Source organism: Triturus cristatus, chromosome 4_2, assembly GCF_964204655.1.
Source record: "Triturus cristatus chromosome 4_2, aTriCri1.1, whole genome shotgun sequence".
In the NCBI taxonomy this organism is placed as follows: Eukaryota; Metazoa; Chordata; class Amphibia; order Caudata; family Salamandridae; genus Triturus; species Triturus cristatus.
In genome coordinates, this window is record NC_140586.1 from 88757793 (window position 1) to 89031492 (window position 273700).

Below are 273700 nucleotides of genomic sequence, written 5' to 3' on the forward strand. Positions count from 1 at the left end.
CTTCGGGTGCATATCGATAGTAATATGAAAAAAAGTACACTCTACTGCATTCTTAGATTTTTACAGGAAAACATGACTGCTGTAGTGGACATAATCAAACAACTAGAGTCTGAAAACATCCTTGCCTACCAAGTGTTCAGCATAATTGGTGTACATGTGAAACTTCTCCTTGAGAGTAGGCTAGGCGACACTTTTAGTGACTTTGGCACTCCAACATGTTTCCTGTTAGAATGCGTGCCACTTGGTAAGCAAAGAAGTGTTGAGGATCAATTCAGGAAATGTTATTTTACAATGCATGAGAAATGGCTAGCAATGATGCACCAACCATGGCGTTTGAAGTCAATGAAGCCTCACTGTGTTACTCTGCACAAGTGTTAGATCCTTTGCGTAAAGGGGAATTTTCTCCAGACTTTGCAAAGTACAGCTTCATTTTTGACCGCATTAATATCTGAGGGCATATGCACCCAGTTTGACCCTATGTTGCAGAACCTGTCCCAGAGAATGTCAACCTTCAGGTGCACCAGTATTGGCATGGAAAGCTACGTCAGTGGCCAGAGTTGGCAAATTGTGTACTGGCTGTTTTGGCGTTGCCAGTCTCAAGTGCCAATGTCGAGAGGGCCTTTTCACAAAGAAAGGTTTACATGGGAAGCAAAGAGCGCGAATGACCAAAGACTCACTGAAGAAATATTGTATGGTGTACTACAACAAGTTCGACTTGTAAAAATGTATTTGGACCTCATAACACTGTACGTACACAGTCTATATACCATGCATCAATTAAGAAAGCAAGCAATAATAAAAACAAAGCGTTCCATAAACACCGGTAAAACACTGTTTCAGTTTTCTTATGGCGTAAAAATGAGTAACCACTGAAAAGCACTGTTTTTTTGAGGTATTGAAATCACTGGAAAACACTGAAAAAACACCAGTATTTACCAAAAATAGAAACTGAAAACAGGAAAGCCTAATCATGCACAAAGGCAACAGCTTCTTCCCTCTCGAGCTTGATCACCTCATCCTTACCAACAACTTCACAGTGAAGTGACATGCGAGATAAACAGTCAGCTTGTAAATTCTTGCAACCATGGATGAACTCAATGTCTTATAAGTACTCTTGGAGCCTAGCAGCGAACCGGGCTAGGCGGGCTGACCCTTTCTAAGTACCACCAGCAAACAAAATTTTCATTAAGGGCTTGTGGTCAGTCCTTAGAACAAACCTGGACCCCCACAAGTATACTCTAAAATACTCTACCCCCCAGGCTGCGGCAAGAGCTTCACGCTCTATTACTGAATATTTCATTTCAGTCTGGGTGAGAGTTCTTGAAGCAAATGCAATCATTCTTTCAGTACCTCGCTGATTCTGAGACAACACTATGCCAATACCAGTAAGACTAATGCAAAAACAGTTGATGGACAGAACGCAGAACAATGTCGTACATTCACCCCAGTACAGAGATCTGGGCCTAAATCCATCGTTTTTTTGCTCACTATGCCATCCAGTTTGAACCCAGCCATATGCAAATCAGTCTTGACCCTGTGCTCGGTCCAGCCCGAACTGCCAAGCCAGGTCCTCCCTGGACTGGAAACAAGTATCCTAGGACCGGTTTCGGGGTTTCACCCCTCTTCAGCCAGGATAGCTTGATTCCAGCGGCATGGAGAGCACGGGACCCACGTCTGGGCATACCCGTCCCACTCGGGTGACAAATGCAAAAACAACAGTTGATAGACAGAATGCAGAACAATGTCATACATTCACCCCAGTACAGAGATCTGGGCCTAAATCCATGTTTTTTTTGCTCACCATGTCATTCCAGTTTGAACCCAGCCATATGCAAATCAGTCTTGACCCTGTGCCTCATGAGAGCAATCCAGCCCGAACTGCCAAGCCAGGACCTCCCTGGACTGGAAACAAGCATCCTAGGACCAGTTTCGGGTTTCACCCCTCTTCAGCCAGGATAGCTTGATTCCAGCGGCATGGAGAGCACGGGACCCACGTCTGGGCATACCCGTCCCACTCGGGGTGACAAATGCAAAAACAACAGTTGATGGAGAGAATGCAGAACAATGTCATACATTCACCCCAGTACAGCGATCTGGGCCTAAAACTGGCATCGACGGTAAGGTAGGACTTGCACGAGGCCCTGAAAGGAGAAAGAATGCCAGCATTGCTAATCTGAAACTTGATATTTGAAAAGGAATCTAGTTGTTCCTTTCCCCACTCAAATTTGCAACCTTTGCGGAGGAGTCTCCTCAAAGGCTCAGACATGTCAGCAAAATCACGCACAAACTTTGAATAGTATTCAACGAGGCCAAGAAAGGACCTAAGCTGGTCCTTGTCCTTGGAAGCAGGAGCATTTTTAATGGCCTTCAAAAGATTCTTCTTGGGAGCAATCCCTCCACTAGAAATTGAGTACCCGAAATAGTCAACTTGATCCATGAGAAATTGGCATTTTTCTTTGTTGACGGTAAGCCCTGCCTGCTCAAGTAACCACAAAACTTGTCTGAGGGTGGCATTGTGTTGCTCAATAGTCTTCCCTGACACCAGTATGTCATCCTGGAAATACACCATGCCAATCAAACCCTTAAACATATTGGACATCATCCTTTAGAAGACACTCGCAGCCGAAGCTAACCCGAATGGCATGCGAGTGAACTGCAAGGTGCCTTCCGTAGTTATAAAGGCTGTAAGAGACTTGGAGTTGGGGTGTAACTTGATCTGGTGGTACGCACTCCTCAAGTCAATCTTGGAGAAGTACTTACCACCACCCACTGTTTGCAAAAGTTAATTTATGTTAAGAAGTGGGAATGTGTCTGTAACAATGTCCTGATTCAATGACCTGAGGTCAATACAGAAACAAAGTCGACCATCAGATTTGATCGTCAAAACTACCGGAGAAATCCAAGAGGAAGCCTCCACTGGTTCAATGACACCAGAATTTAAAAGATCATGCAGTAGATCTTTGAGGCCTTGCCTCACTGACGAAGGGACTTTCCTGAGCTTGTGTTGTACAGGACATGCATCAGACTTCAGGATGATCTTATGCTGATAACCTTTAACACACCCAAGCCTTTCTTCAAACACTCTGTGGGCGTCCTGTAAAATGTGCTGGACCTGAATATTATCTTGCACCACCATAATATGGTTGGGGGACCTCGGATTAATGACAATATAGAGATCATATTGATGCATCCATCTTTAGCGACATAGATTTTCACGTGAGTGCTTTGTGTGCCAAAGGTAATGAGACCAAACATGTAACCAAGGATATCAATGGACTGACACTGGTAACCCACTGGGTTGATGTCTTTGTCAGCTAAGGAAACCCCCTCCCAGGTGGTTCTAAAGAGAGACTCTGTAATAATTGGAAACATGGAGCCAGAGTCCACCATTAACGTAACATCTATGCCACAAACATTAAATATAGCTGTGTGTCTTACCAATCTAGGAGAGTCCTGATCAACTCCTGCAACTACACCAATGCAAGTGCCATCCACAACCAGTATCTTATCCATACCTTGTCTAAGGTCATTAGACTGTTGTACCACATTAACCTCGGATTGGAACTTGTCTGAAGATTCAGATTGTCTGCACATCCCTGTATAATGCCCCTTCCGACCCCACCGGCATACCTGATCAAGAGCAAAGCATCGCTTGGAGTCAGCCAAATGATATTGACTGCCACAACGTAAACATTCTCTACGCTTAAGTTTGAATACAGCACCAAGAGCATTTGCACTTTTGACAGGTTTTCTAGAAATGGCATTAACCTCAACATCATCATCTCGTTTTTCTACCTCACCCACTTCTAGTGCACTTGTATCCCTCCTATTTAGTTCTTTAACCCCTTCGATGCGGCGCTGATTCCCGCTCAGCGCTGACCGTTTCTTGCGCGGGCGTGGTCATGACGAAACGGTTCCGTCATGAGCACAGCTCAACCGACGCTCATGACGGAACCGTTCCGTCATGAGCGCCGAAGGGGTTAATGCACTTCTGAGATTCTTCAATGACTTTAGCCATGTAGACTGCATCTTTCAGTGAGGGGTCTTTAGCAGCCCACAGCCTCTCCTGAATTTTTCTGTCCCGACACTGTACAATGAGTTGATCACAGACTAGTTCTTCAGTCATTGCCCCACTGCGCCACTGAAGACAATAGAGTGACTCTGGGCCAATAATGGGTGTTACAGACCTTCTGCTTCAACATTCCGAAGTTTGTCTTTCTCATCCTCCATTTTTAATTTTGAACCCTCGATGGGTATAGCATAGTGTAGCCCTCGGTAGAGATCTATAAAGCTATACCAGTTGTTAAAGGCCCTGACAGAGTTTCAACAAAATGTTCAACAAAAAGACATGATTAAGTTGTTTATAATAAAGTAAAAATTCTTTAACAACACAAAGTCACACTGAAAGACGTCTATAAATAAAACAGAGAAAGAATGAACCAGCCCTACCTTTATTTATATCAAGTTAAAAAAGTCAATTTGATCTGTGTCGTGATAAAGTCAAGAAAAGTGTATGAGGAGGAGGAGCCTAGCGCGCATCCAAGATGGTCGCGTGAGCACAGGGCTCCCCGGACCCTCGCTGCTCCTCGGAATTTATCCTGACAATATCCTGCTTTGGTTTATGGAATCTGGGAGATGACGACCGGCTGAGCACGTATCTCTTTTCAGAAATTTAATCGGACCCGGGAATCCTGAGTTATCGTTGTTTGAACTTTTGGGACCCACCCGACGGAGGTGCCCGGGGCGAAGGTGAGCCGTGGGGCCGTGTCGCAGTTGAACAACAACGGCTGCGGCGCGGTGCCAGGGGCCGCTCGGCCACTTTCGGTTTCACTTTCAGACCTCAGGGGGCTGGCCGGTGGAGCGATTGAGGTGGCGGGGTGTTTCCCTGACCTCTGCACAAAGCTTTGTCACCACCTGCCACTAGAGTGCCTATCGCCTTGGGTCCCCCCGCACCGCCATATTGTGGCCTCGGGTGAGGCGCTGGTTTCCAGGGCCGGTATCCCAACTACTTTTGTTCGGCGGTCCCCCTCGGAGTCCGTGGCCGCATGGGGGGCAAGGGGGGCCCCGAGGGGCGCAAGACTAAATCCTCCCTCCGTGGAGGATCGGTCCAGACCAACAACATGGACCGCTATACTCAGGGCAGAGGCTCTCCTGGAACGGCCGGTCCCCCCTCAGACGTCGCCGGTGGTGGCACGTCCGTCTCTTCGGAACTTTCCCTACAGGACATCATGGGCGCCATTGATGGCATCAGGGAGACCATCGCCACGCAATACGAGGCCCTGGCCCGCAAGATCGATACGGTGGCGATTGATGTCACCTTAATACGGGCGGACCTCTCCAAAACAAACGAGAGGGTTCAAACTCTCGATGCGCGGACCTCCACCCTGGGTGCGGATGTGTCGGACCTGCAGGCCGCGCTTGGCGACATCAAGGTGGTCAATGAGCAGATGGCCCGGCGGCTGGAGGACTTCGAGGGACGGGCCCGACGCAACAACATCCGTGTCGTCGGCGTACCGGAGTCCTCCGACGACCGCCCGGTTGACCTCCTGGTCGAGGAACTCATCCTCCAACAGCTGACCCCTGCAGGCTTGAGTAAATTTTTTGCCGTTGAACGGGCTCATCGAGTTCCGGGCGGGCGGCCACGGCCGGGGGCCCCCCCGAGGCCTATCGTGGCCAAACTGTTTTACTACAGAGACCGGGATGCGATTCTGCAGGCCTCGCGGGTCCATGGCCCGGTTCGACATGAGAACTCATCCATTAACTTTTATCCGGACTTTACTCAACTTGTCCAGAAACAGCGGATGGGATTCCAGGGGGTGAAACGTCGTCTTCGTGAGCTGGGCCTAAAGTACTCTATGCTCTACCCTGCCAAACTCCGAGTGGAACATGAGGATCGGACTGCCTTCTTTGACTCTCCTGTGGCCGTGAGTGACTGGTTGGACTCGCTGCCGGACAGAGGTGGCCGTCCCGGGCCCTCTGCAGGTGCCAACGGTGACGGGTCCCCTTTGGAGTGACTCTTGGTCCTTGATTTTGCCAATTTGCACTGCTCAGCTGGGTTGTACTTCTTTGGTTCAGTGTGTTTTGCTAGTACCTGTATGGGGGGCGGGCGGGGACGGGTCCCTTTCCTCCTCCGGGGTCTTTTTGTAGACTGGGGTTAGTTGGGCGACAGGCACACTGCAATTTGGGGGGGTTTTTTGGCCCGCAGGGGTGCAGGGTGGGGGGAGTTGGGTGTTGGGGGGGGTGGGGGGGAAGGAGGGGTTGTTTTGTAGTGTGGTTTTTGTTTGCAGGGCGAGGTATTGATTTTCTGCCACCTTTGGGACTTGTGCTACTTGCGGGGGGACCTCTGATCTATTGGAGGGGATGGGGGGGACGGGTTGAAGCTGATGTCATGGAACGTCAATGGGTTGGGGGACCGTATCAAACGGGGTGTAGTTCTGCAGTATTTGCGTCGTCTGACTCCTGATGTGGTGTTTATCCAGGAGACGCATTTGGTTGGCAATGTCTGCCATGCAATGAACAGGGGGGGATACCGCCTCGTGGCTCACTCTGGTTTCACAACTGGCTCCAGGGGGGTGGGCATTCTCCTGCGATCCTCACTTCCGTTGGAGATCACGAGGGTGGTCTCAGATGACAGAGGGCGTTATGTTTGTCTGACTGGGAGGTGGGAGGGGCATCCCCTTGCCCTGGTCTCAATTTACGTCCCACCGGGCCTCCAGAACTCCACCTTCGCGGACTTGGGTCGAATGCTGCTTGAACTTCCGGATGGCCTTTTGCTTATGGGCGGGGATTTTAACTCGGTGGTTTCGGGTGACCTGGATCGTCACCCACCCAGGGCCCTCCCCGCTGCCCAGGCTTGGCTAGGTGGTCTGTTGGAGACCTTCGGCCTGGTGGATAGTTGGCGATTAATGCATCCGACCCAATGTCAATACACCTTTCACTCTGGGGCACATGGGAGTCTTTCTAGGTTAGACTATTTCCTTATGCCCGCGGCGCAGATGGGTCGAATTCGAGAGGTCAGGCACCTGGCGAGGGGTATCTCCGATCATTCCCCGCTGTGGCTTCTCTTTGACACCGAGTCGCGGTCTGCAGGGCGGATCGCTCCCATTAACCCGTGGTACCTGCGAGACCCTACGACCCGCGAGAGTCTGGTTAAGGCTATGGACCAATACTTTCTTGAAAACGAGGGGTCTGTGTTGTCTGCAATGTCCCTGTGGGAAGCCTTTAAAACCGTAATCCGCGGACACGCCCTCTCCCAGATAGTGGTGGCTAAGAAGCTCAGGAGTGAGGCGGTGGTGAAGCTGGAGACTGACATCTCGGGGCTGGAGTCGGCCTTGGAGGCGGGTGTCACTCCGGACGGGCTCCATGCCCTCAGCCTGAAACAGTTTGAATACAGATCTCTTGTCACCGACGCTGCCAAAACTATGTATAGGGAGCAGCAGGGTCGGTTGTATGATGCAGGGGACAAGGCGGGAAAGCTGATTGCGTGGCTGGACAAGAAGGAGAGAGTGAATCGTGTGGTCCCGGAGTTGCGTGTCTCGGATGGAGTGTGTGTGACTGAGCCTGGTGAGATTGTGGAATGTTTTGCCGACCACCTCCGGACTGTGTACTCCCCGGTGACTGATAGGGATGAGGAAGATTCTCGCCTTCTCCTGAGGGACATTGCTTTGCCTGGCCTTTCTGCCGAGGACCGTGAGCAGCTGGACGCTCCCTTGTCGGTAGATGAAATCGCGACTGCGATTCGGTCCCTTCGCTCGGGCAAGGCCATGGGTCCCAACGGTCTACCTATCGAATTATATAAGTTGCGCCCGGATAAACTAGCGCCCTTCCTCCGTCGTATGTTTCAGGAGTCCCTTGAGGCCGGTTCCCTTCCGGTCGACCAGCGACTGGCCACGATAGTCGTGATCCCCAAGGAAGGTAAGCCACGGGACCGCTGTGCCTCTTACAGGCCTATCTCACTGCTAAATGCAGAGCCTAAAATCCTGGCTAAAGTCCTTGCCAATCGTTTGTTGAGCGTCATCTGCGATCTGATTCATCCTGATCAATGCGGCTTCATCCCACATCGCAACACCGCCCTCAACTTGCGGCGTCTCCATGGCGCCCTCGCCAGGGCAGAGTACCTCTCCGAACCGGCCGTGCTGGTTTCTTTAGATGCCACGATGGCCTTTGACACCATCGAGTGGCCATTCCTCTGGGCTGTCTTGACCAAATTCGGCTTTGGGGAGGGATTTCTTGGCTGGGTGAAGCTTCTCTACACGGGACCCATGGCTCAGGTGGTGGTTAATGGGCGGGTATCTCGGCCCTTCGCTCTCGGTAGGGGTAAGAGGCAGGGGTGCCCGTTGTCCCCTCTGCTCTTTGCTCTCGCCCTGGAGCCACTCGCCGCTTGGCTCCGCTGGGAGCCCTCGATCAGGGGGATCCGGTGGGCCCCGGGCTTTGAGGATCGGGTCTCGTTATATGCTGACGATATCCTCCTGTATCTTACCTCGCCGCGGCAGTCGCTTAACGTTCTCTTCGATGTTCTGACTTCCTACGGGAGAAATTCGGGTCTCACGATTAACTGGTCTAAATCCTGTGTCTATCCTATCTCCGGTGGCCCCCCTCTCCTGCCGCCTCGGCTTCCGATCCAAATATCTCTGTCCGGCTTTAAATACCTGGGGATACACATCTCGTTGGACCCGGTAGCTCGCTATGAGCACAATCTCCTGCTTCCACTTCGGCGTTTGAGGGAAGACACGGCTCGGTGGTGTAGGCTGCCCCTGTCCCCACTGGGTCGGGCCGCATTGTTTAAAATGATGTCCCTTCCCAGGTTCCTCTATGCACTTCAGAACTCCTTCGACATCATTCCAGTGGCCTACTTTCGGGAAGTAGAGAGCCTGCAGAGGAGACTGGTGTGGGACGGACGGGCGCGTATCGCCCTGGCCAAACTCACTCTCCCCTGGTACGACGGGGGCATCGCGCTTCCCGACATTCGCAGGTATTATTGGGCCTCACAGCTATCAGCCATTAACCATGCCACGTATGCGCCTGGCTTGAACCCGGCGTATGAGATGGATAAATTCCTGCTTCCCGGCGGTAACTATAACAGGGCGCTTTACTCCCGCTCGGCTGGACGGACCCTGACGGGCCCCACTAAGATCGCGGTACGGATTTGGAAGGCGGCCAATGTAGCCATGGGCTGGAGTGAGCGACTAACATGCGCTCCTCCTTTATTTGCCTCCGACCGACTGGGAAGCCTCTGGACAACGAAGGGGTTTGACCGTTGGGACACGATTGGCATCAGTAGAGTGGGAGACTTATGGATGAAGGGCGCGGTTAAGACCTTCGCGGCGCTCCAGAGCGAATACGAACTCACGGAAAAGGAGTTCTTCCGATACGCCCAGGTTCGGCATGCCCTGCTCTCGGTCTTTGGGGAGGGGACCAAGATCCCGGCCTCTTCGCCCCTCGAGGACCGCATACTTGATGGTCATGTTCCCGACAGTACTATCTCCTTAATCTATAAAAAACTCATTAATAATCGGGCTGACCTATTGGTGCGCCTTCGGGAGACGTGGACGGGGGACGGGGTGGAATTAGACGACGAGGACTGGCAGTCCGCACTATCGTCCCCCAAGGAAGTCGCCATTCCAGCCCGTCTCCGCCTGGTCCAGTTAAAGATTCTCCACCGGGTGTATGTGACGGGCCCCCGTCTGGTCTCGATGGGATTCTCGGAAGATGGGCTCTGCAAGCGGGGGTGTGGGCTCAGTGCCACCTTTCTCCATATCCTTTGGGAGTGCCGGGAGGTGGCGGAATACTGGCGTCGGGTTCATGGGGTCATGGGACAAGTCACCGGGGTGGCGCTGCTGCCGGAGGTGCGTCGCTGTGTCTTGAATGTGTGGGAGCCCAATGATTATAACGCGGCGCAGACTCGGTGGGCGGCCCTGGGCTACATGATTGCTAAGAGGGATATAGCGCAGCTTTGGGGCTCCCAGCGGCCACCCACCGTGTCAGTATGGAAGGAAAACATGGACTGGTGTATGTTCAGGGAGAAGACGGTATATGTGGCCCGCGGTAAACCCGGGGCATGGGGTAGAATTTGGGGGCAATGGAACGTGTATCGTGGGGGTATCTGTACGCCCCCCCTAGTGGACACCGATATTGCCTTGTCCCCCTGACCCTTGATGGTTCCTTGCAACTGATTGTAATAATCGAATATAGATGTTCCTTTCCCGTTACCCCCCCCCGATCTTTCAGTACTCCCTCCTGTTGATAGCTAATTGTAGGTTTGGAGTAAAAGTCCCCCGGATGTAGCCTGACCCACGCTTTTTGCCCGTATGCCTCGCCTTTTGTTTTTTGTTGTTATTTATGTTAAATGTATGTCTCCTGCTTCTCTCGAGCTATCCTGAGCCATTTACGGGGCTGGGCCCCAGGTGTCGCCTACTGCTTTAACTAATGTACGATCCTTTCTGAGTCTAGCGGCCGGCCCTGGTGGTTGTAGGCCCATGCTTGTAACTGATTTATTGTTTTAATAAAAAATTTTGGAAAAAAAAAAAAAAAAAAAAAAGAAAAGTGTATGAAGTGAAACATGTCAACTTCTTCAAAAGCAATACATTCTGAAGAATTCATGGCCATAAATGTTAATACAAATCACATTTATAAACCTCTCTTCCACTCATACTTTCGCAGGGTGCCATATTTTAGGCGAATGGTATACAACTTTTTTCCTATTACACTGTCACAGAGGCTTCCTTATTCCAAAATTGATTAATGATGCCTGTAACAGGCGAACTCACAGACATTTAGTTTCTGTGTCCAAGAGGTGCTAGTTCACATTGCTGTCTTACAACAAAATGAATCCTCATAATGTATTCAGTCATTCGTTTGTGGTCGCGTAACATTAGAGTTGAATGAAACGAAAGATTCCCGCTAGCTCACGCCTTCTTCAATCACAGTGTGAAGATGTTTGTCCTTCTTGCTAACAAATCTATTCCTAGCAAACGTCCTAGTATTTGGTGCAGCATTCCTTCAGCTATTAACAAATTCAAGAATAGCATGCCTTTGAGGAGAACTTTCTTTCCTCCACTAGAAATAAATCAGGATAGTTAATGTGAAATGTAGTTTTGCACTATACCTTTCCCGAAAGACAACTTGGAAAAATGGGACGAGCAGTAAACACATCCTTTAATAAAAACCTATAGGAAGGTGTTAAAATAATAAATCTTGACCTTTAAATACATAGCAAACATATCTCTCTGCAATACGGGTTATCCTTCTACGTGTGTGTGCGAATGGATCTTAATGTGAAACATTTTATTACAAAAGCTTTTATAAATATATACAAGTTTATACTTAAAATCAAATGCCTATACTCTGTCCCGCTTCTTCCAAATGACCCATTCCCAAAAATGTCCAATAAAATGCTCTGTTACACAATCTGATGTGTCATGTATGAATTTATTTTTGAGTAGTTGGCTAGTGATGCCACTTGATGCATAAAATGCAGCCATGCCATTGGCTGTCCGAAGTAAAAAAAAAAACGCCATTTAATTTAGAACTTTTATGAATGCATGTATGAAAGTAAAACTGGTCAAAATGACTCCAGCAACATTTACCTGTTAAAATAGCATTATACAAAACTTTACCAAAAAGGAAAAGATAAAAATGCAACAGAGTTAAGAGTCCTGAGTGATCCCATGAGCCTGATGGGCCAGGAATGAAGGAGACATGGGCAAAGCGTCGATGAAGACTCGGAATTAGAGGAGTGAAGTTTTCACACCCAGTCTCAACACAGATGATACAATCAAAATTACAGTCAGCTCTCACAAGAAGGCTAGAGAGCTCAGGGTGACTTCTCAAATAAACAGCAAGTGGTCTGGGGAGGGGAGGTTAATGGGAGACAATGGCAAAAAAGATAAACCTGCATAAGAGGTTTTTACACCAAAAATGCCCAGATGCGGTGTAAGCGTCGCCAGGTGAGCCATACACATTCATAGATTCACAACGAAGGGTCTTGACACACCAACACTTCAGACTTTCCCGTTACTTCTTGGTATATATATGTGTGCATGGTTTTTAGTTGTACTGTGCATACTGGTGGGATATGGGACAATCCAGCACGAAACGAAAAGATGTTAAAATACATGTGGGTTAGGAGATTGATTTTCCGTGTTCTAGCACTACCCATCTCAAAGGGCTATAACCAACAATGAAGACGAAGAGGTAAAAATCCTCATCCGTAAGCCCCTCATTCTCCACTACATATTCCTGTGCCTTGGTCACCAAACAGCTCTCTTCAAACCCAGGAAGTGCTCACACACCCAATGTGGCACTGCAGTATGGACACACAATACAGTGAATGGGCACTCATGCAATTTCAAGTCTATTCCTCCTCCGATCCGAATATCCTCCATCAAAGGCAAGAGGTACAATAAATTCAAGCATCTGGAGCACTGTTTACTGGAAGCAGATCTCCTTACATTGTTTTCTACTGTTTACCCCTCCACCAGCTGTTGTTCAGTGAAAACCATGCAGCTCTTGATTCTGGTGTGCCCTGCCCGGCGCTCTAGCACAAGGTTTTGATCAGGAAGATCCATAGATTGAAAATGAACAATTTCTTCTGGTTCATGGGCCTCAGTCCTTGGCTTGAGTGGTCCCGTACAACTTACATATCAGCGAATAGTCCCAGAAGTCAACTTTCGGAGGTAGCATTAATCACTCTCCAAGGGCTTGGACTCACAAGTCCTAAAGGGTTAATCCAGAATGATGTTGACGGAGGTCAGCGCATCGATGGCCCATTTGGGGTACTTCTTGTCACGGTACATGGTTCTCATGAAGTCCTGCACAAACTCCGGGAAGCGCTGCTGTAGGATGCTCTCTCGCACAGAGAGCATCAGATTCAGCTATGGGAAGAAAAGAATTAAGAAATTGTGAGACAAAAAGTAATGCTCTCATTTCACTCCCTTCTCCAACTGATTCTTGAATTTCCACCTAAGCTTAGCTTCAATAAAGTGAAGATTCTAGATCTGTTCCACTAGCATTGGGCAAGTCGTTCTCTATGCTACCACTGTGTTTACAAATCGGCAAACAACCTAACACACCTTAATCATTCCCAATGAGTACTCCTGGTAACACAACAGCGGCATCTGCAGTCACGTCTTTTCAATTTTGCTGAGATTGATGGTGGTTTACTCCAGGCTACTAACAAACTATTAATTTATAAAAAACAGAAAGGTCTAAGAACCAAGGGACTACATACCATAATACTTGGATCTGTTATTTTAACTTAATCTACCTGAAAACAGTTAACTAGATCAGCTTTTCCAAACTGTGGGTCACGACACACTGGTAGCACACCAGCCGATTTCTGGTAGGTCGCGGAAAGAGGATACATAAAGTGTCCTTTTTCCTTTTGTTTTTGCTGTGGTTCAAAGACAGAGGTCAAAGGTGAGGCTGTCTTCTGACAAATTGCTGCTTATTCTTTTTAGCAGGGTAACTGGTGTTTACTTTTCTTTCTCTGACTGCAGAGTGAGAGGAGTTTTTAAAGTGAACTGGCAATCTTGCTTGGGTACAAAAAGAGTCAATGGGAAAGGCTGTAGGATGTCATTTTTTGTACCACAAAATTTTAAAACCTGTAAATTTACAGTACACATATTTCAGAATATGTCAACAATCAGGACAGCAAAAATGAAGTACTTTTTTTTGCAATTCTGATGTGTGATGGAAACAAAAGATTTTATTAGGATCACAACGAATCAAGTCACTTATTTATTTATATTTATTTACAAAGTTTTATATAGCGCGAAGAAGATCCCGAAGGATATCAGAGCGCTTTACAAATGGATGGAAGGAAGGACATAAATGCAATATCGGCATCAAGTAAGAATACAAAACAGGAATAAGCGCATAATTAGAAGATAAATGAGTCAAGGAGAGTAATACAATAAACAGGTATATGGTGGGTTACAAGGGGGCACACTATGTAGTAAAGAAGAGCAGCATCAAAATGGTGGTACAATGGTTGTGGGATAAATGACTTTGAGCAAGTGAGCCTAGTCCAATTAAGGTAAGAATTTATTCATAAGGAATCTTTTAGCTTCCAGTTTGAAAGCAGTCGTTGAGGAGATTCTGCTTACTTCCGGTGGAAGAGAGTTCCATATAAGTTTGGGGCAGCGCCGGAGAAGGCTCGGTGACAAGTTCTCTTTTTGCTAAGGATGAGTGGTTTCAAGAGGAAAGTGTTAGCGCTTCTTGAGGCTCTACCACCACAGGATAATTCAAGCTTTTACGCTAGGTACCTGGGAGTTTTGAAATGCAGGGCTTTGTGAGTCAGAATGGCAATATTTAACTAAACTCAAGCTTCGTAGTGCAACCATTTAAGAGATTTTAGTACTGGGGAAATGTGCTCATTTCGTTTGGTACCTGTAACCAGTCTAACTGTCGCGTTCAGTGATGCCCTTAGTGGAGCCAGGGTATATTTGGGAAGGCCACAGAGCATAGCGCTGCCGTAGTCTAGCCTCGGTAAGACAAGCGCTTGGACCACCTGCTTGAAGACAGATTGTGGAAGGAATGGTTTGATATTTCTAAGTGTCCTCATCAAGTGATTAGCTCTCTTACACACATTGATGATGTGATTTTTCATATTCAGCTGCTTGTCCAGGGTGATTCCGAGAGATTTGGCTGAGACTAGGATGAGAGGGGTGCAGTTGAAAGCAGTGAGGTGATTCAGCCAAAGGTCTGGCTTGGGAATGTGGTTCGGAGGCGAGATGAGAAGGAATTCAGTTTTGGAGGTATTGAGCAGGAGATGATTCTCAGTTAACCAATTTTGAGTAAACGTTAGGGTAGTGTTGAGTGAGGTAATGTTATCCGGAGATGAGATTTTCAAATAAAAGTTGCCTATCATCTGCATACATCTGGAAGAGAATGTTAGTGGAATTTAGTGAATTAGCTAATGGTTCCAGAAAAAGGTTGAAGAGCATAGGAGATAGGGTTGATCCTTGGGGGACACCCATGAGTACTGGAGAGGGCTGGGAGAGGGAGTGATTTGCCTTGACACTTTGTGATCTGTGGTGGAGGAAGTACAAGAACCATTGTAGCACCCGACCAGAGAAACCCACCCTGTTCTTCAGAATGGATAATAGGTTTTCATGATTAACCGTGTCGAATGTGGAGGAAAGGTCAAGGACGATTAGGAGGGAGGAATCCTTTTGGTCAAGCATTTTTTAAAATGTCATCCATAACGTGAGTGAGTGCCGATTCAGTACTGTTCCCCTTCCGAAAGCTTGATTGATGCTGGTCTAGAGGTTGGAAGTTCTCAATGTGAGCGCAAAGTTGGGATTGTACGCATTTATCTAGGAGTTTGGCTAGGGTAGGGAGGTTGGCGATAGGGCGGACGTTATTGAGGTAAGCTTTATCTGTGTTAGTTTTTTTTAGAATAGGTGATACCTGAGCTGCTTTTAGGCAGTCAGGGATCGTGCCTTGTGATAGAGAAGCGTCTACAATCCTTCTCCAGTTGGGGATGAGCACATTCTTGATTTCTTTGAAGATGGCCGGGGGTAACGGGTCACTGAAGTGGTTAGATGGGTTGATATTCTGAAGAATCTTGTTGATGTCTTTTTCACTGAATGGAGTAAAGGAGTCCCATGACACATTGTTCTTAGTGTTCAGGCTGATAGCTTTGCACTTTTCTAAGGGGTCAAGGGGTGGTGCGGACCCAGAGGATGGCAGGAGAGCCTTCTTAGAGGCTAGCTCAATGGTGATGAGTCTTGATTTCTCAGAGAAGAAAGCAGCAAGTTAATCGCATGAGGGTGGGCTGCCTCCAGAGTCTTTTGGACCTACCACTGATTGCTGTTTGACCAATTCGAAAAGTTTCTTGGGGCGGTTAGCAGCTCGATCAAGTTGGTGTCTGAAGTAGTCAGCTTTGGTGCTCTTGATTTGTGTGTTGTAGAAGCTCCTACCCTCTCTAAGGAGTTTTAGTTGGTCCAAGGAGGGTTTGGATTTCCAGGTAAGTTCAACTGCCCTGAGGTTGCGGCGTTCCGTGTTTAAATTGTCGTTGTACCATGGTTTGGATATTTTTGTTGAGGCATTTTTCTGTTGGAGTGGTGCAATGAATTAGCTACTACTTTTGCACAGAGATACAGTTCACTCGTGTGCAAATGATAAATATTCACTGAGCTGCGATTTCCACACATTATCATTTGTGTGCGGTAAACTTTTATCAGTAAAACTGTATCTCTGTGCAAAAGTAGTGGCTAATTCAATGGAAAATGTTCTGTCTGAAAATGACAGTGCGCTACACACAATGCTTTAGTCATATATTTGTGACAATAGGCTCTGGAATGCACCACCTGCTACATACTACACCCTTACCACTCTCCTGATTAATACATTTGCTACACTTTGTGTGAATCTAGGATTTTTCACAATCCCTATGACTTTAGTGATGTAACATTGATATCAGCACCCCCCCCCCCCCCCCCCCCCACTCTCAAATAGTTTCAGCACCACTGGTGCAAAAGTTCTGAATTATGTCCCCAAGTCCAGTTTTAAAACAAAACCTTGCAAGTATTCCCAAGCAAGACACTGGGTGAACCTTCAGTATTTTCTCTGCTGTTCATTTACTTCACAAAACCATTTAAACAGAGAATGTGCTCGCTACGCGTGATCATATTCAATCATCCCACTTGTGTATGACTTTTACACATAAATTGAGAAATATGAATGTGGCCTTACGGCCAGAGCTGCTGACTTTGGATGTGGGGAACCAGGTTCGAGTTCCGGCTTTCGCTCTCGGCAAATTACTTAATCTCCTGTGCTTTAAATAAAATGAATCTGACTTTAAATAATGTAATTTGGTGCTCATGTAAATTGCTTCAAAACCCTTGGGCTGTGTTCATGCTTTATAAAACTGCAAAGGAGTCTAAAAAGCACCACTGGGCCCCGCTTTAACACAAAAATGGATAAGAGGCCCTACCCCATACTCTACTTCAGAATGGGTTTTCAAACAGATGCCACAGGCTAGCACCACATTCTGAAAAGAGTTTCAGGTCTAGTGCAGTTCACCATCTGCAGACCAATATCTTGTCCACAGTCAGCTAAAGACAAATCGAAGGGCATGGCCAAGGTCATGGCCAAGTTACTTAACTTTGGTAAAGATATATCTGTAAGAGACATATAATAGTTATGGATCCCTTACCTTCGAATTACCCCCAGGCCTCAGACTGGATCCGGAGAATGTTCCTTCAGCAGTACCCCTGAGCGTCGGTAGGTGGCATTGGTCGCCTACGCGTTAATCGTTGGCTTCATGAATGCCGGAATGACGTTGCGGTATCTACTTAGGCGCCACCCCTCCGCGCTGACGTCAGTTCTTTCTACGACATTCCACGTCAGAAGCGCAGAGCCATGCCAGACACTGACAACTGATGCATAAAACTAGGGCCCTGAAAGGAGTCCCTTACCCTAGAAGTCAGTTTGCAGAACGGGGAGGATGGATGGGGTGGGAAGGAATCCATAACTAATATATGTCTCCTACAGTTATATCGTTACCGAAGGTAAGTAACTTGCTCATCTGAAAGAGACTATTAGTTATGGGTTCCTTACCTTAGAAAAGATACCCCAGCAATACCAACCACAGAGGTGGGTCCGCGAACCAAGCTCACACCAGGAAGCCCTGAAGAACGGAGTGGCCAAAGAAGCCGTCTCTCCGGACTTGGCTGTCCAGGCAGTAATGTTTAGTTGACATGTGCAAAGAAGCCCACATGGCTGCCTAGCAGATGTCATGAAGGGGGACTCCACGTCCCAAAGCAGTAATGGCTGCCGTCACCCCAGTGGAATGGGCGCGCAACCCTACCAGAGCTTCCTTTTTCGCCAATGGACTAACACATTTTAATGCAAACAACAACCCATCGAGAGATGGTTCGTTTTTGCACGACCCGACCTTTCTTTGTGCCCACAAAGCCAACAAACAGTTGATTATCCACCCGGAATTGTTTTGTGCGATCCAGATAAAATGAAAGTGCACGTTTTGGATCCAGACGGTGGAGCTTTTCCTCTTTAGAATGATGCGGAGGCGGGAAGGTGGTGGGCAAAGTGATGGTCTGTCCTATGTGGAAAGAGGTAACCACTTTGGGAAGAAAAGAAGGTCGAGTTCGAAGGACAACCCTGTCGGCATGAACATCAAGGAAAGGAGGCTTGGGAAGAAAAGAAGGTCAAGTTTGAAGGACAACCTTGTCCAGGTGAACAGCAAGGAAAGGAGATTTGGAAGAAAGAGCCTGAAGCTCACTCACCCTGCGAGCAGAGGTTATGGCAACCAGAAAAGCAGTGTTCAAGGTCAAGAGTCTGAGAGGACAATTATGTAGCGGCTCAAAGGGAGCGCACATAAGATAAGTCAGAACACGGTTTGAGTCCCACTGGAGCATTACGAAAGGAATAGGAGGAAAAGGGTGAGTAATGCCCTTAAGGAAATGATTTACGATAGGGACTTGAAAAGTGAAGGCTCATCAGGAAGGCCGAAATGTATCCTTTAAGAGTGCCCAGAGCAGAGCCCTGCGGGGCCAAATAAAGAATGAAGAGGAGAACCTCTGTAAGAGGGGCAGAAAGGGGATCCACAGCCTTTGCTGTGCACCATGCCACAAATGTTTTGTTCCATCTACAGGCGTATACTGTTTTGGTGGAGGGACGCCTGGCTGCCAAGATAACATTACAGTCTTCGGGAGGAAGGTCGAAAGCTGTCAACTGTCGCCGCTCAATCTTCACACAAGGAGGTGGAGGCTGGACAGGTTCGGGTGGAGGACCGTCCCCTGCTGCTGCGACAGACGATCCTCCTGAAGGGGCAGTCTGATCAGAGGATCGATGGCCATGTTCAAGAACTCGGGATACTAGACTCTTTTTGCCCAATCCGGAGCCACAAGAATGACTTGGGCCCGGTCGCGCTTGATCTTCTTCAGCACTCTGGGCAGAAGTGGTATAGGCGGTAAGGCGTATAGAAGACCGCAACTCCACTCGCGACAAAAAGCGCTGCCTATCGAGTGCTGCCTTGGAAATTCCAACCCTCAGAACTGCTGACATTGCACGTTCTCTTAGGTGGCGAATTGATCTAATCAAGACTCTCCCCACTGCTGAAAGAAACCTTGCACCACCTCTGAGTGAAGACGCCATTCGTGATCCATCAAGTATCGGCGGCTGAGTTTGTCCGCCCTGGCGTTCAGGGAACCTGCCAGGTGTTGAACCACCAGGGACATGCCCTGATGTTCCAGCCAATTCCAGAGACTAAGGGCCTCCTGAAGGAGGGTCCACAACCCCACCCCACCCGGTTTGTTGCAATACCACATAGCAGAAGTGTTGTTTGTGAACACCTGCACTACTCTCCCTTTGACAGAAGGAAAGAATGTCTTCAGTGCTAGATGAATCGCCCGAAGCGCCAGAAGGTTGATGTAGAGTCCGGACTCCACCAGAGACCGGAGGCCTCTGATCTCGCCTCTCCCATGTGACAGCCCCATCCCATGAGTAACTCATCTGTCACCACTGTGAAATCTGGTTGGGGAAGGGAGAGGGATGTGCCCTTGATCCAAGCCTGGTTCATGAGCCACCACTGCAACTGGGTCGGAGCAGCTCCTTCAGACTATCTGCAACTGGTAGACCTGAAAGGTCGGACTAGGAAGGTTTGGAGGCTGCTTCAGAGGGGGCACTGGTGGACTGGCCCACCCGCTGGCCCCCAGACCCACGGTGGTGGTTTCCACGTCCCCGGCCCTGATGAGGCTGGACAGCTTGCGCTGGCCTGTGGCTCTGGGCAGAACGTGGTGGGGCACCCCTTCCGTAGCCATAAAAGGGGCGATAGACTGCACGGGGCGAGAGGAGGTAGCGAGGCCCAAGGATCTGGACGTAGGCCTAGAACCCTTGAAGCACTCGAGCGCATGTTCCACCTTGTCGCCAAACAAGTGACGGCTATCAAAGGGCATGTCCAAAAGAGTCGATTGGACATCACCCGAGAAACCAGTGACGGGATCTTTAAAAATGTCAGGTGCATGTTTGATGATACCTTTTAACATAGGTAGAATGCTTGTTGATTTTTGTGACTGTATGACAGTCTCCAACAAAAAATCTTCCTCCTTTGGGTCTGAGTGCAATTCTACCCCATGATATTGTGCAGCTCTGTTGATGAGCTGTGCAAAACCTATGTTGTCGTCTGGGGGGGAGATAGCCTAGATGGGTAGCAGTCTGGATCTGGGAGATCTGGGACATCTGGTGGATTATCATAATCCTCCCAAGGATCAGGTGGTGGGAGAGTAGTGGCATCATCATTATCCTCTTGTGGGTTTTCATCCCCACGCCCAGACCCACCCCCACCCCCACCCCCAAGGTGATCATCATCATCATCATCTTGTGGTGTAGGTGAATATGGAAGCATTGGAGAGTAAGCTGGAGAAAGTGGTGTTGTGGGGAGATTTAGAGGAGAGAAGGGTCTGACTGGAGAAGTTCCCATGTCTCTCTTCTTTAAGGTTACTTTGGGTTCTTCTGGGGAGTCCTACAGTCTCTTTTTCGATATAGAATTGTCTTTATATGACCAGTTTTAGGGTTAATGTGAAGAGCTTTTTGTTAGGATCCACTGGATCTGGTTGAAATAGGTCTTTTAATCCAGTATCCTTGTTCAGCACCAAGGATTTTGGTTGTTTTGGTTTGGATTCCGAAGCTTTATGAGGGGTCTCCGGATCTGTGCTGGCTGGTGCGGAAAAAGAAAGAACTGACGTCAGCGTGCAGGGGCGTCGTCTAAGTAGATACCGCAACGTCATTCCGGCGATCACGACGCCAACGATGAACGTGGAGTCGCCCGACGCCACCTACCGACGCGCAGGGGTACTGCTGAAGAAAAATTCTCCGGATCCAGTCTGACGCCTGGGGGAAATTCTAAGGTAAGGAGTCCATAACTAAGAGTCTCTTTCAGATATTTACAAACAGATGCTGTTAGTGGGGAACGCAAAAAATTGTAAAAGAATGTTATTTAGGGAATTCACACAATTTTGAAAGCATATCTATTATTACATTAAAAAATCGCCCCCGCCTCATGTCTGTCAAGCTAGATGGATCCCAAAAGTTTGTTGTTCTAAAAAGTGGGTTGTGGTTCTAAAATGTTTGGGAACCTCTGAACTAGGGCATCGAATGTCATTCTGTATCAATGTAGCCCTCCCATTAGAACAAAAAATATCAATCAAGTTTATAGAAATCAAAATTTCTTTAGTTAATTTCATTCAACATATATTATAATAAAAATGTGTCCGAAATGTACATTGACGGAAAAACTATTTCAGGAAGCTATGTCCGGGGGATGTCACAACAGAGTTTTCTAGTTGGGGATAAAAGGATTGTCATACCCTTTTCAGACCACAGGACAGGCAGGGGCTCCTGGGCAAGAACTGTGGACAATGATGGTGTTTGCCATTAGTGTCCCGGGTCTGTCCTATTATGGCTCTGCAAACTTGGCCAAGGACACCCTTTCTGCATTTGCCTCTCAGGGTAGGGAGGGCAAGCAGTCAAAGCCTTCTCAGGAGCTCACAATATGGCTCGGGTGTGCAGCTATTTAGCTAGGAAGCCCATAGCGGAGTCTGTTAATAATCTGTGCAAAAAAAGGCAATAATTATTCTTCCGACCATCCAGGATTGTCTTTCAGAGTTCCAGACACAGTATTTTACTTCAGGCTATGTGTTACCCGTTTGCAGAGATGCGGTTTAGCAAGGTGAGTCCGTACCTCAGCCAGAAGGCAAAGGATCGTGGATGGCAGACCTGCGTCTTAGATCTCGTTTCTTTAAACAAACAGCACAGCAGGCTTCTGCAGCGGATGGAATATGCTACTTACCAGTATGCATCTGTTCTTGGCATGTAGAGCTGCAGAGTTGTACACTTAGCATAGATCGCCATCTGGTGTTGGGCCCGGATGTTTGCAGTTTGTTTTTGTTCTTTGGACAGTCTTTGGAAGTCACGAGTTCGGTGACTCCTCCTTCGGTCCGTACTGCGCATGGGCTTCGGCTCCATCCTCAGATTGTTTTTCGCCAACAGGGAAATGATGGAGCGTAGTAATAACAGTGAGAAACCCATGTGTGTTGTATCTAAATAAGATGGACTGGAACGGATACAGGTAGCCGGGGAGGCGGGTGGGCGTGTACAACTCTGCAGCTCTACATGCCAAGAACAGATGCATACTGGTAAGTAGCATATTCCGTTCTAAGCATATGAGCTGCAGATTGTACACTTAGCATAGATTATATAGCAGTACCCAACCTTAGCGGCGACCACCGGTATCCGTTGCAGCGGTTTGAAATAGTGTCTTTAGTACAGCCTGGCCCAGACTAGCTTGTTGCTTGGAATGCACGTCTACACAGTAATGTTTTGTGAAGGTGTGCGGTGTTGACCATGTGGCTGCTTTGCAGATGTCATCTAAGGGTATGTTCCCTAGAAAAGCCATAGAAGCCCCTAACTTTCTAGTAGAGTGGGCTTTAGGTGGAACAGATAATGTTCTTTTTGCCTTTTGATAGCAAATTTGTATGCACTTTACAATCCACCTAGCTATCCCTGATTTAGAGATGGGGTTGCCCTTATGCGGTGGAGAGAAGGAAACAAACAATTGTTTAGTTTTCCTGAAAGGTTGTGTTCTCTGTATGTAGTACAGTAAAGCCCTCTTAACATCAAGTGTATGTAGAGCCCTTTCCGCAACAGATTGAGGTTGCAAGAAAAAAACAGGTAATTCCACCAATTGATTGAGATGGAAGGGGGAAATGACCTTGGGCAGAAACTTTGGATTTGTACGAAGTATCACTTTGCTGTGATGTATTTGTAAGAAGGGTTCCTGTATAGTGAACGCTTGTATTTCACTAACCCTTCTAAGGGAAGTGATAGCCACTAGAAAAGCTGTTTTCCAGGTGAGGAACTGTAGCTCGCATTTATGCAGTGGTTCGAAGGGTGGACCCATTAGCCTTGTAAGAACTACATTTAGATTCGATACAGGAGAAGGCGGTGCCCTGGGTGGAATTATGCGTTTAACCCCTTCAGTGCCCGCCCCTTTACCCGCCCTGTGCCGGCCGTTGCATTAGCGGGCGGGGTCTATGACGAGCTGGACTCGTCATGGGCACAGCGCCACCGCGGCCCATGACGAGTCCAGCTCGTCATGGGCACTGAAGGGGTTAAGGCCTTCCATAAAGGCTTTAATAGCAGGCACCCTGAACAGCGACAAATGCTGTCTGTTTTGCAGGTAAGCAGCAATCGCTGCTAGGTGTAAGCGTATGGAAGAGTATGCCAGGTTACACCTTTGAAGATGGAGCAGATAGCATATAATGTGTTGTATGGATGCATCTAAAGGGTTGATTGTATTGTTACGGCAGTAAACAACAAATCTCTTCCACTTTGCGGCATAGCATGCTCGAGTGGTAGGACGTCTGGCTTCCTTGATAATATTCATGCAGTCAGGGGGAAGGTTAAGGTACCCAAATTCTAAGATTTCAGGAGCCAGATCGCAAGGTTGAGCTGCGCTGGGTCCGGGTGTCTGATTTCTCCATGGTTCTGAGTTAGGAGGCATGGGGACAGGTGCAGTTTTTGATGTGGTACCACTGATAGTTGTAATAGTGTGGTGTACCACGGCTGCCTGGCCCATGTTGGGGCTACCAGAATGAGCGTGAGGGAGTGCTGTTGCAGTTTCCTGACCACCAATGGAATTAGTGGGAGAGGTGGAAAGGCGTATGCAAATCTGCCTGACCAGTTCATCCATATCGCATTGCCTTTGGACAACGGGTGTGGGTATCTGGCGGCGAAGCTTGGGCATTTTTTGTTTTCGTGGGTGGCGAACAGGTCTATCTGAGGATGCCCCCACTTGTGGAAGAATGGGCGAAGAACTTGTGGATGCAGTTCCCATTCGTGTAGTTGTTGCGTTTGTCTGCTGAGCAGATCTGCCATGGTGTTTTGTACGCCTGGGACGTGCTGTGCCAGGAGAAAGATGTTTTGAGGAATTGCCCATCTCCATATGCTCTGGGCTAAGCGGGAGAGCTGGGGAGAGTGTCCCCCCCCCCCCTGTTTTTGAATATAATACATTGCAGTCATATTGTCTGTGCGAATGAGGACTGCTTTGGCTGAAATTTGTTTTTGAAAAGATTTTAGGGCTAGAAAGATCGCCAAGAGCTCCAGATGGTTGATGTGGAGCGACTTTTGCTGTGGCGTCCATAGACCTTGCATTGTGAGGTGTAGGAGGTGCGCTCCCCAGCCGGAGAGCGATGCGTCCGCTGTTAGAATCACCTGAGGAACCGGGTCCAGGAACAGCCGCCCTTTGGAAAGGTTTGTGGTGTTCCACCACTGCAGAGAGTGATGGGTGCGGCCGTCCACCAACACCAGATCCGTCAGCTGTCCTTGGGCCTGGTTCCACTGTTGTGCTAGGCACTCTTGGAGTGGACGCATGTGGAGCCTTGCATGGGGCACTATGAAGATGCAAGATGCCATCATCCCTATGAGCTTCATAAACACTCTCGCTGGGAGAGAGTGCTGAGCAAGGAACGTTTGGCGCAAGGCTTGTATGCTTGCGATTCTGGCTGAGTTTGGATAGGCAATACCTTTGGAGGTGTCTATAGTGGCCCTGAGATATTGCTTTGTGTGAGATGGTACGAGGTGGGACTTTTGGTAGTTCACCGTGAAGCCTAGCTGGTGGAGCAGTTGGATGGTGCTGTTTGTATGTTGCACACATTGGTTGTAGGACGCGGCTTTTATCAGCCAGTCGTCTAAGTAAGGGAAGACGTGAATATGTTGACGTCTGCGGTGTGCTGCTACTACCGCTAGGCATTTGGTAAACACCCGTGGTGCGGTGGTGACCCCGAAGGGGAGAACTGTGAACTGGTAATGTTGACCGTCCACCACAAACCTGAGATACTTCCTGTGAGAAGGGTGTATTGGAATGTGAAAGTATGCGTCTTTCAGATCCAAGGTAGTGAGAAAGTCTCCCCAACAGAGGAGCGGGAGGACTTGTTGTAGGGTGACCATGTGGAAATGGTCTGAATGTATGTATGCATTTAGAGGCCGGAGGTCCAGAATGGGCCTCAGGGTCCCGTCTTTCTTTGGTATTAGGAAATACAGAGAGTAGACCCCTAAATTGTGCTGATTGACGGGGACCTGCTCTATAGCGTGTTTTTGGAGGAGGGAGAGCACCTCCTGTTTGAGCAGTGTGGAATGTTCTTGAGACATTGGACGGTGCCTTGGTGGGATATTGGGTGGGGTAGATGTTAGCTCGAGACAGTACCCTGACCGAATAATTTGGGTCACCCATTTGTCCGATATTATGGATTCCCAGGCGTGGATAAAGTGTTGTAGTCTGCCCCCGACCGGAGTGGAATGGTCTGGGGGGAGCGGAGGGAAGTCATTGTGCGGGCGGGGTGGCAAAACGGGTGGTGTTAGTTTTGCCCCTGCCCTTATTGTTGTTGCCCCTGTATCCACCCCTTTGGTAGCCCTTCGAGAAGGTATTTTGAGGAGGGGACTTGTAGGAGGTAGAGGCGCTATTGGTGGAGTAGCCTCTGCCTGTGCTACGAAAGGATGAACGCCGAAAGGAGCGTTTAGGGGTCTGTGATTGTAATGCCTCTATAGACTTTGCTGTGTCCGTGTCCTTTTTCATTTTTTCTAATGCTTCGTCTACCTTTGGCCCAAAGAGATTTTGTTGGTCAAAGGGTTGATTTAGTATAGATGCCTGGACTTCTGGCTTGAACCCTGAGATCCTGAGCCAGGCATGACGACGAAGCAGGACACTAGTATTTATGGCTCTAGAAGCAGTGTCCGCTGCATCGAGGGCACATTTAATGGAGGTGTTAGTAATAAGCTTTCCCTCCGGTATCAGGTCATGAGCTTTACGTTTGTGTTTTTCCGGGAGGTGCTGCATAAGAGCCTCAAGCTCATCGTAGTGTGCCCTGTCATAACGCGCAAGCAGCGCTTGTGTATTCGCAATGCGCCAGATGTTCGCGGCGTGCGAGGCAGTGCGTTTACCAGACGCATCTAGGAGTTTTGATTCCTTATCTGGCGGTGGGGCCTCACCTGAGGACTGGGAGTAAGACCGCTTTCTAGCTGTGGACACAACTAGGGAATCTAAGGGAGCAGGGCCCTTAATGTATGTAGGGTCTGTGGGTGCCGCCTTGTACTTTTTTTCTATTCTAGGGTTTAAGACCCTGGCCCTGACAGGGTCTTTGAACACCTCTGCAGCATGCTTGGTGACACCCTTAAGCATGGGCAAGATGGCTGTGGACTTATCCTGAATATCAAATGTATCCAGTAAGAAGTCGTCTTCCACTGGTTCACTATGCAGTTCCACCCCATGGTAGTGTGCTGCTCTCTGCACTAAGTGGTGAAACCCTAGTGAGTCCTCTGGGGGAGATGGCCTGGATGGGTAGAGGTCATCTTGAGGCACATCCGGTATGTCTGGGTTTTGGTAATCTTCCCATGGGTCTGGGGTCCCCGGTGGTGTGGGGTCCATTGGGGCGTCCGCCGGGTCATAATCTGGATCCCCGTAATCCGGATCTGGGGACGGGGTCGGGGAATGATGAGGCAAGGGTGGCGGAGACCTGGGAGGGAGAGGAGGTGAAAGAGGTGGAGGAGGAGGAGGAGGGGGTGTAGGAGGTGGTGGGGAGGGTACTCTGAGAGGAGATGTGGCAGAGTCCTTCCGCTTGGGTGGTGGAGGAGGAGCTGGTGTGTCAAGACGTCGTTTCTTGATAGTCAAAGTTAATAGCCCAGTCTTTGGATCCTTTGATAAGGTCTTTTGATAAGGATCTGGTGTAAAAAGGTCCGGTGGTGCCGAACCGTCCGCTGGCGCCGATGTTTTCGGAGCTGAGGACTTGGGTGGTTTCTCTGCGCCATGTCTTTTTGGAACCTCCGTTTTTTTCGGCGTCGAGGTAGGCTTCGGCGCCGGAGCGTCGGTGCCGAGGGATTTGTGCTTGTGTTTCGTCGGCACCGAAAGTCCAGGCTTCGGCACCGGTGGCTTCGGAATCAAGCTGGGCGTCACTTTCTTCGGTGCCGAACGGTGTTTATCGGCACCAGGCGTCGGCTGGCTCGAGCCCGAGCTGCCGTGAGACTTGTGAGGCATCGACACCGGGCCCGAAGGTGGGGTGATAGAAGCTGCGTGTTTGGTTTTACCCAGGCCTGCAGGCGAGGGTGTAACCTGAGTCTCTTTGGTTTTGGGCGCGGGGGTGGGAGCGGGTAGAGTACTCACGACCCTCTGCGCCGGTGTGATGTCCTCCAGGTCGGAGTCGTTGGCCTCGGAAGCGCTGACGACGTCTTCCTCCTGCTCGGTGTGTTGTTGCCCCGAAGCTCCGGTGTCGTCTCCGAAGATGTCCGGTGGAGCCGCGGTCGATGAGTGCGCCATGGTGCATTGAGCTCTTCGATCCCGGATGGTCTTTTTTGATCGAAAAGACTTACAGGCGGGGCAGTCTCTAGCCTCGTGTTCTGGAGAGAGGCAAAGGTTACACACCTGATGGAGGTCGGTGTGGGGAAATTTAGACCCACATTTTGGGCACTTTTTGAACGGAGTCCTTTCCATCGGCCGGGACCGGAGTCGAGAAGGGCCCGAAGGCCGGTGCCGATGTGTGGAATGGAGAAAAGTGCCGCTTCGAGAGATGAAGATAGATGAAGAAACTCGAAGAACGAGGATTTTCCGTCGAGGCTGGAACCGTAGAAGTTCGAAGCCGGAGCACGAAGTATCACATCCGAGCCCGATGGCGGAAAAAAACAATCTGAGGATGGAGCCGAAGCCCATGCGCAGTACGGACCGAAGGAGGAGTCACCGAACTCGTGACTTCCAAAGACTGTCCAAAGAACAAAAACAAACTGCAAACATCCGGGCCCAACACCAGATGGCGATCTATGCTAAGTGTACAATCTGCAGCTCATTTGCCTCGAACATAGGTCTTCGGCAGTTTCCACTACCAGGCCTATGAGGGTCCTTTGCTATGGTATTGTTGTTGGGAGTCATAAGACCCAACGCACGCTGGGTACAGTGGCAGAAAAGGTCCCTCTGGTCGTTCCATGATGATGCCAGAGGACATGCTGACCCTCAGGTTTGTCTATACTTCAGGCAGTTTGTACATGAACTACATAAGGAGGCAGGGAGATCTCTCACAGCTCAGACCAGACCTAATTTCACAACCAGTAACAAGTTCAGACCTTTGAGAGCTCCACACTGCTTGAACAGCACTGTGTTTCACTTCCAAGGCAGTCTCCCCTCCTGCAGGGCCAGGTACACTTGTTCCCTCTCTGAGCAAGCTGGCAGGCTTCTAGGTACTTGGCAGACCTCAACTTCCACAAGCGCTGTAGACTTCAGGTGAAGTAAACCTCACCTATGGGTGACTGGTTCAGACAGACAGACATCAGGCCAGGATCATATTAGCTCTTCCAGTACTCCGAAGAGCACTACTTTCTTAGCCAAGAAGAACTTGGAACTTGAGCAAAGTAGGGTGTTTTGGAAACCATCTTCTTACTGATTTTGATCCAATGTCAAAAGTCCAGGAACATGTATGGGTGGTTCCTTTTCAAGTTTAACTTTATGACTGTAGTGTAGGAACAGCCTTTGTTCAAGATGACAGCTTCTCACGCCATGTAAGAGCCACCTTCAACCAGAGGTTTCCAAAACAGAAGCAATAAAGAAAGACAAAAGGCAAAGCCCTGACTATGAACTTCCCTACCTCTACCAATAGAAGCTGCTCACATATGATAAAGGGAACTTTTCACGGGTGAGGCTGGTAGGATAGGCATCGCACTCCAACTACACCAGAAAAAAGGTCTGCTCAGTATTATAATCTACAAACACCACTATACTGCCACTTTACGTCATCAACTAGGACATGGGCAATAATCCAATATGAGGCTAGAGGGCACACCTTGTGCACCCTTTTAGACCCCAGGATGAGCCCTAGTACTTCAGAATCAGCTGGACTGGCCCTGCACGCCGAGTGCATTCTACTTAGTGTCCACTTCGCCAGAGCAAAATCCAGGATACCAGTTCCACATGCCGTCAGGTCACTCAGGGTAGAGAAACATGTTGCTTACCATGAGAGCACATTCCTGTGCCAAGAGGGATCAAACAACAGTGCCCTGTTTGGCCTCAATCTACAGTACAGGGACCTTCATCATGACATTGTCTTACAGTATGATAAATACTGTTTTAAGACAGAGATGCATCTTTGTGAAAAAGTAGATAACCGCTCCTTATTGCTGCTCTCTCGAACTTCAGCCCTGTGATCTATGTGCCCTACTCTAGGAACAACACACTCGGAGAAGTATTCTGTACCAGCCTCACAGTTAAAACAGTATTTTATAAAAGTGGGAATTCTCTTCACTTAATTTTAAGTGCTGTTCAGCTCTCTGAGCTGGTGATGTGGTACCATTTCCCACCACCAGTCTGAGAAACCAGCCTCAAATCCAAAAGCCAGGAGCAACCATGAGAGGTGCAAGTCCCTGCAGCAAAGGACTCAAACTAAGGGAATTGTTTAAAAAAAGACAGTACAGACTTTTTGTGGAAGACTGATTGGGAAGGGGAAAGATTAGGGATTACCTGGGGAGTCACATTACCAACAAGCACTATCAGAGTCAACAGGACCAGCATTGGCATGCTGGTACAATGCTTACTTTTTTGTTTTACATTTTTATTGCTAGCAATAAAATGTTAATTTAACAAATTCACAGATATGAATATTTTACAGGTATTTTTTAAAAACCGCTCTTTGAATTTTTACCATTTTTAGGAAGCTGACAAGTAGAAATTGTCACCCAACCAAGCACTTAAATTGCAAGCAGCCATAATGTCCGAGTGCCAGGAGACAAAAAATAAATCAACATCTAACAGTGCACCTGATATGCAAGCAAAATAAATAGCTAGCTTTTTAAAAAATATATATATAAATACAATTTAAGAAACAAACTTTGAAAGAGCTTTGTCACGGAAGAGAAGGGAATTATTTTTAAACAGATATGAACAATGTGCACTAGCTTTGTTCATTCGTTCAACATGGAGGGAGCTACTGGGTAAAGCGTGCTGACCCACTGACCCCTTGCTGCATGCGGTGGTCTGTGAAGCAAAATGTGAATGACAATTCAGGTGAATGGATGAAGCCTGCTGACCAAAAACCCTTCTATGTATGTATATTAGGTCTCATTCTTTGGAAATCAATAGTGTGGCTAGATGTCTTGAGGACTAAATTGAACAAGCACTGGCAGTGCAAATAGTCTGGCTAATGAAGGAAAGTGAGTTTTCAATAACTAATGGGTTTACGCACTCGATAAGTAATCAAGTATGCACCCTATCACCAGTTCATGCACTCATGTATTCTTTCATCCATCCACTGACTAACTCTTGCACTCACCCTCTGACACAACCAGAATAAGGGACACAAACTCAACTACATATGTAAGGTAATTTAAAAGAATACAAGTAGGAAATAAAGTATGCTGCTGTCTAAACACTACAAACATAGGCTTGCAACAACTAATTGAAACATAGCCTCATGTAGTACGCTGTCATGGATGGAAGGTTAGAGCAAATAACACCCAGACAGTCCAGCGACAGAAGAAGGCTGACCCAAAGGCCCTCTACGTATGTATAAGGATATACATATGGAAAATGTTACTTGCACTCTAAGCATCTATTTGTATCATGTAGTGCTGAAAATTCACATGCTCTGCATACTCCTGCCGTCTAGTGTTGGGCTTGGACATTTGCAACTTATTTTTCTACAAACAAGTCTTTCGAATTCTGAGGAAAATGGTAACTCCTCCTTCAATTCACAGTCGTGTTTGGCAAACATGTGTGGAGTTGACCAAGTAGCTGCCTCACAAATAACAGCTAATAGAATGTTTCACAGGAAAGCCAGGAAACTGGACTTCATATGAGTGGAGCACGCTCAGGAAGGGACAGAAAGAAATTGCTTGGCTTTAAGGTAGCAGGTCTGGATGCACTTGACTACAAACAACTGGTCTGAATTACGAAGGGGTTTGGTCCTGTCAATCTAGTACATGAGAATGAGAGCCCTCTTGATGTCTACAGTGTGAAGGGCTTTCTCTGCCACTGACTGTGATTGTTAAAAGAAAACCGGGAGTTCTATGGTCTGGTTGAGATGAAAGGGGGAAAATCACCACAGGCAGAAACTTTGGATTGGTGTGCAGTACTACCCTGTCTTTGTGGACCTGGAAGTAGGGTAATTTAAGTGCTTGCAGTTCACTAATACGTCAAAGAAATTTTATAGCCACTATAACTGGTATACAAAACAATGAGAAACGTTCTCTATTCTGCATTAAGTGGCTATGGCTGCTAAGCGGAGTCTAATGGAAGTGTATTCTAACCTGGAATGTTGTAGATGAAGGAGGTAGCATATAATTTCCGAGACTGCAGGGTTTAATAGATCTACAAACTTTGGGATACAATAGTGGACAACCCTCTTCCATTTTGCCATGTAGCTGGCCTGCGTGCTTTCTTGAGGATGTTCATGGATATATGTGTAGGTAGCTGAAGTCTAAGTTCTCAGGTGCCAAATCGCTAGATTGACCTGTTTTGGTTCTAGATGTCTGATCTGATCCTAGTTCTTGGTGAGAAGACCCAGCCTATTGGGTAGCTTTGGGGGGGGGGGGGGGGGTTGAAAGACATTTCAGGTAGAGTGGAGTAGCATTGTTGCCTGGCCCAGGTGAGAGCTACGAGGATGATGTATGGGATGTTTGCTGTATCTTGCGCACTACTAGTGGAAGGATCAGGAGAGGTGGAAAAGCCTACGCAAATATCCCTAAACAGTTCATTCATAGTATATTGTCCATGGGCTGAGAGTGCGGAAATCTGGAGGTGAAGTTTGGGCATTTTGCGTTCTCTGGGGTAGAGAACAGAGCTATACGCGGAGTTCCCCAGCATTTGAAGTAGCTGTGCAGGACTAGAAGATTATGTTCCCATTTGTGAACTTCTTGGTGTGACCTACTGAGTAGCTCTGCTAGGTCATTTTCAGCCACCCTGAATGTACTCAGATATCAGATGGATGCAGTGAAAAAGGGCCCAAATCCAACTTGTTTGATCTACAAGGGAAAGGCAGAGAAAATACGTGCCGCCTTGCTTCTGCAATTAGTACACTGCTGTCATGTTGTCTGTTCGAACTAATACTAATTTACCCTGTATCTGTAGGAGGAAGGTTTTGAGGGCTAGCTGGCTTGCTATGAGAATGAGGCTGTTGGTGTGGTAACCCTGCTGTCATGATATCCGAAGTGCTTGCACTGCTGTGAGATGGAGTTGTGCCCTAACCTTCATGTGATGCGTCCATGGGGATGGTGGCCTGCAGTAAAGGGTCTTTGAAAGGCTCTCCCTGTAACAAATTGTTGCTGTTCCACCACTGCAGAAAGTGATGAATTCTGGCCTTCACCAACACTAAATCATCTGTGTGAATCTTACACTCCGGACCATTGTGCAGCAAGGTAGTGGTGAAGAGGACATATGTTCAGTCTGGCATGCTTTGATCTACAGGCTAGCATATCACTTCTTGAATGGTTCTGTTTACATAGTTCCCCTTATTCCAGATGTATCTGTTTGGATACTACATATTCTTCACACAATATTTTGCTGTGACATAGCAATTTGAATATTCACACATGAGAATTGGACACTACTTTGTAGCTTCATGTCAATATTAGCCTTGAAAAAGTCCTTTGTGATGAAAAATGAGTCGCCTGTAGTAGGTGTCACCTGATTGACTTGAACAACTATTAGAACATACCTACCTCACATCATTGTCCTCCATTTAACTAAAAACCCAGTATACAAGCGCTCTTTTTTTTTTACCTTACCAGTACAAAAAAACGGATTTTCTATCAATATTAGCTGTGATTACCTAACTGTGTTTAAATTCTTAATCTATCGGACATCCTTTGGTCAACGCTGAAAAACAAATAATGTACCAATTTTCACTGCTTTTGTGCACCTGACAAACCTTGTTCCTGTTACGAGTGATGGTTTTCCCCATCATTCAAGATGCACTTTTTGGTAGCAGAGTGTATTCTAGTGTTGTACTCTATCCAATATTGCTATCATTTACGGTTACTGTGTTGCATTGAATTTGGCCGCTTTAATATGTGAAGTGTGTAGTGGATAGTCTCCGCGGCTACCACTGCAAAGTTGATAAATCGATTCTTAGAAGCTTACAGGCGCACACTACACAGCACTACCAGAGGTCTGCAGCTGGGATAATGTTTGTGAGAGCAATAAAAGATATACCTCATGCTAACCCCTGGCCCCAGAACCTCTCTATATAAACGTCAATCAGCAAAAGCGAGGAGCCAATAATGATAGAGCTAGCTAAACTTGACACGCCAGGCAACCCAACATCCAGGAAGGAGATCTTGTAGTGATGCGAAACAGGCAAAGTGGTGGAAAGTTCTGCTTACCATCTGAGAGAAACGCCTGGACGGTGGCGAAATGGGGAGAAACTATGATACCAGCACAGAAACAGTCACCCGCAATACATCTAATTTCAGAAAGTGGAAGAAGGAGGAAGGACTCGTCAAACTAAGAAGTAAGTCCCAAACACTGCATCTGTGGGAACAATGACCGCTGCGAACTCAAAGGGACTTGGGATGATGTTGATGGCCCTCTGACAAGAGATAACATCCCCAACAAGATGTTGATACGGGTTGGTCATCTTCCAGGAGGACTATGGGCAAGATGAACCTGAGCCAGAAGGAATCGTTACACTCTTGCGATCCACCAAACAACCCGAGTCACAGAGATCCTGAAAGTTGAAAGACTATTTGTTGACATAGTGGACTCAAAGTAAATGAACAATCCAATATGTTAATTTTGACACAGGGTTTGTAGCACGTTTTGAAAAAGTTGAGAAGGAATGTAGTGTGTGATGTGACACACATAGGATACGTATCACTAGTCCACACATCCCAATGCAGCATCAGAGGATAAAATAAATAGGGCCCTGACTGCATGGTGTGGTCTAGTCCCTCTGAGCTCACCAGATGTCTACAGTCCTCGCCCCTTCCTTGAGATTTCTCAGAGCAGAGCCCGAGATTCTAGTGGGGCATAGCTTGTAACCCTGGCTTCCTCCTTAACAGATACATCTTTTACACAGGGTCCATCTCTGGAACTGCGTAAGGGGCTAGTGCTGAAATAGAGCCAGCGCTGAGATGAACAAGAGCCAGTTCAGAGGACAGTGTTATCAATGGGAAACACAGGTTTGATCAGAAATGTGACCTTCAAATCTAGACTGGCCCAAAGATAAGTCATGAGAGAACCAACTGTACCAGCTGTACAACCCTGTAAGTATACAGATCAGCTATCCTGCAGTCCTTTCCATCTGTTTTAAGGAGAGGGCAATGCAATAAACGGGTTAGGTTGGTGATTTTATTCTGAGGAGACACTACGGTTTCAACTTTAGCTCCCTCACTTAATTCATTGTTTGAGCCCGAGTATGTTTCTTTGTCTGCCTGTGCCCCAATTCCTTAATCTGACAAAACTATGAGCCATCAATGACCGGCTCAATGGTGGCATCTATCTTTCAGCAAATAAAAATAAGTCCAACACAACAGAAGTGAGGGCAGCATTGCTTCCTGTGAAAATACTAAGATATATTGCTTTTTAGGTCTTGCCTGAGACCGCGCATATGCTGTCACTTGTGAACTTTTGTAAGAGGAAAAAAAAACGTAAATTTTTCCTTTACTTTTAGCACTCCATAAGAGTGCATGTGTTTGCAAGCCGTTTCCTAATTTGCATGCGTCGCTGCTTTTCCTGTTCCCCTCCGGCTCTCCGTGGTGTTGCCCCCCCCCCCCCCCGGCCCTTCTCCTGCTGTCTATCATATTACTGCCTCCTCCTGCTGTCTGTCATATTGCTGCCGTCTCTTGTGTTGCTTGCCTCTGCTGACCACTTCCTGCTGTCCCTCATATTGCTTGTCCTCCACACCCAAATCGCCACAGTATACTTATACGATTCAGCCAGAGTCCCTGAAATAGTGAAATGAACTTGTGAGGCCTAGGACGCGAAATCTAGTGTACACTCTGAGCCACCAGATTGCTATTAGAAGCGGCCAAATATTTCAGAGTGAAATTAAACAAGCATTGGCATAGCCAATAGGTCTCGCCTTTGGGACCTTATAAGTGTTTAGTTATCCAGCACAATATCCTTGGTGCAACAACATCAAGTGTTGCATGGCTAAACACTTATAAGGTCCCAAAGGCGAGGCCTTTTGGCTATGCCAATGCTTGTTTTGAGTGAGTGGCTCGTGCAGGTATGCCACTGTGAGGTAGAGATGCTGTGAGTGCTTTTACAGGAGCCCCAGTGACACTGAGCCTCTTCAAAATATATCTTGGGTCTGGTGTAATTCTTCTAGCCCCTATTTCCGTCTTCTCGCACCCAATGCATCCTTAAATGTCCCATGTACAGCTGGGGTTGACACTCCTATTACCCCTGGCCTCCAGTGATACTTTACCTGTCACGAGTGGTGGTGGAGGTGGTGGTGGTTGTGGACGTGGTGGTGGTTGTGGACGTGGTGGTGGTGGACGTGGTGGTGGAGGTGGGTGTGGTGGTGGAGGTGGACGTGGACGTGGAGGTGGACATGGTGGAGGTGGAGGTGGTTGTGGAGGTCGATGTGGTGGTGGTTGTGGACATGGTGGTGGTGGACGTGTTGGTGGTGGTGGACGTGTTGGTGGTGGTGGACGTGTTGGTGGTGGTGGTGGACGTGTTGGTGGTGGTGGACGTGTTGGTGGTGGTGGACGTGTTGGTAGTGGACAACGTGGTGGTAGTGGACGTGGTGGTAGTGGACATGGTGGTGATGGACTTGGTGGTGGACGTGGTGGTGATGACGTGGTGGTGATGGACGTGGTGGTGATGGAAGTGGTGGTGGTGGTGGACGACTATGGGTAGGAGGGTGCTGGCAGATGGCGGAAGGAGAGTAGGATCTCGAAGGGGGCACATGGGAGAGCAGAAAGAGGCCGAATATTATCCGGGTTCTCAGTTCTAACATATTTATTCAAAGTATTGGTTTCTAAAGGCATTTGATTCTTGCTGAGAAAAGAAACTTAATCGGCCCTTCAAACACTGAAATTAATTTCTGTTTGCAGGCTCATATACTCATTCGTCTTAGATAAGCGTGTCCGTGCACTATAAAATATAATGCTTTGTATTTTGTATCGGTTTACTGCTTCTAGGGAGCTATCAGAGGAGGAAAGGGTAACCTCCGCCATTTAGCGATATCTCTTTAAGCCAGCTGAAAATATAAGTTAATATAGTGCGGAAGAGCACAAAACAAAATAAAACATTAAAAATATACAGAGCCAATCGCAGCACGGGAGGGGCAAAGATCAAATCGGCAGAAGGGGGTGGAGGTGCGGCATGCGGCGTGCCATCGAATTGAAAGGGAACTGACACGGCCTGCATCCCATACACAAACAGCGTTTCCCTTGCGGGGGCGAGCAGGGGCATAATCTGTTTTCAACATAATTACAAACAGATGGTGCCAAAGCTCGCTCCTGCAAGGGAAACGCCAAACATGCACGCGTTGCAATAGCAGGCAATGCAAAACGTGCACGTTTTTGGCCAAAATGCTGATCGATACAAGGCTCAGATCATCCAAGGCTCTGCACAAAGAAAGAATAATCATCAGTCGGCAGAGTAACTGCATTTCCCCACGTTATCTGACCCATTACCCACATGTACATAATTTCCACCACCATGAATGTATTCCACACCACTGAGCACCAATGTCACTTTGTCACTACTTACTTGTAAATATTTCGCTTGTGTTGACAGCCATGATTATTTATGTGTAAAGTATAGGAATGATATTATTTTGATAAAACTTACACAGCAGACAGCAATTTGAGCCATGTGCCTTATTGTTTGTAAGAATGATTCCCGCGTCTAGGTGTTTGAGATAACAAAATTGATATATGCGATACTTGATGCGCCAGCAGAAATAATCAGTAACCCAACAGAACCATTTTTGTTTGTTACATCTTGAAGCCGGCAGGGCTGGTGGTCTGACATAAGGTGATGAATCCCAGCCTCTTGTTAGCAAGACAAACGGCGTGTACTTAAAAACGCACTTTCAGTAGGATGGTTGAACTGTAGGCAGTACAGGAGCATTCCTCTGCAGCCTAAAATAAGAGTTCACACAAAAGCAAGGGTTCTGAAGTGTGTAGATTTGTTTTTATAACGTTTCTTTTTTTCTACTACACTTCACAAAGGATTGTTTTCACATTTTATACATGCGAGTATTAGCCATGTTGTTTTGGATCACCATATAAAATGACACAACTGCCTTACAAAAAAACGGCAGAGAAGAGTATTGTAAGGAATAAATGTGGGGTGAGGAGATTATTTTCCTGATCAAAAAATAGTGCCATTTGTTTTAAAAGTAAATACGGCCTTCCTGTGCTGACCTGAGCCCTTTTTTAGGTCGAGCCTGGGCAGCGCATGCGCTGCAAACCATGCTTTATTGGAGTATGTACTAGAAGCCCCGCTCACTCTCTGTCCATATTTGTCATTGGCTTGTTTTATTGTCCTACTTAAATGCTGGCTTCTGATTTTTTATTAGGCTTGTTAGCCCCTCCTTAGCACCGCCTTGTCTTCATTTGTAAACTCCCATGTGACTGGCCCTTTTACTTTGGTTGTTACATGGTACACCTTCTTTAGTCTTTAAGCACTATTTTCTTTAATGTGTTTCTCTTACTGCAGGAGGGACTCATGTGCAGTCGTGACCACCGGCTTGTTTATTTAACTCGTAGCAAACAGAGAGCTCTTCAGGAGGTATGGGAGACAGAAGGGGGCAATCAGCGATGCCTTCAAGCATTTGGAATGCAATAGGTCTCGCATTTGTGAGAGTTTAAGCTATTGGCAGTGTAAATGACAATGCCTTTTATGTTTTAAAAATAAAAACAAAAATAAAGGCATTGTCATGTACAATGCCAATAACTCAAACTTGCATAAATGCGAGACCTATTGCATTGCAGATGCTTGTCAACTCAAACGACAGGAAAAGGTTTGATGCAAACCACAGGCTGTCCAGAGGGCAGGTTGTAATTTATACAGGGCACTTAAACCCGCACAAGAATTTGTTCAGATTCCCGTTGCGGCCTCTAACCTGCCTCTGAGAGGGACACAGAGTAACGCATAGTAAACATTTGGAAAGCCAATAGAGCTCACCTGCGCTAAAGCTATTGGCTTTGGTAATGTTTTTAGCCATGGTGTACAGCAGCGTGGCTGTGCAGCATGGCTAAAATTAAACTTAGAAAAAAAGTGCTATGACGCGGCCAGCGCTGTGTCAGCACATTTGTTTCTGATAGCAGGTAAGTTGGGGCAACACAGACAATGGAAGGGAAGAAGCAACATAGACAACAGGTGAGGGTGAGAGCAGAAGAAGCAACGTAAGGGTGGGAGGAGAAGAAGCACCAAAGACGGGCAGAATAAAGAAAATAGTACCTGAATCACAGCAAACTGTGGATGGACAGTGGCAGGACACTAATCAAACCATCAATCAGTACTTGGTCCATGCTCAAAACGAAAGAACAGGAAGTGACATCAGCAAGCGCTGATCAATTAGGAGACAGCAAATATGAGTGGAGATAAAGCCAACAAATTGTAAACAATGAGTGGGATCCAAGCCCCTTATAGTGAACAATACGTCTCGCAGCGACAGCACATAAGCTGTCGGCAGGCGAGACCTAAAAAGCACCACAGTTTGTTAAGAAGCAGCATGCTTTCCCAAAATGTAACTTAATAGTTCTGTGTTTGAAGTGTCTTTTGCTCATGGAACCCAAATAAAAGGAAATAAAAGAACCGTAAAACATCCTGAATGTAAAGTAAGAAGATACACATCACTTTTTCACTTTTTTAAATGGTCTCCTAGTGAAACTATTGCTTCAAAGAGGATGGAAACCAGCAGTGCTGAACTCTGTCTGTAAATCGCCCCTCTAATTATCTCCCCAATCTGCTCTCTTTTTCGCCAGCTCCCGCCTCTTCTGCAACCCCTTGCCCAGGTGTCATATAGAAGGGTTTCCTTGCATTCGGAGGATGTCCTGCCGTTTCTCCTTCCATGTTGCGCAAACAGCAGAATGGCGCTGGGACATTTGAAACTTCAAGCGATAAAATGTTCTGCCTTTGGTGTGTGAGAACCTCATCCCATTGCACCCCTTCGTGACCTCCCCACATTGAGTGAGACTTCAAAAATACTACACCAGTGTAAGTACATGCTGCCTTTGACTTTTGGCCCACTTTTGTGAGTTACTGAAAAGGGGCGAGAAGGGGTGGGACGAGGGCAGCGAGAACACGCCGTCGTCGTCAGCAGAACACACATACTTCAGTTCTCTCCAGTACCAATCAAGCCTCCCACACAGACCAGCTCAAAGTGCCTTCTTCAAGGCGCCGCTTTGTCATTACCGTATTCCACTCTGCGCGTGCACACCTCACAATGAAACCAAGTCATCACAAAACGCATCTGGCCAGGAAAAAAGCGTACTCCATTTTATTTGCTATGCAAGTGTCTTTTCTACACCTTGCTCTTTACACTTTCTCAGGAATTATAACCCTCCAGATCAGGGGTCAAACATGGGCCTTATGCCACTCGCTCCTGCCTTGCCAGTGGCATGCATTCGATTCAATATTGGGTGAAAGTTGGGAGCACCAAAGGTGTTTAAATCGGGACAAATGTCGCTTCTGACTCTCAAAGCTGAACTGTATGAATCATATCAGCAGCTCTGTTTTCGGCATGTATTTCAAGAATTCAAGTTATCTTAGTTTCACAAAAGAAAACATTCCTAGATGACTTGCTGTGTGCCCACATGCATACACACAGCCAACTTGAAATGATTGACCCTACAGTATCCAGACAAGAAGCATGGCTAAAAAAACGCATTAGATCTTGACCTATTGGCTTTGCCTGTGCTTGTTCAGACAAGTTTGAAAATGATGAAAATAAAAGTAAATTAGCCAGCTCAAGCGACCTCCTTTTGTTTTCCTGGAGAAGACGACCGCAGACACCCAAGACAGGATTTTAACGGTGCTGCAGAAGAGTCCATCCACTAAGCTATTGTACTCGGGCAGGGCGCAGCATTGCCTCGAGCTCTGATCTTTTTTTAGGTTTCTGAGAAGGAAAGTAATTTGTACCGAACGGGAAGGCGGCAATTAGCGGCTCGGGCGGGCAAGCGGCGTTAAAAGCAGCAGCGCTCGAGCGCCGGCCGGGGCCGCGTGGAGGCTGCCAGCGGGAGCGCAGGTAATTGGAATGTCTCCGTGCGGCACGCACTGACGGCACCAAGGCAGGGCGCAGCCGCGAGGGGGAGCCCCACGCACCATAGATATATATACACACACAACACACACACGCTTTCTCTCTCTCTCTCTCGCTCTCTCTCTCACAGAGTGCTATTCAAGGAAGCCAGTTTTCCATATTCACCTGTCTCATCATTTGAGTGCAGGAGGCTGGCATCTACCCTGTGATGCCACATGAGTGGATTGTACCCCCGGGCACCCACTCCCGCCATTCCAAGTCATTCATAAACCGAGTTGGCGGTGACTAGCTGTGCCTCGGGCAAATTCAGTACCATGGCCAGCTCAAGCTAAAGGCCAGTGCTGGGACCCGCGCTACTCTTCCTCGGCCTGACCCAAGATCACAACGTGAGCACTGCTGACCCCAGCACTGCCTCCCCTGCAAGCATCGGCGATCCGAAGCCTCTGCTGCAGGCACTGCAGAACCCAGCAGCGCCTCCCACCGAGGCACTGCGGACAGGTCCGGGCAGTGCTTTCGTTGCAAGCACTGCTGGTGCCCCTGCACTGCGATCACTGCAGATGCCATTACTACCTACCTTAACTGTAAGCACTGCCGCTCCAAACAGTGCCTTTACTGAAAGAAATTCGGGTCTCGGCGATGCATCTACTGCTAGCGCTGCAGACAGATCCCAGCACTGCAACCAGCGTTAACGATACAGAAAACAAGAAAGTAGTTCTATGACAGCAGACATCCTTTGTGAAGGGCCACCGGAAACATTAATACCGAGTTCTGTAGGCCTCATCTGAATTCTTGAGTCCAGCTGATTTCCGGCAGCAACGCCAGGGTCACCATTTCACTGTTTCTATTCTCGAAATGTCGCGCCCCGTTTTTTGGGTCTCCTATAGAGTACTGCGCCCATTTCTGAAAACACCTAATTTTGAGGTGCGTGTGCAGGTCTGGAGGACACGTCTTCAGAAGCAACGGGTCTCAAACCAGACCTGCCAATCTACTGCAAGCTCTGCCCCGGAAGTGTTACACAGAGACCCTTGCCAGGTCTCATCATTCAGAGGGGAGAGGCAGGCTTGAGCAACAAGAGTGCTGAGGGAGAGGGCAGTACGTACATCTACAGCAGCTCCATTTCAGAAGGGGGTGTTATAACAGACTTAAAGACCACAACTGCCGCTGTACAGCAGGAGAGAGAGAACAAAGGTCTGAGAGGGAGAGTGGAGGCGAGAGAGGGATTTAAACCTCCCAGTAGAGAAGATTAACACATCCCCAGTCAGATCACTGCAAATAAACCCCAAAAATTCACAAGATTATGCTCTTTTGGGTACAAAGTGCCAAAAAAGACAGGCAAGTATCAACAGAGAAATTGGTAAATGACTCCTACGGATTAAGGCTGGGAGTGTAGGGGCAGAAAGAAAAGGAATTAGTTTAAAAATGCAGGGCAGACTCGGAGCAGTAATGGCAGTGTGAGAAGAGTTTGAAATGAGGCAAAGTATACTACAGAGGGGCTTGGTACGTAGAGATTCTTCAAGTACGTTTTTTGTTTGTTTTGGGTCTTGCTGGACAGCGCGATTAATATACCTATACATCAAATGGGTTTATGAGGCGAAATTATCTCTTACCTCGTTCTATAGGCTGCTGGGTGCATGATTCCATCTCCTTAGGAGTGCTTCCATTGCAATGCACAAGAGACTCTTTTACATGTCAAATCTGCAAAAATCATTATTATATAGTTTTTAGAACAAGCAAACCAAACCAAAAGGCAGCTGAGTGCCTTGCAGAGCCCAAGACAAGGATAAACTCAATAGGTGATTGGAGGGACAGCTATTTTCCCAGGGTGATCTTGATGTAGTGTTCTCTAAAGAGGTGTGTCTTCAGCATCTTCCTAAACTGGAGCTGGGTTGGGGCAGGCCTGCTGGGATGGAATTCCAGACCTTGGATGCATGTAGTCAGAAGGCCTGTCCCTTCTCTTGTTTCTTCTAGGCACTTCTTCGGTTAGTGCCCGATGACGGCCTTGCTATGGGTGTGCTGAAAGCCACCAGACAGAAATGTCAGCCAGACTGACTGGAGTGTTGGTCATAGTAGCTCTGTCGATGAAGCAGCTGGTTTTGAAGATTGTGGAGTTCTGTTAGGAGGTGGGTGACCTGGCCGTTTTCTTCAGGCTCTTCATGAGGTGTGCAGCTGCATGTAGGATGCCATGTAGAATTGTGGGAAAATACAGGCCCTTGAGCAGGGCATCACCCCATCCAGATTCATGAGTATGAGAGCATCAACAGCAGTTCTTAAGTTGCTTTCTAGGAGGAACGGTTTCACTTTCTTTAATAGACAGGGCCTGGAACAGGCAGGCTTGTGGTTTTTGTGGAGTTCACTGAGGGTCCAGAGTGAACCCTAGAGACTCATTATCAATTTGCCCATAGGTTGAGCCAGAGCTTCTGTTTCTGTGCAGCATATCTGGATGTTTAGTGTGATACCCAACCCCACACAATTCCACACCACACAATTTACAGCCATGCAATTCGGAACCACGCAACATAATTACACTCCACATAACACCACTCAACTAACATGATTCAACTCCACACAATTACACTCTATCTCACAACATAAATACAGCTCACATAAAACTACTCAATGCCACATAGCAACAATCCACACAAATATACTCCACATCATTCCAGATAATTTCAATCAGCATAATTTCACTCAACTCCACACAGTTCCACGGCACACAATTGAACGCTACACATTTCCATCCCACACCACATAATTTGACAACAAACCACATAATTCAATTCAACACAATTACACAACACACCACATACATCCAAACCACACCACAGAATTTCACATCATGCCACACAATTCAACAGCACACCACATAAACTCCACTACATCCCACTCCACAACAAAAATACCATTCCACATCATTCCATTCCATGACACACAACCCCACTCCACATAATTCCAGCACACTCAATGCCACATAACTACTATCCACATAATCCCACTGCACATCATGCCACGTAATTCCACTACACAAATCCATTCCACACCACACAATTCTACAACTGACAATTCTAATCCAACCCACATAATTTCAGTCCACACCACATAAATCCAGTACACTCAACCCATGTGTAAACGACATTGTCATTTACAAGGCCAATAGCTCAAACTCTCGCAAAAGCGAGACCTATGGGCTTTACCAATGCTGGTTACACCTGGTAACAGTGCCTGGAAAAAGAGATCACCTTAGTAGGACCAATTTAACACCCAAATACGGCAAAATAGCTACTGAAACATGACTAGTTAACCTTTGCGCAAAACCTACCGGTGTGCAGGAACCAGAGTCGCCATATTTTTTGTAACTTTTGATCCGCTTAAGCTAGAAACTTTTTTTTTGTTACAATCTGTGGATTATGCAGCAGATGATGGATTATGTGGCAAATCTATAATTATGAGAAAATCGCAGCAGAATCGTATAATTACAGTGGCTCTGAATATTGTGCATACGCAATATTGGGCGGTTCTGTGTTGGGCACATGAGCCCTATGATTTTAATGGTAATTGTTTGAGCAAGGTGCCGTTAGCCATACAATAAAAGGCACTACCAGTGACTTGTGTCCTTGTCTTCACCACTACGCTCCCGACATCATAACGCTCTACATCAATGTGAGTTTCTCAAAGGGAATCAAATCTGCTCTAATGAATCAGGAAAGCGTTTAGAGACTGCGCCCATTTATTCCTTGGCTCTCACCGGAGACTGCCAATATTGCGCCAATGGACAGCAGTAAACATGTCTGCAGGGAGGGGCACTGAGCTCAAGTAGAGTAAGTGGCTGGCATTGGTAAGGGAGAGACGCACAGCAGTTTTTCGCCGACAATTTAAAAAACTTCAGATACAATCTTGTGGCACATAGGGAATGCTGAAGGGACTAAAATGATGTAGGACCGTTGGGCAGAGTGAGCGAGAAAAAAATTGGAGGGGGAAAAACCCTCAATACACATTTTTCTATTTAGGACTCCAAGTAAGTGTGCCAGTCAGAAGCAACGGTTACAGCAGTCACACCAGTGCTGCCAAGTTTCCCAGGTCCATGTGTGATGTGCTACCCCAGTCCAGGTTTTTTTTCCCCTTTTAATTCTGGGACTTTTAGTCCTGTTTTATACTAGAAGAAACAAAGCTACATGTGTCTCCCAGCCCCGGAGCTCCCTGTGTCCTCTTCACTGAGGTACACAAGTGCACTGCACCTGTGCAGGCCTTACACGGTTCTTAGTTTTCAAGAGGGCTGCTCGGGTCCAAACAAATCTTTGGCTAAAGTACTACCTGTTACTCGAAGAAAGCAAAGGTCGACCTGTAAACAACAGGCCCAAGGGAGGCTTTTCCGCAAGTGACGCAAAAGCGCCCAACCTGTACCTCCCGCGCAGCTACCACCGGGTCTCCGCTGCAAACACCACAAACACAGTCAGGTCATCCCCAGACGGCAGTCATCTCTCCCAGATACTTTCTTGGAAAGAATGGATTTATTTCTAAGAACTTCTCTCTCACACTGGACACGCACACAGCAAGGCCTTTATCGATTGCTTATACATTCCTTACACCCCCGTGATCAGAATCGGCCGCTCCAGCCAGCCGCGGGGCTAACGAGGCTGCAGGGAGCACCTGGGGAGGCGGGTCGAAGCCTCGGCGTGGACAGGAAGGACGCGGCGCGTGGACTGGGAGCCAGCACCGGGGAGGGGGGTCGGCTTCGGAGTCAGCTATGCAAGCACAGATTTAAGGCCTGGGGAGCTCCCAGCAGGAGAGAGACTGCTTCTTTAGCCGAAAGCCTACTTGTACGGTATAATATACGCAAATATTGTCAGTACAGATAGTTGTGTGCCAGAGTGCAGGGAAATCCATCAAGAACAGACCCCATTAGGCACATATAATGTATGCCGGATGATATGGCTTGTTTTACCTGTTCTTGGCCTTTAAAAATGTGGCATATTCCACTCTCATTATGCGCCTGTGGGATTGTGGCATACAAGGCAGGGCTCTCTCCTGTCTGAAGTCTTTTCTTTCCGACCACAATCGAGTCATCCGTCCTTCTGCGTATCAGACATGCTTTTGACTGCTTGGTTGCAGAGTACCTCAGGGCTCTTCCTTAGTGCCACCCTATGCGGATGACACTCCAATTGTGCTTCGTATGCACCAGGCTTCCAGCCAGACTCATGCTAATTTTTATTCCTGACCATTCCAAGTGTCCCTTAGGCTGGAACCAGCGGTGTAGCCTGGTTTGCCAGCCCCCAGGGCAACATTTCAAAAGAAGGTATTGCACCTCCTAACCCCTGGACCATTAGCTCATGAAGTGCTAACAGTCCACGGGTTAGGGGTGCAATACTTTATTTTAAAATTTTGCAACCCTAAGAAATTTGTGCCAGTGGCAACCGCCCCCCTGTAAACCCCCCCTCACGCTAAGCCACTGAATGGAGCATAATCATCTCAAACTAAATTCTGATAAATTCGAGCTCATTTTCACCTTTGGTGCTGCTGAAATATGACCAGTCGCCGATGAGCTGACACATTCTGTCCTGGTCCCGTTCCCTCCCATGACACTATGACTCTTGGGGCCGCACCACAAATAGGGCACATTCTCCCTGTTTACGCCTCAAGCACCTTCACATTGGGGTGCTAGGTGCAAACAGGGACAGTGTGCCTTTTTAGGTCTCGCCTGGTGTAGGCTGCGCACATGCGCAGTCTCGCTGGCGAGATTTAATGATTTGGGGGTATTTTGTATAAAGGGCATTAGGCCCCGCCCCTCTTTTCCATGGGCTGGCGTCACCGTTTATGCTAAACGGTGGCCAGCCATTGGAAAAGAGTTGGTAGTGACGTTTTCGTTCGGCTTTTCGAGCCGTCCCATTTGGACGGGCTCGTCTGCCTTCTTTGCGTCGTAAAAGCTTTCTTATCTTTATGGGGCCATGTGTTTCAAACACATGGCCCCATAAAGACAAGAGAGTTCAGCAAGCTTTTGCACGTACTGTCATGCGCGTCTTCTCTTTCCCTTCCCTCCCCTCCCTCCTCCACCCCACTCTCTTTCTGCTGTTTCTCCCCCTCCCTTATCCCTTTCAACAGAAACCAGTTGCGTAGCACGCGACTACCACTAGAACGTGGCCCTGATATATTGGGTGAATGCCCCTGCTGCGGCACTGTCACACTACACTGTATGAAGGTCATACTGCGACCCACACCCGTACAGGGATCTTACCATCCCAGACAGCTCGTACAAGACTGCACAGCTCTAAGCCTACTGCTACACATCTCTCCTCCAGGCCCTCCGGTGTGCAGCGACTGCCCCCGCCCTGCTCGCTCTGCAGTTATACAGGCCTCTCAGCTCCCTGCCGCCTTATCTCTACTCAAAGACCTTACACTGTCTCGCTGTCCCTGCCTCTGTGGGTGTTTGTAACTATAGGTGCGTTTATATAGCGCTTCATGCCCCTGACGAGCACTATAGCCCCCTGGAGCAGTGGCAGTGTGGAGAAGGAGGCAGGGAGACTCCCGCCAGAGCAGACACACGTGGAAAGCTCAACTCGCCGAACTTGTATTTACCTACCAGCCTGAAACTCTAATGGCTGCATCCACCTTAGGTTAGAGTCTGCTCCAGTACCGGGACCTTCCAAGGGGGCGGGGCCTGCTCCGGTGCCGCACCACCTCGTCACCAGACCCGTTTCCGGGGTGGGCCTGGTCGGTTCAGCAGGTCTCGGAGAGCAGTGGCCGGTCCGTGAAAAGTCCTGGTTGTGTAATTGTAATGATAATTATTTATTCAATCGTACACGTCCAATGCGTGGCTGCCCTGATTTGACCAGGGTGGTGCTGTACGAAACTATATATATAAATATATATATATATATATCTATATATATACATATACATATATACACATATACACATATACACACATACATGCACATTACCGTCCTGGAGCTGCTTACGCCACCTTACAAGTGGTATATTGTATTGTATTTATATAGTGCTTACTCCAGAAGACGAGGCGTCGGAATATATATGACTAAAGGACAGGTGGCGTAGGGCAGTGTATGCCTGCCTTTTTGCCACAGTACTCCGCTGGCCTGTTACAGTCCTGCGCTTATAATAATAAAAAAAAAAAAGATACTCGCTAGGCCACACTGCCTCCTTTGTTTTGTATATTTGTGTTTGTTTTCAATTTCAGCTTTAGTGCGAGTCCTCTTAACCTCGCTGAACTCAGAGTCCAGTTCATCCCTTGCTGTCGTCCAGACAGTGGAGGTTTCAAGGCCTGAAATAGCTGTGACGTGTGAGTAAATATTTCAGCAGGGCACCGGCGTCAGCGACCAGGTGCGTGGAATATTTGCTCGGACGCATTATACTTCCGCCTTGTCGGGGCGGGGCGGGGTGGGGCAACGACAGGCTAGCGGGACCTTTCTTTCCAGCAGCAGCGCGTGCGCCCGAGAGAGGTGACTGCTAATAGCATGAATCCTGATGCATAGCAGGTCACATTCTCCTGTTATAAAACAGCTTTTTATCCACTATGCACAGCATTCCTGCTGCCAGGGTAAGTTTAAAATCGAATAGGAAAGATGAAGAGGTGCACCATTCAGTGAGAATGTGCCTTAAAATTAGACAAGGTTGAAAATTATGAACAATGTAGGTAAAAAGAAAGGAGCATATGTTGAGAGTCGGGACACGATAAAGTCAGAGGGTGAGATAGTCACTGATGAGGGGAGAGCACAGTGGAGAGATGGAGGGAGAAAGATAATACATCTCTCTCTCTCTTTTAATACCCCCCGGTCATCATCATAACGTTTTCCTATACCCTATGCCACAGTTACTCTCGCCTTCATGCAATTCGCCCCCCCGTCTCTCTTCCTCTCCCTGCATCTGTCTCCTCCCCGCACCCCCCTTTTATCCCCCTTCTCGTGTCCTCTCGCCACCCTCTGGTTTCCCCTCTAGATAGAATTACCACACTGAGGAATTGTTTAATCTGAGTTTATACATTCTGTTTACACAAGCCACGGCCTCTTTGATGCGGTGCACGAAAACATGGAACACACGTCAGCTTAGGCATGTGTCCTGTGTGTCGCTGGTAAAAGGAGAGGTTCGTGCAAAAACAGACTTGGAACATCACAGCGGGTAATAAGTACAAGAATGCACTCAGCGCATATGATATTCCTGGGGGCGAGGGAGCCGTGCAAGGGCTCAGGGCAGGCCCAGGTGCCGCATAGCTTTTCATATACATGCTCCCAGGTGGGAAAGTGACGTGGGGCCATGTTTTATATTCACATTGCGATCGCAAACTAACTAATATTGCATGAAAATGCTCATTAAAAAAAAACATAACTGGACACTGATTTATCAGTTTCGTAAATTCCACATTTATGGAATAAATGTATCCCACAATTTACAGCGTAAGCTACACTTTTTCTCTGACGGCTATTGCCACACTTCGAGGCGCTGTGAAGATAGTGAAAATAATTAAGTAATATTTGCACACCGGAGAGAGGGAAGTAGGTGGAAAATTAGCAAAACCTGTTCAAAAGATAACCTTTTTAAAAACCGGTTGCGGAAACTTGCACTGAACATAAACCTCCACTTTGAATGCACGTTATGTAGGTGATATTTATATGTATTGTATTAATTGGGATAATGGGCATGGCATCAGATGTCTTCTGGCATCACAGCAAGTGACAGTACATTGCCTTCAGTGCATCTGAAATCGCAAGGAAAGGCATAGTCGAAAAAAAAAAATATTGAAAGTCATAAAATATAACTTACGCCAGGGATCAGCTATCATTTGCCTGGGACAGCCTTATGTAGCGTGATTCTGCCATTATTTGCCATTGTGACGTGTACATATGTCCATGCATAGACTCAAATGACTAGCTTCAGTCTTATATTGCCCAACTTAGCCTCTTATACCAAGGCACACCTTCACAAACCCAAATGCAGTGCCATATACTCAGGTACAGATGTCCTAGGCCAGATTTCATAGTACTGGGCCAGGTTTAAGACTAGATTCCTAGTCCAGCCTCAAATACCCAGATCCAGACCCATATGTTAGTACTGTTACTCACGTACCCAAGTCTTGGCTCATAGACTTATATCCAAGTTCATATGCCCAGAGTCAGCCTCATTGGCCGCTGTGCAAGTTCATGTGTCCAGGCCCTAGCCTAATGATGAGGACATAGCTGAGTAAACAAAGCTGTTTGAGGCAAGCTAGGATATGGAGTAAGTAAATTGGCTAGTTGTAAATCTCTTATACAACATGTAAGAGTTTTGAGTCATTCAAAGAACTAGGGTTGCACGAGATACACTGAAAAAGTGTTAGTGAAGTCAGAACTCTCCAACGGGCTCCTTGTGTTTAAGCTCTCCCCTGCCTTCCTGTAGTGACTGCCTACACCTATTGTGTTCTGAAGATTGCACCAATCACATACTCTTTGCAAAGCAGCCTAGTGTTTCCGTGCAAAGCGTGGCACCTTCAGCCAGTCTTGGCTTTTTAACTAAAGGTACCTTCCATGCTCAGATTTGTTCTTGTTACAAATGTGAACGAATCATTGTCTGAAATGGATTGGAAGACAAGCCAGTGGCTTAATTCAATGCAAAAGAGATTACGAGCAATGCAAACCAGTGATTCAATGAAACAGGTAGGTCTAAAAAGCTCTATCAGGCACCCTTGTTTATCCTGTGCAGCCCAACACAGCTCAGTGGGTTAACTGAGTAAGAGATACTGGAAGATTCAGTATGTACTTAAATAGAATGCAACATTTACGCGATAAGGAACACAAGTACATACAAATACAAATTTGTAAACAAGGATATTCAATAAATACAGCTAAACAATATGGACATTTTTATTTGAAGGCTGAACTTTTTCAAAAAGCAGGTATAAGGGAATGCCTCTTTTTGTTTGCTCACCCCCAAGTTTTTGGATTTATGCTGCTGGTTTTTCAACTCAGAGTGCACAGAGGCCGGCTAACCAGACCTCAATGCCAGAGCCCTGACCCCACACAAAACATGTATGTTACATTTGCCCAATTGGCATAGCCTAGCTTACTTTTATGTTCCTAGTATATGATACCCAGGTCCAGCAGCGGCTCCACCGCAAGGCGGAGGAACGTCGTCCCACTGCTTGGCTCAGAGCCAGCTTATGAAAAATAAAATTACGTTCTAGCATCATTTTATTTTTCCTTTGCCGGCTCTGGGCCAGCTTGTGCAGGGAGAGGTGGGGCAAGGGGAGGAGGAGTGAAATGTGCACTCTCAAAGTGCTCATATGTATTTGGCTGGCTGTCTTAGGCCGACCAAAACACACATACGCACTTAGGTTTCTCCAGCCCGGCTGCATTGAACAGCCGGACTGGAGAAACCCCCACAGACTCCCTGACCTAAGGGGAGAGTCTTTCCAGCCCGCCCAGGCCAAACCCCTTGCTGCTCTCATATGAGAGCTGCATGGGGATTGCAACGGTAGTCCATGACGCTTCCCCAGTGCCTGCTAAGACCAGGAAGGATGAGGCACAATGCGACAGGCGGGTGGCAGCTCCAGGTAAGTGTCTATTTTTCAGGTCATGTAAGTTAGAGTCACCCTAGGGATTGCAGCACTGGTTGTGCCACCATGGGTGTGACACAGGTACAATGGGTCTCCATTTCACCATTAGACTGGAAGAGCAATTGTAAACAGCTACCACAGATTTGCCAATAAAAAAAAAATGGCAAGCTAAACCTCCTTCTGTAATATGTGTAGGTCACCCCTATAACAGGCATACCGGGCCCTAAGACAGGATGCAGTATATTTCATGGGCAGAGCATGCATCTTATTGGCAGTAAAAAAGCAAAACGTTTGAAGGACTTGGTGGCCAGATTGGCAAATGTAGGGATACACGCTGACCCCCCTCAGCTGTGCTAACTCCTGAAGGGTGCGAATGAAGAAGATACTCCAGGTTATTAAACAACTTGTTACATTAAGCCTGACTTGATTCTCAGATTTAATGTCACATGTTGTGGTGTGCAACTTTTAGAAAGTTGCTACTTTGTTGCCTTCAATCTCCTGTGCCCACACAGTTGTACGAGGAGCTTGTCCCTGAAACAGCTTTCTATCCTACTGGGGAGACGTGCTAATGACGCTGGAAAGGAGACGATAGAAGCCTGCCCTGGAGCGAGGTGTTACCTCCCTCCTGCAGAAAGTTACTCAAGGGTTGACCCAAAAGGCGAGCTTCAAAGGAGAAGCCGCCTTTGAAGGTCAAATGGGTAACACTTGGGAGAGGGGCTGCTTCATTGTCTAGGGAGTTCAAGAGAAACAGGGGAACCCTACTCACTAAGGAACCAGGGTAATAGTTATATAAGAAAAACAGTGGTTCCTGTGGAATAATATACTATGAGGTTTTGATACATAAGCACAATCGCAATATAGAGGGTTAGATAATGGCAGAGCGCGAAGGAACCACTAACACACCGATTCCAGTGTAGTATACTTTATGGATTAAAAAAAAAAAATTAGGAGTAAACATTATATATCAAAACAAAATTTGTGCATAGTGTCCCAAGTGACAAAGGGAACTTAAACCTAAGTGACAGTGTGAATATGATATACAAGGTTTCCACAGTTTGTCCAAGTCGACCATTATCAAAATAATTCCTTGTGAACAGCAACTATATACAATGATATGTGCTGGGAAAATGGTTCACTTCTTCTGTTTGTCGACGGCGCTTCGACCCTCAAAATAATGTGGGGTCGCTTCAGGACTATTGATGAAGGGACATCTGAATTTAAGATTGCGCAGCCTTGTGAAAATGATGTGCCACACGAGAAGAAAAATGTTACTAGACCTGCAGGCTGAGCAACTTTAATAATCTACTCGATCTAACTGTAATATCCTTGACCCATAAACTGGTCTCAAATTGTGTGATCCTAGGCAAATATTTTATTTTACAGAGCCACCTTATTTATCATTATCACACGTGAGTGCACCTTCAAACATGTGAGTTCAGTATCTCTGCTGTACAAAGAAAGCCTCTTGTTTGATTAAATAGACTAAACGTTTGCTCCATGAATAATAAAAATGTAGCCCACATATAGGAGGGCACATTGATCCCTGACTTGCCCCTGGCCTGAATTCAGTCCCGGGGCAGGATTGTTGCTCAGTTCACGTTTAAAAACTCACTTTTAATAAATATATTATTAAAGAACGTCAATTACAGACAGGGAATTTCCCATTAAAAAGACCAAAATATTTCCCACTAACATGCAGCTTTACTGATTGAACTATACTGTATAAACAATCTGTGAAAAATATGTTTTCTGAAACCCAATTATCATTGCACATCACCAAGTTAAAAGTTCTGATTTGTTTTCATCCTATTAAAACATTTTTCATCACACAGAAGTACAGAAAATGGGCTTTCATAACTAATGAAACATATTTTGAAATGTTTGTACAGCTGACTTATTAGCTATTCAATTTTGTGTTATGAAAAAACTTTAACCCTACATTCACTCATTTCACACTCTTGTGTGCAGCAAGTCAGACAGTTCACTTAACAAAATCCTTGAACTCTGCAGTCAGAGAAAAAAAGTAGTTGTAAGAAGACGTAAACTGACTTCCGACCTCTATTTCTTAACACAGACCAAATGTGACAAGATAAAAACAAGATTTAAAGGCGTCTTTACTTCTCCTTCACTTTCTAAGTGAACAGAACACCTGTTCTTTGTCACCTCACAAGAACGGGAGAGTAGGTCCTAAATATACCTCGTCCTGATAAAATCTGTCTCGCCACAGTGAGCGAGCGAGTAGATTTCTCGAGGCCTGTGCACCATGGGATAGCAACATGCCACGGTTTACAGGAAGTGAGGAGGGAGGGAACCTGGTAGCCCATTTGCACCAACCACATCCTACCGTAAGGGCATTTTCTAAACATAAAAAGGGCACCCCTGGCACCCAGAACTCAAATCTCGAATGGGTAAAGGTCTAAAGAAGGACTGCTATGCTGCACTGTGTAACAAGCAAAAGGCTTGGACAAAACCTGCTGAACCTAGTGGCTAGCAAAGGAGAAGGGACTATATCAGCAGTGTCCTGTTCGGGAAGTCGTCGTCTTCAGAGCCCAGCCAAAGCAAGAGACTCCAAAGGTCAGATGGCGGACCTCCTGTTGGCAACACTCAGTCACACAGCTGAAGAAGCCTGCTGGGGCAAGCTGGTAACTCAGAATCTTCAGACTGCTGCCAATCGCTGGAAGAAGCACCACGGACCAGCACCCAACACTCAAAGTTACACCTGAGTTCGCTGATGCCAAGAAAGTCGTCGGAGTGCTGCTTGGTCACCCAGAAGACATGTTATCACCCAGGGAAGGATTTAGCTGGACCCGCGATACCGGTTGACTGGTAGCCTACTGGACATCTGCTGGCACCGAGAGGACTTTGAGGGAGGTCGATCCTGTGACCAGGGCCACCATACCCTATTCATGGACTGAGGAGTAGCAGCATGAAGACACCCATCGACCGCATTGCATCCATAGCAACCTTGAGCAACTTCAGCATCCAGTATAATTGCATCAGGACCTCTTCCATAGAAAACCACTGCAACTGGAAATGACAGAGGACTGCCTCGCCTGCTGAAGTAACTGTTTCTAAGGACCTTGTAGGTGCCCCGGACAGGCTCCCTACTGGAGTTGGTCGCCTAAAGTGACTACTATAACTTGCAAATTCTATATCTCCAGAACCCACTGATAGATCTTTTTCATTGTGGTGTCTAAAATACATAAAAATACAGTATTTTTATAAATTGATGTTGGATTTCTTGAGTTTCTTGTCAATGTCTTCTTCAATTGTGTTGGTGCTGTTTAAATGCTTTATACTTGTTCCGTTGTGTAACCCTAGCTGCTCAGAGCAACAGCTACCCAGGATTGAGCTGAAGATTTGACAAACTAAATCTACTAGTTCTAAAGGAGTTAGTAAGTGTATTACATGGCGAGGGCGCACAAACACACCATATAATACACACCACATTTCCTCACAGTAGGGTTTCCTTTTTAAAAGATAAAGTGAAATAGTAGACTCCATCTTATCACTTTGTTTTTTTAGCTCCTAATGCACGCTTTCTTCTTGTCAGCACATACCACTGCTGCTTCAATTGAGTACACCAATCGTCCATACTAGATTGTTTGCTCTATTTTGTTACTTCCACAAATAAAGATAAGGATGACAACTTAATTTTTAGCTTCCAATTTCAAATTCCTATACATTTAGAGCATGTTAAAACACTTTCAATGTTCCTTTTTAAATTTCCTTTACTAATGTGCTAATATTTAATTTTCAAAACATTTGCAGGCCTGTGTAGGCATTGCGGACCCCCAGGGGTCCTCAGACCAAAAGTTAAGAACCACTGTTCTAGATAATAAACGTGTATATATTTAAAGCATAAAACATGCACTTATAAACATTTAATAATTTGGACAGTATTAAATAATGGACATATGCACATACCTGATGTGCAAAAACATATAAGTTATCAAATGTAGAATTTCACAAAAAAGGCTATGCACTTAAATTTGTTATTTATGGGCGTGGCCAATGAGGCAACATGGTCAGACATGACCCTCTGAGCTTAGGGACCATCCGGCTGGCTATAGGATAATAGAGGCGTCTGCTGATTGTAGTGTCCTGTTTGTCTGAGCTGGCATCTGAAATGCTGAGAGTGAATAATGCAAAATAATGTTGGTGTGTGGTCTGCTGTGGAAGCTAGGGGATAGGAAATAAAGAATGAGCTCCTACATGAATGGCTACAGATTCTTATATGAAGACTGGCTACATTTTGGCAAAGAGTTATTTAGGGCCTGCGGAAAATGCAGCAACACTAACTGGTGGCAGTCAAGAGCAATTTTTGGCAGGAGGGGAGGCCGGCCAAACAGACATGTGCACTTAGGTTTCTCCAACCCAGCTGGGTTACACAGCCGGGTTGGAGAAACATCACAGTCGCATAGGCACTGTCGGAGCGGCGAACAACACCGCTCAGATCAATCCTTTTACTGCTCTCATAGCATGGGAGCAGCACCAGGATAGGTTGCTGAGCCTGTGCCCCAGTGCAAACTGGGACCAGAGGAGAGGCAGAGAAGAGGACTGAGGTGGCTGCGTAGTAATCAGTATTTAATTTTTTTAAAAATTATTATTCCCCCGTCCTGACCCCGCTTCAGTACTGTGGCAGCCACCACTGCTTTTTTACAGCTAGAGGTGAGCCTACTAAAAGCGTCTGGTTGCTGCCCCTGTTCCGGGCCCTACGGTGGAAGGAAGAAGCCGAACCGCACTCCTTTTCCACGATTGGAGGTGAGCAAACTATGAGCGTCTGTTTGCTGCCCTTGCCCCTGGCCCTAGAAACTGCACTGGGATTGGAGGGGGTCAGGCGGCATGACTACAGGGTGACAGGGGAGAAGGCAATGAAACCCAACCCCTCCCCCTGGTGGGGGCCTCCCAGGAACAATCTGGTGGCCGGGATTCTCTCAACACTGTGCAGACCGGTTGCATAAAGTGAACTTGTAGACCCCTCTTTGAACCTCCAGCTCCCTGCCTGTGCCCGTTAACGACCATGGTGCCCTAGTTCCACTATAGTAGGGTGGCTCTGTGGCCCCTGGAGGGTTGGTTCGCTGACAGATTGCATGCACATGCTCTGTACCAACTAGAAAGACAGCCATGGGTAAAACGTATCGTACTCAGGCTTGGCTCACGTTTGAGACACGGCACAATGCAAGGGCCCCGGATGGTGGCCTCACAGACCGAGAACCTGAACTCGCGACACTGGGGAAAACAGCCCTTGTTGGGATGCTCCAAACCATGCAGCAAAGCTTAGAATTCATCGATGGAAAGATTAACACCTTAAATTTGTGCATGGTTCACATGGCAGCAAAATTTGATAAGCAAACTGGTCACATCAGGGCGACAGAACAATGCATCTCCAATACAGAGGACGACCTAAAACAGGTGACAGATAAATGCTTGAACATAGAAAAAGTGCGGGTGGTAATTTAAGCGAAAAATGAAGATTTGGAGGCAAGGTCCTGCCGCAACAATCCGAGGAGTACCCGAATCTACAAACACTGGCAGAATAGAGCAACATGTTGAAATAATGCTGACCTCCTTATATGGCTCAGATAATCTTTTTAACCTGCTGGTGGTAGAGCATCCTCACTGATCCCTCATGGTGCTTCACCCTTAATGCAATTATATACAAAAAGATTGCAACTGAGCATACATTTCCATTTGTTTTTATTACAAGTGAGATTTTTGTTACCTTTCATTTAAAAAATGCACCATTGTTGTTTATTTAGCTTTGTTTCCGAAATAAAGCTAAATAAAAAAACAAATGTGCATTGTTAAAACGCAAGCTAACAAAAATCTCACTTCCAATAAAAACAAATTGAAACATATGCTCAGCTACAATTTTTCTTTTTATAAATGCATTGAGTGCAGTACCTTATGTGGCTAATAGAGGTTAATTTACAACTCCACTAGTAACAGCCTATGGTACGGCCCCCTTTCCTTGCTTTCTGGATTTTCTTTTATTACTTATACTACAGAAGGGATATTTTTTGCCAAAAAAGTCTGACAAACATTAACATTTGCAACGCTAATAGCTCAAACTTTCACTAATGTGAGACCTATTGCATTGCAAATGCTGGTTGCAACTGCAGTTGGTTGGACAGCTTATCTATTGTATCCTTCTCAGATGTTATTTGAAGTTCTCTTTGGCATGACTGGGATGCTAATGTGGGGGGCGATTGTGTTGCCACGGTACTGCTGTGACTCTGTCTAACGCACCTATATTATATGTTATTTGCTATGCCACTGTAAAGCTGCAGTTTTGGTCTCACGTTCACATGCCATACATCACAACTGATATGGTCATTCCCGCGACCCTTGACTGAGACAAGATGACAAACCTAAGCAGAGGTCATATTTCACTCCTAACATGGAATGTGCGGGACTTAACCTGCGGAAAACACAGCAGTTGTTCGCATATCTGGATCACCACAGCATTCATGTTGCGTTTCTGCAAGAAATGCATTTGACACGGCATGCTGAACATATTGTGGCACCCGCTGGGCTGCACACAGGCTAGTGTCCTCAAATGCCTCCTATCCGAGGGGCGTAATGATATTATTTTTTTTAAAAAGGGGTCGTCCAGGTGCAAATCAATGAGACAATATCCGATGAGCTGGGTATCCAGAGGCACCCGACAGGTTTGCCCCTTTTCCCGGTTACTATTTGCACTCGCACTGGAGCTGCTCACATGTATCCTCTGTCAACGAAGCAGCCTCAGCATTAAAATTTACACTGCAGCCCCTGGGCATCTCATTATACACAGATGATATGGTGATATATTTGAGAGACTCCACCATAGAGCTGGTGCCCATAATACGTTAAAACATAAGGATCGGACACTATTCGGGCCTGGGTATTAACTGGTCCAAGTCTATTGTCTTCTCGCTGACTCCAAGCACTAAGCCCCACATGTTGGAATTACTATTACAGTGGAGTACGGATCCTGTGAAATACCTGGTGATCTGGATTCATAAAAACACGAATCAGATGCTCCAATACAACTATGGCATGGCGGTGTCGCAACCTGAGGATTAGGTCAATAGGTGGTCCAGATTGCACTGTCCATGGCAGACAGGGTACCATTATGAAAATGAAATGGTGATATTCCCTACATTTCTCGATCTGTTTATAAATTTACCAATCCTACTGACACAGCACTTCTTTAAAACCCTCAAGACCAACTTAACAACACCAGCATGGATGGGAAAGTGACCTAGGATTCGGTGGAAAATGCTTACTTTAACATATTTGCAGGGTGGATTCGGAGCACCGGACATGAACATTACTTATGTGCATAAGCTCATTTTGCACATTACTGGTACTGGATTTACGACTATATACCACATTTATCGATTAAACACAATGATACCCACCCGCTGGCTGCTATCCTGCCACACACACGTACTCAAATTTATCGATCTGAATTCAACACCATTTATTGCACCACAAGGGCATAGCGAATACTTGGGGCACACGCTAACATGGTTTCCCTATATGCATCAGCACTTCCTTTGGTGTTTCACCCAGCCATCTGAGTTACGCAGGAGCCGCATGTGCTTGAGATTTTTGGTAAGGGGGTTTGCAGACAATGGGAGACATCTACGCTGGGGAAACAGTCATTGCCCTAGATTACATCTCTTGCAGCGCCGTGACCCTTTACTGACTTTCATATATTTTAGTCTTTGAGCTACAACATGTATGTTATTACAGAGATACCCAAGAGAACCTCCCACCCTACAAGTTCTACATACACTGTTATCCAGTACCACACAAAAGGGACTCATCACTAAGTTATATGTCTCAGCCCAGAGAGAATGGGGCATTGGATCAGCCACTGAAGCTGGCTGACTGGGCATTCTGTTGTTCACAAACCAGTATGCTTACAACTAACTTTAATTTATGTATAATATATTTCAAATGGCTAAATGAAATGTATCATACCCCTTCTACGCTATACAAGTTTGGCCGAACAGATGCTAAATAGGGAGCGCGAATCCGACTTCTTACATCTGGCATGGTTATGCCCCCAGTACAACAATTCTGCGTGCAGGCCACTTTCGCTCTTACTGAGAAGGCGCTGGAACCTGTAGTGTGCCGACCCCAAGTGTTTTTTTGGTCTGGTTAGAGAATTGCAATCGGCGATGCGTAGACTGGTGGCAGTGGCATTACTGCTGGCCAAAGACGGGTTGCAATGAACTGGGGAAAGCGTGCTACACCCACTAAACGTCAATGGTTATGTGATATGTCTTACTGTAAGGAACAATAGGAACTCTATGCTGAGGAACAACGGGCACACTCATGACCCAAGGACATTTAGGGTCCCCTCATTGCATATTTGTTGACACTCCCAGATAGCTCCTAAGGGATGGAGCACACACGGTACCATTTACACTAGTCATAGTGAATTTAATGACTGTCAAGTGGATATCTGAAACTGTGGCTGCTTGACTGTATCTCTTATATGTGGCACTGTTTGGTTTTGTTTTAGTTTGTGTGCATATTGCATAAATACCAATAAAAACATATGTTTTCTTTTTTAAATTGCAGTGATCACATTTTTACAAAAAAGACATCGCAAGGAAGACGATGCAGGAAGATTCTGTTCAAATATGTACACTAGGCAATTCCATTCAAAGCACTCACCAAAAGAAATAGAATAATGATCCCGATTTCATAATCCTTTAGGCTGGTTGTGTTGGGAATGCCAATAGATAATGCAAGCAGATATGTTAAGGTGAAAGTTATGGTGTGAGGAGAGAAACTCACTATTTAAGCCTTATATATGCCCCAACCAGGAACAAGACAGGTTATTAGAAAAGGTTTAGAGAAATGTGGAAGGACTTGTAGAAGGGATCCACATTCTTTTGGAGGACTTCAATGAAGTAGTGATGGTAGGCTTGATAGATCAATGGCTACAAGTAACCCATAGAAGAAGTGTTAGGAGATGTCAAGTAACAACTAAAGGATTTGGGCCTAAAAGATGCTTGGAGAGCAACACACCAAGGGGAAAGAGATTACATATTAGATTCCTTGATACACTGTAAATACTTCAGAATTAACATGATGTTCCCATTCATGAGATTAACACATTGGGCAAAGCAAGAAGTACAACATAAGTTTCCAATAATGCACCTATATGGATTACACTCTGTAATAAGATAAAACTCTGCAGTGAAAGGAACTGGAGACTGTGTAAACTCATACACAAAGACAGCCAACGCAGATGAACGGTCTAAAGCTGTGGATGGCTATGTAGCAATGAATCATACGCATGATACCTTTGCCACAATGTACTAGGATGCATTAAAACTACAATAAGAGACCAACTTATCGCTATAGCCACAGCTGCTAAGAGAGAAAGGGGCCCTGTGCAAGCTCGACTTGAGAGAGAGCTTAAAGTGGCTGAAGAGAGAGCTAAAAATAATTTCAGGTCCAAGGAAGATCTTAAAATTTTAATATTGTTGCTCTTTATGTAGCATTTTTATGTAGTGACACACTGTGAACAAAATTGCATACCCGCAAACACTGAGGTTGCTAGGTGCTGCGTGTCATTTACGGCCTCCTGAACCCTGATTTGTGCCTGCACGCCTGCTAACCAATCACGGTGTGCGGAGGGCGGGGCAGAGACAGGTTACACAGGAAGACGAGCGGTTAGCGCTCTAGCCCTTCCTTAGTTCAGGGCTATTTAGGCGGCGAGGAGGCAGCCACTTTTGCGGTAAGGAGACGGTGGCAGCTTCTCCTGACTCCGCTTGGCGACCATTACAATAGTGATTAAGCGGCTACGCTGTGCGCTTGTGATAGAAAGAAGGCAGCCTGAGATACTATTTTAATATGTAAAAACGAACTGCTTGTTTAATTGAAATTTTAATATTGTTGCTCTTTATGTAGCATGACTCGATCTCCGCTTCCCAGCAGAGTGGTCGCTCCCCCTGTGACTGTGGTATCGTACTTGCAGCGCTTTGCCTCTACCGACTGCCAGCTGTGTGCTCTGACCGCCGCTTTGCCCAATTACATATTTAATTGCCAGCGCTAGTTGCATTGTCTTATATTTGCCAACTTTATTCCATTACTTGCAGCGCTTTGCCTTTACCGACTGCCAGCTGTGTGCTCTGACCGCCGCTCTGCCCAATTATATGTTTAATTGCCAGCGTTAGTTGCATTGTCTTATATTTGCCAACTTTATTCCTGTTTTTGCATTCTCCCCCAAGCGCTCTCGGCGTTCAGACCCCTCCGCCTCCATTTTGTTGATTGTTGTCCTCCGTAGCCCGCCCCGCCTCCCAGCTGAGACGCCCTCGCCCCTCCCCCTCCACTATCCATATATGACAGGAGTTCCCGCGCGCAGCGTTCACGCGCAGCGATCGCGCCCAACCCGCGCCGAAGGTGCGCCAAAGGTAAGCCCGTCTACGCCCGTCCGCGCCTGGACCGCGCCCAGCGCCAGACCCCCTGCCCCTCGCGCTGCCCAACCCTCCCGCATCACCTACGATGCCGCCACCCTCCTAGCCCTCAACCCCGGTCGCGCCCCCAACTGCGTCCAAGCCGCCCCTGGACAAACCCATGGACCTTTCTCCTGCTACTCCTGCAAATTCAGCGGCACCAACAACATCTCCGTCACGACCACACCACTGACTCCCGAACCCAACCACCTACAATGCATCCTTCTCAACACCCGATCAGTCCACAGGCACGCCATTGACCTATGGAATCTACTAGACACCATTTCTCCAGACGTCGCCTTCCTTACAGAAACATGGATGAATGCTTCCTCCGCACCAGACATCACCATTGCCATCCCGGAAGACTATAAGATCACTCGCAAAGACCGTACCAGCCACACAGGAGGAGGAATCGCTATCGTCCATAAGAAATCAATCCGCATCTCAACCAGCTCTGACGCCAACCTCGCCAATTCCGAACACCTTCACTTCCAAATCCACATCGACCCCAAAACCACACTCAGAGGCACCCTCCTCTACAGACCACCAGGACCCCGCGCGAAATTCAGTGAAGACATCACGGACTTCATCACTCCACACGCGCTCCCTTCCAAAGAATACATCCTTCTGGGAGACCTCAACTTTCACCTTGAAAAGAGCAACGACCGCAACACCACCACCCTCCTGGACAACCTCGCCAACCTCGGACTTAAACAACTGGTCACTTCCCCCACCCACATCGCAGGTCACACACTCGACCCCATCTTCACCTCCAGCAATCATGTCTCCTTCAGCCACACTGCGGATCTCCTCTGGACTGACCACAGCTGCGTTCACTTCACCTACAACAAGCCCAAAACCACCAACCACCTCCAACCAACTCTGCAAAGAAACTGGAACAAAATCACCACCGACCAGATCTCCTCTTCGCTCCTTCTAAACACCCCGACCCACTCCTGGGACCCAAACCTAGCCGTCGCCAACTTCACCCAATGGTTAGCCAACACCGCCGACACCTTAGCACCACTGAAAAAACGTCACAGCAAACCTGGCAACAAGAAGGCCTCATGGTTCAACGATGACCTTAAGAAGTCCAAGAAACTCTGCCGCACCCTTGAAAAAGCGTTGAAAAAAAGACCCAACCACCAGCACCAAGGACGCCTTCAAAAACGCCACCCGCACTCACCACCAACTAATCCGAAAGGCCAAGAAAACAGCATTCAAGGATCGACTTGACAACAACGCCCACAACAGCAAGGAACTTTTCAACATCGTCAAGGAGTTTTCCAATCCCTCGGCCAACTCCAACGACATCACCCCCTCTCAAGCCCTCTGCGACTCCCTAGCCTCATTCTTCCACAACAAGATTGCAGACATCCACAACAGCTTCGACAACCAACCCGGAGCCCAACCCACCCAACCACATGCTGAACACTCCACCCCCGTGAACACCCTTAACGACTGGAACCCAATCTCCACTGAGGACACCATCCGCTTGATGAACTCCATCCACTCAGGATCCCCCACAGACCCATGTCCTCACCACATCTTCAACAAAGCAGACTCCGTCATAGCACCGCACCTCCGAGACGTCATCAACTGCTCCTTCAACTCCGCCACCTTTCCGGAAAACTGGAAACACGCTGAACTCACCGCCCTTCTGAAAAAACCAACAGCGGACCCCACCGAACTCAAAAATTACCGCCCCATCTCGCTCCTTCCATTCCCGGCCAAAGTCATCGAGAAAGCTGTCAACATCCAGCTCGCCGCTTTCCTCGAAGCCAACAAATCCCTCGACTCCTCACAATCAGGCTTCCGAGCAAAACACAGCACTGAGACCGCCCTCATCGCAGCAACAGACGACATTCGAACTCTACTGGACAATGGAGACACAGTCGCCCTCATCCTCCTCAACCTCTCTGCAGCATTCGACACAGTCTGCCACAGCACCCTTTTACAACGCCTCAGCAACATCGGAATACATGGAAAAGCACTTGGATGGATCACCTCGTTCCTCACCGGAAGAACCCAGAGAGTCCGCCTCCCACCATTCAAGTCCGAGGCCACCGAAGTCATCTGTGGCGTACCACAAGGTTCCTCTCTCAGCCCCACCCTCTTCAACGTATACATGAGCCCCCTCGCGACCATCGCCCGCCAACACAACCTCAACATCATCTCTTACGCGGATGACACTCAACTGATCCTTTCCCTCACCAAGGACCCCAGCACCGCCAAATCTAACCTACACGAAGGAATGAAAGAAGTTGCTGAATGGATGAAACTCAGCCGTCTGAAACTGAACTCAGATAAAACAGAAGTCCTCATCCTAGGTACATCCCCCTCTGCATGGGACGACTCTTGGTGGCCGGAAGCCCTTGGAAAAGCACCCATCCCGACAGACCACGCACGGAATCTAGGCGTTATCCTGGATTCTTCACTTTCAATGAACAGACAAGTCAGCGCCGTATCCTCATCCTGCTTCAACATTCTTCGCATGCTCAAAAAAACTTTTCGCTGGATCCCCACCGAAACCAGGAAAACAGTCACCCATGCTCTGGTCACGAGCCGACTGGACTACGGAAACACCCTCTACGCAGGCACTACCGCTAAACTCCAAAAGAAACTCCAACGAATCCAAAACGCCTCAGCCAGAATCATATTAGACATCCCACGCAACGAACACATCTCTGGTCACCTGAAAGACCTCCACTGGCTACCCGTCAATAAGAGAATCACCTTCCGACTGCTAACCCACGCACACAAATCACTCTACGACATCGGACCAGAATGCCTCAACTCAAGACTGTCCTTCTACACCCCCTCCCGCCAGCTACGCTCCTCCAGCCAAGCCCTCGCCACTGTACCTCGCATCAACAAGACCACAATGGGAGGTAGATCCTTCTCTTACCTGGCTGCTAAAACATGGAACTCACTCCCCACCCACCTTCGCCTTACCCAGAACCACCTAGCTTTCAGAAAGCAACTTAAAACGTGGATATTTGACAAGTAATCCTCCTCCCCCCCCCTTAGCGCCTGAGACCCTCTGGGTATGTAGTGCGCTATATAAATTCTCTGACTTGACTTGACTTGACTTGTGAACAAAATTGCATACCCGCAAACACTGAGGTTGCTAGGTGCTGCGTGTCATTTACGGCCTCCTGAACCCTGATTTGTGCCTGCACGCCTGCTAACCAATCACGGTGTGCGGAGGGCGGGGCAGAGACAGGTTACACAGGAAGTCGAGCGGTTAGCGCTCTAGCCCTTCCTTAGTTCAGGGCTATTTAGCCCCTCGTCGGCTCCAGCGCGCAGCGTTGGCGCGCAGTAAGGCGCCTACTCCTGCGCCTAAGACGAGCCAAAGACCAGCCCGTCTGCGCCCGTCCGCGACAGACCGGGTCCAGGGGCAGGGGGATATGGAAGTAGGATCGCATATCATGGAGATCCCGCCCAGTAACCGGATAATATACACCTCACAGGTACTGTTAAAGTTAGGACATCATCTCCCGAGCAGATGCAATGAAACTATGGGGGTAACTCTCGAAGGACCGTTCACTTGTCAGAAATGTCACACACAATTCCACCTTTCTGGGGTGGCAAAGGATCATTCGCTTGGCCCACCTGCCATACAACCTAGAGTACAAGATCTGGCCCCGAGGAAAAACACAACGGACAGTTACCCTTTAGGGAGCAAGAATCTGCTGTGCAATATACGCTCATTAGTGAAGCATGCTACTCAAGTGTGGGATCTCATCTCGACGGAAGAACCTGAACTCTGTTTTCTAACAGAAACATGGCTGAAGTCTCATTTAGTTCCAGCCATTACAATGGGCATCCCGTTGGGATATAAAATAATTAGGCTTGACCGCCCTATTAAAACAGGTGGGGGGGTGGCAATTGTTCATAGGGAGGACCTGAATATCACTATCCTCGAAGAAATATGCACACCCCAGATGGAACTATTAATCTTTAAAATTAATTCAACACCTAGGGAACAAAGGAAGGGAGCACTGGTGTATCGTCCACCGGGCCCAAGTGGGAATTTTTCTGTCGCACTTATAGAGGCCTTAGCACCGTATGTCGCAGAAAACCAGGATTTCCTTCTGGTGGGGGATTTCAATGTCCATAGTGAGTCAGAGAAATGTACGGAGGCAAAAATGCTCCTAATGGATCTTGACTCTTTGGGGCTAAAAAAGATCAATACTGGGCCCACACATGAAGCAGGTCACACCCTGGATTTAGTTCTGTCCAGCTCACCCTTTATTAAATGTTTGGCACCTATTCAGGTAGAATGGACTGATCATTTTATTTTAAAATTTTATACTGCCCCTATGTGTAAGCCACGAATTCAGAATGTTTTGGCTAGTAAAAAAAGACCCTGGCACAAACTTACCACGGAAACCTTTAAAAAGGTATATGATACCTCCCGGTTCGAGAACCCTACAGATGACATGGTAACTGCTCTCAACAGGTTTGAGGAGACGGTCAAAGTGGTAATTAACACTATTATTCCGCTGAAAACATACAAGGTTCGACCGACAAATAAACAAGAAGTTTGGTTTTCGGAGGACTTAAGATCTCTGAAACAAAAAACCAGGAAACTGGAAAAGCTATGGAGACAGTCTAAGGCTTTAGGTGATAAAGAACCGTATAGAACTTCCTTAAAGACATACCATAGGGCCATTAGGGCGGCACGGAAAAATTACATTGCAGCACAACTTATTGCAGCAGGGAAAGACCCAAAAGTATTGTATAATATACTACAAACTTTCACCAAACCAGTAGCTTGCGATACTATGGAGGCTGCTTCTCAGGACCTCTGTGATGAGATCTCTCTCTTCTTTATGAAAAAGATAGATGGAATTTATGATAGGATTATAGCCTCAAATGCAATTGCTGCTGGAGAAAACTACACCTCCCAGAATGCGATTCAGCAAGCGCAAGGTACTCACTGTCTTAAGAGCTTTCCTCCTATCTCCTTAGAGGAGGTAATCTCTCTGATATCTCAAATCAAGAGTGGTAGTCCTTTAGACTCCATCCCTGCACACATTATGCCTATGTTGGCAGATGTTCTGGGACCAGATATGCTAAATTTAGTCAATCTTTCCCTTAGCACAGGGGATGTTCCTCCAGAATGGAAAAGGGCCTTGGTAAGACCGCTGAGAAAAAACTCTACGATCCCCTGGACGGAACTGTCTAACTTAAGACCCATCTCGCTCCTCCCTTTTCTGGGTAAAATGATTGAGAAATTCGTAAATCGACACTTGTCAAACTACATCGAAATGACAGGCGGGTTAGACTCTTCCCAGTCGGGCTTTAGGCCAAGACATAGTACTGAGTCCACCTTGCTGTCAGTCGCGGACGATCTACACATGTTCCAGGACAAAGGTTATTCTGTTGTCCTGGTTCTGTTAGATCTGTCTGCGGCGTTTGACACGGTGTCACATAGCACCATGGTCACCAGGCTAGCTAACATCGGCCTGGAAGACAAGGCTCTTGCCTGGCTGAGGAGCTTCTTAACAGGGCGTACCCAAAGGGTCATTCTGGGTGAATATCGGTCAGAGGAGGTAGGGATCTCTAAAGGGGTGCCACAGGGCTCTTGTTTGAGCCCTACTCTCTTTAACATCTATGTGGCCCCCCTAGCTGACATCATGAGGTCCCACGGTTTTATCCCAGTGTCATATGCGGATGACACCCAACTCCTCTTTCCTTTTAAAAGCCTCTCTGTGGAAGTTCGAAACTCCTTCTCCCGGGGGATGAAAGCGGTAGCTAACTGGATGGCATCTAACTTCCTGCAATGCAATGTTGCTAAGACAGAAGTGATGCTATTCGGGGAGGCTAAACTCCTGTGGTCACCGGATTGGTGGCCCCAAGATCTGGGTCCAGTCCCTGAACCCAAACACGTAGTGAAAAATCTTGGGGTAAGACTGGATCAGGAGTTATCCCTAAAACACCATGGCAACCAAGTGGTGGGCTCTTGTTTCCACATTATTGGTATGTTACGGAAAGTCTTCCCTTTGCTGCCAGATTCTGCTAGAAAGACTTTGGTGCAGGCTTTAGTAATGAGTCGATTGGACTATTGTAATGGGCTACTATTGGCAGCAAATGAGGGAGTAATTTCTAGACTCCAGGTGGTCCAGAATACTGCTGCCCGCCTTGTCCTAAATCAACCCCCTCGCACTCCCTCCAAACCTCTGTTGACGAAGCTTCACTGGCTATCGATCAGACAAAGGGTGAAGTTTAAAGTCTGTTGTATTATACACAAATGCCTGCATGGGATGGGCCCTGCATATTTGTCTCAGAAATTCTCCCCTTATGTAACATTGCGTCCTCTGAGATCCAGTGCACAGGCTTTGCTGTGTGTACCCAGAGTAAAAAGAACAAGACAGGGAGCTAGAGCCCTTTCAGTTGCCGGGCCCACTCTTTGGAATAACCTCCCATTATCCTTAAGACTTTGTGATTATTATCTCCCTTTTAGGAAGCAATTAAAAACATACCTATTTGAGAACTAATTATTATGACACACCGCTTAGCCCTCTTTTACTGTAGGATGGTCGACCAACGGCGCGGAGATACTCCTTCGGGAGTCGAGTCTAGCGCGTTACAAGCCTATAAATAAATAAAAAATAAAATTAGGGCGCTCACTAACATTAAAGGGTAGCTAAAAAGTCTTGTTAATAAAGCGGCGAGCGCTCTTCTAACACTGAAAAGAAATGTCTATGAGACATGCAATAAAACGCATCCCCTATCAGCTAATAAGCTCAAGGATAGAACACAGAGACACCACACTCAGACGGACACTGCTAATGGGGGATGTAGAGTACGAAAACACAATGAAGGGCAATGTGTGCAATTCCCTCTATGCTACAATATACTTTGAAGAACAGAGCAGATCAGAGGTACAGGACCAAGAGATGGATGCTCCTATTGAGTAGGACAAGAGCTATAATAGATCTGAAGCCTGGCAAGGCCGTCTGGCCAGACGCCTTTAGCAGGCAATTTTATTAGAACTGCTCAACTGACACCACTTCTAAAGAGTGTGTTCCAGTCTTTCCAGGGTTCAGGTGTAGTAACACCAACCAAGGACAATGCTACTATCATATTGATTCCAAAACTTAAGAAAGATCATTCCGACTGTGCTGCCTAAAAACTGATCACTTGGTTAAATTTAGAATGTTTTCCTTTAATACAAAAAGGACCAGTGAGGATTTGCTTTGGGGCAACAGACTTTTGATAATACCCATAGGCTAGCTTACTTGGCCGAAAACCCGAAATACACAAAATAAAAGGAAATCTTTCAGGTTTTAGATGACAAAAAATCTTTGTCAAGGTGGACTGATCCTTCTTGATGGCTGTCCTCAAAAGTGGTGGACAGGGGGCCACATATATAGACAGATAACAGCGAGTTATCAATCCAAAAGGCCAAAGTGGTGGTAGAAGGAGTGACTGCAGGGACTTTTAATTTATCACTAGGCAGGGGTTTTCCCTGCAACCATTATTATATGCACTGGCTTTAAAGCCTCAGCCCATGAATATACAACCTATTAATAATATAAAATACATCTCCTTTGGAGGAACGGGGCATATAATATTATATGCAGACTATGTTCTCATGTCGCTAGACATTCAAGAGATGTCTTTGCCACCATTACTTCTGGTGCTGGAGGAATACGTTTGAGAATTTGGATACAAGATAAATGAACACAAATCAATCTAGGGAGTGCAACTGGCATCCCCACGTACGGGATGGTGGTTCACGAATACACCAACCCCCTGGCAAGAAATGAAAACAGATCTTCATAAATAAGGATGTTTATGTATCTTGGTTCACAGCACAGCAGCAATAGAGATTATTTTAATATCAAGATTGTTAAGTGCTTCCAGGCGTTGCAGATACACATCAAGAGGAAAAACGACAGTTGACCTTCAGAGAGCCCTAACTAAATTTGTGTGGTGGGGGAACCTCAAGAGTGTCAAGGAAAATTCTGATGGCCAAATTGTATTAGGCTTCCCATGTGTACTCAATTGCTATAGGCCACATAATGAGTGAATATTCAACAAGCACCCTGACAAACACTGAGCCCAAAGGGCCAAGTGGAAGACGTAGGTCACTATGGGACCATTCATGGGTTGCTAATAGACACAGGCCTCAGAATATTTACTACAGATATATCTCCAAGACTTTACTGCACATCTGTGAAAAGACAGCCTTGGCATACCATGTATGGCAGTGGTTCCCAGCTTGTGGTCCGGGGACCCCATAGGGATCCGCAAAGCCTTCTCAGAGGGTCACGACTACTTAGAAAATTAAATAATATTAATAGATTAATAACGTGTATATAAATAAACAAGCTTAATGTACACTTGAAAATTTAAAAAAAACTGTAAATGTGAAGGAATTTGAAATTGGAGGCTAAAAATTAAATTAGTGTCCTCAGATTGATTCGTAGGAGCAGTACAGGTGCAGCAAACAGAATATAGTATTGACAATGAGTGCCCTCGATTGAATTTAGAAAAGCTCCAACCTTTCTATTAAAACTTTGTTTTTTATTTATATGTATTTGAGATTTAAATAAAATGTGTCATTGTTTGTGTATTTGTTTGATGAATGCCTTTTCTGTATTTTTTGAGTATTGCTTTACAGTTCAAATCGTCGTCAATGCTTAGGCTGGGGTTCCGGCTTGCAGTAATGATTAAGTGGGGGTCCCCAGAAGTCAGAAGCTTGAAACTACTGATGTACCGCATACCATGTCTACCGACACACCAATACTGGATAATCCAGATTTTACATAAGCTTGAGAGTAGTCCGCTTTCCAAGGCTGGAGAAAGGGGGATTGTCAGATGCTAGCTGACATTTTTATAATTGGTCAAGTTAGGTCCTTCATGGACTCTGGATGAACTTACAGATTGCAGTATTCCAAATGATTCGGATACCAAAAAGTCCACCTTTGGGTTCTCCAGAAAGAGGCCAAGGAGACAGCTGGGGGGGGGGGGCACTCTTAACTACATACTACGGAACCAACGATTGGGTTTCCCCTCCTCAAAACGCTCTTAAAGTCTCCTCGAGAAGAGGAACCCTGGAAGTATAAGTCTAATTGGGAGAGGATATGAACAAAAGACACCAAAGGAGAGATTGGAAATCCTATAAAGAGATATCTATGAGAATAGTTTACAGATTCAACACAGACATTCATCCCTGAAAATCATGACAGGGTGGTATCGAGGTTGTCACAACTCCACAAGATGTTTCCTGAAATATATGATAGATATTGGAGGGAGTGTTGAAGAGGGCTCACTTATTCATGCATGGTTTGCACACTCTCAAATTAAGATATATTGGAAGGCGGTGCTGTTATCAAAGATTTAGTGGGATTTTCTCTGTTTGCACACTACGCCACCACAATATTGGGCGTATGCCTGACAGACAGAGGAGAGCCTCCATGGGAACTGGAAGCTGATATACAAATCACTACAAATTGGCAGGCGGCCAGTCCCACATGGCACGCATGATTCAGGAGAATTTGGCAAACAAGGGCGGTGGAGAAGCTATCTGCACATCTACCCAAAAGGCGGAACAATTTCCTGGTGGTTAAGTATCATATTGAAGGAGATTAGAGAGGTATAACGTTCTGCTCTGAACTCAGAGCTATCAGAAAGGGGAAATGCTCAGTACGGACGTACTAAGTCAGAGCAGCAAGGCAGTCAAGCTGTCAGGGCAAGCGGACTGGGTGGCCAAATGACCAGCAGCAGGGGGAACAGGAATGAAGTCCTGCTCTTTCACCAGATTTTAAGAACAAAAAGCCTCACTTTCCCTCCCCATCGTGCGGTGGAGGGTTCAATGGTGTGCATGTCTCTGGCTCTTTCTAGTGAAGACATCATAAGATATCCTCCTCCTGTCCTGGGCCACTAACAAACAAGCATTGGCAAATCCAATATGTTTCGCTATGAGAGATCTGTTGGCTTTGTCAAAGTTTTCGAACATACTACAGCACAGTAGTACGAGCTGCTGTGCAACATAGCTCAAAGTAAATAAATAAATAAGCGCTCTGACGAGGCCAGCATTGACCGCGCCAAGCAACTTGAGGGAGGAGGGTGGAGAACAAAGAACTGACAGCGGAGGCAAACTGAAAGGACAGCTGCAGGAGGGTGGGCATGGGGTAAAAAGAACTGTATGGTCAATTTAAGCGTTAGTATTGTAATTTTAATCTGACCTAGTGTAATGTAATATGGAGCCAATGTAAGCACTCCAATGCACATGGGCCATGTCCGTGCAATATAAAAACTGCAGAAAAAAATATGTCCTATGGGAGGCTGTTTTGTAATCCTGTGCTCAAATTGCAAAAACTTCTTGTATGCATATTGTAGTTGGTATCTCCCAACACCCCTTCCCCAACCAGGAAGTGGTATGTTCCGAGGGAGCTCACCTTAGAATGTTCAGGTGAGCTCCAGTCAGTTTGAGAGCGGATGGTCACTAATAAAGACTACAAATCTTCCACTGGTGTGAGGTACTTCATTTCAACACTGGCGACGAGCGACGGACTGCGAAGGGGGCAGGTGGCCATCTCCCCTCTGTTTCATACTCTCAAGGAAGAAGAATTACGTAAAGTGTTTGAGTAGGAAGCATTCGGAGTGGTAGTGGTCAAGCTCAGCTTGGAAAGCGTGCCATCTTCCTACTCGCTGGTTCCCACATGTCGGTTGGAATTACAGTGACAGCTATCCTGTGGTGATTGGACTAGGGAGCCGACTGTTCCGCACATTACGTGTAGTGGATCTTACTTCACCAGTGTCATTGGATGTCCGAAGTGCAGGGAATAATCGCAGTGGCACTTACCTGATCTCGTGGATCTCTTCCAGGGTGTCGGTGTGGAGTCAGACTTTTCTTCGTGACCGCTTCGTTGTGAAGGTTGTTGCAGGACCAGCGGTTTCAGCTGTCTGGTACCGGGAAGCGTGCTGTGTTTCCATATCTCGGACAACTGGAGGTGTGGTGAGTTTTGTGACTCCCCGATCGGACGGTCCTGGTGTGTGGTGGGCCCAGCGGGCGCTGTGTGTCAGCCTCGGGTTGTGGATTGCCCTGCATGCTTGCGTTCATCGGCTGGAGGTGACGACGTGTGGAGCGCAAGTCTGGGAGCTGGGTATCAGCGAGCGGACGTCCTGTTAAGCAAGATCCGCCCTCAGGAGCCGGCGCGCCAGCCGCATAGGACCGATACCTGTCAGTTTCAGCCAGCGCTGCTTGTGAGCAAGTTCCGCCCTCAGGAGCCGGCGCGCCAGCTGCACAGGACCGGTCCCGGTCAGTTTCAGTCAACGCTGCCGGAATCCAGCCGCGTCAGTATCTAGTTCTCCACTGTGTGAGGCAGGAAGCTGGCGGTAAGCGGCGCAAATTGTCCATTCTTTTCCTCTTCGAGACTGTTGGTGAGTGTACAAATTTTGTGGCATAGGGGCATATCCTATCTCTGTTTAACTATCAGGTACCCTGTACAGGGAGCCAGTGGCTCTTAAGTGTTAAGGGGTATCTCAGGCTTCCCGCATTTTACCCGGGTCTTAGTGTTCATATTTGGGGGTCCAGTCAGCGTTCACAATGGGAACACCTGGCATGAGTCAACCCCCGTCCTTTTTGAACGACTGTGGGGACCCGGATATACACTGGAAAGATTGGGCCAAACTGTTCGAGTCATACCTCATTGCCATGGGAGGTGAAAGGTTTTCAGCTCTGAGGAAACAGCATATTTTACTGCACAATCTGGGTGTACATGGTCGGAAAGTTTACGAGACTCTTCCGGAACCTGAGCTGGAGGATGATGAGGACATTGATGTTTTTGATGTGACACTGATGAAGCTGGAGTCACATTTTGGGGATAAAGTCAATGTTGTGTTGGAAAGACACAAGTTTTTCACCAGAGTTCAAGGGAAATGTGAGTCAATCAGTAACTACATTGCAGCATTAAGGGGTCTAACACAGTTGTGTGATTTTGGGGATCTCAATGATTCTCTCATACGCGACCAACTGGTCAGGTGCACAAACAATAGCAGGATTCAGGAGAAACTGTTAGCTAAAAATCCCACTTTGAAGGATGCGGTGGCCATTGCGCAATCTGTGGAACATACGGCTAAATGTGTAAAAGAAATGAAAGTCAAAGAAGAGGTCGTGGCACAAGTACAAGTGAATGAGCAAAGTGAAGGTGTTTGTAAAGTGTCTGACAAATGGAACATGAAGGAAACTCAAGCCACTAAAGCTAGTAGAGAAGGGCATAGTGCAAAATGCTATAGATGTGGTAGCAGTAACCATCTTGCAAATAACCCTATGTGCACGGCCAGAAGTGTCATGTGTAAAAAATGTAACAGGAGAGGACACCTAGCTAGAGTGTGCAGAGAAGGGTTCAATAACATGGTAAATGTGGTTAGTGGTAGTGAGGAAACTCATGCTAAATACGTATTCCAAGTGAGGAGCATGGCAGTGGGGGGAAAACAAAATTACCCTAAATGCATTGTGATGTTCAACAACAAACCCCTGGAAGTGTATGCAGATTCCTGTTCCCCTTTCACGTTAGTGAATGTGCATGATTTTGAAGAGTCATTGGGGGGGTCAAGAGAGAGTTTAGTGACTCCTGACATCAAACCTGAAGGGTACACGAGGGACCCCATACCCCTGGTGGGCATGCTGTTTAGCAATATTGATTTCAAAGGGAGGTCCACGAAGGGGACTGTGTACATAGTAGAACATGGGGCTAATCTTCTGGGGTGGCAGCACCAAAGAGAACTGGGGATCAGGTTAGATCCCAATGGTGAGAATCAGGTGATTATGGTTGACAGAGGTAGTAATGAAGGGAGTCTACAGACGAAGTTCCCCAAACTTTTCACTGAGAAGTTGGGTAAACTACGTGAGTTCCAGCATAGAATAAAACTCAGACTTGGAGCCAAACCTGTGGTACACAAGACTAGGTCAGTTCCTTTCCATTTGAGAGAAACACTTAAGGAGGAGTTAGATAAACTCTGTGAAATAGGGGTCATACAACCCGTTGAGGCCACCGAATGGCTTGCTCCCCTAGTTCTAGCATCCAAGGGTATTGGGAAAGGTATTCGCCTATGTGTGGACTTACGCTCGTTGAATGAAAACATTTGGGTGGAGAGATTCCCTCTTCCCAACATAAATGAGATGTTGAGCACCATGGGCAAGGCATGTTATTTTTCAGTTATCGATCTGTCCAGGGCTTATCACCAAGTAGAGCTGCATCCCGAGTCAAGACCATTGACGGCATTCACGTCACCGTTCGGGGCGTTTATGTTTGTGAGAATGCCTTTTGGTCTTGCCTCTGCAGCCTCAGTATTTCAGAAAATAATGCAACAGGTACTGAGAGGGGTAAAGAACACCCTTTGTTTCCAAGACGACATTCTGATGTATGGGGACACTGAGGAAGCTCATGACGCCACCCTTCATGCAGTGTGTCACAGACTAAGTGAGGCAGGGTTAACTGTACAATTGAACAAGTGCAAGATAAAAGTATCATCTGTAGACTACCTGGGGCATACTATCAACAAAGAGGGGTTTAGGCCCAAGCATAGTTTAATCCAAGCTGTCAGTGAGGCCCCACACCCGACCAATAAGGAGGAGCTCAAATCCTTTTTGGGATTAGTGGAGTACATGTCCAAATTTGTCAGGAACTTTGCAGATTTGTGTGTGGGCCTTCGCGAGCTCTTGAAGAAAAATACGGCTTTTGTGTGGGAAGAAGAACACAGTAGGATGTTTGAAATGATAAAAAAGTGTATTTTGGAATCTCCAGCATTGGGGTCTTTCGATCCAAACAAAAGAACCATTTTGACCACTGATGCCTCCAACAAAGGTTTGGGTGCTATGTTATCCCAAAGAAGTGATGGGGAGGAAAGAGTGATAGCGTTTGCCTCCCGCACCTTGTGTGATGCAGAACGCAATTACTCGGTCATCGAGAGGGAGGCATTAGCATGTTTCTGGGCAGTACATCACTTCAAATTCTTTTTGTGGGGCAACAAGTTTACCATTCACACAGACCACAAGCCACTCACATTCATGTTTTCCCCCAAACAAGCACAAAGTATGTCACCTAGGATAAGCAAGTGGGTGCTGGGGCTGGAAAACTTTAGTTTCAAAATGGAGTACTTACCGGGGCAGAAGAATGTGATTGCAGATTGCTTATCTAGGTTACCTGTAAAAGGTAATTATAGTGAGGAAGTATTAGATGTCCCCATCTGCGCGGTGCATCTCCCCTCGCTGACTGATGCAGAATGGAATAAGGGCATGGAGGAAGATAAGGCCATGTGTACGTTGAGAGAACTTATCGTCAAGGGTTGGCCTGACAAGTTATCGGAGGTCCCTGACATAGTTAAAGATTTCTGGGAAGTCAGATTTGAACTGTCCATCATAGCTGGCCGCCTGCAAAGGGGGGAGAAGATTGTCCCGCCAGAAGGGCTTAGAAAAAGGGTCATAGATCTGGCCATGAAGGGCATCTGGGCAGGAGCCTTACTAAGAACAAAGTGAGGAGTTGCTTTTGGTTTCCTAGGATGGATTCGGAGGTGGAGAGAGCAGTAAAGGAGTGTGTTAGTTGTGCCAGAAGTGACAAAAGCAAAGTCATCCACTGTGCTCCTCTGGCTCCCATAAATGTACCCACATCTCCATGGACTAAACTAGCTATGGACATTGTGGGTCCTATGGACATACTGGGGACACAGAAAAGATTCATGTTTGTGTTGGTGGACTACACTTCCCATTGGGTGAATTGTAAATTTACAGCGTCCACCACAACTTCCAATCTCATTGCGTTTCTAAAAAACATCTTCGTGTATGAAGGTATCCCCGCGACCCTGGTAACGGACAATGGTGTGCAGTTCGTCTCTGATAACATGAGAGAGTTTTTGGAAGAACTCAACATAAAGCATGAGAGGACTGCTCTCTATTGTCCGAAAGCCAATGGGTTAGTGGAGAGGGTGAATCGGATGATTAAAGAGCAAATACAACTGGCCATCACCAATGGGTTGAATGTGGAAGAAGAGTTGAGAGAAGCTTTATGGGCATATCACACCACACCCAATGGGGTAACAGGAATATCCCCGTTTGTATTTCTCAGAGGAAGGGAACCCAGCACCAAGATGAACCCAAGGTGGTTGGGGGGAGGAAGAAGAGTTGTACCGGACTTAGGTTGTGTTGAGAAGCGTATAGAGTCTCATCAAAACAAGTACAAAGATTGGTACGATGAGAAACATGGAGCTAAAGAGGTAGAGATAAAACCCAACTCCCAAGTATGGGTCAGGAAACCGGGCAGGGTGCAACCGGGAACGAGCAAATTCGGAGCACCTCAAACTGTGGTAAGCACAAGTAAGAGTGTAGTTCGCCTGGACAACGGACAAACATGGAGCAAAGACAGAGTTGTAAACACTGAATGATTTCTTGTTCAAAAGTTTTGTATCCCTGCAAGGGGAGATGTGTTATAATCTTGTATGCATATTGTAGTTGGTATCTCCCAACACCCCTCCCCCAACCAGGAAGTGGTATGTTCCGAGGGAGCTCACCTTAGAATGTTCAGGTGAGCTCCAGTCAGTTTGAGAGCGGATGGTCACTAATAAAGACTACAAATCTTCCACTGGTGTGAGGTACTTCATTTCAACACTATCCAATGCTGCAGTTCGACCGCCAGCCAGTTTCCCGAATTCTGATCACATGATGGAGGCCAGAAAGAGGCTTTATTGGCTGCGGTCTGAACCTGGTGAGTAAATGTCTTTTAGCGACACGTGACACCTCCATTGCTGCTCATACCTCAGTACGGATGACCATTGCCTAGAGACCATTTATTCTGAAGTTGCGCTTTACTCTCAGACTCAATGAATGGAAATATTACTTCCCAAAAATAATACATGCCTATAGAAACATTCGGTGGTTACAGATTAGGATTGAATAAACAAATGTACCTACCTGTCAGGGACAGAGCTTTAATAGTTCAGCAGGTGCAGTGACAAAGGACCAGTGCATGTTAGGGGCCATCTAAACTTGAGTCATGGCTCTATTTTAATAGATGCAAAAAGAGATGAGCAGCGCACTCCTTATTTTCTAATTCAACCAAAGGTGTATTCTGGATGATATAGGTGCTGCAGCGTAATGCCCGCTGTCAATCGGGCATGGAAAAACTAGACCAGAAAGGACAATCAACTAATGATTGACGCTGCGCACTGTGCTAAATGTAACTATGTTACAAACAATTAATCTCATTAACAAAGTTTCGAAAAACACCAAACAATAATATTCGTTTGAACATATATTTTCAGCATATATGTAACAACAACTTCAAATTGTAACATCATAAATGTATCAACACATATACAAAAAACGGTAGACATCTACCATAAGCAATGCAATATTTAGGTATACCACATAATATTTCAAGAAATCACAACTAGATGATTTTGATGAGCCCAATGCATTTCGGGACTTAGCTGTCCCTTCGTCAGGGGCGTTCTGTGGAGGAAATACATATATTACATGATCAGTAGAACAAATGGTTATTATGTATATACAAGAAGGTCACATGGTGGCAAATCGTGTAGTTGACATGGTACATGGTAGTAAACCGTAAATCACACGTACGGTGAATAACCCTCCGTTTGCTGAAGGCAGCCAAATGTATAAAAGAGAAATGCAGTCACCCAATAGCGTGAAGATAGAAATGATGAATGTGACTCTGAAGCGAAGAATAAAAAAATAGGAAAACCTACCAAGTAAAAAAAGTAAAAATCATGCATGGGATGAGCCTGATGAAAATGTGGCAAAGAAATCTCACCTCAAATATTATGTGTATGCATCCATGAATGGAGCAAACGATGAAAACAGGCTAACTGTTACTGTAAACCAAGAGAAACAACTCAATGAGTGCAGGTGCTCATATTACGATAACACGTGTAGTCAAAGTCGAAGAGGCACAACTTACCGACAAGCAAAGGGGTTAAACAGCGTAAAAATGACTGGAAAAGATATAAGAATACAATGTAATCAGAAAAGGTAAAAGATGTGCCGTGCCACTAATTAACACGCAACGGAACTGAAGCCATACTCACTTATGAAAGTGCTGAGACACCTGAGTGCTTTTAACAACGCGTAGTCCAGGCAATGAATCGGAATGTATGCTCAATCAATCACTCGAAGGAAACATGTGGCACCAAGTGAAATTATTTCGTCTCCGAAAACGAGCACTACAAAGTAATAACAGTGTGTGATTACGAACTCATCCTAACAAAAGAGCTTGACAGCTCGAGCGACTATGGCAAGAACACGGCTAAATGCAATAAAAACTACTTACACGAGAAGCACAACGGAAAACAAACTGGTCCGGTCCTCACAGATAGCGTCCTGTTGTCGCAACGAGATGTTTACTAAAGAAAACCGCGCTCTATTTCAACCAACCGAAATGACGATGTGAAAAAGCGACTAATGGCAATTGAAAGAGGACTTACGTATAGCGCCATGATTGAAAGGGTAAAGTGACCGATCTAAAACAGCAACAGGGCTAAGTATGGAGATCAAGAAAAACTGACCAGAAAAACATCTGAAACAACATACGCAACGAAGACCAAAGAATATGCTCAATGACAAAAAGAACTAAAGGAGCCAGCACGTACTCAATTAATATAAACGCGAGGTTAATGCAGTGTGTCGGCTGAATGATAAAGCAGCTCACCAAGACCATATTCACGAAACTAATACTTGGTATATGACGCATGTAAAGAGCCGATGGATGAGTGATTACTAGCCTCTAGGGTGAAATATATATGAGGGGTAAAAGCATAGAGTTATATCTGGAAGGGAAATAATTGCAGGGTAAAACAATGAAAAGTGAGGTGAAACAGACAAACGAATAAATGTGGAACTGGAAGAAAACGTGTTAGTATAAAACAATTATTCAAAAATAAAATAAACAGATAAGATAACTTAGCATAGATATAGCGGATGGTGAAGGGTGTTGAGATAACCCATAGGTCACAAGGAAATTGAAAAAGAACTGAAATACAAATGTACAAAGAAACTTATTGTGGAAATGTATCAACAAAAAATAGAGATAGTAATCACTGTGGTACATAGGGACCTACGCATGGCCATGCCAATACTGTGTTTATAAAAAACATGAAAAATCTAAACGATCATTAAGCCCACATGGGGCCAAGGTCTGTAGTTTCTGGATCCAGAAGAGCTCTCTGCGTAAAAGTAAATTGGTGGTGTCTACACCTGGTTTGACATCAATAGACTCAATAATCTGGAAACGAAGTTGAGAGATTGAGTGTTTTGCTTCTAGCCAATGCATAGCTAAGCTAGAGGTACTGTTCTTGTTCCTCATTCTGGATTTATGCTCAGTAATCCGTGTTTTTATTTTTCGCTCAGTTTTGCCTACATAGGCCTTGCCGCAAGAGCATTTTATACAGTAGATGACGTGGGTAGTATTGCAATCGCTGTTGTGTTGCAAACATATGTTGGAACCAGACGTGGGATGAGTTAGGGTGTTCCCAGTGATGACGTTACTACAATGGATGCATGAATGACATTTGCGAGTACCATGATAGACAACAGGTTTGTCGGTGGTTTTAGAATCTATTGAAATTTTCTAAAACCACCGACAAACCTGTTGTCTATCATGGTACTCGCAAATGTCATTCATGCATCCATTGTAGTAACGTCATCACTGGGAACACCCTAACTCATCCCACGTCTGGTTCCAACATATGTTTGCAACACAACAGCGATTGCAATACTACCCACGTCATCTACTGTATAAAATGCCCTTGCGGCAAGGCCTATGTAGGCAAAACTGAGCGAAAAATAAAAACACGGATTACTGAGCATAAATCCAGAATCAGGAACAAGAACAGTACCTCTAGCTTAGCTATGCATTGGCTAGAAGCAAAACACTCAATCTCTCAACTTCGTTTCCAGATTATTGAGTCTATTGATGTCAAACCAGGTGTAGACACCACCAATTTACTTTTACGCAGAGAGCTCTTCTGGATCCAGAAACTACAGACCTTGGCCCCATGTGGGCTTAATGATCGTTTAGATTTTTCATGTTTTTTATAAACACAGTATTGGCATGGCCATGCGTAGGTCCCTATGTACCACAGTGATTACTATCTCTATTTTTTGTTGATATATTTCCACAATAAGTTTCTTTGTACATTTGTATTTCAGTTCTTTTTCAATTTCCTTGTGACCTATGGGTTATCTCAACACCCTTCACCATCCGCTATATCTATGCTAAGTTATCTTATCTGTTTATTTTATTTTTGAATAATTGTTTTATACTAACACGTTTTCTTCCAGTTCCACATTTATTCGTTTGTCTGTTTCACCTCACTTTTCATTGTTTTACCCTGCAATTATTTCCCTTCCAGATATAACTCTATGCTTTTACCCCTCATATATATTTCACCCTAGAGGCTAGTAATCACTCATCCATCGGCTCTTTACATGCGTCATATACCAAGTATTAGTTTCGTGAATATGGTCTTGGTGAGCTGCTTTATCATTCAGCCGACACACTGCATTAACCTCGCGTTTATATTAATTGAGTACGTGCTGGCTCCTTTAGTTCTTTTTGTCATTGAGCATATTCTTTGGTCTTCGTTGCGTATGTTGTTTCAGATGTTTTTCTGGTCAGTTTTTCTTGATCTCCATACTTAGCCCTGTTGCTGTTTTAGATCGGTCACTTTACCCTTTCAATCATGGCGCTATACGTAAGTCCTCTTTCAATTGCCATTAGTCGCTTTTTCACATCGTCATTTCGGTTGGTTGAAATAGAGCGCGGTTTTCTTTAGTAAACATCTCGTTGCGACAACAGGACGCTATCTGTGAGGACCGGACCAGTTTGTTTTCCGTTGTGCTTCTCGTGTAAGTAGTTTTTATTGCATTTAGCCGTGTTCTTGCCATAGTCGCTCGAGCTGTCAAGCTCTTTTGTTAGGATGAGTTCGTAATCACACACTGTTATTACTTTGTAGTGCTCGTTTTCGGAGACGCAATAATTTCACTTGGTGCCACATGTTTCCTTCGAGTGATTGATTGAGCATACATTCCAATTCATTGCCTGGACTACGCGTTGTTAAAAGCACTCAGGTGTCTCAGCACTTTCATAAGTGAGTATGGCTTCAGTTCCGTTGCGTGTTAATTAGTGGCACGGCACATCTTTTACCTTTTCTGATTACATTGTATTCTTATATCTTTTCCAGTCATTTTTACGCTGTTTAACCCCTTTGCTTGTCGGTAAGTTGTGCCTCTTCGACTTTGACTACACGTGTTATCGTAATATGAGCACCTGCACTCATTGAGTTGTTTCTCTTGGTTTACAGTAACAGTTAGCCTGTTTTCATCGTTTGCTCCATTCATGGATGCATACACATAATATTTGAGGTGAGATTTCTTTGCCACATTTTCATCAGGCTCATCCCATGCATGATTTTTACTTTTTTTACTTGGTAGGTTTTCCTATTTTTTTATTCTTCGCTTCAGAGTCACATTCATCATTTCTATCTTCACGCTATTGGGTGACTGCATTTCTCTTTTATACATTTGGCTGCCATCAGCAAACGGAGGGTTATTCACCGCACGTGTGATTTACAGTTTACTACCATGTACCATGTCAACTACACGATTTGCCACCATGTGACCTTCTTGTATATACATAATAACCATTTGTTCTACTGATCATGTAATATATGTATTTCCTCCACAGAACGCCCCTGACGAAGGGACAGCTAAGTCCCGAAATGCATTGGGCTCATCAAAATCATCTAGTTGTGATTTCTTGAAATATGTGGTATACCTAAATATTGCATTGCTTATGGTAGATGTCTACCGTTTTTTGTATATGTGTTGATACATTTATGATGTTACAATTTGAAGTTGTTGTTACATATATGCTGAAAATATATGTTCAAACGAATATTATTGTTTGGTGTTTTTCGAAACTTTGTTAATGAGATTAATTGTTTGTAACATAGTTACATTTAGCACAGTGCGCAGCGTCAATCATTAGTTGATTGTCCTTTCTGGTCTATTTTAATAGGCCACCAGTAGAGAGGGGGTCCTATGCTTGCAACTGGGTCACCAACGGGCCCCCTGATACCTGCCTGCAAAAATGCACAGTTTATGCAATGCTGAGGCTGGCTCAGGGAGCTGTTTAATTACCTGCTGTTATTATTTATATTTGGAACTGCATGACAAGGTACATGAGGTTTGTCATGCATTTTTTATTAGTGCTCTGAAGTGGAGTCCTGAATTCGTGGGTGCTATACAAATACAACCAATACAAAGAATATTATATATCACACAGAGCGGGGGAAACAATATTTATATGCGTTATAATTGTTCTGAAATTACTCAAAGTGACATTTTACAGCAAAAGGGTAGCAAGTTTAGTTCGTCTGTTTAAAGTGTTTTTTTTTTTTAAAGATATACTGCTGCAATGTACATGGGATCTACGGGAGCGGTTGAAGTAGTAACACCTTTTTTAACAGAACTGCTGCTGCCGAGTTTGGAGCTGGGAAACCAGGTTAGAGTCTCGGCGTCGGCTCAACAGCCTGTGTCTGGGCAAATCGCTTAATTCATTCTCAATTAATGTATTGAGACTTCGTGAAAAGTAAGAAATCATAATGCTACGCCAAAACGCAAATGCATTTTAAGAAGAATTTGGACTGTATTTTAAGTGGTCACTGAAATAATTCTTAATTTGGACACTGGCCAATTAAACACAAAAACAGTGGTGGGTGGGCACAGTGGTTGTGGAAACATAGGCAGTGTGAAGGAGAGTTAATTTTGGATATGGACTCAATAAGAGTGCATGTCCAAAAGTAACAAGAGTATCTGCAGAAGCCTGTGGCCAGTGAAAGGATGCTGGCTACAGGAAACAGTACTTGGTCATGGACCCACGGTACTAACTGTGACAGGAAGCCCAGGAAGAAGCTGGAAGCGAGGAGTTTCAGTTAACCAATAGGAAGCAAGCAAACTAGAGAGATGTAGGAGCCAACCAATAGTAACTAAAGGTACGTAATGAGCAGGCTCTAAGCCCCTTTTAAGTTTTTAGGTCTCGGCTGCGAAGTCTGCGCTTGCGCAGTCTAGCTCCGAGATTTAATGACTTGGAGAAGAGGGGCTTGAACCCGCCCCTCTTCTCCCCTATTCTCCATTGGCTGGCCTCTTGAATGCTGGCCAGCCATTGGAGAAGAGGTCAGTCATTCCGATTAGGCCCCGTCCTTTTCGGATCGGGGGGCGTGTTTTTTGCAAGAAGTCTCATTCTCTCCTCCAGCCAATGGCTGGAGGAGAGAAAAGACAAACACGCCCCCGAATCCAAAAATGCCGCTGCCTTTCTCCGAGGCATTTCTGCTCTGCCTCGGAGAAAGGCGGTGGTGTTCAGGGCGATTCCCGGCAGTTTGTACGTAGCCGTGACTTTGCTTTTCATTGTTAAATGCTCGCGACGGAATTGCTGTTGTAAAGCAGTCTTCCTTTGCTATGTGCCTGCATATAGATTTTAATTTAGCCGCCCCCACCGACCGCGTCTCTTTAGACAGATATGAAATACGAGGCCTCTGCCCCAGGGTTTGAACTGGGAGCAATTAACAGCAGGCGCCCGCCTCTCTGTACTGAGGGCTGGCCAGTAGTTCACTCGGTCACTCATCAGTATGCGCGACCGGGTACTGCATTCCACATTGTCCAGATATTCTCCCTCGCCCGGTAAATATATCCAACAGCATCCACACGTTTTGAAATCTTTCCACCCTTAATCTGTATTGATCACCTTTCTCTTGGAAAAAGGGTGCACGCACCCTCACCTTTTGTGTCTAAAGGGTTTATGTTTTTCGCTGCAAGTACTCGAACACCTGAGATGCTATTTGCATATTAAGATGTACAAACCTATTTGTATTTTCTTCAGCGTACTCCTTTGTACAAGTCTTTCCTTCCCTTTTCACCATTCTGTGTGGCTCACCGAAGCTGCTGCGCTGAGGATGTTCCAAAATGGAAACGGGAGGTGGATAAAGAGGGGTGGGTGGAGTAGGTTTAAATGTGTGTGTGTTTTTGTTGAACATGTTTCAGTCTCCCTTCCACCCAGGGATGCTGCATCCTGTTGCAACATTACCCCGAGTGTTCTCTGCAGTTGCGAGAGTGCAATGCTTCAACTCTGCGTCATGTGCTCCAACATGCACAGATTAGAAACATGGATCCATTGACAACCAGTCCCGCAGAACCAGGAGCTCCACCAACAGTTTCAGAAGAAATAAAACAACCTAGAATTTATCATGAATTTAGAAAAAGGGAATTGGAGCACATCTTTTTCCATCCGAACCGCCAAATGATGGAAGGACGCCCCTTTTAGATGCGACAGGAGGTGCCACAGAACCGGCGTTCACGTGCAACACATGCTATTTTGCTCCACTGCCCGTTCTCGCTTGCAAGATTTCCATTCGTGTTCCGCGTGCTCCCTTGACCCGTGCCAGTTCTCCGTGCTTCCATTCCCCCCCGCCAGTCTTATGTGCTTCCTTGTTCCCCCTGCCAGCTATGCATGCTCCCTTGTTCTTCTGCCAGTCCTGTGTGCTCCATTGTTCACCTGCACGTCCCGTGTGCTTCTGTGCTCCCCAGACAGTCCTGTGTGTTTTCTATTCACTTCAGTTCTGTGCGCTGTCTTTCTCCCCTGTCAAACCTATGTGCTCCCTTGCTCACCTGTCAGCCCCGTGTGCTCTCTTGCTCCCCTGACAGACCTGTGCGCTTTCTTGCTCCACTGCCAGCCTTGTGTGCTCTCGTGCTCCTCTGTCCGACCCGTGTGCTCTCTTGCTCCCCTGTCCGACCCGTGTGCTCTCTTGCTCATGTCAGTCCGGTGTGCTCTCTTGCTCCCCTGACAGACCTGTGCGCTCTCCAATGCTCCCCTGTCCAACCCTGCGATCTCTTGCTCCACTGCCAGTCCAAGGCGCTCTTGCTCCCCTGTCCGACCTGTGCACTCTCTTGCTCCCCTCTCAGACCCGTGCACTCTCTTGCTCCCCTCTCAGACCTGTGCGCTCTCTTCCACCCCTCTCAGACCTGTGCGCTCTCTTGCTTCCCTGTCAGTCCTCTGTGCTCTCTTCCTTCCCTCTCAGACCTATGTGCAGTCTTGCACCCCTCTCAGACATGTGCAATCTCTTGCTTCCCTGTCAGTACTGTACGTTCTCTTGCACCCCTCTCGGACCTGTGCGCTCTCTTGCTTACCTGTCAGTCCTGTGTGCTCTCTTGCTACCCTCTCAGCCCCATGTGCTCTCTTGCTCCCCTCTCAGACCCGTGTGCTCTCTTGCTCCCCTCTCAGCCCGGTGTTCAACGGTCTCGGCATTGTTAAAGTTAGAGCTATTGGCATTGCTCATGACAATGCCGTTTCTTTAAATGTTTTAAAAACAAAAACATAAACAAAAATAATGTCATGAGCAATGCCAATAGCTCTAACTTTACCAATGCCGAGACCATTGCATTGTAAATGCTTGTTTTTATTACAAGAGATTTTGCAAGTACTATGCAGGCGAAACCTAAAAAACAAAGCTGCTGTTTGGACAGAGCCCACGTTACAAGGGACTGCAATTCCACATAATCGGGACTACTAGAATTATGCAGCAATTGAAAACCAAATTATGCAGCAGGGCTGACTTAACTATGCAGCAAGAAAAGGAATTATGTGGCATTTAACTCACATTAAGACTGTATGAACAATGGTTATACCTCGTTAATATCAATTTAATGTCTGAATACATCAATCAGCAGGTAATCAGGTAACCAAACACCCTTTACAAAGAGTCTGCCAATCTGTGAAATCTGTGTAATATATATATATATATGCACCTTGGCTGGTGGGAGGAACAGGTGCTCAGAAGCAGTCCATTGGAGCACTGGTCAGAAAACATATTACTGTGGGTTAGATTCATTGATGATGTCTTCGTGTTGTGGCAGGGCACGGAGACAGACATAGAATTATTCATCAGTGATCTGAATCAGAATACAATTAACCTAGAATTCGTAGGACACCACAGCAAAACAACTATAGACTTTCTTGACATCCGGGTTAAACCGATGGGAGGGAAGTTGGAGACTTCAGTGTTCCGCAAGGCTACTGCCGGGAATACAGTTCTTCACGCGGGGAGTGCTCATCCTTTTGCGTTAATTAGGAGCATTCCCTTCGGGGAATTCTATAGAGCAAGGAGAGCATGCAGCAATCAAGCTGAATATGATAAAATTGAGAGTGAGATGACCCGTAGATTCATTCAAAGGGGGTACTCTCCAGTTGTAATAAAAGGAGCTGCATCTAAGGCAAGAGACCTTGATAGACAAAAAATCCTGTTTGAACCATCAAGAACAAAACAGAGAAAACTACAGAGAGAGGGAGACAAGAACCAATTTAATTCTAGATTCATAACAACATTCAATGAAAAACATAAAGAAATAAGATCTATCTTAAACAAACATTGGCATCTGGTAAGAAACGATCCCGTAATAGGTTCTAAAATGAAAAAACACCCGGACATCACCTATAAAAAATCAAAATCGCTAAAGGATCTAGTTGTGCGGAGCGAATATCAGGAAGAGAAAGGGCGAGCTCCAACCTGGTTACATCAAAAACCAGGTTTTAGAAAATGCCCAAAATGCAAAGCATGCCAGCATGGCATGAATTGCACTGATTTTAAAACTTTTTTTAATAAAACTATTGTTATTAAGAGTTTTTTGACCTGTAAATCTAGCTATGTTGTTTACCTGCTGCGATGCCCGTGCCCCAAAATATATATAGGGAGTACAACCCTTCCTGTGTATAAACGAATTTTACAGCACAGGAGAGCTATTGTTAATCAAGACAGAACATATCCTATAGCACGTCATTTTGAATCCCATCACCAGAGTAACCCGATATTTTTGAAATATTCCTGTATAGCGGAAGTCCCGAGGAGAAAGAGGGGAGGGGACAGGGAAAAGGAACTAAGGAGGTTGGAAACATTTTTTATCCTAGAATTTAATTGCAAAGAACCGCAAGGGTTGAATGTGGATGAGGATTTGTATACGTGTTTGTCTTGAAATGCTCGAAGAGATAAGAAATGAGAAATTCTTGCTATCATTACTTTTGTTAGTGAAAAAACAATCAATATAGAGGGTAACTCGACAAAGATAACCGCTCTGTATAGAAATATCAAATATGATTTTAATATTTATGGGTATGTATATACGTGTGATATTAATCCCTATCCTATATGGAACTAATTGTGCTAAAGCTGAGAAAGTGAAAATGGATACTGTGATTGAGAAATGTCTAAGTTTACATAAGCACTTGCACTTTAGGATTGTCATGAGAATTTTGATTAAAAGAATTGTTCTTGATAAATTCATACAGGTATATAGATCATGAACTTGTATACATTAGGAAAGGGTTTCTCTGCGTTATTTGCACAATAGGCATTAGCACCTTTGATTATTAACTTTTGTGAAATTCTTTAAAACAAAACTAGCACTGGCACTTTAGAATGCGTAATTTGCACAGTAAGCACTAGCACTTTGAATTACTGAATTTTATAAGAAAATGTTAAAAAGGCACTTGCCGAATTCATTTCCTGAAGATTAATACCATTTGCACTAGCATGTTGAAGAAATTTAAATCTTTTAAAATTGTAGGACAGACTCTGATTTTTAATTAGCTATTGTCAAATATACGCAAGGAGGTATCCTGCGCGGAAACATAAGAAATAGCTGTAGTCATTGAGCCATGTAATACAGCAATATGTGCAAATTGAGTATAAATCGTACTAAAAAAACATGTAAAATAAATAGGAATAAACATGTTACAAGATGGCGGCCAAAGTGCATTATACAGAGCTGGGGAATATGAAAGTCGAGTCCCTCGTTGTTGTCAATCACTTAATGAAATGTATTTTAATGAAAAAAAGTATGGCACAAAACATCGTGAACAAGGCAGCGCGAGTCTGCTGAAACGCGTTGATGTGATACCTCGTTGTTTGAAAATAAAGACCGAGTGCCCATTCTTTCACCGGAGTGCTGGATGTTTATTTCCTGAAAGGAGTATACCTATAGTTTGATATATATATATATATATATATATATATATATATATATATATATATATATATATATATATATATATATATATATATATATATATATATATTCACTGAAAAAACCATAGGTTTCACACATGTTATAGTTAGCGGAAATTTTACTGATAAAAAACCAATGAAATTCCCCCGTTATAGTTAGTGCAGGCAACTATAACTCACGCGACCGCAATCCTCTGCTGATGCTAATACTGTATTTAGACACTTATTTGCCCATGTCTTCTTCCATACATTTTTAGCTATACATATATTACAAATATTTTTTTTTCATAAAGACACATATGTCATCAGCAGAAGATTGCGGTCGCGTGAGTTATAGTTGCCTGCACTAACTATAACGGGGGAATTTCATTGGTTTTTTATCAGTAAAATTTCCGCTAACTATAACATGTGTGAAACCTATGGTTTTTTCAGTGAATTTGCAAGGTTTTTTAAATGCTAATTCCTAACTATAACGTGTGTGAAACCTATGGTTTTTTCAGTGAATTTGTACGGTTTTTTAAATGCTAAGTTACTTTACGCCATTCGTGGCGTGCGCGCCCACTTAACGCAGTTCGTTCCGTGCGCGCACGGTGCGCTTCGCGCACCGTGCGCGCACAGTGAGCACGCGGTGCGCTTCGCGCACCGCGCGCCCACTTTACGCAGTTAGTGCCGTGCACGCACGGTGGGCACGCGGTGCGATGACAAAGCAAGAAAGCACGTCAACAAATCTGTTTCTGCTTTCCTCCGTGACTATGGTATGGGTGCCATTTACCACAACAACTTGCGTTATGACATGCAAGACATTTATAGAGGAGATGGTGTGCACTTCAATGATGAAGGGAACAGAGTCTTCCTCTTGAACCTTAGACTCTGCATCGGTACTTACTTGTAGGTACCACTAAAAAATCATTTCATAAACACAACGGCTCTTTTTAGAGCCCCCTAATATCTAAACACTTAAATCTGATTTTCATTTTTTTTTTTTTTTTCCTACCGTACGCTTACCGTAAGCTTACCGTACGCGTACCCCGTGATTTTTTTTAAAATCAATAAATGTTTTCTTTGTACTTTTCTGTCCTTCTTTGACCCCCTTACAAATGTTAGGGGGTCTGTAACTCTCCTCATTGCCCCCTTTCCTTGTTTTCACTCTTTTTTTTCAGAGTGAAATACACAAAATGGCGGCCGCCGCTTCCTGGTTTCGGCCGATTCGAATGTTTACTAAGATCTAAGAGCCAATCAGAATCGCGCTCGCGCACGCCACCGTACGCTTACCGTAAGCGTACGGTAAGCGTACCGTAAGCGGGCTCAGATATATATATTGATTTAAAGGCTATTTTCTCAGAATCTACTGAACAGATTTACACCAAACCTACAAAAGGCACTTCCTTGACCTAGGGACTACCTCTCTGCCAAATTTTGAGTAATTCTGTTCAGCCGTTCGGGCTGTAGCTCGTTCTAAAGGTCCTATGGAAAAATGCATGGGAAAAACGCGTTTTGGGACCCCCCTTTTATCTCAGCCCCCGCTTGACGGATCCCCCCCGAGACTTTCAGGGTAGGAGCGGAGCGTAGCGCCCCACCTATTTTGAGAAATTCGAGAGGATTCGTCGACCGGCGCCAAAGTTATTCAAAATAGAATGTTGAGGTTTTCCTATGGAAACGTGGTCCTAACTATAACTACCTACTGGCGACCGCCAGTAGGTAATATATATATATATATATATATATATATATATATATATATATATATATATTTTTGTAATTTTTGATCCACAAATGCTAGAAGCAAAATGTACTGCTGTTGAAATCTACAAATTATAAAGGAAATACAGATCTCCAAGCTTGCACAGATTACCACTGTGTGCGAGTGCAGGTGAGAGGGTGCGGCGTACAAAAGGTGAGGCTGAAAGCCTCTCAATTGCTGAGTAAACAAAGGCAGACATTGGAGAGTGGTGGGAAAAGAAGGGAGCATACGCTGGGGAGAGTTCAAAAGCCAGTGATAACGCATAACTCTGCAGCACCTCCACAAACGAGGTGGAAACCTCTGCATATGGTTTTTCAGCTGAATCTGTTCACCGCCCAAGGTCTGCCTTTCACTGGGGCACTGTGCAAAGAGAGCTGATATTGTGTGAAACACAAAGGCATCGTGTGACTTGGCATGTCTGTAAATAGTGGGATTATGTTGCAAAAGTGGGAAATCTATAATTATGTGGAACGCACAGCAGTTGCAGAATCACACAATTCCTACGACCAGGCAGATTAAGTTTGCAAATGCCAGCAAGTAGGGCCCACTGTGACAGATTTAACACCTTCAAGTCTCCGTCACCCCAGGCTACGGAAAACGGGCTTTCCTCTCTGATAATATTGTAGGTGTGGCGAAGTCAGACAGCCGTGTTCACTCCTGACCTGTGCCCTGATGTGGGTGGAGGAGATGGAGGAAAGCGCAGAGAACAAAAAGAAGAGAGAAGAGGAAGAGGAGGTGGAACAGAGATGTAGAACGAATGGGAAAGTAAGCAAGTGATCAAAGGTTGGAAGTGGGTAGAAGGATCAGAGGGTACAAGTGAGAACAAAGGAATGAAGATGGAGGAGTGACGAGATTGTGAATAGGGAGTGGTGGTAAGAAGGAGAGTCTATGATGGAAAAGTGTGAGAGGAAGGCGAAGGTAAGATGGGTGAAATATGGGGTGAATGGATTAGAGGGTGGAGAGAACTCAAGGAGGATAGAATGAATCCTCAGGGTTAGAGATGTGAAAGTCCATCAGTGGGCCTCAATTTTTCATTGGCTGGGGGGGGAGGGAGACAGAGAGGGTTTGGTGCGCTTGTTAGTGCCCCAGTATTATAAGGTTAGAATAAGAGCAAACCATTGCACATAGCTGTCAATGTCCCAGTCTGTTCTGGATGCCACTGATGGCAGAGAATAGCAAGGCGTGTACCTAGTAGTGGGGGGGGGGGGGGGCGGGGGGGGAAGTCACTGAAAGCTCAAACCTGAAGCAAAGCTCTGGCTGCATTCGAGGTCCTCTTGGACACTCGAGACCAAAGCGAGCAGAGCTTTGATGTGACTTCTCGTGCCACCTACGCTCTACCCTCATGCGCCCAGAATTATAGGCAAAGCACTAACCTTTGAAATAAAACATGCAAGAGAAAGATGCTCATTTAGTGGCTGAACTGTAAAATGTGGAACTGGAATACTTGTGATCAATCCCAGCTTCATAAAATTGTATGATCCTTGACATATTTTATTTCACTGAGCCTTTTTTTTTTAAATAATCACATATGAGAATACTTTGAAATATACGAGTTCCGGATGTGTGCTGTATCAAAACTTCTTGTGTTTGATTTAATATATTATAAAGTTTCTCCATCTAAGAATCCAGACCACATTGCCCAGGGGGTAGGGGGGTGGGTGAGGGGATGCGGTATGAAGAGGTGGGGTCCCAAAGGGAGGGGGGGGTTGAGATCCCTAACCGCAAAGTTATTTCAACATCACACTACATGAGGATATCGAAGTGGGAACGATGGACACAAAGAAAGAGGTTTCTAGAATGGCAAGTGTGATTTCCCCGTGATTAAACTACTTACCTGGAATGTGCGGGGATTAGCAATGTTTAGTAAATGGAGACAGGTGTTTACCTACTTAAAACAATATAAGATTTCCGTAGCATGTTTGCAAGAAAAACATGTTTGGACAGATACGATACCATGTATAAGACTCAGATGGAGGGGGCAGATTTATGCTACCTCTTACTCTGGGTTTGCCCGGGTGCTCTTATTTGGATTGCTCCGGGGGGGTCCCGTTCCAACATCTTCATCATGTCGTAGACCCAGAGAGACTATATGTAATTTTGCGTGGCACGTTGGATGGTAGGGAGATCAGTCTTAATGTCTATGCCCCAAATTCTGACTGTCCGGATTTCTTCCCTGCGGTGGTTGCTGCAGTGATAGGGAGAAGGAGGGATTATGGTGGGGGACGTTAACTGTGTACTTGATGAGGGACTAGATAGGGAACCCCCCAGACAGAATACTAAACCACGATTAACAGGAGCACTGAAAGACACATTACTGGGAATGGGATTGAGGGATATTTGGAGAATAAGTAATCCAAATGTAATGGCATTTTCTTGTTATATTCCCGCAACCAATACCTTTAGCCGATTAGATCAGTGTTTAAGTGATGAGATGATCCCGGAAGTTCAAGACATATCCTATTTACCCAAATATATTTCGGACCACTACCCGGGGCTACTCACGATGGGTTTCAGACGACCTAGATCGGCAATACCAACATGGAGATTGCAGGGTGAGGCATTGTCAGACCCACCATTTGCCAAGACAATTGAGGAGGAACTTACCAACTACTTTAGGGAGAACTGGGGGACAGCAGCTAGAAGGGCATTAGAATGGGAGGCAATGAAGGTAGTGGTGAGAGGAATCTGCATACAAACTTCATATGGAGTGAGACAGCAATTGGAAAGAGATGTGACAATACAGGAAAAGAAATAACAGAGGCTAGAATCACTTCTCAATACACACCCCCAACATATAGCGGAATGAAGCGATGCCCGCAGGGATTTGATGGAGTCCCTTCAATGCCTAGGTAAATATAATCGGGTGGCATACAGGCAACGGCTCCACATGGAGGGGGATAGATCGGGGGCGCTGCTTACTAAACTGATACGTAATGAGAAACCAACACCCTCTATAGTACAAATGATAGATTCACACGGAAAAACAGTATACAATCAGGCATCAATCCTAGAGGTTCTAACGGCACACATGGAAAAGGTATATGCCTCTGAGGTTTCTCCTCCACAGGAGAGGATACAAGAGTTTCTGTCAACAGTGGGCTTGCCATGTCTCAAAAGAGAGGCTGGGGATGGATTTGATGACCCAATCACCAGAGAGGAAATCCTAAGTGCTATTCAAAGGTTGAAACCTGCAAAATGTCTGGGTTCTGGCGGCCTGCTTGCAGAATTTTATAGAACATTTGCACCCCTTTTGGCCGACCGCCTTTTAGATGGCACAACGTCTTACCTAATATGCCTTTCCTGATCCATCCCGATCAATCGGGGTTTATCCTCAAACGCAGTGCAGCAAATAACCTCAGACGATTAGTCTTGATCTGGCATTCCCCTAGTATTGAACAGGAAGAGCATGCGGTATGCGTGGGCAACACAGAGTGATGGGGGTGGGAAAAGAGTTTTTAAATATACTCAAACTAATATATACAGCTCCACTGGCTAGGGTACTCGTGGAATATTAATACCTAGGGCCTTTAAGCTTAAAAGGGTACCAGACAGGGGTGTCCCTTATTGCCATTACTCTTTGCGCAGCCATGGAGCTGTTAGCGGGCACCTTGCTTCGACAACTGGAGGCATGGGGAATATGATTAGGCAACACTAATCACGTGGTGTCAATGTACACTGATGACACCTTAGTATATCTGCGCCAACCAGCCCAGGCGGTCCCTAAAATGTTGGATATATTATTAAAATTTGGGGAGATATCGGGTCTGCAAACAAATCACAATAAATCTAGGCTGGTTCCAATTGGTCGCATGGCACAGAGGACGCGGGAGGCACTCCCGGTAGTGGGGCTTCCATGGGGGGACTCCGACCCTAAATATTTAGGAATTAGACTGGCAAATAATCCAACGAGATATTTGGAACTTAATGTAGGAAAGGTGATTGAAGGTATAAGAGGCTCGACACGCTTTTGGCAACAGTTACCTCTCTGTCTCATGGACAGAATTGCAATTATAAAAATGATTCTACTCCCTCTGTGTTTATATGCACTACAACACAGTATGAGGTACTAGCACATTTTAAAAAAACTTTGAATACACTAACAATAGAATTTTCATGGGGATCCAATAGGAAAAGGGTGCGTCTTGAGACATTGCAAAGAACGTGGCTGAAGGGTGGGTTGGAGGTCCCACAATTAGAGCAGTATTATATGGCGTCCCAACTCCAACATGCTATACACCGGTTGAATGAGAATGAAAACTGGGAGAAAAGACTGCTCGCAGGCACATATGGAAGAAACTTATTGGCAACACTTCTGATGATGGGCGTGGGAGTCCCCCGGTCCACCCCGTATATAATCCGACATGTGGCGCGGATTTGAGAACGAGCAGTCGAAAAAGTTGTGGGGCACGCCCAGACATGCCCCAGACATGCCTGTATGGGTGGTACAACACTTTGCAAAAATAGAAACCTCAATGTCAGTCTGAAGATGGTAAGAGGGTGGGTGCCTGACGATGGGAGATCTCTTCCACAATAAACTCTTCATCACTAAACAAGATGCAGAGTCGATGTTTGAGCTGGGGGCAGGGCAATTCCTCCAATATGGAATGATATACCAAGTTACTAGAGAGATCTGGACTTCTCCGGAGGAACCAGCGGTGACTAGAGTACTGCAGGTTATGCTATATATGGCACAGGGGAGGCGATTCATTACACATTTATATAGGGAGTTGCGGGATGATTTAACAGTTACACCCCTACCTGTTCAGGCTAGATGGGAAGAGGCCCTAGGGGAATCTTTATCTGAAAAAGATTGGATTAAATTACACGAAGGAGTCAAAGCAATAAACTCGAACATAAGGTTTAAATTAATCCAGTACAATTTTATACACCAGGTATATTTATCTCCCAGAAAACTCAGCAGGATCTTCCCGACACGATCAGATAGATATCCCCGATGTAGAACTATTGACTCGAACTTTCTACATGTGGTATAGACATGTCCAATGCTGTCTCACTTTTGGACCACGATATTGGAGACAATAAAGGAAGCTACAGGATGGACCGTGCCCGAAGAGATACAGAAGGTGGTGTTGGGTCTCCTTCCTGCTCCTAAACATAAAAAAACTAAGCACGAAATTTGTAATGTTAGGGCTTGTATTAGCCAAGAGACACATAGCTATATCTTGGATGGGACCAATCCCCCCCGCGGAATGAGATGTGGTTGAAGGATATGGGTGAATGAGAGGCGGCAGAAGCGATACGAATGAAGAGGGTAAGGCGAGATGACAAACTAGAAGACAACTTACGGGCATGGGCGACCATGCTGACGAATATAACAGACCTACAAAAACAGGCAATAACACCATCTGTGAACAGGTACACATACTAGAGATTGACAAGAAATGGTTAGATGTAGGAAACAGAAAGGGAAGTGACGCTGTAAAGGCAACATTATGATGTGGGAAGGGAGGGGGAGCGAACAGTTGAGGGATTATATTGGTATCCTTTGTTACATGATGTAGGTTGGCATAGCAGATATATTATAAACATGATGTTCAACTTATTAAGCGTGAAATGTGGAAGCATAAGTTTACGGTATAAATATTTACAAAAGTATAAATGTATGTACAACAAACAGCGGATGTTTATAAAATGCCAATAAAGAAGTATTAAAAAAAAAGAAGAAGAAAAAGAATCCAGACCACATATTATAGCTTACACATGAGTGGTTAGTCCTTTAGTTTATCCTACAGCATTGTTTTTGGGGCAGGGGAGGGTGCAGGAATGTTTAAAAACTTTCAATTTTAATATCTAAAGATACGATGCTCACAAAGTTTTGAAAAAAAACCCACAAAGTTTAAAGCAAAAAACCTTTGCACCGTCACTTACACCCACTCAGTAACCTCAGAACATGTAAACTGCACAAGCTCTCCTTCCAGGTCTAGTTCCAAACTGCTGGGTAACATTGTCTAATGCATCTGGTCGACAAAAGAGCCTCATGAAAACCTACAAATGGCAGAGAGGGCCTTCTGTAGCCACATCAAAACTACATTGTTAGTAACTCTATTCTAGTCCAAGAAAATGTGCATTGTTCTTTAGACTAGAACTTCTAAGTGTAGGATGGAACATTATTTGCATCAGGCCAGTGTGGTTTTCCATTTTTTCTTTTTGTTTAATCTGTTTATTGATTTTCACAGGCAGAAAAAAGGAAAATATTTAGCTACAATGCATATGTGGATGTGGAACTGACATAGGGGACTTACAGTGCCCCATCACAAGGGTTAACCATAACAGAGTCATACAAGTGATTTAGATTGTTAATACAGTGGTATAGTAACTTAATACATAGATCTATTGACATATGCAGTTTATGTTCCTAGTGCAACTCTGCTTTAGTAGCCTCATATTTTCAATGAGAGAGAGAGGAAGAAAGTATATTGTGATTAGGCGCGTGTTGTCCTATTAATCATAAAAGTAAACGCCGATTCCATATTGCATATTAGTCTAATCAGTCATGTAATGACAACAAATAAGGGCGAATTGCTGTTTACAAGAAAGTGTGAGAGATTTTTAAACTCTCAAACAATAAAACCAACCAACCCCAGGCATACTGATACCCAGAACGAATCACCCCAGACGCTCAGTACTTACATATTGTGGTCTGTAAGACCAGCATGTCTCTTCACGGCACACCTACTTACTCATATTGCTCTACATGGAACTGAAGACACAGGTAGCCCCTGCGGGACAAATATTGGTCCTCCGTCAACTAGATGCCGGATCCACTATGAGAGGTACGTCTGTTTCCGACTTTGGGTGTACAGCTATTTGGAGAGCTATGAGAATCGAGTTCCAATTGTCCGCTATAAGGAACTTACGCAGCCCCAGGGTATCATCCCTGGAGAGGGAGACACCTTTGCCCAATTAAGAATAGAGTGGGACCATGCTATTAAAGACGGTGAATCACTGGACTTCCAGCGTCTCGTGCCGGAGGCCTTCTCCATGTATGCGCATAGGCAGTAGAACAGCAACTCCCAATCCATCAGGACTCTTTCATATAGCAAAGAACTGAAGACACACGTCCTTGAAGAACACAACATCCCAAGGCTTTAAAAAGCAAAACTATCTCCACAGACCTAGCATCCCTCAGAAACTCAATCTCTGACTGCATCTAAACCTTCAGCCCCATTCAGATGCTCTGCTGGCTCTTGGCGAGCTTTGCACTATATAAATACCACTTACATAGATACTATGGATTCAAGCCCAGGTGGATTTGTAATACGTTCAGACTATTATTTCCAGCTATCGAGATGAGATTGGCTATACACCTGTCCAGGGAAATTTGACCAGGCCTTCCATCCCAGCAGAAGATGTATGTTGTATTCTTTTATTCAGAGGATCTGCTATGCAGTCTGGAAAGCACTTCCATCTAACACTCAAACACCAAAGCCTCTCTGAGAAATTTATGATCTGGGAGAATGTACTTTGCAGATGTTTCGAATGGGTATCACCAGGCAGTCCTAGACTGTTATTTCACGCTGGTGGGCATATTAATGAACTTAGTGTACTGGCCTGTTTGAATGGTGACGTGGTCCTGCCCTAACGTCTCTCCTTTGCCACTCCCAGACAAACCTGCTGCACACCCCATGTGCATGTTTAGATGGCTTGTTTTGGCTGGTTCATTCTCGTTCTGACAACTGCACTTAAGCTGTCGGTCAGCACACTTACCTGGTATGCAATGTTGTGGATAGTGATGTGGTGGAGTGCGGCTGTGTCACTTCTGAATAAGGCGTGGAGGTAGGCCCGGGTGTGCCTGCAACAAGAGGCAAACAAGTGTATTAAAACTAGAAATGGGAAGAGAATAAGAATGATGATCAGAAATATTTCATGCTTGACTACTCCCCTGGCCCAGCCAGCCATGGTTTCAAACTAACATTATAAGGCAAGTAAGACAAACAAATGAGCTATTTGTCATAATGCATGGAAGCTTCACCATTTTGTGAATTGTTTATACATCACAACAAATTGGAACCCTACAAAAGAAGTTCCACGGATTTACTTTCTACTTGTCAGTTAATTTAGATAACGTCTTTGACTAATCATAAGATTCAATACACAATAAACGTATTCCTAGAACCAACCTTCTGGCGGACATAAGTGAGCCAGTGCATCGACGAATATACTCTGACATTAATTTTACAGATTTCAATCAACATTCTCCTTGGTGAAAAAAACACATAGTTTCCTATCAAACTACACCATGCACTATTTAATAACCTATATGTTACGGTAACATGAGTTCTGGTCCAGTGATGCAAGTGCAGGATTCTGCTGATATTTACAAAGAACTCTATCTGTGGCATTGTTGTTTTCAACCGTGGTTAGATTTTGTGAATGACTATACTTCTCGTTCCCCAGCTGTCTCAGGCACTCTATGACAAGTTTCTAAGACTCTTCAGTGGGACTGGCAACAGGAGTTAACAGCCCCAAAGATGATCAGAGATTTGTGTGAACACAACAGACCCCCTAAATAAAGGATTCCTGCTGCAGATCGCAAACAAGATTTCTGGGGGAAGCCACGAGGAAGAACTGGACTTGGATTTACTGATTCCCCTGGTACTTCCTCAGCTCTCAGGATTATAGGGCTCAAGTCAGAAACTCCTGCAGAGGGGAATTAACACCCCTATAACCGGGCACTCATAATGAAGCCCTTAATGTTGTTTTGAGGGGGCACATGCTCAGGTCCTACAAGAAAAGGGTCCGTGAGCTCTCTGGAGTGTCAGAAGGATGTGCTATTCTAGGGAGGGATGACATTCTATACCAAGCTACCCATTATAATGGAAAAACACTTAAGTGTCGTCACCACATCTCAACACCAGCAGCAGCCATCAAGTTCATTAATTTTATAAAACCTATTACATAAAAAACAAAAAACAAAATAGCTGCCTGTAGAAAAGTCCTTTTTAGGTCTCGCCTGACCCAACGCATGCGCTGGGCTGGCGAGACTTTTAGTGTGTGGGTTTTCAGCCACCATCTGTCTTTGATCGCGATCACTTTCACAGCCGCGCGGCCATGTCACTTTCACGGCTGCGTGGCCAATGCTTGTTCATTCTGTATTTTGTGAGCTTCCTATGTGTTTAATCCGCGATCTCTTTTTCTTCCCCGAAATGAGTAACGAACTTAGTTAAGCAGTAAATAGAAAAATGCCATTCCACTGTATCTGAATTAGTGTGCTGGTTAATAATAGAAACAAGCATTTGGAAAGCCAATAAGCCTGGATCTAAATGTGCAAAAGCATGCATGGTGAGCATGCATGAATACTAGCCATGGTGAGCATACATGAATTCGGGCCTCTTGCGTCCTTTTTTTGTCCTGCTGCACACTTAATTTTTTCCTTTTTTTATTAACCATTCTAAAATGGCTGTCTGCCATATTCTAGCACTAAATTAAAAAGTCCTACACAGACACTGGTGTGCCACAACGCATGATTCATGAAACATACCAACCGATTGACGGCATTCTTGGAATATTTCTTTTGCACTAGGAAACACATTCTAAAATGGCCGGCCCTGCGTATTACCAATACATTACCAATGTGGTGGCCATTTTGGCACCTGCTTTTTAAATTTTTTTTTTAGGTTCTGCTGAGAGTAAATCGTGGTTAAACGTTATTTTTTTTAAATTATAAATAAGTATAGATTAATACCTCTGATTAATACCTCTGTCGGTAGCAATTGCCTTTCGGAGAATGGTGCTGAACACTGTGAACATGTGCAGTCGGCTGATCTAACACAATTCCAAAACCACCCTGTGAGGCACAGTTGTGCTTTTAGGGGTGCCATATCTTGATCTTATGCTCATTTTCATCGTTCTGAATTGGTTTGGATCACAATCCGGTCTGCCCGACAAAACAAACTGCCTTTAAGAGGATGTTATGGCCCATATCCAATAACCATTTTTGACTGACAGCTCCCTGATTAACTGCCTTGATGTACAACTCTGCAGCAGATCGGAGCTGAGAACTCCAACCCATGCATATGAACAGATTACATGTGGGAAGACTAGGAATACATATAGAGCAGTGTTTAATGGCTGAAACCTCGCATCAGGGGAAAAAAAGGCTGCCACTTTGGATCATGCTTTCCATTATCTTTTTCATTTCTGTCTCCTCTCGTCTTTGTTTTATTCCCTCGTTCTCACCCCTACCATCGATTACATTCTGTGCTGCCTGTGTCAATGGGCAAGAACCATAATGACGTTTAGTGGTCCTTGCATTAAATGCATTTATTGGAAACTCTCAGTGCTTCATTTATGCTTCATATAAGAATTAACCACTATTTGCAGGGAATTTTAATACTGTTACCTAGTTAAACCTTGTTTTTGACCTGTTGTCAATTGATGGGACTGGGAATTCTAACTATTAATTGTGGTTTGCGTTCATACATCATGTAGTGTTGTTTTCATTGTGTTCTGTCTTGCATCACTATATCGTGGTGCCATAGAATCAAGCGTTGGAAATTTGGAGAGATTTGTATAGGGTGGCAGATGAAACTAGATCTTGAAGAGTGAAGTCTGCTATACAGAGTTTAGGGACAGGGGCCATTTGTGATCAATTGAAGAGCCTTTAATTCTGTGAACAGACCGTACACATCATACCTGGGCATAAAAATGTATATAAAAATCCAAGTTATTTTTCTAAATTGGTCTCGGATTTATTTGAGTGTGTGTCTAATTTATTGCCTCTGTGCGCACAACACATGCTTAGCATTACCCTCCGATAAGCCTAAACTGCTCTCCCAGACTACCACAAAAGAGAGCATTTAGTGTTATCATTTCTGTAAACCAATAAGGGTTGTTTGGACTCTTTACACAGGTACCTCGTTTTAGTACACTATGTAAAGAATTAGATTCCTTCACTACCTATGCTAGGATGTCATTCAAATACTGTCCTTGGCCACATGCATACCAAGTACACATACACACTATTGGAAACAACCCAGCCCCTATTTGATGACTGAGGGAAAGGAAATGTTCTCTGCACAATATGAGCTACTCGTAAAAGAAGACCACAAACTCACTAATTCAAGGTTAAGTAAGAATTACCACCCACTCAAAAAAGTAAAAAATTTCCTGATGTGGCAAGATGTGCTCACAGGACTTTCTATGCTGTCAGCTTCTCACGAGCCGCCAATCTCAGGTCGTCTTGTGAGAAACGAAAGCCTAAACTTTAGATGCGTAAGAAAATGCATTTCAACCCTGTCGAGCACCCAGTCAGAAATAGAACCCACTTGGGTGGCAAGGGAAACAAGCATTGGCATAGCCAATAGGTCTCGCCTTTGGGACCTTATAAGTGTTTAGCCATGCAACAGTTGCATAACACAATATTTATAATGTCCCAAAAGCGAGACCTATTGGCTATGCCAAGCGGCCGTGAAAGTGAAAGTAATCGCGGTAAAGCGCGGCGCGTGCGCCCGCGCACATGCACTGTAGCTCTAGGCTGGCCTGGTAGCACTTTTTGGAGCCCTCTCAAGAAGTCTCGCCAGACCAGCGCATGCGCTGGGTCAGGCGAGACCTAAAAACGCAGTAAACATGTTCCCGCTTAGAGATTCAGCAAATACTTTAAGAGACAACAAAGTCCTTAAGAGAGGCCTCTCCCCAGTAAAGCAGTCCCCTGAACAAATCCTCTTATACTACAACCGGGAAGAAGTTCTAAAAGCCCACAGAGCAATCTAATCCGATACCACATTCACGGCTGACAGGCACACTCAGAATCCAGACACTGACTTACCACCAGTACCCATCAAACTACCTTTCATGGGAGCATGGAGGATAAGGCACTTTTACAACTCATCCACAAACCACCTCATACAAATGAAATAAATTAATTTCCAATCTTGAGTCACATGAAGAAGTCACCATGTGTTTGTTGCTCAAATGCTCCCATGTTCTCAAGGGGAAATAATCTCCTGCATCAAATAGCACAAATGATTAAAAAAAATATCAATATAGTTTTCATTCACTCAGTCCCGATTAACATGATCATTTTACAGGAGCGTTTAAATGGCATTATATATGGGACAAAGTATTCTCAACTGTACATTATAAGCATACTGAGAGTCACCGAGAAGCTCTGTGACTAAAAAGAAGAACAAAGCTGAAAGGGGAGTTCTTTTAAAACGTATAGTATATTCCTTAATATACAGGATCACACTTCCCCAAACTTATTTCAAATGCATGCTCTTGTGTGCTTTATTCTGAAAGAGATACTACAGGTGCAAATCCATAAAATAAATGTGTACTGTGAAAAGCTTCAAATAATTGGTTGCAAAAACATATTTAAAGCAGTTAAAGCGACTGTAATTCAGTATGTGTGGTAACGTGTAGAATAAGTTCAGATTTCTTGTAATGAAATCCAGCAGTGCAATAAATAAACATTCTATGGCAAATGATACCTTATCTGTAAAAATAGGCAAGAGATATAAAAAAAAAAAAAGATTAAACAAAAGATGTAATTCTGCTCAGTGACCTGGCATTTGCATTGTCTATTGGTTTTGGCCAGAGGCATCGTGATGTCACAATTTAACTGTAATGAAGCATTACAATACAGTACACTGTCATTTTCTTATTAGGAGTGACTGCTAATGTCACAACTAGACTGTAATAAAGTTGGAGACTGAAATTGCAGACTTCCAAGCATTAATGAGCCACAGTGCGCGATTACCCATTATGTATCAACAGATATTAGGTTTGGCAACTTATAGTGCACAAACATCACTTGTTTAAAAGGACAGGTTTCACAGGGACGATACGATGTCATGCAGAGAATCATTTTCCACAGTTTACGGAAACAACATAATTCTGGTGAACGATGCATTTAATTCCAATGGTAGAGTAGGTTCAGGGCGATTTTCTTCTTACCAGCCACTGGTCTTGGCGGTGACAAACATTTACAGATAGAAGCAATAAAGAATGGTGCCTAGTTTCCTCACTGTCCTCAACAGTCTTGTGTGTTGTGGAAATTCTGTACCTTTTGCACGTTGGGCAGCTACAGTTCTTGTCGATGGGCTGGAAGTCTTTGGCATACTGCTTGTGCTTTAGCTGCAGAGCGCCCCATGGGACCAAGGCTGAGCCGAACCGCTATACCGATACAAAACACAAAAGACACAAACACAGATCAGAAATTGAACAGGGCTCAGCAAAGCAACATGCAATCTCATCCATGCACTGCTCTGTGATGTACATCCAACTACAAAGTAATGGTAAATAAACCTGCTGTTCAGAAACTGGAAAAAGAAACACATGGTAAGCATTAAGCCACTAAGTTTATTTTGGTTAAACGGTCGCTGTGACTGAGGATTCGATGCAGTGGCGGCTGGCTTGTACCGAGGTTGCTGAGGCAGGGGGAGGGCACAACCAACTTTCGACCGGGAAACTGCACTACCCAATCCTGGCACTGCTCTCACAGCATGAGAGCAGAGGCAGGATTGGATTGAGCAGGCTCTCTTAGAGCTTCTAAGAGCACTGGAGGCCTGCACTTTCTCTAACCCAGATGACTGAGACAGCTAGGTTAGAAAATGTTAAAATGTGCATGTCTAGCTGGCCGTTTCAAGACGAGCAGCCAAAGAGACAAGCACATTTTAAAGCGCACAGCTCTCTGCTGCTGCCACTCAGTAGCTATAGCCCAGCCCTGACACTTAGTTCGAGACGGGTCACAGGTTGCTGAAAAATAAAATGGTAATAAATAAAAGTTATTACCATTTTATTTTTCAGCTCTGGGGCTTGTGGGGCGATGCTTCTCTGCTCAAATCGTGGAGCTCCCCTTGATTAGATCATGCAAAAGAGGGGACAGGGAGAGCCACTGAAATTCGATGTGCTATCAGGTTCATCCACCCTTTCTGCTCTCCTCCTTTTACCATATTCTGTGGGATCCCTCTCTCCTATGCTTTTTAGGTCGAACCTAAGCCAGCGCGCATGCACTGCTCTGGCAATCTGCTGTGGTGGAGTAAGGACCAGAAGCCCCGCCCACTTCCTGCTCATATTTGCGATCGACTAGTGTCAATGTCTGTCCTAAATGCAACCTTCTGATTTGTAAATAGGATTGTTAGTCCCTCCTTAGTACCGCCTCCTCTTAATTTGTCACATCCCATGGCGAGTGCCCCCTTTACTTCGGTTGTTAAACAGTACGTGTTATTTAGACTGTGAGCACTATTTTCTTTATGCAGTTTCTCTTACTGCAGGCACGACTTGATTTGGTACCATCTTTACAACCCCACCCTCCCTCCTGTTGTCTCTGCCTTCTTTACCCCCCCCGCCATCCCTCCAGCTGTCGTGCCTTCTTTACCCTCCACCGTCCCTCCCATTGTCCATGCCTTGTCCGCCCCCTCCCTAACCTTGTCTGTGATGCTATAGGTCTCGCATTTACGTGAGTTTAACCCGTTCCCTGCTCATGACGGAACCACTCCGTCATGAGCCACGGGCGCCGTGTGCTCATGACGGAGTGGTTCCGTCATGCTGCGGCCGTTGGCGGCCGCTCCGCCCACGCGGCACTGATTCCCCGCCTGTGCGGGCGATCAATGCAAGTGGGCGGAGTCATGACGGAACCACGCCGTCATGAGCACAGCTCGCCCGTGACTCATGACGGCGTGGTTCCGTCATGAGCATGGCTGCGCCGCCCTTCCCCGCACCCTCCCAGCGCCGCGGCGGAATTTGTGCCGCGGCGAAGGGGTTAAGCAATTGTAAATGACAATGCCTTTTATTTGTGCTTTGGTTTTTAAAACATAAATAAAATGCATTGTCATTTACAACGCCAATAGCTTAAACTTGCGTAAATGCGGACCCATTGCATTGCAAATGCTTATATTGACTCTAGTCAGCCTTTAGCCATCTGGCTCATTGGTTCCCACCAATGAAAGAGAATGTGGCTATCACATACACACAGTGTGATCTGTTGCTTGAGGTTTTCATTCGAAGGGTGTTGTTGGTGACTGATAGCAGTACTGGGTGGGACCAGTTATCCAGAATAGGAGGCAGACCACGGGTGTTTTCTTCCTAGCATGCAGTATGGCTCTCAGGGTTACACCTTCCACTGCCCCATCAGTTTTGAACTGGTACAGACCGCAAGAGAGACACTGTAGGTTATTTATTACCCATTAAGCGCCTGTTATGAGATTATTTTGTGTGTTGTAGAGTGCAGCAGTACTTTTTCATTTATTAAAAAAATAACTTCTTTTATACAGCGCTTTTTATCGCGTTTCTGCCTTCTCTAAGTGCTGTATGTGAACTACACAACAAGTACAAAGAGCTAGTTCTTTTTACAAACTGAAATATAATGATCTTGCTATCCAACACACACTATCACGTTGCCTACTACAACCACTATCTGACCAATCACAATCCTCTTTTGATTCACAGAACGCTCTGACACGGCTGAGGTCTGCTGTTGCAGCCTATCCTGGCTAAGGGCGGGCGTGGTTTTGGGTTGTCATTCGTTGGGGATGCTCTGGTCTCTGTTCAGTACATTAGCCTCCAGGAAGCCATTCATCCCCACACATGTCTGGTCCATACTAGGCTCCCAGGTTCGCACAGGCCTCTTCTCTTTCCACTTCTCAGCACTGACATCCGCAGGATGTACGTGTTGCTCGGGCAGTGGTGCGTGTGTGCCTCACAGGGAGGGGAAGAGGGTGGAGGTCTGAGGTGACATATATAGCTGAAGCGCGAGATGCAGAAAGAAGGTGGCAAATATGAAACAGACTCATAGAGAGATACTGGAGGGACAAGGAAGAAACTGAGGGGATGGGTGAGAGGGAGAGAGAGTGTATGAACTACCTTATTGAGCACGTTGTTTTACAACAATTGTATACCGAGTCATTCAAATAAAGTAGACCTGCATCGAGGGATGCAGATGCCGGGAAGAGCACGGTGACAGAGCAGAGTGAAAGGATCTCTGTGTTAAGGCAGTAACCGACCTACCCATTTACATAAACTAACACGAATTTGGAATGCAATAGGTCTCGCATTACTGAATCTTTGAGCTATTGGCGTTGCTAATAATAATGCAACGCTAATAGCTCAAACTTTCAGTAACGCGAGACCTATTGCATTGTAAATGCTTGTTAACATTATGTCAATCCTTTGATCTTCCTACTCCATTCCTTTCCTTGCACAGCTATTTTCTATGGCAATCACACAAATTATCACGAGTCTCAACTCTTCCGCTCCCTCTTCAATTGCTGGACTTGGATGTCAGGTAACTATTCGAAGTTTAATGCTAGCCCAGCCTCGAATCTCTCGCCCCCTCTTCTGCTGGACTCTAAACCTTTGAAACCGGATGTCATGCAACTATTTGAAGCCTAATGCTAGTAAATCAGAGATATTACTTTGTGGGACCTGCACAGACTGTTGGATGCCCACCCTGTGGCACACTCCTCTCCATGTGCAGCACCCACAGAGAAATCTTTGGGAGTTTTGTTCGAGAAGGCCCTTTCACTGTGTGGCCAGTAAGCTCAGCAAATGGCTTCCAGTCAAACAAGGTATTCTTTTCAAAACCCTCTGCATTAGGTACAGGGTCTTTTTTTTTTTTTTTTTTTAATCAGCCACTGAATTTTCTATTGTTTGTGTCCCTCCCATTCGTCTCCAGCCAAATCTATAGGCTCCATTAGTCAAATGCTCTCTTTGCCGAGGGTGAGGCTTTCCTTTGTGATAGACCGCTCCTTGCCTGGGCGCACCTCTTGAATAACTTGCGTCTCCACTTAAAAGGCATTTCTTCTAAACTATCTTTTAGGAGAGATTTGAAAGCATTCCTTTCCTCTCTGTCTGTGCACAGTGTTCTCAAACTTCATCACTAGTTGTTTGGCACCAAGAGACCTGTATTGATGAATGACTGCTTCATAAATTCTCAAACTAATTTAATTTTATCTTCATTTTCAGTGATGTTACCTTAGTTCCAGCTCGAAGTCCTGTAATACTAGGCTATGATGAGCCGGTCAGTGGCAGCAAGAGAGGCTCACTGGATGTATGTAATTCAGACCAGTATGGCTGCAATCAGAAGCCTCCACCGCTCTAGCTATAGACATTTCAGAATTGCCCTCAGTGCACTAGGAACCATTGCAACATGGCCACAATGAGAGGTCAACTCAGAGGTGTGGTTGGGATATAGATCAGTGTGGTCTTTAAATAATCAATGCTGGTCTGATAAAGGTGGATTTATTGCTTCAGTATGAACTGGAAACTGTTTGGTCACACTTGGCCATACATTAAAGCCTGATAAGTTTTAAAAACAAATGTATGGATGGTCATAGTAACTCACCCAAAGGGTTTTTGGGAAAAGATACAAACAGCACATGGTACTTTTTATTTAAATGAAATTTTAGAGAGTGCTGTTAAAGTTCTCGCCCATAGATCTTTGGTAAATTAGTAGTGAAAGAAGCATTTTAAAGCGCATTGCATTAGAATTTAAGACAATTTTATAGGGGTCACCGTCCCCAAGAAATCATTAGAAACTGTTTTTGGAAATGGTGCACTTTAAAGCGTATTGGTTGGCATTACTCGAGCGTTCAAGATTTATGCAAAATGGTGGTACACTAGATACTCAAAATGACTCAAATTGCCCTAGACATCTCAACATTAGTACTGATGCTGGGTTATGAAGCTTAAATTCTACTATCATGTTGAAGGCTCACCGATTTGGTTTCACATTCGGTGTTTAGCCCAAACCAATGTCATGGATGTGTGGCCCTCTTCCAAGGACACAAGACTGGCAATAAGACACTTTCCTATGAAATGACAATGCTGAGACATATCTGACTTTACAGCCCGTATCAGCACATCCACATAATATTTAGATTCCCCCAACAAGCCTATTTTTTGCGCCATAATCCATTATTCACATAACTATTTATAATGCGTGTTACAATGTGTACATGCCTTTTAATATGTGCAGGGAAATAGGGCCTATATTCCAAAGAAAATGTCTTCTTCGTGTTTTACTGGATCATTCTGGACATTCTTTTTTATTACAAGCACCTGCTATTTCTTCACAGATGCGGTTTCTTTGCTCCTTTTTAAAGATAGATATGGTTGTTGTGCAGGTTTGAGGGCATCATCTATTTGGATTTTGTTACGCATGCCTAGACAAATCTCTTTCTTTAGTCTTGAAGAACCTATAAAAAAAAGATAGCTTCACAGCAACATTGCATTGGCAGGTTACAAGTCGGCTCCGAATCCCACGAAGACCCTTACCAATGAATTAGTAGCAAACCTGACATCTTTTCATTTTTTGATCTCATATGCCCAAATAGTCAAATAAGTCAAAACTGAAAATCGTTAAAATGCACTTTGACAGGGGTCTATTAGGGAAGGATTTTACATTAAATATTGCAGCAAGTGGTACATTTTAAAGCACAATGAGCATTAAACACAACCCAAAACAGAACAGAACATAAAAGCAACTTCACAGAGACGTTTTAGAGTTAGTGCCCAAGGGGTTTTGAGTTTATTATTGATAAAATGGCATTTGAAAGCACATTGGATTAGCAATATTTTCTCAAGAAAGAATAGGTGTTAAAATCTATTTTAACAAAGGTTTGGGACCCTTCTAAATACATTTTTCTGTAAAATTTTAGCAAAGCGCACATATTAAAGCGTGTTGGACCAGGAACACTGGTATGTAGGGTTAACAAATCTTCAAAAGAGGTGGGTAGTTCTCACCCCAAAGATGTTTTGCAAAGCATCAGTTCGAAATTGGATATTTTACCTCACACTGAAAAATTAACATTGTTTGAAACTGGACAGGCATTTTAAAGGTGTTGTGAGCTGCCAAGCATCAGAATGTCATGTTTCTCAAATCAAGTAATTGTATGCCCTCTAATGATTTTAAAGGTTAGAGATGCTCCAAATATTTGGCGGTCTTTTCGAGACATCTCTTTTTGAAGTATAAAAAAGCAGTGTTCCAGCTTCGGCAGGGATCCTGCTTGTTTACAGAATATAAGAAACATTACTATATGAAGTAAAGATGTTCACTCTCTACCATAACTAAGGATTTTGTACAGTGAGAATTGGTGACCGCATGGAACAGATTCATGACATCTAGCACTTACAGCTGAAATTAATGTTTTTAAAACTAGGATGCATAATTTAACTGACTGCATGGAACTGGCCAGAGCTAAGTTGGTGCTAACATGAATTTCCATGTCATACATTAGGTATCAAGTTGCTATATATTTAGGGAACAGAAGACGTTCCACTTGTAGAAGACTGAGTTAGCTTTAATAAGGTCCATTTTTCTATCCTCCCCTAGCCATCACTAGGAATTTAACCACAGATTTCAAGAAAGACTGACCCCCAACAACAGCAGCAGCCCAACTAGGAGTGAAAAGTTGGCACCATCATCTAGAGCTCATGTTGGCCTGTGTGAAATGTCATTAACTAATACAGCGCTGTTTTGGTTCTTCTCTATAATTTAATGGCCTGTCTGATTAGAAACATGTGACTACATTTCCCAGGATACAACGAAAGAGGTAGGGCTGGCTAGCACAATCCTAAACACATTCATGTATTAGTTAAAGTCTATCACCACCCTCAACAATTTCATACCTCAAATGGTTCACAATCTCAGCTTCTCCAAACAACCATGTTACATAAGTCATCTTCAGTCAATCTTGGCCTTCTATTCAACGTCATATTGATTTCTTGCAAGTATAGGCACAACAATCAACACGTGCAAAGAGCTATTGGCTACGGCGTCATACAAGATATTGGGTACCATGGCAACTACGCAAATAGCTCTATGCACCCTTAATACAGCGGAGTGCACAAGGTTTATGGCAGGCAAGCAAAGTTATCAAGCATTCAAGGGCAAGTGTCTCTCTTACACTCAGCTAAGTCAAACAAAACGATGTCAATCAAAGTCATTGGTGATAAGGTGACCAGTTGAGTCAACAAGCACACCAGCCTCTGTGGTGGCCAGGGTGTGTTTGTTTAGCGAGACTGACACAGCCCTCTAGTGTGCTTTCCCTTCTACATTTGCTTGCAACACACAAGAGTGCAGTTCTGTGCCGCCGAGTGTCATTTTGCGCTGGGCAGTGATTTGTACCTTTGGTGCTGTAGTGTGCAGAAGTATACATGCTCCTCCAACCTAGTACTGGGTTTGGACATTGCCAGCTGTTTTCTTCGAAGGAGTTTTAGTTTTGAACCATGACGGGGGGGGGGGGGGTCTACTCGCCATAAAATAACTCGAGAGTTCTGTCCACCCACTTCCACAAGCAGCAGGATATGGATTAATTGTAGGCAAAGCTTGAACTAGCATGGGGTGTGTGGCCCGCATAGCTGTACTGTGCTCCACTGCCAAGGTGGAGTGCTGCAGGCCAAATCTCTCAAGTGCACCACATCAGGTGTTAGCACGTTATCCGGTCCTGAATTTCACTTTGCATTCTGGTATCTGTAGCCCTGCATTTTATAGTGGAAAAATAAATGTACAAACCCCAAAATGTAAAACTAAATGAGCTACTCACATTTGACACTAGGCACAATTAGGCTGCGGGTGTGTAAGCTCTGCCAACCCTTGGACTGGTGATAACTGTGTCTCAAAGACCCTTAACTTTGCATTGCGTGGTGCACGACTGGGCTGTGAAACATCTGGTCCCTGACAAATTCAGCCTCCCACACACCCACAGCTATGCTAATGGATTGTCCCTGTGTAATCCTTTTGAGAATCCGTGAAACCCAACAATTCCCCTAAACTAGTTGTTGTCAAGTTAAATATGTCCAATACGCTCAGTAAAAAAGTGCATGGAGTGGGTAAAGGTTAGTATGAAGATGGCAGCGGATACTAAGGTAGTATGCTCTGCTCCTGACATTCGATAAAAAGCAAACAAGAAGTGTCCCACAGGTTGCACAGCTGCACTAAAGAGTATTGTGACAATGTAAGGGAAATGGTGGCAGTCTCCAAGTGCGCTAACCCAATATGGGTAGGGTTCTGTTGCAGCCTGATTTTGTGGGTTTTTGGGATGGCATGCACTGAGTGAATATGTGACGTTACAACGCGATCAGTTACATCACAGTACGTTACATCGCAGTTATTACAACGCAAGTCGTTACAACGTGTACAAAAGCTACAGGAAGGACTCTGAGGCACCATGTACAAGAGGAAGCAGCTAAACACGCATGGGAGGCCCAGTCAATCTCCTACCAAGCAACAGTGTCAGCGACAGAAGAAAATAGTACATACTCAGTTGTGTATATGCTCACGCACTCACTAGATCACACTGGTCTGAGTCCGTATGCTGGCACATGCACTTATGACACACGGCAAACCTAGGGTGGGCAAGAAGTGAGCTTTCAAGGGTGATTCAGGCCTCACTCTGCGACACACAATGCGTTGTGGGATTGCCACACAGGACCAACTAGCAACTGGAGAAAGCATATCAGAAAGGCATCTTTCTACCATGGCATGCAGGAAGGAGAGTTCTATGAACACTCTAGAAAGCTGTGCTGCAGCAGGGAAACAGAGTAAACAGGAAGTGAACACGGCATTCTCATAACTTGAAGGCTCTGGTAGGAAGGTGAGCACCCAAGCCTGATTGAGGAAAACAGGCTATTTATAGAAATGCTTTTCCTGGAACTGAAAGGGGAAAATAGTCTCAGTTAAAATAGGCACGCAGAAGGGAGTGAAAGATGTATACACAGTTGTATATTTGCTGGGAGAAAGGGTGCAGGAAGTGGGAGTTCATAGCTGACCAGTGGACACTTGACCAGGATCAGTTCAGTGTACCAACAATCTTCCTATAAGACCAGCATATTCTCTTGTAAGAGAAGCCTTCACAAAACCAGGTCTTTTTGTGACCGATAATTTTGAAATCTCCATTGTACGTTTTGGGCGATTTCCTGTTGTAGGCACTAGGCCTTCCGACACATGGCTGGTACCACTTTTATCAGGGAACTAGAGGGAATGCTGGCAAGGTGGAAGTTGGTGGCTCCCTGCAGATTTCAGAACTTTCCATCACAGAAATGTGAGGCAAAATGTTTATTTTTTACAAAGTTTGAGGTTTGCAATGTATTCTGGGTAACATAACCTTGTGAGAGCCACACAAGTGACCCCATCCTGGATTCCGGTGTGTGTCTAATTTCCAAAAATGTATAGGTTTGCTGGGTTTCCCTAGGTGCCGGCTGATCTAGGGCCCAAAATCCACAGCTAGGCATATTGCAAAACAAGCATTGGCATAGCCAATAGATCTCGCCTTTGGGACCTTATAAGTGTTTAGCCATGCAACAGTTGATGTTATTGCACCAAGTATATTGTGCTGCATAACTAAATACTTATAAGGTCCCAAAAGCGAGACCTATTGGCTATGCCAATGCTTGTTTGTTTAGGAGTTTTCTTAAGTGTTCGCTGATTCCTAGTGCTGGCTATCACGTACTATTTTATCAGATAGAAGTGTTACTGCCAGCGCTGAAAAGCACTTAGCTCCCCTCCAAGGCGCTATGGCCTGTCTTGGGTAGGATGAGATGAGATGGATGCTGAAGAAGGGTCTTGTGACCGTATCTTTTTCATTTCAGTGAATGTGGACCGAGTGAACTTAGGTAGAAAGATATTCAATAAATAAAGTCTGGCCAAGCGAAATCTTTCTTAACTTTATGTGGTAAGGTCGAGAGGTGTACACTTCTAGTCTTCGCTTTTGGTGTTTGTTCCAGCTTCATTGCGCGGCAAGGTAAAAAAAAAAAAATCATTAGCATGTTTCTGTTCGGTAATGCGCGCACCTCAAAGGTTTCCACCCGCAGGCGTTTTCTGCAGGCTGCTCACGAGGCAGGCGAGTAAGAATGCTCCGAGGGCCAATCTGTGGCGAGAAAGTAGGAGGTCTTTCATGCAAATACAAACAAAAGTCTTAAATCTTTTGATCTTCCTAGGGATTTAGAGAATTCGCTAGAACAAATTGAGGGATTATATGAAACAACAAATATGTAAAAGTGCAACAAATTAACAGATGCTGTAACCGATCCCTGAGAAAAATGTAAAGCTGTGATCTTCTGAGGTTCGTCACTAAAAACACTTGTTTTCAAAATGTGACATGACAGGGAGGTACGTACGCTGGTTTTAGGAAACAGTTTCTCAAATGCCGGTGTCTGTTCATATGTAAATAAATACAGCTGAAGGGCAGCGTTTGGTTGAATCTTTTTCGTATCTGATATGATCACGTCTCCGGCCCTGAGGCTGGTTGGGTATATTAAGGAGACGGAGAGGGCAGAGCGAGTGAGACTAGCAGCTGTTTTCAAACACACTTGTGCTTGTCGCAAACATCCGCCTTGCGGGAGCGAGCAACAGCCAATTAGCATGCGCGCCGCTGCTCGCTCCCGCAAGGTGGATGCCGCCACAAGCACGAGTGTGTGCTTCAAAAAGAGCAGAGCGACGGCTAAAGGCCCTCCTATGCAGCGCATGTGCGCTGCGTAGAACAGAACTAAAAAGGGTCCGTTTTCACTGGATAAATATGATGTATCCATGTTGCGTTTTGGGCCGTTCCCTGTCACGGGCACTAGGCCTACCACAGAAGTGAGGTACCATTTTTATCGGGAGGCTGGAGGGAATGCTGAGCGAGTGGAAGTTTATGACTCCTCACAGATCCCAGAACTTTCCATCATAAAAATGTGAGGAAAATGTGTTTTTTTATTTTATTTTTTTTACGAAGTTTGCGGTTTGCAAGGGATTCTGGGTAACAGAATCTGGTGAGGGCCACACAAGTCATCCCATCCTGGAATCCCCTGGGTGTCTAGTTTACAAAAATGTACAGGTTTGCTAGGTTTCTCTAGGTGCCGGCTGAGCTAGGGTCCAAAATCCACAGGTAGGCACATTGCATAAAAAAAAGTGTCAGTTTTCACTGGAAAATTTTATTTGTATCGAGAGATTTAGGGTAACAAAGAATAGTAGAACAAGTGTTATTACCAACTGACTTTCTATGCATTTCTACCTTCCAAATGTAAGACAGTGTGTAAAAAAGACGTAATTTTGAAAAAGGCCCCCTAATTCACATGCTAGTATGGGTAACCACAAATTCTGAGATGCACAAATAACCACTGCTTCTAAACTCCATATGTTGTTCCCAATTCGGAAATACATAGGTTTTTTGATACCTATCTTTCACTCTTTATATTTTACAAAATTAATTGCTGTATACCCGGTACACAATGAAAAATCATTGAAAGCACAGCTCAGTTATTGGCTCTAGGTACCTTGGGTTCTTGGTGAACCTACAAGTCCTATATATACCCGCAACCAGAAGGGTCCAGCAGACATAACGGTGTATTACTTTAAAAAATCTGCCATACAAATAAGAAGTTACAGGTGAAAACGTAGGCACAGATCGCAGTTTTTTCAACTCAATTTCAATATTTTTTATTTCAACTGTTACTTTCTAGAATTCAGAATTGTGTCTACTTTTCAGAGGTGTATAGCTCTCCAGGATCCATTATTGGTTCCACACCCATTTCTACCACTAACTATAAGGTGGTTCAAAGCACACAAAAATAGGAACAATAGGCTATGTCCCACAAAAATTCCAAAACTGTGTAGACAAATTTGGTTTCTGACAAAATTCTGCCTGTACCTGAAAGCTGGGAAGATGGTGATTTTAGCACTGCAAATCTGTTGTTGATACCATTTGCAGAAAAAAAAAAAAAGACGCTTTCCTCTGCAGCACTTTTTTCCCAAAACCCCAAAATGTAGCTGTATTTTGGCAAATTTGTTGGTCCCCTCCTGGGAAATCCACAATCTGGGTACCCTTACAATCCCCAGGATGTTCAAAGAAAAGGACGCAAGTTTGGCGTGGATGCCTTATGTGAACAAAATGTTACGAGGGCCTAAATACGAACTACGCCAAAAAGCCAAAAAAGGATTCAAAGGGGGAGGGAGGGGGGAAGGAAGGGGTTAAAAGTGTTCTTTATTTAAAGGTATTGTTATTGCTGCTGGTATTGCTGATACTAATGTTTATTCCACAAACACTAAATAGTTTTATTAATTATACTGTATGCACCTGGTTGCAATACTTTATTACTTATAATGATTGCAGATGGACTATGGATAAAGAAGTCAGTGACAGAAAGAGGCATTATGACATGTGCTTTTGGTCTTTAAGTGTCGTAGCATTTACCTAATGTAAAGTGACACCCCCCTCTGTCATTATGTGCTGTGTCGTAAGGGGGGGGGGGGGGGGGGGGGGGGGGGGAGGGGAGGGGCGGAACTGTTTTTTTTGGGTCATGACCCGAATATAATGTTGCCAAAGATATTTCCACCAGCTTTTTTTTTTTTTTTAATTTGTTATTTGTTGACAGGCTGACAAGTAAAACATACATTAATACATGTATTGACGGACATATATATATATATAATCAAGAAAACAGAGATGAAAAAATAGAAAGACAAAGTATAGATTCTCTGATAAATTATAACATTCTTTCAACACAAGGCCAAAATAGATAGCTCTGGAAACGAGTTTATAAAGAAAAAAAGAAAGAAACTCGTTATTAGGCGCATTAAAGCTCGATATTTGACTGTACTAAACAGATGGAGAGAGCCCCATCATTCCACAAAAGTTCCCCAACTGTTTTCATATTTGCTCAAGGAGCTTATTCCCCTAAGGTTCGCTAATGCTAGCTCCATCGAGTGAATCTCAATTACCAGTGCCCACCAATCCCAGACCGTAGGTGGTTCGGAGCAGGTCCAGGCTCTGGCCAGAATTAATTTGGCACAAGACATAAGTATAGTGGCCAGGGCAGCCTGTGGGAAAGAGATAAGATAGATATCTAACAAAACCGAAGCAGCAGTAAATGTGGGTAGCTGAATCAGCTTGATTTTCAGAACCTTCTGAATGTCCCCCCAAAAGGCCTTAAGAATAGGGCAAGAGAACAGCATATGTGCCAGGTCGGCTGCCTCGGCGGAGCATTTGGGGCATTTCGTGCGATCGCTGTAGGAATTGTTAGAGGACCATTTAGAGATTCTTTCGGGCGTGTAGTATAGCATGCAGCTCGTTCTAAATTGTTGGAGCCTTAAACTGGATGATCGTACACGCTTGTTGATATTTGACAGGGAACACTCTATGTCTCTTGATGTTATATTTAGGCCTAGTAGCCTACCCCACTTATCAGCTAGTTTAAGGCAATCGTTTGATTTAAGACCGATTAAGAGACTGTAAGTATCACTTATTACCGATTTGTTTTTTCAAATCAAATCAAATCTTTATTTTTGATCATTTAGATCATCAAAGATATAAATACATAGCAATTTTTAAAATTTTGAAGTTTTCGATATTTTAAACAATTACATGTAAACAGTGGCTTTCGAAAATTTCATAATACAAGCATTAAAAAACATGAAAGAAGATAGTCCAAAATCTTATGACATTATACAACCCCCCCCTCTTTTAAAAGACGAGATCGAACATACCACATGGCCATTAGATACTTTGCCACAGCAAAAACAATCGGAGGTGACAGATCAGTTTTTAGGATTCTGAACGCAGGCAGATATTTCCTAAATCCCATATTTTTAAGAATGGGTAGAAGCCAGTACTTCCTCGCTCTTTGGTAGGCTTTACAAAAAAGGACTGCATGTAAGTCGCTTTCCTGCGGATATGCACAGGCTGGGCATTGCTCTATTGTTGGAGGCTGGGACCAAGAGCTGGTAAAGGCCCTCAGAGGTAGAGAACCATATCTCCACTGTAGGTAGAGCTTTCTTGCCATCACAGGAGCCATGCCATCCAAAACACTTTCCATTAGGTAAGAGTCTTTCAATTGTATAAATGTATTAGTCAATGAGCCCACCCGTGTACTGTCTAGAGCGGTATTCAGCTTTGACTGATAATAAAGTTGTGAGAGTGCCTTTCGAGGGGTCCTCCTGCTTAAGTTAACAGGGTCGGTCCATAATTCTGGTAGGCCTAAACTTTCACATAATCTCTTTATGTATCTTAACCAGGGAATGTTACTGATGTTCGGTAAAGCCAGGAACTCCTGCAGCTCGCTTCTATAGTCACTAAGTTCCTGGCTGCTCCATAGTCGATGCCAAAAGGTTAGGGGTTTTAAACCAAGTTCCTCAGCAATTGGCCTAAGACCTAGGTCCAATCTCAGGGGAAACAATGGGGTACTCGAAGGGAGGGCCACCAGCTGCCTGAGAAATTTATTCTCTGTGATTGTTAGGTTTTTAACAGGAGTATGGCCCCAAAGTTCCGCCCCATATATAACTGAGCCCCGAGCTTGGGATTTATAGATGTGTATCATGGGGCCCAGAGGGCGATATATAGATTTACCCGCCATTCTAGTAATACCCCCCACTTTCTGTGATAATTTCATGTTTGCCTTAATCGTATGTGTCCCCCATGTCATTTTCTCATTCAGGGTTACCCCCAAATATTCGAATATGGAAACCCTCTCCAATCGCACTGTACCCAACAAAGGATTAGGACGTGTTGAGGGGGTAGGGTTCAGAATCATAAATTTTGTCTTGGAGGCGTTAATTTCGAGGCCCCTCTCAGTACAAAATTTCAAGAACCCATCCACTGTCCGTTGGATTCCCATGGGGGATTTAGACAGCAGCAGGGTGTCATCTGCAAACATTATGGCAGGCACCCTGCTGCCATTCAGTTTAGGAGCGTCGATGTCTTCTATCCTGGACAGATTACCCCGTTGACAAAGAGGCAAAACAGGGTGGGTGCAAGCACACATCCCTGCCTCACCCCCCTGTCAACGGGGAATCTTTCTGTTAAGCCCCCCATCCTACCACACCTGACCCGCGCAAAGTTGTCCTGATGTAATTTAATCAAAATGGCCAGGATATCTGGCGGGACTCCTAGGTCATCAAGGACACTCCAGAGTTTGGATCTCGGCACCAAGTCGAAGGCTTGTTTTTAAAGAGTATAGACAGGTCCATATGTCGCTATCTGAAACCTCCAGAACCTGCTTTTTGTTGACCAGATAGTCATGCATCTGTAGGTGTTTGTACCTCATAGTTTCGGGTAGATCATATAACAATTTAAGAGTGTTAAAATCTAAAAACCCTTGTGTACCATATAGATCCCCTAAGACACTGATGCCTAACCTAGACCAACTATGAGCGTTGTTATCATTGAAAATTCCCGGAAGGCCCGGATTGCCCCACAGCTGTAGCTTTGAATGGAAAAAAGTAGTTTTGCAGAAAGTTAATATGTTGCCCCAGATGTTTATTAGGTCTCTTGCAGTCTTAAATTTGACTCTTTTGAAGTAGTTAGGGTCATTTGCTCGTAACAAGAACATATTTGAATCATGTTTTAGCATGAAAGAATGAAAGAAAAGTGCCCCTCCTCTGTTAAGTAAAGAGCGGAAGCGCATAACAAAAGCAGACCAAAAGTACAGCTTAAAATCAGGAAAATTAAGCCCTCCCACATTCGTGTTGTTTTTCAAAAGATTCAGCGACCTTCTCGCTTTTTTGTAGCCCCAGATAAATCTGCTGAGTGCTCCATCTAGTTGCTTAAAAACATATTGTTTAGAGCCAGTGGGATAGATCGAAATAGGTACACAAATTTAGGCAGTACCTTCATCTTAATTAGATTAATTCTGCCGATTAGGTTCAAGGGTAGTTTATGCCACTTTTTTAATAGTAGAATAGTAGATTTAGTTAATTCGTTCTAATTTATATTATTAATTTTCTGTAGTTTGGCCGTTAATTTGACCCCTAGATATGTAGCAACTTTACAGATCTCAGGAACCGCCACGGCTGGGGTATAATTAGCTATGATTTGCGTCTTTTGTAGATTAAGTTTATACCCAGACACATTCCCGAATTTGCCTGCCTCTAAGACGATACCTTGTAGTGCCTCCACAATATCTTGTGATTAGACCGCGATGTCGTCAGCATATGCTGTTATTTTTAGCACCTGTGAACCGGACCTGAAAGGTGCAATCTGGGTTTGGGACTGAAGAGCAAACAAAAAAGGTTCCAATGAAAGGGCAAATAAGAGGGGTGATAGGGGGCATCCCTGACGGGTGCCGCGTGAGATTAAAAAATCTGGAGAGGTCAGGCCCCCATAACTGGTACAGGCCGTTGGATTATCGTACAAAGCCTGTATACCACACAAAAATTGCCCCCCGAACCCCATTTTAGACAAGACACGCCAGAGATAGTCCCACCCCACTCGGTCAAAAGCCTTCTCGACATCTAATAAGATCATGCCGAGTGGGGTGGACTCTATCTCTGCTACATCAAATGCCGTAATGGCCATGTTTACATGCGTTGTAGTGTCTCTCCCAGTTATAAACCCGTGTTGCTGTGGGTTAATAATTTGAGGCAGGATAGGGGACAATCTTAATGCTAAAATTTTTGCGAATATTTTTGCGTCAGTATTTATCAAAGATATGGGTCGATATGACCCTCTCTCCTCCTTCGGCTTGTCTTCCTTCAGAAAAAAGATTATTTTCGCCCTGTTCCATGATTTAGGAGCTTTTCCGTTTAGCCCAACAGATTGCATTACCTTCAATAGCAGAGATTCCAATTCCGCTAAACACGCTTTATATATCTCCAGAGGTATTGTGTCCTCCCCCACCGCTTTCCCTGCGGGTAGTAAGGCTATGGCCTGATGTAATTCTGCCATGGTTATATTGTCAGACAGTGAGTCCATTCCTGAGATATTCTGTAAGTTTATTAAATGCTCGTCAACATAATCCCGAATTGTATCTAGATTAGGTACGCTTTCTGGGGTATATAATGTTCTATAAAAATCAGCAAATTGTTCTAGTATGTCTGGTGGCTGATTATAAATTTTATTGCCGTCCCCCCTGATACTTGTAATCAAAGTGCGTGCTCTGTCCTCAGCAACTTTATAGGCCAAGATTTTACCAATTTTATCCCCCCCTCATATTGTGCTATTTTAAATTTATGAATGCTAGTGCTACTCTTCTGAGTAAACTTAGTCTTTGCTTCATTTTTTAATAGGCCAAGTTTAAGGCCAATTTCTGTAGTCGTTAATGAATTTAATCGGAGTGCTGAGGCCAGTATTTCTTCTTGAGTAGTTATTTTTGAAATCAGCAGGGCGTTGCGCTTTCTACATTCCAGATTTTGTCTAATCACATAGGCCTGAGTAAAACCCCTAATACTTGCTTTGCAAGCGTCCCATACCGTGCAGCATGCAGCTGAATCCGTGTTGATATCTATAAATTCTATGAGGTGCGATTTAAGCTGCATCATATAGTGTGAGTCTGAAACTAAATGTCTGGGGAAGGAGAACGGCCTAGGAGAGGTCCTAGTGTGTGCTATAGTAAATATCAGCATTATTGCGTTATGATCCGAGGAAATTCGGGGGCATAAAACCATGGAGCTGACCTTTAGTAGGTTATCGCTTATTAATGCCATATCCAGTCTTGAACAGAGTTTATGAGGCGCTGAATAATATGTGTATGTCGGTATTTTTGGATATAAATGCCGCCATGCATCTTTGATATTGTGGATACGGCATAGGTCAAAGATAGACAACCTGGTTTTGCGCATCCTTTGGAAGCTGCCGGACCTAGTTGTATCTATTTTATAGTCCATAATACAATTAAAATCCCCTATAATGATAAGTTCTCCCTCCCAATCCAAGAGTTTAATATTCAGCTGATCAAAGAGCAACGGTTCATCTGTATTAGAACCGTACACCACGCATAATACATATTTATGGTTCTCAAGGCTAATCTGAGCAACCGCCCATCTGCCATCCTTATCGCAAGAGGTCTGTAATATTTCAGTCCTAAATCGTTTATCCTTGAGAATGGCCACCCCTCTAATGGAGTACCCGAGGGTAGAACAAACCACAATATCATATCCCAGTTGATTAAGTAGCTTCTTATCCTTCCCAGCGATATGTGTCTCAGAGAGAAGAGCGATATGAGGGTTGTGTAGTTTTAGTTCTTCTGTGATCAGAGATCTCTTGTTTTTGCTATTTAGCCCCGCTACGTTCCAGGCTAGGCACTTTATTTCATACATTTGTAAAAATAATAAAAACCTTAAACCCATCTCCAGATGTCCTGATATGTTTCCTATTTCTTATGCAGCCTGAAAACAATTTTTACTAAATTTTTCTCCCCCCTCCAACGCCCCCTCCCTTCTCCCCCCTGGCTCTCACCCCAGCCGGGGAAGAGCCACCTTTCATTAACGGCTGCCGCTGGAAAGGCAGCGGGCGTAGCAAGTCACCTTAAGAGGCACCATTCCTCCCTCCTCTTTAAGAAAAAAAATAAGACAAAAAAGAAAAAAAATAAGACAAAAACTGAATAGGCACTTTTCGTAACCATAATAAACGAGAAGGCTCCCATAATCAACCAATGTTTCTAGGTGGAAGGCCCGGCAAACACATTTCATATTCTCAATGATACCCCCTCTACAACCAGTGTTTTCTAAGTGCTGTGCCTGCCAATTATGAATTATATTTACACATTTTAATTAGAGCTAAATCTTCAGGTTAATATTGAGTCTGGCTCTTGTCCGCATTGATACTAGAGATATACGCTTCAACTTCTTTTGCATCATTAAAAAAATGGGTACGTCCGTTTTTGATGACCTTAAGACGGGCGGGTTCCTGAAGAAACGCCTGACCTCCGCTGGATTTAATAGGATCAATCAGTTTGCGGAGCATCCAGCGTCTATCCATTGTTTCCTTGCTTAAATCAGAGCGAGCAAAAATTGAAAACTCGCCTATAACTATAGGGGCGTTAGGGCGTGCTCTCTGCCAAACTGCTTGGCGCAGTAAAAAGTTACCAAAAAAAATTAGAAAGGGACGTGGAAACTGATTTTCCCTATTTCTCAGAACCAAGGGTAGGCGATGAGCACGCTGGATTTGTGAATCCCAGTCCCAGTCTGCAAGGTCTGGGAAAGCTTTCTGAAGCAGCCCCACTAAGTAAGCCCTCGAATCAGAGCCCTCGGACCCTTCTGGTATCCCAAAGAGTCTCAAGTTGGATCGTCTCTGTCGGTTTTCCAAATCTTCAACCTTTAGTTGGAGCACTGACAGCTGGGAATCATGTTTGTCGACTGCAGCCATCGTCTTTGTGCTTGTTTCCTCGATCTCGACCACCCGTTGTTGAAGTCAGACGATCTTCAACCCGTTGGTCACTCAAAAGCTGGAGTATTGTGTCTAATGAAGAGAGGTCACTCACTTCTTGCCCTGGTCCATTTTTAACAGTACGTAGATGTTCACCCATAGCTGGATTGGCCGGAGGAAATATCGTTGCAAAAGAAGGGCTCCCAGTGGAGGGGAGGGAGGCATTGCTCGTCGATGAAAAAGCTGCGATTACATTAGGTTGTAGATTTTCACCTACCCGTACTAGGGGATCGCCCACATATTCTTGAGTCAGGAGCTGTTCTTGATCAATTGGCCCGTCCGGTGACAGGTTAAATGGGGCAGTTAGGGCACTATTTTCCAGTATGGTAGGACTGCCGGCAGGGTGAAGCATTTCTATAGTAGGCAGAAGTTCTGTAGCTTCTATAGATTCTATAGGGCTTGCCCCTGATAATCTCAGCGTCATGTTTTTAACCAAACCTTTTGCTTCAATCCATTTTCTTAAAGGACTTTTGTCCAGATAAATCTTCTTTGAGTTTTGGTTATTGTTTATGATAGGCCGATTTGGAATAGCAACAGCCTTGCCTCCTCTTTTGGCCCTGGACTTACTTTTGAGTTTACGTCCTCTTCCTGCGCGAGATTTTGCCTTGCTATCTGTGTGATAGTACTTCTCTCCCCTCTCCCCCACCTCATCCTCTGTCCCGGTCTCTGCATCATAGTCCTCAAAGGAATCTTGCTCGATAGGTTCAGCAAGCTCAGCACGCTCCGCACGCTCGGTAGACTCAGTGAGCGCCACATATCCCACTGCTAGCTCTCCTTTCCTGGAGATATGCGCCGCTGCTTCACATGTCCCAATATCCTGCAACGTACATTGAGAGCCTCTAACAGGTTCAGCAACAGATGTTGAATCCAAAGTGGCGGTGCTCACCCCTCCAGCCGAAATCTGTACAACCGTGTTTGAGCCGAAACACGGAGTTTCAGCAGCTTCAGCCGTTGTAGTGATGATTGGCTCTTCAACCCGTGTCTGTTCCGTTGAGGGGCCAGTAAGTATCCCTTCAGGCTCCGCAGGAGTATTACAGGTAGGTGAGTTAGATTGTTTGAGCCCCTGTAAGTCGCATATATTTGCATTACCCAAGAGTACCTCCTTAGAAGCGGGGATAGTTTTTGGAGGAATAGCTTGTGAGGCATAAGAAACACAGTCTGCTTCACCCCCAGCCGCCCCCCCCCCTTCTTGCCGGAGGTTTAACCGCCGTCTTGGTTACATTTCTACCAGAGTTTTTTATATCCGAGCCCGCTAGTAAAATAGGTGGTCTCAATACCTGTTTGCAGGTATTTCCTCTCTCCTGCTGCAATGACCCAGCTGACGGTAATGGTAATGACAGTATTTCGATATCCGCCCGCTCCTCTTCCATAGCAAGGCGTCCCGTCATTCATTAAAGCGGGAGTTCCAGCAGCTCCGGTGACCAGAACGATTGGGGGAAGCACAGCCGCCACTGCTGCTCGAACAGTTACAGCTGGAGGGGCCGCTGCTCCTGTTTGCTTGCTATTCCGCATTGTTCGTGGCGGATTTTTTGGAGACATTCTCCTTAGCCACCAAGTATGAGAGACAGCACGGAGATTAAGGCTAAGCCAGCCGAGCCCCGAGCTCCCAAGAAGACCTCGAATCGTCCGCCGGAAAAGCCAAACAGTGTCCGGGAGCCTTAGCATCAGTAAGAGCTGCCACCGCCGCTGCCACTCCAAGGTTCAGAAAAGCTCCAAAACCCGTTTGATTTGATTTCTTTTTGCTCCTCGGAAAGCCCCACTGTCTTCCTGAGTTTAAGCGTGACGTCCAATTACAGCCTCTCCATCACAAACATTTCGCCAGAGGAGGGAAAAGAGAGGAGCCTCCAGGTGAGCTACTCGGCACAGATCCTCACTCCGCCATCTTGGATCTCCGTCAACGTCGATTTTTAGCTCTGACACCTGGGTACACTCAAGTCAGGGTAGATCCACCAGCCTTATGTATATTTGTAAATTACAGTGTAGCATTAAGTAGTATGTGTAATAAATGTATTTTTCCTTTTCTAAAGAAAAAGCACAGACTGAACCATCATTTATTGATTATTATTGTGTGCCAGCAAATGGGGATTACATGCCCACACCACCTCCCCTGAGTGGGCCTTGAAGTGCACTGCTTTGCTACCCTGAGAGAGTCCAGCGCTACAATGTGGTGTTGGGTTCCCAGTGAAGGGGTGAATGTGGACTCATTACATGTGCAAGCCACACAAGTAACAGCCTGTTTTCTTACACAGATCAATCAAGGGTTTATTAGAGGGTGACAAACGAGTGATAGCATAAATAAGGTGCTACATCTCTTACGGATATTGTAGGGTTGACTGAAGATTTACAGGAGACATATTAACAGGAGGAGCTCTATGGAGATGCTTAAAATTTGGATCATAGCAGCTACCACTTACCAACGGCTTAAGATAAAGAGTTAATGGACCGTGATGGGGAAAGGCTAACATACAACAGATGTATTCATTGCTGTTTATGCTGTAACACCTCGCAGAGCATATCAGAGAAAACTAAGAGGCTAAGTGGGTCAAATTGGGAAAAAATACATTTAAGACTACGATGTCTGCGGATGAGATCTCATACAGAACCTAGCTCCTCTATCATGAAGTTATTTAAAAAATCAGGTGTTTGTAGCTTAAGAATACCAATGAGTTGGAGGGATTAGCACTAACATTAGCCACAAAAGGTTAAGATGATTGCAGTTTGCCACCTCACTGAGGAAGCATGGTGTTGAAAATAACAAAGGACTGGAATGAGGCCCAAGTAATTACCAGTGGCCGAGATTGATTCAAGCATTCCACCTATCATTTTTTGTAGACTCCAGTGTAACGCCCTAGGTGCGAAGGGCCTGTGAACACTGTCCCACTGGAACAAAGCTACACCTGGCTGAAAAGGGCAGCATTAGTCTTGTTTGGTTCAGGAGGACATGATCTAGCTGTACGAGCAGGACCTTTTGAAGCAGGGTCAAGGCTAATGTGCATATGGGCAGGTCCAAACTGAGGTGGCGTGATGAGCTAAATAATAAAGAACTGGAATGCAGCCACAGTAATTACTGGTGGATAAAATTTAAAGCATTCCACCCATCATTTTTTTGTATGTCGCATTCAAGAGGACCAAGGTGGCCACTCAATATTGGAGGTGGAGCTGGTGACAGCCTGCAGGAAACCATGCACAGGATTCTGAAGATCTGCACAGGACTGTAAAATGGTATATTAATATCTGGTATCACCACAAGACCTTGTGGATGGGGAGGAGAGCAGTGATTAATATGTTGTTTTTCTGCCAAATATCCTCTATATTTTTCAGACACTTACTTTAAAACTTCCTTCAAAACTATGGAGAGATTACATCTGCAAGCTGCAGGAACTATGCAACTTCTGCAAATAAGAAGGAAAACAAAGAGGATAGGGGGTGATCACAGCTCTTGAAGCCAAGGGCGTTGCATCAGGCTTAATACACAAGTACTGCCAGGAGCAACCAGGGGCTAACGGTTTTCAAGATCTGCTTGAGACGGCAGACAAACTTTGCTCACCCTCCGCATGTATGGGATCCTCACCTCTTTCAGGGAGATAGAAGTTTCATGTAGTCAGGGAGACCGAACTGGTGGAGCAGATTGACAATGAGCAATGGAGGGACACCCTCCTAAGTATGAATAACTTTGCACCAGACGCCTGAGCAAGAATCTGTGTTTATGATTTTATACTGGTGGCACTTGAGACAAGAGCAGTTACACACCATTGATAGATCTCGATTGCCTTTCTGGTGGAGGTGAGCAGAGCACACTGTGTTGCCCTGTTTGACAAAGTTTTTATGAAGGTATAGTGGGCCAGATGTATGACCATTGAATATTGCGAGTCGCAAATTGCGACAAATTGTGAGTCACAATTTGCGAGTCACAAAATTCAATGTACAACAGTGTCTCAGACACTGCGATTCCCAATGGGGTTCGCAAATTGCATGCCTCATGAATATTAATGAGGCTGTCACAATTTGCGATATCATTGGGAATGGCTGGCACTGCCAGGGATGGTGGCCTGCTGGGGTTAGCAGACCACAATGCCTGGGACTACTTTGTCAATAAAGCAGTGTTTAGGTCTCGCGACCTGCGTTGCACTGCGCAGCAGTGCTCGCGCAGGCGAGAGTCCTTTTGTCCGGGGTCCAGAAATCGACCCTGGAATCGCACACGCTTGTGCGTATGCGATTCCTTTTGTGCGACCCCATTGGCCTTTGCGTGCGTCTTTTATAAAAGACTGCACGCAATTGGCCAAAGGCGGGCGCGTTGCTCCGCCCACGGCCTATTGGTGTCTATTACGCGCTTGGTGCGCGTAATAGACACCAATAGGCCATGTGGTTTCAATTATCGTGCCCAGACACGGGCGCAATAATTGAAAGCACGTCTCGCTGTGGCGCGCGCGCACCACTCGTTATTACTGGCAGCAGAGAAGACGCTTCCAGTGAATTAGGCATTCATCTTTGTCACTGTCATTCGGGGGACTCTGAGGAGGCAGCGGATTAACCCTCGCATGGGCGGGGGCTGCCATTGGTGGCTGCAAAGAGCAGGGCTTCGATGGATGTGGTGGAACCTACCCACCTTCATGGATAAACCTCGGAGCTGAAGCGGAGCTCGAGACCGCGAGAGGTAAGGCACTGGGACAGCGTCGACTCTGTCACTCAGTGTTGCTGAAAGACCAACAGAGACAGACATGAAGAAAGAGGGTCAGGGTTTGAATCTGTCCAGTGCTGATCAAGGCCCTCTTAGGGGTCAAACAATATGACCGCCTCCTCTCCAGGCTACATCACAATCAAAGGTTGGTTCACCACTTCCCACCATGCAGACTTTACGACCCTGTCTCCCTATTCACTGGACGGGTCTGGTTTTTTCTTTTTACCAGCAGCATTTTGCATGCTGCAATTATTAAAGCTATACTTAAAAATTGTGAAATAAAACCCAAGCGATGCCAAATACATAGTTTGCTGGTTACAAAGGTCAAAACTAGCAAAAGGTGCCACATATCCTGGGCCACTTGGCAGTAATGCACATGGACAAATTAATGGAAATGAAAAAGAAAAAAAACTTTCCTCTTTACGATTTTGACTGGGTGGCGTTTATGTTGCTTTAGAGTTTTTTTTGTGTTGGACCAAATTGTGAGAAGAAAATTGAAAATGTGTGCCTTTGGTGAATAGTTCTTATTTTGTTGTTTACAGTGCTCATCTCAATTCTTTTAATAGCAAATGTCTACATTTCAGTGCAGACACGACAGGTTCCTGCAGTAAATCATTGTAAAGGGAATTGTCGAAGATACGAGGCACATTGACTCTGTTTATATTGTCAGACAGCGTATTACTTGCCTTGCACAATGTGGTGAAGATCAGACATCATTCCAACAGTGCTTCATTGAAAGCATAAAGTACCATTTTAGCTTGACAATGGAGCTAAACTCCATTCCTGAAGCATCCTCTTGCCCACTCTCTTGCTTAATTAATTATGACGCCAGAAACTCCACATAGCACACCTTGAAGTAGGAATACTTCAAGTGGCATTCATAGAGCTAAAATTATAAAATAAAAGAAAAACGTGATTGTCCATGTGTCCGTGGTATAAGAGCGTTGAATCTCTTTCAGTTAGTCAGCTAGGGCATTCCCAAGAAAAGAACACAGCAAGCATTTGCAATGCAATAGGTCTCGCATTTACGTGAGTTTGAGCTATTGACATTGCAAATAATAATGCCTTTTGTTTTTGTTTTAAAAAACATAAAAGGCATTGTTATTTACAATGCCAATAGCTTAAACTTGCGTAAAAGCGAGACCTATTGCATTGCAAATGCTTGCTTTTAATGCAGCCACTTTTCATTATAGGAAAACGGGCTGCATTTAAAAAAGAAAAAATGAAACTTTTCAGTTTAATTTTTTAAGGGCAAGCAGTGGTCCCTGGGACCACTGCCTGCTCTTAAAAAATATTTGCACATCCATTCACAAAGGGGAAGGGGTCAGTGCTTTACCACCCTTCTGAGAAGGGTGGTAAACTGCGAGTGTTTTGCGACTGCAACTGTGGTCACAAAACAATCGTACATTGGGTTAGGACTCGCTATTAGGAAGGAACACCCTTGGCACGCCCCTTAGCGAGTCGCTAACCCTATTTTGCGAGTCGCTAATAGGTTAGCGACTCACAATATAGGGTTAGTACATTGGGCTGACCTATTTTGCAGTCGCAATTTCCCTTTGCAACCTCAAATAACGGTCGTACATCTGGCCCTAGATGAAGTACATAAAGTGACTAGAGCTCAATTGGTAGGTAGTCTGGAGAAGGTGCTACTGTGCTGTCCGTCTATGGTAGAGCGCTCACTAAACTAAGGTACAGGTAAAATCAATTCATATGTTCATGGCTGCCAAAATATTAATTTTAGCCAAGTGGGGGACAGTTCTGTTCCACATCTCTGGATATGTAGTTGCAGCGGATCTGGAATTAACAAAGAATGTATCAGCTTGCACACTGCACTTTGTTAAGGAACAATGATTATAACAGTGCAGATTCCGCTGAATACATACCTTGCAATAGGATTCAGGGATCTGAGATTGAGACTGCCATAAATTATAGAGGGATACTAACTGGAGGTGGGGAGGGACATCTGAGGATGACACAAAAATGTATCTAAACCCTGGAGGCAGATGCTAGGGGTCCGCTATGGAACTCTGAAATTCTGGAACAGGTTAGAATGGGCTGAGGAAAAGACAAAGGGATGCTGAAAGTTGGTGTGACTGATTTGTTGCTACAGTAACTTTTGGACAGGTCAAATTACAAATGAGTTTTCCAGGTGGGAACATAACCTGACTGTAGTACATTTATGAAATAAAAAACACTGAAACCAAAAGTGCTCGAATCGAACAGAGGCTTTTAGTTGACCTTTAAAATGTCATTCCTGAACTGGGAAGTTTTCGGCATGAGGACAAAGTATCTCATGATTAGTGTCTCAGGATCAAAATTAATTCCTGCAAGGGTTTTGAAAATTCTGTACATCAACCTAAAATCTGGCAATGACGAGACAGTATTACTATTCCAAAACGCAAGCCATTTTATTTTGGTCAGATTGGCAAGTGCACTGTGTTAACTCTTAAGCACTGATTATTTGAATTGGGAAACGTGTAATGAGAGAACACAATTAAGGATAATTAGAATAGGACTACCTGGAGCCATGCATTTTGATTCCCAAGTCTATGCCGAATAGCCAAGCCTTCAGCTGCCTATGAAACATGAGGAAGCTGGATTGAATGCAGACAGCAAGAACAAGAGCTGTTGTAGCAAAATTCTACAATTGATTCTGTCTAGACAATCAATCAGTGGTGTGAGGATTATAAACACACTTTGTGTGTACTGTACCGATACACAACAGCTCTGAAATAAATGTATAAATGCATTTAGTTGAAGCGTAACCATATGGCATATTAGTTTAAGCTATGCACAACAAAGGTCACTGCCTGGAAAAAAACCTTGAGAGCAAGAAGGAACATGCTACTTAGCCAGTATGCATCTGTTCTTGGCTTATTATAAAGCTGTAGATTCATATGTGATAGGCTAGATCGCCATCTGGTGTTGGGCCCGGATGTTTACACTTTGTTTTTCTTCAGAGAAGTCTTTGTAGTCACAAGGTAGGTGACCCCTCCCTTTGGTGAAAGTACGCATGGTCATCGACTCCATCCCCAGATTACTTTGCCGTGAGGGTTGATGGTGGAGTTAGTAAGAGTAGAAAGAGATGTCCATATATAGTGTATCTAGGTAAGATAATACTGCAACAGATAAAGGTACCCGGGGAGGCTGGTGGGTGCATATTACTCTACAGCTTTATATGCCAAGAACAGATGCAGACTGGGTAAGTAGCATTTTCCGTTCGAGGCATATGAGCTGTAGATTATATGCGTTAGCATAGACTATATAACAGTTATCTTCCTAGCGGTGGTTAACCTGTATCTGTTGCAGTAGTTTGAAATAGTGTTCTTAAAACTGCCTGGCCCACGCTAGCTTGTTGTTTTGCTAACACATCTACACAATACTGCTTTGTGAATGTGTGTGGTGTAGACCATGTTGCAGCCTTGTAGATGTCATTTAAGGGTATGTTCCCTAAGAATGCCATAGAAGTCCCTAGCTTGCGTGTAGAATGGGCTCTAGGGGGAATTGCTAATGTGCGTTTAGCTTTAAGGTAGCATATTTGCATGCACTTAACTATCCAAGGTGCAATACCTGATTTTGAAATGGGATGCTTTATGGGGTGGGGGAAAAACAAAAAAGATTTGTTTGGTTAATGTGTGAAGAGCACGTTCTGCTACTGAGTCTGGTTGAGGAAAAAACATGGGTAACTCAGACTATAAGGAAGGCTACCTTCCAAGTCAGAAACTGTAGTTCGCATTTGTGCAAAGGGTCAAATGGCAGGCCCATGAGTCTTGTAAGGACTATATTAATATTCCACATGGGAGAAGGTGGAAGTCTAGGAGGAATGATTCTTTTGAGTCCTTCCATAAAGGCTTTGATAGCGGGTACACGAAACAAGGGCAAGTGTTGTTTGTTTTGTAGGTAAGCCGCTATTGCGGCAAGATGCAATTTTATTGATGTACATGCTAAGTTATCCCTTTGTAGGTGTAACAGATAGCAAATGATGTTTTGAATTGAAGAATCAAGCGGATTGATTTGTTATTACAATAAATTACAAATCATTTCCATTTTGCTGCGTAGCATGCTCTTGTGGTAGGGCGTCTAGCCTCTCTAATGACGTTCATGCAGTCTGGCGGGAGATTAAGGTTGCCAAACTCTATGATTTCAGGTGCCAGATCGCAAGGTTGAGTTGACTGGGATCTGGATGCCTTATCTCTCCATGGTTCTGAGTGAGAAGCTTGGGGGAGAGGTGTAGTTTTTGATGAGGAACTACTGATAGTTCCAACAGTGTTGTGAACCATGGTTGTCGAGCCCATGTGGGAGCAACTAGGATCATTGTGTGGGAATGTTGCTTGAGCTTCCAAACCACTAATGGAATTAGCGGGAGAGGTGGAAAAGCATAAGCAAATATCCCTGACCAATTGATCCATAGCGCATTACCTTTGGACAATGGGTGTGGCTACCTGGACGTGAAGTTTGGGCATTTTACGTTGAGGTGTGTGTTGAACAGACCTATCTCTGGGTAGCCGACATTTGGAAAAATGGGAGAAGAACTTGAGGGTGTAGTTCCCCTTCGTGGATCTGTTGTTTTTGACGACTAAACAGATCTGCACTTTGATTGTTTACTCCTGGGAGATGATCTGTAAGTAGATATATTTTTTGAGGTATGGCCCATCTCTATATGCTTTGAGCTAGGTGTTAAAGCTATTGAGAGTGTGTCTCTCCCTGTTTTTGTATGTAGTACATCGCTGTTATGTTGTCTGTACGAACTAGGACAGCTTTGCCTACTTGATGCATCTGAAAAGCTTTGAGTGCTAGAAAAATTGCTAGCAGCTTCAGATGGTTTATGTGGAGTTGTCTTTGTTGTACAGTCCACATGCACCGAATGGTATGTTTTTGAAGATGAGCTCCCCAACCAGTGAGGGATGCGTCTGCTGTGAGCACTATCTGTGGAACCGGGTCGATGAATGGCCGCCTCTTGGAAAGGTTTTGTGTATTCCACCATTGCAGAGAGCGAGGAGTGTGGCCGCCCACCAACACCAGATCGGTTAACTGACCTTGAGCCTGGTTCCACTGACGTGCTAAGCATTCTTGTAGGGGACGCATTTGAAGTCTTGCGTAAGAAACAATTTGAATGTAAGATGCCATCATTCCGATCAACTGCATAAACACCTGTGCTGGTAGGGAGTGCTGTGGTTGAAACTGTGATATTAGGGTTTGCATGCTGCGTATTCTGACTGGGTTGGGGAGCGCTAGAGCTTTGCAAGTGTCTATTATGGCTCCTAGGTACGCCTGCGTATTGGAGGATTGAAGATGAGACTTGGTGAGGTTGACAGTGAACCTCAAGTCGTGAAGCAGCTGAACTGTCTTGTGAGTGTGGTGTATGCAGCTGTGTCGCGACTTGGATTTTAATAGCTAGTCGTCTAAGTAAGGGAAGACGTGAATGTGTTGTCTTCTTAAATGAGCTGCGACTACTGCTAGACACTTGGTGAAGACTCTTGGTGCTGTAGTTACCCCGAATGGGAGGACTTTGGATTGGTAATGGTGTCCGTCCACCACAAACCTGAGATATTTCCTGTGAGCTGGCTGAATGGGAATATGAAAATAGGCGTCTTTAAATCAAATGTGGAAAATAAGTCGCCTTGCTGAAGTAATGGGAGCACCTGCTGAAGGGTTATCATGTGGAAGTGGTCCGATTGAATGTAGAGGTTTAGTTGTCTTGGGTCCAATATGGGCCTGAGGGAGCAGTCTTTTTTCAGAATCAAAAAGTATAGGGAGTACACTCCCGTCCCTTGATGACGTAATGGTGCCGGTTCTATTGCATGTTTGTCTAACAGAGAGAGGACTTCTTGTTTTAACAGGGTGAGATGTTCTGGTGACATTGCACGCTGTCTCGGAAGGACTGTTGGTGGAGAACTAGTAATGTTGGATAATTTGTATTACCCACTTGTCTGAGGTGATTGAGTTCCAGACAGGTAGGAACTGTGAGAGACGTCCCCAGATAGGAGTGAAATGATCAGGGGTAATGGAGGGAGGTCACTGTTTATTGGCAGGGGAAGTGCGGATGGAGTTACCTCTGCCTCTTCCCTTGTTATTATTTCCTCTGTAACCTCCTTGAAAATATCCTCTGGAGGAGTTGGATTGGTTGTTATTTTTGTAAGAGGAGGAGGGATTTTCTGACGACAGTGTTTCTGAGCCAACCCTGTACAAGAAGCGACTAAAAGGAACCCCTGCTAGAAGTGAATTGTAGGGCTCCCATGGATTTTGCAGTTTTGGTGTCTTTCTTCATTGTTTCTAATGAAGTATCTACTGATGGCCTGAAAAGATGCTCTTTATCAAAGGGCTGATTAAGTATGGAGGATTGTACCTCCTGCTTGAATCCAGAGATGCGAAACCAAGCGTGTCTTCGCAAAAGTATGCTAGTGTTAATAGCACGAGAAGCTGTGTCTGCTGCAACTAGGGCGTATTTTATGGAAGTGTTGGTGATGAGCTTCCCTTCTTGAATGAGGTCGTTAGCTTTAGTTTTATACTCCTCTGGTAAATGTTGCATGAGTTTTTCCATCTCATCGTAGTGTGCCCTATCGCAGCGTGCCAACAGACCCTGAGCATTGGCAATACGCTAATAATTGGCGGCTTGTGAATCTACTCTCTTGCCAGAGGCATCAATAAGTTTAGACTCCTTATCCGGAGGAGGGTCGTCGCCTGTAGTTTGAGAGTTAGTTTTGCTGGTGTTAGACACAACAAGAGAGTCTAATGGTAACTGACCTTTTATGTATACAAGGTCTGTAGGAGTGGGCTTGTATTTTTAATCCACCGTAGGGGTTAATATCCTTGCTCTAACTGGGTCTTCGAATATCTCGTCGGTATGTTTTAACATGCCCTTGAGCATGGGTAAAGTGTTAGTAGACCTCTGTGAGTGTGTGAATGTTTTTACCAGGAAATCTTCTTCTAGAGGGCCTGTATGTAGTTCCACCCCGTGATATTGGGCAACCCCGTTGATAAGTTGTGTAAAGCCCATGTTTTCATCAGGTGGGGAAGGTCTGGAGGGATACAAGTCCGGGTCATTAGGTTGGTCTGGATCCTTATTATAATCATCCCAGGGATCAGTGTCATGTGGTATGTCTGGATTGTGAGGGATACGATGAGCATCATCCCTTTCCCATCCCCATCCGTAAAATCGTCATCCTGCGTGTCAGGTGACATTGGAGGTGGTGAATTTGCTGGTTTAATGTTCGGAATAGGAGGAGGAGATGGAGGTATGTAATGGGGGGGGAGGGTTAGTTCCCATATCTTTTTTTTTTCGTCAGAGGTATAGGGTCATCTTGTGGGAGGTCTAACTTTCGTTTCTTAGGAAGAGTAGCCAGAAGGTGTCCAGTTTTTGGATCAATACGAAGTCTTTTTTGTTTTGGATCCAGAGGTGTGTCTTCGGATGGAAGTTCTTTGGAAGGGGTAACTGTCCCTTTCGGACTGGATTTCGGCATCGAGGATTTGGGCTCAGTGTATTTTTGAATCCGAACGCTTAGTTTGGGCCGTTTTAGACTGTGGAGTCTTCGGAGTGGTACGTTTCGACTCTGAAATCTTTGGCGCGGAGGTTGTGGGCTCCGAGCTTTTAGGTGTAGAGCGTTCCGTCTCCGAGGCTTTAGGCTTGGATGACCTTGTTTCCGAGGGTTTTGTCTCTGAGGTTTCCGGTGTCGAAGAGATTTTCGGTGCCGGCGGCATGGGAAGTGGCACATGTTTGTCCTTATGCTTCGGTGCCGAAGGTGTTGGTTTGGCACCGGACTGGGGCTAGCTCGAGCCCAAGCCGAAAGGCTTGTGTTTTTGTTTCATAGCCGGGCTGGATGGCGGGGCATCTGAAACTCTTTCTCGGTGTTGGCCCGAGGGCGATACCGGAACCTTATTTTTTGTTTTAGTGGGTACATGGGGATCTGTACTCACAGTACGTTGACCTGGGGTGAAGTTCAGGCCTTCCTCCATGTCGGAGTTGGCTTCGGACATGGAGACCAGTTCTTCTTCTTTGGTTTGTGCAGCAGGACTGTGTTCTTCTTCTTCGCTGAAGATGTCCGGTACGGAGACGCTGCTGCGTTGCATCTCGTGGTGTAGAGACTGACGATCACGGATGGTCTTCTTCGATTGGAATGATCGACAGGCTTCGCAGGATTTTTCTTCATGATCCGGGGATAAGCACATGTTGCAGAGCTCGTGCAAGTCGGTGCGTGGAAACTTAGCACGACACCCGGGACATAGTTTGAAAGGAGTCCGTTCCATCGATTGCTGGCGTGGTCGGCACGGGTAGGCCCGCCTCGAAGTTCCCGCCCTAAGGTTTTTACTGTGTACACAATACACGTGGAATGGGAAACGCGAAAGACAATACCGTCGAGGGTAGAGGATTGCGTGTCGAAGGGGATTGAAAACTATAGCGAACCGGAGCGCAGCAATACACATCCAAACCCGATGGGGGAAAAAAACAATCTGGGGATGGAGTCAATGACCCTGCGCACTATCACCAAAGGGAGGCGTCACCTACCTCGTGACTACAAAGACTTCTCCGAAGAAAATTAAAGTGCAAACATCTGGGCCCAACACCAGATGGCGATCAATGCAAACGCATATGATCTACAGCTCATATGCCTCGAACCTTTGGTGTACAAGAGTTATTACCAGGGAGCAGACCCAGGCATATTAAATCTGCACTTCTAGCAACCAAAGAGACAGTGAGCTGCCAGGCTCCACCAAGGAGGAGTTTCTTGGGGTTATCACTCAACAGATAAAGGAGAAGCAAGGCTACAGATACTTACGGCAGTCCGCGTGGGAAACACACAGTCGAACATGTCACATCCGAGGGCCACACAAACCACTAAGTCAGTTGCGTACCTGAAGAAGCAACATGAAGAAAGAAAACGCATTACAAGTTCTGCTCCTTAGGCAGATGAGCTATATCATTTTAAACAACTCTATACATGTTTTTAAACCTTGCTGTATCTTAAATGCTGCTCCTACATCATTATCCCCATTCCTGCCCATAAGAATACATGATGCAGGCAGTTTTGCTTTGATGGACAGGCACCACAAATTATTGGTGGAGAGTTCTTGTATCAACATGTAGGTGAAACCAGAGGCAGCTTAGGTCAGGTTAAACAGATATAGCCAAAAGCATTTTTGGTTTCTGCCCAATAAACAATACTGATTTTAAGTGTCTAGCAGGACAACAGGATAGTGAAGCAGTTACGACAAAGCCTTTCAAAGGCAGTAGCCAAACGTTTCGCATTGTCATTGCTTGTGGGTGATGCCGAAAAGCCTCAGCAGCAGCAAAAAAATAATAATAAAAATTGTTTCTGATACTAAATAGCATTGGCATAAAAAAGCCAAATCAGCATCATGATGTAGGAAGGGGTCCCTGAATCAGAAACCCGGTTTTGTTAACACACCGATTTTTAAGAAACACTAGGGTCCGACATAAAAACCTCAACAATGTCGCCATGAGGGGCCAAATAGAAACATGGGAAGTCATTGCCTTGCCACTCTTGTATTTGTTTGTTTATGCCGTCATGAGTTCACCCTTCTACTGTGGGTTGCCAATACCCCCATTTTGTCGTACATATTATGAAACATGAGGGGAAAAAACACTTCAGAGTAACCCGCATGTCTGGCTGCACACTCCCTTGGTACAATGTCTACCATAAACGCGATTGCATGTACCATTAGTAAATACTTGCCCAGACCTGGTTTACTTTATTTTTAATATTATTATTAGTTTTTTCATTATACGCTCGTACAACAGGAAGCTTTTTCGGTGAGCGCTCCAGTCTATTATGCTCTGTATACGCTATCCAGCTAGTCCACATTTTACACTCGGATGGTTTAAAGTGTTAGGAAGAGGTAGTGTCCTTTTAGTTAGCGCACTAGTATTTTTCCCTTCTAGGGCTATACAACAGGCACCCTTGAGCAACAGGAAGTGAGGAACAAACACCCTCGAGCAACAGGAAGTGAGGAACAAACACATTCAGCCGGAGGTGCCATTCTAGGTCACCATCTTGGATTTTCTGACGGTTTAGTGTTTGTACCAATTAGTGCAGTTTTTTCGCAGCAAAACTCGCAGCAAAACTACCAATTATGCTCAGTATTTAAGGACACTGCCCACACTGGCTCAATGTTCCACGGAGCCGCTGAGAGGCAGTGTCCTGGTGAGGAGGTAACCTTGATATTGTAAGTACGGCACAGCAGATTTGCAACAGTGAAACGCTGCTCAATTAGGAAGGATCTCCAAACCAACAGCTTTTCTTTTCCCTTTTCATTTTCTTCTAACAGTGTGTGACTATAGGTACCCCTTCCCTCCCGTTTTGAAAGCTCATGGGGAATTATCTGGGCGATATAAGAGTACGTGAACAGCCTAAACTTTGGAGGCTTCTTGATCTGTCACTAAACTGTTTTTTGAAGGAGAGATATATTTAACAGATACTCTCAGTTCTACTTATCATATGGATACGCACACCACGCGGTCCTTAGATATAGAGTGTGTGTTTTATGTTTGTGTGTGTATGTTTTTGTATTGTACCATCTCGCCTGGCATAACACAGCACTTATTCCCAATTATAACGGATAAAGATAAGAAAAATATATCACAGAAATATATCACTATTCTTTACAGGTCAACACCACATATGATGCAGTTTGGATGTGTCAGGTTATTTTAACTTTTTTTATTCTTCCAGAACCCATTCAGCAATATACCTACTGGGGTATAATATACTGTGCATGTTAATTTTATGTGCACCACTTAGTTAGGATTACATGTAAATACACAGTTGTTTTGATTTGAGTGTAGAAGGGATCTCTTCTAGGTCCTGATGAGAAGGCAGGGGAGGGCTTCGAAACATATTGACACAGGAGACACTGCTCATTAAAGCATAGTATCTCCATCTCATTCCCCACTTTTAACGATACCAGCTCAAAGGAACATGAACATTTATTTTTTCCACTGAGCCAGGTATTTTTTAATTTTTCACCATTCACCATTCACTCACTTCTGACCCTTCCACTCACACTCCTACACCACACATAGTATTGTTTTTCATAACCTGTGCTCCCACGTAGTCATAGGTCGCAGCACGCCCGTCCCGCAGCGGGGCAGGAAGACCCCGATGATGAAGCATGCCACCAAGGGTCCTTTTGGTGGGTGAGGGGTATTTGAACAAAGCTGTGTGCTTCCAACAAACGTAGTCTGGAGGAACACTTCTATACTTTCCCATAAGGGTGAATCCATTTGTTTTTTTAAGTAAATGAGATAGACAAGAAATCCAACCAATCATTAGCAGAGGGCTGATCTTAAACCAACTCTAAGAAGTGGCACTGAACATATGTCTTTTAATAATAGACCGCAAAAAGCGGCCCACAAGCGAAACCTCAAAGACACCCCCAGAGAAATCAGTAAGACACACAAAAAATATAAATACAACAGCAGCTCCTCAGATTTAAGATACAATGTAAAAAGCATTATTTGGACAAATGGCTGGTCATACCCTACTCCCATGAGATAACGGGGCTTCTCGCGAGGCAAGTGATCCGTGCTGAGCGTCACCATCTTCCAAAAGTGATCCTTTTCTTCTCCTCCGCTCAGGCCACCAATGGCAAATCCAGGCACATCACGCTTTGTCATCTCTGCAAATAATAAAGCTGATTGTACTCTAAAGCCATGTGCTCTCCACAGATGTTGCTTAGTTTTCGCCAGTGGTTGAAGGTGGTGGCCAACAGCACTCATATATTGAGGACTGGGACACATTTTTCATCAGCAAACTTTGACCAGAAGCAAAAAAGAGAAAGGTAGAAAAGGGAAAAAAGGAGGAAGAAAAAGATAAGAAAGGAGTGACCAAGGAAGAAAGCAGGGATGAAGAACCTACACTGGTAAGATGGCGAGAAAGGAACTAAAGGATGTTGGAAGAAAGAGCCAGGAGTTGAAATCAAGACTGGGATGCCTTGCTATTTGGTTATGAAGCAGAGAACTGTGGGTAGTTACTAGTTTAGGTGGAGAGCAGCTCCTGTATAGAGCACCCTACAATACCAGCGACACTCTGAAGCACCTCAAATGTCTCTTTTTCTAGCCAAGTTTTTAAGCATAGGATTAGCACAGTGCCAAGCTAGAAAGGGACAAAGTATTTTGCCATTTCTACAGCAAAGTCTTTAAACATAGGATTAGCACAGCTCCATCCACATTACCTCTAAGTAACTATAATTTTTGCCGTAAGGTAACTATAACTGGCTCCCCAGCCATGCATTGCTAATGACCCCACATATTACATCACTTATGACACCTTCTAGAACATCACTGGTAATATCACTGCAACATTTGCTGTAAAGGTATTGATGAAAAAACTTTGCATTGCGGGGGCCCAAGTTATAGTTAACTTAGGGCACGAGTTATAGTTACTTTAAATAACTAACTAGAACTGCTGAATTTCTATGCTTTTGTGTGTGTAAAATCTGAACCTAACTATAATGTCCCAGTAACCTTTGTTTTTTTAATGAACATATATACACACACACACACACACACACAGATCGAAAAAGGCTGCTGTGACAGTCGAAACGCGTCTCTTCAGTCGTGGGAGGGCCGATGAAAACAAATATATATATATATTATATATATATATATATATGTATTCCCAACACAATCCTCTCCCAAGGAAGACAACGCCATGTGCGATTGCCAATGTTCTTTATTGTCAAGCCGCCATTGAACACGTTTCGGCTTATCCCAGCCTTGTTCACCAATGGCGAGGCGGCATTTACGGCAGTCTTTTAACGGTGTTCATTTTGTTACGGGAAACTACTCATGTAGACAACATAGATGACAGACCTGTAGTTTTTCAACATTTTCTGCTCAATAGCATTACAAAACGATACGCATCCACAATCTTTAACAATTTGTATCTCAAAACAAGCTCTCCTTAATAGGATACTTGCGAAACCAATTTAATAATAATTTCATAAAAATTACAGTTTATACCTGAACCGGGCTCGTATCAATAGCATACTTTCAAAAACAACTTTTAAAATAATTGCATAAAAGTTATCTAGTGGGGGCGTGGCCAGGCGCCGACAGCGATGGCCGCCTAGTTCGTGAGCTCCGTTGAGCTACCTGTGCTGCCCGCATAATCCGCCCAAATATCCGACCTGCAGGCACCAGAGCAGCCGCGCCGCCTTCCTGAAGGGGGGCGCGCTCGGCAGAGGCCAGCAGGCGCGCCCGGCGAAAGAGGGGGCGATCGGTGGCCGCATCGGCTGGTGCGGCGCCGGCATCCGCAACCGGCTGGAGCCTGAGGCACGGGCCGGCCGAAACTCGAGGTCCCGGCTTGAGGCCTGTATCGCCTGCGGGGCCGCGGCGTGGATCGCGATCGCGGGAGGCAGCCGGACTACTGCGGGAGAGAGTGAGGCCTGGATACTGTGCTGCGGAGGGGCCGAGCCTATGGAGATCCGGCGGGGGAGGTTTGCCTCTGCGGCGCTGAGCCCGGACGCGGAGCGAGGCACGTGGCAGGCCCGGCTCTGGAGGTGGGGCCGTGCATCGGCGGAGGCAACGCTCCGGACTGGGAGCGGCGAGGAGAGTGCCGTGGCCCTGGCGCTCGGGCCCTGAAGAGCTCCGAGACCGTGGAACAAGGCTGTGACAGAGGCGGAAAACGGAGACAGCAGGGTCGCTGCGGGGGTGAGGCCTGCACTGGACCCAACGAATGAGGAGCCCACACCCGAGAGGACGCAGTGCCGGGCGGGCAGGCGGAGACGAGAGTGAGTAGGCCCTGGCACACGAACTCGGTGGGCAGCTGCGACGCTGGGAATAAGGCTGCCGGGGAGGCAGCGAACCGCTTTGGGCGAGGCGCGACTGGAACAGCCATCCCGCAATTCAGCGCCCAACATTTGGGGGTCCCCGAGAGTGACTCACGCCGGCGGTTGGCGCGCACGAAGGGCGCGAATGGCCGACGCTCGGAGCAGGGAGGCGACTGTTGATCGAGCCACGAGTGCGACGCCGGCCGTGGAGGAGGCGACGGTGCGCTGGCCCAGGCGGTGAGGGGACACACCGCGAAGGCCGGGGCCCTGGCTTGCGCCCGGACTGGGGCACGTCTTTGACGGAGCGGCGGGCCACTGTTGCTATGCGCCCTAAGGCGGGGAAACCCTCGCAAACTAACAAGCTGGATAAGTATGCAGTGCCCACTGGTCCGGCGCTCCCCGGGGCGACGGCGGATCCCACGGCGGAGAAGGCGGAACCCTCCCTGACCTCCATCATGGCCGCCATACAGACGCTGGGAACGAACCTGGAGACCAAAATGGACAAGATCTCGATCGAGGTCAACCTACTGCGCACGGATCTCGGAAGGACTACAGAGCGGTCGAAAGCCAACGAGACGGACATTAAGGCCCTGCAGACATCAGAGAAGCGACTGGAGGGCCGCATCAATGAGCTAGTCTCTCAACACCGCCAAATGGCCCTGCGGCTTGAGGACCAAGAAGGGAGGGCGAGGCGAAGCAATATCCGCGTCGTGGGTGTGCCGGAGGGAATGGAAGGGGGCAGTGTGGAGCTCTTCCTCGAGGACCTCATCCTCCACCACTTGAAGCCCGGAAGGCTTTCGAAGCTTTTCACGATTGAGCGGGCTCACCGGGCCCCGATCCCTAAGCCCCGGCCGGGGGCCCCACCTAAGACAATCATCGCGAAGATCCTGAACTACCGGGACCGGGACGCCATCCTGCAGGAGGCCAGACGGAAAGGGGATCTCCAACGCGAGGGGGCCACCATCAGATTCTTCCCTGACTTCACGCTCCGGGTGCAGCAGGAGCGCCGCTCGTTCCTGGGCGTCAAGGCGGCGCTCAGGGAGCGAGGGATTAAATACATGATGTTCTTCCCCGCTAAACTGAAGATCATCGCAGAGGGCAAGTCGCACTTCTTCACCTCGCCGGAGGCGGTCCGGGAGTGGCTGGACGCGGCGCCGGCGGAGGGCCGCGGCGGGCGCGACCGTGACCGCCTGCCCCGGGTGGTGGAAACATCCCCTGGCTCGATGGAGAACGGAGTGGGGAGAGCGGAACAGAGCCAGGGGTCGTGGCGGTCCAGATCGAACAGTCCACGATGGGACTCTCCCCCGGACACGGCGCAGCGCTGAACATTCTGTCCACGGCAGCAGGCCGCAACGAACAGTAAAGTATGTGACCAGAACTGGGGACCTGGAGGGGCGGCAGGGAGGTGGGGTGGATGGGAATCCCTTTCCCCCACCCCCCCCCCCTCTCTTTAGTGATTTTCAATGACATTGAGCTGGTACCTAAATTGCCTTGCACATTTTATGGTGTTACACTGCGGGTAGCATAGTGTGGGCGGCGGCTGGAGTTGGCGCCGGCCTCAGTTTTTCCCTAACACAGTTTTTTCCGGGGAGGGTGGCTACTCTCTCCGGGTTGGGCTGGGCGACAGGCACTCTGCTAATTGGGGTAGTGGGTAGTTTCAGACCCGCAGAGAAGGGGGCAGGGAGGGGGGTGGGGGGCTTTGTTTGGGGGACAGTTCCAGTGGCTATAAGGGAGTTATGGCTAACGCCGGACGTTGGGCCACTTGAGTTGGCCTTAATCGTGATGTTCACAGTTGCGGGTTGCAGGGGGGGGGGGGGGGGGGGTGGATGGGAGGGGGAGGGACGGTGTATGGTTGTTATGGTCACACACTGCTGGTTGCTGGGGGACGGCGGACAGCGCCGGGGCACGGGGACGGGCGGAGATCTACAGTAGGGACTATGGCTAGGAGCGGGAGGGAGGGCCTTAGGCTCCTTAGTTGGAATGTCAATGGGCTGGGGGACGGGCTTAAGCGTACTATTGTCATGCAGTTCATCAAACGCCACCTCCCCGATGTAGTGCTTTTACAGGAAATGCACTTGATGGGAAACACGTGTCAGGCCCTCAATAGATTTGGAAATACCCTAGCGGTGCACTCCGGCTTCACCTCTGGCTCGAGGGGAGTGGGGATCCTGCTGCGTCGTTCCCTGCCCTTACAAATTGACCGCACGGAAATAGACTCCCTGGGACGATTTGTGGGCTTGTCGGGGAGGTGGGCGGGTCGCCGGGTAAACTTTGTTTCCACGTATATTCCCCCCGGGTTACAGACGCTGGCATACGCAGACATGGGTAGGCTTCTGCTCTCCTTCCCCGACGCACAGTTGCTGGTTGGGGGGGGGACTTTAACGCAGTGGCCTCCGGCACACTGGACAGGCACCCGCCTAGGGTGACCCCCCCCGGGGCAGAGGTGGTTGGCGGATTTCCTTGAGGCCTTCGGGCTTACGGACGCCTGGCGGCTGATGCACCCTGAGAGTAGACACTTCACCTTCCCTTCTGGTCCGCATCGTTCTTTCTCTCGGCTGGACTATGTCCTGACCTCCCTGCAGACAGATATGCACATCCGGGAGGCCTCGCTCCTGGCGCAGGGCATCTATGACCATTCCCCAGTGTACGTGCAGGCGGAGCTATTGGGTGGAAGGGAGTGATGTATTTTCCCCATACCCGCTTGGCGTCTCCGGAACGAGGACATGCGAAGAGAGCTGACTAGCTCCATTGAGCGCTACTTTGAGCTCAACACTGGGTCGACGAGCTCCGCAGTTACCCTGTGGGAGGCCTTCAAGGCGGTGCTGCGGGGGGAGGCCCGGTCGGCTATTGCCGGCTGCCGTAAGGAACGAGAGGCGCAGGTCGCCTCGGCTGAGGCGGACCTGCGAGCGCTTGATGAGGCCGCATGTGAGGAGGCGGAGCAGGGTGTACACCACCGGCTGCGACTTAAAACCGCGGAATACAAGGAATTGGTAACACACGCGGCCCAGGCGGCCATTCAGCACAAGGTGGGCAGGATATACGACCAGGGAGACAAGGCAGGCAAACTTATCGCGTGGTTGGAGAAAAAGCAGCGGGCCGCAACGGTGGTGCCGGAGATCAGGACGCGGGCGGGGGATACGGTAACGGAGCCCAGAGAGATTGTTGCGGAATTCGCGGAGCACTTCCGGCGGGTATACAGTAGAGGGTCGGACCGTCCGGAGGGAGACTCAGACGACTTGCTGGCGGATATTCGTATGCCCAGCCTGTCAGATGCCGACCGCGAGGATCTGGAAGCCCCTCTCACCGCGACCGAACTGGAGCGCTCGATTTAGGACCTCCGCCCGGGGAAGGCGCTGGGCCCCAACGGTCTGCCTATCGAGCTCTACAAGCTGAAGCCGGACGTCCTTGGCAGGCATCTCCTACGAATGTTCGAGGAGAGTGTAGAGGCGGGGATACTGCCGCGTGACCAGCGCGTGGCCACCATAGTGGCCATACCCAAGGAGGGGAGGCCCAGGGAGGCCTGCTCCTCGTATAGGCCGATCTCTCTACTGAACGCAGAGCCGAAAATACTTGCCAAGACTCTTGCGAACAGGTTCCACTCAGTCCTCCCCACGCTGGTCCACCCGGACCAATCCGGCTTCATGCCCCACCGTAACACGGCGCTCAATCTCCGCCGCCTGCACGGGGTACTGGGAAGGTGCCATACGATTCGGGAGGACGCGGTGGTAGTATCGCTTGATGCCACAATGGCATTCGACACACTCGAATGGCCCTATATGATGGCAGTACTCCGAAAGCTGGGCTTTGGGCCGCGCTTCATGGCATGGGTTCGCCCCCTATACACGGAGCCACTGGGGCAGGTAGTGGTTAACGGCAGGGTGTCTGAGGTGTTTGGTTTGGAGAGGGGCACCAGGCAGGGGTGCCCGCTCTCCCCTCTCCTCTTCGCGCTTTCTCTCGAGCCGCTGGCGGCGTGGATCCGACAGGACAGATGCCTCACGGGGCTACGGTGGGCGGACGGATGGGAAGACAGAATATCCCTCTACGCTGATGATATCCTCCTTTATCTTTCCCACCCGCGGAGATCTATACTGGCGGTGATGGATGTTATTGTAAGCTTCGGGAAGAATTCTGGGTTTTGCATCAATTGGGCGAAATCCGTCCTTTATGTTCTGCACGGCTACCCCCCCAGGCTGCCTGACACCTGTCCACCAGCAATCGCGGAAGAGGGCTTTAGATACCTCGGAGTGTTTGTCACGCTGGATAAAGCCCTCCGGTTTGACAGGAATCTCATGCCGCCGCTGCAACGGTTCCAGCGTGACTCAGCCTCGTGGCAACGGCTGCCGCTGTCGCTGCTGGGCCGCGCGGCCCTCTTCAAAATGATGGCCCTCCCTAGGTTTCTGTATGCGCTCCAAAACCATCCGGATCTGGTGCCTGCCTCGTATTTTGCGGCGGTGGAGGCGGCGCAGAGGGCCCTCCTATGGTCGGGAGTACCCAGAATAGCGCTGCGGAAGCTCACCCTGGGGTGGTATGATGGGGGGATCGCTCTCCCGGATATCCGCAAGTACTACTGGGCCGCCCACCTATCGGCAATAAACCAGGGGACATACTGCGACGGCAACGATCCGGGTTACGGGATGGACAGATGGTTGCTCCCGGGGGGGGAACTATGACGTTGCGTTATACTCTAGACCGGGCAAGCTCCACCTCACGGGGCCAACGAAACACTCAGTTCAAATATGGCACACCGCGCACTGGGCGCTGGGCTGAGCTAACACACTTACACTGGCCACCCCCCTGTGGGCGTCAGAGAGATTGGGCAGCCTGAGGCATACGAAGGGGTTCCGTAACTGGGTCCTCATTGGGATCTCCCGGGTGGGGGACCTTTGGGGGCCGGAGGGGGTCAGACCCTTTGCCTACCTCCAGGACACCTACGACATGGCGCGGACAGAATATTTCAGGTACCTACAGGTCCGTCACTCCCTTGAGCTAACATCCCTCCGGGGACCCGACCTCCGCAGGCCTCCCCGCTTAAGGACAGGCTGTTGGACGGCCACATGCCGGAGCATGCCTTTTCCCTCACATACAAAAAACTGATTAACAACCCCCCGACCCCCTAGACTCCCTGAAAGTGAAATGGGTGGCAGACGGGCTGGAGATTGACGATGAGGAGTGGATTATCGCGCTGGGGTCTCCTAGGGAAGTAGCGATATCAGCTAGACTCCGACTGGTGCAGCTAAAAATTTTGCACAGAGTGTATGTCTCCTGCACCAGGCTCCAGGCGATGGGGAGGGGAGGGACTGTGCCGTCGGGGGTGTGGAGAGAAAGGGTCCTTTTTTCATATTTTATGGGAGTGCCCAGGGGTGCAGCGGTACTGGAGGCGAGTGGTGTCCTGTATGGGGGAGGTGTGGGAAACTGAGATACGCACGGAGGCTAAGAGATGTTTGCTGAACATTTGGGAACCCACGGACTTGTCCCAACGGGGGAGACTATGGGTCACACTGGGACAAATGGTCGCCATAAGGAATATAGCCCGTCTATGGGGGGGATCGACCCTGCCGAAATTGAGGGACTGGCAGAACGATATGGACTGATGTATGCTACAGGAAAAGACGGTATACATGGCACGAGGGTGTCCCAGGAAATGGGAGGAGGTGTGGTCGCTTTGGAACGCATACCGAGGATATATAGTTGAGCCGCCGCGGGCCCGCCTATCCGGCCTGGAAAGTGTGGACGTAATATAGGATGCAGGCCGGCTCGGGCTGCTAGCCTGGTCTTTGGGCTGTCCTCATAAGTTTCCGGTGCTGCGCCACCCTAGATGCACTGCATGAAAGAAACCTGTCTTGTGTGACCTGTTTTTGTTCTGTTGTCTGAAAATAATAAAAAGATTTACAAAAAAAAAAAAAAGTTATCTAGTGGCACGTGCAATGTCTAAACTTTACAGTTCACAGGATTAGCACTGCATTTTCATTATCTCTGTATTTCTACATGTGTATTAGAAGCCTTTGTGGGCTATACTATTCATGCCAGACTCGCCCTAGAGTCCTTCTCAAGTACGCCTGGTATACATTTGCTCTGCGTATCAACAGGTATCGTGCACCAGTTGCCCAAAAAAAGGAGGGTTTTTTTTTTAAAGTGCAATTTGTTACATGATAATGAATAAAATTCATTTATAAAACCATTTTATAAAAACAGAAAAAATTATTAAAAATACACCAAAACAGTACCATTAGATGGGAAGTTCATACCCTTTACAGTAGTACATTAAAGATGTGTGTGCAGGTCTTCGCCTACATTCAGGCCGTTTGGGCTCTTTGCGTCGAGCTCTATTATGTATCTGGATTCAAGCTTTCTTAAGCTCTTCTCTCTATTGCCCTCCTCTCACATTTGGTTTTACTGCATCTATCACATAGTATGTGAGACCCTTTGCATCTTTGTTATGTTGCTCACCAAAATTGCGTGCGACTGGATAACTCGTCGCCATTTTTAATTGCGCACCAGTGCTGTAAAATGCGCTTATGCACTTCCAAAGCGGTGCTGCCCACATATTTGAGCCGACATGGGCATTGCAGCACATACACCGCATGATCTGTTTTACATGAGTGTTTTCCCTTTACTTTTTTAACTCTTGGATTTAGCCCTGATGAATATGTTTCTGTGTTCTTGCCATAGAGGCAAGCCTTGCATTTTGAACACTTTACAAATCCTTGCTTCCTAGTTAGCCAAGCTGTACCTCCCTGGGTTTTAGCTTTCTTCAATGTATTGCTCACTAATTCTTGTTTCATTGAGGTCGCCCTTCTGAATGTTATTTGTGGTTTTCGGGGTGCTTAGGACTGGATTGTTCCTGACCAAATACCAATATTTGTTCATGATGTTTCTTATAGAGGCTTGCTGTTTGATATATATGTTGTTACTAACCTAAAATACGTTAGAGTTGTTTGCTGTGGATCCTTTTTCCTTCTTTTTTCCAGAAAGAGCACTTGCTCTCATGGTTGTTTACACACTTTGTACAAAGCTTTAGTCACCCACTCATCTGAATAGCCTCGTGTTTTGAACCTGGATTTGAGTACTTTGATCTCTTTCCCAAATTCTGCGCTCTCACTGCAGTTACGCTTTACTCTTAGTCCCTCCCCATAAGGAATAAAGGAATACTTCTCATTAAGTTCTTTGGGAGGGAACATGTAATAATGTATTCCCGCTGTAGATTATATATATATATATATATATAGATATATAGATATATAAACAAATGAAGGGCTGAATAGCTGGTAAGGTAGCTCAGTGAATTGAGAAAGAGTGATAGGGTTTGAGAATAGCTGGCACTTCTAAAGGAGGTGAGACAACAGATTGGGGACCACCTATGCAAAATGTAGTTATATTTTTATCTGAGAAACACACAGATGTTTGCCTGGCCGACAGATATCTGTGTTAATTCTGTGTTCCTATTTAACTGACAGGCTCAAAAAGAACAGATCCTTTTCCTTGCAGAAAAAACTAAAGTAACAAAAAACAAGTCTCTCAGCAAAGGACTATGCATTAAAAAAGATACTGTCTGTAAATACTACTAATAATTAATAATAAAAATGTATACAGTAAACACCACACATCATTCGTCCGTTGGTGCTTCAACAAAAGGTGTTCACATAAATCAATGATCTCAGAAGGATAAAAATTAGAGTCAGCCATAGCGGGAATCGCACATGTGAACTGCAGGTCCCGCAAAGATTCCTGCAGCATAAGGTTATACCTGTAGCTACTATCTCTTGACTGTTTAACAAGAGGGAGCAAGCCCGGTACTTACCATCCAAACACCTTTTCCGGAGATTGGGGTCCAGACCTCCCTGAATGATTGCAAAGAGGTTTTGCTTGTTAGGGTTCTGGTTTGCAGCGATGCTTCTGTCCAACCAGCGGATAGACCTGTAAGACAAGAAGTAGGGGCAGGAGTAAATCAAAGAGTGGATCCTTAATGCGGCTGGGAGGGAACCAAAGAAGCAGAGCATTCTGACTGGGCAGGACTTGTCATGTTGAATTCATTTGCGACTCATCAGTCATTTAGATTAATCAAGGCACAAGAAAAATACATGAAAACTGCTGAAAATCTGACAATTAAACCAACGAAGAGCAAAACTCAAAAGTTAAAAAAAAAAACAGCTTCAACAAAGAACAGATAGTGAGGCTTACAATAAAACAAATACAGGAGCAGCATTAATTTAAATACTCTGAAAGAAGCAGCAAACTCGTCAAGACAACAGAGGGACATGGAAAATGAAGGAGTGATACCCAAAAGAAAGGACACATCACCAATAGCCTGATGAACAAAACGGGTAAAGAAAAAAACAAAAAGAGAACCAATCAACAAAGGTAGCAAATCTTATAGCTGGCTAACCAAATGACAAAAGACACAAAATATGTACATGTATTAAGACGCAAGAGACAAATTAAATCATTTAACATAAAATCATAAAAACAATGAACTAATCAGAGAGCAGGGCTCACATTTTTCCACATACCCAGAAAAAAACGAAAATAGCTCTGGCATTAGCTGTCAGCCTTTTAGCTTTGTCAATGCTGGTTTGTTTTGTCATTTCTTTTTTTTTCTTTTTTTTTTTTACATTGCTATCGTCGGATGACCTGCCCCAATATATATACAAAAAAAGACCACCACTGGCTAAAAGCAAAACTGTTTTTTGTGTCAAAGACCACACATTGCCATAGTAATTCCTGGCATTGAAGGACATTTTGTGTGCAGATGTGTTAATTGTGAAAGAGCAGAATCTTGTCACTCTCATTGAAGTTAGCCAGTGGCTGATGTGGGCTGACCCATTGTCGCATGCTATAGGCTACAGTAGGAATAAGAAAATAAGGCTACAATAAGCTTTAGAACAAGCATTGGCAAAGCCAATAGATCTCGCCTTTGGGACACACTGGCTTTGCCAAAGGGTTTTAGCCTTGCTGCACAGCAACCCCGATGCTGTGTCAGTTGGCTGAGCTGTTTCATGTATCAAACTTGTTACTGGTGCATGAGGCACCTCTGGGAGGGGGGAGGGGGTCACAAAGTTTAAGAGTAAAGAGAAGTGCATAAAGGAAAAAACACCATGAAAAAAAACAAGCAACACGAACAGTAGGCGATTGGCGAGCTGGAATCCCCTTAATGTACACAATAGTGTCCCTCAAGAGAGACCGCATGGTGCTCATGCAAGCTTGACCCTAAAAAGCAGCTCCCACAAACAAAGCTGTGGAACAGCAAGTAATTGGGTGACGCTCCATAGGAGGGAAGGGTTCAAAACCCGAAACGGAGGGCAATCTAGCACACGATGATTACCTTAAAACAAGCATTTAAAAGTGCCTTCCAACACAAATGAAAAGCAGTGGGTGGGCAGTAAGTCCACTGATGGCAATGTCTCAGAGACACGGTCTAGAGGAGACCTAAAAAAATGAGGTACTACATTGTTTTCAGAGCCAAAGTACGGGTTTCTTGGAAAGTCTGCTCAGGCCCAAAAAAGTCGGTGATGATCATGGGCCAGGCCCGCCCAGGCTTGCAGCTGGGCTTGCCACACACGTAGGTGGAGGGCGTGATGCCACATGCATGCCGCAAGTGCTAAGTGAAAGAGGCCTTCGGATGAGACTGACCGGTCAAAACAACGCCTTGGATTGAGATTTTGGTACTGAACAAACATCCAAAACTACATAGTAATGCATTAAAATAGGGCAGAGAATGAAAGCATAACAGCTGCTACCTGGAAAAAGGTACTGGTATAAAGTGACAATGTGGACAAAATGTACAAGGCAAAGAGCGAGACCGGCATAGTGAAGAGAATAGGAAAGTGCAGGAAGGAGGTAGCGAGAGGGGAGCGAGGAAAAATAGAATGAAAAAGTCAAATAAGGGTAGATGAGAAAAGCAGTGTAGAAATATGGAAGTGAGAGCGCAAAGGGAGAGAAAATGCAGAGTGGGATGAGAGAGATGAGAGCTCAAGGAAGGGAGCTGGAAAGGTAGGGAGATGGGCAGAGAATAGAGGCAAAATGTCTGGGGTTACAGGCAGGATGGGAGAAAAGAACAACAGGGTAATGGGAAAGGAGAGTAGGTGTGAGGAGACAAAAGGACAGGAGGAAGAAACAGGAGGATGAGACAAAGAAGTGCAGGGAAGAAAAAGATGGGGAGAAACAGAAGGGTAAGGGTGAGACAGAAGGGAAGGGGGAGAGAAAGAAAGGTATGAGAGAAGCAAAAGGGCAGGGGAACGGCAGGGAGAAACAGAAGGTTTGGGGTAGAGCAGAGCACAGGTGAAGACAGGAAGGCAGGGACAGAAACAGAAGGTCAAGGGGAGAAACAGAAGGGCAGGGATAGAGACATGCACGGGTAAAGACAGGGGGAGAAACAGAAGGTCGAGGAAATAAATAGAAAGGCTGGGGTAGAGACTGAAGCCTGGGTAAATACAGGAAGGCAGGGGGAGAAACAGAAGGGCAGGGGACAGACAGAAGAGCAAATGAAAAGACAGAAGGGCAGTGGAGAAACAGAAGCTGGTGTAAAGACAGAAAAGGCTGGGAGGAAACTGGGAATGGGAAGAGAAGGTTAGAGGAAAAACAGAATGTTAGGGAGAAGAGACGAGAGGGGAGGCGAGGAGAGAACCAGATGGCTGTCGGATGAAACAGAAGGTAAGGGGTGGTACAGAAAAAGTACAGTACGGAAAAGTTACATGTATTCCTAGCTCTCCATCAGCATCTGCAAAAAGCATTGCAAAGTGCAAAAGGCAAGAATTACTGTCTTTGTTAATGCTGGTTTTAAAAACCCGATTAAAATTGTCAACAGATGAAAAGTGCCCAGTTTTACAAATTTTATGACCTTTGGCTGCATCAGACTGAACCAAGGTTACTAATTTTCAGGTGCAGCTATATTTTTTGTTGAAGTCTCCAAAGTATGCAGCAGATGGTGGATTATGTAGCTAATGCAGCCAATTCACATTTACAAATAAAAGCTACGACCACCACACAAGTCAATGAAGCTATTCAAGTGGCCCTGATTACAAACGGATGGTAATTCCGAGATAAGAAATTATTTGCCCGCAGCTCTAAGAGTTTGATCTTCCTGCATTAGTAGGAGTTTGAACTGTGAACCGCAATCAGGGCTTGAACAGCGTATACTCATCTTCAATGTACACTATAAGTAAAGGTAGTCAAGCGGTGTTCTAGGGAATGGTATCCCTTAGCTTATTGTGCATGATGTGCAGCGATAATATGACTTGGAGGGGTGGGGGGGGGGGGGGGATTTGTGGAGAGATAGTCTGCATAAATATAAATTACTGGACAGGTTTAAATAAGCCACAGACTTAAGATTGTCCTCTTCAATAGATATCTTTTTTCCCTCACATTGCAATGTTCACTATTCTATGAATTCCCATCACTTACGACAAAGGTTCAGAAAAGCTATTTGTCCAATACTACATAGTTTTATACCAACTAGCTCTGCGACAGTGGGAAACACACAGTGAACCCACCCAACGGCGTGTGGTACGAGTGGCAGACAGATCAAACTGCCTTGACCTCTAGCAAGTGTCCCAGATTTTACATCTCCTATTAAGATTCTGACAAAAACTCCCACTTTCAAAAAGAACAATTGATGGACAGAATGCAGAACAATGTCATACATTCACCCAGTACAGAGATCTGGGCCTAAATCCATAGTTTTTTTGCTCATCATGCCATTCCAGTTTGGACCCAGCCATATGCAAATCAGTCTTGACCCTGCACGCAATGGAAATAGTCCAGCCGGAACTGCAAGGCCAGGTCCTCCCTGGAAACAAGCATCCTAGGACCGGTTACAGGCTTTCAGCCCTCATCAGCCAGGATAGCTTGACTCCAGTGGCATGGACAGCACAGGACCCACGTCTGGGCATACCCTCGCCACTCGGGATGACAAATGCAAAAAGAACAATTGATGGACAGATTGCAGAACAATGTCATACATTCACCCAAGTACAGAGATCTGGGCCTAAATCCATCGTTTTTTTGCTCACCATACCATTCCAGTTTGGACCCAGCCATATGCAAATCAGTCTTGACCCTGCACGCAATGGGAATAGTCCATCCGGAACTGCCAGGCCAGGTCCTCCCTGGAAACAAGCATCATAGGACCGGTTACAGGCTTTCAGCCCTCATCAGCCAGGATAACTTGACTCCAGTGGCATGGAGAGCACAGTACCCACGTTTGGGCATACCCGTCCCTCTCGGGGTGACAAATGCAAAAAGAACAATTGATGGACAGAATGCAGAACAAGGTCATACATGCACCCCAGTACAGAGATCTGGGCCTAAATCCATCGTTTTTTTGCTCACCATGCCATTCCAGTTTGGACCCAGCCATATGCAAATCAGTCTTGACCCTGCACCCAATAGGAACAGTCCATCCCGAACTGCTAGTCCAGGTCCTCCCTGGACTGGAAACAAGCATCCTAGGACCACTTTCCTCTGAAATTAACTAATCAAAAATATCACAGGATGATCACAACTTCTACCTAAAATGGATCGTCGCGAACGCAACCTATATGAATTAATTATGTAAAGCAGATGATATTCCTTCACTATCAGCATCACAAAAGTAATTTACCAAACATGGTTTACTTGGGGATAGGTTCAGCAGGGTGTATCTGGACACAGCACTGGAGGACGATTTGCAGACTTAAGGCGACGCAGTCAGTGTGTAGTTCCTGCCCTTTGGCTACTAAGCAAGGCATTACCACAGGTGAGTGCTCCACCCCCAATAGGGTAAGTGGTAATTCAGCACATCTAGGCTTTTTGAGTCACAGTACCTTCTTCTCACTACACACATGTTGTGAGAAGAAGTATCTGTAGCCTTTGAGACCCGACCCCGCTACCCCCAACGCCCTTGCACCTGTGCTGAGCAGAGTACCTCTGCCACCGAATTTCACATTAGGATCCGGTCCCTGTACAAAGCAGACACAGTTATCAGCCATTTTATTTACAAAACAGCGTGCTGCTTTTAGCCAATCAGTACTCTGCACATTGTTGAGCTGTCACCTTGAAGTTCACTACGGCAAGCTTAGGAAACCAAACTAGCTTGTTTCAACAAGCTCAAATTCCAATGGCGTGGGTTGTACGAAACAAAGAAGGGACAAAGGTCTGAAAACTCACTGGTCTATGCCCTCGCACATCTCTCTCTGTCTCGTGCGTTTGTTTCCTCCCCATAAGTTAAACAAGGCTGCCATGTTTGAATGCATATAATGTACTTTATCAAGCGGAGTGCTAATATAGAGACCTGGCTACAATTTTAATATGGGTTTAGGAGAGATGTCTGTCATGGATGACGACTTTTTAAGTATTTGAACAAGAACGCATCTGACAGGGGCTATGTGGCCCGACGGGCAGTGTGCTGCAACATGTAGCGCGGTGTCCGTGTAGATAAAACTTAGATGCGCTGCTGCGAACGTGAAACCTGACGCGCGGCGGCTGAGAAGGGGTGCAGTGCTGATAAAAATAAAAGGCTTGCGGTCCAGGGAACAGAACACAAATAATAGGAGCCACAAGCAATGGAGCGGAGGTGTGGAAAAGAGGGCAGTAACAACATGGGATGAGGGGTCAGGAGGGAAGACCCAATAAAATACAGGCACTGGAGCTAAACATGCACCCACAGTGTAGCATGAGTAGGAAAGAAATGAATAGTCCCCCAAACGAACAGCGAAATAACCAAAGTGTAAAGATACACCACTGCTCCGTGGTAGGAAATGAAAGACAAAAAGAAGGGACAAAGAGGCAGGTTTAACCCCTAGCAAGCAATTATTTTTAAAAGACATTGAAACAAACAAATGAAAAGCAGTGGGCGGGCTGTAAGTCCACAAAGCATATAACACAGGTCTCGAAGTTCAACTTAAAAATTTGAATGCCAACTACAGATCTATCGATGACGAAAACTAGCTTGAAGCCCCTATATTGTAAAGTATATCATATTATACACACACACACAATATCAATATATATATATATATATATATATATATATATATATATATATATATATATATATATATATTACCTACTGGCGGTCGCCAGTAGGTAGTTATAGTTAGGACCACGTTTCCATAGGAAATCCGCAACATTCTATTTTGAATAACTTTGGCGCCGGTTGACGAATCCTTGCGAATTTTTCAAAATAGGTGGGGCGCTACGCTCCGCTCCTACCCTGAAAGTCTCGGGGGGATTCGTCAAGCGGGGGCTGAGATAAAAGGGGGGTCCCAAAACGCGTTTTTCCCATGCATTTTTCCATAGGACCTTTAGACACAGCTACAGCCCGAACGGCTGAACAGAATTACTTGAAATTTGGAAGAGAGGTAGTCCTCAGGTCAAGGAAGTGCCTTTTGTAGGTTTGGTGTAAATCTGTTCAGTAGATTCTGAGAAAATAGCCTTTAAATCAATATATATATCTGTGGCAGCTTACGGTGCGCTTACCGTACGCGTACGGTGGCGTGCGCGAGCGCGATTCTGATTAGCCCTTAGATCTTAGTAAACATTAGAATTGGTCGAAACCAGGAAGCGGCGGCCGCCATTTTCTCTCTCGCACTCTGACAGGGGGTTGAAAAACAAAGTGGAAATCATGTAAAGGGGCTGTTTACACAGCTCCCAAGCACCTAGCCATGTCGAGGGAGTCCCCAACGATCCCCCAAGTGAAAAAAGGCAATTTTAATTTTTTCGAAAATTTCGCCGATTACGCTTACCGTACGCGTACGGTAAGAAATAATAAAAAAAAAAAAAAAAAAAAATATCCACATTCTCCCCACCCCGTGTGCAAAAGGTGCCCGAAGGGCACCTCTTGTGCATGGCTCATGAGAGATAAAAAAAACATATATTTTACCTGTCACAACGATGCTCATCATATGACCTCCATGTGCGCACGGTGCGCGAAGCGCATCGTGCGTTCATGGCCCATCTAGCGTAACGTGGGCACGCGGTGTGAAACCATAGGTTTCACACACGTTATAGTTAGGAATTAGCATTTAAAAAACCTTGCAAATTCACTGAAAAAAACATAGGTTTCACACATGTTATAGTGAGCTGGACATTTTACTGATAAAAAAACCAATGAAATTCCCCCGTTATAGTTACTGTAGGCAACTATAACTCACGCGACCGTAATCCTCTGCTGATGACATATGTGTCTTTATGAAAAAAAAATATTTGTAATATATGTATAGCTAAAATTTAATGGAAGAAGACATGGGCAAATAAGTGTCTAAATACAGTATTAGCATCAGCAGAGGATTGCGGTCGCGTGAGTTATAGTTGCCTACAGTAACTATAACGGGGGAATTTCATTGGTTTTTTATCAGTAAAATGTCCAGCTAACTATAACATGTGTGAAACCTATGGTTTTTTCAGTGAATTTATATATATATCTCAATATATATTACCTACTGGCGGTCGCCAGTAGGTAGTTATAGTTAGGACCACGTTTCCATAGGAAATCCGCAACATTCTATTTTGAATAACTTTGGCGCCGGTCGACGAATCCTCGCGAATTTTTCAAAATAGGTGGGGCGCTACGCTCCGCTCCTACCCTGAAAGTCTCGGGGGGATTCGTCAAGCGGGGGCTGAGATAAAAGGGGGGTCCCAAAACGCGTTTTTCCCATGCATTTTTCCATAGGACCTTTAGACAGGGCTACAGCCCGAACGGCTGAACAGAATTACTAGAAATTTGGCAGAGAGGTAGTCCTCAGGTCAAGGAAGTGCCTTTTGTAGGTTTGGTGTAAATCTGTTCAGTAGATTCTGAGAAAATAGCCTTTAAATCAATATATATATATGAGCCAGCTTACGGTGCGCTTACGGTACGCTGAAACCGTGCGTGCATGGCACTAACTGCGTAAAGTGGGCTCACTGTGCGCGCACGGAACGAACTGCGTTAAGTGGGCGCGCACGCCACGAATGGCGTAAAGTAACTTAGCATTTTAAAAACCGTACAAATTCACTGAAAAAACCATAGGTTTCACACACGTTATAGTTAGGAATTAGCATTTAAAAAACCTTGCAAATTCACTGAAAAAACCATAAGTTTCACACAAGTTATAGTTAGCTGTACATTTCACTCGTAAAAAACCAATGAAATTCCCCCGTTATAGTTAGTGCAGGCAACTATAACTCACGCGACCGCAATCCTCTGCTGATGACATATGTGTCTTTATGAAAAAAAAATATTTGTAATATATGTATAGCTAAAATTTAATGGAAGAAGACATGGGCAAATAAGTGTCTAAATACAGTATTAGCATCAGCAGAGGATTGCGGTCGCGTGAGTTATAGTTGCCTGCACTAACTATAACGTGGAATTTCATTGGTTTTTTACGAGTGAAATGTACAGCTAACTATAACTTGTGTGAAACCTATGGTTTTTTCAGTGAATTTGCAAGGTTTTTTAAATGCTAATTCCTAACTATAACGTGTGTGAAACCTATGGTTTTTTCAGTGAATATATATATATACACACACACATCTCAATCTAAAGGCTAACAACATGACACCTGTTGAAGTAAACTATGGCAAGCAACTCTTTGGTGTTCTAGAGGCACGAGGCAGCCTACTTTATAAGAGACAAAGCTAGGAGCTATGCAAATACTAACCTGTACATGGCTTCTTCCACACGAGGTCCCGATATCGTACTGCTCACCACGTCATCTAACTGCATCATGATGTCGGAGCCTAGAAGTGGGGCGAGAAGGAAATTGTGAGCAGTAATGAAGAAATGATCTCCTGGGGTCAAACACTATAAAAGAGGGCAGAGACCTGCACTGAAGGGTACCAATGCTAGACTGGGAAAGTAATGAGACCAGAATAGTGCCACCTCGCCCCTCCTCTGCAGTCTGTCAGAAGCAAGGAGTTTAAAATCCCAGACTGGGGCAATATAGCGTTGTACCATGGCCCTGCGGATCCAGTATGTGAAAGCATGCATCCAGTGTGTGAAATCATCAAAACAAAAGTCTGTAAAAATCCAGTGTTCTAACAGCCAGACACGCATGCATCAAGACAGGCCCTTTGGCCCTTAAAATCATAATCCAAGATTTACGACACAGGGCCTGATTATAAGTGGGTCTGTTAATTCCGATCCATGGGAAAACCCAGGATTATGTATGTATCAAGGAGAAATAGCTATGGGGTGGGTGCTCCTAGCGTATGTTTGTTCTACTGAAAACACATTTTGGTTTTTAGAAGGCCTTCACTCACCAACCTAGTTGGTGACATGCTCCATCATCGGGCCCCACCCAATGCACCAAGTGTACCTTGGGTGTACTACGGGGCCTGGATACAGCGAAGCCGGTTTTGTGCCGTGAAAGTGCGGTGTAGGTGGGTGAGTGAATGTTAAAAAACTGTCCAATCGGTCCCACGGAACACAAGCATTGGCCTAGCCAATAGGTCTCACCTTTGTTTAGCCAGAGATATTGACTTTGCCTATGTTTGTAAGCTGTGTTGTACATCAATTTGCAGGATGCTGAAAAGTTATAATAAAGAAGTGTTCAAAGCATTTTTGTTACCTTATATATGACCAAGAAAGCATGACGTACAAGTGAAAGACCATATTAAACAAGTATTACCCATAAATAATGTCTTGATTTAATGTTGTCCTTTGAATGCTGGCAACTTGTTTCTGCATGTGCTAATGCTTGCTTGTTATGTGTTTTTTGTTATGGGGGTTATAAATAACAGGAGGCTGAATCTTGGGAAATAGTACTTGAGTAACAGTTAGTGAGATACTTAGTGAGTTAGTTAATGAGAGAGTTAGCTAGTGAGAGAGTGAGAGAATTAGTCAGATAGTGAGTGAGTGAGAGAGTGAGTTAGTGAGAGAGTGAGTTAGTGAGAGAGTGAGTTAGTGAGAGAGTGAGTTAGGGAGAGAGTGAGTTAGGGAGAGAGTGAGTTAGGGAGAGAGTGAGTTAGGGAGAGAGTGAGTTAGTTAGTGAGAGAGAGTTAGTGAGAGAGAGAGATAGTTATTTAGTGATAGAGATAGTTAGAGAGTTAGTTGTTGAGAGCGAGAGTCTATGAGAGAGAGAGAGAGTTAGAGAGTTAATTTGGAGGGAGAGAGTCCGTGAGAGAGAGAGAGTTAGAACTATTTACTCCTTGAAGAAAAATAGAAGAAAAAAGTCAATGTGCAAATGTACTTTTGCTATACATAGCAAAACTATCCACCTAATGAAAAAAAAAAATCTACCCGAGTACGGACAAGGAAGACAACTACTAGATGGCACTGAACTCTTTCAACAACAGATTCAACACATCCATGAAACTACTGCATGACCCTCTCTATGGACTCTAGAGACATGCTTCCAAGTAAATACCTTCATGCTCAGATCTTTTTCAATGTCAGAAAAACATCTGAGCGTTTAGGTATCTGCTTGAGACTGAGAGACTCAACAACCACATCGAGATAACCAAACACTGACTGGTCATGATCATCAAGCTCTGGACAGAAATCAAAACCAATAATATTGAATTACTTATTTACGTAACCCTAATGTTCGCACTGAACTGGTTAAGTTGATTGATCACTACTTCAATGATAATGTAGGGTCAGTGTCGTCTGCTGTCTCCCTATGGGAAGGTTTTAAAACGGTGATCCGGGGGCATGCCTTGTCTCTTATTTCCCATGCTAGGAGGTGCGGGAGGGAAGAGGTGGTCCGCCTGGAAACTGACATAGCTGAGATGGAGGGGGATTAGGAGCGGGGTGTCACGGATGAGAAATTGCACGTTCTCAGCCTTTAACAGTCAGATTATAGAGCGCTGGTCACGGATGCTGCTAAAAGGATGAGTAGAGAGCAACAAGGACGACTGTATGATGTGGGAGATAAGGCCGGAAAGTTGATTGCTTGGTTGGACAGGAAGGAGAGAGCGAGTAGAGTGGTGCCGGTTGTGGAGAGAGTGGATGGCGTGTGTGTGACTGACCCGGTAAAAATTGTTGACTGCTTCGCGGATTACTTCCGTGGGGTATACTCTCCGGTCTCTGGGTGCTCGGAGGAGGACTCTCATCTGTTACTTAGAGATATTAGATTGCCGTCCCTCTCGGAGGCTGATAGCATATTGATGGAGGCGAAGTTGTCGCCGGATGAGATTGCTCTGGCCATTCGCTCGATCGCTTCTGGTAAGGCCATGGGTCCCAATGGTCTCCCCATTGAACTATATAAGTTGCGTCCAGATAAGATAGCACCATATCTCCGTGACATGTTCCTCGCTGCACGGGCGGCGGGCTCCCTCCTCCTTGACCAACGTCTCGCTACCATAGTTGTGATACATAAAGAGGGGAAGCCGCGAGACTGCTGTGCCTCCTACAGGCCTATCTCGTTGTTGAACGCGGAACCCAAAATTCTGGCTAAGGTATTGGCCAATCGACTGGTTCGGGTCGTGGGCGACTTGATTCATCAGGACCAGTCCGGTTTTATACCTCATCGTAATACCGCCCTGAACCTGAGGCGGTTGCATGGTGTGCTTGCTAGAGCGGAGTTTATGCGTGAGCCGGCCATCTTGGCGTCTTTGGACGCTACCATGGCGTTCGATACTTTAGAGTGGCCGTATATTTGGGCTGCGTTAGCTAAATTCGGGTTTGGCCCTGAATTCATTGGGTGGGTAAAATTGCTATACGCTGACCCATTGGCGCAGGTTGTGGTGAATGGTAGGGCCTCGGCTCCCTTCGCGCTGGGGAGAGGTACGCGACAGGGCTGTCCGTTGTCGCCCCTTCTCTTCGCACTTTCTTTGGAACCTCTCGCTGCCTGGTTGCGTTGGGAGCCGTCGTTGCGGGGCATTAGATGGACGCCGGAATTTGAGGACCATGTCTCCCTTTATGCGGATGACATTCTTCTGTATCTCACCTCTCCTCGACAGTCGCTAATTGTATTGGTGGACGTATTGAATTCCTTCGGTCGTAATTCTGGCCTGGTTATCAACTGGGCCAAGTCATGTGTTTACGTCCTCTCGGGCAAGGCCCCCCTCCTGCCGCGGGGGTGCCCTATTCAGATTGCTACATTGGGGTTCAAATATTTGGGAATCTTCATATCACTGGACCCCGCGGTCCGCTATGAGCGAAACCTTCTCCCTCCACTCCAGCGATTTAAGGCCGACGTCGCGAGGTGGCGACGGCTTCCGCTCTTGCCGCTCGGACGGGCAGCATTGTTTAAAATGATGTCGCTGCCTCGCTTTTTGTACGCTTTACAAAATACGCTAGATGTCGTGCCGGCCCGTTACTTCCGTGAGGTGGAGGGTCTTCAGCGCCAACTGTTTTGGGACGGGCGACCGAGGGTCGCTCTCGCCAAGTTGACACTCCCTTGGTATGATGGGGGTGTTGCTCTCCCCGATATTAAAAGATACTATTGGGCGTCTCAATTGGCGGCGGTGAACCACGGGATATACGGTCCTGCTTTGAATCCGGCCTTCGACATGGATAAGTTGTTACTTCCGGGCGGGGATTACAATAGGGCACTGTATTCGGCAACTCCGGATGCACGGTTGACAGGACCAACGCAAGTTGCGGTACGCGTGTGGCATGCGGCGAATGCTGCGATGGGATGGAGGGATCGCTTGACTCGAGCGACGCCGTTGTATGCCTCCCAGCGCTTGGGTTGTCTGTGGAAAACGAAAGGCTTTGAGAAATGGGATATGATTGGTATAAGTAAGGTGGGTGACCTCTGGGCGAAAGGATCCTTTAAAACGTTTGAAATGCTCAAAACTGAATACAAATTAAATGATAGGGAGTACTTCCGATATGCACAGGTCCACCATGCGCTGTGTTCGGTTTTTCCGGATGTTGCTGCTATCCCAGAATATTCCCCGTTGGAAGATAGGGTGTTAGACGGCTATGTGCCCGACAGCACTATTTCCCTGATCTATAATAAACTTATTAATGATCGTACGGACTTGCTGACCCATCTGCGGGAGGCGTGGACGGCCGACGGATTGGAACTGGACGATGAGGATTGGGTGTCGGCAGTGGCCTCCCCGAAAGAGGTGGCGATCCCGGCCCGCCTTAGATTTGTGCAGCTGAAGATACTCCATAGAGTGTATGTCACAGGGCCTGGTTTGATACGTATGGGTTATTCGAGGGATGGACTGTGTAAGCGTGGCTGTGGCTTGTTGGGTACCTTTCTTCATATCCTATGGGAATGTTCGGAGGTCGTACGATTTTGGAACGGGGTACATACTGTAATGGAGGAAGTCACGCATGTCGCCTTGTTACCAGAGGCCAGGAGGTGTTTGCTGAATGTCTGGGAACCAAATGACTATAATGCGGCGCAGACGCAGTGGGTGACTTTGGGGTACATGGTGGCTAAGGGCAATATCGCACAGTTGTGGGGTTCCTCGAGGCCGCCTACGATTTCGGTATGGAAGGAGAATATGGATTGGTGTATGTTCAGGGAGAAGACGGTGTATGTGGCGAGAGGCAAGCCTGGGAGGTGGACTAAGGTGTGGGGTCCATGGAATTCCTATCGTGGGAATATCTGCGCTCCGCCTCTGCTGCGAGAGGTTGACGTCGCTTTGTCCCCCTAGCCGCACTTTCTACGTAATTGTGCATGCTTTGTCCTCTTCTCCGCCGCCCCCCACTACCACCTCCTGTCAGGAGTTATTCCAGATAATGTGGATCTTCCCCCGTCCTGGGGAGCGCATGCTGCTATTTCGGACTCTCATTGCCTTGTTTGTGTGTTATTGTTGGTTTTTTTCCCTTTTTTTTAGAAAATATGAAACCGTCCTTTTTGATTGCCCTTGGACTATGGCCGCGGCCTGTTATATGTGCTTTCGAACTTTCGGGAGCTTTTGCTTCTGGCTCATTTGAATGTATGGAGTTGCCTTGCTGGCTCCCGAGCTTTCTAGCGGCCGGCCCTTGTGGTTGTAGGCCCTTGTTTGTATCTCTTTAATGTGTAATAAAGGTTTCTTCTTAAAAAAAAAAAAAAAAAAAATTAAAAAAAATTTAATTACTTACAGTAGGCTCTACACAAAGCATTGCTAAATGATTCCCAGTCTCCTCCTATGATCACAAGATGCTACTTAACTCTCACCAAGCGTTGCCACCTTTTCAAGAGAAAAAGTACAACTTTAAACAAAATCGTATGCATTCATTTCTAACATGACTTTTCTGTATTTGTTTGCTTTAATAATTAGTCAGGGATCATTAACGCAGCTCTTGAACACAGTTTAAAAATGTTTTCTGTTTATATTTGCTGTTTAAAGTATGTACAGATAAGGGCTGAAAAAATACCTGCATAAGGCGATTTTAGCCTATTTTCGGGCAGGCCCAGACACTAAAATACTAGTAGTGCCAGCAGAAAACTGGTCAGGTGACAACCCTAATATGACCACAGTCATATGCCAAAAAACTGCCATGCAATTTAAGTCCAAAGTGACAAACAAACCAAGCCAATCTAAGCAGCTACTGCCAAAATTAAATAGAGAAGAAACCAGAAAACATATTCGAACTCCCACTCTCGGGATGAAATTCAATGTAGCAAAGACCAGCAACATCGTGTCTCTGGGGCAGCCAAACAACTGCATCACGGGACTAAAGAAAGCACAAAGTGCTGTGGCAATAGTGGTAACAAACATCTCCAAATAATTAATCATAGGCTTAGAATGTGGAGTCCTATCCACTTAGAAGTGATGTTAAAATGAACTTTCTGGACTTTAAAGAAATGGCATCTTTTAACAAGCAAAGTCGTAACTGTCAGCGAAATGATAGCACAGCAGCATTCGACAAAAAAACAATTAAGCGTCAGAGGCCCGAATGCACTCCTCACCAGTTCCTTCCAGGCTCCACTTTATTTCGAATGAACTATGTGACCATTTCAATCATCATAAATATTAAAATTCTGGCCTTGTGACTGTGCATTACTTTGGCTTTCTCCAGTGACTGACACGAGTAATTTAGCAGTCTTAGAGTGGTGCTTTTTTAGGTCTCGCCTGACCCAGCGCATGCGCTGGTCTGGCGAGACTTGAGAGGGCTCCAAAAAGTGCTACCCGGCCAGCCTAGAGCTACAGTGCATGTGCGCGGGCGCCGCGCTTTACCGCGATTACTTTCACTTTCGCGGCCACTTTGCGTAGCCAATAGGTCTCGCTTTTGGGACCTTATAAGTATTTAGTTATGCAACTGTTGCATGGCTAAACACTTATAAGGTTCCAAAGGCGAGACCTATTGGCTATGCCAATGCTTGTTTAGTCTGTCTTGAATGAAATGGGCCCAAGTTATGCACCCAAATAAAATGTACTGAACATGCACGAACTGGATGAGTTTTTTTTTTATTTTTTAAACAGCCTGGTTACAAAGTTTATTGTTATACTCTTTCCTTATCACCTAAGCCAAACCTGAAACAAATTCAGACAAACCACTATTTTGGATCTATTAGAATTTTTCATAACACTGTTGATCTAACAGGAGTGAAGTCGATTTTATGTTAGCCTACCCATAGTGTTGTTACTTCAGAGTGTTAACCTCGGCAAGAGTTGTCATGCTTACTCTTTGCGCCCCATCTACTCTTCCCTACCCTCTTTCATATTCCACTCCACCAGCCAACACAAAACACAAGGACAACTTACTCTTACCGATGACATGGCGATCCTGCCAAGCATGTGATTAAAGTGTGGCACGGGCATGAGGAAAGAAGACTTACAGTAGTTGTAATATCTACTTTATAAATAAAAAAGCTGAAGTTGGATCCTCTGCTCCTACAGGGTTTAAGCAATAGTGGGGCTGACATTCAAGTAGACGGCGGTGCCACGCCCTTGTATGTATGCAATTTGTGTGGGGTACGTGCAACTGTACCTTGCAGCGCAAATTCTGACATCATTTCTGCACAAAAAACGAGGCATTTTCTTCGGATACGGTGCTGCTGTCAGTCACGTTTAAAACAAGATTTTAGATGTGCGTGCTACAACAGAGACGTACCCTGCCACCCATGCACTGCAAATTAGAACTCTTCTTCATAGCATGCTCCAAGAAAAGAAAATAGCGCCTACACAATTAAAAAAGAAACTACCAACAAAGTGTTTTCGGATAACTGACATGAATTGATATTGTGTCACTAAGCACACAACAAAACACAGACATGGTTGTGCCATGGCCAACAATCACAATTATTTAGCCATTCAGGTAACAGACACATGGGCGAGGGAGCTAGGCGAGATTATTCTGTGATGCAAGGCATGCTCGAAGTAGGTCACACAATGGAAAACCCGAAAGAAGGCGTTTATTTCCTTTCACTGCAAAATAAAAGGCTCCCCGTGCTTCCAAGTTGTTGTTCACCACCTGGCAGGCGGGCATTTCAGCTGTGGGTCTTACTTGCCTTTCAGCGCGCGCCTCGTGCTGAAAGTAAAAAAAAAAAAAAAGGGATGCAGAGTCCCGCGTGTGGTGCGAGCGAGAGCGAGAACCAGGCCATCTGTTTTGCATTATCGCGCACGCGTCTCGGCACGATAATTCAAAATGGATGTTTTGAAGCCCCCTTACTATAAGTCTTGCCAGAGCAGCACATGGGCGCTGTGCTAGGCTCGACCTAAAAAAGGACTATTTTAATGTATGGGCCCCTGGCAGTAATTAAAAACGAGGGAAGGATATCTTAGGAGGTCTAAAGTAACTCCAATATCCTAATCGGTCAACATGTTTCAGCCATGCTCTTTAGTGGGATGACTTTCTTCACGACCTCATGTGTAGTGCAAGTTAAGTGGTGGTCTAGAAAAGTGTTTTTAAAAGAACAACTATGTGGCGCACGTGGTGAGGTGCGTTATGTGATAGAGGATATTTTCCTCTAACGGTGCATTCTCAGAGAGTATCTGGAAAATGCCCCATGAGTTCCATGTGGGGGCCCGACCTGTAGTCACACTTTCGTCAAGGTCAAAGACCCTCCTCGGTACCTACTGCGGCCGCCAGCAAACAGCTATTTTACTTCACAGTGAGTTTATTACTAAAATAATACTAGGATGCGCTTTCTCCAAAAACTGAAACTCTTCCATACCACTCTAGGTTTATCTGAAAAAAAGTCATCATCCACACAAAAATCAAGCATTGGCAAAGTCAAAAGGTATCACCTATGCGAGATCTGTTTGGCGATGTCAATTATGTTTTACCCATGTTGCACAGAAGTGCAGCTGCTGTGCAACATGGCTGAAAGTCAAGAAAATATAAGAGTAAAGACATGTTATGTTAGGAAGTATTTATATAGCGCATCTATCACTCTGAGGGTCATCATGGCGCTATAGTCGATTGAGTTGCGGGCATAGTGTAACTGCCAATGAGAAACAGGATTGAAAGAGCTCTGCATAGACCACCTGATGAAGTGAAGATCCAGGTTTTTAAGGACTTCCTAAAAAAGGGTTTCTGACTGAATGAAGCGGAGGTTACTAGAGAGTTGGTTCCAGGCTTTTGTGCCTAACACTGCAATGGATTTTCCCCCTTTGGAAATACATTTGAAGGTTGGGGGTTTTAATAGATTTTAATAGATTTGAGTTGGAAGATCTAAGCGTGTGGCAAGATTGAAGATACTGGGGGCCGGAGGAATGAAAGCTTCTGCGGTGTTTTAAGGGCAGCTGATGCGGAGGATTTCCTGGGACATTCGAGTACTAATCTTGCTGCAGCATGTTGAACCATCTGAAGTTTATGAAGGACTGATGTATTGGTTCCTGCATAAAGGCTGTTGCAATAGTCAAGTCTAGAAGTAATCAAAGCTGTTGCAACCGTCTGCCTTGTCGAAATGGGAAGTAGGTCAAAAAACGTTTTTTGTGATTTGATTAAGTGAAAGCAGGTGCCTGCTACAGATAGCGCGTGTTAATGGAAGAACAGAGCAGAATTAAATCTGACCCCCAGGTTTCTGGCAGTAGTTACGATGTTAGAGGGAGGAGGGGTGCAGGCCGGCCACCATCGGCAGGGGCAGAAATTATTACCCTTCCCTTACGGCATGATTTCTGTTTTTTCAGAGTTGCATCTCAAGTGGTTGGTCTCCTCCAGTGAAAGACAGCTGTGGGGCATTGGAAGAGGTTTTCCTCAGCCAGTGTAGACTTTTTGTCTAGGATCAATACCAACTGAGTGCCGTCCGCATATGATATGGTCTCAATGTTGAAGGACAAAATTAACCTGATTAGTGGGGCCATATATGCATCAAAAAGTACTGGACTGAGGATGGAACCTTGTGGGACCCCGGAGAGCAGTGTTTTTCTGCTGACTGATATTGCCAGAGGGTAATGACTTGCCTTCGATTTTGGAGAAAAGATTTTAACTAGGCCAGGGCAAGATGGGAAATGCCATAGGCTTCGAGACGGTCTTATGCGAGACCGCGTCGAAAGCAGTCCATAGGTCCAAAAGGACCAACACAGCGCATTTTTCCTGGTCCACGGCAGCTTTTAGGGATTCAGCCGTGAACAAGAGGGCGGATTCCGTTGAATGATGCGATCTGAAAGAGGATTGGTTTGGGTGTAGAATGTTTGCTCCTTCCAGATAGGTCGTAAGTTGTAAATTGACCAGTTTTTCCGTGATCTTACTTAAGCAAGGAAGGCGGGAAATAGGTTAGTGAAGGTGGTAGGATCGGCAAGCTGTTTCTTTTGCCGGGGTCTAACTGCCGCAAGTTTCCACTCATTAGGAACCTCCCCATTAGACAGTGAAGTGTTTATTATGTTGTGGATAATTGGGTTGACCGTCTCTATCAGGGTGTGTAGGATCAAAGGGGGGCAGGGATCCAAAGGAGAACCAGATTTGACAGCCAAAATTGCTTGACATGTTTGATCTAGACTGAGATTTTGAAACACTTGGAGGGAGAGTTGGTTACTGTCTGGAGCAATCTTGGAGTGAGTTGGGGACAAAGGTGGCAAGGGGGGGGGGGCGGGGGGGAGGGGAGTCTTTTTAACCAGCTGCTGGACTTTTTCCTCAAAGAAATCTGCAATTCAGTCACAGAGGGCCTGTGAAGGGGGAATTTCTTGTTTGAGTGGCGTGGGGTTTAAAAAGGAGCTCACGATTTTAAAGATAGTTTTTTGATTAGAGTTGGACTGTTCAAGCATATCGGTGAAGTACAATTTATTGGCGATTTTTATATTTCGATGGTAAAAGCTGGCCGCGTTATAGCACTTAGTTTTTTGTTTTAACTTTCAGCTATGTTGGAAGCAGTAGTCTGCCAGTTATTTTAAAAAAGCGATATGAAGCAGAAACGCTCTGAGTCACAGCTGAACTGCTGTGCAACATGACTAAAAAACATTGACAATCCCAATAGATCTCGCATAGGCAAAACCTATTGGCTTTGCCAATGCTTGTTGTATACAATAGTGTCCCCCAAGCCAGATGCATGCGCTAGCGCATGCTCTTGCAGCCTCAACACTAAAAAGAGGCTTTCAGAGGTAACTAGCTGCATGTCCAATCTTACCCTAGGAGAGGTAGGGAGGGCTATAAAAGCATTAAAACGTTTAGGAAATAAGTCTACAGTTAACCATAAGCCAGCACATAAGGCTGGCGACCATTCGCCCACCAACTATTTACAAATCTGATCTTTTCTGCCCACCGATCAGCTAAATCGCAACATTAATTGGTTGTCATGTCATGCATGTGAAGTTGAAAGTCTTGTCCAAAGACAATCAAGAAGTCAAGCAGGGCTGCTGGCATGAACATGAGTAGATATCCAATGCCACAACCCGACAGACCTAATCAACAGAACAGCAACACACAGAACACTCCTATCTGCAGTGTGGTACCGGTAATGTATTAATGTTTACAGTTCACTACAACCAAAGGCATAGGGCTGTTATGTTTTCCAAAGTAATGGATAAAACTAAGTGCATCCTCACCCAAACCAGCTCTGAAACCAGTAGTACTCAAAATCAGTGCGAATAGAAATTTAAAACAAGCATCGGCATAGCCAATAGGTCTCGCCTTTGGGGCATTTTAAGTATTTAGTTATGCAGCACAATATCCTTCCTGCAACAACATCAACTGTTGCATGGCTAAACACTTATAAGGTCCCAAAGGCGAGACCTATTGGCTATGCCAATGCTCGTTTCCATTGTGTTTATTTCGTTATGATTCCACATCCTCCAGGAAATTTTTTCCTTGCTTTCACTATGTATATTAAATTACTTGTTTTTAAAACACGTTTCTTACTTTGTATTTATCGCTCTTTCGCCCTCTACTCGTGCAGCAATGACTCGCTGTAATATTAGACAATTTCCAGGTGCCAAAAGAGAGTTTGGCATCCAGTTGAATCGTGTATCCCCCTAGCTCAGCCACAGAGATCGGCGGCATCTGTCTGAACCTGCCCGGGCGGAGTTTAGTTTACAAAAAGTGCCTAAGAGCAGGGGATACACGGTATGGTGGCGATACAACACCAGGCTCATGTAATAGTGCAATCTGTCTATCGGAGCCGGGCTTCACATTTTCCATCACTCCTAATCCAAACGTGTTCTACAGAGCAAAGACCACGAACGCAATCCGGCTCACAAGTGACTGGCCCATAACTTCCGGAAAAACTGAACTACTGTTCTGGTGCAATAGTAGAGGGGACTGTTTTTTTTGGGAAGGGTTGGGCTGTACTGAATTGGGCAGGCCGTAAGATCCAACCATTCGGAAGCTTTCCTGGGCAGCATAGCGCGAAATACGTTATCCATCCAGATGCTAAAAACCGGAACCAAAGCAGAGGGAACCGGATGTGTATGATCTGCTGTTGGGAGACGGGAGGTAAGGCCTGCGTTCGGGAGCCCCCGCCTCATTAGGTAGGGCTGCTATGTAATTAAAACCTATTGTGTTTGAAGGTAATTCCCCCCATGCGGTGTTACATTAAAGTGGGTGTCGGATGCACTCTGCAGGACCATGCTCCTCACACTTTAAGAAGACAATGGCTTACTCGCTGTTCTGAAAAGGCAGATGGAGAACACGGCGAACAGGAGGGGGCAGCGGGAGGTGGGTGGAAACAAAGGGAATGGGAACACGACAACGGGAAGGAGGCGGGGGATGGAGAATACGGCCAACGGGAGGGGATGGGAACAGGAAAGTAACATGACGAAGCTTCAGATAAGAAGCTTGGTTGCCATGGACAACGGGAAGGGAAGCTTTTGGCACAAGATGGCGTCGGACTGTCCACAGTCCGACGGACACGCGCATACTGTCTGCTATAGACAAATGGCAACAGCAGCCATGTTTGTCCATGCAGACGCGTGCACGAAAGCCCTCGGCAGAATCTATTCCAAAAGGTACTCGCAATAGCGAGAGCAACGCATGCGCTGTTTTCGCCAGGCGAGACCTAAAAAAAATAATTTCAAAAGAAGTGCAGTCTGTGGCCTTCCTAGTTAGACATCTCAGTCAAATACCAGCCACCAAATCACAGATTGAAAGTTCAAATAGTCAAAAAAAACAAAAAACGAATGCAATGACAGGCTTTCCACACTAAAGGCACAGGGCAATTTTTATACTGCATTGGGCCCAAAGTTAAGTCTGATAGGTTTCCTTATTTCATTAACAAGCACTGGAAAAGCCAATAGCTCTCATAGCTCTATGCAAGAGCTATGTGCCTTGCCAATGTTTTAGCCAGGTTGCACACCAGCATGACTGCTATTCAGCATGACTAAATGTTAGCGGCGTAAAGAAGAGTAGTGTGGCGTGGAGTGATGCAAAGTGGCATGTTGTGGAATAGAGGGGAGTGTTATGGAGTGGCGTTGAATGGCAGAGTGTCAGAGTTGAGTAGCGTAGTGTTGTGGAGTGTCATGGAGGGAGTAGAAGGTTAAAGAGTAGAAGGGTGTAGAGTGGAGTAGAGAGTCAGAGTTGAGTGTCGTAGAGCAGAGGGGAGAAGAGTGGCGTACAGACTGTTGAGCAGAGCGTTGTAGAGTGGCATAGAGCAGAGTAGATTGTTGTAGAGTGGAGCAGTTTAGTAGAGTTGAACAGCACAGAGTGGAGTGGTGTGGTAGAGTGGGGTAACCTAGAGTGGACTGGAGAGGAGTAGTGTGTCATAGAATAGAGTGAAGTAAAGTTGCATGGAGTGGTTTAGAGGGAGTTGAGTGAAGCGTTGTGGGGTGGTGGCATAGAGTGGAGTACAGTGTTGTGGCATAGAGTGGAGTACATGGTCATAGAGCGGAGTAGAGTTTAAGGCAGCAGAGCCTCATAGTGGAGTATCGTGGAGTGTCGGGTCGTTGAGTGGGGTAGTGGCCTGGAGTGAAATGGTGTAAAGTACAGAGTACACTGGAGTACAGTGCCATGGCATAGAGTGCACTGGTTTTGAGCAAAGTGGTGGACAGTGCATTGGTGGAGAGTACAGTGACGTAGAGTGGTGTAGAGTTGAGTGGCGTAGATTGGTGTGGAGTGGCGCAAGGTGGAGTAGAGTGGCGTAGAGTGCAGTGATATAGAGTAGATTGCTTCAGAGTAGTATGGAGTGCAGTGGTGAAGGATAGAGTGCAGTAGTGCAGGGTAGAGTGGAGTAGTGCTGGGCAGAGTGCACTCCACGTAGACTGCATGGAGTGATGCACAATAGATATGCATTGAGTGTAGTGGCATAGTGTGCACTGCCGTAGAGTTCACTAGATTCGCGTAGAGTTGAGTGGTGCAGAGTAAAGTACAGTTGTAGAGTGTAGTGGTGCAGAATAGAGTTGCATCGATTACAGTGGCAGAGTGCAGTCTTGCAGAGTAGTGTTACAGAGTGCAGTGGTGTAGAGTAAAGTGGAGCAGAGTAGAGTGGTGTAGAGAGCAATGTCAGACTACAGTGGCGCAGAGTAGAATAGAGTAGCGTAGAGTACAATGGTGTAGAGTGGAGCTGAGTGCAGTGGCGTAGAGTGCAGTGGTTCAGAGTAGATAGGCGTAAATTGCATTGGTTTCGAGTAAAGTGGTGGAAAGTGCAATGGCGTGGTGTGCAGTTGTGCAGAGTAGTTGGCATAGAGTGCAGTGGCATAGAGTGCGTTGCCTTTGGGTAAAGTGTTGCAAAGTGCATTGGTGGAGAGTGCCTTGATTTAAAGTAGAGTTGTGTATGCTGCAGTGGTATAGCGTAGAGGGGTGCAGAGTGGAGAAGAGTGAAGTGGTACAAAGTGCAGTGGGTTATAGTAGATTGTTTCAGAGTGGAGTAGAGTGGAGTGGTGCAAGGTAGAGTGCATTGGCATAGAGTGCAGTGGCAAAGAGTGCGGTATTGCAGAGTAGAATGGCATATAGTGAAGTGTGAGAGTGGAGCAGTGTAGACTGAAGTAGTGAAGAGTGCAGTGGCGCATGGTAGAGTGGGGTAGAGTGCATTGGCATAGAGTACAGTGGTGCAGAGTAGAGAGATGTAGAATTCAGTGGCACAGAATTTAGTGGCGCAAAGTTCAGTGGAGCAGAGAGCAGTGGCACAGAGTACAGTGGTGAAGAATAGAATAGAGTGGGTACAGTGCAGTGGCATAGAGTACAATGGTGGAGAATGGCCCAGAGGGGAGTGTCGTAGAGTTGCAAAGTAGAGTATGGTGGCTTAGAGTGCAGTGGTGTAGAGTAGATTGTCATAGAGTGCATTGGTCTTGAGTAAAGTGGTGTAAAGTGCATGGGTGTGGAGCGCAGTGGTATAGAGTGCAGTGATTAGAGAAAAGTGCAGTGGCGTAGAGTGATGTACAGTAGACTGGAGTGGTGCAGAGTAGAGCCGCGCCAAGTTGAGTGGTGCAGAGTAGATTTTTCAGTGTGTAGTGAAGTGGTGCACAGTAGAGTGTAGTGGTGATGACTGCAGTGATGTAGATTAGAATGGCGTGGAGTGGTACAGAGTAGAGTGGAGTGGTACAGAGTGGAGTGGTACAGAGTAGAGTGGAGTGCCACAGAGTGGATTGTTTCAGAGTAGAGTGAAGTGGCGTAGAGTGGAGTGGCACAGGGTAGACTGCAGTGGTGTAGAGTGCAGTGGCGTACAGTGGAATGGAATAGAGTGGAGTGGTACAGATTAGTGTGCAGCATAGCAGAGTGGAGTGGCACAGAGTAGAGGCTTGGAGTGGTGTAGAGAGCAGTGGCAAAGAGAGCAGTGGTGCATAGTAGCATGGGGTAGAGTGCATTGCACAGAGTAGAGTGGTACAGAGTACGGTAGAAAGGCGTAGAGTACAGTGATGTAGTGTGGAGTGGTGCAGAGTAGAGTGCAGTGACGTGGAGTGGTGCAGAGTAGAGTGGAGTGGGGTAAAGTGGAGTACGACACAAGATAAGTAACCCGCTTGCCGTTTGGTAGCAGAAGTGATTGCTCTGACCATTTCTTCTCCCTCCCCCCTCGCTTTTTTCCTTACATGGTGTGCCAACTTGCCACCACCCCGAGACCCATGGTGTGATGAACCCTTACACCGCATGTAAGTTATTTCCTAATTGTGTGTCTTTCACTCGCCCAAATACACTGGCTTGTTCCTTAGATACAGATATCGTTTTTCCACAGAACAACTATACCATTAACGCCCTAGCTGGCGTACAGGTGATATTACGCCTGTAATAAGGTGGCTTCACAATATAAGCTGGATTAGTCGTGATGATCACCGATAATGTTAAAACAAGTGCACGTTACTATCCACCATAGTACACCCTTGCTCCCAGATTTACGGTTATAGTGCACTCTGAGAAGATCACCAGTGCATGAGAAATTTCAAATGACAAACGCACGAGTATCGCAACTTGAATGATCATTGTCTATCTTTTTCTTTGTGTGTTTGTCTTTGTTTGTCTTCTGTTACAGAGATAATTTGGTTCCTCTAAATATGAGTAAGACCTAACTAATAGGATTTTAATTTTTCACACTCATGACCTTAGGTTAGGGTGGGCCTTAGTGCGCCCATACTGCCGAGGTTTACACTTTGATCCTGAAGAATGCCTGGCTACTAGCATTATATAGGCAGAAACATGTTGACCACGCACAACGGGATATAGCTGAACAATCTATCCAGCTTATACATCCCTCACTTTTTGATTTGTGTCCAATTGACCAACCAATAACATTATTTTTGGACACAATCTAGGCATTTTTATCCACCACATAATCACTTTCGCTTGTCACTTCAACCACACAAAAATGCTTCGCAGTAATTCTGGCTTTGAAGCACACCAGCGGGGCACTCGGCCTCTCCTGGTGGGGGCCGATGATGAAGCATGGCACCAACTAGGTTGGGGAGTGAGGGCTTTAAAAAGAATCAAGTCTGATTCGTCATGCCTGTTCTTCCCCTGAGAAGGTACACTCTTTCATTGTTTTGACTATATGAGCTGGGGGACCAAGATTGCTCCTTAGAAAATGTACCTATCTCTCTTGTTGATATTTGGTAAAGTGAAGTATACATAGTTTGGTAGCGCACTGCTATTACAGGCAGCACATCTTCAATTGAAATTACCATTACATTCGCACAGACATACACTTTTAATGATAAAAGTATAAACGATGTGTGGGACTGTCATCACCTAGTGTATTGATGTTTTTTATCCTATAAAAAATGTGTTTCCTTTGTTTTTCCTTTCTTTATTTGTTTGTGCCCGATATGCGTGACAGCGCTATGCCGGGTTGCAACCCGAAGACTGTTGAGCACACTGGCTCATTTTTCTTGTGTAAAATCAATAAAGAAATTTTAAAAAAAAAAAAGTGTTTCCGCCACACTTCAGAATAACTAACAAATGTGCTTCATTTGTGATTCCCTAATTCTGATATAGTCTGAAATATCTGCAGTTCATTTCCAGACATTTAAATTTTGTTGTGTGCTAGAAAAAAAAAAAGGAAAACATCGTACAGCGTTTTGTCCAGCACCTCCTCCCAAGAAGCCAGCATGATCGTCACATAAATCCTCTCACTTCGAAGTCATAGAAAGGAAAATCAAGACCCAGCTGCCTCGGAAGACCTCGGTCTTTGAATGCACTGCAAATGTGACAAGATAAGAACAATATTTGAAGGCCTGTTTACAGAAATCGAGCCCTGATGGCAGGCTACCGGCAACGGAAGGGACGAACTCAAGCTGGACAGCCTCACATTGCAAATGCAAAGGGGTCTGATCCAATAAGGCCTAATACATGGGGAGGGATCAATATCACAATATAAAATGTATATATCTATCACTGTTCTATTGTTTTAATGTTTTAAATTTAAATTCACTAAGCTCAGTACGCTTACCTATGGCAGTGGTAGAGCGCCTGGAAAAGGGCCCGTGAGCCAAAGTTCTTTGCTCGCGAGTTACAAGTTGTAACATAGGTACAATCTTTTAAACAACAGTATTGCTTAATTTTACTCACCTGTTGCACTCTAAAAACTGTGCTCCTCCCCGGTCCAACGCGGATTGTTCCGTTTGTTTGGAGGGAGGTGCCACCCACCGGGAGTGAGGTACGACCACTTCCGCCCGATACCAGTCATGAGGTTAGCAGTCTAGCTGCATTACCTCTCTACCTAAACAGATGCCTGGACCGACGCGCACAGCGGATGCGCAACTGGCGCGCCTAAGACAAGCCTGTCTGCGCCCGTCCGCGCCTGGACGTCACCAGGAGCAGGAACCCCTGCCGGTTATACCCCAAATCCAATAAATGGGATGAATGCGTCTCACACCTACACTAGTCAGGAGTTGATCAAGATTAAAAACGACTATTCCACTAAACGGTTAGCAAACAAGGTATGCGCTATACCCACAGAAGTAGTAGGTCCGTTTTCATGTAAATTCTGTAAATTCCAAAGTATACAATCAGTACAGCCACAGAGTGAATCAATCACAACTGAGCAGGGAATTAAAACAACCCACTGTGCCATCGACAGGATGTGCTCTCCAATGACTCAGAGTAGCAAAGGCTGTAACTGCTTTTTGGCTAATGTTAGGTCTTTGCCAAAACACGCAGTTAACATATGGGACCTGCTCGCCTCCACACACCCTCATATAAGGTTCCTGACAGAAACCTGGACTAAACCTTGCTCTAACCCCGCAATTGCAGTGGCACTTCCAGATGGTTATCACATACAAAAACTAGATATACCGCACAGGGCTGGAGGAGGAATAGCCATCGTTTACAGGGACCCTATTAACATTTCTATCTTAGATCAAATTTGCAATGACCAGATGGAGATTCTAGTTTTTAAAATTGACTTACACCAACGTCTCAACTGGAAAGGAGCTTTGGTATATCACCCCCAGGACCACTCTCTAACACCACTTCACAGTTCATGGAATTCATCTCCCCACATGTAATCTCAGCCAGGGATTTCTTACATCTCGGTGATTTTAACGTGCATAGTGAAAACCCTGATAACCTAGATGCGGCCACCCTTCCGACAGGCCTGTCCACACTCAACCTAACTAAAATAAATGATGAGCCCACTCATCAGGCAGGACACACGTTGGATATAATTCTAATAAACTACTCCAACATTTCTTACGGGGCAACATACCCCTTGACATGGTCAGATCATTCCATGATCGAGTTCCGCATTAACCGTCCAAAGGCACAGACTGTACACAAACACTACCCTAAAAAAAGCTACAGACAATGGCACAAACTCACGCCCCCACATTTTCAAACTGCTTTTATTCCTCCACAAATCTCTGAAACCGATAATGTAGAGGAGCGCCTAATCTCCTTTAATGCCAGCTTGCTATCCGCTATGGACAGCTTAGCTCCCCTGAAACAGTGCATCACGACCATTAAACGCCGCCAGACGCCGTGGTATTCTGCCACCCTTCACCTCGACAAAAGTGAGTGCAAAAATCGTGAACATCAGTGATGCCGCTCACATGACACACTAGATAAAGAAAGATTCAAGTATGCGCTGACACAGTACCACAAAAACCTGAAAAACCCTCGTAAAACGCACATCGCATCCCAACTTGAACAAGTAGGGAGTACGCCGAGAGCTCTCTACCAGATTTAAAAAACATTCACCAACCCGAAGGCCTGCAAAATTGAAGCTGCCCCATCTCAAACATCGTGCGACAACGTAACTAGTCAGCTAACCCAGAAAATTGATATGATCTATAATAAAATCACCTCGGCTAAGGACTCTCACATTGGCCCCAAGTATGACCGCCCATCAGCTATTCCCATTTTCCATACTTTGGAGAATTTCCCGATACTTACAACCGAGGAGACTGAAGCTCTATTAAAAATTGTCAAATCAGGGTCCCCACTGGATCTCGTTCCTGCAAAAACAGCCGCCACACTATCTAAACAACTAGCCGGCCCCATCTGCTCCATCCTAAATTGGCATTCTCCCACTGGAATGGAAAGCCGCTCAGATTCTCCCAATTAGGAAAAATCCTAAAATTTCCACTGAAGATGTAACCAACTACAGCATTTCGTTACTTTCTTTACATAGCAAACTCCTGGAAAAACACATTAACAAGCACTTGTCTGATTTAGTTGAATCCTCGAACTGCTTGGATTGCTCTCAATCCGGATACCGACCCAGATACAGTACAGAGTTTGCGTTGGTGGCAGTTACACACAACATCAGGATGCTGGTGGACAAAGGTCAAGCGGTACTCTTGGTGCTGCTTGACCTATCCGCAGCATTCAACACCATCTCCCACCAGACTCTACTTAGGAGACTGAGAGATATAGGCCTTAAAGGGAATGCCCTGAAGTGGATGGCTAGCTTTCTGTCTGACAGAACTCAGACCATTCACCTGGGTCTATTTCGTTCACAGACCACCAGGGGTACCTAGGGAGTACCACAGGGCTCATAAATACAGACCTCCCGGCCCTAAAACTGACTTCATACATAAGTTGCTGGATACAATTGCCCCACATGTATTGGCCTCTGATCTCTTCCTTTTAATAGGAGATTTTAATTATCATGCAGAGATATTGAACGCGGATACAGATCAGCTGATCACAAATACGAGTACTCTGGGACTAGCCCAATTGGTGACAGGCCCCACCCACACTGCCGGCCATACACTCGACTTACTGTTCACAAATTCAAAAGATATCACAGTAGAACCTCCATCTTCACTACTACGGTCAGACCATGACCTATTTAAATATGCTATTCCAGTCCACACTACCAAAATTGATTACAGGCATGAATCAATATGGCGAAGGTTGTGGCGGAAAGTCGCCTCTTCCTCCTTCACAACCTATTTCAGCCCCCCACAAAATAGCCTAGAAGTCAACTTTGATCAGGCAGCAATCTCCTTTGAGAGAGCAATAACAGATGCGCTAAACAAAATCGCCCCTCTTACCAGGGCAAAAATCAATTCTAGAGCTGCTCCCTGGTTCAGAGAGCAACTGAAGATAGCGAAGCTCTCCTGCAGGGCAGCGGAGAGGAAATGGAGAAAAAGGTAAGATCCGACAGACCACAAAAAATACAGTTGTATCCACCACAGTTATCAGGAGAATATTAGGCAAACAAAAAAAGTGTTTCTCCTAAATCGGATCGAAATGGTGGCTAACTCTAATAAGGAGCTCTATAAAATCCTAAAAGAATTTACGACACCTCCGGTTAACACACACGCACAGATCTCACAGGACTGGACGGATTCTCTTTCCAAATTCTTTGATGATAAAATCTTTGCAATTCATAACTCCTTTCCGCCTCATAACAATATAAACCTCTTAGGTAACCACTCCGCTATATCTACGGGCTTTCCTCCTATTTTGGACAAATTCTGCCAGTGTAATTCAGAGGAAATGGCTAGAGCCATGCTAAAAATCAAAATCGGGTTCACCTGTGGACCCGGTGCCATCGCAATTCCTCCCAATCATCGCTCCGGTACTGGTCGACAGTCTCACTGACCTATTTAATAGGCCACTGTCGCAAACAGAGGTCCCACAGCTATGGAAAGCGGCCAGAGTTAGGCCAATCCTCAAGAAACCTACCGCAGACCCTAAAGTCCCCACTAACTACCATCCTATCTCGTTGCGACCTCACTTCTGGAAAATGCTCGAGTCACTGGTCAACCAACAGCTCATTATCCATCTTGAGAGCCATGGACTACTGGACCCGTCATAATCAGGCTTCAGGACCACCCACAGCACAGAAACAGCGCTGGTAGAAGTAACCAATCACATCAGGTTAGCATTGGACAGAGGGCAGTCATCTATTCTCGTCCTGCTAGATCTATCAGCAGCTTTTGACACCATCTCCCACAGCATTCTCGAACTTCGGCTCTGGGAGATTGGTGTCAGAGGTAAGGCCCTGAAGTGGCTCAGAAGCTATTTAACGGACCGAGCTACCACAGTACAGATAGGCGATACAGTCTCATGTAGTAGGCCAGTTAGGATGGGAGTGCCGCAGGGCTCTATTTTGAGCCCTACGCTTTTCAATCTATACGTGACTCCGCTGGCCAGGATGATCAGATCTTTCTGCTTTGATGTTGTGTCATATGCTGATGATACTCAGATCCTGATCACCCTTGGTCCAGTTCCAACTGAAACAAAATTACGTTTTAAAGACTGCATGTCCCATGTTGACAGGTGGATGAGCACAAATCATCTGCAACTAAACGGAGGCAAGAGATTGTACTGTTTGGCAAGGCTCACGAACATTGGTCTAGTGACTGGTGGCATTTAAATCTCAGCCCCTGCCCAGTCCCAAGACAGACAGTGCGGAACCTAGGAATCCCAATGGATAACCAAATATCAATGAAAAATCAGGTCAATATAATAATTGGCACATGTTTTGGCATCATGCGTAACTTACGCAAAGTCTTCAAATGGATTCCGATAGAAGCCCGGAAACCACTAGTCCAGGGACTGATCATCAACCGCATGGATTACGGAAAATGCCCTGCTGTCCTCAATAAATGAAGATCTTCTCTACAGGCTTCAGGTTCTGCAGAACACCGCAGCCAGGCTTGTTCTCAACCTCCCGTCAAGATCCCCCTCGGACCCTAATCTCAGATTCCTCCACTGGCTCCCTGTCAGGAAGCGAATTCATTTTAAGACCCTTTGTTTAACACATAAAAAATATGTACGGTAGAGGTCCGGGTTATTGGGCCAAAAAGCTAAGCTGGTACCAGCCTCACAGGACTCTGAGATACAGCAATAGATCACTTCTTACACCTCTCAGAATCTGTACTATTAGAAATGGAAGAAGGTCATTCTCCTTTCTCGCACACGCTCTCTGGAACAAACTGCCCCGCATCTCCGCAACATCACTGATCATAACTGTTTTCGTAGACGGCTGAAGACATGGCTGTTTGACAACTAACTAGTCCTCCCTTCGGGTGATTTGTGCGCTTTATAAATGCCCCTTGATTTGATGTTTGAGCCCTACCTTGTTTAACATTTATATTACTCCCTTGACGAGACTATTGAGGAACTTGGGATTTATTCCTATACCCTACGCTAATGACACCCAACTTCTACTCTCCTTTGACAAAACCAACTCCAACATTCAGACCACCTTTTCGGAGGGTATGAAGGTCATCGCGGATTGGAGGAAAGAAAACTTTCTTCAGCTCAATGCAGCAAAGTCAGAGATTATGCTGTTTGGTGAAGCAACGGTGAAGTTGTCCCCTAGCTGGTGGCCAGAGGAACCAGGTCCTGCCCAAAGTCCAAAACAGGTGGTAAAAAACCTAGGAGTTCGATTAGACCAAAAACTCACATTGGGGGAGCATACCACCTTCACCGCTGGAGCCTGTTTCCACAACCTTAGTCTACTCAGAAGAGATTTCACTTTCCTGCCACTATCCCCTCGAAAAACCTTGATTCAGGCTTTAGTCCTAAGCCTTCTGGACTATTGCAACGCCTTGCTGATTTCAGCGAATGAAAGCTCCATAAGCAAATTGCAGGTTGTCCAGAACACTGCGGCCCGCCTTGTGACCAATGCCCCCACTCCCCAAAATCGCATCGCTCTCGCTTCTTCAAAAACTTCACTGGTTACCAGTGCGGACCAGGATCAAATCTAAGATCTGCTGTATTGTATACAAGTCGGCCCCAGCTACCTAAACGACAAATTTGTTAGCTATGTGCCTTCTAGACCGCTTCGCTCAGGAGCTAAAGGACTGCTCCAACTTCCGCGTTTCACAAAAACCCGCTAAGGAGGCAAAGCCTTTCACCACCTGGCCCCACGCTACTGGAATGAACTTCTTATACACTTGCGTCAATGCACAGACTATCTGGCGTTCAGAAAGCTGCTGAAAATGTCACTGTTCTAATTGTCCCTCCTTGGTTAACTATGGCTGTTCGTAGCGCGGAAATACCCTGATGGGGTGATTCAGGGGCTTTACAAATATTTAAAATAAATAAATAGAATACCCCACATGGCCACATTAATTGAAAAAACGCAGCATACACTTAATCTAGTTTGTTCGAGTATTTATCTCATTTCGCATTTCATGAGTAATATTTTCAGTTATATAATATATAAAATTTGTATGATAATCTTATCCTTTTGGTACAGACAATGCAGATTATATATAAAACGAGCTACTTAAAAGATACCACTGATGTAATCAATAAATTAGATCAGATGACATCTGACCCAGAAGTAGACATATTCTCGACCTGTGACATCACAAGTCTATAATCTAATATTACCCAGAATGCAGGGCTTAAAGTCATGGAATGCTTTTTAGAAACATGGCAAAGGCCCCACTGCGTACCAACATGGTTCATTCTTGAACTGGCGCAGCTATGCCTTAAGACGTAATTTTTGCGGTTTCAATAGAACATTCTATATGCAAGTCAAAGGGGCTGCAATGGGAAGCCCCTTTGCCCCGGAGCCGGCAGTGATGTTTATGGCCCATTACGACGAAAAAATGGGTATACAGTAACAATTCCTTTAAAAATAACATTATGACATGAAAACGCTTCATCAACGACATTTTCATGATATGGCGTGGTGATGCTGATCAAATCCAGCTGTCTATTGAGTTGTTAAACAAACGCACAAATTACATCAAATTCACGGCTCAATGGAGTAAAGAGGCCATTAACTTCCTAGATCAGACAATCAAACATGGAGACGGAAAAATCTATACTTCCCTTTACACAAAAGAAATCGATAGGAATAATTCCCTTCACTATAAAAGCCATCACCAACGAGACATAAAAGACATCTTACCTTACAGTCAATTTTTACGTCTCGCAGGAATTGAACAAAACAATTGGACTATTTTGACATTGCCAGTAAGCTAATACAAAAATTGAAAGACAGATAATACCCCCATCGATTACTACGTAGGTCAAAGAAAAGAGCTTGGTATACAGAGAGAGTTGTTACAAGAGCCAAAGAAAAAACAACCCACCGACCGTTTAGTTTGTGTAACTACTTTTAATGCTGTAACATCAGATGTAAAAAAGATAATACGGAAACACTGGCAAATCGTTTCTTTCTTGAATACTCTCAGCGATATGCCATTGTTTGCTCTTAAAAGAAACAAAAACCTCAGAGACAAACTAGTCCACTCTAATACAGAGAGATAAAACGTCCACGAAAGAATTTAAGATCAGCACTGCGTCTACCACCGATATTGGAGCACCACAGGAGTGTGGCATGTGTATCTACAATTGAAGATACTATGTTTGTCTATAACAACATTTCCATTCAGCACAATAAACTCACTAACTGAAAATCAAATAATGTGATCTATTGTGTTTTGTGTCCATGTGGCAAGGCATATATTGGCAAAACTAACCAAGAAGTTCAGCACAGAATTAGTCAACATAGATCATGCATACAATGTCACATTTTGACCGCGCGTTTGGTACAGCATTTTGTAGAAATGAATCACAATGTTGGAGATTTAAAATGGACTGTATTGAGACAAGTGCAACCAAAATATGGTGAGGATTTCTGACTGGCATTCAAGAGGTTCTGTTAATAATGAAGTTACGTAACACAGAAACGGGTCTGAATGAATTATCAGAGGTATCAAATGTTTTCTAAATTGTTCAGATGTATCTTTGCTGTAATTTGTTACACTATGTAGGGGATTTGCATTACTGTAATACAACTCCTAAAAAATCCCCAATTCAGTCAGTTGAAAACACTCCCTAATTGAAAAATCTCTCTCATACGTAGGAGATCATTTTTTCCCATCCATCCAACATTTCCCCAGCCCTTTAATTAGAAAGATTAATCACTCGTATAACTTGGGAGTCATTGGGGTAATGTAGACCACATTTCCCATAACCGCGCTGCCCAAACCAAAAGTGCAAGGCCTGAACTGTTTATGTCACCCAATAGTATTGCGCCAAATAGGTCCAGGTGCAACATGGCCACAGAATTCAGGACCAACGGATTTCTCGAGGCCCGGACTCTTGATGGCAGTGGGAGCCTCTAAATTATTTCCGAAGGAAGATCGGTTAATAAGTAAGTACTCCACAGGCAGAGCCTGTCCGTGCGTAAAAGACAACAGGCTCCGAAACTAAATACTAAAACCCATTTTCCCCGCCCTGATTTCTTAGTAACATCCTCAGGCCTTTGCTGACACAGAGTCTGCCAGGAGATGGCCTGCACAAGACGTGTGAAGCTACACTGTTCAATTCGGGTGAGCAGGCCATAGACTATCAAGTGATCAAATATATTTTTTTATAAAAATAATCACCTTGATCCAGGGCAATGCATTTAATTAGCACAGGCACTTGGTCAACCACGAGGGTAGCACTGGGCAATAACAAAGATAAAAAATAAAAAGAACCTAAAACTAACACAAGAATTTTGGGTTACATATTGTGAATGGGTGATTAGGCATCTGAACATAAACCTTTGTAGTGCCTAACACAAGTATAAGTGTAAATAACATTTTTCCTTTCCACTTCCAGACTACTGAACAAATCATAATTCTGCACTGATTATGACCTCAAAAAGAGTCTGTAAATGCCCCAACCTGTTCTGAGGTTGAAACGCGTTGGCATAAACCTGGGGATCTAAAAGGAGAACCTTCTCTGCTTACTAACATTTATTTCAGTTATGATATCCGAGTAATTCCAATTGTACATAAAGAATTAAGAATGTGGTTGGACTTGGCAGAGAAGTGATTACAGTAATGGCCCTTTAACCCTATGTGACAATAGGGGTAAATACAATGATTGAAGTTAGTTTATTTGGACTCAACATAAATAACTTACAGGGTTTAGTAAATGCTGGATCTTCAAATAAACTTTCCAAATTGTTTCATGTTATGTTTGACTTGTGTTGATTCATGTGAGCTGGTGTATATATCTGTATTGTCTGTACCGAATGGATAAGATTATCATAAAAATGGAAAATAAAAGTGGAAATAATACTCATGAAATGTGAAATGAGATAAATACTCCAACACACTAGATTATGTGTATGCTATGTTTTTTTAATTAATGTTCATCAATGGCCATGTGAGCATTGTTTAGATTTAGTACTGCCGCACATCACAGCACCTTAGCATTATGGTAAATGCAGTACAATGTTTTTGCATTTGCATACTTGAATATTATCCGCAGTTTTTCCCCAGAGTTGGTGCAGATAGTGCCGTAAATCTCTAGGCACGTGTTTCTGGATGTTGTCCTTCACCAGTAGAAATAATAAACAAGCATTTGCAATGCAATAGGTCTCGCATTTACGCGAGTTTGAGCTATTGGCATTGTAAAGGACAATGCCTTTTATTTATGTTTTGGTTTTTAAAACACAAATAAAACGCATCGTCATTTACAATACCAATAGCTTAACCTCTTGCGTGCCCCGCCCTTTCCCCGCCCTGTGCCGGGCTTTCTATTAGCTGGCGGGGTTGTACTGCTCGATTTTCCCGGCCCTATTGTGTTGATGGGTGATTAGGGTGACTTCAGTCTATTACCATTCAAGCCTAAGGGTTAGAGTAGTGAATGAAGTCTATTTACTAGGCACTTCGACATGATCCTGTGTTCTTCCCCATAGATTAGGGCTTGCACACATATCCTAGGGGATAGATTCGTTAGTCTTAGGGATAACCTGCCCTGTAGTGAGGGTATTTCATGGAGCCGTGTTGAATTCAGGCCTGGTAGGCCTCAAACGGGGGAGACTCCATCTTTCTTTCTGCTCCAGCAGCTTGAGATGTTTCTAGGTTACAGGGGATGTTTTAGTTATGAGGTGTTATTCGCTTGGAGAGAACCGGTTCAGACCGGCCCTTATCGAAGGATTGTATTTTTTCTTCATGCCGTAGACGCTACATCAGGCCGGCCGGCTGGGAAAGTGTCCTTGGCACGGGGAGGTACAAGAATTTGGTGGGCGGCAGGTTACGGGCTGGAATTTTCCATGAGAAAATGCACCTCTATATTAGTGAAAGCCTGAGGCAGATACTGGCACTTATTCTTTCAATCCATAGGCGGCACCTAGCCGTTAGCAGAAAAGCTACTACTTATTCCAGGGAAGACAGATGACAAACTTGAGGGCGGAGAAAGACCAAGAGACAGATACTCTTCTAGCAGAATTGCCAGAGAGGAGAGAGTAGCCGACGAGGAAGAGGTCCCAGTGACTCGGAGAAGGGAGCTACGGAGGTGTGATCTCCAGGCGAGCCGAGGCACAGACGAGAAGGGGACCTAGATGACCATTGAGTGCAGGCTACACACGACTAAGGTGATGTCGACCCCTTTCTTATTAGAGTGTACAACCTAATCTTTCACTTTTTCTTTACAGGTTATGTGTTACATTATGTGCTTGCGTATATGATATGTATATATATAATAAAGTCAGTTTGTAGTAAATCAACATGTGCTGCGTGTTCTTGTATAAGAGGGTAGCCTATTCTTCTAGTCAGCTGCAACTCGACATGAACAGATGTTAACCCTGATCCGGTAAGTGGTAGCTGAATAAGGGAGAAAGGAGCCCCTCGAACCAGAGAACAGGTTGTGCTCAAACTGGCAGTTCTTGTGTGATCTGATACACTGATTCCCTTGTCGTATGTTATAGTGATCATAGGATGAACTCGTGAAGGCTGCCGTCTGGGTAGGAAGTCCTGGGTCCGTTTGGGACCGCGAGGCTAAGGCTGCCGTCTGGGTAGGAAGTCCTGGGTCCGTTTGGGACCGCGAGGCTGAGGCTGCCGTCTGGGTAGGAAGTCCTGGGTCCGTTTGGGACCGCGAGGCTAAGGCTACCGTCTGGGTAGGAAGTCCTGGGTCCGTTTGGGACCGCGAGGCTAAGGCTACCGTCTGGGTAGGAAGTCCTGGGTCCGTTTGGGACCGCGAGGCTAAGGCTACCGCCTGGGTAGGAAGTCCTGGGTCCGTTTGGGACCGCGAGGCTGAGGCTGCCGTCTGGGTAGGAAGTCCTGGGTCCGTTTGGGACCGCGAGGCTAAGGCTACCGTCTGGGTAGGAAGTCCTGGGTCCGTTTGGGACCGCGAGGCTAAGGCTGCCGTCTGGGTAGGAAGTTCTGGGTCCGTTTGGGACCGCGAGGCTAAGGCTGCCGTCTGGGTAGGAAGTTCTGGGTCCGTTTGGGACCGCGAGGCTAAGGCTGCCGTCTGGGTAGGAAGTCCTGGGTCCGTCTTGGATCGCGAGGCCGCCACTTGTATTATAAGAGGTCTTGATATAGATATATATATATATATATATATATATATATATATAGTAGGAATTCCCTGTCCTTAGGTGGTATATATATATGTGGTTACTTATTGTGAATAGGCCCTAGGGAGGGGGTAACGTTCTGGCTGGGTTAGAAAGGCTCTGTTGAGCGGGTTCTATCTGATCCGACAACCCAAGCAGAACATTTGGCGTCACGAACCGTTTTCGAAACCTGTGTGCGTCGTGTTGTCTCGTGTTTGCTTTCGGCGTGTGCGTGGTTTTCTTTGTATATTATTTGTGGTATAATTGTGTGTATAGTTTTTCTTTTTCTTTCCTTTCTTCTTTCTTTTCCACAATGTTTTCTAAAAAGTCAAAATCTACTTTTAAGTTGCCCATTGATATTCCCGGATGGGATTCAACGCCTTATGAAGCCTTAGCCCGGGAGTGGGCTGATTCTACTGGTTTGAGTGAGAATTGGAATTCTTCTTTGGAGCTGGCGGAGCCGGCTAATGTGATTACTTGTTTACAGAAGGCACCCATCTCGAAGGGTGAGGAGATTCCCATTTTAGGGCGCAGAGGTTGGATTGTCCTGTCTGCGTACAGAATTCTGCATGAGAGGTTGTTGAAGCTACAGATCTCTTTTAAGGATGTGGAAGCGCACTTTGTTGAGATTCAGAATTCTCATACTTTATTGCGGTGTCAAAATAAGTTGCTTACTGACAAACTTGAGACTAATCAGACTATTGCCGAGAGGGCGGCTGTGCGAATTGCCCGTTATAAATACAAACATCGGCGCGGCCGGGTTTCGACGCGAAAGGTGCGCCTGGTCGTGGCGAATGCCGGACTGGATTGGAATCCTGATGAATGGGATGGTAATATCTGGAACTCGAGCGATTCTTGTTCCTCGGGTGAGGAATCTGTTAAATGTGAGTCCTCCCGCTCCCGCCATGATTGTAAGCCTGCTTCTCGCACCCCTGATGGTGCACCCCGTGATTGCGCTCGTCCTTCGAGCGGGGTTGATGCTTCTTCCGCTGATTGTTCCTCTACGTGTACTGGTCGAGCTCCTTGTGATGCTCACCCCGCGGTCTCGGTGCATCCAGTTTTTCGTCGGAAATTGCAGCAGTCTCCTGCTGCTCCGCAGGGTATTTCTTTAGACTCTTTAGAGGACTTTACCCAACAGGAAATTAGTGATATTTTGCAGCGATTTCGGCAGCGAGCTGGTGAGACATTACTCACATGGATGGTGCGCCTTTATGAACTGGGCGCTGCTGGCATTATGTTGGATAATGGTGATTGTTTGAAGTTTTGTTCCTTGAGCTCGGATTCTACTGTACAGGATCATTTTCGTAACTATAATGGTGGTGGTCAAATTTCTTTACTTCAATTGGCGACTGAGGGTTGTAATATAAAGTACCCTACTGAGTCTGATTGGCCTGTGAATGACAAACAGTGGTATACTTTGCGCGACGCTGCACAACGTCTCAAAGAAGAGGTGATGAAAACGGCGATTTTTCTAGGTACTGCTGACAGGTTGCTTGATGGTTCATTGACATCTTCTGTGCGGAATCGTATTATTCGTTCTTCCCCTGTTGCTTATAAGCAGGTCATGATGACTTTATTGATTAATCAAACTGGTAACGTGTTATCTACAGTACTGGAATCGGTACGCCAACTCGGTGAGTTAGGCGAGTGGTTTAAACCTGAACGTCAGTCCCGGCCTGACACTCGTACTCCTGGTGACAATAAGCTTACTAGACGTGATATCTTTTCTGGTCTTTTGGCTGATGGTGTGCGGAGGGAGGACATTGACGGTGAGACAACTGCTCGTTTGTGGGAGTTGTTTCGCAAACGTGGCTTGGATCGGAAGGAGGGTGCCCGGCGTGTTCGGATGTCTGAGTGTGATCGCGGTGGTTCTGACGGTAGCGGTGATGATGACCGCCGTGGGCGCTCTGTTCGTCGTGATGACCGACGTTATGTACGTGATATGTCCCCCCGTCGAGAGAGAGACAGAGAGAGAGAAGAGGAAAGGGAGAGGGGAAAAAATGATTATATTTACAACAGACGTAGAGATGATAGGGATCAATCCCCTGAGTTGAGGAGGAGAGAGGATCGTCATAATCTGGCCGATCGAAACCAGCACTGTACTGCTGCTGACACGAATCCATTTCGTACTGGGAATGGATATGAACAGGAGGCACCTATACCTAAGAAACGTGAGAGTCTTTATCCTGATTTATCCTGGTACACAGAATGCGGTAAACATGACTAGGAAATAGGTCAAGCTCCAGTACACAGATGGCCTCACAGAGATAATAGACCCTATGTAGATATTGAAATTTATTGGAGACATCGTAATATCCAAAGGGCCCGAGCATTGGTAGATACAGGAGCGGAGGCCACTCTTATTCATGGTAAATCAAAGAAGTTTAAAGGTCAGCCTTTTACAATTACCGGATTAGGTGGAAAGGAAACTCCCGCAATTCAAACATTACTTGAAATGAGAATAGGTAGAATCCCTAGAAAAGAATACTCTGTACTAGTGGTGCCTCTCTTGGAATTCATAATTGGAATAGATATTTTGAAAGGAATGACTTTGCATTTAGATGATGGATGTTACCAATTTGGAACTACGCATTATATATCGTCCAGGCCTATACGGGTTGGTCGTTTACGAATGCCCCCCATAACAGTTCCTCAGGCGACAAAAGTGGTTTGTCAGAAGCAGTATCATATTCCGGGTGGTCATGAGGAGATTAGTACCACTATTCAGGAGTTGGTGGATGCAGGTGTTATAGCCCCAGTTACTTCTGCTTGGAATAATCCTGTTTGGCCTGTACGTAAGAGTGATAATTCTTGGCGTATGACTGTTGATTATCGAGAATTGAACAAACACACACCCTCTTTGACTGTTGCAGTACCGGATGTTATTACTCTAATTGAAAGAATCCAAAAACATCCGGGTACATGGTATGCGTCAATTGATATTGCTAATGCTTTCTTTTCTATCCCGATTGCCCCTGAGTGTCAGGAACAGTTCAGTTTTACGTGGAATGGGCGTCAAATGACGTTTAGGAGTCTTCCTCAGGGCTATGTGCATAGCCCTACTATATGTCACCGGCTGGTGGCAGAGCATTTGGCTGACGTACCAGTTCATCCACAGGTTCAGATGTGTCATTATATTGATGATGTTTTGATCCAAGGCGAAACACAAGAGGAAGTTCAGACCCAATTGGACAGAGTCATTGAGTGCCTGCGTGAGAAAGGTTGGGAAATCAATCCGGATAAACTACAAGGCCCGTCCCAGGCTGTGAAATTTTTGGGTATTAATTGGCATGAAGGGCACCGTGAAGTGATCCCTCAGGTTAAACAGAAGATTATTGATTTTGCAGTTCCAAGGAATAGGAAGGAAGCCCAAAGCTTCATTGGTTTATTTGGTTTTTGGCGTCAGCATATTCCTCATTTGAGTCAAATATTGGCCCCCTTGTACCGTGTCACCCGTAAAAAGAATGCGTTTGATTGGGATACACCACAGCAAGATGCGTTCGACCTAGCAAAAGAGGCAATTCAACATGCTTTGGATTTATGGCCCGTACGTGATGGGGAGGTAGATTTAAATGTGTCTGTACAGGGCCTTTATGCGAATTGGAGCTTGTGGCAGAAGCAAGGCAGAAGTAGAGTGCCGTTAGGTTTCTGGACCAAAAAGTTACCTGATGCTAGTGAGCGTTATACACCCTTTGAGAAACAGTTACTTGCATGTTATTGGGCTCTGGTGGATACCGAGCAATTGACTTTGGGACATGATATAGTTTTGCGACCTGAGATTCCTATTATGCAGTGGGTTATGAGTTCGCCAAAAACTCACCGCATTGGACACGCTCAGGAGGCGAGTGTGATTAAATGGAAATGGTATATACAAGACAGGGCACGTGTGGGACAGAAAGGAGTTGCATCTTTGCATGAGCAGGTGGCGCGAGCGCCATCGACTGAGACTGAGAGTGTATGTTCCGTACCTTTAGTACAGGAGTCTCCTGTCAAGTGGGGTAGACCCTTTGATGATTTGTCCGTAGAGGACAGGAACCATGTCTGGTTTACGGATGGTTCAGCAAGGTTCATAGGGCCGAAACGGCACTGGAAAGCGGTGTCCTATAATCCGGTCACGCAGAAACTGCTGAGCACAACTGGTGAAGGTAAGAGCAGCCAATTCGCTGAATTGTATGCTGTTTATCAAGTCCTGAAACAAGAATTACCCGGCACATGTCATATTTTCACTGACTCTTGGTCTACTGCCAATGGATTGGCAGTTTGGTTACCGACTTGGCATTCTCATAATTGGGAATTGCATTCAAAACAGTTGTGGGGAAGAGAGTTATGGCAAGAGATTTGGGAGATGCTCCCACAGAGTACTGTTACAATCTTCCATGTGGATGCTCACACCCCTATAGATTCTCTTGACAAATTTTTTCATAACATTGCAGATGAGAAATCTAAAATTGCTGAGGCAGTGGTGGACAGGCAAGATTCTGATATGGCGGGATTGGCGAAATGGGCCCACCAGAAGGCAGGACATTTTGGAGAGAAAGCCACTAGCAGGTGGGCTGCTGATCGAGGAATTTATATTCCCTTGGATTTGATCAAGAATGTTATTTTACATTGTCCCATTTGTCAGCATATCAGACAGCGCAAAGTGCCCCAAATTGTTAAAGGTCATTTACATCGCGGGAAACTGCCCGCTCAAATTTGGCAAATTGATTACATTGGTCCACTTCCCATGAGCAGGAATTGTCAATATGTTTGCACAATTGTTGATACATACAGTGGCTTGTTGGTAGCCCTTCCCTGTAAGCAAGCTACCCAATTGAATACCATTAAAACGTTGGAATTGGTTATCATGTATTATGGTGTGCCATTCCAAATTCAATCTGATAATGCATCCCATTTTCGTGGAAGATTGGTACAGGAATTCTGTGTGGAAAACAATATTGACTGGGTGTTCCATGTCCCGTACTATCCACAGGCCTCAGGTCTTGTGGAGAGAATGAATGGTCTGCTGAAGGGGCAGCTGCGTAAACTAACTGATGACAAATATAAGAATTGGCGAGACTTTTTGTCTCAAGCACTATTAATTTTGAATAATCGCCCTTTTCTAAATGCTGAATCTCCACTTATGCGTTTGTTCCCTCCGAATGTTAATGCTCAGCCAAATGAAATCAGAGAGACTGTGATGTACTGGGAGATTACTCCCGGAGCTTTGGCTCCATGTAGAGCGACCCCAGGGTCGGCAGGTTTAGACTTGCATGCCATGGATGACACCGTTCTAAAAGGTAAAGATCGGGTCATCATCGCGACCGGTGTTAGTGTTCATATACCACCCGGGAATTTTGGATTAATCGCCCCTAGATCGGGGCTGGCCGTAAAAGGCATTCAGGTACTTGGAGGGGTCATTGACAGCGATTATCAGGGAGAGATTAAGGTGCTCCTGCTAAATAGCAGTGAGGCTGATTTGCTGATCCATCGAACTGACCGAGTGGCTCAATTACTGATAATGCCTGTCTTCAGTGGTGGGATGGTAAAAGGCACTGCCCCAACTTTGCTAACTGTACGAGGCCAGAAAGGTTTTGGCTCCACAGATAACCCTGGGGCCAGGGTTTGGGTGCAGTCGCCTAAGACTCCCCCTGAACAGGCAGAGGTCATCGCCACCGGTCATGATAATACCATTTTAGTTATGAGACCAGGGAAAGATAGCTGGGAAGCAGTCCCGGCTGACAAATGTTACTTACGAGAATGATTAATGCCTGCATTTGATTCTCTTTCAGATCATTCTTTGGACTGTTGCTGCAGGATGTGTCGTCGCAGGACTATTTTCGGGTTGGTTCGACGAGGGAGGAGGACTCCCGTCAACCCCGGATGAGCTACGCGCCCGAGTGTCGCGTTCCTTTGCTGCGTGGGATTCGTCATCGAACTTTTGGACACTACTGGCGAAAAGGGTGACCGATGCCCCTCACTTTTGTTTGACGCCGATGAGATCCGTACATGATATCCTAGCGACCTGTCTGGTTGCTGTCCCTGCTTCACTGGAAACCCTAACTAATATTTTCAACATTTCGAAGGCTCGCCCCAATGTTCTTCTGGGCGATTTTGCCACCCACACGTATTGCCCCTTATGTACGGAACTTCCGGACAGGATACCCCCCATCCAATCCCAAATAGTTACCTATAATATCACACAAGGTGATATATGCTTTTTTCTTACATGTAATCCTAGTGCAATCTCTGAATGTCTACAGCTGAAATTGAAAGGTGCTACTTCCTTCACCTTTCATGAGCGAACTTTGTGCTTTCAAAGGACACCGAAAACATGTGCTTCGGTTATGAACAATATGACTTGCAAGAGTTTGGTAGTTACCCCTAGTCATTATCGCACGATGTTGCTACCTGCCGGATGGCTTTTCTCATGTGGTAATACTTCTTGGCCATATGTCCCCGCGAATATTTCCGGTGGCCCCTGTGCTATTACAAGACTCAGTTTACTAATGTTCTCGTCACATCCGAATGCCAATTCTCGTGTGATTCGAGATACAGTGATGTTACAGGAGGATTGTGACTCATCTTTGCATTTGTATTCCAAGTCTGAATACCTTAGCTTGGCTATTTCAATTATTGGTGTTCCTGCTTTGGCGGTTTATAATGCTAAATCTATTGAGAAAATGGCCTGCTGGATGGTAAAATCTATTAATCATACTTCTACAGTCCTATCTGACATGCTGTTAGACGCCCAGGGTGAACGTAGAGCCATCTTGCAAAATAGAGCGGCCATTGATTATCTTTTGCTTAAACATGGACATGACTGCTCTGACTTTGAGGGTCTTTGTTGTTTTAACTTGTCTGATCATACACAATCTATTCGTGCCCACATTGACAGGTTACATGATTTGACGGAGGAAGTGAGAAAACACATTGACCAGGGCTGGTTTGACTGGCTCTTTAATTGGTTACCTGACCTGTATCTATTACGTCGAATATTAGGAGGTATTCTACTTACCATCGCTGTTTTGATCTCTATTTGTTGTTTTATTCAGTGTATCCCTTCACTACTTCAATTCTGCACACTTGGTACTAGACATAGGTCAGTTAGTTTTGTTTCATATTATTCCTCTACGGATGTTAGTTCGGTTTAATGAATGTATAATGGACTGAAGTCAAGGGTGAAATGTACTGCTCGATTTTCCCGGCCCTATTGTGTTGATGGGTGATTAGGGTGACTTCAGTCTATTACCATTCAAGCCTAAGGGTTAGAGTAGTGAATGAAGTCTATTTACTAGGCACTTCGACATGATCCTGTGCTCTTCCCCATAGATTAGGGCTTGCACACATATCCTAGGGGATAGATTCGTTAGTCTTAGGGATAACCTGCCCTGTAGTGAGGGTATTTCATGGAGCCGTGTTGAATTCAGGCCTGGTAGGCCTCAAACGGGGGAGACTCCATCTTTCTTTCTGCTCCAGCAGCTTGAGATGTTTCTAGGTTACAGGGGATGTTTTAGTTATGAGGTGTTATTCGCTTGGAGAGAACCGGTTCAGACCGGCCCTTATCGAAGGATTGTATTTTTTCTTCATGCCGAAGACGCTACATCAGGCCGGCCGGCTGGGAAAGTGTCCTTGGCACGGGGAGGTACAAGAATTTGGTGGGCGGCAGGTTACGGGCTGGAATTTTCCATGAGAAAATGCACCTCTATATTAGTGAAAGCCTGAGGCAGATACTGGCACTTATTCTTTCAATCCATAGGCGGCACCTAGCCGTTAGCAGAAAAGCTACTACTTATTCCAGGGAAGACAGATGACAAACTTGAGGGCGGAGAAAGACCAAGAGACAGATACTCTTCTAGCAGAATTGCCAGAGAGGAGAGAGTAGCCGACGAGGAAGAGGTCCCAGTGACTCGGAGAAGGGAGCTACGGAGGTGTGATCTCCAGGCGAGCCGAGGCACAGACGAGAAGGGGACCTAGATGACCATTGAGTGCAGGCTACACACGACTAAGGTGATGTCGACCCCTTTCTTATTAGAGTGTACAACCTAATCTTTCACTTTTTCTTTACAGGTTATGTGTTACATTATGTGCTTGCGTATATGATATGTATATATATAATAAAGTCAGTTTGTAGTAAATCAACATGTGCTGCGTGTTCTTGTATAAGAGGGTAGCCTATTCTTCTAGTCAGCTGCAACTCGACATGAACAGATGTTAACCCTGATCCGGTAAGTGGTAGCTGAATAAGGGAGAAAGGAGCCCCTCGAACCAGAGAACAGGTTGTGCTCAAACTGGCAGTTCTTGTGTGATCTGATACACTGATTCCCTTGTCGTATGTTATAGTGATCATAGGATGAACTCGTGAAGGCTGCCGTCTGGGTAGGAAGTCCTGGGTCCGTTTGGGACCGCGAGGCTAAGGCTGCCGTCTGGGTAGGAAGTCCTGGGTCCGTTTGGGACCGCGAGGCTGAGGCTGCCGTCTGGGTAGGAAGTCCTGGGTCCGTTTGGGACCGCGAGGCTAAGGCTACCGTCTGGGTAGGAAGTCCTGGGTCCGTTTGGGACCGCGAGGCTAAGGCTACCGTCTGGGTAGGAAGTCCTGGGTCCGCTTGGGACCGCGAGGCTAAGGCTACCGCCTGGGTAGGAAGTCCTGGGTCCGTTTGGGACCGCGAGGCTGAGGCTGCCGTCTGGGTAGGAAGTCCTGGGTCCGTTTGGGACCGCGAGGCTAAGGCTACCGTCTGGGTAGGAAGTCCTGGGTCCGTTTGGGACCGCGAGGCTAAGGCTGCCGTCTGGGTAGGAAGTTCTGGGTCCGTTTGGGACCGCGAGGCTAAGGCTGCCGTCTGGGTAGGAAGTTCTGGGTCCGTTTGGGACCGCGAGGCTAAGGCTGCCGTCTGGGTAGGAAGTCCTGGGTCCGTCTTGGATCGCGAGGCCGCCACTTGTATTATAAGAGGTCTTGATATATATATATATATATATATATATATATAGTAGGAATTCCCTGTCCTTAGGTGGTATATATATATGTGGTTACTTATTGTGAATAGGCCCTAGGGAGGGGGTAACGTTCTGGCTGGGTTAGAAAGGCTCTGTTGAGCGGGTTCTATCTGATCCGACAACCCAAGCAGAACAGGGGTTCATGACGAGATGGTCTCGTCATGGGCACAGCGCAACCGCGGCCCATGACGAGACCATCTCGTCATAGGCACTGAAGGGGTTAAACTCGCGTAAATGCGAGACCTATTGCATTGCAAATGCTTGTGGTTGTGACCCCGGCAGGAAGATCTGTGTTTCACTCACGCAGGGGCAGGGCTCACTTCACATCTCAGGCCAGTTCAAGCATCTGCCTAACCACTGTTATCATGCAGATGAAGTGATTAGGCTGATCACGGCCACAAACCCAGCCCTGCCTGCAGCAGCTGAAAGGGATGCGGTGTTATGTTGCCCTTTCAGCCAATGGCAGCCAGGCCCAGGTGAGGGGGGATCCGCCTTGGGCCTCACACAATGGCACAATTTCAAGAGGTTGATGGACTCGTGGGCGGCCCTATCGTAGTTAGACGGCCGCGGGGCCCTGGGCAGCTGCCCACACTGCCCATGCCCAGCGCCGGCCCTGATTTGCCCTCACGTTCTTCCCTTTTGAAAGTGCACTGTCTGCCTTTCGAAGGTGAACACGTCTAATGCTTACTATAGGGCTCAATGCGCCTGTCTCTCTATGCATGGGCAGGGCAGGGCGCGGCGCCCCGCGCGGGAGATGCGGGCAGCTCAGGGAGACCCTGCATCCACCTCTTCCCAGCACTGCTCCTCTTTTCACTGAGCTCCTATTTTTAGGCTGCTCCCACTTTCACTCGGATGCAGTTTGGAATGAGAAGTTTACAAGACACAAAGGAAATCCATTAGTGAGCCTTTTAAAAGCACGCGCGCACTCGGTGACGCCATTTGACAACCGCATACGGAAGGTGGACGAGGTGCTTGGCAGTCAGGTTTCCTCTCCGAGGGCTCGGGCTCCTTCCCGCTTAAATCATCTTCCCACTCGACACACCAGCTCGAGTTATGAGGCAGTCAGCAGTTCCTCGCATAGGAGGATGCGCCTTCGGTAATTAGCTGTATGCAAAGGCCGGTTCGGGGAAGGCCCTGGGCCTGGTAATAAAACCTAACCCACACTGCGTGGACAGCTCAACCATGAGCTCTGCGGGGCTGGCCAAACGCAGGATACCTCAACCAGGCTAGATTGAGCAACGCCAGATTAACGTTTTCAGTGTCAGGGGGCGTAGAGTGGGATGGGTGGAAAGAGCGTTGATTGACAGCACCTCCTGCTGCACAAGTAATACTGCGCACAGAGGCTCATCTGTTAGCGTGGCCTGTAGACTGTATGCCAACCAGCTCAGGGTGCGCTGCCATGCAGAGAGCCCGTGTACAAAAATACAGTCAAGAACCTGAAATAAGACACCAATGAGAGGATAAGGAAATGCCCCAGGAGAGGGTGGGGGGGGGGAGGGGTCGGGTCATGCTAACAAGTTATAGGAACGGAGGGTGAAATGCTGACCTTATTGGTGTTTTATGGACTGCACATGCTATGGGAAAGTACCTGCTCTACAGAACGAACATCTACTAAATGCAGGTTGAAATCTGCTGAACGGTTGTAGGAAATGTTTTAAATCAATCAATCAATACATTTATAGAGTGCGCTACTCACCCGTGAGGGTCTCAAGGCGCTGAAGGGAGGGGGGTGCTGTTACTGCTCGAATAGCCAGGTCTTGAGGTGCTTCCTGAAGGTGAGATGGTTCTGGGTCAGTCGTAGGTGTGCGGGGAGGGAGTTCCATGTCTTGGCGGCCAGGTAGGAGAACGATCTTCCTCCGGTTGTGGTTCTGCGGATCCGTGGGACGATGGCGAGGGCGAGGCTGGCAGAGCGGGCGGGTGGTAGTGTAGAACGAGAGGCGGTTGTTGAGGTATTCGGGGCCCATGTCGTGGAGCGCTTTGTGTGCGTGGGTGAGGAGCCTGAACGTGATCCTCTTGCTGACGGAGAGCCAGTGCAGGTGTCTCAGGTGGGGTGTTATGTGGCTGCGGCAAGGGATGTCGAGGATGAGTCGTGCGGAGTCGTTCTGTATGCGCTGAAGTCGTTTCTGAAGTTTGGCTGTGGTTCCTGCATACAGGGCGTTCCCGTAGTCCAGTCGGCTGGTGACGAGGGCCTGGGTGACTGTCTTTCTGGTTTCGGTGGGGATCCACCGGAAGATCTTTCAGAGCATGAGCATGAAGATGAGATGGCGTTGACTTGTTTGGTCATCGTGAGGGAGGAGTCCAGAATGAATCCCAGGTTGCGAGCGTGGTCCGTGGGTGTCGGTGCGGTGCCCAGCGCCGTGGGCCACCAGGAGTCGTCCCAGGCGGATGGGGATTGTCCGAGGTTGAGGACCTCCGTCTTGTCTGAGTTGAGTTTCAGACGGCTGAGCTTCATCCATTCCGCGACGTCTTTCATTCCTTCCTGGAAGTTGGTTTTGGCGGTGGCTGGGTCTTTGGTGAGGGAGAGTATCAGCTGGGTGTCGTCGGCGTAGGAGATGATGTTGAGGTTGTGATTGCGAGCGATGACGGCGAGGGGGCTCATGTAGATATTGAAGAGGGTTGGGCTGAGCGAGGAGCCTTGGGGTACGCCGCAGATCTTGCTGGCCGTGGAGCGGAAGGGAGGGAGGCGGACTCTCTGGGTTCTGTCGGAGAGGAACGAGGTGATCCAGTCCAGGGCTTTTCCTTGGATCCCAGTGTTGTGGAGGCGGGTTATTAGGGTGCGGTGGCAGACGGTATCGAAGGCGACCGAGAGCGGTTGTATCCCCATTGTCCATCAGGGTCCGGATGTCGTCGGTGGCTGCGATGAGGGCGGTCTCGGTGCTATGGTTGGCTCGGAATCCGGACTGGGATGGGTCGAGCGAGTTGTTTGCTTCGAGGAATGCAGTCAGTTGTTTGTTGACGGTCTTCTCGATGACTTTAACCGGGAAGGAGAGAGATGGGGCGAAAGTTCTTGAGGTCTTTTGGGTCGGCTGTGGGTTTCTTCAGTAGGGCGTTGATCTCTGCGTGCTTCCAGCTTTCTGGGAAGGTGGCTGACGCGAAGGAGTTGTTTATGATGTTCCGGAGGTGGGGTGCGATGATGGCGTCGGCTTTGTTGAAGATGTGGTGAGGGCATGGGTCAGAGGGAGTAGCCGGAGTGGATGGTGTTCATGACGTGGGTGGACCTGGGGTGGCCCGGACCGGTGGGGCGCGCCGGCCTTGCCCGGACGTTGGAGGCGGCGGAGCCAGGAGAGAGGACACGAGGCCGGCTTTGGTTGGGGGTCGAGAGGTACGGGGACCCCCGGATGGGAGAAAGGTGGATTCGAGGCCCGTTATGGTCCCCCCGAAGGGCCGCCGTGACAAGACCCTGAAGGATTTATTCGCGAAGCCCCAGGCAAGGCCCACGACAGGCGCCATGGCGTCGAACACGGTGGGCAGCCCGCCCGGACAGACGGAGGGGTCAGAGCCCATCACCAAGTCATTTTTGGAATCAATGTTCACCGGTCTGCGGACGGACATCCAGAACCTCCAAAAGGAATTCGCTGCGGAGCTTAAGGAAGTGCGCAGAGAGGTGGACAGTATTGGGGAACGGGTAGCTGTGCTGGAAGATAAAGGAGACGGCCGCGAATCGGAGTTGGCGGCACTCCAACAGGAAATCCTCCGGATACACGACCAGCAGGTGGACTTACAGGCACATGTGGAAGACCTCGAAAACCGGTCCCGGCGCCATAATATCCGGATCCGAGGGGTGCATACCTCGGAGGACTCGAAGGATCTCTTTACCTTCACGAGGGAACTCTTCAATCACATTTTGGAGCGCCCACTGGAGACGGAGCTGCGCATTGACCGAGCGCATAGAGTGGGCCCCCCGCGGGCTGCGGCGGCCGGCCCGGCAGATATCCTGGTGTGTGTTCAGGATTACCGCACCAAAGAAGAGATCCTGCGTAATGCCCGCCGGCAGCATCCCGTGAGGTTTCGGGACCACGCACCAGTCCTATATCAAGACTTGTCGGCGCTTACGCTCCATAAACGCAGGTTGTTCAAGCCCATCACAACCCACCTCCAACAACGCAACATCCGATACAGCTGGGGCTACCCGTTCCGACTGGTGTTCCGCATTGACAGTACTCTATATCAGCTGAAGCAGCACAGCTGTTGGGGGTGACCTTACCACAGGAGGACAGTGAGGCGGACGGAGAACCGCCGATGGCCACAAAGGCGGGACCCGGCTGGCGTCGACAGGGCCGTCGTAAACGTACGAAGAAACCCCCAGCGGCGGAGATCCTCAGAGGGCAACAGGATGCATTAGAGACTGTCTCCGGCGTCTTGTGCAGCTCTCTGCCTGGGGAGGCAGTATAATGTCTGTTGCGGGCAACTCTGCTAGACCCCTGAAGGGGTTGTCTGCAGGAGAGGGGCCTCTTGGTGGTACTATTGTGCCTTACGCCCTTTCGATACCATCCACTGGAAAGTGGAGGACACTGGTTCTGGACTCTTGTTGTTATGATGTTGGGCTGTTTGGGGGGAGGGGGGGTTTGCACAGGGGATGGGGGTTCCGCGTCTGTCGGGGAGGGGAACGCAGCGGGAGGGGCGGGGGAGGCGGCGATCGGTGGGCAGTTTCCAGGCACAAGCGGCATCCCCAGCATGACACAGCTTGCTAATCGGGGTGGGATCATATGGCGCCTCCTACACTTAAGGTACTAACACTCAATGTTCGGGGCCTCAACAACCCCGTTAAGCGCAAGGCGATCCTGTCGTGCCTTGAGAACTCGCGGGCCGACATCTGCCTCCTTCAGGAGACCCACCTGCTCGCTCGGGACTGTCACCGGCTTCGTTCTCGCAGGTTCCCGGTCCAACTCTTCTCCTCTAGTCTTACTAAAACTGCGGGAGTCGCGATCTTAGTAGCCCAGCGTTTTTGAGGGGAGGTCCTGCAGAAGGAGGCCGAGGTTAGAGGACGGCTCTTGATATACAGGTTTGCCTTGGGGGCCCTGACCTTCACCATAGGCTCCCTCTATGCTCCCAACGAAGGGCAAGAGCGATTTTTGCAATCCGCACTCACGGAGATAACGGCGACGAGCGATAGGCTCATTCTTTTAGGGGGTGATCTCAATCTTGTTTTCGACAACGTGCGCGACAGGTCTTGCCAGCGTGCATACCAAACGGGGGCGATTTCCGCGGCCGGGCTTGCTAGAGTGTGTGAGTTGGGGCTCGAGGATATATGGCGTAGCTTTCACCCGCAGGACCGGGAGTATTCCTATTACTCACACGCGCATAAAACGTATGCACGGCTAGACTATCTTCTAGTGTCGGCCGCGGTTCGAGAAATGGCCGTGGCAGTTGAAATAGGAGCGATCTCCTTCTCAGACCATGCCCCGGTGCATGTCGAATTGTCACTACCGCCGTTGGTACAGCCGGATAGGGTATGGCGTCTTCGGGACTCTTTGCTGCACCGGGAAGATGTGATGCAGCAGATCACCGGGAAGGTCAAGGATTTTTTTACGCATAACGGCAACGCTGACACGACCCTTGCGACGCAGTGGGCGGCGTTGAAAGCGGTCCTCAGGGGAGAGTTTATTGCCATAGCGGCTGCCGAAAACGCTGAGCGGCGGAAAAAGCGGGAGGAGCTCACACAGCAAACCAAGGAGCTGGAACAAATGCATCAGAGGACAGGTGCCCCCAGGACGTGGCGCCAACTGCGGGCCATCCGACAGCAGTTGACAGCTCTCGATCAGGATAGGGCGGAATACGCTGCCCTCCGTTTAAAACATGCTTATTATTCCGGGGGCGATCGGTGCGGTCGCTTACTTGCACACAAACTCCGGGAGGTCCGGAGGAGGCAGGGGGTGCGCGAGATCTGCAGGGAGGATGGCACGAGAGTAACAGACGACAGAGATATAGCTGACTCGTTCCGGGCCTATTATGCAGCCCTGTACGACGGGTCGGGGTCGGTGGGAGACGACGGGGCGGCCTTTCTGGACTCCGTCGAGCTACCCGCCCTGACGGGGGCCCAGGCGGACCGACTAGACGGGGATATACGCCCTGAGGAGGTGATTGCCGCCATCTCCCGGTTAAAGCTGGCGAAGGCCCCAGGGCCCGATGGCTTCACCGCCATTTTCTATAAAAAATTCAGCGCCCTACTGGTCCCCGTGCTCACTCAGCTTTTCAATTCATTCTCGGTTGCGGGAGCGATTCCCCCGGACCTCTTGAGGGCACACATAGCGGTGATCCCCAAACCGGGGAAGGACCGGACCCGCTGTGGAGCGTACCGGCCCATCTCCCTGTTGAATGTTGATCTTAAACTCTACTCGGGCATCCTGGCTAGTCGATTGGCACCCTGCATGCCACATCTTATTGATCCGGATCAGGCGGGGTTCATACCGGAACGGCAAGCCCCGGACAACACGAAACGGGTTATGCATCTAGTTGAGAAAGCCTCCTGCACGTCGGGTGAATATATGTTCCTGGCGATCGACGCCGAAAAAGCGTTTGACCGGGTCCACTGGCCCTACCTGGAGCAGGTTCTGCCGCGGATGGGGTTGGGGGAGAAGTTCCGCACCCACATCTTCAATTGCTATCGATTTCCGTCAGCTATGGTCCGGGTCAACGGCCACACGTCTGCTAGTTTCCCCATCACGCGGGGCACGAGGCAGGGATGCCCGCTGTCGCCGCTGCTCTTCGCGGCCTACATGGAGCCTTTGGCCCAGAAGATCAGGCAAAATCCGAGAATCTCCGGGATCAAGTTCAGGGGATACACTCATACCATCAGCCTATACGCAGACGATGTGTTGCTCTCACTGTCAAACCCTAGGGAGGCGATACCAGCGTGCATTGCGGATCTGGACACCTTTGCACGGGTGGCGGGGTTCAGGGTTAATGCGGACAAATCAATGGCGGTGGACCTGTCGTTGAATACTCCCACGCCTCAGTATTTGGAAGCTTCGCTCCCCTTTCAGTGGGCTGCGGACTCGATCCCCTACCTGGGGATTAAGCTGGCCTCCACGCTCTCACGGACGGTGACCTCCAATTATGCTGCTCTGCGTCAGAAGATCCGCAGAGAGCTTGGGCAGTGGAAACACTATCCCCTCTCGTGGCTGGGCAAGATTGCGGCGGTCAAAATGACCATCCTTCCGCAGATCCTGTACCTTTTCCGCACCATACCCCTGTACCCGCCAGCGGGCTGGATTCAACAGATGCAGTCGGAGCTAGCCCAATTTATTTGGAGTGGACGGAAGCCCCGCATGAAGAGGCGATTGTCCACTCTGACCCCCGAGAACGGGGGACTCGGGATCCCGGATCTCCAACTGTATTTTCAAGCCACGCAACTACGCTACCTGGTAGAGTGGAGTCGGTGGGAGTCAGAAAAACACTGGTTGTTTCAGGACCAGGCGGTGGCAGCTAGACCTTTGCAGGAAATCCCCTTCCTGCGGAGACAACACAGGCCCCCCAATCTCTATGCCTCCCATATTACGCGCGTTCCGATGGAAATCTGGGATCGAACTAGCGTGGCCCACGAGCTCACCACCTTCCCTTCCCCGCTTACTCCTCTGTTGGACAATCCGGACTTTTCCCCCGGTATGGTCTCGACAGCCTTTCATAGATGGAAGCCGGCTGGGTGTCGCAGCTTATATCACATGTACGACGCGGAGGGGGTACGTCCGTTCCAGCAATTCCGGCAGGAATACGATTTGCCAGAGGAGGAACGCATCCGCTATCTCCAGGTTCGACATTGGGCGCTGGATGGGAGGGTTCGACCGGGGGCAGACAGGCGACTCTCTCCATACGAGCGGTGGTTACTAACGCGTACCTCCGACAAGCAATTGATTACGGACCTCTATAGAACACTTCAGCGCCGCTTCACACACACGTACAATGCAGGACGGCTACGTTGGGAGAGGGAACTAGGTAGATCATTGTCTCACGAGGAGTGGGAGGGCATATCTTACAGGGCACGGCATTCCGCGTACCATATGGGACTCACAGATACCCTAACAAAAGTGGCGACCTATTGGTACTACACACCAGAAAGTTTACACGCAATGGACAAGAAGAGGGAGGCGTATTGTTGGAGGGGGTGTGGGCAGATAGGTACCCTGACTCATTTACTTTGGGATTGCGAGGGAGTCCGGGCGTACTGGACCCAGGTACTTGATGAAATCGATAAACATCTCGACACTGCGATCCCACGATTTCCGGCATATGTGCTGCTGGGTCTCCCTAACCCTCTAACATACCCACTCAAGTCACGCAGAGGTAGGCTAATGGCCATAGCGCTGGGTTCAGCGACACAGAACATACTTACTCACTGGCGCTCCCACACCTCACCGACCTTCACAGGTTGGCTACATCGCCTGTGGCAGTGGCATGTCCTGGGCATGGAGAAACTCACATTGACGCTAGCCGGGGAGGGTTCCAGGTATAGAGAATTGTGGAGGCCCTTCCTGTCCCTGTTGGCCACCGAGTTTAGGGAAGTTACCTGTCCTCGCTACCTTCGATTACTGAGGCTATCTGAGACACAGAAGGAAGAATGAAGACAGGGCACTACTGGAAATACGAGAACCTTGGTTTGACAGACGCGGAACGGAGGGAGGGGAGGGGGGGAATGGGTGGGGGGGTTTTACTGTTTTTCTTTTGTACTACGGCATCCTTCTGGAGAGCTCTATGGCACTCCCATAGTGGTTGTGCGCTTGCCGCAGTGTGCACTATAGAACTGAGAGACTTAAGCATCAACCTGCGACTGCACAGAGTGCTGTCCATTTTTCTGACTGCGGTATTTGTTATGGAATGTCTTGAAATGCCAATAAAAGATTTAAACATAAATGTATTGCAGCAGAGGTTAAAACTTCAGGTACGCTCTCTTTCAAATTAAAGAAGTGCAGGTACACGGTACCGGGCAGCACATGCCCATTTAAAGTACTGGATGTAGGAAAATAAATGGATTCCTTGCTCCCGACATGTGAGAGTAAAGGATTCTTTCATGGCTATCGCAGGGTCAATCAGACAAGAATATGTCTGTTAGTTCTTCAGTAAGTTGCACAGCACTTCATTTGCACGTTTTCTTGATTTTTGTCAGGAAAACGGGTTCTATGCCTGTAGCTAATTATAAAGCATGGAAAAGGTTTACAGTAGCACACAGTATGGGTACATGAAAACGCAATAACCCGGATAACTAATCTCCATGAAATGGTGACCCCAGCGTAACTCCCAATAAAGGTCTACGTGAAACACGGACGCCTGTTACGTAGCCAGTGCGTCATTTGCCCAAGTGCAAGGAAAGAAACGGACCCCACTGTGAAATACAGCAATAATCACGGTTCAGAGCGCCTTCCCAGGCTTCTAGGCCCCGGTGCCACTGCACCTGCTGCACCATTTGAAGCCATGCCTCTTCTGGACACCAACTTGATAAATTCAATAGGAACTGAAACACTCCACTACATGAAGCGCATGTCAAAGCGTTGTTCGGTGAACACCAACATAAACATAGTGACAGGCAACTGCTTTGGGAGCATTGTATACCACATTCGCAATGGGGCCTAAACAAATGGACGCCCCTGGTTTAGCGTGCAACGGCTAAGGTCCACTCAACACTCCTTACATGTCCTAAGCTTCTCTCTGTGAACCATACAGTTATTTTATGTGCTTAAAGAAAAGCAAGATAACTTTTCCAGTACTGTTTTGTTATAATATTTTCAATTCTTTGTTAACAGTTTCTCTCCGGTCAAATCACGAAAATAGCAGGCCAAGTTTTCACAACTTGGCACTCTCATGAAAGGTGGCTCGTAATTTTTGGATAGTCCAATTTTTGAGGCTTTTGGTGCAATATCACAGTCTTAGCCAGAGGAAAAAAAATTAAAAAGTGGAAAAGGAAGGGTAAACACACATCATCGGCACAATCGTTTTTTGCCCTTGTACTGTGTGCTGCTACAGGATGCCCTTGAGAAGCACAGATGGAAACAATGCCCTTCTCATACGCAACTGCAGCACTTGGCTTTTGGCCAAAGACCAGGCCTTGAAGGTGTACAAACTGTCCTCCATGAAATGCTACCCTTGATTGCTGTAATATTGAGGTGAAACAGTGAAGAACTGTCATGGACAGTCTCTGGAGAATAAGTTATGAAACACAAAGCATGATTCTGGCTGTGGTGACCACCTCCCCCCATGTCATGGGTATTCGCAAACTTTTTCCAACACGCCAAAAAGTAAGTATGGTCTCTAATGTGCCCGAGAGCCACACTGATGCCAGCAGGGACGTGGTGGGGCTTTGGAGGGAGTGTAAGGTGGGCATAAAGGAAGCGAGGAATGTACATGAAGTGGACAGAGAGTCAGTTAGTTATTTTGAGGGTTTTATTCCATGCTGCCCTTGAAGTGAAGCCCCAAGTAAATAGAAGAGTGATTGATGTGACAGTAGTGTGTTATATGCCATATCTGAATACCATCCCTCTACTGCACCTCGGGGGAAGCCTTCTCCGCTTGCTATTGCTACCTTGGGAGTGTCTCATGTAAAAACGAAGTAACTTGAATACTGAATTGGAATGAAATAGAATTGCACAATGCGAAAACAGAAAACCTGGGAGTAGTCCCGGCTTCCCCACTTGACCAAATTGTTTCGTTTCACTTTGGCTCTTCAGTATCACATATAAGACCTCCTTAAAATACATTAGTTAACGATACAAAACCTACTCTTGTGTTTCATTTAATAAACTATAATGTTGTCCATGTATAATAAATAACCCAGGTGGCCCAAAGGGGTCTCCATGACAACTGACTTGCCTCTTAGTTTACTATTGGTATCGAGAGGGCGGGCGGAGGCATGAACATTTCTACGTTCATTTTTAAAAACTACTTCTAAATGCACTGATAGAACCTGATGTACTAAGGTGAAAAGCTCTACACATTAATGAAATACACTTTTTGGTATTTTTTAGAGACTTTTACATTTGTACACATTTGTTACAAGATGTCTTTAAAAACAAATGTGCGCTTAAAAGTGGTGCAGGACACCTTATGCTTGCCCGTCTATGTAACATCTTTCTGAATGTCAATGCTCTCTGAAGTAACGAGCATCCCACTGCTGCAGTTCACCAGGCGGTCGCATGTAAAGGTCAGGAGGACGAGTCTTGCTCCAGGTCATTACACACCGATTCCAGTCCTACACGTTTATGCGATAGCCTAAGACAGTATGGGTGTTGTAGTCTTTTTTATTTTGCTTCAATTGTACTAAACTACCTGAAATTAATGATTTGCAGCTGAAAAATTCAGGACTGTAACTGGCCTGGACTGAAGCGGTCACCCTAATTCGTGGGAGCAAACTACACAGAAGCAGCCCATTATTGCAAGATTTACCATCTGGAAGATCATACATCAGGTGCCCAAGGAGTCTCCAGGACAAAGGATTAAGAACATGGTCTTAGAGTTTGAGGAATGCTTTAAGAGGGGGGCAAGCACACGCAAACGGACATCGTCTCAAAGTGTTTTAAGTGTGTCCCTGGTTTATAAGTCGCAATGGCTACTGATTCCAGAGGCAGTGTCCCAGTGATGCATAATGGCACACTGGATCTCTTTGCAGAGCGGCGGTAAGGGTACAGACATGCGAGTGGCACGACTAGTCACTGATGGGTTCCCAAGTTGGATTTGCTCAATTAGATAACCTCTTTAGTGAGTACCCTCAGTATTACTCTCATACGAATTGGCTAGGGTGGGGATGGTGAATACAGGGGGAAAAGGCAAGGGGGCAAGACGACGGCAAGAGTGTTCAAAACAAACATCTGCCTCATACTGCCTCAACCCTATGCCGAAGTCTGTGGCGCATCAAACAGCGTTGACGAAGTCAATCCTGGAAGAGGCAAAGATGGGACGAAAAAGATAGTTATCCAGCGTACACCAATAGCAGGCTCCCCTAGCCGCCAGAGAACCAAAGGACTGTGGGGTGCAAGACGTCATTGCCACACTGTGCACAACAGAAAGAGTAGGAGTGAAAACATTTAGATGCACAGTTAGTTCTCTTTATATTAATGATTGTCCGTCAATACTCTATCATTCTTTTCCCCCCTCCACTTCTGAGATTTGTGTTTACCTCTGCTCGTCCCTCCATCCGCCAACACCAAAATGATGTAAGTAGCCAGTTAGAATTCTCAGTGGGTTCAGTTCCAGTTACAGACCTCTGCGTGTAACTAATTGATCAAACGTTGATTCAAGCAGAAATGATAAAAAGGAGTACCAGTGAGGATGGTGACTGACACCCACCACAGAAGTGCCAGAAAAGAAGTTAGGATGTGTATGATACAATTAGCAGTGATGAAGAGGTAAAACACATAGCACAACACACACAGCCAGTGCCAGGGCCAGCTTTAGTGCTGTTGAGGCCCGGTGTGACAATCATTTTCAGCACCCTCCCCACCCATGACCTTCTCCCTGGATTCCCTCATGACCACGGGGCAAAAGTGCCCCTCATCTCTTCATAGCCCCTCTCTATCATATATTTAATTTGTTTTAAAGCACTGTTAAAGGATGACTTACTAATAAGAATGTATATCTACCCAAACAAACACTTTTCAGGAACATTATGAATACATAATGAAACCCGGGGGGAAAAAAACATAAGGTCCTAACCTGTTTTATGCAGTTTGCATTCAGCTCTTTAATTACAGTTCGTAACAGTCACTGTTCTTTAATAGGGTTGAATCTTATGAACTGCAGTGACAAAGGGATGTATGTCTGTGACAAAAGCAGTAATCCGCTCAGCTATCCACATAAAATACAGACCAGTGATCTGCACGGTAGAATTCTTTGCAGCAGGCATATTAACCCTCTGGACTACTTTATGGCGAGTCAAAACTACCCCTAGACAAAACACTGATCTCGCTCTCTAGAAGGAACATTATCATAAGAGTTATCTTGACATTTTTTATGCTGCCTGAAAACTGAACACACAAAGAACTGTGCAGCAGGTGCTTTAAAATCATAAGTTATGGCTAAACACAGCACCCCCCCCCCCTAAGGTCAGCACCCCCTTCCCAGGTCAGGGGCCAGTGCGGCCGCACCGGTAGCACTGCCCAAAAGACGGCCCTGCCCAGCGCAACGCATAGGAAAGCTGTTTCTAAGGATTGCCAGGCACTGGGACAGGAGCCAGCAGGCGGAGTTTGTTTAAAGAAAGATGATCGGACCGAGGGACCACTAATGCAACTGAAATTGCCAAAATGATTGAAGAAGCATTTCTCTCAAAAAGATACACCTTTAAAATACTAATGTACTCCGCTCACTGTCCCCGTGAGAGCGGTTGTCACTTCTAAAGCGGAACCTGCATGACAGACCGCTGAGACAAGGAGGGCCACGGGTGCAACGTCCAATCTAACACTGTCGAGTAAAGTGCCACATCCCGATAAGCTGAAGAGCGACCACCACCACCACCACCACCACCACCGAAGAGGCGATGCGGATGAAGAATCATAGTGGCCGCACAGGCGACGCTGCATCTGCTCCATCGAGGCTGCGGCGCGGCCCACGGACGTGCCCTCTGGTGAGATAGACCTCTCCTGCTGGCTCTTTTTAAAATGTATGTCCTATCTCCGTCACTCAGTGAGTGCTTAGCCATAACAATTCATCACTGGCTTTGGTTTCGAAGCGCGCTGGCCGGGACTTGTCCCAGGTTTCAGGGGCCCAATACCCATCAGATGGGAAGCTCCTAGAAGCACCGGCAATCTGCAGCTGCTCAGCGCGCGCACGTCTGGCTCGTTTCGCCCAAGATGCATCGGTCCTTTTGTAGCGTCTGCCCATGTCATTATTTCAGTCGAGTGCCAAGCAAGCACAAGCCATTCGGAAATGTATTATTACGGTCTGCACCTCCGTCCAAACAATTTTACACATAATTTGCACATTATGACAGACTCAAATTGGTGCCCGCTGTCTTGAACCTCTGAAGGATAACAGGCATGCCCGGTTGTTTAAGGCTGATGCAACAGAATGGACAGATTACTAGCCCTATTGGAAAGGCCCCACGCCAGAAAGAACGGGTTACTTTGCTTTTTGGCTAGGCTCTACACCAGAAGGGCAGATGACTTACCCAGCTGGCCACTCTCACACGAGAAAAGAGAGGTTACCCGCCCTGTCGGCAGGGCCCCAACTATACATACCCTGTTGGCCAGGCCCCATACCAGAAAGGACAGTTAACCTACATGATTGGCCAGGCCACATAGCAGAAAGGACACCTTAACTGCCCAGTGGCCATAACCCACAGCAGAGAAGACAAATTACTTCCCGTTCAATACGCCCCACACCAAGAAAATGTGCACAAGCACATCATAAGATTACACCTACAAAAAGTGCACACCCGTGAAATTGAATTTTAGCGAAGAATTCAGCTGAAATAATGTACTTACTGTTTCGCTGCACTTAGGAAAATGTCAACTGTTAGGACCGAAGTAAAGGCCCAGGTGACGAGACAGGTGGTGAGGACAGAGCCTGTCACACCACAGTACACACTGACTGTAGTTGTACAAGAAACAGTGGCACAAACAAACAGACAAAGAGGCACCAAAAGGATGGCTGCAAAACGTTAAGCGGTTGATCCCAGTCAGGGACCTCAAAGACAGACAGCATTATGACTTTGTGGCCTGCGTACCCCATAGACCCAGTTTGATGGGATGTACTCTGCTAAATATACACACAAGCACACGTAAAGCGAGCGGTAGGAGATGCGAGGGAGGGCGGGGGCAAGCTTGAGAGACAGAGAGAGAGGATCGAAGCCGGCTAATTACCGTCACGTGGAGGCGCCGGCCTCGGACAATGAAATCCGCTAAATGCACTCAGGCTCCTGTCAGAGGCTCGCGCTTGCTTTAATTGCACACAGCGGGCGTGCACAGAGGCCGGGCGCAGGTCCTCCACGCCTCCTGCGGCAGAATATTACAAGCGCTCACCATCTGCTTTCACTCAGCCCCGTGTTTACGGGGCTGAGTGAAAACATATGGTTCCCAAAGAAAGCGAAGGTGCAGACAGAAGGAGAGCGAATCCTTACCGCGTGCGATCTCTTGTCTTTATGGGGCCATGTGTTTAAACACATGGCCCCATAAAGATAAGAAATCGCTTACGACAGAAGGAAAGCAGGCGAGCCAGTCCAGAGGGTCCGGAGGAAAAAGCCAAAGGGAGGCAACCCAGAAAGCTCATTTCCAAAGGCAGGCCACCGTTTAGCATAAACGGTGACACCTGATGTCGTTTCTCTGTTCTCTACTACTTCTGCACTCTACAGATGAAGGGCTAAACCCAGAAACACAGGTCTAAAGAGAACAGCATTACCTGCACCAACTCTGGTGAAAAACTACACCAACTTTGAAATAAGTGTACGGCATTTACCAAGATACAATGGGGTGAACGTACTGGGATGAGAGGCAGTGTGCTCCCTCCCTCCTTTTATTTAAAAGGGTCTCTTGAACCAACAAGCGGAAAAGCTCACCTGGGATGCACCTTTTTTCTCTGTTCTCTACTGCTTTTGCTCTTTTCTGATGAAGAGCTAAACCCAGAAACACACGTCTAGAGATAACCTGCACCAACTTTGGTGAAAATCTACAGCAGCTTTGGAGTAAGGGTACTGCATTTATCAGGATGTAATGGGGTGAACTGTGTTGGGATGAGAGGCAGTGTGCTCCCTTCCCCCTTTTAGCCTAAAACAAATGAAGCCAGCAACCAGAAAGTAAGCAAATGAGAGTTACAAAACACAAAGCCAACGGTAAGCAATCAGCGGAATGAATTCCCAGGGAAGCATTCCTAATGTCTCCAAGATATCATTAGCAAATCAAACAGCTGTTCTGTCTGGTAGACTTCTACCTAAAAAAACAAGGATGCCAAAGACGGCATTTCGTTGTTAGGCTGTGCTAATGGTGCATTTTTCCTATTGAAAATACCAGCAAGCTCTCGTCTCCTGTTGTAATTTCAGAATTTTTTTTTACTGATCAGAGCTAAAAAGACTCAGCCCTGTCTCAAATTAAACAAGATAACACAAGCAAACAAGAATGCAAAACAGGCTATGAAGGGAGCAGCAGGCAGGGGTAGGTGGAGGGGGAACTAAATAGTACCCGAATCACATCAGGAGCAATGAAATGGCACCGATTATGTTGAATCGGTCCCTGCTCTGAAGCAAGCATCTGAAGTGACGTTTCGGCTGCACTGGCCAACAGAGATGGCCACAAAGTAGAGTGACTCTGAAGCAGACAAATGGTAAACAATGGCCAGGCTCCAAGCCCTTCTGGTAAACAATAGTGTCTCGCAGGTGAGGCACTGGCGCACGTTCTCTCAGCTCAACCCAAAAAAGAAAAACCTATGGGAGGTACTCATCTAGAACATTTTATCCAGAATTAACATGGGCTAACGAAATCAACACGCTGCCCATCAAACCTAAAATGTGCACTCATTAATGCCACACCTGCTCAAGCACGACTGTGAAATATTGGAGCTCCAAACTCTAGAACTAGATCTATTTTCTTAACTGAACCCGGTCTCCCCACAGCTTCCCCAATAATATTTGAGATGCTACTCCATCCGCCACAAGGAAAGACTTAATATAATGGAGGTACTGAAGTCATCCCAAGAACTACTCTAAAATCCTCAACCACTGACTATCCAGCGCTGATCTTTGAACAACTCTCATTCACACTACAGATAAACCACAGCAAATCCTGCAGCTTCCACATTATTTCTCTACAAACTTCTTTCCCGGTACAATCTGAGGATTGAGTTCTTTTATGGAAATCAAGCACTCCTACAAACTTTAATGGGGCTTTCATTTTCCCATGGAATCTGAGAAAAAACAAAATGCATTACAATAAATAAACTCCACATGCTCCTTCCACAACTTAACTCTTCACCAACTCACAGGAAGGGCAACACTTGACCTAATATTTTTCTCAACAACATGTCACTAAAAGATCCACTCAACTCAAACTGTCTGACAATTTTGTAATTTATTTTTTCATATTGCAAGTGGAAGCTTCCAAAACAGGGCAACCTAAACCAATAAAAATCAGGTGAGGACCTCTAAAGTAAATAACTATGCTTCACCTTTGCAAGAAGCTGGAGGTACCAGTTGTGCTGCAACTAATCAGAGTATAGGCAGAAGAGCTTACTCAACAATCAAACCTTGTATATTATTAAACAACTCACTCCACCATCTCGGTCTGCAAATGTTAAGCCACCTGCACCCTGGCATTCAAGTGACCCGTTAGACCTAGCATCCTTGACGTGCACTCCCCTAACTTTTTGCCTTCTGAACGGTTTTTGACTACTTGCCGACTTCATTTTTGCTTGTTTTAGTACTCTGAGCACTTTAGCACTGCTGACCACTGCTAACGTGCATGTGCTCTTTATCTAAAACATGGTAGCATTCATGTGTTCATAATATAGTTCAATATAATTTTAAATGCGAGTTTTCCCCTGCAGGCAAATTGTGATCCCCCAGGGAAAACACACGTTTCTTTAAAAAAAAAATATATATATATATATATATATATACTGCATATACCGCATGTCTACCATCTGTAGATTTTAAAAATGTATGAGGAATATGCAGTTTTGTTAGACCTGGCATCTTTTGGCGTATTTCCACTGTCTTTTTGCTTTCTGACCTCCTGGTTTTGACTCAGTTTTTGCAGGTTTAGTGTCTGTGCACTTTCTCACTGCTGTTCAGTGTTAACCTCTTCAGTGCCCCGCCCTTTCCCCGCCCTGTGCCGGGCGTTGCATTAGCGGGCGGGGTTCATGACGAGATAGTCTCGTCATGGGCACAGCGCAACCGCGCTCCATGTCGAGACTATCTCGTCATGGGCACTGAAGGGGTTAAAGTGCAAGTACTGTGTGAGAAGTTGGCCTGGTATATGCTGTTCACTAGTTCTAGTGACCACCTTGTACCATGCCAAGCAACCCTTATGGTGTGGTTGTAAGTCAACCTTTTTGGACTAGCTGCCCTAGTGGTAGCGTAGGCTAAGCAGTCTTTGAGGCTAAACTCGTGATGCGTGTTAAGCAAGCTGTTTTACCAATAGTAACCCCCTTTTATACCAATGAAAGGACACCACACAGATATATATTCAAAATATACATGTATTTATTTCTCAAAGTAACCCCTAGTCTCTTTATGAGCACAGGAGCACAAATCGTCAAACAAGATTATCACAGAATACACAGAAGTTGCACTTTATATGGATAGGCCCTGGTGGCCACTCGAACCATATACTAAAATAGTGGTATAAGTACCACGAACAGAAAAGGGAAAAGGCCTAGGGCCTCTAGAATCGCTGGGCCTACAAGGAGCTAACGTCAGTTAGTGACCAGGAGGTCCACGGGCGGCGTGTGCAGAGCAAATAGTCACACGCGGGCTCCCATAGGTTTCAATGGGTGCGTAAAAAGTACAAAGTTACTGCAAAAGGAATCTTCCGGATGACCTAGGAACTTAAGATTTGGAACACAGGCACTAGAGATGTATTACTACACATGGGCACCGGAGTGCCAGCTTTACCTCACCCACAGGAAGCGGGTGCATAGGCCTCAAAGTGCGTCGGGTTTCTTCTATCTGTTCCGTTGAGCCTGGGACAAAGATGCTGCAGGCGGTCGGTCGGGAAGAGATGCAGTGGATCCAAGAGTGGATCGGAGATGTTGAAGACCTGTAAGCAGAGGGGACAGTGTTCACAGTCACTAGCCAGTGACCAGCGTGGCACCAGGTGGGTACCAGGCGATGTCGGGTGCAAACAGGTGATGAGGGGTAGCTTGTCTCCGCAGCCACGTGGTCCCTGAAGGTCGACGACGTCCAGGAGTCGGCTCACGAGCTGTCCCACGCAGGCTCTCGCTGTCGGCGGTGTCGGCGACTTGATCGAAGCAAACAAGCCTTGGCAAAAGCAATTGCAGGAGGATTCGGAAATCAGCTGTTGGTTCTGACCAGCAAGGTCAGAGGGATTGCTCCTTTGGAGGGGAGCAAGGGCCAGTCTGGAGCAACCAGACCAGCGGTGTTTGTCGTAGATTTCGTCGCCAAGATGGCCACTAGCCAGCGGCCCAGCAACCGGTTAGGCGCGTCGAGTGGCAAAATGCAGAAGGGCCCCACGCAGATCGTGGAGATGCTGGAGGGCTCACCTTTGGTGCAGATGCTGCTCGAGGGTTGGGCTTCTCAGGACCCAAAGCACAACTTGGAGGGAGCCTCGGTTGTTGCACTGGTCAGCTTGTCGTGGTCGTTTCAAGATGGCTGGCTCCACGTGTCTCGGTGCCTCCACGGGTCTCTTCTTTGCAGGGACTGTGGATCGGGCGGTGAGAGGTCTGGAGGTCCAGGTCTTGTCAGTCTCTGGGCTCGGGCTCCGGCGGGAGGCGGCGGCAAAGCAGACGTTGATTCGCTGGATGGTGCTTGCGTTAGCAAGGTGGTCACTCCCTGACCACAGGGGAGATTTTCTTCAGTCTTCTGTGCAGCAGAATGTCGAAGTTCCCGTCTTCTTCTTAGTTTCAAGTTGATTCCAGGATGTCTGAAGTCTTAGGACACAGCTCCTACCTTTATTCGGATTCTAGGGGCCGGACTACCTGCTAGGTCCCTCCCTATGGGTGGGACCAGGAAGGGGGGTGGTTACACCCCCAATCCTTTGTCCAGCTCGCCCCAGGCCCGGGACTGGTGTGCCCCAGGACCGGTTTGAACTGGCATATGCACCGAGGCTCCTTGTGAGCCACAGGCATGTCTGGTTTCTTTCAAGCCCTACCTGACCAATACACAAAATCCCGTCTGGGGTGGTGCACGCACCTCCCCTGGCAGGAAACCCTTTGTCCACACCTCCCAAGCTGGAAGGACTCCCAGCAGCAGGAGGGCAGACTTGTGTCTGTGGTGGCAGCATCCATTTTGTGGAGCTGAGGCTATGTCTGATTTTACCCGGGTTTCAGGTACTGTACATGTCGTGTCCCTCTAGAAGGGTGGAATGCTAACCCCGTCGCCAGAATTGGCGAGGGGTTAGTATTCCAATTCGTATGACACCTTACTCGACATGTTTTGATAAAGCCAAACCAAAGATAGCATTTAACCGCGAGGTCCATAATGCACTTAAGAGTATATGGTATGACGATATCTGGAAACAGTAGAAGGAAGTTGTTCCGACCACTGCAGACAGGCTCAGCTCATGCCAGAGCACCATCTCACATGGAACCAAGCACTCTGCCTTCAGGATTGTTAAGGCCTGCCATAGGAGTGACTTATAGGTTACCAGGTGTCCCATTTAAGGTTAGGTATAGGTATACTACACCTAAGTAAGAGGTGATTACACCAACTTACCCCAGCTGAGTGATCAGCCAGTTGTGTCAGATTGTTAGGCCAAGCCTGGGGTGGCATAATACATGCTGCAGCCCCTGGCAGGCCTTGGGTACACCAATGCCCTGGGTACCTAGTGTACACTGGTACAGGGGCTGACAGGGTGATCCACTTCCAATTGGTTATGCACCTAGGGTGCATAGTTTTAATTTAGTAGAGAGAACAGCAGGCTGGGGGTCTGATTGGCAGGCCCACAGCCTCAATATGTCAAAAACCAGTGAAGCAAAAAGCAAAAATTTGGGGTGACCATAGGATAGCAGACCCTACTCTCCTACACAACCCCCCCCCAAACGCTGGGACATTAAACTAGCCTTGACCAGTCTCGTCTTCATGTCCTAAGTGGAAGTACCTGGAGAGACCATCTGCATTCCCATGGTCAGTACCTGGCCGGTGCTCCACTGTAAAGTCCATCCCCTGTAGGGAAATGGACCACCTAAGCAGTTTGGGGTTTTCACCCTTCATCTGATTTAGCCACAAGAGGGGCTTATGGTCGGTCTGAATCTTGAAGTGAGTGCCAAACAAGTATGGCCTCAGCTTCTTCAGGGCCCACACCACAGCAAAGGCCTCCCTCTCAATAGCTGACCAATTCTTCTCTCTGGGGGTCAACCTTCTGCTAATAAAAGCAATGGGTTGGTCTTGACCATCTACATTAAGTTGTGACAGCACAGCTCCCACACCCAACTCAGAAGCATCTGTTTGGACAATAAACTCTTTGGAGTAGTCAGGACTTTTCAGGATAGGTGCAGAGCACATGGCCTCCTTCAGGTCATCAAATGCCTTTTGACAGCTTACTGTCCACTGAACCTTTTTGGGCATCTTCTTGGATGTCAGATCATTAAGAGGAGTCACAATGGACCCATAGTTCTTAACAAACTTCCTGTAATACCCAGTCAAGCCCAAGAAAGCTCGAACTTGAGTCTGGGTGGTTGGAGGGGACCAATCCTTGATGGACTGTATCTTACTCTCCAGTGGTTGAACTTGGCCCCCACCTACAAGGTGGCCCAAATACACAACCTTACTCTGCCCTATCTGGCACTTAGTAGCCTTGATAGTGAGGCCTGCCCTTTGCAGAGCCTCAAGAGCCTTCTTCAGGTGGATCAGGTGATCCTCCCAGGTGGAACTAAAGACAGCAATGTCATCAAGATATGCTGCGCAAAAGTCATCCAACCCAGTAAGGACTTGGTTCACCAGCCTTTGGAAGGTGGCAGGTGCATTCTTCAGACCAAAGGGCATCACCACAAACTGATAATGCCCACCTGGGGTTGAGAATGCTGTTTTGGCCTTAGACTCCTCAGCTAATCTGATTTGCCAATAGCCAGCTGTCAAGTCAAATGTGCTCAAAAACTTTGCAGAAGCTAGTTTGTCTATGAGCTCATCTGCCCTTGGAATAGGGTGTGCATCTGTCCTGGTGACAGCATTGAGTCCTCTGTAGTCCACACAGAACCTCATCTCTCTCTTGCCATCTTTGGTGTGAGGTTTGGGGACCAGAACCACTGGGCTAGCCCAGGGGCTCTCTGAGGGTTCAATGACACCTAATTCCAGCATTTTATGTACCTCAGCCTTTATACAGTCCCTGACGTGGTCAGGTTGTCTGTAAAGTTTGTTCTTTACAGGCAGACTGTCACCAGTGTCCACCACATGGGTACACCAGTCAGTTTGACTAGGTATCAAGGAAAACATATGTGAAAATGATTGTAGAACCTGTCTACATTCAGTCTGCTGATGGGCAGTGAGGTTGCCTCCAAGGGTCACTCCTTCAACTGAGCCATCTTCAGGGTTCTGAGACAACAGGTCTGGGAGAGGGTCACTCTCTTCCTCCTGTCCCTCATCTGTAGCCATGAGCAAGCCCATGTCTGCCCTGTCAACATATGCTTTAAGCCTGTTAACATGGAGTACCCTGTGGGGACTCCTGGGAGTTCCTAGGTCGACCAAGTAGGTGACCTCTCCCTTCTTTTCCAGGATTGTATGGGGTCCAGACCATTTGTCTTGGAGTGCTGCTGGGGCCACTGGCTCCAACACCCATACCTTCTGCCCTGGCTGAAACTCAACCAAGACAGCCTTTTGGTCGTGCCAAGCTTTCTGTAAGGCCTGGCTTGCCTCAAGGTTTTTGGATGCCTTCTCCATATACTCAGCCATCCTGGAGCGGAGACCAAGTACATAGTCCACTATGTCTAGCTTAGGCTTTTTGAGAGGTAACTCCCAGCCTTCCTTCACCAAACACAGTGGGCCTCTCACAGGGTGCCCAAACAACAATTCAAAGGGGCTGTAGCCAACTCCTTTTTGTGGGACCTCTCTGTAAGCAAACAGAAGGCAGGGTAGAAGGATGTCCCATCTTCGCCTGAGCTTTTCAGGTAATCCTTTGATCATACCCTTTAGGGTCTTGTTGAATCTCTCAACAAGCCCATTGCATTGTGGGTGATAAGGGGTGGTGAACTTGTAGTTGACACCACATTCCTTCCACATAGCTGTTAAGTATCCTGACATAAAGTTGGTACCTCTGTCAGATACTACCTCCTTAGGAAACCCCACTCTGGAGAATACTCCCAGCAGGGCCCTGGCCACAACAGGTGCTGTAGTGGTCCTAAGGGGAATTGCCTCTGGATACCTGGTGGCATGATCCACTACCACCAGTATAAATCTGTGCCCAGATGCAGTGGGAGGATCCATGGGACCCACTATGTCTATTCCCACTCTTTCAAAGGGAACCCCCACCACAGGTAGTGGTATCAGGGGGGCCTTTGTTGTGCCACCTGATTTGCCACTGGCTTGGCAGGTAACACAGGAGCGACAAAACTCCTTTGTATCTTCATTCATATGAGGCCAGTGAAAGTGAGGGACAAGTCTGTCCCAGGTCTTGTTCTGGCCTAGGTGTCCTGCTAAAGGAATATCATGGGCCAAGGTAAGAAGGAAGCCCCTAAATTGCAGAGGTATGACCAACCTCCTGGTTGCACCAGGCTTGGGGTCTCTAGCCTCTGAATAAAGGAGCCCTTCATCCCAATACACTTTATGGGTACCTTGAGCATTCCCAGCAGCCTCAGCAGCAGCCAGCTGTCTGAGGGGTTCAAGAGAGGGACAGGATAACTGAGCCTGCCTCAAGTCAGCCCTTGAAGGTCCCCCTGTCCCCAGAAACTCAACCTGATCAGGTTCAAGCTCTTCAGGGACAGTTCCTTCAGGGTCCTCTAGATCAGCTTCCTGGGAAGGCTGATCATCACTCTGAGGCAGGGGGGAAGGCACAGCCTTGACCCTCCTGTTCTTCTTCTTGGTAGGTGCTTGGTCCATTGTTCCAGGATCCAAGACCTGAGGTTCAGTGAGGCACTTTTTGGCCTGTGACCTGGTCACAGCAAGGACATGTGATGATATACCTAACATCTCTGCATGAGTCCTGTACTCCACTTCTGACCATAGAGAACTCTCTAGGTCATTGCCCAACAAACATTCTACTGGGAGGTCTGCACTAACCACAACCCTTTTGAGGCCAGTTACCCCTCCCCATGAGAAGTTAACAACTGCCACACTATGTGAAGTAGTGGCATTGCTGGCATTGGTCACCAGGTAGTTCTCACCTGGTATGTACTGTCCAGGATCCACAAAGCCTGGTGTCACCATAGTGACACTGGCACATGTGTCCCTGTAGGCTTGAGCCACTTTGTCATTAATTAAAGGAGTCTGTCTGTACTTGCCCAGGTTACTGGGGCTCACAGTCAGGGACAAATCAATGTCCCCATCACAGATCAAGACTGCCTGTGTCAGGGTTCTGTCTAAGTCAGAATCTCCTTCAGTTCCCATAGTGATTCCCACTACACCCTTTGTCTGGGGACCAACACTGCTAACAGTAGTACTGGGAGCAGGTGCCTTAGGGGCAACAGTGTTGGGGGCTCCACCCTTTTTGCAATCACTAGTCCAGTGAGTTGTATTTTTACAATGATTGCACCAGGGTTTCTTTTGACCTTCTTTCTTCTTTTTGGACTGTTGGGACCCACCCTCCTTAGTAGTAGTTTGGGGCCCTGTTGAAGACTTCTGGTCTTTAGGTTTCTGATCTCCACCCTTTTGGTCTGTTTTCTTCTGATCACCCCCTTGGCCCTGGTTCTGGTTCTTTTGCTTAACCCTGGTTCTGACCCATTTGTCTGCCTTCTTTCCCAATTCTTGGGGAGAGGTCAGATCAGAGTCAACCAAGTGTTGATGCAGTTGCTGGTTTTGACAGTTATTTAAAATCTGTTCTCTCATCATCAAATTATACAATCCTGTAAAATCAGATACCTTACTTCCCAGCAACCAACCCTCCAAAGCCTTAGTGGCACATTCAATGTATTCAGACCAGTCCTGAGTCTGTGTCTTTTGGGTGTCTCTGAACATTAACCTGTACTGCTCAGTGGTTAAGCCTAACCCATCAACTAGAACACTCTTCAGGACTCTGTAGTTTCTGACATCCTCTTCTCTAACAGTGAGGAGTCTGTCTCTGCCTCTTCCTTCAAAGGAGAGCCAGAGGATTGCTGCCCACTGGTCTTCAGGAACCTGCTGTACTTTGCAGGCTCTCTCAAGAGCAGTTATCCACTTGTGGATGTCATCCCCACTTTTGTAGGGGGGCACAACCTTAGACAGGTTTCTATTATCGAAAACCCTATCTTTGTCCTTAGGGACAATGCTGCCACCAGTGGGTATAGACCCACTCTCTCTAGGTTGCCTAGCCTTGTTCAGTTTTTCTTCCATCAGGGCTACTTCTAGCTCCTGCTTCCTGATCCTCAGCTGGGCTTCCTGCATTCTGGCCTCATGTTCCCTCCTCTGAGGGGTGGTCATCCTTTTCCTGGAGTGACCTTGAGAGCCTCTAGAGCCATGAGAAGCATTGGAGTCACCTGAGCGATTCCTTTGCCTCCCAAGCCCTGTGTTAAGTCCACTGGGGAGATCCAGTGGGGTGAACCCACTGTCAGTCCCCAATAGCCTTGGTTTAGCTGGGCCAAGTATAACACTTGGCACTGGGCTAGTTCTCCCTTCATCCTCACTACTGTCAGTATCCTTTTCACTCTCATCCTCTGTGGTAGGCATCCCATCTAAGGGGTGACTATTGGAAAGGGGTACCTCAGTGGCATCTTCAGAAGGGGGGCCTCCTGTTCCTGTCCCTAAGGGGGCTAACTGGGAAGCTTTCTTGAGTGCTCTCTGATTCTCATCATTCTGTAGGAGCTCTCTGAGCTCAGCAGAGTTTGGGTTCTTGGGCTGTTTAAGGCCTCTAAGAGTTGCCAAATGCCTGAGCTCATTCTGATTAAGGGTAGCAAAGCTGGATGGTGCCCTCTGGGGGTCACTCTCAACAGAGATGGGTACAGTGGACCCCTCTGCCCCGGCCATTGCTCTTAAGTGTGGGTGGATGTGTTGCAATCTACCTACACTTGGGTTTACCTACTAAACCTATCTAGTAGTTGTAGTCAGGGTGTGCTACTCCCTTTGCTCTACAACAACTAAGTTCAGTAGAACTTATGTATATCTAATCTTGTTTTATATGTACCTACAGGTACCTATGTGATCTTTCAATTGGTAACCAAGAGATTACAATGGTAAAACACAGCAAGCTCAAATCCAACCGCTGCTCACCAATGTGAGAAGTTGGCCTGGTATATGCTGTTCACTAGTTCTAGTGACCACCTTGTACCATGCCAAGCAACCCTTATGGTGTGGTTGTAAGTCAACCTTTTTGGACTAGCTGCCCTAGTGGTAGCGTAGGCTAAGCAGTCTTTGAGGCTAAACTCGTGATGCGTGTTAAGCAAGCTGTTTTACCAATAGTAACCCCCTTTTATACCAATGAAAGGACACCACACAGATATATATTCAAAATATACATGTATTTATTTCTCAAAGTAACCCCTAGTCTCTTTATGAGCACAGGAGCACAAATCGTCAAACAAGATTATCACAGAATACACAGAAGTTGCACTTTATATGGATAGGCCCTGGTGGCCACTCGAACCATATACTAAAATAGTGGTATAAGTACCACGAACAGAAAAGGGAAAAGGCCTAGGGCCTCTAGAATCGCTGGGCCTACAAGGAGCTAACGTCAGTTAGTGACCAGGAGGTCCACGGGCGGCGTGTGCAGAGCAAATAGTCACACGCGGGCTCCCATAGGTTTCAATGGGTGCGTAAAAAGTACAAAGTTACTGCAAAAGGAATCTTCCGGATGACCTAGGAACTTAAGATTTGGAACACAGGCACTAGAGATGTATTACTACACATGGGCACCGGAGTGCCAGCTTTACCTCACCCACAGGAAGCGGGTGCATAGGCCTCAAAGTGCGTCGGGTTTCTTCTATCTGTTCCGTTGAGCCTGGGACAAAGATGCTGCAGGCGGTCGGTCGGGAAGAGATGCAGTGGATCCAAGAGTGGATCGGAGATGTTGAAGACCTGTAAGCAGAGGGGACAGTGTTCACAGTCACTAGCCAGTGACCAGCGTGGCACCAGGTGGGTACCAGGCGATGTCGGGTGCAAACAGGTGATGAGGGGTAGCTTGTCTCCGCAGCCACGTGGTCCCTGAAGGTCGACGACGTCCAGGAGTCGGCTCACGAGCTGTCCCACGCAGGCTCTCGCTGTCGGCGGTGTCGGCGACTTGATCGAAGCAAACAAGCCTTGGCAAAAGCAATTGCAGGAGGATTCGGAAATCAGCTGTTGGTTCTGACCAGCAAGGTCAGAGGGATTGCTCCTTTGGAGGGGAGCAAGGGCCAGTCTGGAGCAACCAGACCAGCGGTGTTTGTCGTAGATTTCGTCGCCAAGATGGCCACTAGCCAGCGGCCCAGCAACCGGTTAGGCGCGTCGAGTGGCAAAATGCAGAAGGGCCCCACGCAGATCGTGGAGATGCTGGAGGGCTCACCTTTGGTGCAGATGCTGCTCGAGGGTTGGGCTTCTCAGGACCCAAAGCACAACTTGGAGGGAGCCTCGGTTGTTGCACTGGTCAGCTTGTCGTGGTCGTTTCAAGATGGCTGGCTCCACGTGTCTCGGTGCCTCCACGGGTCTCTTCTTTGCAGGGACTGTGGATCGGGCGGTGAGAGGTCTGGAGGTCCAGGTCTTGTCAGTCTCTGGGCTCGGGCTCCGGCGGGAGGCGGCGGCAAAGCAGACGTTGATTCGCTGGATGGTGCTTGCGTTAGCAAGGTGGTCACTCCCTGACCACAGGGGAGATTTTCTTCAGTCTTCTGTGCAGCAGAATGTCGAAGTTCCCGTCTTCTTCTTAGTTTCAAGTTGATTCCAGGATGTCTGAAGTCTTAGGACACAGCTCCTACCTTTATTCGGATTCTAGGGGCCGGACTACCTGCTAGGTCCCTCCCTATGGGTGGGACCAGGAAGGGGGGTGGTTACACCCCCAATCCTTTGTCCAGCTCGCCCCAGGCCCGGGACTGGTGTGCCCCAGGACCGGTTTGAACTGGCATATGCACCGAGGCTCCTTGTGAGCCACAGGCATGTCTGGTTTCTTTCAAGCCCTACCTGACCAATACACAAAATCCCGTCTGGGGTGGTGCACGCACCTCCCCTGGCAGGAAACCCTTTGTCCACACCTCCCAAGCTGGAAGGACTCCCAGCAGCAGGAGGGCAGACTTGTGTCTGTGGTGGCAGCATCCATTTTGTGGAGCTGAGGCTATGTCTGATTTTACCCGGGTTTCAGGTACTGTACATGTCGTGTCCCTCTAGAAGGGTGGAATGCTAACCCCGTCGCCAGAATTGGCGAGGGGTTAGTATTCCAATTCGTATGACACCTTACTCGACATGTTTTGATAAAGCCAAACCAAAGATAGCATTTAACCGCGAGGTCCATAATGCACTTAAGAGTATATGGTATGACGATATCTGGAAACAGTAGAAGGAAGTTGTTCCGACCACTGCAGACAGGCTCAGCTCATGCCAGAGCACCATCTCACATGGAACCAAGCACTCTGCCTTCAGGATTGTTAAGGCCTGCCATAGGAGTGACTTATAGGTTACCAGGTGTCCCATTTAAGGTTAGGTATAGGTATACTACACCTAAGTAAGAGGTGATTACACCAACTTACCCCAGCTGAGTGATCAGCCAGTTGTGTCAGATTGTTAGGCCAAGCCTGGGGTGGCATAATACATGCTGCAGCCCCTGGCAGGCCTTGGGTACACCAATGCCCTGGGTACCTAGTGTACACTGGTACAGGGGCTGACAGGGTGATCCACTTCCAATTGGTTATGCACCTAGGGTGCATAGTTTTAATTTAGTAGAGAGAACAGCAGGCTGGGGGTCTGATTGGCAGGCCCACAGCCTCAATATGTCAAAAACCAGTGAAGCAAAAAGCAAAAATTTGGGGTGACCATAGGATAGCAGACCCTACTCTCCTACACACTGCCTTCTATAAATTATGTTATGGGTTGGTTTTTTCATGATTGGCATGTTTTATTTACTGGTAAGTCCCTAGTAAGGTGCACTGAGAGTGCCAGGGACTGTAAATTAAATACTACTAGCGGACCTGCAGCGCTCCTTGTGCCACCCACCTAACTAGCCTTTAAACAGTTTTAAACTGCCATGTCTACCTAGCATGTTAACCTACTTTCCAGGCCCAAGCCTTCCTTTTATTACACATAGGTCACCGCTAAGGTAGGCCCTAGACAGCCCAGGGCGCAGTGTATTTAAAAAGTGTGACCTGCACTTTTAGGTTTCCCATATCCTGGCAGTGAAATACTCTTAACTTCGTTTTTCACTACTGCAAGGCCTATCTCTCCCATAGGACAACATTGGGGCTGTTTTACTACATTTTATAAGTACAGTTTCCAATTGGGAAAAGATAGGAACACTGAATTTATTGTCTCTGGAATCACAATTTTAAAATACAACTTATAGTGAAGTTGAATATTAAATTGTAGTTCTGAAAATGCCATTTTTTTTTTTTTAAGTTTGCTTTTTCTTATTTAAACCATTTGATGCTTTGTGCCGGACTATGGAACACATGTCTGGGCTGGGTGATACCTAGCTCTCTGCATTACCTCTAGACAGAGACACACAAAGGAAGGGTATGTGTGACTGCCTAGTTATCTGAATGTTGATAGGACTTCCCGGGCAGGAGAGGAGGGAGGAGCCAACACGCTGCATCTGAAAGGACGGTGTCCTGCCCCAAAGGATTACATACCCTCCTGGAGTGAGTCTAGACTTTGTCCTACCCAAAGGATAGCATTGTGGCATTTAAAAGATAGGACATTCCAAGACCAGATAAGTGAATGTACTGATCAATACTTTTGAGAAAAAGCAGGGTCAGTCGATTCAGCCTGCACTTTGTAGGAAGTTTTTAAGACGGTGCTGCGTGGTCACGCTCAGGCCCTTATCAGGGTTAAAAAGAAGGACTGGGCTATTCAACGCACAAGGCTGGAGCAGCAGTTCACGTCACTGGAGCGGATGGTAACGAAGGGGGAGGTACTTGATGCTGGACTGGTCCATCATCTTCACCTAAAGCAGCAAGAACAGAGATCTGGCAGAGAACACTGATCAAGAGTAGGCCTTGGCCACCCAGACACCACTGTACGATAATCGGTGATAAAGCTAGTAAGCTCATTGCCTGGCTGGAAAAGAGACAGAGGCAGAAACTGGGTTGTTGAAATTCAGGATCACAAGGGAGGGGTCCATACAATTGGGGTAGAGATAGCAAAAGCCTTTACAAAGTACTTGGAGTATACGTACTCCTTTAGGTCTACTAGGTCCAACCATGATTGTGTAGACCTCCTTAAAGGCCGCTCGCTCCGAGTCCTTTCCCAGGAGGGCAGGGAAGCATTAGAGAAGGACATGTCGGCCGAGGCAATAGAGGGAGCTATTCACGGACTGCAATCAGGTAAGGCAGCGGGCCTAATGGACTGCCTGTTGATCTATTCAAAAGCATGGCCGACAAGGTGGCGCCTCATATGCTCAACATTTTCCAGACAGCAAAGTGGGATGGCATTCTCCTGGTTGATCAGAGGCTGGCCACAATTGTGGTTCTCCCCAAGAAGGGCAGGACCCCCGAAAGCCTGTAATTCCTATAGGCCTATATCATTGCTCAACCTGGAGGCCAAGGTACTGGTAAAGGCTCTGGCCAACAGACTCATGAGGGTGTTAACCACTGTGGTTCATCCGGACCAATCCGGATTTATGCCCCACTGGGGCACTGTACTGAATCTAGGGCATATCTATGGTGCGTAGACATAATGGCGGCACCGGGGGTGGAGGAGGCCACAATGCTCTCCTTGGACGCGAGAACAGCATTCAACAGCATAGAATGCTCATACCTGTTCGCAGTCCTGTCCAGGTTAGGTTTCGGTCCCAAATTCTGTTCATAGGTTGAACTTCTGTACTGGGATCCCTTAGCGAGGGTGCGGGTGAAATGCATTATTTCTCGCTCCTTTGCTCTCCACAGATGCACGCAGCAGGGGTGCCTCCTGCCTTGATGATTGTCGCCCTGGCATTGGAGCCCCTGGTGGCCAGGTTCCGGGAAGCCAAAGAATTCACGCGTGGGAATCTGTTCACCCGCTCGAGTGCCTGAGGGAGGACGTGGCACACTGGAGGATGCTTCCAATATATTTGATGAGCAGGGCTGTGTTTTTTAAGATGATGACCCTTCCCCGCATGCATATGCCCTCCAGGATACCCCATACAGGGTGTCGCAGGATTTGTTCAATAAAGTGAATAATGAATTGCCTGAGCTCCTCTGGAATGGCTGTAGTTCACAGATCTCCCTCGGGAAGCTACAACAGAGGGTGTTTAAAGGGGGATTAACAGTCCCTGACATCCGTGCCTAATAGTGGGCTGCCCAGTTGATGATAATTAATGGACTGGGTATTTGGAGATGTAGGAAAGTGCCCCTTTTTGCATGGTTACACCCCACTTTTTGCCTGACATCTGATGCAACCTGACGATGTGCCCTGGGTTTCTGCCAATCAGGTTCCCAGGGCCTGTGTTCGTTCCCAAGATAGTACCTTTGAACCAACAATTGGCACATCCCTGGCCACAGGTAAGCCCCTTGTAAAAGGTACCATGGATACCAAGGGCACTGTGACCAGGGAAGGCCTCTAAGGGCTGCAGCACCTATTGTGCCACCCTTAGAGGCCTTGTACCTTAACACCCACACACTGCCACTGCAGGCCGCATGTTTTGGTGCAGAGAAAAGTGAAGAGTCAACATGGCACACAGCCCTGTGTGCCATGACTGTAACCCACTGCTTAAGGCCCAGGTAGGTCACCCCTCTAGCAGGGTGCACTAGCCCTAAAGTCAGGGTAAAGTGGCATGAGCCATGTCCCCCTATAGTGTCTAAGCCCATTCTTAGGTATTGTAAGTGTAGTAAAGCCATAAAGAGAATGTGGTCTGGGAGTTGGTCATTACGAACGCCACAGCTCCATAATGGCTTTACTAAAACTGGGAAGTTTGGTAGTAAACTTCTCAGCACATTAAATTCACACTGATGCCAATGCTGGATTTAATGTAAAATGCACTCAGAGGGCATCTTAGAGATGCCCCCTTAAAGTCGACCAGCCCTGTTGTGGTTCCTGAATGGCTGCCTGCCATTTGCCGCCACCAGACAGGTTTCTGGAACCCTGGGTAGAGAGCCTCCACTCTCTGAGTGCAGAAACAAAGGCGATCCTGAACAGAGGTGGTATGCCTCCTCCCCAGGATGGGGGGATGGGTCCACGAAAGGGGAAGCTTCAAAGGCCTGCCGCCTTTGGAAGCTGTCCCTGCCAGCCCCCAGCAACAGGCTCCCATTGGTTCTGTCTGGCCCCCACTTTGGGCAGGAGAATCGGTGGGAAAACCAAGCCAGGAAGAGAGGTGTGCCTACCATTGCCAACCCCACCCCTCAGGTAGGGGAGGCAAGGTGAAGCACAAATCCCACAGCCATTCACTCATACAACGACTTATACAACCAGTCACTCACCCGTACAGTCACACACATAGCTACACACTCACCCATACAACTACTCATACACCCACTTAGTCACTCACACACCCAGCTACGCACCCAAACAGGCTCTCAACACAGCCACTCACTCACCCATACAAGCACTCACAAACCCACTTACATACTCATTCACACATCCATACAAGCACTCATACATGTGCTCACTCACTCATACAGCTATTCAGACACTTACCCTCCAATACAGCCACTCACACAACTCACTTAACCAAACATCCACTCACTCACACATACAGCCACTTCACAGAGTCACTCACTCATACAGCCATTCAGACACACACTCACCCATAGTCACTACACACCCACTTTCCTACCCATAGAGAAACTAACACTGCCACTCACTCACCCATAAAGCCACTAACACACCCACTCGCTCACCAATACCACCACTCACACAGCATCTCACTCAACTACACCGCTACTTACACACCCATCCAAACAAGGATAAACATAGTCACACAGCAACTCACTTAATATAAGCTAGTAGTAGCATTACTCAGTAGTAGTGCACCTAGTATACTAATTTAACTTTTATAGCATATATGTTTAACAACCATAGACTTTTAAAAACACTTACACTCACATGATAATGTCATGAGTGAGGTCACTGACCATGTCATGAGTGATGTAATATATGAGGTCAATAGCAGTACACTGCGGGGTGTATGGTATAACTCAGGTAACTAGAACGGTTGACTTTTACAAATTTTGTACAAATGAAACGTCTGCCTAACTATAAAGTCCCTGTAACCTTTGTTTGTGAATATAATATCTCCACCCAAAAACCCGAAAGATGGTAAAGAACGTGTTGTAATTGCTGCTTCCATATGTAAACATGTATGCAAATTCAGCAGGTAATATTTCTCCTCCCCCTTCTTTGCCTCTCCGCCAAAGATTCTCATCCTCCTTGCCATGATATCCAAAGCGGCCTTTGTGAATGATCCTGATGCATTTTGGGTGCATTTTTAGGTCGAGCCTGCGAACATACACTACTCTGCGAGGCATGCTGTATTGGAGTATGCAACGGAAGCCCCGCCCACTCTCCGCCCATATTTTTCATTGGCTTGTGTCATTGTCCTTCCTAAATGTTGGCTTCCGATTCATAAATAGACTTGTTAGTCCCTCCTTAGTACCACCTTGTCTTCATTTGTAACCTCCCATGGCGACTGGCCCTTTTACTTCGGTTTTTATACGGTACATGTTATTTAGTCTGTAAGCACTATTTTCTTTATGGAGTTTGTCTTACTGCAGGCAGGTCATGTATTTTTGAAGCAGCACAGACAAGCTTTATCTTATCTTATGTGTTTATAAATTAATAACATGGGCACCCGCTTTCAATCACATGGGCGCAGGCTTTCAATAACAACACAGTTGCCAGCATTCACTTTAGCACGGGCGCCCGCTTTCACATGCTCCCCCACCCCACTCTTTATAGTTTGCCTGGAGCATTCGGTACAGCCGGCTGCTTTTAGAAAAACTGCATTATCTCAATACCCCACCCCGTCGCTGCTTAATCTCAGTCCGTCACCCTCATGTCTGTTTCTCCCCCGCCCCTCCTACCAACCAGACCTAAAGCCCCACCTCCTCCATGAGACCGTCTATGTTGTCTCTATCCTTGCTTGTTTTTTTATGTTAATTTTTTATTTTCCTCCTCCTGTTCAACTGGCTCGTCCGGTCTCCAAATCTCAATTTTCCAAGTGTTCCACTAACTCGATGCTCCCTCCACCTCTCCGTTTCTCCATCCCTCACCACCTTTTCTCCCCCATCTCTACTTCACTGCACCATATTGAGAACCATGTGTGTAACACGAGCTCAGAACTGTAGCAAGCTTTGCGAGAGCCTCAAACACCTCATGGGAATTTGGGAAGCGTGGACCCCCCTCAGACGATAAAATAAAAACAAGGCTAAATGCTGCATCTCACAGCCATTTCACCCAATCATATTGGCTTCTAAGGTATAATTAGAAATAGAATGCCTTCCAAAGTGTAAGTCATGCTTTTAGGATCTGACACCAGAGCAGTTTTCATGAGCAACTTCAAATGCACTGTTCATAAAATGGCATGAGCTGTGGAATGACTGAGCATCTGCGGTCACATGAGATATCATAAAATGGTATCCATCCGAAAAAAAAAAAGTCTGAAGTATTTTACCCACTGCCTTTACCTGTCAGCGGCAATCAAATATCCTGCGCAAGGAATTGAAATAACATTAGCATTTCTGCCAAAAAAACAACAGTGTGCTGCTTCGGGTGCCAGTCTGCCGTGGACATTTCATAAATAGACTAGGGTGTTACGATTTTTGTAACTAGTTTTCAGGTGAGGCATCATGATCATGTGCTTCTCTCATAGCTTCGTAGCACCTTTCCCTGTAGTAGTAGTGCTCTGCTCTCTTTTTTCGGTCTGGTCCAGAGACAGCCTTAGCTCTCTTGCCAGTCAAATTTTTAATAAATGTAAATAAAAATACAAACATTTTACATGAATAGAGGGACTTTGTCAGCTCTGATTATCAATGGGTTTGTTCAAATATAGCCCACGATTTTCTTTAGTCATCCTTGGACTACAGCAAGAGGTGCGGAGTCCCCCAGTTAAGCCATTGGTTTTCTAGACTGGGAGTATTGACATGTTAGTCCTCATCATGTAAAGTCGTCCACTTCATTCCCAGGATTAGCAAACCGATTTCAGCATTCGTTAGCCACGGTTTTTTTCTTTTTTGCAAAAGCATATGAATGGCACCTTAAGTCAGCGACATTTTTCTATTTTTTACTGCTTTTACACTGGTACCGCACATGTTTGCAAACACAAAATAGCAAGCTTGCCAAGACCCAGCCAGATTGGCTTGGGTATTGCTTGATTTGTTATCCTTAGTATGCTTTGAAAAAAACAAGGCTAAACTAGACATGATCAAGTAATATTGTTAACAGTCTTCTTAACATATTTAAAAATGTTGCATGGTGTAAATCTACAGAATTAGGATTTATGAGAACATTCAATTTAGTTAAACCCATAGAGACAATGCATGTGTGAATACAAGATCAAACAATGATTGCCTCAAAGAAAATAGTTTAGCACAACAAAACAATGCATGTGCCAAAACTTCATTCACTTTTTTATGACAAAGTCTACCCTTTCTCTCTTTTCTTTCCCTGGATTTTGCTCAATGTGTCACTGCTTTTATTCTAAAATTCTAGAGTGAAGATTGAAAATAAAAAGGTCAGCATCCACGAATGCCAATGTGTAGCTCAAATTTCCCCATGGGACTGCTCACTGTGCAAGGTGCTCCTTTAGGCCAGAACTCTGCATGGATACACCAGGTTGATGTTGTAATACAGCAATGGTGCTGCTTAATGTTACAGAGCACTGCTCAAACAATTCTATTGGCGATGCATGATGTGCTGGGATACACACAAACAACCCATGGCTGGTATGAGTTACATGGTTTCTCAGTGTGCCACAGGTGCTGCTCAAATACGCCACAGTAGCTAAATGCACAAAGCTGCTCTTCAGTATTGCAGCAGCACTTACTAATGTACAAATGTGATGCTAAAGTACCCAAAGCGATGTTAAAGATGCCTACTGTTCTTACGGAGTCCGCAGTGCGCGCCAGTGGCACTGCTTCGCTTTGTCACTGGTGCTACTTATTACTTCAGAGATGATCGGTGCACCTTTGGTATGGATGCAAAATGTGATGCGTGCTAAGAATGCAAGTGGTGCTGTTTGTATCTCATTCTGACAGTGGTTCCTGCTTAATGTACTAGTAGCACTGCTCATCGTGCCTCCCTAATTTTCTAGTTGGTAGCAAATGAGTGAGGGACAAGCTGGAAAGCTTGAAAAAGGGAAATCTTACTACTAAATGAGAGGGGTGTAGGGAGGAGTCAGTTGAGGTTTACGGAGGGCTAAAGAGGGGTTCAAGGAGGGATAGACGCCCACCCACAAAAAAATAAGCCCACTGCTATTCACAACCTTCACTTCCATAGTTACTACTGTCAAAAAGGACCCAAAACCGTAGTAAATGTACTCCAACTCAGACCTGGTTTAAGTCCAGCACCAATGCATGGCCTTCCACTAGTACTGGCACACCCTTCCATGAAAAATAAATAAGGAAGGAAGGTAAAATCGAACCCCCCAGGAAATAATTTTAAAATTAATTCATTTTGACTTTTTACAAGTATGTGTATAAATTCATTTTAATGTTTAAAAATGTGTACAAATAAATACTATTTTATGATGAAACATTTAAAAGATCTTTTTAATTGAAAAATAAACTTTACGTTTTGTAAATAATAATTGAATTATTTGAAATTACTTCTATATTTAAATTTTGTAACATTTTACACATTTAACAAACTTTTAGGTGGAATTAACAGTTCACTTATACTTTAACATGTGTAGATCGCAGCCCCAGTGGCATAAAACTCTGCCTACACATGAAAAGTTAGTAGCGGTAATTTTAACTATTCACTAAGTATTGAGTTTAAATTAAATTTACTAAAAAAAATCCAAACTCATTTTTAGGTCGAGCGTGGGCAGCGCATGTGCTGCTCTGCAAGGCATGCTGTATTGAGGTAGGGATTTGAAGATTGGTCCATTCTCTGGCCACATTTTTCATTGGCTTGTTATTGTCCACTATAAAGTGTGGACGTGTGCTGTTGCACGGTAGGCTTTAATTACAGCCTCCAAGCACTATTTTCTCAAATAGCTTTATCCTGCCTGCTGCTGCAGGCAGGACGCGCTCTCTCCTAATGCTTTTTTTTTTTCATTTTTATAGCACACATTTGCAATGCAATAGGTTTTGCATTTGCCAGAGTTTAAGCCATTGGCATTGTAAATGACAATGCCTTTTATTTCTCAGTTTTAAAAACAACATATAGATAAAAGGCATTGTCATTTACAATACCAATAGCTCAAACTCTCAGAAATCTGAGACATATTGCATTGCAAATGCTTGGTAACAGTTTGCACCTGGTTACCATCAAATCCAATTTGATGGTAATTGCATTTCCTAAATGTCCCTTTTGCGACTAGTCGCAATTAGGAAATCCGTTGTACATGCGGTTACCGGATCTCAAATAGAAAATCCCTATTTGCAATGTACTATTTTAAGATTTTCAAAATGCGATTTCTACAAGGTAGAATGCATTACGTAGATAGGAAAATTGCATTTTGGATTTCTTAACAGCCCGAAACAGCGATACGTATTCTTAAGAAACACAAAATCCATTCATACTTATAGGCCTAAATTACTGGTAGACAACGGAAAACGAGCAGCAAAACCATTTTAAAATGAAAATGCCTAAAAACAGATGAGCTAAATCATCTGAAAAGGCTTTTCCCGTGACCAACCACTAGACTACAGAACTCTATGCCAGACTATATCAGGCTGTAGCTAGCCCTCCTTGCACTCTGAATTGCCTAAAAAAGCCTAAAACCCATCATTTATCTCCCTGGTTAATGCTCTTCTTTCTAAGCTAGTCCTACACTAAGTTTTCTGCAACAACCAGAGGCTACTTTGTTATATGTAAAGTGCTTTGCTGCCCTGGGTTAGGTTTGCGCTAAAGAAATAAAAAAATCAAATCAAATTCTACCTATTGGTCATGAAACCCACAATTCAACAAATGCAGGGGCTACTAATGAGGGATTTTGCTTGTCAAACACTAGTCAGAGAGGCTTTATCCAGGTAATCTGCAGTAAGTGTTCTTATGAACTAAAAAAAAATATATATAAGTATTTTCCTGGAAAGTTGGTTAGAATCAAACTTACCCAGTGAGTTCTGGATCTCAATAGACTTCTCTGGGGTTAGCAAGATCTCTTTGCCATCATAGGGGGACTTGAAGCGCACGCCTTCTTCCGTAACTTCAGATAACTCGACCAGAGACACCATCTGGAACCCACCACTGTCCTGCAAAAAAAGACATTATGAGAAATGACGGCCCGTGGCTAAAGAATCACCACCAGGCCTCCAAATGACAAACAAATATAGACCAAGCAGCATGCTTGATGTATGGTACTAAAAATGTGTCCTTGTGTAATATAATTGGTGCTCACATAAAGGGGTTCAATACCTTTGGGTCATGTATACGCTATCAATAACTGCCAAACAAGCATTGGCAAAGCCAATATGTCTCAGCAATCCAAGAGCTATAGGCATTGACAATGTTAATGCGTTTGAGTACGGCGCTATACTTAGGGGCAGTCCACAAAATAAAACAGTCAAGTCACAGAAATATCAAGGGCCCACATTCTTTCTGTTAAACCGATTCTGGGTAGGAATAAGATCCAGAGTCAACAATGCATGTGCATTTTACTGAATTGTGCTTTCTTTTTTTTTTTTTAGGTTTGACACGGTTGATGGCGTTTGTTAGAAATGGGATTTTTGGCAGGCTCGGGCGTGGGCCAAAGCCAGGCAAAAATCACCACTCTAGTCAGGATAAGGGAGTTACACGTCTAAAATAACCCCTGCTCAACCCCTTGGTAGCTTGGCACGAGCAGCCAGGCTTATCTTAGAGGCAGTGTGTAAAGCATTTGCACATAACCAACAGTAATACAGTGTACGCACTACAAAAGGACACCACACCAGTTTAGAAAAATATCTAATATTTTTATATAATTAAAACAAGACCAAAAACGATAAAAATCTACAATACTATACTTAAAAGATCACAGTTAAAAAATATGTTGATTAAAAAGAGGTCCTTGTGTGGATAGCTCCGTCTGGGCTACCACGGCGTCGTGAACACACAAATCCAAAAACAGTTCTGGCTGACCGCGGGGTCGCAGGCCAGCTACAGTGTCGGGAAGACCAGCAAACAGTACCTTTCAGAGATGCAGGGCGATGGGGCCGTGAAGTCACTTGCATTGCAGATCGAGCTCCTTTCTGATTGGCTCAGGAGCGCTGGCGCCAACAAGCGTTGGGTGCTGTGGTGCGAAGCGCAGCGGTGCGGTGCCCCTAGGTCGCGGTGCGAGCAGCGGCTCGGTGGTGACGTCGTCGGTGAGACCAGGGTCATGGTGCAAGATGGAGGCGGTGCTCGTCACGGTGCTAGCAGGTCACGATGCAAGCAGCGGCATCGTCGTTGCTGAAACGCTGTCGTCGGCTGACGAACTGGAGTCGATGACACCGGCGTCGGAAGACCAAGGCTGCACTGTGGGATGAGGGCGGTGCGTCGTGTAACTTATGAGCGGTGCCCCCGAAACATGGTGCAAGCAGCGGCGTCAATTTCGGCGGGAAGTGGCGGCGTCAGGAAGGCCATGGCGTCGTCTTGTAGCGAGGCGGTGCAGAGTGCGGTGCCCACAGGTTGCAGTGCGAGCAGCGGCTTGGTGATGGCATCAGCAGGCGTCGTCGGTAAGACCAGGGTCGCGGTGTGGCGTTGCAGCCGTGCCCTCTGCAGTGCCAAAACTTCAGCGTGAAGTAAGGCGGTGCGGAGTGCGGTGCCCACAGGTCACGGTGCGAGCAGCGGCTCGGTGATGGCGTCAGCAGGCGTCGTCGGTGAGACCAGGGTCGCGGTGCGGCGTTGCAGCGGTACCCTTTGCAGTGCCTTCAGGACACAGGGTCGGCAGGGTCGTCGTAGGCATCGTCGAGTTGGTGTTCTTTGGGTTGCAGCACAAAACACACAGTCCCCAGTGCTGCGGGTCGAAGAACTTGAAGTGTTTGCTGTTCCTGAGACTTCGTGAACAGGGGGCAATCTCTACCTCAAGCCTTTGGAGAGACTCACAATTTAGGTTGCAGAAAGTCCAGTCCAGGCCTTTCACTGCCCAAGACAGAAGCAGCCACTGCAGGTCAGCCCAGCAAAGCACGCAGCAAATCAGTCATTCCTTTTCGTAGCTTCCCCGGCTCTTCTTCTTGGCAGTCTTCTTGTTCCAGATGAGTTCTAAAGTTCAGGGGTCCGGGAACCAGTATTTATGTCAAAACATCCTTTGATCTCTTAGGCAGAGAGGGCCTGTGCCCGGCCAGAACCAGTTCTGCCTTCTCTGGTGTGAATTCCTGGCAGGAGGTGGAGACGGCATTTGTCAGAGGCAGAGCAAGCCCTTTGAGGTGCAAGGATATCTCCTCCCCCTTCCCCCATCGCAACCCAGGTCTATTTAGCCCTTGCCTGACCTACCTAGACCATCTGGAGCCCCTCCGCCCCCCCAGTCTTCTGTCATCCAAAACCCAGACAGGCAATCAACATTCCATAAGAGGCACACTGGATGACTGAGCAAGAAAATACCCACTTTCTAAAAGTGGTATTTTCACACACAGAATGTAAAAATCACCTTCACTAAAAGATGCATCTTTAGATTCTGAGTTCAGGCATACTAAATTCTATTTTCTTACAGAATTCCCGGGGCCAATTACGTTTATAAGATGTTATAAACAACCCTCCCATTCTATCCTATGGGGAACTGGTAGCATTGCAACAGTGAAAAACGAAATTGGCTGTAATTCACTATTAGGACATGCCACACACACCAGGGCATGTCCTACCTTTCACATACACTGCACCCTGTCCACAGGGGTACCTTGGGACTACCTGAGGGGTGTCTAACATGTAAGAAAAGGGAAGGTCAGGGACTGGCCAGTGTGTGCACTGGCCGAGTCGACATGGCAGTTACAAACTGCGCGCAGACTCTGCAATGGCAGGTCTGAGTTACCGTTTTCAGGGCTACACGCGGGGGTGGCAGAACCAGTGCTGCAGGCCCCCCCCCCCAAGTAGCATTTGATTCACCGGCCCTGGCAGATCACTTTACTAGGGGCTAACAGGTAAATCAAATATCCAAACATGGAAACACCAATCCATAACACAATTTACACAGAGAGCATATGCACTTTAGCACTGATTAGCAGTGGTAAAGTGCCCAGAGTCCTAAAACCAACACACACAGGTCAGGGAAAAATAGGAGGAAAAAGCAAAAGGTTTGGGGATAACCCTGCAAAAAGGGCCATTTCCAACAGCGTTTATAATATTTTGAAAATGTGCAAGATATCGCGGGTTTTGCTAAACTGCTGCAGTGTTTGACATTAACCATTGGTGGGCTCTTGATAAACAGTAGGCTAATGATGCCATACTTTAAATATGAAATAATTATCCCTGTTCAATTTTGTAGGTTATTTTAGATAGAGATTCAGATTTTAACAAAAAACAAGATTAAAGGGATACAGTACAAACATGAAGTGCTGAGGTGAAAATCAGTCACTGGAAAATGATATGAATCCTTGGTGAATTAATTACTGGACATACAGAACAGTTGTTGTGACAAAAGAGAGAGACGTGGTTATGAAATGAATAATGTACTATGGAGAGGAAAATAAAACTACATTGAAAATATAGCAGTAAAACACTCCAAGTAGAAACATTTTAAGACAATCTATACTTGGCCCTGAAAGCTGCTCTCCGTAGCCATTATTTTGGGAACACCGCACTTCGGCTGTGTAGCCAGTTACTGGCCTGGGAATACCAACTCGTAAGCAGCAGTCAAAGTGCATTAAAAAAGTATGGGCACTGTGATGCTGTATGCAACCGGGGCTGGATCAGTGAGTGTTGGGGGTGGGGTCAAAGGTGTGGCTGAAAAAACAAAATATTCTGTACTTTTCTTGGTGTTTCACCGTCAGGTAGCTACATCTAAAATAATGTGCAGCTTGAATGAAAAATACATTTTAAAAAGATGTTTTTGTGGGACATGCGCTAGAATACATTATAAAATCTCTATCAGTTAATGCCCTTTAGACGTGGGTGTAATCAGAGAGAGACAGAATTAAATCTTGGTTGGTGAAGTGGAGAACAGTGACTTGCGCATTTTAGTACTACGTGGTCACAGCTGTGACAGAATGCACTGTGAACATGTAAGTCTTTATTTTAAACTTGCATTACACACAGTATAGGATAGACTGCTACAAAAAAATGTGCATAAAAGGTTTAAGGTGAAAGGCTGCCTCCAAAATATGGTTTTTAGTAATGCACAGACTTACATAATGCAATCTTCTTACGTAACTGTCCCTTCAACGCCTCAGGAGTAGTAAGCGCTATATAAATACAACTATTCTAAAGCAAGCACTTCACATCTCAGTTGTTAACTCTTTACACTACCACTTACAAAGAACAAATCTTTGTCTTCTCTTTTTCTTCTTTCAGAGTTTTATATAGCGCGAACTTGACCTGAAGGTATCGGGTATCAGAGCGCTTTACATAAGCACCAGTCGTGTTACACAAGGACACATTCATTTTTGTTAGGCACTGGGAGATTAAGTGGTTTGCCCATAATCAAAGAATGTTGAGCGTCAGTGCCGAGACTCGAACCCGCTTCCTCAGATTTGAGGTCGACCATCCTAGCCGTTAGACCACATCCTCTTCCCCATGTCACGTGTCATCACAAAGCTTTAAGTGATTTGATCAATTAAAGTGAGTATTGGCTCCCAAGCATCCCCTACATTTGAAGATCATCCTTTACATTTGCAGATTAACTCGTTGCGCACATTTGCATTTTTTTCAGGCAAACAGGCACCCTGTCCGGAATGCTTGTTTAGCTGAATGCCCAGCTCGGATTTCACAGCACAGGAGACACTCTGAATGAAACTTTAGCTGATGAATTGAAACAATAGGAATTACATATTCTGGGAAGGTTGTCTTTATATTAAAAGAAGGGGAAAGGTTTTTCATAAATCAAAAAAGTCCAGATGAATAAATAGATATTAAGAAAAATCGTGTCACATTTTGTTTAACAGAGAAAGCAGAGGTTAGCTGGTTTCTCCTTCTGGGCCATAAATCATTACAGCATTATACATCATGGCCTCGGTTCTTGGGCAAACGGCCTGACTCTCCCCGATCATCCAGCAGAGATAGGCAGGTCCCAGACACAGCTCTCCAAGGGCTGCTGCATCGCTCTTGCCCTGTCTTTCCGTTGCTTTGTCCCTGTTTTCTGAGTGTCTTTACTTGTCCCTGATTTTTCACTGCTTTCTCCTTCCTTTTCCCCCCATTTTCTGAGTGCTTTCTTCTTGTTTTTCTCACGTTTTTCACTGCTTTCTACTTCCTTTTTCCCTGTTTCGGAGTGCTTTCTCCTTGCTTTTCCCTCATTTTTCATTGCTTTCTCCTTCCTTTTCCATCGCTTTCAGCGCGATTTCTCCTTGCTTTCCCAAGTTTTTACCTGCTTTCTCCTTGTTTTTTCCCCTCTTTGCCGCTTCCGCCTCGTGGCACCCCACCCTTATCGTAGGATCTACTTAATGGAGGCCGCAGCCTGATCCATTGAGCAGGTCCCAGGTGCAGTTCTCCCCATGCTGCTGCATCGCTCTTACTCCAGTCTTTCCATTGCTTCTACCGCGTTTTCTGAGTCTTTTCTTCCAGATTTTTTCTCAATTTGTACTGCTTTCTCTTTCCTTTTCTCTCCATTTTTTGCGTGTTCTTGCTTTTCCCTTGTTTTTCACTTCTTTCTCCTTTTTTTCCGCTGTTTTTGAGTGGTTTCTCCTTGCTTTTCCTCTATTTTGCACTTCTTTCTGCATGTTTTATCCCTCATTGCCACTCTCGCATGTCGCCCCTTTTCCCGCCTAGCCCCGCCCACCACCCCGAGCCCTGCCTAGTGCCCAGTGTCTCGCCCACCGCACCCAGTGCCACGTCCACCACCCCAAGTGCCGCACCCACCACCCTCAGTGCTGCACCCTTCTCCCAGGGCCTAATTAATGGAGACCACAGCACAGGAGTGCAGCGGGCGCGCCACCGGCATGCCAAAGCCAAGCTGGTCTGTCTGTGTTGGTCCCTGCCTAGACCGCGCCCTGCACCAGGAACCCTGGTTCTTACACACCACCGAAGGCCACCAAACCCTGGAACCCAGCTAAATCGACAACTGCTGCCGCACATCTCCACGAACCACCAGAGGCACACTCTCCTGCCAGCAATTCACTTCATCTGCAACACCGAAGCAGCGCTGGTGACATTGCAAACACGACTGCACCCACCACACAGACTGAGACCGCCGCAGCACAACTCCAGTGCATTCTACTAAAATACCATTGCTCAGCAAACACTCCTTGGAGATCTGGAGCACGATCTTATTCCTCACCCTAGACATCATCTTCCTCACACAGACCTGGCTGAACCCCGCCTCTGCGCCAGACATTGTCATACCCGAAGGCTACAAGATAACACACCAGGACCGAATCAACAAATACTAAGGTGGTATTGCCATCATCGACAATGACAGCATCTGCTGCACAACCTACTCAGACGACCCAACCCAGATAAAAGTGCATCCCAATTTCCGACTTCACACAGATGGAAAAGCACCATCAGAGGCACCCTCACAGAGAGAAACAGAACCATGTCCCAGCTTCTACAACGCCATCTCTCACCTCATCACCCCAATCGCCTTCGGGCACTACATCTTTCTAGGAGATCTTAACTTCCACCTCGATGACCCTAATGACACCAACAAAACCGACCACCTCGAAAGCATGAGAAACAACGGCCTCCAAAAACTTGTCACTGACCACATCTAAATTGCAGGACACACACTCGACCCCATATTTACGTCCACCAGCAGTCAAGAACAACCACGTCTCAGAGCTCACCTGGACCGACCACTACAGCGTGACACTTCACCATCTTGGTATCTACCAACACTGGCACCCCCTCTGCCCTCCTCCCAGCTCGACACAGAGAAGCTGGAAAAAGATATCAGAAGACCAATGGAACAACGCTCTCAACTCCCACCACCCAGATAGATCATCTGACCCCGAACTGCTGTGAAAAAACTTCTTGCAGTGGATCACGGAATGCCTCGACATAGTCGCCCCCGCCAAGCCAGCAAAACCCAAAGTACCGGCCAGAAGAGTCAGCTAGTTCACTGTGGAACTGAACCGCAACTGCAAGTAACTAGAAAAGAATTGGCGTACTAGCAAAAAGACAGGAGACCCTACCTCCTTCTAAACAGCACTCAACCAGTGCTACCGCATCCTGAGAGAAACAAAGAACGCTCTACCAGACTGCATAGACGTCAGCACACACCACAGCAAGGAGCTCTTCGCCATTGTTAAGGAGTTCTCCAACCCCGCAGCCACATGAATGACATCAACCCCCTCCCAAGAACTGTGTGACACCCTGGCGGACTTCTTCCATGATTAGATCTCAGTCATTAAGAAGAACTTCAACCCCCAACCCCCCCTGCTGACAAAATCAGCCTACTCACACCCATAAACACAAACCCCGAACACCTGCTCACCTGCTGGGACCCTTTCACAACTCAAGCCACAAGCTCTATCGTGAACGCCGTACACTAGGGAGCATTCACGGACCCATATCCCAACAACATCTTCAACCTCAGCAGCAAGACAATTGGGGACGAGCTCAAGAAAGTCCTGAACGCCTCCATCAACACGGTCTCCTTCCCAGCGGACTGGAAACATGCTAAAGTGAGGCCCCTTCTGAAGAACCCATACGCTGATCCAGCAGATCCAAGGAACAACAGGCCCATCTCCCTGCTCTCCTTTCCGGCGAAGGTTCTCGAAAAGTCAATCAATCAGAAACTCACCGAACACCTGGAACACTACAACCTTCCGGACCTCTCTCAATCTGAATTCCGAGCCTACCACAGCACTGAGACTGCCCAGGACCCTTCTGGACAGCGGTGAAACAGCCCCCTCATCCTTGTGGGTCAGTCGGCAGCTTTTGACACCGTCTCCCACCACATCTTGATCAATAGACTTCACCAAATGAGAATCCAGGGAGACACCTTCAAATGGATCGCCTCAGACCTCACTGGAAGAACCCAGAGAATCCGTCAGCACTCAAAGGTTGTTTTGACTTTTGCAGCACAGCAATAGATCAATGTGGATGTCTTCCCTTCACTCTATGTTAGAAACATACTAATTTGTCTTCAGAAATACATTTTACAAAACGTGTTTGTTAGTTCTCTGCCAGCTTCTGCTGGTGCCAAGAAATCCTTGAACGTTTGCATGCTGTACTCACACAAAACAAGCAAAACATACACTGAGGGGGAAGATGTGCACTGTGGAGAATCTTAAAGAACATAGATAAGGGAAACTTTTATTTCTGCTTTGCAGATCTTGTTTAAGCATGGTGATTCTCAACCCTCTTCCTCATATATGCAGCTCATTCGGTCTACATACAGCTAATGAAATTTGAAGATAAAAGTCAACTATAGCAACAAATATTCTTAAACGTGCACCACTCACCGTGAGAAGATTCCGGTCCCAATTCATAAAACCATGCAAGCCTTTGGCTTTCTTAATCAGGTCTGGGCCCTAAGGGAAAATATACACATATATATTAGATTATTAAATCCAGTAGTATGGTGGAGATACTTTTGCTCAAGGTGATGGCATAAATGGAATGCAGGCCAGCGGCATTAACAGTGACTGACATTGGTGAAACCATTTCAGCTTTTACTTTTTTTCTCTGAGCAACATGCATCAATCAACACAGTCAGATTCGTACCAATACTAGGTCAAACACATCACTCTGCAACTATGTGTAAAGAGCTGCACAGTGATAAATAGAATGAGTTTATTAAAATCAGGTGCATCGGCCTGAAAGAGGAATAGTTATTAATATAGCTCATAAAAGCACCAGAGTCCAAAGGTGTAATTTAAGGTATTCCAGATGGGCAGCTAAGAGCAGCTTCTTAATTGACCAGGTATTCTTATAGATGCATGCAGGGCTGGCCCTAAACTGGTTTGACCGGGAAAGCGCACTGGGTGGAAAGAAAATGTGGTGTTTGTTGAGGGAGCGGGGGTCCTTGCGGTGGGACGGCAGGTGTGGGGAAGATGGGAGGAGGGCAGGGTGTCGATGGGACGCTAACAATTACACTGGGGTACATTAAGGGCTGGGACCCGATTGAGATCAAGTGGGATGGGTGAGCTGCTGTTTGCGTGAAATTAAGTCAGGTAGCTCCCTGCTGCGCTCCTCAGAATATTGGCGGCTTGGGACCAGCTCGCCCATGCCCAACCCCGGCCTTGGATGCATGACAGCCTTTGATGATCTCAGAACAAAATTTACTATCTCTCCTGCAGATAACAGGCAATACTGGACGCTAAAAAAATGGCAATATCAAGAGTAGTAACCACTAGGCTAACTATATCCAAAGATCCTCACCAGTACACAGTGTTTTAAAAACAAACCAAGCCCTCATCCTTCTATTCAACCATTAAAAATAAAGCCAATACATTTAATACAAAATTCAAAACGCTTTACTACTCAACTCACGCAAAATATCCCTGTTGCCAGAGTTTCAAGAGGGATAACATGCTCGAAATAACACTCTTCTTAGTAGTCCATAATACCCTTTGGCAGTGTGTTCAATTCTTCGAGGCAAGCCTCTTCGACACCACCAATACTGGCAAGGTCATGTGTAGGGAGGTCATAAATAAGGGAGCATCGCTGGAACACAAGAACCTAACTTGTCTGTCACAAATCACTATAAAAATCCAAAGTACTATCACTGATACCCTAGACTTTGCTGCTTCCACTTATACTTTACGTGGGTCCTGTTCTCCTTAGAGCTAAACAATTTGATAAGCGGTGCCCAGCTAAAACTATGGCCATTGATTTTCAACAGATAATTTGGAGGCATCCATACCTGTGACCAGAGAAATAGTGAAATCCCTTATGCCACAAGTATCATTACTGACTACCGGAATAACATTCATTGTTATTTTTCTGTCTGGTTTGGTGGTTCTTTTTTAAGTAATAAGTCTCTCTCGTGTTGTGATCCTAACATACAATTACTATTAGTGCCCGTAAGTGTTCACGATTTGTTCTCATAAAACTAAAATCAATCGAAATCAATACCACTGATCATTTTATTATGAAGGCAAGTTACAATTTTTGCCCGAACTCGTCTTTTTAACAGGCGGAAATAAGTCGGTTTTTTTAATTTTTACACAATACTGCTAAAACCGCATCTAAACTTAATATACATTTTTTGTGGTTTCGTATTAAAAATGCATTCACAGTTATTCGTCTGCTGTAGTTTTATTCATTACTACCTCTCACCACTGTCAATTTTGGAAGAGCCTCACTCACTTACCGGGCGCATGCCCAGATGGTACGTATTCCCGAGGCAGATGCAACATCCAAGCGCCCGCAACTGATGCGCCGTGACTCCTTTCATGGTGCCCTGTGTGCCTACGGGCATAAAAACCGGCGTAGGTACCTCCCCATGAGGCAATCGCAGCTCGCATGCCCGGGCTTTGGATACTCGGCATTCCGCTAGCACTCGTAGAGAAAGCGGCGCCGCTGTGCCGGTGGAGGCTGCCATGCTGCTACGGATACGACGTCACCGGAATGCGATGGAACCACACAGCAGGCCGCCATGTTAGAAGCTGTACGGAGGAAGTATATTTAGGGCGCAGCCATATGCAAAAAGCGTCACCAAAAGCCATGGAAGAGCAAAAATCGTCAATGCCAACATTTTTAGAAGAGTAAACTGGGAGAATTTTAAAAGTAATCAGGACACTATATTTTTCCCATTTACTTATATTGAAAGAGAGGCAATTTCAGGCGTGAGACCACCCAAATGAAGATATTTTTGGCTTCAAAGATGATGATCTGGACTCTCCGACCTAAATCTTGTCTAAGGCATGTTTAAAATATAGCATTTAGCAGTCAAGTATAGCAGCCAAAGCCTTTTCAAACCGGTAATCTGTATGCCATAGAAAACAAACATTGGCAAACCCAAAAGGTCTCACCTTTGGGACCCGTTGGCTTTACGAATGGTTTTTAGGTCTCGTCTGAGACAGCGCTTTAGCGCTGCTCTGGCGAGACTTATAGTAAGCGAGTTTTGGAAGTGCAAACAAGTGCTTTCAGGCCTCCAAATACAGTGCATGTGCGCCGGGCGCGCGCACCATTTGGAGGCCTGAAAGCACTCGTTTGCTTTCACTTTCGCGGGCCGCACGGTGATCGCGATTGCGATCAGTTTCTCACAGCGCGCGCACCATTTGGCAGCCTGCGTGTACATTTCGCTGGCGCTTTGATGTTCTCAGTGAGCCGCGCGGCCACTGCGAACATCAAAGCGCCAGCAAAATGTATACGCCATTTGCCACACCCTCCCTTATCCCACTTCCACTTATCTCCTTTCCTATCCCTGCGTCTTTCCCTTCAGCGCGCGCACTTGTTTGAAATACTGTGCTCCTTTCTCGTCACCCTGACCCCACCGTCCTTCGAGGCATCCGCTTCCTTCCCCTCTCTCACCTTCATCTCCACCTTGGTGCTAACTGTCCCTTTTCTTTCTATCCTTCTCTCATCCACTTGCAGTCTCCACCTCTCTCCTTCTACGTTACTCCTCAGTCTCTCCACTCTATTTTGCTTCTAGCAGCTCATTCCTGTCGTCTCTCTCCGGCATAACTTTCCATGTCTCCCCATCCCCTTGCTCCCTCTCACGCTGCTTCAGGAACTTTCTCTCAGTACTCACCCAGCCCAGAGATGTGTCCCGCCTTCACACACTTCTTGATCCGGCTCAGCACAGTTTGCTTGCTCTCCAGACTCTGCAAGAGAAGCACAGGGCGGGCAGGCTTCTCTCATAACACAAGCACTACTGAGAACCAACACGCTGCGAGCGCGAAGCGTGTGAGGGGGCTGGGGTGCTGTGCTGCTCGGTGAGTGCAGGTGCACTCTCTCATTACCCCACAGCTGGTCATCTGCAATTCTGTGGCCTACAGTGCTTTTCACGACCACTAATGTGTACATTTCACATTTCCTAAGAGTCCGGGTGCAAATTTGCTTAAAAAAAACCTGCAAAGCTCGCATGAAGTTCCCTATCCACGCTACCCCCCCCCCCCCATTAATTGGCTCACGTGATTAATTCACGTCATACAGAGTTGCTGGAGCATCTCTCGCACTCCTTTTATTTTCGTTTTTGTTTAGAACCAACATGCTGCAAGTGCGATGTGTGTGAGGGGGCGGGGGTGCTGTGCTGCCCTCGTAATGGCTGCTTCAGGCAGAGCTGCTGGAGATGCTACTTTAAGTTTGGTATGTTGCAGAAGCAGCGACGCTCTGTATACCAAGGGAGCCGTGCTTTTCATATTTGCATGCATTACAAGATTGGATGTACTTCCTTAAATAACTAATCATACACTCATAAGTGTGTTTTTTAAGCTCACAGAATGTCTTCAATTTCTATAGCCCTTAGTCCCCTCACTTTGTCCAGTTGTCCTTCTTCATCGGTACTGCTCTTTATGTTGGTTGACCCAGTCAGAAGACACTATTTGCTGCGTACTAATGCTGTAAACAATGGAAATATTGTAAATCAGCAGTCCAGCCAAATGGGTGATGGGCGATGCATAATCCCAGGGGGTCGCCAGCCATTCCAAAGAGCAACTGTGAGTACTCTCACTACCCCTCCCTTCTCCCTCTCCCTCCTCGTCAGTCACCGGGCTACAGCTTGTTCCTGTTTGTATCCATCGTAAGATATTTTCCGTACCAATATTGTCCAGGTCCTTAAAGTGATGCATGGCAGGATGGGTGGTGCGCATGCAACTATACATATTGACTTCATTCAGAGAAATGCATTCCAATTCTCCACATGAATGCCTGACACAAACATTCAGGAGTTATATATAGGGCAAGATTGAACGAGGTCCAACAAATGTATCCAAGATAGATGTACCTAGGGAACGTCGGAACTTACACTCAAAATGTTTCATGTCCAATAAAAACCAGCATTTGCAATGCAATAATAGGTCTCGCATTTACGAGAGTTTAAGCTATTGGCATTGTAAATGACAATGCGTTGTATTTATGTTTCAAAAAACAAAACATAAATAAAAGGCATTGTGATTTACTATGCTAATAGCTCCAACTCCAGTAAATGCGAGACCTGTTGCATTGCAAATGCTTGTTAGCCATGGTTGTCGTAGTGGGCACTGCGGGCATGGCAGTAGTTGGAGGGTACACGGAGGTAGACGGCGTCCACCTGCTATTTCACAGGGTAGACGCTGTCCACCCAGCCAAGAGTAATTACAAGGGGGCTTTTTTATTTTTACCTGCAGCTGGGTCCAAGATAAAGGTCGAAGCTAAAGGTCAATCAGTCCTCCGATTTTTTAAATATGATCCTGTCTGGGCGCGGTCTGGAGCCTCACACTTAGTTGCAAAGGCATTGGAGGGGAAACAAAGGTTAGCATATCACTTCCCAAGTACTTGAGAGGCATGCTTTTGACTTTGTTCAGTCCCTGTATATGAGATACGCATGCACAGTCAGAATGTCAGATGTATTGGTCTGTCCTAGTATTTACATAACGATTTAAATAGCATTATTTATTATTTTGTTTTTATAGTGTTACTCAACCCAATGCAGGGTGTCAGAGTGCTTTACATAACATACACATTATTCACTGACAAAAAATAATGTAAATATGTAAATCAATGTACAAGATGTGTTATATAAGACAGTGATGGCTACGGCTGATGTGCATAATTTGCGGGACCTGTACTTAGAAACGGATTTTGCACGTCCATTCACATGTAGGGAATGGGGAGCGTTGCTGGACAGTCCCAGACCGATCCCTAGGAATGCAAGATTTAGGCCAATCCAGTTCTACATAGTACATAGGGCCTACCTATTCCCAGATAAAATTAATAAATTTTTAAATAAGACAGATGCCTTTTGCCCGCGATGCCAATTGGTGAACGCTGATTTATTGCATATGATATGATCATGCTCCGGACTGAAGACTTATTGGCTCGGAGTAACTAGTTTATTAACCACCAGCACAGATAGAGCTCTACCGAACACATGGGGGGCTTGCATCACGGGTATATTTCCCAGAGATAGACAGCACAGGGCCTCCTCTCGTTTTCTTGATTGGGGTTGGCGGTGGCCAAGCGACTGGTCACCCGCCGCTGGCAGTCAATTGATCCCCCTCCACTTACAGCCTGGGTTTACTCGATGTTATATTGGGCTAGAGCAGAGGCGACTTTATTGCTAAGAGAGGACCAGTGTTTTAAATGGGCCGGTACTGTCCGGTACGGAATACCAGCACTTTTTTATTTTGAGAGGGACAGTACCGGCACTTCTCAAGAGAAATTTAATACATTTAATTGGAGAGTGCCAGCACTTCTCAGAAACAAGCAGGTACTCTGGCACAGAGTACCTGCACTTCTATTTTTCCATTTCAAGCACTAGAGAGTACACGCTGGGACTCCGCAAGTATCCCATCTCAGCGGCATGGGGAGTGATGCTGACGGCATTGCATCCAACTTCGATCAGGTTAACTCACATACTAGGCATGGTGATCCAACTCATTAACGAGTTTTGCTCCTAGTGCATTTCTTCACTTCGGATGATGTAGTTGCTTGAAATGTAAAACCACAAAATCCGAATTCTCGGATAAAGGACCTAGCTGGAAAAAAGGATTCACGCTCAGCCAGAGTCAGGACAAATGACAAGGAAGGAAACATGTAATGTGAATAATCTAGGACAACTTCAAAAATTAATTCAAATCTCAAAACATGTCACAAATAGACACTAGTGACACTGGAATATAGAAAAATACAAAAAGCAATTTATTAGGATTTAATAATAAATATAAAAAGAGAACTAATGTTACAGAAATGAACAAAACCACAACATTCTAGCTAGCAATCATACATCACAAATTCATACTGTATTCTATTGTTCAATTTAATATACATGATCTATAACGAAACAAAAAAATTTTTAGATTGCAATTGATGTAGCAAGATAGTTCTATGAACACATCTGTAGGAGAGTAGGGTCTGCTATCCTATGGTCACCCCAAATTTTTGCTTTTTGCTTCACTGGTTTTTGACATATTGAGGCTGTGGGCCTGCCAATCAGACCCCCAGCCTGCTGTTCTCTCTACTAAATTAAAACTATGCACCCTAGGTGCATAACCAATTGGAAGTGGATCACCCTGTCAGCCCCTGTACCAGTGTACACTAGGTACCCAGGGCATTGGTGTACCCAAGGCCTGCCAGGGGCTGAAGTATGTATTATGCCACCCCAGGCTTGGCCTAACAATCTGACACAACTGGCTGATCACTCAGCTGGGGTAAGTTGGTGTAATCACCTCTTACTTAGGTGTAGTATACCTATACCTAACCTTAAATGGGACACCTGGTAACCTATAAGTCACTCCTATGGCAGGCCTTAACAATCCTGAAGGCAGAGTGCTTGGTTCCATGTGAGATGGTGCTCTGGCATGAGCTGAGCCTGTCTGCAGTGGTCGGAACAACTTCCTTCTACTGTTTCCAGATATCGTCATACCATATACTCTTAAGTGCATTATGAACCTCGCGGTTAAATGCTATCTTTGGTTTGGCTTTATCAAAACATGTCGAGTAAGGTGTCATACGAATTGGAATACTAACCCCTCGCCAATTCTGGCGACGGGGTTAGCATTCCACCCTTCTAGAGGGACACGACATGTACAGTACCTGAAACCCGGGTAAAATCAGACATAGCCTCAGCTCCACAAAATGGATGCTGCCACCACAGACACAAGTCTGCCCTCCTGCTGCTGGGAGTCCTTCCAGCTTGGGAGGTGTGGACAAAGGGTTTCCTGCCAGGGGAGGTGCGTGCACCACCCCAGACAGGATTTTGTGTATTGGTCAGGTAGGGCTTGAAAGAAACCAGACATGCCTGTGGCTCACAAGGAGCCTCGGTGCATATGCCAGTTCAAACCGGTCCTGGGGCACACCAATCCCGGGCCTGGGGCGAACTGGACAAAGGATTGGGGGTGTAACCACCCCCCTTCCTGGTCCCACCCATAGGGAGGGACCTAGCAGGTAGTCCGGCCCCTAGAATCCGCTTAAAGGTAGGAGCTGTGTCCTAAGACTTCAGACATCCTGGAATCAACTTAACACTAAGAAGAAGACGGGAACTTCGACGCTCTGCCGCACAGAGGACTGAAGCAAATCTCCCCTGTGGTCAGGGAGTGACCACCTTGCTAACGCAAGCACCATCCAGCGAATCAACGTCTGCTTTGCCGCCGCCTCCCGCCGGAGCCCGAGCCCAGAGACTGACAAGACCTGGACCTCCAGACCTCTCACCGCCCGATCCACAGTCCCTGAAAAGAGGAGACCCGTGGAGGCACCGAGACACGTGGAGCCAGCCATCTTGGAACGACTACGACAAGCTGACAAGTGCAACAACCGAGGCTCCCTCCAAGTTGTGCTTTGGGATCTGAGAAGCCCAACACCCGAGCAGCATCTGCACCAAAGGTGAGCCCTCCAGCATCTCCACGATCTGCGTGGGGCCCTTCTGCATTTTGCCACTCGACGCGCCTAACCGGTTGCTGGCCCGCTGGCTAGTAGCCATCTTGGCGACGAACTTCAAGAAATACACCGCTGGTCTGGTTGCTCCAGACTGGCCCTTGCTCCCCTCCAAAGGAGCAGTCCTTCTGACCTTGCTGGTCAGAACCATCAGCTTATTTCATCTCCTACAACAATTGCTTTTGCCAAGGCTTGTTTGCTTCGATCAAGTCGCCGACAGCGAGAGCCTGCGTGGGACAGCTCGTGAACCGACTCCTGGGCGTCGTCGACCTCCAGGGACCACGTGGCTGCAGAGACAAGCTACACCTTTCTTCCTGTTTGCACCCGACATTGCCTGGTACCCACCTGGTGCCACGCCGGTCACTGGCTAGTGACTGTGAACACTGTCCCCTCTGCTTACAGGTCGTCAACATCTCCGATCCACCCTTGGATCCACTGCATCTCTCCCGGACCGACCGCCTGCAGCATCTTTGTCTTCAAGCTCCACGGAACAGATAGAAGAAACCCGACGCACTTCGAGGCCTATGCACCCGCTTCCTGTGGGTGAGGTAAAGCTGGCACACCTGTGCCCAAGTGTAGTATTACATCTCTAGTGCCTGTGTTCCAAATCTTGAGTTCCTAGTCCATCCGGAAGATCCTCTTTGCAGTAACTTTGTACTTTTTACGCACCCATTGAAACCTATGGGAGCACGCGTGTGACTATTTGCTCTGCACACGCCACCCGTGGACCTCCTGGTCACTAACTGACGTTAGCTCCTTGTAGGCCCAGCGATTCTAGAGGCCCTAGGCCTTTTCCCTTTTCTGTTCGTGGTACTTATACCACTATTTTAGTATATGGTTCGAGTGGCCACCAGGGCCTATCCATATAAAGTGCAACTTCTGTGTATTCTGTGATAATCTTGTTTGACGATTTGTGCTCCTGTGCTCATAAAGAGACTAGGGGTTACTTTGAGAAATAAATACATATATATTTTGAATATATATCTGTGTGGTGTCCTTTCATTGGTATAAAAGGGGGTTACATTTGGTAAAACAGCTGGCTTAACACGCTTCACGAGTTTAGCCTCAAAGACTGCTTAGCCTACGCTACCACTAGGGCAGCTAGTCCGAAAAGGTTGACTTACAACCACACCATAAGGGTTGCTTGGCATGGTACAAGGTGATCACTTTAACTAGTGAGCATCATATACCAGGCCAACTTCTCACAACATCGTTATTATTAAGGTGGTTTCCAATGTGGCTCTGGGACTGGACAAAACACAGATCTCGCCAGGAAAAGCGTTAACCTCCAGAGTTATCTTCCCACTATTATTATTCCCTGAGACTTACTGGGCATTAAAATATCTCTGCAGCATGTGCCTTAACCTCATAAGATATTTTAAAATGCAGACTTTGCAACCAATTAAGCAGAACAGATCTACTGCAATTTTTCTCCTTGTTGCCAATTTCTTTGTGTCAGAGTTTTAAACAAAAGAAATATATAAGCTGAGGCCCAGATTTTGCGTCCGGGTTGCACCACTTTTTTGGCACAACCCCAATGCAAAATCTCATTTGTTAAATCTTGTAATGTGCTTAAATGCACTCATGAAAGACCTGCTAAACATGTGTGAGTTTGTAATATCTTATGTCACATCTTGTGAGGTCACTTCATGTGATGCCAAATGCTGTGTCACGCGCTGTGACTTCATGTGCTGTGATGTCATGTGCCATGATGTCACTTGCATATTTCTTTACTTGGTTAGTTCTCCAGGGTCGTGTTTGCGGACAGAGCATCCTTGGTGTTTTTGAAAGCTGGTTCTTACTTTTCTCCCCACACCCATGGACTGGATACTTTTGTGAGTTCATGTAAGGGCCCGGTAATGTCTGAGAGGTTCTGCAAAAATCTGTTGCAATACGTCACCATCCCCAGGAAACTAGGGACCCCAGACACTGAAGTAAGGGCAGGCGCATCCTGAATGTCTTGCACTTTTGCTGGGTCTGGCCCAGTGCCTTTTCCCGAAAACTCGTAGCTAAAAAAACTGATGCTTCATTGCAGGAAATTACAATTTTGTCTATGCAGTGTCAGTCCTCTGTCTTTGAATCTCTTAAACACTGCGTAGAGGTGCATGAGATGCTGTCAAGGGTTGGTACATGTGCTGGAGCGGGTAAAATAAAAATATTTTGGTATACCCAATCCATTTATATATGTTTATATTAAAAGGACTAAACGATAAAATTTAATGATTAAACAGTGTGCTGTAATGAACTAATCAACCTTATTAATCAAGAGAACATACGTGGGAATGCATTTGCATGGCTAAAATTAATAAGTGAACTAAGATTGTACGCATATTAAATTTATATGTTTAGCTTAAGTAACGTTTATGTGATTTGCGCTTGAATAAAACCAGCATTAACGGTATTATTGTCGCATATGGCTAGATAAATACATGTACATGAGGGTATTATCAAGGGAATAACATTGTTTTATTAATTTCCAATGTATTAATTACGTTTTGTGTTTCTTTACCTTAAGTTGACTATTTCGGCCTGCTAAAAGATGGCCGCCAACTGAATCCACACTAAAGTACATGACTTCATGCAATTGGCAGCAGAGGAAGGCGTCTGCACTGACTACGTAGCAACCTCTCCTTGAACCCCTGAACCAGGTCCATGAAGACTACTCTGGGCGAGATGCCAATGTCCCTGAACATGGATGAAAATGTTGCAAAGTGGGAACCAAAAGCCACCTTTCCACAATAGACTGATACTTTCCTGACCTGGGAACGATTTTCCCATACGCCTAGTTTAATACATCATCCGAATGTGAACATTAAAATTGTTGCTTAAAATCTTGGGATGGGGCTGAATTCAGCCAATGAAATGACTAGAAATTATGAAATGTTTCCTTTACATGCAAAATTTCAGTATAAATATTAGTAGGCCAGAGAGGGGAATTAGGTTACCACCCTACGATCTTGAGACGCGCCCTGATCGATGCTATTCACGACGCTGACAGCAGAGGACGGGACGCTAGACTCTTTGATGATTTTCTGAGGACCCGATTCTGAACGACAATTAGCCAGAATAGGTAATTATGACAAAATATAATATTGCATTATTAGGATTTAACCTGAACTTTAATTAAAGAGAAAGAAATTGATTGTTTGAAGAACTGTGTCGGGTGGATATTTCTTGAAATGAATATTTTATTAGCATAATGAATTGGAGAGTTTATCATCAAATCACTAGTCAACTAAATGATCCAGTTGGCCTCCGGATGGAGGAATTGTTAGGATAAAATTAAAATAAATGTGGTCTCCTCCATCCAAGGGAAATAAAGCTGTAGTTCGGAATGGAAATTGAAGATCTCTCTCTCCCCTGTAGGCACGGATAGATTGATGAGAATGAATGTTGGTGTTATGGGCCCCACCAGCGCGTGATGTGTGTATGTGCGTGTGACTGTGAAATCATTCCGTCCGTGGAAGCAGGAGGAGATTTTGTGTTCTGAACTGCACCAGTTTTCTTGGTAGCAAGATGATGGTTTTTATTGACTAGGTTTGATGAGTTGTATATATATATATATATATAGCTACCAGTATTCTGGTTAGCTAGAGATGAGTTTATTGTTTTAGTTGATGATTTTGGCATGTATATATAGCTTATTGATTATCAATTGAGTTTGATATATGTATTAACACTATATGTTGAAGTCGCAGTGAGTTCTATGTAGTCTGTACGGCTTCTGGGATGTAAGAAGTCGATGACAATTCCGTAGTAGGACAGAGGTAAGCGCTGTTCTCGTGAAAGACGGGATTGTGGTTGCCCGTAGGTACACGGGGAAACGCGTAAAAAATTGAAGTTACGCGTCGCATTGTCTGGGTTCGATTCGGTGACATCTCTGTATGTCGTCATTAGAGACAATTTCTGTGTGAGAGAAGTGTATATGATAGCAAAGAGTTATTTGTGAAATTTCAGTCTAAAGTACCAGGAAACCAGTAGGTATGCCAATAACGCTTTTTACTGGAAAGGTAGCAGGTGTACTCTGAGCTTGTTAGAAGGACAAGGTAGAGGTAAGCGCTGCTTTGTTAACGAATGTTATAATTCTGTAGTAGGACAGACTGTACGCTGTTCTCGGGAAAGCAGGATTCTGTGTGAATGGACAGTACTTCTTTGTGTGAAAGTGCGTGAATGAAATAAGCATTTTAATTAATTGCGGAACTCTGGTGTTACTTCTCAGGAGCATTACGTTTCCAACAATGTGTTTTAATTCCGGAGAGAACAGTTGATTAATGCGTGGTAGAAGGGTGAAGTAGAGGGATGTGCTACTTTGCCAACAGACGTAATAATTCTGTAGTACGGCAGAGGTAAGCACTGCTCTCGGGAAAACAGGATTCTCGTGGGAAAGGTCTTGTTGCTATTCTGTGGTTAGCGGAGCAGACAATGGAGATGTTTGTACGTTGTAACTAACCAGTATTGTAAACTTGAAACAAAGTCTACCGAGTAGTTTTGTAAAGGAGGGGTAGACTGAGGACAGGAGTAAAAGCCGCTGCAGCGACTGTAGACGTCAGAAGGACCGCGCTGGGATTGGACAGCTAGTCAGTGACGTAGACGCTCCAGGATTGGTGCGTTAATGTAAGTCGCGCAGGGACTGGAAGTTGTGCCAACAACGTAGACGCTCCAGGATTGGTGCGTTAGTGTAAGTCGCGCAGGGACTGGAAGTTGTGACAACAACGTAGACGCTCCAGGATTGGTGCGTTAGTGTGAGTCGCGCAGGGATTGGAAGTTGTAACAGTGACGTAGACGCGCCAGGATTGGTGCGTGAGTAAGAGTCCCGCTACTATTGGATTAAAAATCATACCGAGGTATAGAAGACTAAAAGAGTTCACGGAAGACGGGAAAATGTATTATCATTCACCCGAGAGAAAGAAAAAGTCTGTGTTCAGTAAATTGAAGAATTTGTTTGTGAAGGACAAGAAAATTGTGACTAGGGAAGGACAGTTACTTCCTCCGGCAAAGACCCCCACATCCTTTATGGTTGCGAAATATTGGTACCATACCTGTATCTGGTTAGACAATTGGGCAAAGTATACAAAGGAAGACGGAGTTCTAGCGTTTCCAGAGGATGGGTCTTTTAATTTGGCCATATTAAGGAACTTGCGGGAAAGGATGATGAGTTTAGATCCGCGACCTAGGCCTACGCAGTTTGAGGCATTGACAGAGTGGGAAGATGAGATGCATGAGCGAGAAAAGCAGAGAAATGGATACAGGTACAGGTACATGTTCGGGCGGCCGAATGATCGAGAAACTCATAGCGATAGAATGAGGAGGTGGCGAAATGCCAGTATGACAGAAGGATTATTTCCTCTTAGAACGGAAGGAGAAAGTGGAGGAAGAAAATGTCTAGAAAAAAGAAATCATGTAGAAACCCGGAGGTATGGGGCCAGTGACACAGATGAAGATGTTTTAGATGATATGTTTTACAAAAGCCCGCCTCCGTACAGACAGGAACCAGAAACGCCCAATACAGGAACACCAGTAAGGGAGACTCTGAGAATCATTAAGACAGAAGTTATGACCCCAGAAGTAAAATGGAGAAATTCACTTAAAGAGAAGGAGACTAAGGTTGAGAATGAAAAATCTAGAGAACTAGCGGAAACCACCTTAGAATTGACTGAGAAAATAAGGGAACTAACGAAAAATCTAGAAGCAGTTACAGTTCCTGTGACCATAGGTCCTGTTATGCCTATTTTTGAGAAGCAGAAAAACAGTGAGCAGGGACTAATCGTTCCGTATGCGAACCAGAAACAGGCAGAACAGCCCCTGATGAAAACGAAAGGAAATTCCTGGGAACATACTATGGGTAAAAGAGAATTACCTGTGTCAAAGAATCCATTTTATTGTTCTGATACTGTTGAGAGAAACCGAAGGGTAGAGGGATCGATGTTAGAACCAGGAAATGCAGAAAAGTCAGTAAGCATAACTACTGAAGATTTGAATGACTGGCTAAAAGGTTTGCATGATAAAGAAAAAGAATCACATACCATTGATGTTGCGAAATTGAGGATGGTGTTAGAAGAATTGATAGTAGGGACAATTCCCACAGAAAAGCTGAAAAACTACCAAGATGAGGAACTACTGTTCCTATGCAACAGCATCACCTGGAGAGCGAAGAATTTACATGACAGACTAGCAGAAATAGCGAGTGAAATGGGAATTGACATGGATAAGGTAAAGGCATTACAAAAGCCCTACCGAGTGGATTTTACAGAAAAAGACATTGAAAATCTGAACGCTGCAGGACGAATAGGGCAGATTAGGGACATAATCACAGTATTGAGAAAATGGGGAGATGTGGACAAATGGAAGAGCAGGTGGTATAGGAAACGAGATGACATATCAGGCAGAACATTCCCAGCGTTTCCCGTAAGAGAGAAGGAAAAAGTGGTAATGGAGTTACCTATGAGAGAGATTCCAGGAGGAGGATATGTGCATGTCCCATGGACCAGACAGGACATTTTGTCATTTACAAATGACTTCCCTAGATTACGGGAAAAGCCAGTCGAGTGGTACAGACAGGTAGACAGATTTGTGAAATTATCCAAGGTACTGTGGATTGACTTGAATAGTCTGTTTGATATAATAGTGCCAGCAGACTTGTGGACAGAATGTAAGATAGTCATAGACTGGCCCACTAAAGAATACCCGAGAGATCCCAAAACAGGAGCTCCAGACCCGGAGGTCATGAAGAAGTATGAACAGGTCATGGCCTTCTTGAAGAATAAAGTGCCACCAAAAGAAACAGATTGGGTTAAAATAGATCGAACACATCAAGAAGCGAAAGAGTCAGTCCACGCATATTATGAGAGGCTAATTCTGGCGTTCAAACAGTTTAGTGGGGATGACAGCCTGGGAGAAAAGGACCTGAGTCATTTTGTGTACAGATTTGTGTATGGTCTGCGTCCTGAGATTGGGGACATGATCAGGCAGCCCACCGTGGACTGGCAAAGTAAGAAAATAGATGAGATCTTGAGACATGCTAAATACTTTAGTGATGAAATTGAGGCAAAACAGCGGAAACTAAAAGAGAAGGCAATGTGGGCTCAAGTAAAAGTTGCAGAGAGGCAGGAAGCTCAGTTAATAGAACAAGCCAATAATCCAGGCATAAAATCAAAGTTTGGTCCAGGAAAGGGAAAGGGTAACATTGAGGAAGCCAAGAAGAAGTTCCCTTGTCACAACTGTGGCAGGTTAGGGCATTGGAAATCCGAGTGTAAAAATCGACCTCTTGCTAATGATGAAAATCCGTCATTAAATCCACAGGTGCAGTGTGAGGGGAGTGGCCCATCGCCACAACAGCAGAAGGCTGTCGGTCTACAGAATCAAGTGCCAAAACCGCCCTTACCACAGAGCCGAAGTCCACAAAGATATAGCAAGGAAACGGGATTCTACAATGAAGAACAGGTAAACAAACCGCAACGCGCGAGCGCTGTGTCACAATATTGGATGCACAATGATGAAAGTGAGCCAGAAGAAATCTATTGACGGTGCCGCAAAGAGGAAGCAGAGTGCGTACTTGGAGCATCTCTAGAAATAGATCAGACAGGACCATTTGTAGATGGGAAAGTTAATGATGAAAATATTACTTTCTTAGTAGACACTGAAGCTACACGATCCACTGTCAGATCAGCAGATGTGAAAAATCTTCCTATTTCGGATGAAGCAATCCAAGTAGTTGGTGTGTCGAACACCCAGATAAAAACGTACCGTACTGATCCTGTAAAGGTCAGAATAGGGAAATTCTCAGACATGCATAGATTTGTGGTGTGTGACACCAGTCCTGTGAATCTATTAGGGAGAGATTTGTTGTGCAAAATGAATTGCACCATATTCTGTACACCAGACGGAATAGCTTTTGAGACACCAGATGAGGATGTCCTGTATAAAATGACCATAGCTAATCGAGAGTGTGAGGTTGCTGGAACCTATGCAGTATTCAATCCAGATGAACTGCCCCCAGAATTGAAACAGACAGTGAAAGCAGCGGTCTGGGACTTCACTGGGGAAGATGTAGGCCTGATGAGAAATGTAGACCCAGTGAGAATTGCTGTAAAAGAGGGAGCTGTTTACCCCAATATTCCACAGTACAGACTGACCCCAGAAATAATAGTAGGGGTAACCCCTTTAATTGAGAAAATGATCCAGCAAGGAGTGCTGAGGGAAATAATGAGCAGTCCATGTAATTCACCTATCATGGGACTGAAAAAGCCAAGTGGGAAATTCAGGATTGTACAAGATTTGAGAAAGGTAATCAAGATTGTCGTTTCCTGTTGTCCAATTGTTCCAAATCCCTCAGTAATTTTGTATCAGATCCCACATGATGCAGAATGGTATACAGTAATTGATGTATGTCATGCTTTCTTTTCCATACCTTTGCATCATGACAGCCAGCCACTTTTTGCATTCAGGTTTGGAAACCGTATTTTGGCATGGTGCCGAATCCCACAGGGGTACACAGAAAGCCCTTCCATTTTCAATCAGCTGTTAAAGAAATCTCTGGAAAGCCTTACCATGCCTGAGAATTCAGTTTTGGTCCAGTATATTGATGACCTATTGGTGGCGTCAAAGACACGTGAAGCTTGTGAAACAGATACCATAGCTTTGCTAAATCATCTGGCAGATGGAGGACTTAAGGTATCTCCAGCAAAACTGCAGTACTGTAAGAAGGAAGTGACATATTTGGGTCATAATATTGAGAAAGGCCTGAGGAAGGTAACCATAGACAGAATTCGAATCATTAGAGGAATGAGAGCTCCAATGACCCAAAGAGAAGTAAGAATGTTCCTAGGAATGGTTGGGTACTGTCGTCAGTGGATAAGTAACTTCTCTCTGATTGCCAAACCATTGGTGAAATTGACAAAAAGTGAGGTAAAAGACCCCCTTGAACTGAACAAAGAAGAACTAGCAGCATTCAAACAGCTGAAGAACAGTCTTTGTGAAGCACCTGCACTAGGTATGCCAGACTATGAAAAGGAGTTTGAGCTATACTGTAGTGAGAGAAATGGGTGTGCACTTTCAGTGTTGATACAGAAACATGGAAGACAAAGAAAGCCAATAGCCTATTTCTCATCAATGTTAGATCCAGTGGCAATAGGTCTGCCAGGATGTCTGAAAGCGGTAGCGGCTACATGCCGAAGCCTGGAACAGAGTGAGGGAATTGTGATGGGGTATCCAGTAAAAGTGTTTGTACCCCATAGTGTGGCGATCCTTTTAACAAGGAGTCGAACACAGTTCATGTCACATAGTCGGCTGACTAAGTATGAAAAGGTCATTCTAGGTGCGAACAATGTGAGTCTGGAAAGATGTGTGAATGTGAATCCAGCTACACTTTTGCCTTATGCAGAGAGAGTGGAGATAAGAGAAGAAGCTGATCATGATTGTCTGGATGTGCTTGATTATTGCACGAAACCTCGTCCTGATATAAAAGACCTACCACTGCCAGAAAGTGATCATGTGTTTTTTGTGGATGGATCCTGTTTGAGAACGGAAGGAGTGTTGAGTGCAGCCTATGCAGTGTGTACAGTTGCAGCAGTTATAGAGGCATCACCCTTGAAAGGAGTTAGATTCGCTCAAGTAGCAGAAATAGTGGCATTAACCAAGGCATGTAAGATTGGGAGAAATGCGAGAGTGACTGTGATGACTGATAGCCAGTATGGCTTCGGAGTTGTCCACGATTTCGGCCAACTATGGCTGCAAAGAGGTTTCCTGACCTCAAGTGGAACTCCCATAAGGAATGCAGAAGTGGTTGGAAAATTGCTTGAGGCAATACAAATGCCCAAAGAATTGGCTGTGGTGAAATGTGCTGCTCATGGACAAGGTAGTGATTACATCACTACTGGGAACCTGTTTGCAAATGACATGGCTCAGTATTGTGCCCGAAACAAATATTCGATCAATCGGTCTAAGGAAAAGGAAATGTCTTTTTGCTCCATAATGTTTACTAACGTTGTGGGAACATGGGATGAAGTGAGGCAATTGCAGGATGAGGCAGGGGATGAGGAAATGAGACAATGGGTAAAAGCAGGATGTGCCCCCAGAGAAAAGGATCATGTGTGGGTCTATCGAGATGGAAGACCAGTAATGCCTGATAGCATGATGTCAACCATGGCACGGATGTATCATGGCCAAGGACATCTGGGAAGGGATGCCATGATAAGGGCTTTTAAACAGACCTGGTATAATCCAAAATTCAAGCTGATTGCAGAGAGTCTCTGTCAGAGATATTTGACATGTCAACAGTACAATCCAGGAAGAAAAACAGTGGTGAGTCTAGGTACCATAGGTCGGGAAGGAGGACCTTTCACTAGAATGCAAGTAGATTTTATTGAAATGCCCCCTTACAACAAACTGAGGTATGTTTTGGTGGTAGTTTGTCTGTTCTCTAGGTGGGTGGAGGCATACCCGACCAGAAGAAATGATGGAATCACCGTGGCCAAGCTATTGTTGAGGGAATTCATCCCAAGGTATGGGTTCCCAATAACCATTGAATCAGACAGAGGAGGACATTTCTACAATGAGATCATGAGACTGATTTGTGAAGCATTGGGTGTACAACAGAAACTGCATTGTGCCTACCGACCAGAGGCTTCTGGTGTGGTCGAGCAAATGAATGGTACCATCAAAAATAGAATTGGAAAAATGTGTTTAGCCACAGGGTTGAAATGGCCTGATGTCTTGCCTCTGGTTTTGATGACCATTAGGTCTACTCCAGATAGAACCACAGGTTTGAGTCCACACGAGATCATCATGGGCCGTGCCATGAGACATGTGTTTGTGCCAGTCAACAAGCTGATGACTATAACTGATGACATGATTTTGGATTACTGTAAAGGCCTGGCTGACGCAGTTCATTCTGTGTTTCACCAGGTTGGAGCGGATGCCACCACTCTTGAAAGAAAACCAGCCCATGATTTGAGCCCAGGGGACTGGGTAAGGATAAAAGTACACAGAAGAAGAAACTGCCTGGTTCCAAGGTGGGGAAGGCCAAGACAGGTCATCCTGACTACGACAACTGCTGTGAAGTGTGCAGGACTGAAGAACTGGATACATGCTAGTCACACTCTGAGAGTTCCAAATCCAGCGGACGGCATTGGAAGAGAATACTTTGACGAATCAGAATTAAGTGATGAGTCAAGCAGTGAAAACACAAAAACAAAAGAAAACCCTGAAAGGGGGGAAATGAGCCAAGACTAGTTTAGACCCCCAGAGAGGAAATTCTGAGGAAAAGATTGCAGATTTCAGACACTTCAGATTCCGGAGACGAGCAAACCGCAAGTGGTGAACACAGAAAGAAGAAAAGAAAAGAAAAGAACATTCAGTCAGAAGTAACATTTACACCAAATGAGAGAGTAGAAGAAATTCCACCTGAGAAAATACTGGAAGAAGAAGAGGAAGAGACAGTTATAGAAAGAGAGGGACAGATTGCGGAAGATCCCCGAGGAGGTGTAGGGAACTGCAACATCCAGATAGGTGAAGGGACAATAAGTCAGCAAGAAGATTGCGTGCCGGAGACCCGAGGAGGGACAGAAGTAGGGCCAACCAAAGAGGTGGAAAAAGAGACTTCTGAAAAGGAAAAATCAAATGAAACAGAATCTGAGGACAGCGAAACAGAGATACCAGAAGGTCGAGTTCTGAGAAAGAGAACTTGGATCGAGGAAAGAAACGGCAAAGACGGCAAAACAAGAAGGAACGCCAAAGGAGATATTTGGCCAAATAAAATTAAGAAATTAAGATACAGATTGACACGAGCTAAACCCTCAGAGGCTGAACAAGTGAATGAAGTAACTAGTCAGCATCCAGAGAAAGAGGGAGAAACAGAAGTGTCAGAAGCAAACAAACGAGCAAGGAAGCCAAATCAGAAATATAAGTCACCTGAATGGACGTACGTGGCACTGCCTGAACAAGGAGAAGAGGCAGATAGTCAAGGAAATCCAGAGGAGACTTGGCTGAAACTGATAAAAGAAGAAGAGACTGGGGAAATCCTGAGAGTTATCTTATCCGACATCGGAGAAGAAGCGTAAGATCAGGAGATCCTGCATGTGGATGACGAGAAAGAAGTGAAAAACGAATAAAAAGGCCAAGCTGAGTAATTTAGGCGATCCTTGTAGGAATACACAGGATTGAATAAGAAAATTGCAATACTTGGACAACCTGATAAGTTTTGCTTTAAAAGCTTAAAAGAGGCAGAGTAGAAGAGGCTAAGTCAAAAGACACGGTTAGATCTAACAAGATGGCTAACATAGATGATAACAAGAGTAGCTGTACCTTCATGAGAAGATGGTGCAAGACATGTTGCTGTTGTACAGGACTATTAATGCTTCTTTGGAGCGTACTCGCTCTTTTGATCTCTTTCAAAGTAACTTTAGATACATTAGCAGGACATACTGAGAATATGACTAATATAGTGAAAAATTCACAAAAAGTAATACCGGTTAGAACAAGCACAGAGCACGTGCATCAAGATAGGTCAATAAATGATTTTTCTAGCAATGTGTTTTCAAAACTGTTGTATGAATATGTTAAAACCATGGAAGTAAGGGATTGCTACGTCTGCATGCAATTACCTGCATCTGTTTCAGAAGGGGTGACTTATCATCACCTCCCAGCAACTTATGGAATAACATGTAGCGTCTTGACTAGTATATTTTATCAAATAGGAAAATTAGAGTATAATCTGTCTAACATAGATAATATTCTTGGACGTTTGCCCATGAATAAAGAATTAAATCCAGCTAAAGATGCTAATACATTAGGAGAAAGTTTCATAGAAACTAAAGGATTAACCCTAGAATATATTTTTAAGAACAATTTAACTTGCAGTTTGAAACCAGAAGAGAAAACATTCTTGGATATGGTTGAGGAGAGAAGATTGAAAATACACAAGAATGCAGAAGGACATAAAGAAGGGGAAAACATTTGGGCAATAGATGGGAACAAGGAAACACAAGGTGATGTTAGACCAACCATAGCTATAGATTCACCACAGAAAGGCAAATTATGCATCATGAGAGAAAGATCCCAGTATGATTACATATACATAGGGACAAGTGAGTGTCATGATACATACTTCATTGCATCTGGATGGGGATTTAGAGGTGGGAAGACCCAGTTTTCCCCGGATTGTATTATATTTGTGGGAACAAGGCTTATTACAGGTTGCCTGACCATTGGTATGCACATGTTATATAAGCCTGGTCTTTCCAAAGATCTTTCACATGGATAGAGTAGAAAATAGTGAACCAAATAACCTACTAATGCGTAGCAGAAGAGAAACCTGGTTAGAAATTGTAGGTGATATTTTTGGAGCCTTGATACCAGCAGTGGGAATATCTTTGAATGCAAATAATATTCGGAAGCTGTCCACAATAGTGGATCGTTTGTCAACAAGCACAGCTGGAGGATTTCTATTGGTAAACACTGAATTAGTTACCATGCGTGCTATGATTATGCAAAATCGACTTGCCCTTGATATTCTATTGGCAAAAGAGGGTGGAGTCTGTGGAATGCTGAAAGTTCAACATTGTTGCACTTACATTCCTGACGAAAGCAGAGATCTAAAAGTCTATATCAAAAATATTACAGAATTGCATGACGAAATAAAACCACTGGAGGTTGAAAGTATTTGGACTAGAATTAGTAATAAGATGGCTGCTATAAAAGCTTTCTTAGGTAAATTAGGTAGTACTATAATAGGGAAAATATTATTTCCATTAACCTGTGTGATTTTTGTATTATTATTACTTAGATTAGGATGTATGTGTTCTAGATATAGAAGAAATAAAAAGAAGGTTAAAAGAGAAATTTACGGGGCGTGGCTTAGCGCCCGGAGAGAATGGCGGCGTTCGCGTGACGCTCCGGCAGGCGGATCGGAATAACCGCGTCCTACGGCTCTCCTGTACAAATGGTGTGCGTCTACATGAGCCCCCTTGCGGCCATCGCACGCCAACACAACCTCAACATCATCTCCTACGCCGACGACACCCAGCTGATCCTCTCCCTGACCAACGACCCCGCCGCCGCCAGAGCCAACCTCCACGAAGGGATGAAAGACGTAGCCGAGTGGATGATGACCAGCCGCCTGAAACTGAACTCAGACAAGACGGAAGTCCTCATCCTGGGCTCCTCGCCCTCCGCCTGGGACGACTCCTGGTGGCCCCCCGCCCTGGGCACCGCACCCAAACCAACAGACCACGCACGAAACCTGGGCTTCATCCTGGACTCCTCCCTCTCCATGACCAGACAAGTCAACGCCGTCTCCTCGTCCTGTTTCAACATCCTGCGCATGCTACGGAAGATCTTCCGGTGGATCCCCACCGAGACCAGGAAGACGGTCACCCAGGCCCTTGTCACCAGCCGACTGGACTACGGCAACGCCCTCTACGCCGGAACCACCGCCAAGCTCCAGAAGAGACTCCAGCGGATACAGAACGCCTCAGCCAGACTCATCCTCGACATCCCCCGAAGCAGCCACATCTCCGGACATCTGAGAGACCTGCACTGGCTCCCCGTCAACAAGAGAATCACCTTCCGTCTCCTCACCCACGCACACAAAGCCCTACACGACCAAGACCCGAGCTACCTCAACAACCGCCTCAACTGCTACGCTCCCAAGCGCCATCTCCGATCAGCCAGCCACGCCCTCGCCGCCGTCCCCCGCATCCGAAGAGCGACAACAGGAGGAAGGTCCTTCTCCTACCTGGCCGCCAAGTCCTGGAACTCCCTCCCGACCGACCTGCGCCTGACCCAAGACCACCCCTTCAGGAAGAAGCTCAAGACCTGGCTGTTCGAGCAGTAGCGGCACCCCCCCCCCCCCTAGCGCCTTGAGACCCTCCAGGTGAGTAGTGCGCTTTATAAATGGCTTTGATTGATTGATTGATTGTGCGGTTCCTGACGTCGGATGGTATGCTGTCACTAGCAAGCCTCTTTACGAGACCTTAGGCAGCCTGTGACTCCGTGAATCCACTATGTTACGCTCAGCGTTTTTGAGGTGATGACAGCGGACGCCATCTTGAATACGGCGTTCTTTCTGTGAGGAGAACTCCCGGTGAGAGGAATGTGGTACGCTCGTCCACATGGTGTTTTTCTCCTTCTGGCCACCTAAAGCTGTACAAATTGAGGTCTCAACTCCTTTGGAGCCCCATGTCTGGACTACTTTCCCCCTGGGTCTTTTGGTTCATTCCCTAATATTATATTTTCTTGCATTGCACCTATTAGATTCTGTCATGGATGTCATCATTTTTTTTTTTTCTTTCATTGAGCCTGGGAGGAGCCCTGGTGTCTGAGTGTAGTAAGTTATATTTCGGATGCTGGGTTTCCAGACCCTATGCTGGCTTTTTGTGTATGGCGAATTAAAGTTTTAATTGATACCACCTTCACTTAAGGAACCAGGTTATCCTAGTCATTTTGCCAGCGATTCGAAAGGTACAATAACGGTTTCTTCTTTCTGTGTGAGAGAAGTGTATATGATAGCAAAGAGTTATTTGTGAAATTTCAGTCTAAAGTACCAGGAAACCAGTAGGTATGCCAATAACGCTTTTTACTGGAAAGGTAGCAGGTGTACTCTGAGCTTGTTAGAAGGACAAGGTAGAGGTAAGCGCTGCTTTGTTAACGAATGTTATAATTCTGTAGTAGGACAGACTGTACGCTGTTCTCGGGAAAGCAGGATTCTGTGTGAATGGACAGTACTTCTTTGTGTGAAAGTGCGTGAATGAAATAAGCATTTTAATTAATTGCGGAACTCTGGTGTTACTTCTCAGGAGCATTACGTTTCCAACAATGTGTTTTAATTCCGGAGAGAACAGTTGATTAATGCGTGGTAGAAGGGTGAAGTAGAGGGATGTGCTACTTTGCCAACGGACGTAATAATTCTGTAGTAGGGCAGAGGTAAGCACTGCTCTCGGGAAAACAGGATTCTCGTGGGAAAGGTCTTGTTGCTATTCTGTGGTTAGCGGAGCAGACAATGGAGATGTTTGTACGTTGTAACTAACCAGTATTGTAAACTTGAAACAAAGTCTACCGAGTAGTTTTGTAAAGGAGGGGTAGACTGAGGACAGGAGTAAAAGCCGCTGCAGCGACTGTAGACGTCAGAAGGACCGCGCTGGGATTGGACAGCTAGTCAGTGACGTAGACGCTCCAGGATTGGTGCGTTAATGTAAGTCGCGCAGGGACTGGAAGTTGTGCCAACAACGTAGACGCTCCAGGATTGGTGCGTTAGTGTAAGTCGCGCAGGGACTGGAAGTTGTGACAACAACGTAGACGCTCCAGGATTGGTGCGTTAGTGTGAGTCGCGCAGGGATTGGAAGTTGTAACAGTGACGTAGACGCGCCAGGATTGGTGCGTGAGTAAGAGTCCCGCTACTATTGGATTAAAAATCATACCGAGGTATAGAAGACTAAAAGAGTTCACGGAAGACGGGAAAATGTATTATCATTCACCCGAGAGAAAGAAAAAGTCTGTGTTCAGTAAATTGAAGAATTTGTTTGTGAAGGACAAGAAAATTGTGACTAGGGAAGGACAGTTACTTCCTCCGGCAAAGACCCCCACATCCTTTATGGTTGCGAAATATTGGTACCATACCTGTATCTGGTTAGACAATTGGGCAAAGTATACAAAGGAAGACGGAGTTCTAGCGTTTCCAGAGGATGGGTCTTTTAATTTGGCCATATTAAGGAACTTGCGGGAAAGGATGATGAGTTTAGATCCGCGACCTAGGCCTACGCAGTTTGAGGCATTGACAGAGTGGGAAGATGAGATGCATGAGCGAGAAAAGCAGAGAAATGGATACAGGTACAGGTACATGTTCGGGCGGCCGAATGATCGAGAAACTCATAGCGATAGAATGAGGAGGTGGCGAAATGCCAGTATGACAGAAGGATTATTTCCTCTTAGAACGGAAGGAGAAAGTGGAGGAAGAAAATGTCTAGAAAAAAGAAATCATGTAGAAACCCGGAGGTATGGGGCCAGTGACACAGATGAAGATGTTTTAGATGATATGTTTTACAAAAGCCCGCCTCCGTACAGACAGGAACCAGAAACGCCCAATACAGGAACACCAGTAAGGGAGACTCTGAGAATCATTAAGACAGAAGTTATGACCCCAGAAGTAAAATGGAGAAATTCACTTAAAGAGAAGGAGACTAAGGTTGAGAATGAAAAATCTAGAGAACTAGCGGAAACCACCTTAGAATTGACTGAGAAAATAAGGGAACTAACGAAAAATCTAGAAGCAGTTACAGTTCCTGTGACCATAGGTCCTGTTATGCCTATTTTTGAGAAGCAGAAAAACAGTGAGCAGGGACTAATCGTTCCGTATGTGAACCAGAAACAGGCAGAACAGCCCCTGATGAAAACGAAAGGAAATTCCTGGGAACATACTATGGGTAAAAGAGAATTACCTGTGTCAAAGAATCCATTTTATTGTTCTGATACTGTTGAGAGAAACCGAAGGGTAGAGGGATCGATGTTAGAACCAGGAAATGCAGAAAAGTCAGTAAGCATAACTACTGAAGATTTGAATGACTGGCTAAAAGGTTTGCATGATAAAGAAAAAGAATCACATACCATTGATGTTGCGAAATTGAGGATGGTGTTAGAAGAATTGATAGTAGGGACAATTCCCACAGAAAAGCTGAAAAACTACCAAGATGAGGAACTACTGTTCCTATGCAACAGCATCACCTGGAGAGCGAAGAATGTACATGACAGACTAGCAGAAATAGCGAGTGAAATGGGAATTGACATGGATAAGGTAAAGGCATTACAAAAGCCCTACCGAGTGGATTTTACAGAAAAAGACATTGAAAATCTGAACGCTGCAGGACGAATAGGGCAGATTAGGGACATAATCACAGTATTGAGAAAATGGGGAGATGTGGACAAATGGAAGAGCAGGTGGTATAGGAAACGAGATGACATATCAGGCAGAACATTCCCAGCGTTTCCCGTAAGAGAGAAGGAAAAAGTGGTAATGGAGTTACCTATGAGAGAGATTCCAGGAGGAGGATATGTGCATGTCCCATGGACCAGACAGGACATTTTGTCATTTACAAATGACTTCCCTAGATTACGGGAAAAGCCAGTCGAGTGGTACAGACAGGTAGACAGATTTGTGAAATTATCCAAGGTACTGTGGATTGACTTGAATAGTCTGTTTGATATAATAGTGCCAGCAGACTTGTGGACAGAATGTAAGATAGTCATAGACTGGCCCACTAAAGAATACCCGAGAGATCCCAAAACAGGAGCTCCAGACCCGGAGGTCATGAAGAAGTATGAACAGGTCATGGCCTTCTTGAAGAATAAAGTGCCACCAAAAGAAACAGATTGGGTTAAAATAGATCGAACACATCAAGAAGCGAAAGAGTCAGTCCACGCATATTATGAGAGGCTAATTCTGGCGTTCAAACAGTTTAGTGGGGATGACAGCCTGGGAGAAAAGGACCTGAGTCATTTTGTGTACAGATTTGTGTATGGTCTGCGTCCTGAGATTGGGGACATGATCAGGCAGCCCACCGTGGACTGGCAAAGTAAGAAAATAGATGAGATCTTGAGACATGCTAAATACTTTAGTGATGAAATTGAGGCAAAACAGCGGAAACTAAAAGAGAAGGCAATGTGGGCTCAAGTAAAAGTTGCAGAGAGGCAGGAAGCTCAGTTAATAGAACAAGCCAATAATCCAGGCATAAAATCAAAGTTTGGTCCAGGAAAGGGAAAGGGTAACATTGAGGAAGCCAAGAAGAAGTTCCCTTGTCACAACTGTGGCAGGTTAGGGCATTGGAAATCCGAGTGTAAAAATCGACCTCTTGCTAATGATGAAAATCCGTCATTAAATCCACAGGTGCAGTGTGAGGGGAGTGGCCCATCGCCACAACAGCAGAAGGCTGTCGGTCTACAGAATCAAGTGCCAAAACCGCCCTTACCACAGAGCCGAAGTCCACAAAGATATAGCAAGGAAACGGGATTCTACAATGAAGAACAGGTAAACAAACCGCAACGCGCGAGCGCTGTGTCACAATATTGGATGCACAATGATGAAAGTGAGCCAGAAGAAATCTATTGACGGTGCCGCAAAGAGGAAGCAGAGTGCGTACTTGGAGCATCTCTAGAAATAGATCAGACAGGACCATTTGTAGATGGGAAAGTTAATGATGAAAATATTACTTTCTTAGTAGACACTGAAGCTACACGATCCACTGTCAGATCAGCAGATGTGAAAAATCTTCCTATTTCGGATGAAGCAATCCAAGTAGTTGGTGTGTCGAACACCCAGATAAAAACGTACCGTACTGATCCTGTAAAGGTCAGAATAGGGAAATTCTCAGACATGCATAGATTTGTGGTGTGTGACACCAGTCCTGTGAATCTATTAGGGAGAGATTTGTTGTGCAAAATGAATTGCACCATATTCTGTACACCAGACGGAATAGCTTTTGAGACACCAGATGAGGATGTCCTGTATAAAATGACCATAGCTAATCGAGAGTGTGAGGTTGCTGGAACCTATGCAGTATTCAATCCAGATGAACTGCCCCCAGAATTGAAACAGACAGTGAAAGCAGCGGTCTGGGACTTCACTGGGGAAGATGTAGGCCTGATGAGAAATGTAGACCCAGTGAGAATTGCTGTAAAAGAGGGAGCTGTTTACCCCAATATTCCACAGTACAGACTGACCCCAGAAATAATAGTAGGGGTAACCCCTTTAATTGAGAAAATGATCCAGCAAGGAGTGCTGAGGGAAATAATGAGCAGTCCATGTAATTCACCTATCATGGGACTGAAAAAGCCAAGTGGGAAATTCAGGATTGTACAAGATTTGAGAAAGGTAATCAAGATTGTCGTTTCCTGTTGTCCAATTGTTCCAAATCCCTCAGTAATTTTGTATCAGATCCCACATGATGCAGAATGGTATACAGTAATTGATGTATGTCATGCTTTCTTTTCCATACCTTTGCATCATGACAGCCAGCCACTTTTTGCATTCAGGTTTGGAAACCGTATTTTGGCATGGTGCCGAATCCCACAGGGGTACACAGAAAGCCCTTCCATTTTCAATCAGCTGTTAAAGAAATCTCTGGAAAGCCTTACCATGCCTGAGAATTCAGTTTTGGTCCAGTATATTGATGACCTATTGGTGGCGTCAAAGACACGTGAAGCTTGTGAAACAGATACCATAGCTTTGCTAAATCATCTGGCAGATGGAGGACTTAAGGTATCTCCAGCAAAACTGCAGTACTGTAAGAAGGAAGTGACATATTTGGGTCATAATATTGAGAAAGGCCTGAGGAAGGTAACCATAGACAGAATTCGAATCATTAGAGGAATGAGAGCTCCAATGACCCAAAGAGAAGTAAGAATGTTCCTAGGAATGGTTGGGTACTGTCGTCAGTGGATAAGTAACTTCTCTCTGATTGCCAAACCATTGGTGAAATTGACAAAAAGTGAGGTAAAAGACCCCCTTGAACTGAACAAAGAAGAACTAGCAGCATTCAAACAGCTGAAGAACAGTCTTTGTGAAGCACCTGCACTAGGTATGCCAGACTATGAAAAGGAGTTTGAGCTATACTGTAGTGAGAGAAATGGGTGTGCACTTTCAGTGTTGATACAGAAACATGGAAGACAAAGAAAGCCAATAGCCTATTTCTCATCAATGTTAGATCCAGTGGCAATAGGTCTGCCAGGATGTCTGAAAGCGGTAGCGGCTACATGCCGAAGCCTGGAACAGAGTGAGGGAATTGTGATGGGGTATCCAGTAAAAGTGTTTGTACCCCATAGTGTGGCGATCCTTTTAACAAGGAGTCGAACACAGTTCATGTCACATAGTCGGCTGACTAAGTATGAAAAGGTCATTCTAGGTGCGAACAATGTGAGTCTGGAAAGATGTGTGAATGTGAATCCAGCTACACTTTTGCCTTATGCAGAGAGAGTGGAGATAAGAGAAGAAGCTGATCATGATTGTCTGGATGTGCTTGATTATTGCACGAAACCTCGTCCTGATATAAAAGACCTACCACTGCCAGAAAGTGATCATGTGTTTTTTGTGGATGGATCCTGTTTGAGAACGGAAGGAGTGTTGAGTGCAGCCTATGCAGTGTGTACAGTTGCAGCAGTTATAGAGGCATCACCCTTGAAAGGAGTTAGATTCGCTCAAGTAGCAGAAATAGTGGCATTAACCAAGGCATGTAAGATTGGGAGAAATGCGAGAGTGACTGTGATGACTGATAGCCAGTATGGCTTCGGAGTTGTCCACGATTTCGGCCAACTATGGCTGCAAAGAGGTTTCCTGACCTCAAGTGGAACTCCCATAAGGAATGCAGAAGTGGTTGGAAAATTGCTTGAGGCAATACAAATGCCCAAAGAATTGGCTGTGGTGAAATGTGCTGCTCATGGACAAGGTAGTGATTACATCACTACTGGGAACCTGTTTGCAAATGACATGGCTCAGTATTGTGCCCGAAACAAATATTCGATCAATCGGTCTAAGGAAAAGGAAATGTCTTTTTGCTCCATAATGTTTACTAACGTTGTGGGAACATGGGATGAAGTGAGGCAATTGCAGGATGAGGCAGGGGATGAGGAAATGAGACAATGGGTAAAAGCAGGATGTGCCCCCAGAGAAAAGGATCATGTGTGGGTCTATCGAGATGGAAGACCAGTAATGCCTGATAGCATGATGTCAACCATGGCACGGATGTATCATGGCCAAGGACATCTGGGAAGGGATGCCATGATAAGGGCTTTTAAACAGACCTGGTATAATCCAAAATTCAAGCTGATTGCAGAGAGTCTCTGTCAGAGATATTTGACATGTCAACAGTACAATCCAGGAAGAAAAACAGTGGTGAGTCTAGGTACCATAGGTCGGGAAGGAGGACCTTTCACTAGAATGCAAGTAGATTTTATTGAAATGCCCCCTTACAACAAACTGAGGTATGTTTTGGTGGTAGTTTGTCTGTTCTCTAGGTGGGTGGAGGCATACCCGACCAGAAGAAATGATGGAATCACCGTGGCCAAGCTATTGTTGAGGGAATTCATCCCAAGGTATGGGTTCCCAATAACCATTGAATCAGACAGAGGAGGACATTTCTACAATGAGATCATGAGACTGATTTGTGAAGCATTGGGTGTACAACAGAAACTGCATTGTGCCTACCGACCAGAGGCTTCTGGTGTGGTCGAGCAAATGAATGGTACCATCAAAAATAGAATTGGAAAAATGTGTTTAGCCACAGGGTTGAAATGGCCTGATGTCTTGCCTCTGGTTTTGATGACCATTAGGTCTACTCCAGATAGAACCACAGGTTTGAGTCCACACGAGATCATCATGGGCCGTGCCATGAGACATGTGTTTGTGCCAGTCAACAAGCTGATGACTATAACTGATGACATGATTTTGGATTACTGTAAAGGCCTGGCTGACGCAGTTCATTCTGTGTTTCACCAGGTTGGAGCGGATGCCACCACTCTTGAAAGAAAACCAGCCCATGATTTGAGCCCAGGGGACTGGGTAAGGATAAAAGTACACAGAAGAAGAAACTGCCTGGTTCCAAGGTGGGGAAGGCCAAGACAGGTCATCCTGACTACGACAACTGCTGTGAAGTGTGCAGGACTGAAGAATTGGATACATGCTAGTCACACTCTGAGAGTTCCAAATCCAGCGGACGGCATTGGAAGAGAATACTTTGACGAATCAGAATTAAGTGATGAGTCAAGCAGTGAAAACACAAAAACAAAAGAAAACCCTGAAAGGGGGGAAATGAGCCAAGACTAGTTTAGACCCCCAGAGAGGAAATTCTGAGGAAAAGATTGCAGATTTCAGACACTTCAGATTCCGGAGACGAGCAAACCGCAAGTGGTGAACACAGAAAGAAGAAAAGAAAAGAAAAGAACATTCAGTCAGAAGTAACATTTACACCAAATGAGAGAGTAGAAGAAATTCCACCTGAGAAAATACTGGAAGAAGAAGAGGAAGAGACAGTTATAGAAAGAGAGGGACAGATTGCGGAAGATCCCCGAGGAGGTGTAGGGAACTGCAACATCCAGATAGGTGAAGGGACAATAAGTCAGCAAGAAGATTGCGTGCCGGAGACCCGAGGAGGGACAGAAGTAGGGCCAACCAAAGAGGTGGAAAAAGAGACTTCTGAAAAGGAAAAATCAAATGAAACAGAATCTGAGGACAGCGAAACAGAGATACCAGAAGGTCGAGTTCTGAGAAAGAGAACTTGGATCGAGGAAAGAAACGGCAAAGACGGCAAAACAAGAAGGAACGCCAAAGGAGATATTTGACCAAAAAATTAAGAAATTAAGATACAGATTGACACGAGCTAAACCCTCAGAGGCTGAACAAGTGAATGAAGTAACTAGTCAGCATCCAGAGAAAGAGGGAGAAACAGAAGTGTCAGAAGCAAACAAACGAGCAAGGAAGCCAAATCAGAAATATAAGTCACCTGAATGGACGTACGTGGCACTGCCTGAACAAGGAGAAGAGGCAGATAGTCAAGGAAATCCAGAGGAGACTTGGCTGAAACTGATAAAAGAAGAAGAGACTGGGGAAATCCTGAGAGTTATCTTATCCGACATCGGAGAAGAAGCGTAAGATCAGGAGATCCTGCATGTGGATGACGAGAAAGAAGTGAAAAACGAATAAAAAGGCCAAGCTGAGTAATTTAGGCGATCCTTGTAGGAATACACAGGATTGAATAAGAAAATTGCAATACTTGGACAACCTGATAAGTTTTGCTTTAAAAGCTTAAAAGAGGCAGAGTAGAAGAGGCTAAGTCAAAAGACACGGTTAGATCTAACAAGATGGCTAACATAGATGATAACAAGAGTAGCTGTACCTTCATGAGAAGATGGTGCAAGACATGTTGCTGTTGTACAGGACTATTAATGCTTCTTTGGAGCGTACTCGCTCTTTTGATCTCTTTCAAAGTAACTTTAGATACATTAGCAGGACATACTGAGAATATGACTAATATAGTGAAAAATTCACAAAAAGTAATACCGGTTAGAACAAGCACAGAGCACGTGCATCAAGATAGGTCAATAAATGATTTTTCTAGCAATGTGTTTTCAAAACTGTTGTATGAATATGTTAAAACCATGGAAGTAAGGGATTGCTACGTCTGCATGCAATTACCTGCATCTGTTTCAGAAGGGGTGACTTATCATCACCTCCCAGCAACTTATGGAATAACATGTAGCGTCTTGACTAGTATATTTTATCAAATAGGAAAATTAGAGTATAATCTGTCTAACATAGATAATATTCTTGGACGTTTGCCCATGAATAAAGAATTAAATCCAGCTA

At 46.0% G+C, this 273700-nt stretch overlaps 1 protein-coding gene across 1 annotated transcript; it reads right to left on the minus strand.

The window, feature by feature from the left end:
* Nucleotides 1-11408: 11408 nt before the first annotated feature.
* On the minus strand, nucleotides 11409-243439 carry QTRT1 (queuine tRNA-ribosyltransferase catalytic subunit 1). The gene is made up of 10 exons (XM_085600680.1): nucleotides 243158-243439; nucleotides 241305-241373; nucleotides 232910-233048; nucleotides 157206-157284; nucleotides 148391-148506; nucleotides 138300-138438; nucleotides 135579-135654; nucleotides 103076-103185; nucleotides 97777-97861; nucleotides 11409-12872 (listed from the first exon to the last, which is right to left on the minus strand). Exons 1-10 carry the CDS (start codon nucleotides 243386-243388, stop codon nucleotides 12723-12725), a joined length of 1194 nt encoding a protein of 397 aa, XP_085456806.1. The 5' UTR covers nucleotides 243389-243439; the 3' UTR covers nucleotides 11409-12722.
* Between the last annotated feature and the right edge of the window lie 30261 nt (nucleotides 243440-273700).

What these genes read in the sequence shown, in the direction of transcription:
- QTRT1 (XM_085600680.1), bottom strand. Translation starts at nt 243,388, where the DNA reads ATGGCAGCCTCCACCGGCACAGCGGCGCCGCTTTCTCTACGAGTGCTA. An exon ending in CCGGAAAAGGTGTTTGGATG is followed by an intron (nt 138,439 to 148,390) that starts GTAAGTACCGGG and finishes TATTATTTGCAG; the next exon opens with AGATGACAAAGCGTGATGTG. An exon ending in AGCTGCCCAACGTGCAAAAG is followed by an intron (nt 97,862 to 103,075) that starts GTACAGAATTTC and finishes CTCTTGTTGCAG; the next exon opens with GCACACCCGGGCCTACCTCC.